Source organism: Equus przewalskii, chromosome 18 (assembly GCF_037783145.1).
Source record: "Equus przewalskii isolate Varuska chromosome 18, EquPr2, whole genome shotgun sequence".
Classification (NCBI taxonomy): domain Eukaryota; kingdom Metazoa; phylum Chordata; class Mammalia; order Perissodactyla; family Equidae; genus Equus; species Equus przewalskii.
The window spans coordinates 9,680,284-9,968,641 of NC_091848.1; the positions used below are offsets into that span (position 1 = coordinate 9,680,284).

Here is a 288,358-nt window from a genome sequence, read left to right on the forward strand (position 1 = left end):
AGAAAAATCAATTTTCTTAACAGCTGGTCCAGGTCCAGGGAGAGAATTGCCTTTGTTTAGAAAAGGTCTGTGATAAGACACTTGGGAAAGAAGATAAGATCTTGAGAGCAGGAGCCAAGACCAAAAAGAAAAAGGAAGGCTTAGTTTCTTTGCACAAGAAAATGAGACAAATTTGGTCCTTACTATTAAAGGGAGAGTGAGAAGAGAAATAAGAATCAAAGAAGAAATATTAGGAGAGAGAGAGATGATAGCAAGACGACAAGCGTATGGGGGCAAAACACAAGATGTTGCAGGCATTAGAAACCTCTGTGGCAGGGTGGGGGAAAGGTTTAATATATAATTTTAAGTTGTTTGCTGTATAAGGTGAAATTTGATCCTTCATTAAAATCCTCAAATTTCAATAGAACTTCTATTACACTGAAAAGTTTTTTCTTGATGGTTGATGGTAAATAGTGGGAGTTGTGGAAGGAGGAGGGATGACTCAACGAGAAAGGGCAAGTCCTTCTCAGGAGCAGGGTGAAGGAGCTAAAGCCACCATGAGTATGCAAGCCATGAGGAATTTGCGAAAACGTTTAAGAAGGGCTTTGGGCTCCACAATCCATGATCGATCTTGTCAGATCTTAAGTGTTTTTGAGATCTCAAGTAAAATGTGGGTCATGTTAAATGGGATAATTATGTACCACTGCCGACTTGATAGAATTACTGTGTGAGTCAAATGAGATAATAATAAGAGTGAACATTTATATAGGACCTACTATATGCCAAGCACTTTTAGAAGCACCCTAAATATTTTTACTCTTTAAGCCCTCATAAGAATGTCACGAGGTTCCTACTGTATGTTTTGCCTGTTTTTGTAGAACAGAAGTAACTTGCCCTCATTCGCAGAGCTAATAAGTAATTGGTGAAGCCAGGATTCAAAACCTGTAATAACTACACTACTGTAACCCAGAATAAAATAGAAATTTATATAAATAAGTATCTTGTAAGAAATGTAAAACATGACTCTCTGATTTTTAGACAGATTGGGCAGTTAGAGTTAGGAAGAGAAAGGGTGGGAGAAGCACATAGGAATTGTTCCACCTCTCTTGAATTAATAATGACCTCCCAGGTGTAAGGTCATGTGGTTTTCCCTAACATGGTCCCTCAGCTTGGAACATCCTTCTGCTTGTGTTATGGAGATCATGTCAGACATAGGAATTGAGACACAGGGAGGGATTGTGTGTGAAATTCAGCCCTACGTTCATTATCCAAGCCATGTGTCCATTGGGCTGTAGCTACTCAATGAGGACACCTTTTTGTCTCACACAAAGGTGCTTATAGTCCAGCAGTGGGTCCTCCTACCTCTCCTTCTTAACCTGACAATCATCTACTCATGATTAGAGACTCCCTCGCCACCCCTCACCTGGCCCTCCCCTCAGACTCCTCACCACATGCCATCCCTGACATTCTGCTAGAGTTGACAACTATGCTATCCTCTCCCCCCACCTTTGTATGTAAGCTCCTTGAAGCCAAAGGCTTATTGGTTCCTAAGTCCAAAATGCCCATCAATGTGCTATGAACACAGTAGGTCCTCAATAAGAAGGTTTTTTGAATAAAGAACAAAATATATTTTTCTTGGGAGAGACATGCTAGGAAACCATAAGTCACACATCCTGAAAGGGATTTTTTTGTGTGAAAATCTGGAGTTGAAATTCAGTTTTATCTCTGACTCTGAATAACTCAATGACTTTGGGCCAGTCACTTAACCTTTCTGGCTCTCAAGTTTCCTTTACAAAATTATTGGTTTGGGTTAAATTGATCTTTCAGGTCAATTCTAGCTCTTAACTTTCTAACACCCTTTCTCTTCTGTCAGAAGTATGATTGATGAACAAACATCCCTTATAACCCATTGATCAACTTGGAAATTCAGGCAATGTGTCTACCTTTAAATTATTATTTTATTTTTCTTAAGTTCAAATATTCACAGTCTTTGAGAATTCATAACTCCTCTTCTGTTTTACTCATGCTAAATGTGTTCCTAGCCAGCTCCATGATCCAACATGTATGTCCTTATTACTAATGGCTCCACATATAAACTATGTAACATTAAAAGATAATGATTTCTCTACAACAGCTAATTGTTCCAATTATTCATTTTGAAATACTAAAAAAAACTTTAGCAGTAGATAAGAGTGAAATGGCTGGAGATTTTAATGCCTTAAGCACTTTAACCTTATCCAATAGCTTAGGTCGATCTGTTTGGCAGACATGCCAACAGGAGGGAACATAGCCGTGGGAAACAAGATATTAACAGGCTCAAATGCATGGCAATCAGCAGTCCATTATCTCCATATCAGGGCTAGATTGGTTTCCCAATAAGCCTCTTGATTAGCCAGCCATCACATTCCAATGCAAATCAACTAAGGACATTTTACTGTATTATTTCCAGACTTCTTAGAAATAAATTGATTTATGTTTGCTTAATTCCATGTATTTTTGATAAACTGGCATACTTTAAGTTCTTGTTGTTCTATAGATATGATAATATCATTTCTGAACGATATCAAACCACAAAAGAAAACAATATAAATCTCAGATTAATCTAATTTTATAGTTAGTAAAAGTGAAAAATCATCATGAAATAGTGGGAGTAGGTAGTTTTAACCCTGGCAAACAATATACTTGGGAAATATTATGGCATAAATTAAATGTAGAATTATATAAAATGTTCTTTTTTAAGTTTGTCACTTATTATAACATTCCTGTAAATGACAGTACCATCTCCCAATCTGACTTAAAACAAGAGAGCCATCTTCCCCTGCTCCCTCGCTCGTCCATCACATCCAAGCTGTAGCCAGTCTAGTCTAGCATTCCATTCTTTCCACCGCCAGAGATATGATGTCCTCCACAAAACTTACATCCACTTTTCCCCTGAAAGAAATCTTTAGCAAAATGGCAGCCTTCAAGGTAAGTCCAGATGCAAGAAGACTTCGTGTGGAAGCAGTGTGGTTCTTCCACAGTTGCAACTGAGCAAGTGGAACTGAAAGGATATATGTTGATATGGAATAAACACAAAGAGAAGGATGAGGCAGTAAACTCTAGGAGACTAGAGAAACTGTAGGCTCTCATAAAGATGAGGGATTGGGATGTAAACCAAGTTTAACCAGCTATCAGAGGGAAAGGGCCCCAGCTGAAAACCAAGTTTCATGATACGATTATTGCCACTGCCACTACTGCTTATTTTCCCCTGCATTATTACTACATCATTTCGTAAGTTTTTTAATGCTTGTCATATATTGAGTACTTTGCAAAACACTGTGAAAATAGTTTCTCTTGTTTTCACCATCCTCACGAATGGTAGGCGTAACTGCTCCTATAGTACACATGGGATAAAAGAGGGTAAGAAAGACTAAGATGGCTCTAACATATTCCCCCCTCCAGCCCTAACACAGACCCAGAAGCCCTTGCTGATAGGCTCTCACTTGTTTTGCAACTGCTGAAAAACACAGAGACCGAGCTCTGACTATGATGAATAACCGAGCAATTAATCTGGCCTGGACAATAATCATGTCACTGGTCGTCTAGACTGACTTGACTATCAGAGTGGCTCTGAAAGTCTTTCATCTCTCTCTACACCATGCATCTTTCTACTCGAAATATCACCTTAGTCAAGATCAATTTCATCAAGGCATCAGGCACTCTGTGCTCTCTTGAAACCCACCCAAATGGAGTCACTCTGTGTCACTAACATACCTAAACATCTGGGATCCTGTTCTGAGGATTGAGGATCCAGAAAGTACATTGGGGATGTCATGGGACACTAGAGTTTTTCAGGTGCTTTATTACTCAGATCAGGTGTTCTTCTTGCTGCCTGAATTCAGGTGAACAGCATCCCAGTTACCTAAAGGACACCTTTCAATTACAAAAAGATATCCAGGTGGATGTAGAGCCCTCATGAGGTCCTGTAGCTTGTAAAGTAGAGTACAAGGTGGATATTAACCCCCGTTCCTACCCTTGATCCAGCAGAGATTGCACAACCATACATAGCAATGCTGCCAGTGAACTTGGTGAAAAACCCATTAGAGGGGCCAAGCATTGCTATATACTAGCAGTAATAACAATAAAATAATAGTAATAATGAAACAGTTAGAGCCAGGTCTTTAAAGACTTCCTGATTTTTCAATATGAGATGGCTTTCTACAACAACAATACAACCAGACCCAGATCTGGACATACCACACACAATTACAGGTCTTTTTTAATCTCCACATAAATACCTTTTTTTTTCTTGTTATTGGCTAATAAAATGCAATCGCAGCAATTTTCTGGACTCCTGGGAATAATCAAGTGATGACACCATATTTCTCTCAAGAATAGTAAGAAAAGGGTAGCTAATCTGTAGTATTCTGAGAAGGCTCAACTCCTGAGACCCATGTGATCCTAGGAAGGCTGGAGCCATTGTTACACCTAACAAGTGAAGAGCAATGGGGAAGAGCCAGCATTTAGCAACATAATCTCTTACCAATTTATTAGAAAATCTGTTGAGAACGATAAATCTAATCTTGAAATATTTGTCATTATCTTTTCCTTTGTTTTTCTCTTTCACACACACTAGACTGTAAGATCATTAAGGAAAGGAAAGTATTTTCTTTATCTTTGGGCTATCTGTGTCCAGAATAATGCCTCAGACATCCTAGGCTTTTAGAACATAGAGGGCAAATGAATGAACAAATAAATTAATAAAGGCCATGATGTTATTTGAAGTAAAAGAAAGAACAGAGTCTATAGGATTATTTTAGCTCATCCACTCCAGATTTCATGGGAAGAGCCCCCTTATTGCTAGTACTTTTTCTTTATTGGCAATTAACTCAAAAAAAGCATGAGTTCATCCCACATACAACTTCTCTGGAAGCTACTCAGTGTCCTAAAAAGTGGAATTAAAGATAGCTGTGTGTGAGAACTGGGAATCCAGCCCTGCCAGGCTTTAGAAGTGGTTGTATAGAGAAATTATTGCAACCATTCTTGGATTTAAACAAGTGCCATAAAGTCTTAAATAAAGTAACCCAACTATATTTTGCTCTAGATCCAGCAAAGCCCACCATAACCTCTTCCCTGGACTAGTGTAGATATATAGACTCTAAACCACTCTCCCACTTACAATCTTGCTCCACAATAATCAGTTCTCCACAGAGAAGCAAGAGTGAGGTTTTGAACTCTAAATTCAGTCATATCACTTGACTTCTTAAAACCCTCCAATGGCGTCCTATTGCCCTTAAAATGAAATGTAAATACCAGCCTACATTTTGGCCTCATTTACAACCACTCTCCTCGACTCTCCATCATTTTCAGGTGACACCAATCTTCTGTATGTTCCTAGAAAATTCCAAGCTCACTCTTGTCCATGTGTGTTGTTCTCTCTGACTAGAACCTTCTTCCTCTCATCTCATTCCCTTATTCACATGGCTAGCTTTTTCTCATCCTTCAGATCTCAGCTAAAATATCACCTCTTCATAAAGTACTTTCTTGATTATCTAAATTAGCTCCCTAACTCTTCTTTTTCTTTGTTTAGCCAAAGAAATATGAATAGAAGTGACATGTGTCACTTCTGGTCGGAAGTCTAAAGAGGAAGTATCTGATTGCCTCATCCTCCTTTCCTGTGCCATAATAACTGATAGTGTTCCAGATGTGGGAGATTTTATCAGCCTACATCCTCAAATGACAGTGATGTGGAGCAGAGCGTTAGCAAAGCAGCAATGGATATATAGCCCGAGTTGTATTAATCCACTAATTTTCAGGGCATGTTTGCTGTTGCAGCATAACGCAGTTTGTCCTAACAAATGCACCTTGGAATCCTGCTTAGTTTTTTATGTCTCTAATCACAATCTATAATTACTCGTTGTCTTCCTTAGAGTTATACTACCCTGTCAGAATGTAAGTTTCATGAGAACTAGAACCTATTATGTGCTTACACAAGATTGAATATGATGTACATGCTAAATAAGCATTTGATGAATATAGGAGTGAATCCAGGTCCTGTATTACTGTAGATGCTGCTCACTGGAAAGGAAGCATACAGATCTCCACTCACGAGGCTAGGAGTGGCACTTTTTGTTCATTGCCTTAACTCTGGCTAGAGAGAAGCCCACAGGAATGACAGAACTACATTTTGCGTAATTTCTTCTACTTCTAACCAAAGCAGGGGCCAGCTAACCCTTCTGGTAGGCTAATCCTACACACATTCTGAGTCCCTTCCTTTCCTCGCTTTGGCCACAGTTTGTTATTCAGATATCTCAGGATCAAGTCCACCTTGACCTTAGTCCAATCTAACCTTGGGTCCCATGCAGCAGCCTTGAAACTTGTTCATGTGTGGACTCCTTTAAAACTCTAAAGAGAGCCATGGACTCTTTCCACAGTACAAAATTCTGCAAGTTTACAATTTCATAGGATTCACAAACTCCCTGAAGTTTCTCAGGGAGAAATTTCCTGCATATTCTGAAGACCTCAAGCTAAGAAATGGAATTCAACCTAATTCTCTGACCAAGCCTCAATGTATCCCATTTCCCGATCCTGTTTTGATGATTTGTTCAGTCTTGCCATGGTCCTGCCTTGATGTTACTCTGTTAACTGTACTGAATACCAGACAGAAGGCAAGGGCTCAGCTAACTGCTCCTCCCATTCATTTCCAGTGTGTCTGCTGTAAGGCTGGATCACTCTCCTTGCCTATAGCTGGATGATGGCCCATTCCCTGTGCCCTGTGCCTGTCGTACCAGGAGAATAAATCTTCAATCTAGGTCCTGGACTCTCCTGACCTGTGTAAGTCCACCCCAAAAACATCTTAAAACTCTCTAAAAGTGAAAAAATCATCTGATACTGAGTACTTCTTAAATGAAAAGACTTTTAAAACCTCTTATTTGTTCAGCTTCTTACAATGAGTGAATGAAAATAGGTTTTAGAGTCACTTCACACATTAAGAGGTTACCTCTTAAACTCTTTTCAGCAGAACTAGAGGCTACAGACTTAAAGTGCTTCTTATATTGATAAAATGAAAGTGCACTATCAGAACAATGACTCAGCTTCTGAGTCGAGCTGAGTTTTTCCAAAACAAGGTACTCCGCAGTCCATCTTGTGCACTTGTGCATTATGCTGCACTAAGCATGTACACAGTGCTATTCCACTCAATTAAAATAATAGTCATAAGGACTCATTTCTCGTTATAGCACACTCATAATTGGAATAGTGCTATTTAAACATTTTAGATGAGAAAACTTTGGTAAGAAAAATCATATACAAAAGAGTATAAGGAAGATAGAAGGAGAGTTTCTGTGAACGAAACTTGGGTTGGGATTGCAAACCTACTCTCTGATGCCCTCCACCCTGACAGGTCTTCTTGGAACCACCAGTGCTTCATGGAGCAGAGTTTGAAGCAAATTAAAGTAAAATATTTTTCTCTCTGTTGAATCTAAGCTGCATACGGTGACACAGGAGATAAATATCTCCACAAACAGTGCAGATAATGCTTCCTATCTTCCACAAAATCAAAAAAGAAGACAACCCATGACCTTATCACTCATTTTGCTAGAGGTCTCTGGTGATGACTGTTTTCCCAGCAATTTGAGAAGCTAAATAATCACATTGTTGTTATGCTGAATGACATACCCCTGGCCATGTATGGCTGGCTTCAGCTCTTCTATCCTAGAGGGATATTCCTTGTTCTTTTTCCATCCTGTCATCACTACTTAATGTATAACTTGACAAACAGACTCTATAGCTTTCTGTTCCTCTGGGATACACTGTCAAGTCCCTAGAGCCTAGAAAAATGTACTGATCCCTGATGTCAAACCTTAAGACGTAGGCCTGCCTGGTGGTGCAGCAGTTAAGTGTGAATGTTCCGCTTCGGTGGCCCTGGGGTTTCGCCAGTTCAGATCCCTGGTGTGGACATGGCACTGCTTGGCAAGCCATGCTGTGGTAGGCATCCCTCATATAAAGCAGAGGGAGATGGGCACGATGTTAGGTCATGGCCAGTCTTCCTCAGCAAAAAGAGGAGGATTGGCAGCAGATGTTAGCTCATGGCTAATCTTCCTCAAAAAAAATAAAAGTTAAAAAAAAAATCTTGAGATAACCTAAGCACGTGGAAATTTAGATTCTTCCATCTTCAGGCTGTAAATTGCCTGAATACAGAACTGAATGATAATTAATGCACTTATTAATAAGAAACCCCCAAAGACAATTTTTGCCCTCTGTTTATGGGTTATTTCTGCCACATAAGTTTTGCCAGGAATGCTTTTCACCCTTCACCCAACTCTCTCAGTTAAATGACTAAAATCTAACTCTCTCCCAAGACCCAAATTGAACATCACTTCTTCTGTGAAGACTTCCTTAACACAAATCTCACAGAGGTGAGGTCAATCTGCATTCATAGTGCAATTATTTGTCTGTCAGTCCTCTCTATCAGACGATAAATTCCTTGAGGCAGGATTCATACTTTATTCATTTATGTCCCAAAGCCTACCTCAGGGCATAGCGTATAATGGATTGTCAAAAGTGTGTATTAGGTGGATAATACTATTGATATAAATGAGGTGCCTCACAGAATTGTTTTGTGGGCAGATGATGATGATCACCTGATGATCCAAGTGGTAGCTAAGCCTACAGCCAAGGACAAAAAGGGCACATGCTAGATTTAGCATCCCCACCTGCCACCTCCCATGCACTAACAAAACTATATATTCCATCTTTTGAAGAAAAATCGCCCTGTAATGCTAGGAGTAAAAATATTATCGCATATCTAGATTTTGCTTTTGATATTCTATTTAACCACAAACTATTGAATATCTAATAGGTTCAAGACAATGTAGGAGACTAAAAAAATTTTCCTCCAGGAAACACGTTTTTAAGAATTAAACAATGACTTACCTATAATAATGCTATATTCAGATATTTTACCTCAAAACCCCTAGATCCAACCCTAGCACCTAAAGTTAAGATCTGGCACATAAATCAATGGTAAACCACCTTTTAAAAAAGTTCACTGAAGTGGGAAGAAGTAGAAAGGGTGTATTATAATAACATGTTGACCAACAGGCTCTGGAATTAGAAGGCCTTTTTTTTTGTGTGTGTGTGTGAGGAAGATTAGCCCTGAGCTAACTACTGCCAATCCTCCTCTTTTTGCTGAGGAAGACTGGCCCTGAGCTAACATCCGTAACCATCTTCCTCTACTTTATATATGGGACGCCTACCACAGCATGGCTTTTTGCCAAGCGGTGCTATGTCTGCACCCAGGATCCCAACCGGCAAACCCCAGGCTGCTGAGAAGCTGAATATGCGAACTTAACAGCTGCGCCACGGGGCCGGCCCCATGAAGGCCTATATTTGTAATCCAGCATCCTCACTTACTAGCCTGGGAACTTTGGGCACATTATTTAGTCATTTTGCCTCTGTTTCCTCACACATAAAATGGGGGCTACGAATAGTACTTACCATGTGGGGGGTTGTTGTGAAGCGATGAAAGATGCTTACAATACATTCTAGGTGCTCAATATATATTATGAAGTTACTGCTGACAGTTTTCCCTATCAACTGCTCTGTCTACAGACTTTTGCAAAGAAAACATTCCTTCATTCAATCAATATTCACTAATGAATAATGATATTCACTAATGACTGTTCTCTGTGCCAGACACACACTGGTACCATGGTTACGAGTGAGAGAGCCTGTCGTTCAGAAAGCTTACATTCTAATGGAGGATCCTAGTACAAAGGTGAACAAATGCTTTCTGTAGAGTATTGAGGGAAAAGTTAATGTAGAAGGGGATAGAGTGAAGAGGTGTATGGCTTCTTTCGATATAGTGGCCAATGGAACTTCTCTGAGAGATATTTGAAGTGATGTCTGAAATTGAAGAGGGGGAGCCATGCAAGGATCTAGGGGGAAAGTGTTACAGAGGGAGAGTGAGTGCGAAGGTCCTAAAGCTAGAACCTCCTTGAGTTCAAACAGCTCTTAAAGCTAGAATCTTCTTGAGTCCAAACAGCAGCAAGCAGGCCAGTGGGCTCAGAGCAGGGTGAGCTCAAGGAAGACGGGCAGGCATTGAGGCCCTAGAGCTAGGTAGGGGCCTGATCACACGAGGCCTTTGTGGCCATTAGGAAACTCTGGCTTTAGTTCTAACTGGAACATGAGGCCAGTGGGGGAGTTTGCACTGTGGAGGCATGTAGCCTAGGCCGCCAAATTGGAGCAAGCAAACTTAACCGCCACGCCACGGGGTCCGCCCCTGATCTTCATTTTTAAAAGACAACTCCAGCTGTTTCATGAAGTAGAGATCTTGGGTCAAGTTTGAGAGGAGTGAAGTGGGTTAGGTGGGAGTGGTGGAGGCAGTTAGATGGGGCAATTTTCAGGGTATATTTTAAGATGAAGTTAACAGGACTTACTGCAGAATGGACATGCAAGGGAAAGGAAGGTTCAAAGGTGACTCCTAGTGTCTTTGGCCCAAGCAATTAAGTAAACAGCTCTGTCACCTAAAAAATGGGGAACACCAAAGAGGAGCCAGTTTGTGAAGAAAAATTCACAGTTGTGTTTTGTGCATGTCAGTATCTTACTTTGGAGGTAAGGGGTGATTTTAAAGGTGAAATTATGTATTTCAGCTTGGAGACGAGCACTCAGAGTGTAGATATAAAGGAGGTCACAAGATTGTGCCCTGAGCACATTGATATTCAAAAGCTGGGAAAAGGAGAAGGAATTTCAGACAACACTGTGAAGGAGCACTCAGCAAGATAAAAAGGATATCAGGAGAGTGTGGTGTACCCAAGGATATGTGAAGAAGAGTTTTAAGGACCATGGAGTAGTCAACCACCTCAAACGATGCTGCGAGGCTAAGATGAGCTCTGAGAAATACGGAGGTCGCTACTGAGAAGAATATCACAATCAAGTGGTGAGAACAAGAGCCTAATTTCATAGGCAAAGAGAACACAGGAGGTGAGGAAATGGAAGTGGTGTATAGACATCCCTTTTGAGGAATTTACTATGGAAGGAACAAAAATGATTGCGAGGGGAATGGCTAAAGAGGATATGGGTTCAAAGATATCTATTTTTGAATGGAAGATATAACAGTACGCTGTCCCCACTCTAAGAGGAACTTTTGGATTGAACAAGAGATGGGAATTCTATCTCCTTTATAAACGAGTCTCCCACCAAATCTGGGGTGGTTATTTGTTCCAAGAAATTAGATAGTTAACCTGGATGTAAACTTTGCACAGTTGAGATTCCTTAAAGAAAATGAAAAAACACATTTCCTCTTCTGAGGTAACGGTTATGTTGACTGGTATTGTGGAATCAAGGAGAATAATTTCTCTAAATCTAATTGAACAACTGAAGCATTTCTAGCTTTACATTCTAGAACAGGAAATACCATGCAATAAAGAATTGGCCATTTGGTATGGTTATAGTTTATCATTTTTGTTTATAGAAAAATAAAATTTCATCTATTCAAAGAAGTCTCAGTGAATCAGAAACTTTAATTCATGAAAAGACAGAAAGTAATTTTTAGAAATATGGAAAATTAAGTCGAGACTGTTTTTGACTAGCTTTATGTCAAAATTGTCTTTTACATAATAGTGCAATGATGTGTTTCACTAATACCAACTAAATGTGTTTTTAATGATGTTATAATAAACCTAAAATCTTGAGAGGAGAGTGATGCTGTCAAAGTATAATTGTTTCAAACTTGCAGAATAAACCATGTACCCCCAGCACAATGTTTATTTGCAGATAAATGGCTCATTTTCACCTTGGCATTTATCTGATAGTGGAAGGAGAGATATCCTTGTAAAGTTCCATTATCATTATCCCTATTTTAATCACAAGCATCTGGTTGAGGTTTAGTTTCTCTTCTATAAAGAAGAAAATGTGGCCATTTCAAGAACGAATCAAGGGGAATCTGTGTGAGACAGGCTTGAGCTCCCATCAGAATCATCTCGCCCTGGATGCTGGACAAGCCAAGGCAAGTCACCTGCCACATTTGTAATACTACTTTTGAAAGTCTGCTGGGACCTCCAGAGAAACTTGCCCTGAGGGTAATTCGGTGCGAAATTTCCCTTCACAGCTGTCAAGTAGATCAGTCCTGGAAATGAAAAAGTGGCTATGATGAGGACATTAGAGAACAAAATTAGGACGAAGCTCCAGGTTACTCATTTCCAGCAATGGCTCTTTGAGAATGAAGTGATATTTACACTCGAGCCACATGTGAGAGAACCGCCTTTGAGGAGGTCTAGTGAGAGGACCTGCGTTTCAGGTTAATGCTGTGTGAGCCTGGAGGTACTACCTGAACTGTTCCCATACAGTCACGCTGGTCCTGATGTGCCACCAGCCCTTAATACCCTTTCCTGTACTGTCCCCCTCCTCACACCCTTCCCAACATTTAGAACTCTGTCCTACAAACCTTCTCCCTTGACACTGAGTTTCTTCCCTGAGCGTCTTTCAGAGAAGTCTGTGGCATATCAGATCCACTTCACTTTTTAAAGACTACCTTAAATCATAGCCCTGGGCCTGCTGAGATACAGAGGCCATGTTTTACAAGAAATTGTTCTTCCCTCTCTCCACTTCCTCCCTCACCGTGGGCTGGCAACAATTGCTTGGGTCCCAACCCAGCCCTGGGTCCTCCTTAGGTTATCATGTTGTGTGGCTTGAAAAATATAAACTGGACAAAAACTTCTCTCTCTGGATTTAGAATTGAAAAACCAATTCAAGGGACTGAAACAGGTAGTTGTCTGAGTAGAACTGAGAGGAAGGCTATGAGGCAGTGAGAGGCCTGAATGAACCATAATAAATGAAATCCTTGGGCATAAGTGGAAATTATGGGTGAACACAAGACACCAGTCAGTAGGGGAAAAAATAGAGCTAATGCTCCCCAAAAAGCAAGAACCTATGAGCATCCACAGCCACCCTGAAGGAGAGCTGCCTCAGGTCCAGGAAGCCTCAATTCCTGTGAAGTCAACTCTTCTATAGTTCCTGTTCTTGGATTTTTACACAACTCTACTTATCACTAAAATAAACGCACTTTACTTTCAGTATCTTGAGTGGGTTTCCGTACTTGAAGAAAAAAATATCTTACTAGAAGTCAGGAATATAGACAGCTGCCTAATGTTGGATAATTTTTGGATAACTTTCAGTGAATTGAAGAGGAGAAACTATCTTCTCTTTCCATGGTTCTCTGGAGTCTGGTCTTACAGCAAAGAGATGTAAATCTAGTCACTTATCTTAACAATATAACATTCTGTGAGAACATAAAGCTAAGAACATGGGCCTGAGAGGAGGCCCAGAGTTCTTCTAGGACTCTAGGCCATAGATCTCCAACTTTTGTGGCAGAATTTTCTTCAACCTTACAAATAACCTGATATAAAAAAATTCAAGCATAAAAGCTTTTGTTCAGCAATTCAGCCCCCGATCATATTCCTCCCCCAAATCAAGAAACCCTAAGAGTTCCCAGAACTCAGTTTGAAAGCAATTAATGTCCCATCTTATACATGGACTGTAAAGGATTTAAGCACTGCTATGTGAGACTGTAACCATGGGGTTTTATCTCTGAGACCATCTGTCATCTCTGGCTCTACTGTCCTAATCAATTTTCCTATAAGAAGAAACTATTTTATATTTGTTCTCTATGTATTCTTGTGAAAATTTGCAACATCACAGGTTTCAAAATACCCTAACATTGGAACATTCATTTGATGTAAATATTTCATACCGTAGTATTTTTAACAGAGTGTATTGAAAGTCTTTGCCAAAGCAGATTGAGTTTGGACATCAGCCCAGAGACTGAACTTTAAAGAGAAGTCCTAAGGTGAAAACTTGAAGCTGAATAATGATGAGGTCTATGTTTGCGTAACTAAAGTATGTCTTTCAGACTAAAAAAGAGGAATGGTCCATGTAAGAAATTGAGTGATTTAAGTCTAAAGGTGTCTCTTAAATTTGACTTATTTAAATCTCAAAATGTTGGTTTCTACCACATATTTCCAACCACATTAACTTCAAAATGCATATATTCTGAAAGCAAGCAGCTGTGGATCAGTACTGAGGATAACGTGACAGGCTAGGATAGAGACACCAGTTGCCTTCAGTATCCACTCTCCCCATATTCCCCGGCAACACAACCCCAATTTTATTCTGAGCAGCAATGTGCCCCCTTAAGCAACTACATTTCCAAATTCCTTTGCATCTAGACTTGGCTAAGTTCTGGCCAATAAGATGTAAGCGGAAGTGATGTGTGAGACTTCCAGGAAGACTGGTTTACAGGAAGCTGCCTCAGCTGGGAGGTACCTATTTCGCTCTCCCCACTTTTCCCCTTCTTGATGACTTGAACCCAGATTGTGATGGCTGGAGATCTACAACCATCTTGGATGATGAGGTGACCCAGAGGATGGAAACAACATAGTAAGAGGTAGTTACCATACTAACTCTTGACTGCCTACTCCCAGACTTTACATACAAGAGAAATAAATTTCTATGTTATTCCATGGTTATTTGGTGTTAATTGATTCAGTAGACTCACTTACAAGGTATTCTTCCAGGGTTATGGCATAGGTGATCAGAAGAGAAAGTAAATGTGATGAGTACTTTTGAAAAGCAAAATGGGCATCTGTTCATCTCCCACCTGCACCTGCAGGTCTCATTTAATAAGTCCAGAAGCTGTTTTAGAACAGTGACATTGTTTAAATAAACAATAACAAAACTGTTATCCTATAAAAATATGACAATTACCTAAAAAAATGTGAAATTATATCAAAATTTACCCTAAAACATCACTTTCATATTTATGTTGAATATATAAGGTTTGGTTAATTGTAAAATAGGGAGGAAGTACATTTCCCCTCTTGGAAATCTTTCTAAGCATTTGCATTTAGAATAATGTATACTTGTTTTCTGGATAGAAAGCAGTACATATAGTTTCCTTCTAGAAGTAAGAGCACATAGACAGCCCTTTCAGAACTATCTTTCCATAACTGTTAGTGTCTATAAGTATTTGAAAAAAGATACAGAAGATAACTCCATCAATCAATTAATTCTTTTCATTTTAAACATAACTGTCACTTCATGGAGAACATTAGGAATATCCTCTCCTTTCCCTTAACTATGGAAGGCATTTGCATTAAAAGAGGAGAATTTTTATTTCCTTAGAGTTAATCTATGCCTCCTGGTTATTCCTCAGCTCAAGTCATAATCCTGTTTGCAACATCATAATCATTTACCCAGCAAACAATCAGGGTGTCACTAACAAAGAATTATGACTTTAGGTGGGGGATAAACTACAGGCACAGATGAACTCTGAGGAAATAAAGATTGCTTTCATGCAAATGTGGCTAGTAATAAATAACCAGGGATGAAAATTATGATGAAATAGAATATCCTATAAAAACAGATTTGGGGAGGTATAAACAGTATGTTTTTAAAATGTCTCCTCTCTGGAAGTATGATGCACGGCGTGTTTATAAAGTACCAGAGCAATTTTAATATTTAAAAACTCTGAATTTGCACATGATAGAAGAAATATATAAAAATAGGGAAGAATGTTTCAGAAAGATTTTTAATAAAATAAATTTACGTATTTAGGTTGCAACATAAATACTAGCTTTATACATCTTTCAATCTAATTGTCCAACTCACTAAAAGTATTCTCCACTTTTAATATTGAGTGATTTTTGTGGACCATTTATGTCAACTTGATCCTAAATTCATTAATGGATCCATCCATTAATTTGTCTGTATGTTCAATGATTGTAGATTAAAGTTATAAAAGTCATGATAATAAGCATGGCACAGCACATTCCAGTTCCAAATGTACTTTTGCGTTCATTACTGCATTTGATTCTCCCAACATCCCTTTGAGCTAAGTAAAATCAATATTGTTTTTGTCATTTCATGATGAGGAAACACATTCAAATAAGTGATCTGTCAGTTAGTAAATAGTGTAAACTGATATTCTGTGCTTCTCTCACTACATGTGTCATACTGTCTCCCCTTGGGAAGAGACAGCTTATCAGTTGCATCCTGAACATTCATTCATTCATTTATTCATTCATTACTAATGACCAGCCAGTCTGAGCTCAGCATATGCTGGGGGCCAAGTGTACAGTGCTGAACAAATAGACATAATCCATGCTATACCGAAATTCACAGTATGGTTGAGAGACACACCTTCAAAAAACACACAAATAAGTTAATAACTATAAGTGCTATGAAGTAAAAAGTAGGATGACATGAGAAAGAAGATAGGAAATGGGGCAAGGGGAGTTAATTTAGATAAAACTTAGAGGAATCTCATTGAGAAGGTACAGTCTGAGACCTTAGAAATGAGAAATAGCATGTGGCCAAAATCAAGATGAGATAAGCTTTACTCAAGATCTTTCCAACAAATGAATCATAGGGACAAAGAGAAATGTTTTTTCTGAACCTTCTGCATCAAGGCATTATTTAAAATATCCCAGTGCCCTATTACAGAGAGAGAGCCATTTTGTGACATTCATTGTTGTGTTGTGTGACATACTCAGAGTGTGCAAGATGTCAATGACTTCAATGAACGTCAAACAACATATTAAAAGTATAAACTATAATGTCAATTTGTTTTCATCATGCGTATGTCCAGAGCCATAAAATTATAGCATTTCATATGGCTGTTACACCACCAAACTACTAAATCTCAACATGCATGGAAAGTCATGTGATCTTTTGTCAGATAGTTGCTAGAGACACACTGCTAACTCTAGTACTAGGAATATGGTCGTGATTCCTCTGGACTGTCTGAAATTCTCTCAACTCCACAGTCAGAACTAGGTGCATGCCTTTGAGATTTTAAGCTTGAGCTTCAAAATGAGAGAACACATTGAAGCTGCTTCAGGCAAAGGCTCTAATCCTATTTAGTTCTTATCTCCTCGTTAGACTAATGGCAAAGGAATTAAGGAAATTTTCTAAATGTGTGGTTACGGGAAGCAAATAAAGGCAAAAGGGGGTCTACTTTGCTCTGCCACAGGGGACCCTCATATTTAATTCTGAAGTCATATTGGAAGTCAAATGACAATGTCAATAGTACACTCCTTATCTCAAAGTCTTGCCAGAAATGCACTGATGACACTAATTATCAGCTTAACTTTTGTTTAAAAATTCTTACATTGTAAAAGGTAATGGCATCTTCTGAAATCTCTTTCTGAGCTAGCTCATAAAAGACTCAAGCTATGACTGAATACACTGAAGAAATAATAGTGGTCCTACTTCCCTAACAAGAATAGGGCAACACTCCCTTCCACTTTGTTTAAGAAACACACTGGAGTTTTATAAATTGTACCCAGAGAAACAATTTTCTTCTTCATCAGAAGGGAAAAGAAAGATGCCTTAGAGCAAAAGAGGGTAGGGAGAGTCAAGAAACTTTAAACTTGAGCAGACATGCTGGAAAGGAAAATAAGATCTTTTCCTATCCTAAGAGGTGAACAGCAAGCCCCATTTTAACTACAGATACTAAAATTCAGAAAGCTAGCAGCCTCAGGACGGGATGCCAGAGGGCTTTTGACACAAATGATGAAGCTTCAAGGGTGACTCACCCTCTTCTCTGTGGGATTGTGACAGAGGAAGTGCTAAGAGGATGGTAAAAATAATTGAGGAGTCACACTCTTAATTTTAAGGTATTTATTTCTTTTGAAAATTCTGATAATATGATTGGCTTTTCTGATTGCTTATTGTTCACTTATGTTAATCATTTTTAACAAAGAGCATTTTTATATTAAAAGATATAGAAATGGCCATAGGTCTCTTCATCATTTTCTAGCATCAGTAGAGGACGTGGGTATGATGCCAATACAATTTACTGACGCAATGGACAAAGTATCAAAGATAAATTTACACTAAACCACCATCAGTCTTGTAAAAGGGATTACTACCCAGAATTATGGAGACGACAAAAGAGTTTGAACGCTAAGATATGACTATGCTGTGGTGATGGCATAACCAACCCGCAGGGATGTTTTTCTAAGTCAACAAATTCCTTAAGAGGTAATTGTCCTAAAATGTCACAAAGTGACATCTATAAAAGTATCCCCCCCATGTCTTCTTCTGCTCTTTTTTAAGCCCTTGAATTACAAGATCATGTAAAACCTTGACCACCACCGACCCCACGATCTATTACTACCCAGGACTAGCAAAACTCTTCCAAGTGTGTTATTTTCTTTGGCTGTCACAATGGTCCTTCAAACTGACTGTAGTAGTCATGGTTCTCCAGAGAAACAGAGCCAATTGTGGAGGCTAGCAAATCCAAAATCTATGGGCAGCCCAGGAGGCTGGAGGCCCAGGGAAGAGCTGATGTTGCTGTTTGAGTCCCAAGGCAGTCTGAAAGCAGAATTCCTTCTTCCTTGGAGTCCTTCAGTCTTTTTCTATTAAGGCCTTCAAACTGATGGGATGAGACCCTACCCACATTGTGGAGGGCAATCTGCTTTACTCAAAGTCTATTGATTTAAATGTTAATCTCATCTAAAAACTATCTTTGCAGAAACATCTAGAATAATGTTTGGCCAAATATCTGGGTACCATACCCTAGTCAAGTTGACACACAAAATTAACCATCGTACTGACTCACCCAAAATAAAACTCTTTTGGGGCCTTTTCCATGTTTTACTAGAACAGAGAATTACAAGTATTACAACCACTTTATTTAGGTTCCTCTTTTTCTCTTCTAGCAGCAACTTTTGAAGCTACCAGAACTTCTATAAATGTCAAAAACACTAACAGAAAAGAAAACTGTAATTACCAAAGTAAAAAATGGATGCCAAGCACAATTAATGCTACTGCCAAATATGACTTGGCCATCAAATATACCCTCTTATTGATGACATAATTATTTAAAATATAATTTAACAATTAAATATCACTTCAAATGTAATCATGTTCTATCCTATGGTAGATTCTAGAGACACAGCTATAACTGTTATTTTTTAAAATTCACCAAATTTTACTAATATGATCTGCAATATAGATTAGTGTTTGACATATAATATATCATTTGGAAGAAAAATCCCTTAAACTTATAATTTCAGTAACTTTTATTAGTCTGTAAACCTGGAAATATCAGAGACATTAATAATCAAGATCTCTTGGGCAGGTAATCACTTGGTTGCATTTTCAGTTGTTTGTTTTACTCTGGGTGTAAAATGGAAACAGTAATGAGCAAATATCCTTAAGTACTCTTTGACCATGGAAGTGTGATGACATGTTGCTTGTCAAGGAAATCTTCTTCCTCCTCATCTGTGCTGCTCTCAGAAAGTGTCAGCGAAGACTGAATTTCGGTATCTTTTTCAGAAGAGCTGGAAATACATTGAAAGATCAATACACAATATACAGAACCAAGTTTCAACTCTTCAATTATCTTCTGATCAATACTCCATACATTGAAGTCATTGGAGACAGGCAGATATGAGCAGGCCATCTCAGACCGGGGCCATCATTTTCAATGTGTCCAATATACCAAGCCTCCTTTTAATGAAAAATTATCATCATTCTCCCTCTCCCAAGAAATGAAGCCACAGTGGAACCAAGGAGAGAAGATTTTATGGTCTCTGGTTGTGTCTTTCATTAATGATTCAGAAGGCACTTCAGAAACTTGCAGAGCCTCAGGGTCATCATTAAGAACATTCATCATTACCTTCACTGTTTAATACAATCCCAATGAACAGACTGCCAGATAAATCACCTCTTTTGTGTACAGTAAATTAGGACGTTGTGGATAGCCAGTGAAGATAGGTCGAAACCAAAATTAATGACAGCAATTATTTGTTTTATTTTGTTGTGTTTCATTGTGGAGGGGAGCGGTGGAACCTCTAGCACACAGGTGTCTGGAGTTTGGGAAGAGGCAGCGTGGGCGAACAGAGAGGAGCCTGCATAATTTCAGATTCTTTGGTACAAGTTATCTAGATTTTCAGCCCATGTACGCCACTAAATAATATAAAATACTTCACCCCGTGATGGATATAACTGCTCTTTGAGTCCTTTTTTATCCCCAACACAGGCTAAACCAGCAGTTCTTTAAACTCTGGTCTGTGGACCAGTGTATATCCGTGATAGAAAATTTTCCCTGGTCTAAGAAGAGAAGAGAAAATAAGGACTTTTTCATGATATTTTTAATTTTAAAGCTCTGTTAGAATGTTCCCCTTATACTTTTAATATTAAATGTCCTTTCTTTAATGAAACAATGGTGAGAGGATGTGGAAGGTTTAGTTACTTTGTTTTTAATGACATTTTAAAGGAAAAGATAGCAACTTTACATTGATCCCTCTTTTTTAAAAATGTAAGTGGCGTTAGAAATGCAAAAATCCAAGAACCACAGCTAAACGGTTTCCTCTTTCAGAAAGGCAGACTAAGAGACTCTTGATTCCCTTTTACTGCAATATTAGACTAGAAACGAAAGGAATTTACAATCCAATGGATTTTTATTTTACATTTATGTTAGTCCTTCTAGAAGGGACCCTTCTCCTCCTTTTTCAAGAAATGCAAGTATGTCAATAGTAGTCTGACATGGTAGACTACTTTTCTGAAGCATTTATTAGTATAACCTATGTTCCTTATAAACCGATCAGCATCCCTAAATGTTCTCATCTTTTGTGAGGAAAGAATGAAATGATACAGATTAAATACCCTATCATTAACAATCTAGACTCGATTTCAAGAAAGAAACTTCTCAATATTCTATTCTGAAAACTTTATTACTTTACGATTTCATTAATGCATATTTATGGAACTTATTAGCTTAATTAATGCAAATAAGACAATTGTTTTTCAATATAAGAAGAAATGCTGAAGGATTATTAAATTCCAAATGTCTTTTCATTTTTCTGTCACACAGTGTGCAGCAGAGAATTATCTCTTCACATTAAAGTAACACCCTCATAAGCCTTTTACTAAATCCTGATAATAGGTCAGCAAAGGACCCAAACATTTTACAAAGAATGGCCATATAAAGTACACACATGAGGACAATTTTTCTTCATATAGTAAAGATAACTAGTTGGCGCTTGTCAAAATTTTTACTGTCTACTCTCTTTACATATAAGCTGCAGGCCTAACCTACCTCAGGTCCTCATCTCCACAGGCACCCCTCGCACGTGAGGTCTTAAGGAAATCCAGGGTAGTCTGACTTACATTCAGCGAATTGTTGTTGAAGGCTGCTAACTCTTCTGAGGTTAGGCAGTGAAGTTTTTCTGAAGGATCTGAAACATTTTATTTCATGCATTGTCAGCACATAAATTCAAGAAACAAATGCACAGCACATGGTGCTGAAAGTTTATCCAGAGGAAACTACAAGCAGCATGAGGAAAGTGAGCACAGATTTTTAATCATCACTCAATTTTCTAATGTCTGTGGGGTGGGCAGAGTGTGAGGTAAATTTGATCTGAGATTCCAAATTAGAGTCTGGATATCAAATCACTTTAATCATGTAGATTTTTTTTTGGTAAATTCCCCAATTTTTTTTTTTCAGTTTAATAGAGATATAATTGACATGCAACATTGTGTAAATTTAAGGTGTAAAATGTGTTGATTTGATACACTCAAATATGGCAAAATGATTACCACCACAGCATTAGCTAACATCTCTATCACATCACACAATTACCATTTCTTTTTTGTGGTGAGAACATTTAAGATCTACTCTCTTAGCAACTTTCAAGTATGCAATAGAATATTATTAACTATAATCATTATGCTGTATATTAGATTCCCAGGACTCATTCACCTTATAACTGGATGTTCGTTCTCTTTGAACATCTCCGCTTCTCCCCGACCCCCCAGGCCCCAGCAACCACCATTCCAGTCTCTGTTTCTGTGAGTGAGTTCAGCTTTTTTTAGATTCCACACATAAGTGATACTACATGGTATACATTATACTTAAGAAAAATGTCAAATGTCCTGAGAATTCACAAAATTCCAAAGAAAATCAAGTGATCTTCTTTAAAGTTTGAATAGTGCACAACTCAACTTGTCTGAGTGTTAACCACTTTATTATCTCTTTTGCCTTCTAAGAAATAAAAGCTTTACCCCAACACAGTCTGAGGCAAAGGTTAGTCTTGACAAAGCTGCCCTTTCTTTTTCTGCCTCCTTGCTTTGTTTGGGCAGAAAATAGCCATTTGTATGTGAAAGGGGGAAGCGTTGCCCTTCTCCTGGAACTGGCCTATGAGTCTGCCTAGGTCAGGACAAAGAGTGCAAGTTAAGGAAGCAAATGCACAGGTGACTTAATGATTGTTTGACTTTACCATGGTGTGAAAGCAGTACATACTCAGTAGAAACTACACTTTGAATTTTGAATTTTGATCTTTTCCCACGCTAAGGATCCTCTCTTGTGATGCCGGGCAGCAGCCGTGAGCCGCAGCTCCCAGTTAGCCATGTGTTTACGAGGGTAAACAACTCATATGCTTCCAACCATTCTGTTCCCAGACAACCATTCTGTTGTTCACGTTCAGCACATTGTTTAATAAACTACATGAGATATTCAACACTTTACTATAAGATAGGCTTTGCGTTATAAGATTATGCCCAACTGTAGGCTAACGTAATTGTTCTGAGCACATTTAAGGGAGGCTAGGCTAAGCTATGATCTTTAGTAGGCTAGGTATATTAAATGCATTTTCAACTTACAATATTTTCAACTTATGATGGATTTATTACTACGTAATCCCATCATAAGTTGATGAAGATCTGTATAAGCAAACATATCTTTATATAAACTACCAATACGTCAAGTATAATAATAAATATGATTACTGTATTAATGCCTTCTTTTTGTCATTGACAAAGTTGCAACAGCCATCGAACTTATACATAAGATTATGCCATGATGACTTTACAACTGTTAAAATTACTGGGTGCTATTCTTTCCTTCACTCTTATGAAAGTGCCAAGTAAATAGCCTCCTGATTAGAAGGACCAAACACCAAACTACATGCATTCTACACTTTACTGGAGAGTTGGGTTTTTTTTAGTGCTTAGTGTTAACTGGAAGTCTTTGAGCAAGCAGATTTCTCTTCTCAAAGTAACTTAGATTATTACTCCTGCTTCAAGAAGGCTTCGATACATTTACAACCGGAAGTGCCCTTTAAATTATTTATCCCAGTGACTTTCAAATTACGATACACCGATAAATTCGGTACTCAGAGATGAGGCTCCTGCTCCCACCACCCCAAAGCAATCAAGACAGCTTAACTTGGTCTCATTTAACTTTGGGAGCTCTATAGAAGATTAATTTTGGGAAAAACCAGATTCCTCAGCCAGCATTTTTGTTCAGTTCCCACTTGTGGGAGATTAGGAAACTGAAGGCCCACAGGAGATCGGTAATTTGTTGAAATTCACACAACCACATAGTAGAAGAACTGGAATTAGACCAGAGCTCTTTTAGTTCACCGATATCACCAATAACTATGCTCCAGGATCTAATTCTTTAGCTTTAGGCTACTATCTTCTCTGCTATTTTTCCACAAGGTAAAAGAAGATAGTTATGCAAATACCTTAACATGCCCCAATGACAGGGAACGTTACCCGTTGGAAAGTAGTCAGTTCAGGCTTTGGAAAATCTAGAGTAGAACTACAGTAATGAAACCCAATAGCGGTGCTTAGACCTAAAGAATACCACCAGGAGAGGTATCCAACCTCTGTTAGCCTTTGAGTCCTCACTGAATGAGCACAGAGTTAATTCAGATTGTACAAACAGAATGGGGCTATTTTTGTATAACTGTTAATTCTCAAAGTTATATTTCAGAATACCTTGGGAAGTTAACAGGAGCAAAGGTGACATCACTTGATTTTCAAGGCACAGAAAAATAAAATTGCTTACAAAAACCTTATTGCAGGTTAGTGTTAAACCTAAAAGGCCAATTGTCCAAAAACTTAAGTCTCCTGATTTTTTTCACACAGGACTAGGGAAGACTGGATTGACATTTATACTGGAAATTTTACTTTATAACTGTCGAGTCAGTTTTCCATCCCTAGAGTAAGACTGTATGTTCTCGGATCATTGATGAATCTCTTAAATACAATAATAATGAATTAGACAAAGGGGGAAAGTTGACTAAAATGCAAAGTTCTAAGGTATATTTCTAAAACTCAAGTCATTTAAAACACATACATAAAACTTTATCCCACAGGGAAAGAACGCTCATATAAATAAAGAAAATGAAGGAAAGATGAAAGGAAGAACCAAAGAAACAGGTTAAAGATTTCAAAGAATGGAAACAAAGCAGATAGGTGATTTCCCAATAAGGAACCAAAAGGAAAAACAATGACGACAAAAATTTCTAAAGGACTATCTAGCGTAGCAACGGACAAATGATGTACAGATATTTAGGAAGTGTGACAACCAGGACACTCACCCTGTAACCTGTGAGCCCCACCCCAGCCCTCAGCCTCTTGTTTTCCTTTCCTTCCCTCTATCTTCCTTTTACCTTCACTCTGCCCGCATCTTCGCCCTTTCAAGTAGTCACAATAGTGATTTGAAGTAAGGATTTGGCAGTGAGACAAAGGAGTGGGGCCAACCTGCCTGGACTTGTGACTTGTGCCTGGCTCTTCTTTGCACCCAGGGGAGATGGGGGCAGTTTCTGCGCCGCCCAGAGCCTCAGTTACTGTATCCGCAAAGGGGAGATTAAGAGTAGCACCTGCCCCTACCACCTCCCAGGGTAGCTATGCAGAGCAAATGGAGCAACCTCATATCTAAAAACAAACAGTGACTATTATTACTCATTGAGTGGTTTCATATTCCTTATATCAGAATTTTTTTTTAATATGTTGACTTTCACTTGTATGCAGCACTCAGCTTTTTTCCTGAAATTCAAAGGCACAAAAGATTGCCATTCTAGCCCATTTTAACCTGACTGTCTTTACAAGAGTTATTTAGTTAATTTGCTAACTACAAATCCTGAATTGCCCTTTCACAGTTTAATATCTTACTCGATGGTCAACCTCTGAACAGAGGCTCTAACCACTCAGGAAGCCACTGCCTCACTATTTCACTTCACAGACAGCATGGCTACGTCTGCTAGGACTGGGGAGATTTTTATTCTTTTTTGTTTAAGAAAAAGTACTTTCCTCTCTTTAATTACCTGGCTCAGTTAACTACCTATGGACCCACCCAAACACAGGATTGCTGTGGGAATTTCAGGACCACAAAGACTCTTAAACCACAAATCAGAACAAGTTGGAAACAAATGAGTCATTTTTAACTACTGAAAAGCTGAATGCTTTAAAGTGCATCATTACTGATACTTTCTCATAATGCATATCTTCTGATATTTTCCAAATTTCTTCAGGTTAGAACAATATCTGACAACTGACAAAGTGCCTTAGTAATTAAGTTATACCTGGTATGTTGAGCTTTTTAAAGAAGTGACTGTAGTGTTATTTACAAAGATATATCTGGAAGGAATAAGAATAAGGCAAGAACTATAGCTAACTGTCATCCTCAAAGTGGTCTAGAAGAAGACATAGTTTTAGAATGGAAACAGCTTTTAGATGTTTCTGACTAAAAACTGGAATTACCATGAGCACATTACCTTACTGTATGTAGAAAGCTCCACCCACTGGTTCCTTATATAATTTAACAGATTTTTCAGGACTTATTATGCTAGGCACTGTTAAGAGTGTGTGTGTGTATGTGTGTGGAGAGAAAGAGAAATAAATTTTCATAAATACAATATTTAGTACATAACTGAGTTCAGTCACCAAACAATTTTATGATACAGCCTATTATTATCCCCATCTTTCATATATAGAAACTGATGCAAAGTGAGGTTAAGAAAGTAAGTCATCCAACATCACGAAGCTAGTAAGGGTTGGTTTCAAGTTCCAAAACCGGACTCCTGCCCCAGAGCCTGGCTCTCAACCACCTGTTTTGTTGACCCATCTCCTGACGCAGCAGGAAGTTGTGTCTGCAACCTGCACACACAGGTCCCCTGCCCTTCCCGCCCCGCCTGCTTCTGACATGGCTGCAATATCAGCCACAGCAATCTGAATCAAAGGAGAGACACTTCATGTAGTTATTTCCTGTCTTGTCTTCTCCCCGCTCCTTGGCACGGCTGTTTTCCACAGAACTTAGAGGAAGTGGACGTATCCTAGAGCTAACAGAAAACAAGTCAGAAAGGTTGCTGCTAACAAAAATGCAGCTTTCACAGCGATATAAACACATTTACATTTGTATAAGAGTCGAATTGCGTAGCTGTGCCTGTGTGAGACCAAACTTCATGAAGCGATTTTCCAAACGGCACCGTTAAGTAGTGAAATGTGGGTGCAATTTTTCTGTCCATTGATGCTAAACAGAATACAAAAGCCTTGTGCAGATTCAGTGAATTTTCTAGAATAGGGCCTGATTTCACCACAGCATCTGTCGCCTCACTGACTGTTGGGTTGATTCAGTTGACGTGCCGTCCTCTTCCTTCCTCAGCTCCAGGTGAGTGTCTCAAAGCTGTGCCCTCATCCAAAGCCACTCTTTCCAAACAGAAAGAGAGCCATCCCCAGTCAAGTGTGTGGAAGTGATTGCGTTCTATTCCTGGACCATCAGAAAAGCCATTCACAGAATCCGCAGTGTGTGCCCACTTTCAGAAACAAAAAGTGATGTATTCTAGTGAAAATACTGGTGTTGGTGTATGAGAAAATGGGTGACATAGGGAAACAATGAAGCATGTTAGATCAAAAGTGATAAAGGAAATGGGAAAGCTGAGTGGTTGGAAACAAAAAAAAGACTACTGTTTGTAAAGTACTGTATTTCATTTGTAAATAATGGAACTCATCAATTTATCAGAATAAGAAGTGCTCATTTTCTGATTAAAAACTGTATGCTTATACTTTTAGATCCAGTTCAGGCTTCATTTTAGAATTGATCTTTAATGTGAGAATTACCTCCAAGGAGATTTACATTTAGTAATTTAGAGTAAAGCAAAGGAATGATGGATGGGTAAAGATGGTCATATACTCTCCTCCTTCAACCTCTAATGAAATAAATAGAAAAAGCAGAAAAATAAAAAGTCAAATAAAATAAAATCATAAAAGGAACCAAACGAAAAAAGGATACAAGTTCACATAATGAACTTTGACAAAGGGCAACCAAAGAAATAAACAGATTCACTGAGGTGCACTGCTGTCCAACGCCCCCACCCCCCCCCCAATACACACACCAAACTTGTAACAGCAAAAGGCGAGTCATCTAAAGTTCTGACAAGTCTCACCAGAAACACATTAATTTGGAGAAAAGCAGGTGAAGGGGAAGTAAGGAGAAAATATTTGAAATATTTTTTAAAGCCCCTAAATACCCACCATAAGACCTTAGCGGAGGCAAGAAAATTGCAAACTCGTAGGTGTCCCTACAGGGACAGAACACACTGGAAACCAGGTCCAGTGAAGTTTGGCATTTAATAAATCTAGAAAAAGACAAGAGAGCCCAGATCCTCCAACAAAGGAGGCTGAGCTCCCAGTTCTTCGTCTATCCTCCCCATGCCTTCGAGCCAGCAGGATACAAAAAAGAGCACATTACCCAACCCACAAAGGTGGCTCCAAAGAGAAGACTGACAGATCTCAGGACAGGCGGAGAGCATTTCAGGGAGAATGCAGGCTCACTATCCCAGAAAAGACGGAGGATACGAGCAGAGCCACTCACAGTAAGGCTGAGCACGTAAGATACAAAGAAAGGACAGTAACTAGCCATGCAAACAAACGGACTAGACTCCAAGAATCCATAGCACGCAAAACATGATTAAACAAAAGACCAATCTGGTAGAAAACAGATCAAGACCATAAGAAAATTTCCCAGAAGTCTCTTGGCTACAAAAGGAATAACAAAAGCAACATTTTTAAAAACAGTAAAACTAATCTCAAAGATCAACCAACAATACATCAGACATCACAAAGGAAAATAGTAAATGGTCACCTGTTCCTGGATTGGCTCCTGTACCAGAAAAAAACAAGCTATAATGGACTTCACTGAGACAATTCAAAAAATTTTGATATGCACTATAGATTATATTGTATCAATGTTAAATTTCCTGATTTTGATCATCGTACTATGATTATGTAGGAGAATGTCCTTGCTCATGGGAAATACACACTGAAATATATTTTGGGGAAGGGTCATGATGTTTATAACTTCCTTTCCAATAGTTCAGAAAAAAAGAGCAGTGTGTGTGTGTGTGTGTGTATGTGCACGCCCAAGCGCGTGCGTGCATATATGTAAATAGGCCAAAAGACAAACAGGTAGTGAACTGGTATAGTGTGTATTGGCATTTTTTGTACTATTCTTCCGTTCTTGCAAATTTTCTGTAACTTTGAAATTATATCAAAGTAAAAAATTACCAAAAAGCATGTCAAAGCAATACCTGTAAAGAGCTAATTTATTGTCAATCAATAAAGAATGAACTATAACCAGCTGAAAATTGAAATTCTGATATAATAGTCAAGCTTGAGATAATCATAGTAAACGCAAAAGAAAATAAAAACTGGTTAAAACAGTTGCAGAAAATATAACTAAATACATTGTACAAAGAGGATCCAACATAGACAAAATAGGTTTCTCAGCAGGAGAAAGACAAATGGAACAGAAAAGCAATTCAAATATGTGATAGAAAATTTCTCTGAAAATAAAGAACTTATTTTGCAGACAGAAAGAGAACCCTATGTTTTAAGAAATGCTTAATTATTGACGTGGAAACACAATCCTGGGTCCATTTATCAAATTTCAAAGATTCAGAAAAAAATTTCAAATATCCCATCAGGAAAGAAGCCTGTCACATACAAGAGAGAGGAGGAGTCAAAAATCAAGGCGATCTCAAACTATTCACAGTAGAATGCGGATCGAGAAAACAACAAATCGGGACATACAAGGTTGAAGAGAAAAGTGACACAAAGAAATTACCCTCAGCCCCTTTGCCATTCCTGCCTTCCCAAACAGCAAAGCACTCGAGGAATGGAGCACCCATGACCCCTACTGGGGGGAAAACACTGACAATTAAATTCAACCAAACAAAAGTTAAATGGAAAAACTTTGGCCTGGGGTCCACCAGTTCAGATCCCGGGTGTAGACATGGCACTGCTCATCAAGCCATGCTGTGGCAGGCGTCCCACATATAAAGTAGAGGAAGATGGGCACGGATGTTAGCTCAGGGCTAGTCTTCCTCAGTGAAAAGAGGAGGATTGGCAGCAGTTAGCTCAAGGCTGATCTTCCTCAAAAAAAATAAAAATAAAAACTAAAGGACTAATTGCAGAATATTCATGGACCAAAGACAATAGAGAAAAGTCTACTATGTGCAGAGGAAAAAAAATGAGATCCACTAAATTAATCTAGCTAACTTGTCAATCAACCACAAAGATAAAAGACAGATGTTCTCAAGAATGCCACAATCAAACCTTCTAGAGATCAATCTAAATAAAATTTCCCTAATTGCGAAGTCATAGTAAAAGTGCTGGTGCTGATTACTTAATCCATATGAATTTTCACTAGGAAAAAGAAAATAAAATGAAACCTTGAAAAAATGAAAAATTATAACATAACTATAACAGGAATATATTTAATACTATCTACAATCACATGTGGTTAAAAACAGTAAGAAATAAGTCCTCGTCTTTTACCATAGGGATTTAATCATTACTGTCTAAAACTAAGTCATGTAGTTAAAAATGGCCTCAATTGCTTACTGTTTCTTTTCATCTTTTTTCTTAGTTTTTAAAGGGATATTTGCAAAAATTACAGGTTAGACCATATAAAATTAACAATATTCCACTGTCTTTTGTCTACAAAAGGGCAATTTCATATAGTTTAACTTAACAATTTTGCAGTGAAAAAATACTTATCTAAAATGTCCAATTTCCTGTAGTTTCATTTCAACTTTTAAGTTGGATAAATATATATATAATTAAAAAAAAATAGAGAGCATGTCTATTTTTTATAAAATTATTACTATTTTTCCTTCAATCTATTCATCCTCCTAACTATATAGTCTTATATGTATACTTAAGATATAAACAGATGTTTGAAATGCTGCTTATCAAATGTTAATGGTTGTTTTCGGAGTGGTAAGACTTTGTGGGGATTTTGGCTTCCTTTTTTGTGTTTTTTTTGTGTTGCTTGAATTTTTCAAAACCAAGATGTATTCTTTTCAGTAAAATAGCAAAGTCACTATTCTAAGGTGAAAAAGGGGGGATATTACTAAAAAAGAACAAAAGCAAAAAAAAACAAGGGAGGAGCATGTGTGGAATACACAAGCCTAGAGGTTTCTGGCCTGCCTCTTGGATCTGCAGCTGGCTTCTATCAAATTGCATGAACAACTTTCTGATGAAAATTAAGAGGACTATTTCCCCTGACGTTCTGTTACTGAACCAGATCTTTACATGTTCAAGAATAGGGCTGTGATTTGCTAGACTTCATCCTTTGAGGTTTAGGAAATAGAACACATGAATATAATTGCTCTTCAAACAGGTCTGCCAGCCAGCAGCACTGGCATCAACTGGGTACTTGTTAGATGTGCAGAATCTCAGGCCCCACCCATGCATAGTGAATCAGAATCTCCATTTTAACAAGATCCTCCGGGGATCTGTGTACACACGGCAGCTTGAGAAATATTTCTTTAAAAGATCTGACAGCTCAATCTCCCAACAAGGGTCTTGAGCAGTAGCTTTCATAAAGCTACAGGGATTAGCTACTCAGTCGGTTTGTAGAAAGGAGAAAAAAAATTTTATCTGTCCACACGAAGGTCCTTATGCCGCAATTTAACTGCGTACCATGTGGGCTAAGGGGACTACCTCTGGTGTGGCTGGGCATTCACATATTTTATGACATTTTCAGGGTGATATCACAGGATATCCAAGAAAACAGACAAAAAAAGTTGATCGTATGAAGAGAGAAAGAGAAAGGCTTGTTTTTTTGGAGCACAATATGAAGAATCAGGCAGAAGACTGAGTTAACATTGTGTACACTGAAAAAAAAAATAGTATTACCTGCAAGATTTCTCATCACATTTAATTCTTTTTCCAAACTGTCTAAGGTTTGTTGATCAGCAGTGCCATCTAAGAAAGGCTCATTGTGGTCAGTAATATCAATGTATTCAATTTCCGAAATTTCAGAAGCAGCTCTAGATAATGATCGAGCAGCTGCACTTCTTGATCGAGGACGAGGGGAGGAAAAGCAGCTGGAGCTTCTTTTAACAGAGTTGGAAAGTGGTAAATTTGCCATTGAAGGTCTCTGTGATGTCTGACCTAAAATGAAAAATGAAAAAATTGAAATCAACTGTTTTTAAAACTCTGAACGAGTGCTTAAAGATACAAAATACCAGTCTGTGAACTTAGGGCAGTAAAATTCATGCAACAGAGTTTATGAGAAAGTGAACTTTACATTATCATCCATTCTGGTTTACCACAATTTGTTAATCTCAAGTCACTTTTGCTATGTCATAAAGAACGGTTCTGGGTTATTTTCCCCTAATTTCTCTACATTCAGAAAAGGACAAACTAATTTTAATATTAACTAGAGCAAAATCATCTGTAAACCAAGTCAATTCCAGAACAATTCAACACCCAATCTTATAATCTATCCCATAGCCAACCACTGTGCCAAGTTTCTTAAATTCTAGAACGATACCACACTGTGACTTGTTAGAGAAAAAACCTTTAGGATAAACATGGTACCACTTCTTAGTGAACCAATTTACTTGATGATATGTAATATTTTTCTATTAAAACAAATATGGAGAAAAAATAGGCTAGTATGCAAAATCTTTTAGAAAAACACAAGCTTTAAAGGAACTGAGATCACATCTCTCATTTTCCTGAATTGACTCTCTGCTGCTTTATAGGGTACTTTACTGGAAAAGTTCCAGAAGCACACATCTAAGCCAGGTTATTACTTTGTTTCACTAAGGCAGTCATCATTTTGTCTTGACCTATTTCAAAGGTTGATTTAGTTGGTTTCTTCAGCATGTATGTTTCTTTCATAGTAGGAAAAAGAAACCCCTTCAAATCTTACTCTAACACAACATAACTATATATATATGTATATATATACATCATTTGGTATTGCTCACAAGATCCTTTAATAAAGGCCAAGGGAATATTTAAGGTACAAATTTAGAAATTCGTAGTGCAGATATATTTTTAAATGTACTGAATCATTGTTCTGATTTAGCTAAGTATATATATATTAAATATAAATAATTTATAAGATAACCTTGCATTCCCTTAACACAAATTTACTTTGTGTAAAATATTGGATTCTTTAAAGAAATGCATTGTCATTAACATAAAAATCATCATTTGACTGAACATACGCCATATAATATTATGCCCACTCTATTGACTCAGAGGAAAATGTAAAACTCAGAAGAGTAGCTACAGACAGCTGTCATGTCTCAATATTAAAAACTACTGAGTTTGTCTTTTTTTTTAATGTAAAAGATCTCCTTTGAATGTAGCCAGTACCCTAAGAAGAATCTTAATGCAGTACGTAATTATTTAAGCAATTAAAACTGACTAAGGTAAGTCCCAAAGGGCACCAATTTTAATGAACATTTCAGAAATCAATTTTGAAAACAATTTTTGTTGGAACGAAATTATGAATAAATTAAAATAAGACTCTGACCTTTTTGTGTCTATTTGCATTCAGAGACAATTCTGAAGAAAAATAACTGATAAAAATGTGCCTATGCTTTAAGAAAAATAAATGTAAATATCCCTAAGAATTATTATTATTTTTTTAAGATTGGCACCTGAGCTAACAACTGTTGCCAATATTTTTTTTTTTATGCTTTATCTCCCCAAATCCCCCCAGTACATAGTTGTGTATCTTAGTTGTGGGTCCTTCTAGTTGTGGCATGTGGGACGCCACCTCAATGTAGCCTGACAAGTGGTGCCATGTCCACACCCAGGATCCGAACCAGTGAAACCCTGGGCTGCTGCAGTGGAGCACACGAACTTAAACACTCGGCCACGGGGCCGGCCCCCCTAGGAATTATTTTAATGCTAAAATTTGGAATGATTTCCCTCTTGTAGTATGTAAATAATCAATATTTTATTCACAGCCATCAAATAAAGCAACTTTCCATTTCTGCATCCTGAAGCAGTGGTCAGAACAGCAATAGTCAAAACACAGGTCAGTGAGTATAACAGTGGTTCAACTACATAAATTGAAACTTTCAGATCTATGGAGAAAATCATACCCTTCTATCTGTATTGTGCATTGTCTCAGTCAAGTAAAAATAAAAGAAACTTAGAACTCTTATTAAAATAAAACAAACAAATGGAAGATGAAAGAGCTGGACTTCTGCCAACACAGGCAAATATGAGGTGAGAAAAATTTGACATAATGCAGATGCCCTTCGGAAAATTCAGGAGAGTACAAACACTTGCTGAACTCTTCTAACAACATCTGGTTGCCACAGTGTTAGAGGTTAATTGATCCCAACTGACAAAAAAAATGTACACTGGGGGTGGGTTGGACTTATGCTTAGCACACAGCAAAGAGACAGACCATCTTTCTTACTGGAAAGAAGTTCAAAGTGTAATTGAAAGTAACTAAAACATAGAAAGAGACAGAAGAGCCTTCAGTTTAGTCCTTGATCTGATTTATTTATTTAGTTCATTCATGAGAGTATGTCATTCCCTCTAATGTTTCCTGTATAAGCTTATTAATGTCATTGCTAGGGTTAAGATTTGAAACACAGTGAAGGCTGGCACTAATGAAAAATTCCAGGATTGAAGGGATCATTCTGTAATTTTTTAAAAGTCCAGTTTGTAGATTAAAAGCATAAATTCATTTTGGAGTAACTTGTGCCATCACTGGCAACGTAATCTTAGGAAATTATAGGTTAACATTGATCACAGTTACACTCTAAATATAACAAAAGAAATTGTCCTTGGTATTAGCTAAAGAATATATGTGCTCTATGATTATGAGACCAAGCCAAATATTGGGAAGATAGAATAAAAGGGTGCTTTGGGTTATATCAATGGACATAAGAATGCTGATAAGGACATGAAAAATTGAATCACTCACTGAACAGTATTTAATACAACAATAATTGTTATTGCAATTCTAAGTATAAACATTAGAAGTGGATGAAACATAAGCAGAGCAACAAGCTTTTTACATAGTGTTTCAATAACAATGTTCTGATCAAAGGACCCAATATTTTATTCCTGAATAAAAGTTGCAAAACATTTTTCTCTTTTGATATTCTTGCTCCACTGTGTGATTTACTGAGAAGTTATACATGAAAAAGAAAAATGTATATTCTAAGAGTTCTTGAAACATACATGGAAATTTTATTTAGCAGCATGGTTTAGTAGAAACTTATTGTCTAGTCTTACTGAATTAGAAACCAGCCTGTGACCTGAGATATAAAAATTCATATTTCACCTATAAAATTAAGGAGTTAGAATGATGTCTCAAATCCCCTCAACTCTAAGAACCTATGAATTAATACCCAATCCAATTTAATTTTCAAATCATTTTGAAATCCCAAAACTGCCAGGCACTGTGTTGGGATCAGCGTATTCAAAAGTGACTAATGAGAGATCTCATCAAGCTAATGGCGTAGGCAGACTCTGAACTGACCTCGTCACACAAACACAGCCAGGTTACAACTATTCTTGGAAAAATTACCCTGGAGAGAAAACTGAAAATTGAATAAAAAGAACCCCCACAACAAGGTACAGTCATGACTGCGGTGGAAGAGGCAGAACTTCCTTCTGGAGAGAACAAAGCCACCTTTGTGAACCGTGGACCCTCACAGCTGGCTGGCGGGAGCTGCCCTAAGTATGGAGAGGTGGGGGTACATTACCGCTATAAGCATCCTTCAGACTCAGCACAACTGAGACGAGTGTCCTACTATCTGGCTTCCTGCCTCTTAACTGCAACTGGGGATACCCCTAGAAAAGCTATCAGAGGAAAGCTAGAAAAAACCTGGCTCTTAAAGGGCACGTGCACAAACTCACTCATCTCAGAGAGCAACCTAAAATTGCCAAAAAGGCAGCTGCACAGTCCATTGATGAAAAGAAACTCACCTGGTAGGCTCTGGGTGGATCTCGGTGAGAAGAGATATCTCTCCAGAGACTGAGACTTTGGTGGCAGCCATTTGTTGAGACCTAATACAGGCGTGCTGACACAGAGGCTGGCAGATGCCATTGAAGTTCTTCCCCTGGCATGATAGCCCAGGGGTCTGCCACACCCACTAGAGTGCAGATTTAATCCAATTTAGCCAGGGCAGGAAACCCAGCCTAGAGACCAGCCCCACCCAACAGCAAGTCCTCAGTCTGCTTGTTGGCCTGCATAGACTGGGAGCCTTGATCCTCTACAGGCAGGTGAGTGTGTCCACGTCTGTGGGGCAGGGCCTGTGTGAGTACTAGGTGAACTGTGGGGGCCATTGGTGGTGAGGTGGAGGGCCTCTGCAGTTCGGCAACTGGGTATGCTCCAGGAGGTCAGGAAGTGTGCACAGACCAGGGCTGTATTGACACTGTGTGTGGGCCTGTGGCAGGGTGGGGCTTATCAGTAGCAGAAGACCTGTGCTTCACAATCAGCCACAAAAAGGATTGACTCTACCTTCAAAAGCCTGAAACAATTGGGAGCTCCCATGCCTAGGGCCAGCCCCACTCAGCTGCAATCCTAAGAGAGCTGACAATAGCCTTGCAGGCCTGAGGCCTACAGCAACTGTAAGCCCCTGAGCTTAGCAACCAGGTAGACTGGGTAAATACTCAATTAACAGGAAAACTGAAACAGGAGTGTGCTATTAGACCTTTCAGCCAACGGTTCTGAGGCTCCCCAAGCCCAAGTCACAAACAGCTGGTCAGGGAGGGAAAGACGAGACTCCCTGGGTCCCTGGAGTAAGCACAACCCTGCCACAGCAGAAGGACACAAGTAGCCCAAACAGGAGAGTCACTCCTGGATCATTTGGACCAGTGATGAGAGGGAAGCACACTGCTGAGACTCAAAAAGCTTCTCTTACATAAGGACACTTCTCCAAGATCGGAAGATATATCTGACTCACCTAATACATAGCCATAAGCACAGAGAAAGAGTCATAATGAGGAGGCAAAGGAATACATTCCAAGCCAGGGAACAGGACAAAAACCCAGAAAAAGAACTAAATGAAAGAGAAAGAAGCAATTTACCTGACAAAGAATTCAAACAAAAACTCTTAAGGATGCTAGCTGATACGGGAAGAAGACTGGATGAACACAGTGAGAACATCAACAAAGAATTGGAAAATACAAAAAAGAAACAATCAGAAATGAAGAATACAATACTGAAAATGAAAAATTGACTAGAGGGACTCAATAGCAGAGTAGATGATACAGAAGAATGGATCAGCGAGCTGGACACAGACTAGAGGAAATCACCTAAGCTGAACAGATCAAAGAAAAAAGAATTAGACAGAATGAGAACAGCCTAGTGGAACTCTGGGACAATATCAAGTGCACTAACACTTGTATCATAGGTGTCCCAGAAGGACAAGAGAGAGACAAAGGGGTAGACAAGCTATTTGAAGAAATACTAGCTGAAAACTTTCCTAACCTAAGGAAAGAAACAGACATCCAAGTACAGGAGCTCAAAGAGCACCAAACAAGATAAACCCACAGAGGCACACACCAAGACACATTATAATTAAAATGTACAAAAGTAAAGATAAAGAGAGAAACATAAAAGTGGCAAGAGAAAGACAACAAGTGACATACAAAAGAAAGTACATAAGGCTATCGGTGGACTTCTCAGCCAAAACCCTACAGGGTAGAAGGGAGTGGCATGACATATTTAAAGTGTGAAAGGAAAAAACCTACAGCCAAGAATACTCTATCCATCAAAGTTATCTGTCAGAATGGAAGGAGAGATAAAGAGCTTCCTAGATGAGCAAAAATTAAGAGTTTATCACCAAGACACCAGTTCTACAAGAAATGCTGAAGGGACTTATTTAAGTGGGAAAGAGAAGACCACAAATAGAGATAAGAAAATTAAAAAAAAAAAAAACAGGCAATAAAATCACTATCACTGGTAAAGGCAAAAATACAGTAAAGGTAGCAGATCAACCACCTGTGAAGATGATATATAGGTTAAAAGACAAAAGTACTAAAGTTACCTATTTCAATGTTAAGAAGGTAATGGATAGACACACACAAAACAAGAGATTAGATTTGATTTCAAAAACATAAAATGTGGGAGGTGGGGATTAAAAGAGTAGAGCTTTTAGAAAGAGCTCAAGCTAAAAAGAATATCAACTCAATGTAGATTGCTATATACATAGAATATTATACAGAAACCTCATGGTCATCACAAACCAGAAACCTATAATAAGTAAACAAATAAGTAAGAGGAAATAAATCAAGCATATTACTAAAGAAAGCCATCAAACCACAAGGGAAGAGAGCAAGAGAAGAAAGGAAGAGAGAAGAACTACTAAAACACCCAGAAAAAAGAAAGTAACAAAATGGCAATAAATACATATTTATCAATAGCTACTTTAAATGTCAACAGACTAAATACCGAATCAAAAGACATAGGGTGACCGACTGGATATAAAAACAAGATCCATATATATGCGGCATACAAGAGACACACTTCAGCACTAAAAACACTCACAAACTGAAGGTGAAAGGAGGAAAAAGATACTCCATGCAAATGGCACAGAAAAGAATGTGTGGGCAGCAATACGTATATCAGACAAAATAGACTTTAAAACAAAACCATAACAAGAGACAAAGAAGGACACTACATAATGATAAAGGGAATAATCAAACAAGGCGATATAACACTTGTAAATATGCATGCACCCAACATAGGAGCACCTACATATATAAAGCAACTATTAACAGACATAAAAGGAGAAATAGACAGTAACACAGTAATAGTAGGGGACTTTAACACTCCATTTACACTGATGGATAGATCATCCAAAGAGAAGATCAATAAGGAAACACCGGCCGTAAACAACACCTCAGACCAGATAGACTTAGTAGATACATATAGAACACTCCATCCAAAAACCACAAAATACACATTCTTTTCAAATGTACATGGAACATTCTCCAGGATTGATCATATATTAGACCACAAAACAAGTCTCAATTTAAGAAGATTTAAGAAATTTTCTTGAATTTAAGAAAATTTAAGAAGAGTGAAATAATACCAACCATCTTTCTGACCACCAAGGTATGAAACTAGAAATCAACTACAGGAAGAAAACCAGAAAAGCCACAAAAATGTAGAGATTAAACAAAATGCTACTGAACGACGATTGGGTCAATGAAGAAATCAAAGGAGAAATCAAAAAAATACCTAGAGACAAATGAAAATGAAAATATGACATGCCAAAATCTATGGGATACAACAATAGTGGTTCTAAGAGGAAACTTTATAGCAATTCAGGCCTATCTCAACAAACAAGAAAAATTCCAAATAAACGATCTAACAGTGCACCTAAAGGAACTGGAAACAGAAGTACAAACAAAGCCCAAAAATAGCAGAAGGAAGGAAATAATAAAAATCAAAGCAGAAATAAATGAAATAGAGAATAAAAAAACAATAACAAAAATTAATGAAACCAAGATCTGGCTACTTGAAAAGATAAAAAAAATTGACAAACCTTTAGCTAGACTCATCAAGAAAAAGAGAGAGAAGGCTCAAATAAATAAAATCAGAAATGAAAGAGGAGAAATTACAATGGACACTGCAGAAATACAAAAGATTACAAGAGAATACTATGAAAAGCTATACTCCAACAAATTGGATAATCATAAAGAAATGGATAAATTCTTAGAATCATACAGACTTCCAAAACTAGATCACGAAGAAGTAGAGAATTTGAATAAACCAATCACCAGTAAGGAGATTGAAACAGTAATCAAAAACCTCCCAAAAAATAAAAGTCCAGGACCAGATGGCTTCCCTGGTGAATTCTACCAAACTTTCAAAGAGAACTTAATGCCTATCCTTCTCAAACTCCTCCAAAAAACTGATGAGGAGAGGAGGTTTCCTAACTTATTCTGCAAAGCCAACATTATCCTGATACCAAAACCAGACAAGGACAACACAAAAAAAGAAAATTACAGGCCAATATCGCTGACGAACATCGATGCAAAAATCCTCAACAAAATACTAGCAAACCGAATACAACAATACATTAAAAAGATCATACATCATGATCAAGTGGGTTTTATTCCAGGGATGCAGGGATGGTTCAAAATCTGCAAATCAAACAATGTGATACACCACATTAACAAAATGAAGAGTAAAAATCACGTGATCATCTCAATAGATGCAGATAAAGCATTTGACAAGATACAGCATCCATTTACAAAAAAAACTCTAAATAAACTGGATATAGAAGGAAAATACCTCAATATAATAAAGGCCATATATGACAAACCCACAGCTAATATTCTCAATGGAGAAAAACTGAACACTATCCCTCTAGGAACAGGAACCAGACAAGGATGCCCATTGTCACCACTCTTATCTAATGTAGTACTGGAAATCCTAGCCAGAGCAATCAGGCAACAAAAAGAAATAAAAGGGATCCACATTAGACAGGAAGAAGTGAAACTGTCACTATTTGTGGATGACATGATTTTATATATAGAAAACCCTAAAGAATCCATGAAAAAAATTTAGAAATAATAAATGAATACAGTCAAGTCACAGGATACAAAATCAACATACAAAACTCAGTTGCCTTTCTATACACTAACAATGAAGTAGCAGAAAGAGAAATTAAGAATACAATCTCAACTACAATTACAACATAAAGGATAGAATACCTAGGAATAAACTTAACCAAAGAGCTGAAAGATCTGTACACCAAAAACTGTAAACCAATGCTGAAAGAAATTGAAGAAGACACAGAAATGGAAAGATATTCTGTGCTCTTGGATTGGAAGAATTAACATCCTTAAAATGTCTATACTTCTTAAAGCAACCTATAGATTCAACACAATCCCTATCAAAGTTCCAACAACATTTTTCACAGAAACAGAACAAAGAATCCTAAAATTTATCTGGAACAACAAAAGACCCCGAATAGCCAAAGGAATCCTGAGGGAAAAAAACAAAGCTGGAGGTATCACACTCCCTGATTTCAAAATATACTACCAACCTCTAGTAACCAAAACAGCATGGTGCTGGCACAAAAATAGACACATAGATCAATGAAACAGAACCGAGAGCCCAGAAATAAGCCCACATCAATGGACAGCTAATTTTAGACAAGGGAGCCAAGAGCATACAATGGAGAAAGGAGAATCTCTTCAATAAATAGTGTTGGGAAAACTGGACAGCCACATGCAAAAGAATGAAAGTAGACCATTCCCTTACACCATGCACAAAAATCAACTCAAAATGGATTAAAGACTTGAATGTAACACCTGAAACCATGAAACTTCTGGAAGAAATTATAGTCAGCTCGCTCTTTGACATCGGTCTTAGCAGCACATTTTCAAGTACCATGTCTGACTGGGAAAGTGAAACAAAAGAAAAAATAAACAAATGGGACTACATCAAACTAAAAAGTTTCTGCATGGCAAAGGAAACCATCAACAAAACGAAAAGATAACCTAACAATTGGAAAAAGATATTTGCAAACCACATATCAGATAAGGGGTTAATATCCAAAATATACAAAGAAGTCATATGTCTCAACAACAAAAAAGCCAACAACCCAATTAAAAAATGGGCAAAAGATCTGAACAGAGATTTCTCCAAAGAAGATATACAGATGGCCAACAGGTACATGAAAATATGTTCAACATCATTAACTATCAGGGAAATGCAAATCAAAACTACAATGAGATACCACCTCATTCTGGTCAGAATGGCTATAATTAACAAGACAGGAAACAACAAGTTTTGGAGGGGAAGCGAACCCTTGTACACTGCTGGTGGGAGTGAAAACTGGTGCAGCCACTATGGAAAACAGTGTGGAGTTTCCACAGAAAATTAAGACTAGATCTACCATATGATCCAGCTATTCCACTGCTGGGTATTTATCCAAAGAACTTGAAAACACAAAGGCATAAAGATACTTGCACCCCTATGTTCATTGCGGCATTATACACAATAGCCAAGACTTGGAAGCAACCTGGGTACCCATCAAGGGATGAATGGATAAGGAAGACGTGGTATATGTACACAATGGACTACTACTCAGCCATAAGAAAGGATGAAATCCAGCCATTTGTGACAACATGAATAGATCTTGAGGGAATTATGCTGAGTGAAATAAGTCAGAGGGAGAATGTCAAATACCATATGATCTCACTCATAAGTAGAACGTAAAAGCAACAACAAACAAACACATAGAAACAGAGATTGGATTGATGGTTACCAGAGGAGAAGAGGGGAGGGAGGAGGGGGAAAGGGTTAATTAGGCACACGTGTGTGGTGATGGATTATAATTGGTCTTTGGGTGGTGAATATGATGTAAGCTACACAGAATTCAAAATATATTACGATATACATCTGACAATTATATAATGTTATAATCCAATGTCACTGATATAAAAACAAAAATTAAAATTAAAACAAAAAAAAACAAAAACAAAAACAAAAGTGAATGAGACTTTGTTCCTCCCTTCAAGTTGCACTCCAAACACCACACAGCCCTGCCATCCTGCTTCACTCATTCACAAACACTTCCTAAGCGCTGACAATGTACCAGGCTGTTTTCCATCACTGAGAATACACCAATGAGGTGAGCATTGGATACCGTGGTTTCAGAAGGCCTCTCTAAGGAGGCAGCATTCAAGCTGAGGTGGAATAATGAAAAAGAATCAATCATATGAAAAAGGCTGTGAAGATGGAGAGAGAGGCTGCAGAGCATTCTGGACCAGAGGGAAGAGCAAATTCTAAAGCTACGAAGTGAGTAAGGGTAAAGCCTAAGAACAGAAAGAAAGCCAGTGTGGCTGTAATGTGCGAGAAGATGCAGTTAGGAGAGAGGGCAGGGCCAACTCAGGTACTGCTGTGTGATGCATGATAAGGAACATAATTTTTTTCTATCTTATATAAGAAGCTATGGAATGCTTTTAAGCAGGAGATTGACAAGACACAATTTATGGTTTAAGTTTGCAGAAAATGTGATTCACTCCCTATAAACTATAAACAAATTTATGACTATAAATATAAACAATTCACTCACTAACTAAAAGCAGTAGAATAAGATGGAAATTAATCATAGCAACATATTTTGGAGAGAGGCATAAGAGAAACTGAGAGACTAATGAGAGATGATGGACAACTGGCTTGGACTCATATTGAGCAATAAAGATAGAAGTGGTTAGATTTGGGATCAGTTTCAGAACTGAAATCAGCAGGATTTAGGAGTGAATAGGATGTGGTGGGTAAGAAAGAGTCAAGATGACTCCAGGTTTCAGACTCATCAACGTTTGCATGACTGTTATACAGAGACAGGAAGATGGAGCAGGGGAGGAGTAGGTTTTGGCAGGGGGCAGGGAGAATCAATGGATGCTGCTAAATACACGACTTCAGAGCTGTCATGTTTTTACATTCACAAACTTAAAAATCTTACAGAGATAGGAATTCCTTTATAAATTGGCATCAGTTCAGAATATAAGATTTCTATAACTTGTGGCATAACCAGGAAAGTTTTATTTTCATTTCAGGCCACTATCTCTGTCCAGAAAGTCATTTCCTCTGCTCCTAACTGGTAAATCTTATTAATTCTTAAGATACAGCTGAAATGTCACATAGTCTCTAATATTTGCATATCTACACTTTTCAATGGCAAAGCAATTATTTTACCATCTCCATTCCTAAAAGACTGAAGAAGTAACTATCTCATGTACTATCATTAATTACCTATCAATCTCCAAAATTGATAAGTAATCTATATTACTCCTAGTCCTTTTATACAACTTATATAAGCGTAATTTAAGTGTTTATATATATAACGGTTATCTCAAATATGATCTTTGGACTGTCTACATCAGCACAACATGAAGTTGTTGATAAAATGAATGCAAATTCCTGGACCTTATCTCAGCCTGAATGAATCAGAATCTCTAATAGCGAGGGGGAGAGATCCACATTACAACAGCCTTCCCCGGTGATGATGCTCACACTGGCCTTTGAGAACCCCTGCACTGGACTCTAAGCTCCTGGGCTACGGGGATGGGGCCTCATTTTGTATCATCAGTGTCTGGCCATGCCTGGCCTAAGATAGGTGCCCCTGCAAATGTCTTTTATAGTAAACTGTTGATTTCAACTGATCACTCCAAACTGATACTTAAAGGCATTTGGCTACTTATTTATAAAGATCTGCCGTAGTAACAAATTTCTCATAGCATAAATGTGAACTTGTTTTCATCAATATACAGTGACTTAAAACAGTTCCTTTGACTGCCTCAGAAGAAGCATCCAGAATTTCTGAAGCTGCTCTAAACACTGATGTGAGAATAGGTACCTAATTATAGCGCCAAAAAACATTCATCATAAATGGATGGTTTTTTTACTAAAAAGCAGCCTTTTAAATCTGACAGTGTCTCAACATAAATGCATACGGAAAGGATCTAAGCTAGCCAAGGAGTTTTAATCATAGGGTTCAGGGCAAGAGAGAAATATAAATCTTACATATTTGGAAAAATCGTATGTAGTTAAATTTCTGGCTTGAAGATGGCCTTCAAATGCAGACAAATAGCTTCCTTTATCAAGTGTTCCTGCTAAACCGCGAGCTCCTAAGATCAGGGAACATGACTTATGCTTCCCTTTTCCCCCAGGGCCCAGCACAGTGGCAACATACTCAACACATGTGTGTTGAATTGCCTCAATTCATTAGTCATCTACGGCAACTTCATACAAAATTCAGCAAAAAGTAAATCTACTTTAGTAGATATTATCAGATAACAATAATGACCTAATAATACTGCTGATTTTAATGATGTCAAAATTGTCTGCATACACTCACTAGAAAAATATTACAACGAGCATTCAACATGTCAAATAGTTATCCTATAGACAATCTTGCAATTATTTTGGTTAGAGAATGGAGTCAACTGAAATCAAGATTCCAGGGTTAACACACTCAGCATTAGTTTTAGAACAGAGGTGTCTTAACCACAGCTACAAGTCCCAATTTTAACCTAAGCCATTCATTTCACAAATGGCTACGTCTGATCGTAATATGAACCAAGTGGAAGAGTATGCAAACTCTAGGATAAATACACTGTTTCTTGAAAGTGTAATGAAACCGAGTATGTATTTTATAAAGGTTGTTCAAAATATACACCATTATCTTGAGCTACATTTTAAAAATATTATTTCCTATAACATTGTTAGAGAAAATAACTAAGACTGTAACTCATGTTTTTGAGAAGAACACAGTAATGAGCGCTGTTGTTTTTTTGGTTTAGGAAGAAAAGTCCAGGACAGTTAGTTAACATGAGTAAGTTTAAATTATGAAAGTGTGAAAGCTCATTTTCAGGTGCCTAATAAACTGCTAAGCTACAAACTAATAAACAAAGTAAGCCATCAATGAGCACTGCGGCCTCTGGCGACTCTTACCCGTCTTCTGCTGAGTTCCGATTGATGACGGGGTCTGGGCTCTCTGCAGAACACCCAGGGCAACTCTGTCATCAGCATACGCGCTTATGCTACACTCTGGGACCCATTCTCTGTCCCCTAAGACAGAAAAATGGCAAAATAATATACATTTGAAAAAGGAGAAAACTCCCTGCTGTTGCTTTATTATGTTTATTGTCTTACTGGATAATATTCAGCTAAAAGCAACATTTACAACAGTGAGGTATATATTATAAAATACAAAATCTCATAATTATCCAATAAAAACCATTAGATTCACCTAGCTTAATAAAAAGAAAAAATAAACTCTGCAAAGATATTACACACACACATTTAGATGGAAACAAATCATTTTAAAAGTATATAACAGTATAACATAAAGTATACTAGTTAGTACATGAATAGACACATTTGAATACACAGGAAATCTAAGAATATAGGTGACACCAAGACCTAGCTTTCAAAAGGAATTTATAGGTATGTCTCAGAAAGCTCACAGACCCTGAAATTTTGAGATTTGCTTTTAAGATGGCATTTAGGAGATATCATACACTACTTAAAATTTAATAAAGTCATTCAAAGAATTTCTATTACACAATTTAGTAAGGGCTACATTTCTAAAAGTAATTTCTCCCCAGTCTCATTATAGTTATGTTCTCTCACATTCTGATAGTAGCCTTAGACATAAATATGTGGCAACTCATACAGGGCTAATAATTTCAGCTAGGGAAGTAGAACATGATTTTATTTGTTGAACAGAATTGCCCAGTATTTCCTAAGATGAGGACGAACTGTTTTAAAAAAATGTGTGGGAAAACTATTAAGTTGGTCCATGGGCCATCTGATTTCATGTCTGAATTTACCTGCAATTGTAATCCTAGCACTGGAATAGCTGCGTTCTAAGCTAGGAGAAGGAAGTAAGTTGAGTCTTTCACTTTTATCAAAAACAAAGAATCTTTCAAGTCCTTGATATTGTTCACTTATAGGCTTACTTCTGAGGGCTATTTCTTGTAACAACTAGGAAACAAAATATTCAACAGAATTACGTTTTTTATCTCATCAAGGCGAAGCAGCACATTCGTTCATTGACACCTACTGTGTTCTTGACATGGATTCTGCCCTCATCAGGTTTAGGTTCTAGTAGTGGAGACATAAATAACACAACATTTATATAGAGTAGGTTCTGAAAAATGTGTAAAACTCAATTATTACGGTAATTATCTAAAAGCTGCCATCAATCTAAGGAGGACAGAAGTTCATGAAACAAAGTTTTTCTTTTTCCTTTCTTTCCTTTATTTTCTTCCCTCAGTGTCTTTGCATATAAATTACTCTGAAAAATAGAGTCTCTCTCATATGCTGTGCTTTTGAACTAGTGTCTTTGTCTATACATAAAATAATCTCAAAGATGAAAGTAAAATACTGATGGGAATAAATCTGATCTGACCATGGTCATAAATCCAAGTTAACAAAATACTCATCGTGAAGCAAATATGCAAGTAGAAAACAGACAAGAGCGAGCTAAGTAATTTGTAAAGTTTATATAGCTAGAAGCTAGCAGACCTAGGTTTTGAATATAGATCTGTCTGATTTGGAGTCTAGGCTGATTCCACCACCCTATGAATTCATGTTGTGATGTGCTTTCATCTTAGGGAAGAATTTAAATGGGATTAAAAAGCACATGAGTCTAGTAGGAAACAGATTAGAGACTCAGTCATGAGAGCTTTAGATGGACTTAAAATATAACCAGAGTGGCTATAAGCATTTAACAGTTCCCTAATGGGTCTAATTAGTGCCCAAATGCCGTGTTTCAAGGGGGTAACCAAAACAAAGAAAATTACTATAACTCTATCCAAATTTATAAGTCATATAATAGATAAAATATTACAAAACCAAGCTGGTGATCAATAAAGCATTTCTTTCAAAGACAAATCTAAGTCCTCTCTACTCTTGACATCTTCACTGCCTCTTCTAGACACTGATTACCAATTCACAGAACCCTTTCAGCTCCAGTGGAACCCATATTTGGTTTAGACAATTGCAAATCTGAGAAGGTGTTTTAAAGCCTTGGTTGACAGACAAGAACAACGAGAGTGGGTGTGTTTGTTTTTTTCCAAACTCACAAAGTTAACTATTAGTAGTTTCACAACCAGAACCAAGTGCCCCTGACTTGTCCATGTTCTTCCTGGCACGCGACCCTACCTCACTGCTGCTGCTCAACAAGTTAGTACTTAATTCCACAGGCAGTGCCACCTTTATGTAGGACTCAATTTCTGAAAAGTGAAGCGCAAAATGAACTTTCTTACACTCCATTTGGAAGTCAAGAAACGTCACTGCTGAAAATTGCCCCTACTGCTCACTCTTGAATTTTTTACTGGAGCACAACAGATTTCTAAGGAGTTTCTGCTCAGGGAATGACTTTGACTAGGAAAGGAGGAGAATAAAAACAGTTCTCGTCTAGTCATTAGGGATGAAAAGAAAGTAGATTCTACCACTATATATAAAGTACCGGGCTCCATGATGTAATCATTTACACTTACTTTTTACATTAATGGTAGAAGGGATCAAAATATGATTAGCAGTTTTTTAACATTTCAATGTTAATTATGCAATATGTAGATATGTACAACACATAACTTGACCACACAATTTAATGTCAGTAATTTAAAAGACTTGCTTCAGACATCTATATATTAGACTTTATGAGCTAATTGTATTATTGCATTGAAGTCTACATATTCTATTCCAGTACAGGTTTTAGACTTTTGTTATACCTGAGTGTATCCATAAAAAGTTACGATTGTCTTAAATGTTTCCAAAAATGCTACCAGACTCATACTCCATGTATTCTTTTACATTTAAAATTTTAACATGTTTTTAAGATCTATCCATGTTCATAAAAGTAGCTCTATTTCATTCATTTTAACTGCTACATTGCTTTCCATTATATGAATTACCATAGATTATGTATCTGTGAGTTTTTTCTAAATGCCTTTTATTAGGTTATAGAAGATAAATTCTCGCCCTGGGGCAAAGGTCAGGAAGGCTGACGTCCAGTATAGAAGAAGTGGGTTCACCGTGCTCAGGATTCTTCCTCCTATAAGCCAGCACCCTGCTTGTGCAGATGGCACCTCACCCTCTTCATGACGCCCTGTGGAACCTGGGAAATTAGAGTCCCTGTTGTTCTGTTTGCAGAAAGTCCTTCTAGGATCAATTGTTTTCTCCTTTAGAGGAGGGGGTAGAAAAGCCCATGTGCAGTGAGGCTTTATTTTGGGGGATCTAATATCGGCTAAATTGTGGGAATGTCTTTCTAGGAGGGATTGGGATTTACTTTTGCCAGACACATCAGAATATCAAAAGGCATGGATGAACATTGTGAATTTCCTGGCTTGGAGATTCTGAGCAAGAAATGTACATTCAAATTCTATACCTATGCTAAAGCAAGGCCCAAGATATCCATTTTTCGGGTAAGATGTTTATTGACTTGGCCCAGATCCCCTGCAGACATCCTTTTCCTTTCATCTTGCTGCACCTGTGAGAATGTTTCCTAGTGTATTCCTCCAATGACTGAGCAGACTTTAGGGATCTAAGGTTTTTGCAGAGATCTCAGTTCCAATTTCCCACTTCAAAAATGGAGAATACCTGTCATGAAGTGGGCTCAGAAATCCAATGCCCCAGACAGAAGCAGCAGCAGCTCAAGTATTCATTCTCTTACTTTTTTGGTCCCACTTTCAGTTCAGTCATCAGAGAGATTCATTTCAAATAACTTTAAAGCATTGTTAAAATATTTGACTGGCCCAATTTCCAAAAAATTTAACATTTGAATTACCCAATTTCCAAATCATTTATTATTCATAATCATGATTACCTAAGATTTTTAGTATATAGAACAGAGATTCAAATATAATTTTAAAATTTGGCAATAGTGCAATAATGAGTTAATTTACCCTTTTTTTCCTCTAAGAAGAAACAAAAACTACACCCGTTTCTTTATTAGCAATATTCTTGAAAGAATTATCTTTTAAACCTTAAGTTGACGTTAAGCCACAAAAACTGATTCTATCTACATATCTGTATTTATTTCAGTTTAACCAGTGAATATACAGTAAAAAGCTAGATGGAATTTCTTATACTAAGTTAATCATAATAATGAATTTCATTTAGAAAGTAAAAGCACTCAGCATGGTGCATGAGATGGGTCTTAAAGTATTATTTGTCATAGAAAACTATATGTTATAACAGCATTAACTTTATTAGAATTTGTTTCATAGTCATTAACATTCTTTCCCATATGAGTCACTCTTCTATTATCTTGTGATAATACAAGGTAACACATTTTAATTTCAATAGGAAGTAGCATTTAAGAATACATTGTGTCAGTATGAAATTTTCTTATGATGTTTCCTATAAAATTTTCAATATAATAGCATAATAGGGATTTACCAGTGGTGACTCTGTAGGTTTAGAATCTTCAAAGTTTGGCCTCTCATGCAGATTGCTAAATTCCAAGGATTCTTTGATGTCTTGAGATAATTTCTCCTTACTGGAAGGATTTTCTAAATCTATATTTGGCAAAGAATCCTTGCCCCTAAGTGATATGCAGGAGTCAACAGATTTTTTATTACTTTCTGTATCTATACTTTGCTCTCTGAAAGTTCTTTCCAAAAAGCTGCTTTCTCCTAATTTTTCAACCGCAGGAGAATAAACATCAGGATCCACAACGATGTCACAATCTGTATTTGAAGTTCCTGCTATTGAAAACACACATTTACAGAAGTTAAATAAATTTAAGCAAATAAACTGATTAAACTGTTCATAAACAAAAAGTTCTGTGGTGTAAACTTTTACCAGTAAACACATTTATCAACATTTCTTTTTTTTTTTTTTCTGCTTTATTTCCCAAACACCCCCCCGCCCGCCCCCCGTACGTAGTTGTATATCTTAGTTGCAGGTCCTTCTACTTGTGGGATGTGGGATGCCGCCTCAACGTGGCCTGACCAGCGGTGCCATGTCCGCGCCCAGGATCTGAACCCTGGGCCGCCGCAGCGGAACGCGGGAACTTAACCGCTCGGCCACGGAGCCGGCCCCTCAACATTTCTTTATTGAGTTCTCAGTGTTAAAATACTTTTACTCTGTTTATGTTCATAAATGATAATCATAGTTTACTTATATATACATTCGAACCTGAGTGAGACCAATGAAGGGAGCTAAGATTTTGTTTTGTAATGAAATCTTGAAATTGAGGCAAACTTTTATTTCAGCCTGTAGTTCAATTCCCACTTTCCTAGCCTCTCACCCACTCAAGTTTTACAATAGCAATTTATGAGACAAAATGCAGAGGGAACCTTATTTCCACGTTTTACTTCTTTTCCTTAGCATGCCTAGTGCTGAGTAGAGGGCAGAGGGAAATCTGCCAGATGAAAGAGCAGCAGCAGTTAGGGGCACAGAAAATGATTAAGCTGGGACACCTGCCTCTGGAAAGCCACAAAATGAGCACGATTATATTAGTCACCTACCTCATTAAGTCTGCTTTAAATAAATCACTCAGTTTAGATCACTGGTTTTCAACCTGGCGGCACAATGGAATCATCTGAAGGTACTGTTTAAAAGTGTCAGGGTATGAGCCTGACCCCAAACCAATTAAATCAGACTCTGGCAGTGGGACTCAAGCATTGTTTTGGTGTTCTCCCCCCTCCAGCAAATTCTCCAGGTGATGATAATATGCAGCCAGGGTTGTGAAACATTGGGCTAAATTTTCTGAAGAAGGAAAAGTCTTTAAAAAGCTTGCACCATATTGCTTTCAATCAAAATAAAAATGTGTATACCATTATCAAGATTGAATACTGCTTCATCTGATTATAACTATTCTCTTTCCAATATAAATATCTCATCTCTATAAATAGACCATCTAAAATAGTAGAGGCTATGACTAAAATAGTCTCTAGTGATGTAAATTCTGCCTTGCAGCCTAAAAGACCTGTTGCAATCAAAGGTTTATAAAATTCTGCAATTATACATAGTATTTAGAACTTTCACTTCTAACAACTATCACCTCTTAAATTCATACATACTGTGAGAAATGTAATAACTTATAAAAACTTTATAAAGGGTACTTAATGAAACTTCCATAATAATGATGTACTTCCCTTCTAAACTTGAATAGAAATTATCTGATTTTTTGGTAGAAATGGATGCTGTTTCCTATATTTAAATGTCTAAAACTAACCACCATAATATTTTTGCAAGATTGCAAACTTCCACTATTAGGATCTATTGCTGCTGAAAGTGACGAAACAGCCTGTTAATAATGTTTAAAATGCAATGCAGAAAATATAGGTATGATTTAATTTAGTCTAGTCATTGGAAGCCCTGTTAAGTCATAAAAATTAGATATCTTGGCTCAACATCAAAAATCAATTAATCTAACGTCACATCAACAGGCTAAAGAAGAGAAATTACAAGATTGTATCAATAGATGCAGAAAAAGAATTTGACAAAATCTAACACTTACTCATGATAAAAAAAAAATCTCTCAGAAAACTAGCAATAGAGGAGAACTTCCTCAACTCAATAAAGACTACCTACAAAGAACCTATAGTAACATCATACTTAATGGTGAGAAGCTAGACGCTTCACCCCTAAGATAAGGAATGAGGTAAGGATGTCCCCTCTTACCACTCTTTTTCAACATCCTACTGGGAGTCTTAGCTAATGCAATAAGACAATAAGAGGAAATGAAAAGTATACAGATTGGGAAGGGAGAAATAAATCTGATTTTGATGACATGATTTTCTATGTAGAAAATCCGAAGAATCTAAAAAAGCAAAACAAAACTCCTGGAACTAATAAACAATTTTAGCAAGTTTTCAGGATACAAGGTCAACATACAAAAATCAATCACTTTCCTATATGCCAACAATGAACAAGTGGAATTTGAAATTAAATACGCAATACCCTTACATTAGCATTGAAAAATGAGATACTTAGGTATAAATCTAACAAAATACATACAAGACCTATATGAGGAAAACTACAAAACTGTGATGAAATAAATCAAACAAGAACCAAATAACTGGAGAGATAGTCCATGTTCCTGGATAGGAAGACTCAATATTGTCAAGATGTCAGTTCTTCCCAACTTGATCAGAAGATTCAATGCAATCTCAATCAAAATCCCAGCAAGTCATATGGAAAGTTTATATGGAGAGGCAAAAGACTCAGAGTAGCCAACGAAATATTGAAGGAGTAAACTGAAGTCAGAGGACTGACAATATACTACTTCAAGAATTACCATACAACTATTGTAATCAAGACAGTGTGGTATTAGCAAAAGTACAGAAAAATAGATCAATGGAACAAAATGGAGAATCCATAAATAGACCCACATAAATGTAGTCAACTAATCTTTGACAGAAGAGCAAAGGCAATACAATGGAGAAAAGATAGTCTTTTCAACAAGCAGTGCTGGAACAACCAGACGTCCACATGCAAAAAAATGAATCTGGACATAGACCCTTTATCCTTCACAAAAATTAACCTAAAATTGATCATAGATCTAAATGTAAAATGCAAAACTAAAATCCCTAGAACACAGGAGAAAATCTAGATGATCTCAGGTACGGTGATGACTTTTTCAGTTACAGCCCAAAAGGCACTATCCATGAAAGAAATAACTGGTAAGTTGGATTTTATTAAAATTAAAAACTTCTGTTCTATGAAAGACACTGCCAAGAGAATGAGAAGACAAGCCACAGACTGGGAGAAAATATTTGCAAAACACACATCTGATAAAGTACTGTTACCCAAAATATACAAAAGAATTCTTAAATATCAATAGTAAAAAACACAACCCAATTAAAAAATGGGCCACAGATCTTAACAGATACCTTATCAAAGAAGATATTACACAGTAAACAAGCACATGAAAATATACTTAAACTCATATGTCATTAGGGAATTGCAAATGAAAACAACAAAGAGATATCACTACACAATAATTAGAACAGCAAAAGTCCAAAATATTGACAACACCAAATGCTGGAGAGGATGTGGAGAACAGAAACTCTCATTAATTGCTGGTGGGAATGCAAAATCATACAGCTACTTTGGAAGACAGTTTGGTGGTTTCTTATAAAACTAAACATACTATTACCACACGATCCAGTAATCATGCTCCTTAGTATTTACACAAATTGAAAACTTATGTCCAAACAAAAACCTACACGCAGATGTGTATAGCAGCTTTATTCATAATTTCCAAAACTTGGAAGCAACTAGATGTCCTTACGTAAGTGAATGTATAAGTTAGGGTACATCCAGACAATAGAATATTATTCAGCACTAAAAGAAAATGAGCTATCAAGGCATGAAAAGACATGGAGTCACTTTAAATGCATATTACTAAGTGAAAAAGGAAAATCTGAGACGGCTCCATACTATATGCGTCCAACTATATAACATTCTGGAAAAGGGAAAACTATAGAGACAGTAAAAAGATCAGTAGTTGCTAGGGGTGAGAGGGGACAGAACTATAAAAAGCAGAGCCTGTGCTCTGTGAAGGTAATCTAGGGTTTTTAGGGCAGTGAAACAATTTTGTTTTGTACTGTAATGGTGGATACACGTCATTATACATTGTCCAAACCCATAGAATGTATAACACCAAAAGTGAACCCTAATGTAAACTATGGACTTTGGGTGATAATGATGTGTCATGTACATTTGTTGATTGCAACAAATATACTACTCTGGTTTGGGATGTTGATTGAGGAGGAGAAACTATGGCTTTGTTGGGGCAGAAGGCATATGGGAACTCTGTACTTCCTGCTCAATTTTGCTGTAAACCTAAAACTTCTCTAAAAAATAAAGTCTATTCGAAAAAATTAAGTATTTTTAAAGTAACACATATAGGTATTTATGTTCGCCATTTTCTCAAAGGCAACTGGGACACCATACACCAGGTGGGCAAAAAAAATACCTTCTGGATTAGAAATACAGAGCCCTGTAAAGTCCGAAGTTCCCATGTGGGTATCATTCATAGTCAGTCATAATGATTTACAGGCTTAGTATTTGAAGATGTCAAAACCAGCAGGATTACCACAAATCACTGTTCTCTACCATCTGCTACCCAATCAGAAGGTAATCACCAATTTTACAAGTATTTTAAACAACAGTCTTAGTATCTCTCACATCCTTCACATAAGATATATTTATTGTTTTTTCTGAAAATCCTAAGTAGATCAAGCATAATATTTGAAAGGCAAATTGAAAGTAATCTAGTTCCTATATTTTAATTTAGGAAAATGAGGTCTAAGAAAGGAAGTGACATATCCAAGGTCACACAGTGATTTAAGACAGAAATGGAAACAACATCTGACTCCCAGGATACTTTGCTGTGACTGTCTTTAAACGATGATCTTACCATCTGGAGATTGAAAACAGACAGTCGCACACAGCATTCTAATCTATAGATCCCAAGAGAATGACCAGTAATAGCAATGTAGGTAAACAAACAAGATGATTTGTTTTATTTTGGTTTTATCACTTATGTGAAACTCTACATCAAATTTGAATATCTTGGGAAAAGATTTAACACAAGGGAGGACAACAGGGGGCCAATCAGACTTTTGTCACTAATAGTTCATCCATATAATCTTTTAAATGCTAGCTCCATCCATAATAACTTTTAGAGAGACCTATATTGGCTGCTTTTTCTTCCAAATACAAACACTGTTGCCTACTGACTGAAAAGAGTATTTTCTAGAAAACTATATATTTTCAACAAATTTTCTTCTGAGTAGTAAATTTTCTGGGTTTACAATGTACAGCATTATAGGCAAATCTTTTGTATACTGCAATACTCATTGGTTTTATTAAATTACCAACGTTCATTGTTAACAATATTAAGCAAAAGAAAAAAAGTTACCTTTTGAGTTATCTTTACCATAAGAAGAGCTATTGCTCAAATGAAGACGTAAGCGGTCTGTTTTTCCCTTGGTGAAAACATGTTGTTGCTGGATGTCGTTTTCATACAGAAAAGTATTCTGATAATCATGAAATGAGCAACTTTCATGTTTAGGGACAAGCAAAATAACAGAATTTAAAGAAATCATATTAAAAAAGAAAGAAAAAGTATAAGCTTATTAAAGCAAATATAGTAAAACCTTCATGGAATAGAGTTATTCATATTAACAATATTTATTTTAACCTTACTGTGGACACATTCTAAACTACAAGTAACTAAACAGTGTGATGGATGTAAAAGAAATAAGCAACTGGGCCAAATCTGATTAACTGCAAAATTTCAATTGAAAGTTTCTTTTTTAAATCATTCTGAAATACTTTTTGCTCCTTATATTCTTTCTTCTAAAAATGGAGTTATCTTTCAAGCTTATTAAAATCCAGGTTGTGTTACTTACATAAACTTTTTATTCGTTCATGAATGAACTAAAAGAGCTAAAAAGCCATATGTGGTATTTATGTTTCAATTTTTCATGATAATTACTATATACAAGTATAGTTATAATTTAAATAATATTTTCTATGAATTGAGTAATATATTTAATAATACCTAATATTTATGTAAGCTCTATATAGTACTATCACAAAAACTCATGGATTTTGCTTAACCAGAAGGTCTCCTTGTGTCACTTATGATCCTTTAAGACTCTTCTTAGAAAAGAAGAAGCTCTATGGGCACCTCCAAACCTGAGCTGCAAAACTATTGCCACACCATGATCAGTAGCTTTTTCTGCCTTCTCTAACACCATACATGGTTAGGCGGTCAAAGCAAAGACTTCAGATAAGATATATACAAGTATGAAATTAGAGAGCAGGAATGCCGTTCATTTCCTTTGGGATACAGTAATAGATATAAACCTCTAATCTACTGACCAGAATGTTGTCTCCTGCCAAAAGCAATTGGGTGCTAGATGTCTGGGTGCATTTGTCCAAAAATTGGGCTTTTCAAGTCCAAGGGCATCACTTACGCCCGTTGCTCTTACAAAATGCTGACAGGGGCCTAGGTTGATGTGAATGTATAAGTAAAGAATCGGTCTAGGGGCTGCTTAACAGGAACCTCATTTTGGTGTTTACCCAATTTAATGCTCTGTAGTCAAAACACTTGAAATCCTAGCTAAAGTTTCAACATCAAAGGGGACTTGGAATAATTTTTAACCTTACTAACAGACACAACCAGATACTATTTTTTATTTGGAAATGACAAAATTCTACAAAAAAGCTACAAAGTGAACCATTATTCTTCATGTATTTGCTTTATCACACAGTGAACATAATAGGAAGTAATCTATAGTTTCGTAGCTCTTTTTGTCTCTCAACCTAATTATACCTGTTTTTATTTAGGGTTCATAACAAAGCGAAGTAAGGAAAATCCACAGAGTATCTTTGGAGAAAAGAAGAAAGCTCCTATGAAATAAGACATGCTCAGCCATTTCAAATAATAATCCCTAAATTCAGAAGCATCAATTAAATAATCCAGATATTGAGTATAAATATATTATAGAAAATATTCCAACTATTGAATGTCAACAAATATTGGCACTATTGTACACAAATTGAAACATGGCTTAAGTAAAACATATTCTAAACATACTTTAAAGTCACGTGTTTTGTATGTATGAATTTCTCATTTAAAGAGACAGCTGATTTTTTTGTTGGTTTTTAATACACATCAAAGCGAATTAGAAATGTCTTACCTTTGCTGGCTGTCTGCATCAGCTAACTCAACTTTGTAAGGCACGAAGTTCCCTGGATCTTCAATGTCCTCTTCGCAAGTCTTATTAAATGCATGTTATATAATGTTAGTATGTTCAATAAATTTACTATACATTAACCAGCTAACTTGTGGGTAACATTTAGAGAATTTTCCTGCTATAAATATTGTCATGAGCTCTCTGACCATATGCCATAGAACACGAGTTCTAAGAGAACTAAATATATTCATCAGATATTTGTTGAGGGCATTTGCAGTCAGTCACTTTATCATTACTCTCATATCTAGAACCAACAATAACAACTTATGTCTCATTATGTAACTACTAAGAACCAAGGAGATTAGTGACTAGGATGTTTCTACTTCTCTGGCCAGCATGTTGTAAGTTTACTCTCGGCATCAAAAATTTAATGACAAGCACACACACATATATATGCATGTGCATGTGTATTTATTTGTTCAATATCTTGAATTTATCCAGAGGCGAAATAAAAATTTTGCTAGGTACACACACAGACACACACACACAAACACACACAAAGCGGAAGCTACTAACATGAAGAAAGTAGTATTAAAAAGGCACTTCCTCCATGCTGGTCTTTTTCTGTGACAATAACAGTAACAGCAATATCGAAGAGAAGTGGGCCATTCAGCTACTGGATAACTAGACAGTTAGAGAGATGCACTGAGTTTGTCACAATTTAAACCTTTTACCTGGAGCTCTAGCACCTACCAGCTCCAGCTCTAGCTGGTTCTACCTAGCATCTACTAGAAATTTGTATTCAAGTCATTGCTAGACTAAATCCCTTAAATCTTAATACTGTTTTTGCTTTAAATAGAAAGTAATATTAATTGACATTCAAGAAACTAAATGTATACAAATTTTGTTAAACAGATGCCATATAATGAGACTAATCTTCGTTTAAAAGCCTGATAACATAAAGAACTAAATAAAACAAACACTAAACTACTTTTCTATAAAAGAGTGAAATGTCTTTTCATCTCCCATACCACATGCTTCCTAAAAGATGACACAGTATCAATTCAGCTCACAAATTTACTGTCTACATTAAAAATAATACTCTATTTTTTCCTATTAGAGTGTTTCAGTTTAAACAGTTGTAAATTTCCTATTAAGCTATGTTGAATTATGAAAGAAATTTTGTTGAAAATAACATATAGTTGTAACTATATGAGTTTCCTGTTTGTTAAGTAATATGAATGGTCATTACGCACTTACATCATCTAGTTCGACTATTTTTAAAGATGGTTCAGGTCTCTCTACGTTTATTTCTTCTACTGGCAGAAAAAGAGCTGGCTGTTGTACTTTGGTCTCCTCAACTAGGAAATAAGATTAGAAAATAATATCATCAAAGAACATACCTTACCTCATAATTTCCTATCTTCAAATAATATAGCCAACAATAAAAAATTAGTGTTCTCCTGTACATCCACACAAAAATTTAAATGCCATCAATTTCCCTAGCTCAAGTAAAATATACATCTTCTTAACATTCAACTTTTAAGTGAAACTATTTAAATTAAGGCAAAGTAAATCTAGAGAATAGGAAGAAGAGTGTGGGTGATTTTGATCTGGAGACAAAGGCTACATTGTCCAATTGAGAATGATACAGCAAAGAAAACCAAAAGCAGATGCTGATCAATGCTTACTGTATATAATTTGAAATAATAAATTTGAAAATATCTAATCAGGGCTGAACTAACCATCACTATCTTCATCATTTTCATTCTGAGAACACTGTGCCTCACTGGCAGTTTTACACTGAGGTATGAATGTCTCCAGCAACATGTTTCGAAGTTGCTCCTGTGGAGTTCTACAAAACAAGAAAAAAGCAATTAAAAGACTAACATACATTATCTGAAACTTGCCCAGACAAGATCTTGATTTATTTCACAAACAAGTGAGTCTACAAAATTAATGATGAAACCGTAGCTGTACCTCTAATTCAGGGAAGAAAAGTATATTTATATAACAGTATCTTAATCCACTAAAATAATTTAGTAAATCAAATTAACATCAAAGATTTTTTAATTGCGTATACTATTGTTTTTCATTTAGGATGAAAATCAAAGTTATGAGAGAAGTCAGCGTTCTTGCAAAAGCCACATGAAGTCCATGAAACATACCACGCTATTTAAAAAGCTAATTTATGCATGTGTGTTGTGTCTCACAGCCTTGGCATTATATTGATAAGCTCTAAGAGAATCTAAAGACACTTTTCTAAATTTCCACCATGCAAAATAGGATGATAAAATAGGCTCCCATGAGATGAATCTGAAGTGTTCTGGCTGTGGCATGTATCAACCAATTTACCATGAGGTTTGATATGATGTCTCATGCTGGGGGCAACGAAGCACAGGAATTCTCGGAGATCAAGAGTGTGCATTTGGTTCCAGGGGATATTCCCAAATTATTGGGGAGGGGCTCACTTTTAAATCAAGAATATAAGTAGTGCACAGCCCTCCTAGACCATGCAAACTCAGAGTCCCCACATAAAAGCAGGACCTTCTTAACGATATTAGTAGGTAACATCCATACAAAATTTAAAATTCACCAGGCTCTGTTCTAAACAATGTGGGTTATTAAATCTTAATAAATAATTAAATAGGCACTATATAATAAATATTAAATAGGCACTAGTATTATCTTAATTTTACAGAAGAGGAAACTGAGGCACAAAGAAGTAAACCAATTTGTTCAAAGTCATTCAGGTAGTAAATGCAGACAAGAAATTTGAACCCAAGTAGTCTGCCTCCCCGAGCCCATGTTCTTAATAATTACTCTAGATTGCCTCTTTTACAATTTGCAAAGGCACTAAATATTTAATAATCTCCTGCAATCTATGGTTATGTGCATTCTCCCGATATATGTAATGTATATATGAGAAAACTCCAAACTATTTATATATCATTCAGCTTTGTGTCTCAACAAATTTGATGAGCATGCCATCGTACATACACAATTTAATTAAATGATAGAAAATATTAGAGTGAAGCTCAAAGACAAACTGGCACCTGGATACACTGCACTAAAAATTCAATCATATATACACGTAAATGTACTATTATCCAGATGCTCCTTCTTCATGAAATGAAAACTTATCTAATTTTTCATAAGTAAAGCCCTGAATCAAAGACTTATAGAGTCCAAATAACAAAATGTTAGAGCTGAAGGGGCCCTACAGATTGTTTATTCTAAACTCAGTACTTTGCAGACAAGAAAACATGAACCAAGAGACCTTAAGTGATTCTTCCATGAACAACTAGTCAGTCAATGAATTAAATTTGCCTTCTGGATACTGGGATCCTCGCACCAATGCTTTATTAAAAGATCATGCCACATTAATAAAGGATGAAATATCTTTTAGAATAGGATTATCTCACCAGATTTTTTGCTTTTAAAATTTAAACAAATTTATCAAGCATTGACCAGTTCATTTCAGAAAACTTTTGATGAGTGGTTCTAAATTTATTCTGTGAATCAGTGTTAGGCTGTTTGCATGAGAATCACTATAAAAGATCTTCTTTAAATGCAGAGCATCATACAGAGCCTTAAAAACACTGATTTTTAGGTCTGTCTGGGGTTGGGTTGAGGAATTGGTATTCTAAAAACTTGCCCCTGGCCCTTCTGATGATCAGTTAGAATTGAGGCGTACATGTAATGAAGAGTAGGGGAATTAGAGCAGGGGTACCAGTTCATTGCTAATATCCATTCTTAAAATACTCTAAATCCACATCTTATGCTCTCTTTCAAGAAACTTTCCAAGCATTTAAAAGATCCACTGGATATATTAAGACCGTTATTAAGATCTATCAACACTCATGTATTGGTTGCAGGTAAAATACAAAAATGCTACTGTCCAAATCAGAAAAGAAATTCAAAAACAACGTACAATAGATCATATATTTATAAGCCTATTATAAAACATCATAATGAGAGGCAAAAATAAAGTGTATACTGTGTTCATGGTTATCAACATGGGAAACTTTTCCAAAGCAGAGCATCAGAAATTTGTGAATTGTAAATGGATAGCCCTACACCAGCATCTGTAATTAAGACATAAAGAATTAACTCAAAAAATGACTACTGTTAAAAAATAACTGTGTAGGGCCAGCCCAGTGGTGCAGCAGTTAAGTACATATGTTCTGCTTCGGTGGCCTGGGGTTTGCCGGTCGGGGATCCCGGGTGCGGACATGGCACCGCTTGGCAAGCCATGCTGTGGCAGGCTTCCCACATATAAAGTGGGGGAAGATGGGCCCAGATGTTAGCTCAGGGCCAGTCTTCCTCAGCAAAAAGAGGAGGATTGGCAAAGGATGTTAGCTAATCTTCCTCAAAAAAAAAAAAAGAAAATTAAAAAAGAAAAACGGAGTAAATAAGACCCTAGTAATTGTGTTCACTAACTCTTCTTTTCTGCTAAAGAAATTTGCCAATGGTCAGTATTCAGCATAGCTCCGGACTTCATGTGCCTGTGATTAAAGCTTCTTATATTGTCCAAGTACAAATGATGGTGGTCATTTAATACCAAAATTGTGCTTCTTTTACTGTATAAAAAACTCAATGTGAAAGGCAGCCACCAAAAACGATGTGACCTTGGGATTACTTTTATGTACTAATTCCTAAGCTAGAAAGTGGCAACTGACAAGTATCCACTACTGAGTTTCACACCTGAAGGACTGCTCCGGGTGCCATACTTTAAAAGAGATAGAGACAACTTCGAAGGTAGTTACACAGGAAGAACCAGAACAGTATATGAATGAACTCAAAACCCTGCCACATAAACCACAATGGGATATGAATATGTACCTATTAAAATGAACACCAACAGAAAAATATTCAAAAGTAAACAGGCACTGGGAAAGACGGAGAGCAACTCGAACTCTCCCACGTTGCTGGAAGGAATGCAAAATTGTGCAGTTGCTTTGGAGAATAGTTTGGCAGTTTCCCATAAAGATACACATGCACTTACCACACAACCCAGTCGTCCCACTCCCGGGCATTTACCCAGGGAATTAAAAATTTCTATTCAAACAAAAACCTATATACAGATGTTTATAACAGATTCAGTCACAACTGCCAAAAACTATAAATCAGCAAGGTTTCCTTCAACATATGAGTGAATAAACTGTATATCACCATGATGAAATACTACTCCACAGTACAAACGAATATATTTTGATTAACTCAAGAACATGGATGAATCTTAAACGCATTTTGCTAAATGAAGGACACAAAAGGCCGGATACTGTAGACTAACGATATAAAGCACTGTACACAAACAAGTTACTCTATCATTGGCAAATTTGCTTCTCACAGTGAAGTTAGTTAGCAGTTTTGAAACTACTGGATATACATATACACTAGGGTTGATAAATTAATAAATATATCATAGATGATGAGGGCCAGGATTCTCACTGTAGGTGAACAAAACTACAAATAAGCAAAGAGAGAATGTAAATGAACCATGCGATGCTGGTTTGGAGTCAGAGGTATGAGTGTGAACTCATAGATAATGTGAGCTCAACTCATAGATGAACACTCACGTAAAGTGTTCACTTTAATGGATGTTCTGTTAGATAGGCACAGAAATAAATTTAGATGCATGTGCATACTGGGTTAGTGTACATACATATCTACCTGTTCTCTGAGAAGGCCTAGACTCTGACACCTGAGTAGCAATGAGCACACCTAGACTGCAGATCTTGGTTTCTGAACACCATTCTCCAATAAAAGGAATCAGGATTCTTTGGAGAAATGATTCCCGGGGCAGGGAAATGCATCTTGAGTGCCAGAAAAATAAAATGATGTTCAACGCAAACCAACCAACCAACAAAAAAAGGATAAGGAAAGGTTGAAAGGACAGAGAAGTCAACCTGAAAGAGCACTAAATGATCAAAGGAGGAAGTATTTGAGCCAGAAAATAAACAAAAATAGTATTGCATACTAATCTTAAAAATAAAAAAAGTCATGAGTCCACATAAATAAACAATTGAAGAAATGAATGAAAGTAGGAAAAGGGGTATTCTTCCTGGAAGAATTAATAATTAATAAACTATATTAATTTATCAATCTAGTAAATTAGATGACTAATTGGAGCAGGAAATAGAAATAGGGAAATAGAAAATCACCAATAGAACAGGAGAGTAATAATTGTTGCAGGCAAAATCCACTGATAAATACTAAAATTAGTGGGTGAAAGTTTAGGAGAAAATGAGATTTTACATCATCTCAAAATATCTCCCCAAAAATATTTGTTAATTACTATGATGTGAATGTTTGTGCTCTCCCTCAAACTCATATGTTGAAATCCTATCACCCAATGTGATGGTATTAATAGGGAGGGCCTATAGGGTCGATTAGATCAGGAAGACAGATTCCCAGATGGGATTAGCACTCTTATAAAAGAGGCCTGAAAGAGTCATGTGAGGACACAGAGAAAAGAGGGCCATCTGTGAGTCAGGACACAGGTTGTCACCAGATTTTGAATCTGCTGGTACCTTAATCTGGACCCCCCAACCTCCAGAACTCTGAGAAATAAATATTTGTTGTTTATAAGTCACCCAGTCTATGGTATTCTGTTACAGTAGCCCAAATGGACCAAGACATTAATTATAAAGGGAAAAGAGTGATTTTACAGAGGAGAAACTTAGCAAGCACCACGTTAACTATGTGTTCAAGGTTAACATGCTGGTAATGAGATATACTGACAACATGATCCTGTGATATCATGCCCTGAGAAGGGCATATCCTCTCTGTGGTATTCTTCCTCAAAATGTACAACCTTAACCTAATTATGAAAAAATATCAAATAGACCCAAATTGAGTACCTTCTATGAAACACCTGGCAGGTACTCTTCAAAAATGTCAAGTGCATGAAATAAAAGGAAAGACAGAGGAATTGTAATAAATAAGGAGATATGACAAAAATGCAACGTGGCATCCTGGATTGGATCCTACAGCAGAATAAGGATGTTAGTGAAAAAACTGATGAAATTCAAACAAAGTCTGTAGTTCAGTTAATAACATTATTGGTTTTGATTTCTTGGTTTCTGTGGTTATGCAAGATGTTACCATTAGGGAAAGCTGAATGAATGATATATGGGAATCCCTTATACTATTTTGCAGTTCTTCTGTATGTCTTACTGCAAAATGAAAAATTTAAAAGGCAAAAATCTGCCATATGAAAAACAGTTGAAGAGGCATGGGGTAGATATTAACCTGTCACACACAAGCTTCAAGGGAGACATGAGGGCTGATTTCAAAAATCTGAAGTGAATGCCACGGAGAGGATAAATTCAGTTTGCTCTATATTGGCTTAATTGGTAGAATTATGACCAAGTTTAGAAACGAGCCAGAGACAGATCATAGCTCATTAGGAGATATTATAGCAGGCAGAATGTTCCAAAGATGGAATGGGCCACCTCCTGGGTGGTTTTGTATGACTGAAGGTGAAGCAAGGGCTTGATGACCATTCCTCAGGTACATTCTAGACAGGTCCTCCAACACCTCACTCCTCAAAATGTGGTTCAGAGACCAGCGTCATCCACACCAGTATCACCTGGGAGCTGTTAGAAATTCAGAAGTGCAGAATCTCAGGCCCCGCCCAGACCTAGTGAAGGAGAATCTGTATTTTACCAGAGTCTCTAGGTGATTCATAGGCACAACAAAGTGGGGACAGCACTGTTGCTGGACAACTGAGCTGATGGCCTTTAAAAGCACCTCTCAATTAGTTCATATGATGGTAAAACGATGAATGACTCTAATGTACTCAGTCATCATTGTGTTTTACTATTTTAACAGTTTAGTTTTTAAACAATGTGTGAAATGATGCATCTAATGCTGTAGTCTTTGAATAAAATATATTTGAATATTATTATTAAAACTACAAAATTAAAGGTCTAATTAACTTAAAAGTAGATTCAGAATAGTAGAGCCTTGAAAGTTTATGCTAATGTAAAAGAACTGACAGCAATATTCCTTCAAAGTAATCTTTCATTTATCACATTATTTTTGCTATTCTTAAATGCTATGCCATATTTGTGCCTTTTCCCCACACATACATTTCCATTTCTCAAGGCAAACTCTAAATTAATGACTTAGCATATACATAAATAGAATTAAAATTCTTATTAGAACAGTGGAAACGTCCTAGGGATTTAATATTGCTTTAAAATTATTTATGCAAATATGAAGCACACATACAAAATTGTTACAGAAAGCATGTCACACAGCAAGGAGCATAAATAGCTTTTATACTTCTTGTTAATAATGCAAAAATTCAGAAAATACCTCCTGTGTTTTTTAAGCCATAATTTTTCCATATAGGATAAACTGTCTTCTTTAAATTCAATCTTAAGTGGCTCTCTCCAAATTTTTAGATTAGTTTGTACTTCACATTCTTCCAATGAGTCTATAAAAATAAACATAATGTGCATAAGTAATGTAACCTCATCTATAAATTACTACATCTTCTCTCAAGATACAAAACTTACCATTTTTGAGGCAAATATGCTTTGATATTCATCTATATAATCAATAATTCTAGGTTAAAATAATGAAAAATATTGAACTTGGTGATTTATTAAATGACCGTATAGTTTTCTTCAATAATCCCTTGAAATGAAAGGATGTTATGATTCACAAAGTTTTTTAAAGCAACTAATTCTTTTAAATAATAAAAACAAATACAAATAGATTCATTATATATTCTATAAATGCACACACACATAAAGGTATGGATTATAGCCACTGACAATAATATTTACACATTATGGGAAACAGAAAATAAATAACTCAGAACAGCACCTGCAGGAGACAACTGTCCTCAAGAATTTATATCTACACGGCAGTTTACTTCCAGATGTTTCTGAAGTACTACTAAATTAAAACGACTATTGAGAGAGTTCTAAAACTGATGGAGATTTCTGGGAAAGAAAGTAGTGTAAATCAGGGATTACTAGTCTCTCCACTCTCCCAGATATCACCCCTCTCTCAAAACTGACCATCATAGGGGGAGAAATGTTGGAGGAGAAGAAAGGAGAGTGATAAAGATAGAAAACATTATTTTTATAGACTTCAAAACTACAGAACAGTCACAATCTCACTACAGACTTTAATGATTAGCTTCCAGAAACAGCCAAATGTCAGCAACAGAAATAAACTAAAAGAATGTAACTCTTCTTCTTCCCAAAGACTAGAGCAGCACTGAAGAAAGCAATTGGAGAAAGTCCTGAGAAAAACCACCAGAATGCATTAAAGTGAAAGAGCAGGAGTCAAGGACGTGAGCAAGTAAGTCATGGGGAAAAGGAGATCCCTCCACTATGAGTCCCCATTTCCACTGCAAAACAAAATATTTCTTGACAGTGAAGCTGAAAGAAAAAATGAATACTCACTGTTTTTTACTGCGTATGTCATAGAGAAGAGCCACTGGGCTTGAGAGATAACCCCCAAATCTAGGATGATGAGGAGGAAGGAAGAAAAGCAGCTGGCCTGTGATTCACTCTTCTCCCATTACCAATGACAGAGTCCCAGGAAAGCAGGATAGCAGATGACCTGAGTTAATTTGCCTGTAAATATGTTAATAACTGTTGACCTTCTGGCAAATAGATTAATGCTATTTGCTAGAAGGAGAATCTTTAGCTACGCAATGCATTTAGCAGGACAGCCCTTGTGCAGGATTGCTTATAGAAAACAAAGCTAGAACACACGGACTTGTAAGGTACTTCTCCCTGAAAAATGCCACAGAAGCTATGTAACTGGGGTTTTCATTTGCTCCCCTGTCTCATGGGTCACTGGCTACTTTTTGTGAGAATTTGTGTGAGATGTCCCTTTGTTCATATTGATGGGATGGTGGGTATTTTCCTTAATAGATAGTGCAAAAGTGTTAACGGGAAAATATGCCTGACATGTTTGAAGAACAGACAGGAGGCCAGTGTGGCTGAAACAGAGCAAGCCAGGAGGAGAATAACAGGAGATGAGATTACAGAGATAATGGACTTCCGATCACATGGAAACTTCTAGGCCATTGTAAGTACTTACTTGCCTTTCACATAGAAGGAAAACAACCTTTAGAGGACAGTAAAATAAAATCAAGTTAGAAATCAGTAACAGAAATAACTAGAACACTTGGAAACTGAAAGAACATTACAAAGCTAAAAGGCCAAGAAACATATCAAAGATGCTCATTGTTATTTTTAATGAGGTACACAAATTAAATATACCATTTCATCTCCATCAGGCCAGCAAAAATTTTTTGATCTGACAATGTAAGTGCTGGCGATTATGGAGAGCAACCAAACCTCTTATGCAGGTAGGAATGCAAACTGATACAAATACTATGGTAAATAATTCAGCTTTATCTAGTATCATTGAAGACACGCACACCCTGTGACCCAGCTATTCCACTCCCAGGAATAGACATCCTAGAAATGCATGTGTGTGTGTACCAGAGACCCATACAAGAATATTCATAACAGCATTGTTCGTAACGGCAAAAGTGGGAAACAACCCAAACAACTATCAACATTTAAACAGGTAAATAGTGGTATATTCATATAACAGAAGACTATTAAGCAGTGAAAATGAATGAAATACAACTATGCACATCTTCTTGGGTAAGTCTCAGTAAAATAATATTGAGTGAAATAAACAAGTTGCAAAATAATACATATACTATCTTTCTATTTACATAACATCTAATACATGAAAAATTAACAATAGATTGTTTAGAGATACACACATGCAGTAAACTGCAAAGAAATCAAGAGAATGAAAAAACACAAAACTCAGGTTAGTGATAATCTCTTAGAGGGGAGAGAACAGGTGCTTACTGTTTCATTTTTCTCCATAAGCTATATAAATTTTACAAATGTTATTTTATATCTACTTAATATCTTAGGAAAAGGAAAACATTTACAAACATATACACATAATACATACACAAAAACATCATTTATATAATACTCTGGGACAAAAAACTCACATATTATATCAACAAACATCCTCGTCTTAATGATCCTCCACAGCAGCCACGCTGTTAACCTCACTTCTTTATTTAAAAACACTATCTTCCATTGGCTTTTACAATAATATGCTTTACCAACTTTCCTCCTATATCTATGACATTCTGTCTTCTTTACAGGCTTATCTTTCCAGGCCACTAAATGTAATTCCTCTCTAGTCTGTTGGGCTATAACACTCCTTTCTTGCTCTCTAAGGTTCAGTCATCCACAATTATCTTTAGTTCCGTTAACACAATATGTTCCCTCCACCACAGACCCTTTGCACATACTATTTTCTGTCCATATTCTTCAACTCATTTTCTAGACCTCAATTTAAATCTTTGTTTCTTATAAATCCTTTTTCTGACCACCTGTATCAGTCGAGATCCTGACAGGAAAACGAATCCTCAAGGGGGTAATTCAAAGAAGGTCAAATGAAGGGACTAATCACCATTTGATAGGGTTAAGGAAACAAGTGATGTTGAAGTATCCAGAGACTGAAAACAGTGGAAAGCTGTTACCAACCCTAGGTTTGAAAGGAAAAAATAAGAGAACTGTTATAAAGTCATTGAAAGCAGTGGCTGTGCGAGAGATCATCTGAGTGGCGTTAATAACATAGGTAGAGAACACAGACTGCAAAATCAGTGGGCAATATCAAGAGAATCAACGTCTTTTCAGACTATATAATGTTGGAAAGCAGGAGAGTTAATGTAGGTCTGGAGGAAGGTTGTGAAGGTAGACTGTTATCCCTGCCATATGAAATCAAACTATTTCTGATTAATGTTACTAATAGAAATAGAAGAGGATATATTTGATAGGTGAGGGATCAGAAGCTACAGCCCACAGGCCAAATCTGGCCCACTAACTGTTTTTGCACGGCTTTCGAGCTAAGAGTGATTTTAAGTGATTGAAAAAGTCAAAAGAAGAATAATATACTATGACATGTAGTAACAACAGGAAATTCAAATTTCAGTGTCCATAAATAAAGTCTTTTTGGAATATAGCCACGTTCATTTGTTTATGTATCGTCTATGACTGCTTTCACACTATAATTGCAGAGTTGAGTAGTTGAGTAGTTCTGAATGACTCTCAAAACCTAAACTATTTATCTGGCCCTTTACAGAAAACTTTACCAAGCCCTGTACTAGGTCCATAGCTGCCCATGCAGTCACACAGAATGTGTTGGTTTTCTCCAGTAAAGACACTATATCCAGAAAAGCAAATGCGATTGGCATCATCATCATCTGATCAAGTTCACTATAACCAGTAGTCATTCTGCGAGACCACTGGCTTTTGCACCAAAAAGGCAAGTTAAATGGAAATATAATAAAAAGCAGTATTCCTGCATCTTTCAGTCTTTGATGGTGGCATTAATCTCTGCTATCCCCAGAAATGTAGTATTGCCTTCTGGCATGCAATTTTAGCATAGTAGTTGGTGGCAGGGGACAATTCTAGGGTCTTCTACTTATGTGTTACCATAGCAATCTTTATGCCACAGATCAGACTACCCATATAGAGATTTTGTCTGTTAGTAAGTATATCCATTCCTACTATACATTTAAGACTGGACAAATAACCACATAATGGTCCCATAGTCCCAATGCATTACCATTAGACAGAATCAAGACAAGACTTCATCGATCACTTCACTTCCACAAACCCCTAAGACTGACTGGTGGACTATGGTGGTATTTAGAGTCTCCAGGGATAAGTGTCAGCTCAGAGCTAGAATCTAATAACTCCTTTGAAGGTCTGGACATTGCCTTTCCTCACTGCATGTTTATTCTGGTAAATAGCCATAAGTTCTGTGGTAAAGGCTTGGAGGAAGATACATAGTGTGCCCCTGTGGCCATACTACAAAATCCGTAAAAAGATTCAGCCTCTATCTCAATTAAGAGGCTCGAGATCTGTGGACCGGCTTAGGTCTAGGAACTTTATAAAAACTCTGAATCCCCAAAATGGTGGCTCAAGTTGAGTCTCTGCCCAGAGACAGAAATGTTCTACTCATAAAAGTAAAACAAGAAACTGTACAACTTTTTCATTCCTAGGTATCCCAATTAGCATCACAGATCTCTGTGAATTGAAATATTCTGATTACTACTCTTCCCTGCCCCTTATTTTGGTAATTTTTCCACCACAACTTTGATGATTATGTGCCAACACCTGGACTCTACCAATCCAGGTTTTCATTATTCTTTTGAAAATAGGCAGCTCAATTCACTTAAAGCATCTCCTTCCACAACTATCTTCAGCCTATAGAGGAAAGCCCACAACAAACCTTTTTCAGGATACTGGTGCTTAATATCTCAGCAATGAGAGAGTCCTCTGGGCCCTCATAGATGGTAGAGTTAAACCTGCATGAGCAGGTTGTACATTATCAATTCCAACATTTCTATCTTCCAGAGCCTTCAAATTTCTTCCCCTACAAAACGTCAGGGAAGTTCCAGTATCTCAATCTCATAAACTGAAAAATCAAGTCCAGGCTTCAATTAACCAGTTTAGTAGGTGGATTGTTAATGCCATTGCCGAAGAGCTTGAGCCAACAGATTAAGACTCAAATCCTATGCGAGTACATCTATACTGATAAATTCAACCTCATCTAATCTGATATTTAGCTTCCTTAATCCAACATTCTTCAAATCTCTTCCTCTAATTGCTTCCCAGATTCATGTGATACAAGTTGACAAAATACTGCAAGTTCCTCAGTGCGTGGTAATTTTCATGGGTGTAGGTATTGCACTTCTCCATCCAGGGTATGCTGATCATTCGATTGAATCTCTGACCTCCACTTGGACTGTGAGTGCCAGAAGAGATTGTCATTGCTTTTGCACATCACTTTCCCCCACAGCACATAATATGTACTCATTATTTGTTGATGGAATGATAATAACAGAGGAATGTTTTCTTCCCTTAACATTTAAAACATTACTTATACCTAAATATTGGCAAATAATGAAGAACAAAATTTATTGGCAAAAAATAAAAATAGCCAACAACATTTCACAAGTGTTAGTGAAAAGCCAGTTAAAGATGAAAGTCATTTACTGTCTATCAAATTGTCTAAAGTTAAAGAACTATATATATGGGTAAATAGCCATCTCACGCATTGTCAGTGGGAGCATGACTGACACAGTCATCATTTTAGTGGACAATTTGACAATATTCATCAAAATTTTATAAAATAAGTCACCTCTAACACAACATTTCTAGATTTAGAAATTCATTTTAAGGCAATCATACAAGTGCACCAATAGCTAAGATGATCATCATAACTTCTTTACAATAGTGAGAATTAGAAATGAAATAGCCATCAATAAAGGTCTAATTAAGTAAATTATGGCATAGAGAACACTATTCAAGTTACAAATGATGACATGTATCTATATTTATATGAAAAGTTGTCCATGACAGAATCTAAGGGAAAATGCAAGTTAACAAATAGCATATACAGTATTACCCCATTTATGCTTGTGTGTGTGTGTGTGTGTGTGTGTAATGATGTGTATTAAAAATTTGGACCAAAATGTTAACATTTATTATCTCTAGATGGGAGGATTAGGATATTTTCATGTTCTTCTCGGTAACTTTTTATATAACAAAATCTGTTAAAATAATCATATTACTTTCATAATATAGTCATTTCCACTATGAAAAACAAAAATTTTAAATGGTTTTGGATTTCTCTAATCTAATCTGATTTAATTTATCAAATCAGTCCCAGTATTATTTTAAATACTACGTATTTCAAAAAGGACAATTAAAAAGGTATTTCCATGGAAGTCAATTCATTTCAGAGTAAAAAAGAAAAAAAAATCAAAATATGAAAATACAAATAAAAAGCACATAAAATAACACTGCCAAAGGGAGGTATATTTAGGTACATACTAAAAAGAGAGTAAACAAATGAAGTCTTGGAAATGTTAATGAAATTGACGCATCGTGAGCAAATATAGAAAAAAATATTTGAAAGAGAGAACATTATTTAGTAAAAACTCCAATTCTAGTTGGGAAGATGGTGTGTGATACCTTGATATTAAGAATTACTCTACGTTATAAAGGAGGAATAATCAGGAGAGTTCCTTCACTGGAAAAGAATGAAATGAAATAATAAAATTGGATGCTGTCAACCAAGATACACGATTAAAATTTATCATCTATCATTATATTTTCAATGAAAAGCAACTGGAAGTCTCTAAAAGATTCTGAGTAATAAAATTAATAAATCACATACTTTAAAAGCACATGAAAATTCTCAAGAGATACCAGGAAACTTAAAGCAAAGATACGGTACACTCCAGTCATCCAGATCTTTAATGTCTAGAACATGGGTGCGAAATCATCACACAGAAATAAAAAGAAGAAATATTTCTTCCAAAAGAAAGAAAAACAAAACACAAATCAATTCTCCCTCTAAAGTCCACAGTAGCCCTTGAAATATATTTTAAGACATTCATATAAAAAAACACTTTGCCTCTCTATCTCACAGATGGTCCCATTTTATGTTTTGTAATTACATCTCAAAAAGGAATAGTTGTCCTCATAAAAATTTCCTGTTAGGAGAGGGGGAGCTGAAAGAATCTAGTTTGCCATTCGTTCAACAGCCTGTATTTGTCAGAAACAAACACAAAGACCCCCAGTGGCCAGTATTCATACATATTAAACCACTAACCAATAGTCACACAGCGAGTACTCCCTTGGGGAGTTTTATCAAACTGCTATCCCGATGTTACTAGTTTTTGAACATTCCATCTATATTCACAGAGAATGGAGATAAATAAAATAAACTCAGCTTTACCTTACAACATTCATTTTATAAAGATAGGTGTACCTGCTTTTGCTGCTTGTAAGTTCTGTTTCTCATTGTCATCATGATGTCCAGTTCCATGTTGATTTAAAACTTCCTGAAAGGACTGGGCAGATGCTTCTTCATCAAATGATCCTCCACACAAGAGCCTATCTCTTGGATTTGTACATTCTGCTCTTCTTGTTGTTGAAATTTCTACCTAAATTAATTAAAAATCTATCTAAGTATGGTTTACTAAATTTTCTGTATCTTAAGAGACAGGTAGCGTTAATTATCAGGTATTATGAATCACACATTATTCTGTAACTTGAGTGTTTTTAAGTTGTACTTATTTGTTTGCTTTATTGACTTCTTTAAAACTCCATTGACAATTATAAACGGTCTCTTCAGAAATTATTAAAACTAGAGCCTACAGGACTGAAGATTTACCATTAGTTATTCATCAGTGTTCTCCCTGGAAAGCTGCAACAGCCTTGTATCTAATCCTGCTTCTCCAATCGCCTGCTCCCTGCAACATCCCACAGCAGAAAGAGCAGTTTCTGAACACGTAATATGATCATGTCACTCCCCTGCTCAAAACCCTCCAAGGATACTCTACGAAACCCCCAGTTCCTACTAGGACCTATGAGGCCTTACACAACTGCGTACTCCTCTGCCTTCTACTTCACCTCCTTCAGCTCTCTCCTTCACTCACCCTGCTCCAGCCAAACATATTCCTGCAGTTCTGGGAACCCATCAAGCACATTCCCACTGAGGTCCTTGCACTAGCTATACGCAATGCCTGGAATGGTCCTTCTCCATATCCTCACATACCCATTCCACTCATTTCATTTGGTCTCTGCTTAAATGTCAATCAAAGAGGTCTTTGCTGATGACTCTAAAAAAAATTAACCCCTTTGTCCCCCACTTTCTAATCCCTTATCTGCTTTATTTTTCTCCCTGTAATGTATCTCCACACAAATTTACTAATGTTCATTTGTTTATTGCCTGTCTCTCTCCACTAGAATTTAATGAGGTCAGGGATTTTGTCTTTTTCCTCAGTGCCAAGAGTAGAGCCTGGCATAAAGGAGGTGGTCATTCAAAGTTAGTTGAATGAATGAACAAATTAATTAGCACATATGAAACACTGCATGCTTCTCAGCTTAATGATGGGGGAAAGGATGAACTCAGTACAAAATAGAGATCCACTGTGGAAACAGAGAAGAAAATAAAGGTAGGATTTGGCAATTATCCAGTGAATCGGAGAAAACAGCCAAGTTAGGAAACCAAAGCAAAATAAATTCCACACCAATGCTGAATTATCAAATGTGGATTACCTACACTGATCAAATTACTAAATCTCCATTGTCTCTTCTAGATATAAGAGTGGAATCCTCTGTGTTAAGCCCTTAATTGCAAAATAAACAGGCAGATTGTTAAAGTACAGTTGAGAGAAGATTGCTAAACATGTGTACAAAAAAATTTAAATAATAAAATGAAAAGCATCTGGGAAGGTGGCCAGAGACAGTGCTAACTGTTGGCCACAGAAACACAGGTTAATAAGTCCACAGCAGAGACAGATGCAAGGAGCAGCTATTTAACTCAGATAAACAAGAATTCTACGGGCAGAAAGTGGCAGGGGCAGTATTTCAGAGACAGGGAATGGTACATATGCTAAGACATGGAGTCAAACAGCACAGTGGCATGGAACTGTAAGTATTTGTGTTGCTCCAGCAAAAAGTGAGTTATGAGAAAATAAAAAGGGTGGAAAGACAAGCAGGGGCAGATCATAAGGATCTTGCCTGCCATATAGAGGAACTTAGGTTTAAACATGTTGGAAACACAAAGCCATTGAAGAGTCCCACAGCGTAGTGTGGGAGAGAGAGAAATCGGGGAATAGTGAGTTTGGATGCAAAGAAACTAAGTAAAACAGAATAACCATTTGGCAATATCTATCAACATTACAAATGCAAAACTCTCTTTACCTAGGAATTTCAGGATTTTATCATATGGATACACCTACATAAAGGCAAAACAACACTTTTCAAAATTATTCATTATTTATACCATAGTTTGTACTAGCAAAAGATTGAAACAGTGTGAATGTGGATCACTGAAAAGTAGATTTTAAGAAGTCATTTCATATCTAATAAATGGAGTATTTTACAACCACTATATAGAATGAGAAGACTGTAGAATGTGCTTATATAGATATTAAAACCATATTATTAAGTGGAAAAAGCATGTTTGCATGGCAGTATGTAACATATTAATATTTGTGTAAAGAAATACATACATACAAAACTGGAATTATTATTAACTTCTAGAAGGGGAGGGAATGAAATGCACTTTCCTCTTTATAAACCTTTTGCACTTTAAGAAAAAGTTAGTTTCAGTACTTGGAATAGCAATAAGGATAGAAGAGACCAAATATTCAAGATAGCTTTTAGATTGCAGACTGAATGGGACACGGTAACTGAACGGATGTGCAGAGGAGGAGAAAGGACTATAGAAAACAACTGCTCCTGCTAGGAGATTGGCTGCCACCAATAGCATCTGTAGGTTTTGGGGGAGAGGTGATGAATTTAGCCTGAAAATACTGAGTTTTAGAATTATGTGTGAAGGTATTTGCAGGTATCTAGTAAGTGATACATGACTATGTTTATGTATGTATGCTACACTCATGAAGGAGTACTGAAAACCCAGTGCTTCATACAAAATGTTTAAAGTGTGCAGTGATTCCAGAAGCTCTCCAGGGACTCTCCCTTCCAAGCAATGAATCAGAGATATAAGACATTTGTGTTTTATAGCTATGCCTTTGGAATACTTGCCTTCTACATAGCGGTGGTAGGAGAGGGAAAAGTCAGAGGATTGTACACTGGCTTTTAAATGTTTCAGCCCACAACTGTTATATGTCACTTCCACTCAGAGCCTGCCCAATTCCAAAGGGACTAGGAAATTTGAAGGAGCACATGGGATCCAGTGTAGTACATTCATTACCCCTCCAGGCCACATGATATCCTTGCAAGATGTTTTCATATCCTCACTTTCCAGAAGAGGAAATGGAGGATCAAAAAGGCTAAGTAAATGGCCCTATATTTCAGGACTGTAAGAAAACCAGGGTCAAACCCAGGTTTCCGTGTCTAAAATGAAAACTCTTTCATGAACTGCATCCTTTTCCAAGGATATCCATTGGCTTGAATTCATAGGAAATGCTCGAAGACACTTTAACACTTTAACACTATTTTAACTCTTCCAGGCATTCGAATTGCTTGATACCAGATTCCTGGACCCTAACCCAGCTGTACAAAAATCAAAATTTGAGTGGCAGACCAGGAATGCACATTTTTAACAAACTCACTCAGTGCTTGTGATACTGAAACCACTGCTCTTCAGCACAGAGGAGGACCAAGCATCCGAGGAGGGCATCTCTTCAGTATGCGTACTGTGTATGGGCGCACCCCTGGGGGTCAATAGCAGTGAGCCCAACCAGGAGTGTTCACCAGAATCAGTGAGCAGCTGTTAAAACTACACACACCTGGACCCAACCACAGAGACACTGAACTCAGTTATGTTTCTTTAACATTTCTTCAACTTGATTCTAACATATACTCCTGGAAGAAACCACTGAATTAATGGTTTTTAAGTTAAGACAAGAGATGGCAGGCCCATGTAGCATACACAGTTACCTTTGGGGACAAGAGGCAGCATTTATTGTAGGGATTAAAATTAGCACAGGCAAAGGAGTAAGCCTTATAGCTGTCTGGTGGGGCTAGTTACTTAAGTCCTTTCTGCCTTTCTCATCTGTTAAATGGGGTAATAATGATGCAAAATTTATGTGATTATTGGATAAGGTTAATAAATGATTAAGCACAATTCCTAGCATAAGGTGTTTAATAAATGTTAACTGTTGAATTATCACTATTTTTATTGATAGGATAAATTAGATAAAATGGCAGGCATGAAGGAGTAAGCCTTGAAACCACAGCCTGTGTGTAGTGATTAAAAGCAAGTACTTTGGAGTCATAAGTTCCAGGTTCAAATCTAAGTTCCACTGTCAATGATACCTTGGGCAATTAAAAAAAACTGTTCTTTGCCACTATTTTCTCATCTTAAAATAAAAGGAATAATTAAGAAAGAAAAAAAGACATAATACATGTAAAATATTTAGAAGAGTCTCTGGCACATAGTCAGTCCTCAACATTGTTATTATAATGATAAGGATGTAACCCATTCAGTGATTCTTCACAAACACCCTTGGCAGGGCTTCTAGAAAGCAAAATCCATGCAACTATGTTGACGTTCCTGGACAATTCAAGCATAATTTCTCTGCTGGAAAGAGGTCCTGCAAGCATAGAGCACCTGTTCTTTTATAAAAGTTCTATGACCATAGGTTTGGAACTCAACAGACTGGAATTTAAGCCCGACTCTGTCACCAAGTAACAAGCTGTGTGACTTTGGCCAACTTATCCACTATTTCTGAACTGTAGTGAAAAGGTGAGTGGCAACTAAAGACAGGAAGACTCTTACATAGATCAAAATTTGAGAAAGTGTGTTTCTTGCTAAAGAATCAATACAAGTCTATAATAAAAATATAGACATGAGCTGACAAAAGCTTATCTAGCACACCACAACATCAGTAGTCAATCCGAATAACTACCAGAATGTGTTATAAATCCAATTTTAAACAACTGTGAAATTGCCTGTCACCTAAAACACTTGGCAAGGTTTGGTAGATTTAGCTTCCTCAGGGTCCTGATTAATACGAATTTGTTATATTGCATTGTGCTATATTTTTTATGTTTCTTCTCAACACTCATTCATTTCCTGATGTGTTGGAAATGCCCAGAAAGCCACATTCATTCATCAAAGAATCATTCATCAAAAAAATCAGCATTCAGTGGAATCAAAGTAATCTGCTTAAAAAGATTTTTACAGCCAAGATATGTTTGATTCATTAAAGAACAAATTCATATTAAACAATAATGTGATAAAAAACCCTTAAAACTCTACAGCTCCAGTGAAGTATATGAATGATGGTCTCCATGATTATATATGACAGAAAATGTCTACAATAGTTTCCTCTGCTTACCTCAGAGCTGCTCCCCTGCAAAAGAGATTTGGGTTTATGCTGACTTTTACTAATCTTTTTTGTTGAATGATTCTCTCCCTTGGGTTCATCTGGATTAACTTCCTTTATAAACCGATGGGCAACATCCAATACATTAGATAACATTTGAGATTTTGCCTATTAACAAATAAATAAAATATGATTAAAAAGCCTAATATGTCAACCTAAGTAAATTAGATACATCAGATCATATCTTCATTATTCTATGCCTCCTAAAATCCAATAAATTTTATTTAATATTTAAAAAGACAAATTGACGTTTATATCAACCAATATAACAGTGACAGCTGCCATCTATTGAGGGGCTAGTTTGGGTTCATACTATCCTAAGTATCTTAAAAACAAACCATATTTAATTCTCAAAGCAACTCTAAGGCATAACCATTTTTATCTCTGTTTTAGGGATAAAGAAACTAAAGCTTTGAGAGTTTAAATAACTTGCCCCTGGTCACCTGGTGAATGGGTGGCAGAGCTGAGAAGTGACCCAGGTGTGTATAATTCTGATGACTCATAGCCTTTCCACAAGGTCAACCCCCAAAAGATATATGTGTTATTTTGTGCACATCATGGCTAAAGAACTGAATATAGCTAATCTAGTAGGAGCTTGAATGAGCGGTAATGAATATTCCTTGGTGATGAAATGTCTTTAGAAAGTATTAGCTATTCAAAAGTGCACATCAGGAAGTGTCTCCGCACATGGCTCCCTAGTAAACTCCAAGGCATCCCTGGTCTCTTGTGTTGTGTCTTTGCTCATAACTTTCACGTAGCAGGAAGGCCCTCCCTCCCCTACTCCTTTCGTTGCCTGTAGACTTCTACTTCTCCTTCTGGACTCATCCTGAGTTACTCCCACAGGTCCAGGAAACTATCCCCTCCCTCTTCCCTCAGCTGCGAGGTGCCCATCCTCTGTAACCTCTACCAGCTCATATAATATTGATTTTACACCACCTTTTGGCGTCTATCTATCCCATCATACTATAAAATCTCACGGAAGGAAAAATCACATCTTCTTAAATCTTTGTGTGGCTACCACAGTGCCTGGCTGATAACATTTGGTGAAAATGAGGTGTTGGGGGAGGAAGAGGAAGAACTGCAGAATTAGAATAAATAATTGAGAAAAAGAATTCAAAAAACATTTTCGTGTGCCTTCAGAGTGGCTGCAAAGGAAGAGGCAACTCTCAGGGAGGCCCTATTCTCTGAGGGGTGTCTATCAGCAACTACCCTGGTCCGCCAAGGCCCCTGCAGAATTCTGGATCCCACTGGAGCTTGCACCAAACTCCAGGGGGAAGATGCAGACCCTTCAGAGGCTCTCTGAGGACCTGGCACTGGGAACACAGCAATAGGTCTCACTTCTTACCAAATGACCTCAAGATAGAGAAACACTTCAGCAGGAATCAGAAATAATTATTTTGTACTCTCCCATGAAAATATTCCTATTTTCAAATTGTCATCTAGCTACCTAATTAAATAGCTAAGATTACATTGAAATTTTGCAGTTCTGACCTTTTGTAAATCTGTTAAGATTCACCACAATCTGATTCTAGAAATAAATCAGTGAACATCAAATTAACTAATACATCACACTGAATTAACAAATTATCTATGAAAAATGACTAACATAACCTATGCACATATATTGCTGTCTGTATACAAACCTATGGTATCTGCTCAAACTTTTCCCAATGATCATCAAACAGCCTATATAGACCTATGTAATCCTTATTTTTAAAAGAAATTCAAGCTAACGGTAATGCTTCATCCTTCCAGAAATACTTGTATTTTAAAAAATGTCTTTTAAACAGAATAATTTAATCTAGGTCTGATCTTAAATTCCCCAGAATAAAGATCTGTTGATTTCAAAGGTGGTTAAAATGTCTAGTTTTCATTTTACATTTTTAAAAATCTCAAAAACAATAGTATTGATTTTATATGAAATGATAAAGATAGAAATATCATTGAAAGATATATGTTTATTTAAATAACACAAAGCAAAGGTTATTTCTGTCCTAGAATGAATCTTGCTATCAATGTTCCACTAACTTTTATGACATTTTTAGGTAGCATATTAAGAGATTCTGAAATGGCCAAAAGAAGTTGATTTTATCCTTAAGTTAAACTTACTGTTAAAAAATAAGATAAACATCATGGATAATTGATAAAATGGAAAGCTATATCTAAATATCTTAAAGCTCTGTTAATTAAGTGTAAATAAACTGCCAATAAGTGGAAATTTTCTTTCCTAGAACATCTTAAATTTAAATATTACTTTCCTCAGTTGTAAGAGTGTATATGCTTATTTTACTTTTCTTGTTCTTAAAATAATCATGCAAGGAGAGGGAACAGATATTATGACCCCATTGCACAGACGGGGAAACGCAAGTTCATAAAGCTTAGGTCAAAGCCAAATGGATACAAAATGTTGGGGCTTGAATTAGAAACAGGCTCTGTCTTCTTCTAGCCTAATCTCTTTTCCCTGCTGGATTATGTTAATTCATAAAATGTGTTTTACTTTTGATTTCCTGAAACTTAAAATATATTACATTGATCTCTAATAGATATAAACATTGTTCCTTCCTTTAAAGAAAAACAAAACTCTAATTCTATACAAATGTTTATGCAGGGATTAGGTTGTTTAGTTTTGGTTTCAATTTATTTTGCTTCTTTATTTTCATCTTTGACCAAAAACTAGCAAATTGAAGGGAGGAACAGAGATTCTCCTTTCACTCATCTCCTCTGTCACCTCCTACTGGGGAGTGGGGTGGTTGGAAGGCAAGATGAATGTTGAAAAAACAGAACTTTTGAACAACAAAGTTAAACATATTCTATAAGAGTAGAATTATAGAACAAACTTAAACCATCTCTCTCTTAATTAAGAGGTATAAAATTTAATAGAATCATTTACATTAGAAAATTTAACAGAATCATTAACATTAGAAATTTACCACAGTACTATAACATGCTATTTTACAATAAGTACTTAAATGTTCCTTGATAAGTGAATAATATATTACCAATATGTTAATGGTTTGAAACTTCCTGTTCTCCAGACCCATCTCACACACTCACTCCAGAGAAGAGTGAACAACTAATTGCAAGACACTCACGTCTCTCCACCTAGGCAGGTTGCCCCTTGAACCCGGAGGGAGCTCTGTGATAGTTTAATAGAATGTGAGAGTAATAATGAGTTTCACTTTCATTGGCAAGGTAGTAAGAAACAGGTGTGCCTTCTCTACGCTTTTTACTGTTGAGCAATCTGGATAAAAAGATGTACAGTGACCTTTAAAGTAACATATCAAAGATGGTGGTGTTACAGATAACAGTCCCAAAATCGTTGCTTAAGAGGGAGATATCTTAGGAACACCCATATTGAATTCCTAGGTGAGTAAGAAATGAACGTTTACTGTTTTAAGCCACTGAGATTTGGAGTTCTTCTTTACAGCAGCGATCATTACCCTAACATATTGGCTCAGTTTTGGAAACTTCCCCTAATTGGGTATTCTGTTTCAGCTAGCAAAAAAAAAAAAAAAAAAAAGTCTTAAAAAGGTGTTTCCCATTAATAACATACATAAATATATTATTTCCATGTCTTGCCAAAGTTTTCCTCTCTACTTGGAAAGGCTAGCTTTTCTACTACAATTCTTATCATTTTAGGCTCAGATCAAATGTTATCCAATTCCAATGTATGTCCAATGGCATTATAAACACAAATTCAAAACAGCAAATTGTTTAATCTCTCTGAGACGAAGTTTTCTTCCTCAACTAACCACAGCAAAATTAACGTCTTCTGTATGCTCTTATAACTCCTTGCTTATACCAATACCAGAGCTTTGCTCCTCAGTGTGTGATCCATAAATCAGCAGCATCTCTATCACCTGGAAACTTGCTAAAAATATGAAATCTCAGGTCCCATTCAGACTCACTGAATCAGAACCTGCAGTCTAAAATGCAACTTGAAAGCACGTTAAGGTTTGAGTATCAGTGTGTCAGAACACTTAGTCAGTCATATTACAACTGGTTGAATATGTCTTCTCTTGTGTGATTACAAATTCCTTGAGAGAGGGGACCATGTCTTGTTCTGTCTTATATCCCACATTCTATGTCACCCTCTTTCAATTCTTCTCCCTGCAGCACTGTCCTTCATACTTTGCAGCTAGAATATTACTTGATTCTGGTTAAGTACTTGAGAAATGTTGGCTGAGTCAAATTTAACTGGCTTACTGAGATAAAAAATGACTAACAATTCTATTTGAACATTCCTTCTTTATACCCAAGCTATCTAAGTCAGTGTAAACACAGGCAAACCAATGGCACTATTAATAATAGAACGAAAAGCCAAATAATTTACCTCTCTAAACCTGAGTGTTTGCACCTGTAAAATGAAGCCACTATCTACCTTTCAGAGCTATTCTGAAGAATATACATCCTGTATGAAAAACACCTAGCAGAGTAATGACATGAAGTAGTGAATTTAAATGATTGCTACCATTTTATCTGGATAGCAATATACTACTTCTCTCTAAGAGAAATAGTTCAAATATGCAGTAAATAGAATTCTTACCAAATTCAATAGACAGAGGTGAGACTTCTGACTATGCATATAATGAAGAGGACAGTAAATAATTCTGTCCCCATGAAACAAATGTTAAACTGAATAAATTTGTTAAAAACTATTTCGGGGTTCTGGAAACCAACCGAAAGCAAACAAATTGAGAAGTGTTTACTCAAGAGAAACTGCTAGGACATTAGTGAAGAACAGCAAGAGTCTATAGTTTCCTTGCGTGGGGCTGTTCCTATCTTCCATCTCCCTTCCCAAGTTTGTCAATATCACAAGGGCAAGACTGTCCTTACTGCACAAGGAGTGTGCCTGATTCCAAGCAGAGGGAAGAATCTTGCAGCTGCAGTTGCATTATCAATAAACTAGCAAATTTGGTTATAAATGAATGGGGAAAACCTACAGCTCTGATAGCCTGAGATTTTGACCTCAGTAGGGGTAAGCAGTGGACCAACCAAACACATAATGGAATCATCCTGAAAATGAGAGAGCTATAGAAGAGCTGATTAAGAAATGGAAATCATAAAAAAAAAACAAAATGACAATTCTTGAGTATGACCTAAATAGGCTAACAAGAGATTTGAAATGGAAGAAGGAAGATTCAGTGAACTTGAAGATAGATCAAGATAAATTATCCAGTTTGACAAGTAAAAGGTAAAAGATTGAAGACAATGAACACAGCCTCAGAGACCTACGGACAGCACCAAGTATACTATCATAAATTTAGTGGACCTGGAATTTGCAATTTAAAATTTTCATTAAAAAAATAAAGTCAAGGGCTGGCCACATGGCATAGGGTTATGTTCGCACACTCTGCTTCGGCAGCCCAGGATTCACTGGTTCTGATCCTGGGGGCGGACCTATGCACTGCTTATCAAGCCCTGCTGTGGCAGGCATCCCACATATAAAGTAGAGGAAGATGGGTGCAGATGTTAGCTCAGGATCAATCTTCCTCAGCTAAAAGAGGAGGATTGGTGGCAAATGTTAGCTCAGGGCTAATCTTCCTCAAAATAAATAAATAAGATAAAATAAAGTCATAGACTATGAGAAAATATTTGAAAGTCATATATCTGATAGAGACATACATCCAGAATGTATAAAGAAATCTTAAATCTCCATAACACAAAGACAAATAACCTAATTTTAAAGTGGCCAAACATTTCTCCAAAGATATACAGAGGGCTAATAAGCACATGAAAAAATGTTCAATTAGTCATTAGAGAAATGCAAATTAAAACCACAATAAGATATCATTACACACATACTAGAATAGCTACAATGCAAAAGACTGACAATCGAGTTTTGGCAAAGATGTAGAGAAAAGGAAACACTCACATGTTGCTGGTGGGAATGTAAAATGGCAGAGAGACTTTGGAAAATAGTTCGGTAGTTTCTTAAAAAGTTAACAGACTCAACAATTCCATTCCTAGGTACCCACCCCAAAACAATGAAAATATGAGTCTACACAAAGATTTGTACACGAATATTCATAGCAGCATTATTCTAATAGCCAAAAAGTCTAAACAATCCATATGTCCATCAATTGATGACTGAATAGACAAAATATGATATAGCCATAGAACAGAATATTATTCGACATTAAAAAGGAATGAACTACTATGATGAACATGAAACAATACTGAAGTGCCTCAGAAACCTTTTGCTGAGTGAAAGAAGTCAGACACAAAAGATTACATAGGAATGATTTCATTTATAGGGAATTTCTAGAAAAGACAAATCTATAGAGACAGAAAGTAGATCAGTGGTTGCCCGGGGCTGAAAGTGGGAGCAATGGTTGACCACAAAAAAGCACCAGAAAACTTTGTGGTGTGATGGAAATCTTCTAAAACTCAATTGCGGTGATGTCACTGACTAATTGCCCTGAGAAATTCAAGGGTGGGTTTGGAAGCATTTAACTGTTTCTCCAAATTGTTTTTTTTCCTTTTGTTATGTAAAGGAGATGCAATCACCAAACTCCCTGAGCCAGACCAAGCCTCAGCACAAGAGCTACCCTATGATCTTTGCCTTATTTTTAATGCTAAGATCTCTCCAGGAGGAACTTAGGCCTTATTACCATAATCTGCAGTGTATGGGGAAGCATGTTTTCCAACTGAGCCTGCACAAGCAAATACCCACCTCTCCCTTTTAAATATTCACTCCCCATCCGAAATAAAAGGTCCCTGCTTCCTTTTGTTCCGGAAGCTATGACTTTGGAAATGATTCCACATGGCCTCCTATTTGCCTCAAATATACTTTACTTTGTGTGACAACTACTTCTGGTGGAGAGTCTGATTTAACTTGCCAGGAGGCGAACCCACTTTGGTTTTGGTAACAGTGACACAAAGGTTTGTAAATGTACTTTAAAAATCATTGAATTGTACAGTTACAATGTGAATTTCATAGTATGTAAATTAAACCTTGATAAAAGGAGTTTGAACTGAAAAATAAATTAATAAACAAGTCGCATCCTGCGTCACTATGGCTGACTGCAGCAGAGGCTTGTCCTAGGGTGAAGGCTCAGTTCCCAGGAATGTCCCCGTCTATGGTAATTCCTCCCTGACCCACAGCAGTGCTCATCTTCACTAGCCCCACCATGGACGACATAATTACTCCACATATCTCTGCCCTCTGAGTTATGTTCATTGGACAAGAAGTGAGCACCAGGCTGAGTTTATGAGAATTTAGATTTGGAATCAAGAAAGTGACATTTGGTCTCTCTCTCGGTGATCCTCTAAGTATGCAACTTCATAATTTGTTAATTATAAAAAGAAAGAATTAAGTAGTTATACAGAGAGGCAGAAAAATAAAGGTGAAAGCGGAAAAAGAAGTCGGCCTGGACTCTCAGCAGCTTTCTAGTTTCCGGTCCTGGTTCTTACTGTGACTCAGCCATGTCATCCCCACTCCCATACAATGAGACAGCTGTGAGGCCTTTAGCAACAAGGAAAAATTCTTTTTTGTTCAAGCTAGTATAAAGAGACCTAACTAATACAAAGATTGGTGCTTCCCAACTGGTGCAAGTTTGAAAATGTGGGGAGGTGTTTTGGGTTTTCCCATTTGTCGGAGAGCACTACTGACATTGAATGGGTGATAACTAGGCTTATGAATATTCCGAAATGTGAGGAAAGATACACCTCGAGAAGAAAAGTTACTGCCCAAAATACTCAAGAGCATTCCCACTGAGAAATCGTAACAAAGACCTAACCTTAAATTAGCAGTATTTTTTATAATTACAGAAATCCAGTGTTAAAAATAAAACCACAGACCCAAAATAGTGTCACTTGTGCTAAAGCCCATGATACCAAACCTACATTTAATACCTGATCTAACTGCATTTCAACCTCTCCCAAAAAACTAACTTTAAGCAGCCAGTCTGAAACTTTCCGGTCAGGACCAATGAGGTAATCTGTCTCATAGGCCTCTCCATCCTTCAGAGGGAGACCAGGTAATCTGCACGACAAAACCTTTGCCATTCCCTTCCCCCAGAAGAAGATGGCCTGGCCTAAAAATAGTCCTTTCTTTTCTTTTGCCAATAACTCCTCTGTCCCACCCTCCTGCCTAGAAAAAACCTTCCAATGATCCAATCTCTCATAGCACCCTTCTAGTTGCTAGAGGGGATGCTGTCCTATTCATGAACTGATTAATAAAGCCAATTAGATCTTCAAAATTATTCGGTTGAATTTTGTTTTTTGGTGAGAAAGATTGGCCCTGAGCTAACATCTGTTGCCAGTCTTCCTGTTTTTGCTTGAGGAAGATTGTCCTTGAGCAACATGTGTGCTAATCTTCCTTTATTTTGTGTTTTGTTTTGTGGGGTTTTTTGGTGTTTTGGGTTTTTTTTTTTTGTTTTAGAGGAAGATTAACCCTGACTTAAAATCTGCTGCCAATCCTCCTCTTTTTTGCTGAGAAAGACTGGCCCTGAGCTAACATCCATGCCCATCTTCTTCTACTTTATATATGGGACACCCACCACAGCCTGTCTTGACAAGCAGTGCATAGGTCCTCACGGGGATCCGAACCTTCAAACCAGGAGCTGCTGAAGCAGAATGTGCAAACTTAACTGCTGTGCCTCTGGGCTGGCCCCGATCTTCTTCTAGTTTGTATGTGGGATGCCACCACAACATGGCCTGATGAGCAGTGCCATGTCCATGCCAGGGATCCAAACCTGCAAACCCTGGGCCACTGAAGCAGAGCGTGCAAACTTAACCACTATGCCACTGGGCTGGCCCCAAATTTTGTTTTTTAACACCAGTAAAAATAAATCATAATCCTACCATATTAAAAAGTAAGGAATAGAGTTTCCTTCTCATCCATGAATGGTAATTCCCAGGGGTAACCACTATTAACAGTTTGGTATATTTCCTGCAGCCTTTTGTGTCTGCTTAAAAGGATACATATAGATTTGCAACACAAAACACATTATATTTCACTTAATAATATAAAAACTATTGTTTCAAGTAATAAATAATCAATCAACAAGACTGTGAAGGTTATTGTTATAAAATATTTAAAACAGATAACTATTCATATCAAGTATCATAACACTATACCATGTATAAATGATATTTTCAAATTTTAAAGCTCAACCTAAAGATCATTCACTTTCCATCTTCTAAATATGAAAATTTAAACATAGCAATACTAATAGGTAGCAACAGGAGGAGGAGGAGAGTAGAAATAAATAAAATTACCTGTGGAACTGCTCTACCTGCTAAAAATGTTTAAAAATCAAACCAAAACAACCTTCAGGGCACATAGTACATCATATATCTCACTGTAGGATAGAAGCTTCAACTAAAGCCAAAGAATGTGATTTACTGCCGGCATTTCCAGATTCCCCCACATCCTTCACTGCACTGTGTGATGGTAGGATTTCATCTGGTAACTGTTCTAAATTCTCACCTGAACTTTTTTTTCTCCCTAGAATGATATTATCTTTCAAATTACACTCTAGAAGAATTCATCACTCTGACAATGTATCATTAATCAAAGTAAAGAGGGTTGATATTTTATAGCATTTTGGAATGGATGGCACCTTGTACAAGTTAAGGTCCAAGAGTAAAAGTTTTAGTTTAGTTAGAAAAATGATATACTTTGTGGTAGTGTCAGTGCTTCAAAACTCTAACTACCATCATCATCCCCAATCCTGGCTATCCATCAATAAATATTAATGATCACGGTGACATAGCCAGCCCTCCCTTACGTGATCCAGAAGTTCTAGCTGGAAGAAGTTCGCACATAGTTCAGACCTACGTTACTTCCTAAATTTGAAAAAAAAAAGAAAGAACACTGGAATCTCTCTTTTCATGGTGTTAACTTTTGTTGATTTTCCGGGTGCAAAATTTTAGAAGGTATTTATTGTAACCACAGCCTTACATTAAAAACTAAAAATTCTAATTTCTGCAGATGAGTTGTGTTACTTTGTTAATAGATAGAGAGACACACACACACACACAGAGGAAGAAGCATGTTACAGCAAAACTCAAGAAACATTCTGAATTCATTGGTTGCTGTGATTGTTGAATATAGTTGGGACTTGGATAGCCTTTAACTTTAAAATCATTTCAAGAAGATCAAAGTATGCACTAATGGAATTTTTAAGTTATATCCACATAAAATCTCCTTTTGGGGACTCTCTCCCCTCCAAACTACAACAAAGGATTGGAAAAACTGAATTTCAGCCAGTGACCCTAAGGCCAGACGGTCAGAAAACTACAGAAACAAGACGAACGAGGACAGAGAGGCTGCAGCCAACATCAGAGGAGCTGGAACAGGGTAAGAGAGAACCTCGCTCCCTCCCCTAGAGACTGGGATCACTGACGCAGGAGAGGGAAGGAGTGGGGGAGGGGCCACGTGACCGTGGGATCATCCAGGACTCCCACCACCAGTGCAGTGGAAACCCGCTGACAGGGGAAAGCTTCCATGTGCCAGGACCCCATCAAGCCAGGGACCCGGGAGACCAGAGAATGAGAGCTGATCGGAATCCAGATTGGCACGCAGAGAAAATGCCCCTCCTCCCCCAACCCCTGCTGGGCACCACCATCTTGCCTGAAGGCAGAGAGCTCAGAATGCGCAACCCTCAACTCCCATCTAGTGGCGACAGGCTGTAACTGCAACCGAATGCTGCCATCATGCACCAAAAACACTCCTCTACCATCCAGAAAGTTATGAAAGCTCCAGACCAGAAGGAGAACAATAAAAGCACAGAATTAAGTCCTGAGGACTTGGAAATAGGTAAACTAAGTGAAAATGAGTTCAGAGTAGCTATCATCAAAAAACTCAATGAGGTAGAGGGAAAGATAAAGAAACAAGTCAACAAGTTCTGGAGTTACTTCGCAAAAGAGATTGAAACTATAAAGAAGAATCAATCAGAAATACTAGAGATGAAAAATACAATAGACCAGATAAAACAGAATATGGATTCCCTGAATGCCTGTGTAGACACCATAGAGGAGCAAATGAGCATAATCGAAGATAGACAGGCTGAATGGCTCCAGACAGAGGAAGAAAGAGAACTAAGGATTAAAAAGCATGAGGAAAATATCAGAGAAATATCGGATTAAATGAGGAGAATGAATTTAAGAATCATTGGAATTCCTGAGAACGTGGAAGAGGAAAATGGAGCAGAAAGTGTCCTTAATGAAATTATAGAAGAGAACTTCCCAAATCTAGGGATTGAGGGAGAAATGTGTGTGGAGGAAGTTTTCAGATCTCCTAGATTTGTCAATGTGAAAAGACCTACTGCAAGGCACATAGTAGTAAAAATGGCAAAAATGAAAGACAAAGAAAGAATACTCAAGGCAGCAAGACAGAAGAAAATAACCTATAAAGGAACTCCTATCAGACTTTCAGCAGATTTCTCTACAGAAACCTTACAAGCCAGGAGAGAATGGAGTGACATATTCAAAACTTTAAAAGACAAAAATCTGCAGCCAAGAATACTGTATCCATCAAAAATATCCTTCAGATATGAGGGAGAAATTAGATCTTTTCCAGACAAACAAAAGTTAAGGGAATTTGTAACCAAAAGTCCTCCACTACAAGAAATCCTCAAGAAGGCTCTCATACCTGAAAAAAGAAAAAAAGGGAGAAAGAGGTCACAAACCACAGAGTAGGGAGACAGATAGAACCAGAATAGAATAGCAAATATTCAACTATAGCATTAGGAGAAAGGTAAGAAAACCAGCAAAGTAAAAACTATCTTATCACTCTAACTACAAACTCATAACACTAGTTGGAATAAGAGATGAAAATAATAATTTAGGAGGGGAAAAGCAAAGGGACTAAATCAGTCTAGGCCAAGTAAGTAAGAGACCACCAGAGAATAGACTATATTATAAAAACTTCAGGGTAGCCACTCAACTAAAAGACAGAACAGACCTACAAAACATAAATAAGGAAAAATCTAAGAAACCCAGCATAAGAAACTGCAGAAGTCAATGGGTAGGCTAAAACACACAGGACGAGAAACAAAGGTAACACAGGAAAACCAGATAATGAGTGACAGAATGACAGCATTAAGCCCACAGGCATCAATAATCACCCTCAATGTAAATGGATTGAACTCTCCAATAAAAAGACAGAGAGTTGCAAAATGGATTAAAGAACAAGATCCAACAATTTGTTGCCTCCAGGAAACACACCTCAGCCCCAAGGACAAACACAGGCTCAGAGTGAAGGGGTGGAAGACAATACTTCAAGCTAATAGCAAGAAAAAGAAAGCAGGTGTTGTGGTACTTACATCAGACAAAACGGATTTCAAAATAAGGCAGGTAAAGAGAGACACAGAGGGACAATATATAATGATCAAAGGGACACTTCATCAAGAAGAAATAATGCTTATAAATATCTATGCACCCAACACAAGAGCACCAAAGTTCATAAAGCAACTATTAACAGACCTAAAGGAAGATGTTAAAAACAACACAATAATAGTGGGGACCTCAGCACCCCACTCCCATCAATGGACAGATCATCCAGACAGAAAATCAACAAGGAAATAGTGGAGCTAAACGAAAAACTAAAACAATTGGACTTAATAGACGTATATAGAACACTTCATCCAAAAACAGCAGAATACACATTCCTCTCAAGTGCACATGGAACATCCTCAAGGATAGACCATATGTTGGGAAACAAGGCAAGACTCTACAAATTTAAAAAAAAAATTGAAATAATAACAAGCACCTTCTACAATCATAATGCTATAAGGCTAGAAATTAATTACAAGAAAAAAGCAGAGAAAGGCACAAGGATGTGGAGACTAAACAATACACTACTGAACAAGCAATGGATCATTGAAGAAATTAAAGAAGAAATCAAAAAATACCTGGAGACAAATGAAAATGATAACATGCCATACCAATTCATATGGGATACAGCAAAAACTGTATTAAGAGGAAAATTCATCACAATACAGACACATTGTAACAAACAAGAAAAATCTCAAAATAAGCAATCTTAAACTACACCTAACCGAATTAGAGAAAGAAGAACAAACAAAGCCCAAAGTCAGCAGAAGGAGAGAAATAATAAAAATCAGAGCAGAAATAAATTCTATTGAAACGAAAAAGGCAGTAGAAAGGATCAATGAAACGAAGAGCTGGTTCTTTGAGAAGATAAATAAAATTGACAAACCCCTAGCCAGACTTACAAAGAAAAAAAGTGAGAAAGCTCAAATAAACAAAGTCAGAAATGAAAGAGGAGAAATAACAACAGACTCTGCAGAAATACAACGGATCATAAGAGAATACTATGAAAAATTATATGCCAACAAAATGGATAACCTAGAGGAAATGGATAAATTCTTGGACTCCTACAATCTCCCAAAGCTCACTCAAGAAGAAGCAGACAATTTGAACAGACCAATCACAAGGAAAGAGATTGAAACAGCAATCAAAAACATCCCAAAGAATAAAACCCCAGGACCAGAGGCTTTCCTGGGGAATTCTACCAAACTTTCAGAGAGGACTTAATACCTATCCTTTTCAAGCTATTCCAAAAAATTAGGTAGTTATTATTCCTTTTCTACGTAACTCCCAACTCAGAGAGATTTAGTCTGACTGGTTATTATTATGTTGAGGTAGTTCCCTTCAATGCCCGTTTTGTTCAGAGTTTTTATCATAAATGGCTGTTGAATCTTGTCAAATGCTTTCTCTGCATCTATTGAGATGATCATGTGGTTTTTATTCCTCAGTTTGTTGATGTGGTGTATCACGTTGATTGATTTGCAGATGTTGAACCATCCCTGTGTGCCTGGTATGAATCCCACTTGATCATGATGTATGATCCTTTTGATGAATTGCTGAATTCTGGTTGCCAAAATTTTGTTTAGAATTTTTGCATCTACGTTCATCAGCGATATTGTCCTGTAGTTCTCTTTTTTCATGGTGTCCTTCTCAGGCTTTGGTATCAGCATGATGTTGGCCTCATAGAATGTGTTAGGAAGTGTTCCATCCTCCCTAACTACACCAGATATAAAAATTCCTCAGATTATCATGGATCTATGACAAGATGCAATAAACCATTAAATTTCTGCTTAGTAAAAATACCTTTGCAAAGGAAAGGAAATTTACTTATAAAAATATATAATTTGGGCATCTTAATCCATTAAACAAGAATGAAAAAGATGAGCTTTACCCCCCAATTTTTCCACACTATTAAAATACGTCTTTTATTGTTAGAGAAAATTGTTATCTTGCTTTTCTGATGAATCAATCTTTACAGATAATCTTAGTACAAATTTGTTCTCTAAAAATGAGCTTTACCCTAGAGTTAACTCTGAATTTTCATGCAAGTTGAAGAAAAAGATATCCATAAATGATTTGGCCAAAGGTTTCATCTACTCTTAGTATCAAAAGAAAGAGAGAAAAAAGTTAACGTCAGTCCAGCTGGAAAGGTAGAGAAGCAAAAGTCAGGAATTTCCATATAATGGACAACTGGAAAAGAAAAATACAGTTTGAGTAAAAGTCCCCATATAGATACATGACGAAATAGGAGAAAACTAAATATTTACAGCATAAAAGAAAATGCAACAGGGGAACTCACAACAGAGTGTTCTGCTCATCATGGTCTAAAAACAGATACGGAATTTGGTATAAAAAACTACTTATTCAAGCTAGATAGGAATCAAATCCTGGAAGTGTGAAATTCATATGGCTGAAGTTTATTGCTTATCTCAGCAGCATTTAAGTGTAACTTTAAGTGGAACTTAAAGGACCCTTAGATTTATCTTTCCTTGAAAGGTCTAAAGAAAACCACAGGTTTTAATGAAATATTTATGTATTATTATTCCCTCTTGACACATAAAGAGATAATAAAAATAAGCAAGGCGCTGGACACATGCCCCTGATTATAAATGCAGTTTACTATTCAGTAGATAGTAAATTTTGAATTAAACTCATCTGGACTCAATATTTAGTACTGTCATAAAGTAACACGACGGGCCGGCCCAGTGGCGCAGCGGTTAAGTGCACACTTTCCACTTCGGTGGCCCGGGGTTCACTGGTTTGGATCCCGGGTGCAGACATGGCACCACTTGGCAAGCCATGCTGTGGTAGGCATCCCACGTATAAAGTAGAGGAAGATGGGCATGGATGTTAGCTCAGGGCCAGTCTTCCTCAGCAAATTGAGGAGGATTGACAGTAGTTAGCTCAGGGCTAATCTTCCTCGGAATAAATAAATAAATAAATAGATAAAGTAACATGAAGTAATGAAATCAAATGCCCTTAATACAGTTAAAGTATTTTAAAATAAGACAATATAGAATATAAATGTACTGGTTCAAAAGGTAACATTATCAAAAATTTTTAAATCCTTGGTTTTAAGAAAAACAACAAAAAGTCATCTCAGTCTAAATAATTGCACCTTTCAAATTTTATTACGGTGTTACAAAATTCTATTTAGAGAGCAATCTTAAAAGTGAGCCAGAATAGCAACAAGAACATAACGCGGGAAATTCACACCTGAATCCGCTTTCTATCTGCAGTTTGGACACCATATAACTAGGAACTATACTAATTATCTTAGCAAGTCTTTACTGTTGTTTCCAACTAATATTACATGTATAATGAATCCAGACGAGTTCACTGCTTTCACCAATTACTCATATTTGAGCTACACGAGGAACAAATGATTTTATATGCAATGCTTTGAATAACAGATTTTTAGGCATAGAAGAAAAAATTCAGTAACAAATAGTCAGTAATTTGTCATATTTGGCATTTATATATAATAATGCTGTTACATCATAATTGCGTGATTTTTTTTCTCCTCTTTGTGAGGAAGATTGGCCCTGAACTAACATCTGCAGCCAATATACCTCTTTATGCTTGAGGAATATTGTTGCTGAGCTAACATCTACTCCAGTCTTCCTCCGCTTTATGTGGGATGCCACCACAGAGTGGCTTGACAAGAGGTGCTAGGTCCCTGCTGGGATCCGAACACCTGAACTCCGGGCCCCCAAAGCAGAGCGCATGAACTTAACCACTACACCACCGGGCTGTCCACACAATTGGATGATTTTTATCCCATGAAGACCAATGAACACGAAATATAATAAACTACCATAAAATTTGTCAGACTCCATGAAAAACTGTAAGGTAACAGAAGTAGTCCCTGCAAATGATAAAGGCTCTTCAAACATCCAGCATCAATGTGATTGATCAAAGGTTGAGACAAGTGGCTAAACTGAGATCTTTATGGTCCCTTCCAATACTGAGACTCTATCATTCCCCATCTGGACAAAGAGGAAGTCTGTATTTCCCTAAAAATTTACTGTTTTTGTCACAAAAGCCTTCCAAAGTGTATATTACTATAATACTTCTGAAAACAGCCCTAAAACTAAAGTAACAATTTCATCAATTCTTTAGACTTGTTATCATTAATATATTTTGTTTTCTAGGTTCTAAATTTAGATGTGTAGGAATTGTGTTGAATTTCTACAAATGCTATATCCTGACTAGTAAAACCTAATGAATGGAGCACCTATAATGAGCAGAATACTTTTATATCTGTTGTCATTTAATCTGATCCTCACAACAATCCTGCAAGTTTCCAAACTTGCATAAATGAGTTTTATCTTAAAGATCCCTTTAAATAAATATATTACAGAAACACCCTCCTTTCCCTTTGAGAGGGATTCGGGCCATCTCTGCAATAAACCCTTGCACTGCATCTACCCTCTCCACTGTGTCCATTTATCTGTCTCTTGCCTGTATAATATACTCCCCAAAACACTTATGTTCTCCAACTCTTCACTGATGGTAACAAAAGCCCTACTCTCCCTTTTCCGTACCCCTTTCAAACGTCATCTTTTCCATTGCCCTAGCATTTTTTGGTACTGGCATCTAAAAAGTCATCCTCACAGATGTGGTTTCACTGAAGTACAGGCTATTAAACTGTCCCGTATCTAGGTCTTCTCAAAAATTCTTGTCAATATTTCTCCAAGGAAGACATACAAATGGCCAATAAGTACATGAAAAGATGTTCAATATCATGAGTAATCAGGGAAATGCAAATCAAAACCACAATGAGATAACACATGCCCACTAGAATGCTAGAAAAGTTGGGCAGGACACAGAAATATCAGAATTCTCATACTCTGCTGATGGCAGTATAAAATGGAGTAGCCACTTTGGAAAACAATCTGGCAGTTCCTCAGACAATTAAAGAGAGCATTATCACATGACCCAGCAATTCCACTATTAGAGATATATCTAAGAGACATAAAAACATATGTTCACAAAAAACCTGTTCAAAAATGTTCATAGCAGCATTGTTTATAAATAGTCAAAAGGTAGAAACAACCAAATGTCCATCAAATGATGAATGGATAAAAAATGTGGTATATCCATACAATGGAATGTTCTTCAGCCATAAAAATAACTGAAGTACTAATATGTGCCACAACATGGATGAACCTTGAAAATATTATACTAAGTAAAAGCCAGACATAAAAGACCACATGTTATATGATTCAATTTATATTAAGTGTCTAGAATAGGCTAATCTATAAGGATGGAAAGCAGATCAGTGGTTGCCAGGGGATTGGCGGAGGAGGGTATAGAGGGATGGATGTCGTAGCAAAAGGGTCTGGTGTTTCTTTTTGAAGTGATGGAAATGTTCTACAATGAATTGTACTGACAGTTACACATATCTGTGGATATTCTAAAATTCATTGACTTGTACACTTTAAATGGATAAATTGTATGGCATGTGAATTATATCTCAAAAAAGCTGTTTTTTAAAAACTCTTATCAATGATGTCTGTACAAGTGTTCTTCATTTATCTTTTGGGTATCCCACTATTCTATTTTTTGAAATTCTGGTTAATCAGACATTTTACTGGAATGCCCACCAGAGTCTGTCTGGGCTAACTAAACTTGCAGACTCTCGAGGCCGTCATCAAACCGCTCTTGGCACTGGTCTACTCAGAAGAAGAATTGGAACAACAGTTTGTCAACAGCACAGCATGAACTGTTCTTCTTGGGTGGGAGTCTTGCAGCAGTTCACACAGAAGAACAGCTCACACAGATGAGGCACATACCTGGCTTAGAAGCCCTATTTTCCACCAGAGTCAGTCCCCACCTGCATGGCTTCCAGAGCCCCACAGCAGACGTGCCAGCTACAAAGCTTACCACACTCAGGGAGCTCTGGCTTTCTCCAAGGATATACGGTTCTCTTGTTTAGATGCAATTGCCAATCAGGAGTCATGCTTCCATAAGTATGCTGTCTAGGAACACAATTGACATCCCTACCTTTATCTGTTTCCCAGGGAAAGAACTAGAAAGTTAACTAAAGTTTGAATTCTCATACAGAAGAGGAAAAGCTTTTGTTAACATTTCACCAACATAACACATTAGCATACCATAAGCTCTTCTTATTACCCAATCTCTGGTTTTAAAATTCAGAAAAAAATTAACTTTGCTACTTAAAATAGTTTTAAATTATTTCAGCAGCTTGATCATATCATTAGGGATTCATTCACATTTTCATTCATTCAAAAATTGATTTGTATGTGCCAGGCACAACGTCAAGTACTGAAACTGCAATAATGAACACGATAGAAACAGCCCCTCTCCTCACAGGATTTGAAACTTATCAGAAAATATAAGAGAGAGAATAGTCAATAACAATAAGGTTTTAAAAACCCCTTGACAGAAGAAGTGCAAAATGACAATCATATTGAAGGGCAATGAACACAGACTTGTAACACAGGAAATTAACAGTATTCCCCTTAAAGAAATAGGAGAAAAACATGCCAACACTCAGTTGTCTATAAATATTTTAAATATTTTATTTCCTTAACTGCAATATTAACTAATACTAATAAGTAGCAAATTTATACTTTTTTTAAGAATATTTACATCACCTGGACTCTAAAATCATGTGAATTGTGATAATTCCTTTTTGAGGGAACATTTACTCCCCATCCTTGTATTTCCATCTTATTGGTGAGACTTTGGGAGAAGAAAGTGAGAATGTGCACCTCCTCCCCTTCTGGGTACTCTAAGAGCTGCCGGCCCAGAGAAGGATGGATTCCGGCCTAGACATCCATTAAGGAATTTTACTGGGTCAGCCTTGCCCTGACAAAGGGAAATGTCTATACTTTTTTGGGGTTGTGAGACCGGGGGAACAGCAAATAAAGTTCAACTCAAGAAAGAATCAGGAAGCTGAATTTGTCTGAACACCCATGCCACAACCACCAATTCTGATTTATCAATAATAAAACTGACATTTTGATTTCTACTTTTTGACTCTAATATCTATTTCTCACTTGATTCAGAATTTGGAAAATGAAGAAAGAGGTGTTATACACTGCCCTTCAAAAATAGCAGCAGACTCTAAAATTAGGCCAACAATTGTCTGTAATTTCACTCTGAATTACATATTGTCATGGGTCAGGTTCCTCAGGAAACAAATTCTGAATTTGCCTGCATGACTTTTACTGGGGAGTGTCCTGAGAAGAACCCCTGTGGGCAAGTGAAAGCAGGAGAATTGGGCAAAGAGGAAAGCTGGATTCAATGAAATTGTCAGTCCCAAGGGAGAAGTTGTGATGGCCATCAGAGTCATCCCCAAATGAGGCAAGGGATCTGCTAGGAATTTGTACTCTCACATAGGCCAGAAATTGGACCAGAAAGTGGGCTGCCTCCAGGGATGGAGTATAATCTAGGAAGTGACAGGTCCCTTTGAGCAAACGCAATTCCTGGGGAGAGACTCAACTATGATCCATCTGCAGGTGACACTCCAGGTAGCTGAGGCAGTGAGTGTCTCTGTCCCAAAGAGGAGGATCTGGGTGGCACAGGATCTACCATATGTGTATGCACAACATTTAAAATGGAGCACATTAAGATCACCCAAGTGAGTAACCATGATATTATCAAAAATGGCTAGCTATGACCTAAAAATACTGTCTTATTCTGACCAGTAACAGAATGATGATAGTGTGAGCCTCAAAGCTGATATTGGTCATTGTCAACTAAAAGAAAAAGTCTACCATAAAGTCAGTAAGCATGAATCGTATTCTGATGATAACTGAGTTCTGCCTGGCAATTATTTTCCTGTAGGTATGTTCAAGTAAATATATATTCCCACTGGCATCCATATTTATATAGGCACATCTTTCTCTGGAGATAAGAAAGTAAAGAGGCTGCAGATAAATGCCTCATACCAGAAAACAGGGAAATCCTACCTCAATTATCTCTTCTTTCTTTACTAACCTCCCCCCTTCCCAAGGTCTCTCCTTTCCAGTTAAGAAAATCTCCTTCCAATTAAGAAAATATATTTATCAAAATCTGTTAATGATTTACTTAATCCGGCCTCCCTTTGTGCGTGTCAGACTTCACAATAGAATACCTTTTGCTTGTTTCCCCCCTCCCATTGTTTATTCTCTCTGATTAACCTCATCTTTTCTGCTTGATCATATGTTGTTAAAAGGAAATAGGAATGTCCAGTATATTAAGACGTTATTTTTCATCAATGTGAGGCTCCTCCGCTGAAAAAAACTTTTGTTGCAACTCTCAGTGTCGAAAATTATTCTAAATGTAGTAGAATTTCCATTCTTAGTAACTCCCCTCATGCATTTACACTTTCTTTTGCACATAATTAACTGCTTAACAGAGGTTGGAGAAGGCAAAAAAACTTGTGTTAGAATCATTGCCAAGTATAAATCATTCATAAATCAAAAGAAAGGTCCTCTGAAATTATACTCTTAGTCAATATGGAAATGGTAGTAGTTTGCCTTCAATTTTTCAGGGATTTCTCTCTTAAGTAAAACAAGATATGCTAATAATAAATGGTCCCTCTTGACTGCGAAATTTGCAAGAAGACATGGGCAATAAGATGAGGCTGAAATGGTTTACAAACATCAAATTTGGCTATACTTTATAATAACCAGAAATGCCAGCATAGGTTAAAGAATATAAAGTATGGCAACCATTAGCCTAGAATGCTAGCTTTTCATGTAGTAATGCTTAATATTCAAATACCAAATGTCTACCCTAACTTCTCAGATTAGGTATGAGTTCAACAGGCAACAAAAATGTTTCATGACTGTAACAGCTACAAAATATTTGTGAAAACACTGAATGACTGGGTGATAATGGCGAAACGGAAAGAGAGATCCACACAGAGCCGGCAAACGGTCACCAGACCAAGACACAGCAGCAACCAGAACTTTAGGGCACAGGGTGAGAGGAGGGAGAATGAAGAAAACAAGGAGAACAAAAGCAAAGGGGAAAAAATTAAAGGGTTAAACAGAGGACAGAAATAGGACAAAAATGGCAGATGGCTAAAGGGACAATTGATTAAAGTCAAGAAGTGATGACAGAGAATAGGTAAAGCCATGGTATAGGAGAAAAATGAAATACCAAGCAGAAGAGCAAATCTCTTAGGAGGAACGTGTAGCTAAGCATAGTACATTAGCTGGTTGAGACCTTTGTCTTACTGTTATAATAGCTAAGAGTCAAAATAATGGGCAGGAGTCATCAGTACACAGTGAGACTGTGTTCACCGTACTCTGCAAAGATGGGAGGGCGTATGTCATACATTTTGAAATAGTTTCCTTTAAAAAAACTTTTAAATTTTTTGCTGAGTGAATAAGTAGACAAATTTCCTTGAATTATCTAAAAAAAATGATATCCTTCAAAGTATATCCTTACTTAGCAATGTGGGTAGATGAAATGACATTATATAAAAAGAGTAACAAACAAAGGGAAGGCGAGAGAGAAGAGAATCAGACTTGGATAAATCTGGAAGGTCAAATACTGAGGTGAGGGAAGGAGCCACATCTCATTCTCCTTTGTATCTCACACCAACCAGCACAGCGCCTAAATTCAGTGATAATCAGAAAATGTGCTGAATAAATCATGGAATGCAAAATTCCTAATATGAACTCACAGTGGGGTAATTACACATTTTACCCTTAAAATGGACTGCTTTTATTTAAATTCTATATTATTCCTATATTAACAATCACACACACTTTTTTATAAATTCATTTTCATTTCTGACTGTCCCATTGTGCAATCCTGAGGGAGAGGTGTAAGAGGTGGTGGCTTTTTGTTTTCTCTCCATCATTTCTGCCCGGACCCTCCAAACATTAAGTAGCCAGTGGAAAGTAACTGAGTGGTAAACACTGACATGACTAAGGTCTATTTTATGTTTTGTGGTTATCATGACTTTGGTCACCAGCATCCTTGAGAGCTACCAATATTTATCTTGAAGCAACATGTTAAGATTAAAAGCTACCAGTGATCTTTGTACATACAGATCTGATCTTCTCCCTCTCTTTACCTACAAGATAATATTAAAGTCTTTAACCCATCACACCAGGTCCTTGGTTCTCACTTTTACCTTCAGGTCCTTAAAAGCAGGACTTTAGTGACATTCATCTGTGTAAGGTCACTGCCTAGCACAGACCTGGCTTTCTGAAAAGTATTCAATAAATATTTGTTGAATAAATTACTGTAAAATGAATGAAATCTATGATAAATCAATGCATTATTAAATGTTATTGGTATAATGTCTTATGCATATTTAGCCATATTTATTGCTTAAGCGTTAGAACAACAAAGCCATCTGACAAGTTTGAGTTTAGGTATTTCGAAAAACAATGACTATATGAGGATAAATAAAATCTTCTGATACGTAGGAGGAAAAGTAGAAAGCTGAGAGATAAGCTTATTTGAATAATAACAGGAGAAGACAAATAAAAGACAAATTTTTTAAAATAAACATGAAAAGAAAATGTAAGAGATTTCGATTTATAAACTTGATAGAAATAAAAATAAGCCATGTGTTTATTTGAAAAAACAATAGAAAAAACTGTTGTCTAATTTTTAAATGTAAAGTTCACAGACAGGATGCATAATCTAAAAATTCTAATCAAGCTAAGTGTTTCAGGAACTATATTAAAACAGTTTAAATAGCAAAATAGAATCCAAATTAGTGTTCAGTAAAATAATTTTAAGATATATGTAAAGACTGTCTATACATAATATAATTTTAGAAATTAACATAAATCATCCTAAATTCTAGATAATTAAATATGTTTTAAATGTCTTTGTGTTGAAACATTTTATAAATACACTGCAAGTAAAGCGTTTTGAAGACATTACCTGCAAAAGAGTTGTTCTGTGGAGCTTCAGTGCCCCCTTCTGGTGAATTTTAGCGAAGCATCCTGAACAATAATCTTCCCCACATTCAAGGCATACCTTGAAAGATAATAAAAATCATACAATCTTAGAATATGGCTTTGAGAACATATTTGTGTAAATATGTCATTGTTCTCATCTTTATTTCTTTAATTACATACCTAGATGTCATCAGAATTGAGAAGCCCGAGGAAACTTGTCTCAGTTAACATTTAACTCTGAGAAAAACTTGTAAACTAATTACTCTTGTATCAAAATACATATAATAGCAACAATGTAGGTTTCAGATATATGTGTTAGACGTATGTATGTTTGTATAATTTCTGAATAAGTCATATAAGAATCAGCAGCCTCAGGTCAAACTTCTTGACCTAGTAAAAACTCAACAGCATTATCTCTGGGTCACAACCATATTTTTACGAATTCTTTTACCATTCTTTATGGATTTACATGGTACAACTATAAAAATTATACGTATACTATTTGCCTCTAAAAGTACCTATACAATTCCTTGAATGGGACTTCTTCAATGATGATTCTTAAAAATATGGTTTTAAAATTGTTCTTAGAAGATTCCTAAGAAAAGAAAGTAAAAAAAAAAAAAAAAAACCAACAAAAAAACAACAACATCATGACGGAAATGCATCAAAATGTCAGCAATGTTTATGACTGGCGAAATGATTATGGGCAAGTTTATATTTATCTTCCAAATCCTCTATGGTGTTAAAAAGTAAATTTTTTAAAATTTAGGGACAAATTGAATAATGTGATATACCTTTATCTATGATGGTACCAAGCAACACTGAAAGCAAAGAGAAAATGGAATTTTCACTGTAACTGAAATTACTATCGTGCAGTCGTACAGCCACTTCAGCACTCTTTACAATATGACAATAGTATTGGAAACGGCTAAGATCCCTCATTTTCTTGAGTTTGGCCTAGATTGAGAACGACCAGTAGCATAAATAAGAAAGTGTGAGGGCTTGGAGAGATGCTGTCAGAAAGTCTGAGTCAAGGAGCTCACTTTCCCTTGACACCTCTTCCATTTCCTCTTCCCTTAGGGGAGCCCACGACCATTCTCCCCCTCCTTCCTCTCTCCTCATGTCAGGGAATAATAAGCATAAAGCAGTTGCCACAGACTGGCGAAGGGTCGACCAAGCTCTTCTGCTTGTACTGGTCAATGGTGACTGAAATGTGCAATACAGTGATGCTTCTCAAACTGCACTGTGCATATGAATCACCTGGAACTTTGTTACAGTGCAGACTCTGGTTCAGGAAGTCTGGACTGCCACCTGAGATCCTGCATTCTAACAAGGTCCCAGGTGACGCCCATGCAGCTGCTGGTGTGCAGACCACACATTGAGTAACAAGACACTAGGATGCATAGGATGTAGAAAAGGAAACTAAACTCTTATTCAAAACTCAATAGGAGACTTTGAAGCCCAATAATTTTTTAAAAATTGTTACAAGCCCCCATGATGACAATAATTTAGCCAGGTTTATTAAATATAAAATGATTAGTACAACACTAAAAAAAGGTTAAAAGAGTGCGAAATTTTATATAACTAAAATGAAACTAAAAAGGAAGGCTAGAATCAAATAATAACAACAACATTCACAACTTGTAGTGAGCACTTACTCTCACTGTTCTAAGGGCTTTACGTGTTCCATCTTATTTAATCCTTGCAACAGCATCTCCATCGCGAAGATGAGGTAACAAAAGAACATGATGATTGGAAATTTGTCCAGTTGGACAGGTAATAGAGCCAGGATTGCATCCCCACAGTCTGGCTGAAAGCTCAAGCTCTTACCCATGACCCACATTACAAATCATTAAATCAATCATTGACCATTAATTGCAGTCGTGATCATTTATTGAAAAACCTTGATAAAATCTGCAATTTAAAAATCCAACATTTCAGATGACTACATAGTCTGGTATTTGTCAAAATATGAATGTGTTTTTTCAAATATGATTAGCTAAAAGGCACCAGATTTTTTACTTAAGCAGAAAAAAAATAAACACCATCCCTACTATGGGAACTAGTCCTACCTACCAACTCTTGTTTCAAGAGCTGCAGTCTCTTAGAGAAATGATGGTGATAACATCATCTAAATCCATAATTTTTCAAGTGCAAAATCAATTAAAAAGCTATAATGTCACATACATATATCGTAGTATTATTGTATTGCTGTAGATTTCAAAATGTATTCTGCTCAATTTTTATTTTACATATCTGCTAACATTTTAATGAATTTCTCATAAATATTTGGCATTGTTTTTACAATGTAATATAGAGGGCTAAAAACCAGTTTCAGGGGCTGGCCCTGTGGCCGAGTGGTTAAGTTCGCACGCTCCACTGCAGGCGGCCCAGTGTTTCGTTGGTTCGAATCCTGGGCGCGGACATGACACTGCTCATCGGACCATGCTGAGGCGGCGTCCCACATACCACAACTAGAAGGACCCACAACGAAGAATATACAACTATGTACCCGGGGGGGCTTTGGGGAGAAAAAGGAAAAAGTAAAAAAAAAATAAAAAAAAAAAAACTGTTTCAGCGTAGAATTCTAAGCCAAGTATTTGTTAACAACAGACTTTTAATGAAAATAGCCAAATGCATGTTGTTGACTGGAAGATCAAAGGTGGAGATGCAGAATAAGCTTATATATTTTGTTAGACAAGCATATATGGATTTAAATGGGGTTGAAATAACCACCAACTGGAAAATCTTTTTAGGCAGTTTGTAAAACTGGCAGGAACATACTAAAAACTACTAGATAAGGACTCCATTCCACCACACGTGCTTCTTTGATGGTGGAATACCCAAGCGCAGTTTTAGCAAATACATTTTTAATTTGATCAAGGCTAGATCAGTTACACTAAGCTTTCAGAATCCACCTGAGTTTAATTAAATTTCCACATTTGCCAAATTAATATATAATTTTTAACTATCCATTTCACTTTTACCATGTAGGACTAGCCTAAAGCTACTGGAATTTCTTTTTAAAAAATAAGAAATTTGGAAGTTTGGGGTTTTATTTTTACCATCAATACATGTGAGTGCATTAGGACATAAGAAAATGTGCCAACAATACAATACATATAATTTTTTGTCTCCTCTTAATGTGCCGGGCACAATGTTAAATACTTCACACACACTAACCATTCTCCTCAATAACTTTGAGGTATAGACTACTGTTATTTGTATTATCTCATTTTACAAATGAGAAAATAGAAATACAAAGGAATTAAGTCATTTGCTAAAGGTCACATAGCTAATAACAAGGAAAGTTGAGATTCAAATCCCTCAAACACAAGCTCTTAACCCCTACTCCCCATACACAGTTTTCCCCATCATAAGATATAGAAAGGTTGACTCTAATTATCGAGTCAGCATTACCATTGAGGATGAGGGAAGCTAAGAGCACAAGAAAGCTCAGAGTTTAACACTACCACTGTCTACTTCATTAGATCTGCCGCGCCTGGACTTTTAAATAACTTATTGTTGTGCTTTAACAAGTATCATGAGACATTATTTCCATTTCAATTCAAAGAACATCCTTTCTTAAAACTTAGCAAAATTCTTTAAGAACGTGTAGGGCCTAAATCTTGGCTTCTATATATGATAGTTTTCAGGTAAATCAGTTTTATAATTCCTGCACACATCGTCACTCTCATCTGCTTTCCAGCCAAGGCACATGACATTTGTCTCGTCTGGGATGTTCTTTTCTTGCTTTTCCTTCTCTCTGAAAAAACAGATCCTTTATTTCTCGGTCAGATCTTATCTCCATATACCATAATGTTCAAATTCCACGGCCTTTAAACAGTGCTCAACATAGGCTAGGATTCACAAGAAATACTGACTCATAGATCCTACATGATCATCCACAGTGGACCCCAACAACTCAATTCAGCCAGTAAGCGCCTTTTAGTTTTCATACTTCCAACTCCATGAATATTAGCATTTCTCTATATTTTTTAAACATTTCTGAATAAATACAATTTAAGAGTCCTTAAATTATTGTCCACCACTAAATCAAATCATATAAGAAAATAGTATGATGTAATAGAACATTATACCAAGAACCAGGGTTTTACATTTAATATTGTTATTAGCTCTTTATTAAATTGACAGCATTCTACCCCTTTGAGCCCAGTTAAAACTGCCATGAAATAAGGCTAGTAACACAGTTTTAAGTCAAAAGTGATTATGGCCAAATTCTCTGAAACTATAACAAATTTTAGTTATAGTAATCGACAAATATTAGTTATAATCATTCAATTCTTTGGGGGAAAACTGCTTCCTACATGTGTGTAATATTTTAAATTGCAAATGATATTGGAGTACCTTCAATACTAAGTGAAAGGAAGATATATCTAATGTATCTGAATATAGATAATGTAATATCTATATTACAGAAAAGTTTTAAAGAAATGATTCATTCGACAAATATTTTTGAGTGGCTACTAAATTGCAGGCATAATTCTAGGTGGTGGGCACACAGCAGTGAACAAAACTAAATCCTTACTCTCATGAAGTTTATATTGTCGGTGGGTGGAAAAGAGTCAAATACATAACAAAGGATGATAAATGCTATGCAGATGAATTTAGCAGCTTCACCAAACTACAGAGTGCAATTCAGCTATTGTTATTTTATAAAGGACTATCAGGGTAGGTAACATTTAAGTTGACTTTTATTGATACGATAAGGAGACTGTGGGAGGAGAAAATTTGCTGGAGAGATATTAAGGGTTCAATTTTGATTTCTGTTAGACACCCAAGTAGAGGTAAGGATGAAGTAGTTTGAGTCGAAAGTTCAGGGGAGAGGTATGAGTTAGAGATGCATATTTGGGAACCATCAATGTAGAGATGGTCTTTAAAACCAAAAAGTGGATGAAATTACCTAAAGAGTAAGCACGGATAGACTAGAGAAGAAGCCTAAGGCCCGAGCCTGTGGCACTCCAATGTTAAGGGGTCAAGAAAACAGAAAATCAATTAAAAAAAAGACTGAGAAGAGACAGCTAGCAAAGGAAAATGAAACCAAGAGGGAATGGTGTGCCAGAGGAAGTCAAGGGAAGAGTCATCGCAGAGGGGAGAGATACTGTATCAAACATTATGGATAGATTAAGATAAGAATGGAGAATTGGCCACCATACTTACTCTATGTCTCTTACACTACGTACTCTAGTGGGAGTCACTAGAGACCTTGATAGGAACTGTTGCTGGACAGTAGTGGAGACCTAATACTCAATGGTGAGGGTTCAAGAGAGAATGAGAATTTAGGAATTCCCTTTCTGGATACATACTCAAAAGAACCGAAAGCAGGAACCTGGACAGGGATTTGTACACTCATGTTCAGAGTGCCATTATTCACAAAAGCTAAAGGGTGAAAACAAACCAGGTGTCCCTTGGTGGATGAATGGATAAAGAAAATGTGGAAAATACATACAATAGAATATTATTCAGTCTTAAAAAGGAAGGGAATTCTGACATATGCTACAAGATGGATGAACACTGAAGACATTATGATAGGTGAAATAAGCTGGGGACAGAAGGAGAAATACTGTATGGTTCCACTTAGGCGATGTACCCAGGAGGGTCAAATTCATACATAGAGACAGAAAATAGAATGGTGGGGGCCAGCCTGGTGGCTCAGCGGTTAAGTGCACACATTCCACTTTGGTGGCCCGGGGTTTGCCAGTTTGAATCCCAGGTGCAGACATGGCACTGCTTGTCAAGCCATGCTGTGGTAGGCATCCCACATATAAAGTAGAAGAAGATGGGCACGGATGTTCGCTCAGGGCCAGTCTTCCTCAGCAAAAAAAAAAAAAAAAAAAAAAGGAGGCTTGGTGGCAGATGTTAGCTCAGGGGTAATTTTCCTCAGAATAAAAGAAAGAAAATAGAATGGTGATTGTCAAGGGCCGAGGGGAGAGGGGAATGGGGAGTTCTTTTTTTAACAAGTACAGAGTTTCATTTCTGCAAGGTGAAAAGAGTTCTGAGGTTGGACAGTGGTGATGGTAGCACAACAATGGAATGTACTTAATGCCACAGAACTGTACTCTTAAAATCGCTAAGATGGTAGCTTTTAAATTATGGTATATTTTACCATAACTGTTTAGAAAGTTCATGAAATTAACAGCAACGAAAAGTTAGAGAGCTGTCAAAAAGTACTATTTTTTGCACTTTTTTTCAATTTCACTTCATAACTTTTGAAGGAAAATAAATAAATACCACTTGAGGGAAAAACAAAAAGACCTTGTTGATAAATGTCCACAGAACCCTTAAACATAATAGTAGAAAAACCCTGAAACAATTCAAGCGTCATTCACCATGTCAATAAATAAACCGATGTTGGCATATCTGTACAATGGAATACGACTCAGCAATACTCATGAACAAACTCCTGATAAATGTAACAACATGGATGAATCTCCATGTGGAGCAAAGGAAGATATATATATTACACAGGAAAATGTATACCATACCATTTCATCTACATAAAGTTCAAGAATAGGCACCACTAAATGTATGGTGCTAAAACTCAGAGCAGCGGTGGGCTTTGTAGTGGGGATTAATTGGAAAAGGCACAAGGAACTGCCAGGGGTATTCTGTTATCTTGATGGAGGGGTATACATTTGTCAAAAGGCATCTAATTGTACAACTAAGATCTGTCCATTTCACAGTACATAAATTATAGCTTAATAAAAGAAGAGAGAGAATGGGAGGAGAGAATATGATGACGGCAAATGTAAAAAACTCCAGAAATTTTACTAAAAGGGCTACAGAGGGAGATGTGGGGGTCAAAGAAGAATTTTTGTTGTAGTTTTGGTTTGGGAAATGCTGCAGCAGGTTTGTGTGCTGATGTGCATGATCCAAGGGAGAGAGAATAAGAGTCATGTGATGCCCTTACACAGGAATGAGAGGATGACTTCAGGGCATCATGTAGGTGTTGGCCTTACCTGGCAGCATGCACACTGCACCTTTCCTAACAGTAAGGAAGGGAAAGTATACGGCTACCACAGCAGGTCAAGCTGGGGAGGAGTGTGAGACCACGCGCAAGTTCTATTCCAGTATCTTATTACAGTATACGTACTAGCAGAGCAGCTTTGTTCTCGCACTGTCCACAAAACTTCCCTTTTATCTTGGGTTTTTCACTTTCAGGAGAATTTGCCATTTTACAATTAAGTGGTTGTTTCACCGGCTCTGAAACAACAAAAAAAGTCAAACCAATCACATTAAAATACGATGTTCAGCTTTCTGATTGATAACAATGAAATTATGCACATTTCGAAACTCTCAAACAACATTTAAATATCAGTTGTCCAATAAGAAGGCATGTACTCAAATCTAATGTTCACAGTAGACTGGGGAGCCGTGGTCCCCCTCCTGCCCCATCACCACAGGACCACACACATCCACCCACAGGGCATTCTGTCCCGTCTCTGGATCAAACTGAAGCCCACACAGAACAGCTTCCATAATAAATGTTATATATATATTTCTAGAACTTGTTCTGCCAAATTATCTCAACCATTCAAATTAAATGTTCATCCTCTTAAAAAATCTTAAATTATTATAAATTCAAAATTGATTTTTTGTTTTTGCTATTGTCAAAAAATTTATTAAAATGTAAAGTAATTTTTCAATATCCTTTTAATCTCCTAGAGTGAAATTTCACTTTATACATTTATACTGATAAATTCTCTTCCTGGTTAAAAGACTGCGTTGATAAACTTTAAGAAACAGTGCTATGAAAGTCCTCACTTTGGAAAAACTCTATTATTATAATCATATTCTAAGTTGACATTTTCTAACATAAAATAAGGCCCCTCCCCCACAAAAAAACATAAATCAAATGTGTTTTGAATATCAAACATAAAGTGTCATCATTTGGCGATTTAGAATCTTTATGCTGCCTGAACAATTCTAGCACTTAAATTTCCTATGTAAAAGAAAGATTACATCTTTAGAGTCTAATAATATAGTAGTAAACTGTTTACCTTGAAGCTGCTCCTTCAGTAATTTTAATTTCACTTTTCCAGCAGAAAACTGTATTAATGAAATAGATATTATTTGTCAGGTATGCATTCTCTTATTCAAAGAAATTTGAAGTTACTAACAAAAATATTAGAAAGCCATAACGTTTCGGTGCATCTTGAACAAAACATTTTTTTAAAGAATAATATAAAATTAATAGGAGATTATCATGAAAACATGTATAGACCTTTTAATTAAATTAAGAGAAAATTCATAAAAAGAAAATAAATTGTGGAAATATATATAAGCCCATTTTTAAAGTATGTCATAAGTTATTTTTTAAACAAAAACTCTTTATATACCATCATGACATGATTTGGGGAAAGCACTAGTATTCAAATATTATAAGGGCTCAGCAAGCCTTTTCTATCTCTGATCTTGCTGAAACACGCACAATCTAATATTTCTGCAGACTGAATCTAAACTGGATCCTTACTGAGCTACCCTGCTTACATAACTGTGGAAGCCGATATTATTATCTTATTTGCCCAATTTACAGAACTACATGTTTAAGCATCATAGACTTAACCTTCAAATATATTATTTGTGATCCCTGACTTTCCCCAATTGTAGCCAAAAAAATTGAGTAAGTAAGATTCACTGCTAGATATTTCAAATAAATAATCACTTAAAATCCTTGGATCTTAAGATTTTAAGAAATAAAACAGATGCCAATGGCTTGCCAACATACTTGCCGTGGTCTTAATAAAATCAACAAAGTACAGAAACGAGCACGGAGGATGGTGCCCATTTACACAGACACTGTCAATTGATGTCTAGTTTTCAATTTGCAATTTGCATGCTCAATTGCCCAATTTGTACATGAGAATATGAGAACAATGGTTGCCTCTATGTCTGTGGCTGTACCAACTGCAGTCATCTCTGAAAATTCAGGCCTAATTATTCTCAGTGAATCTGGTGGTTTTGCTTCAAAAGGACATTTGTTGTTCACATTTTTTAAGCAGCTGCTCAGATGCTATGTACCAAACACAGCAGAAAAGAAAATAAGATTGAGATAATCAATTTTTATGTGAATCACACTTTTATTTTTAAACTGGCAATGTTATACAAGTTACAGAAAATTTAATCTCATTTTTCATAACCAAATTATCCAATATTATTACCTTAATGATACATCTGAATTGCAATATGATCAATGCGGTTGTAGGTTACCTGGGCAGAATGGATGTGCCAAAGCAAACTAAACCCATTATTAGGGAAATTTTATAATTTGTTTTTATTATTGTGAATAATATCTTTCTGCCTATAAATATAGCCATATTTACTTCAGGTGATTCAAACTGCATAAAAATATTTCAATGAACAAGCTGCCAGCTGATATTTTTAGGCAAACAGAATTTCCTCCTAAGTCTGATTTTTATCTGTTTGGGGAAGAGTTGAGAGTAGAGTAGAAGCGGACCAGGGATACACACACACACATATCCATATACACACACACACATATATACATATATATGACTGTATGTATATGCATATGTATGTATATCCAAAACATCAGGAATTCAATATACTGAAGCTTATGCCTTATTAACCCACTTACGCCTCCACCAATAGACATTGAAGAGGTGCCAGGATCCAGGGCAGCTTAGTGGCTCTACCATGCAGACACATCTGGACCATTGGGGTCAGACTATGCCGTCATTATCAGCCTCTCTGGCATTCACAAACACCTCCAAACTCCCACCAATGCCCTAATCTGCCATGCTAGGCCCACATTCCTCCCAGAAGACACATTTTCATATATTCTCATTCTTAATTCGATTAGCTACTTAAACCTTTGCCATTCTCTTCTACTTTTCCTTCCATCCAGGCTCCCTGTCATCCACGGAACCCTTATTAAATAGTCATTTAATTGTCTTATGCCTTAAACCTTTCCTAAAACTCTCTCTTCCAAACGTTCACATTAACTGGACCCACCTCTCCTAAGACAAAACCTTCTCTACAGAACTCTCCAGAGAAACTAGCTCCATTTCTACTCCCTTTCACTCACCAGGAGAGAAGGAAATTTTTCTCCCTGTTTGCTCCTCAATACTGCTTCCAGAATATTGCTTCACTCTCATCCTTCAGCAAAGTTGTCTCTGCTGAAGGTCCTCACCATCCACTTATTGCCTTTATCAATATCCAGGATCCTCTTCCACCTGACCTTCGCCAATCTGCTCAGTATTTCTCTCCATCACAATTCCGGGTGATGACCGTGGGGATTTCAATGACCCTGTTCACCTGACATGCTGATGCTGAAAACCCTCCAACATGCTGATTACTGTGAACATCTAAGAGCCTCTTCAGCCACCTGACCATTATGACCAAATCTTGAACCTAAGCAGCACTCTGAATGGCCACACCTTCAAAATCCCAAACTCAGAGTTTCTCAGTGCTTACCATGGTCACGTACCTCCTTCCTCTCAGACCTCCGACATCTGCCTCCCATTGTGATGAAATAATACTGACTGGAGCCCCTACAAATCCAGGCTGAATAACCCCAGTGGGCTCTTAGGGCTCTTCAGCCATCCATTTATTCATTTGCTGCTAAACCTTAATCATGATTCCCACAGCGGCTACTCCAAACCTTCTCCATTCCAAAAACTCAAATTCAACCCCACTTCCCTTCCTTAATCTGAGCAGATGATCTTGCTTTCAAATTTACCAAGAATGTTGAGGCTAAGATTTTTCCACAGCTTGCTGCCTCATGACCTGTCAAATGCAACCTCGAAAAATTTACCTTTACTGCCACCTGTTTTCTCTGCCATCTTTCTTGTCTCAGAGAAAAGGTGCCATCCTCCCCTTGGTTAAGGTCTCCTTAATGAGCCATCTCTTCAAGGCTACACCCCTAGCAACTGGCACCTCTCTCATTTGCATCTTCAATCTTTCCTCCACTAGTGAATCCACCACTCAGCTGCAAACTGGCCCACATCTTCTTCCTGATTCTAAAAAACAACATAATAAAGTCTGTCCTGGATCCTGTTAAACCCTTGAGAGGTCACACTGCTCTCATGTTCACTGCAACATTAGTCTACTCATTGCCACTACCTTTCTTTCTCAACCACTTGAAATATATTTTTACATCTAACAATGACCCAATCATCAACTCAAATTCAGTGTTTATAAAAATTCTCATTCTCCATAAATAAACATTTTAATGTGATTTTCAGTTAATGTTACAATTGGTTTCACACATATTATCTCACACAATGCTTAAAACTGAAGTAGTTAGCAAGAATTGTTAGCATGTGTACAAATATGGTAACAAAAGCTCATAAAGTTTAAGTGACTTGCCTAAAATCACAGAGCTAATGAAATAAGTCAGGATTTTAATCTATATGGTCTAACACAGAGTTTCTTGATCTTGGTACCACTGACATTTTAGGCCAAATAATTCTCTGTTGTGGGGGCTGTCCAATGCATTGTAGGATGTCTAACAACACCCCTGGCCCATAGCCACTACATATCATTATCAAAAACCTCTCTTAGTAAAGAGAACTAAAAATGTCTGCAGACGTTACCACATGTCTCCTGGAGGCAAAATTGCCCCCTGTTGAGGAACACTGGTCTAAAACTGTACTTTCACTTTTTCACTACCCAATGTGTCAGACAATGTCGACTTCTCTGTATTTTCTAAAACCACTCTCCTTTACTTTCGTCGTCTATGAAACTATATTTCTTTGATTCTACTTCTACCATCCTTTCCCTTCTCAGCCCCCCTTTGCTGGTGAGCTGGCAAATCACCTTAGAAACAGCCTGAATGCCTGCATTCCAAATCTTGGCCCCGACACTTGACCTTGAGCAAGTTATTAAACTACATTGACGTTAAATTACTTCATCCGTGGAACTGGAAAAATAACAACTGGCTCTTAAGAGTGATATGAGCACTTAATGAGATAAAACAGGAAAAGCAGCTGAACTGTTGGCTGGCATCAAACAGACCGTGAGTAATATTAAAGTTTTCTTTGCCTCTTTGTTCCTTATCCTCCACACCTGCCCTCCATGAGCTTTATCCTTGACATCTTTCTCCTCCTTTTTATAAATTCTTACGGAGCACATCTACTCTCTCAGCTTCAATTAACACATGAAAATTCAAAACGACCTCTAAATCTTTGAAATTTGCTAAGAGACTAGAACTTAAATGTTCTCACTAAAAAAAAAGTCAATAAAAAGGGTAAATATGTGAGGTGATGACTGTGTTAACTCGATGGGGGGAGTCTTTTCACAATGTATACATTTATCAAGTCATCATGTTGGACTCTTTAAATACGTTACAATGTTGTTTATCATTTATACCTAAATAAAGCAGGGAAAAGAAAGAGAGAGAGAGAGAGGGAAGGAGGGAGAGAGTAAGAAAGGGAGAAAGAAAGAAAGGAAGCTAGCTAGCTCTAAATCTATACCCTAGAATTTTTTCCCAACTCCCTTCTTTATTCTATCTCCTAGGCAATCTAGTCTGGAATATCAGTTATATATTTGACTTCCTCTTCTCTTTTCTCACTGTTTTTTGGTTCCGTATTTTCCTTTATACTTTTTCTGCTATGTTCTAATTCAGACTCTTCTCATCTGACTTCTGGATTCTTTCAACAGTCTTCTAAATAGTCTCTCTGCCTCTATGCCAGTAGCCTCCAAAGAAGCATGCATGCCTGAGGGAGCTCAGGAAAAGACCAAAGAGTAGAAAAGAAGCATCTATTTATGTTTATATCATCCTTGACTAATTTCCATATTTTGTTTCACAATGCACATATTAATAAACTAGTATGTATATAAATAAATTCTATTTATGAATAAAACAAAAAGTTCATGAATAGATAGTCCATGCCTAAAATATATTCTTAATTGATGTGATGCGTGATCAAAAGAGTTTGGATAGCATGTGCTCTACACGCTGCTTATAAACTCCAAATGCACTGAGAATTTGAACAAGATCAGCCATCATAAATCATTACCTTAATCTTGCCTCCCTCCTGCTCAAAAGCTATCAGGGATTCCCTTCCCCCAGGGAAAAAGCCAAGTCTCCAAGTCTAGTATTCAAGGCCCTCTCTGCTCCTGCCCAATCTCACTTTCTACACCCACCTGCTACAGCTCCCCAGCCCCATGCCTTCACCCCCCTCCTCAATTATGAGGTTTGTGGGGGCTGGAATTCTGATTCACTCATCACTTTTTCCCTACAAATACATTTAACAGACTCTCAAATATTTGTAGAACTAAACTATTATTTCCCAAGTACAGATGGCTCATACACTAAATGGCTATGGCAAAAATTCCACACTGATTTTTCCCATAAATATTTTCATATGTGCATTGTCTTTCGCATTAGATGAGTCTCTCCTTGAGAACAAGGATAACTCACTGTAATAAGACACAGGCACTTAATAAATGCTATTGAATAAATAAGTCAATAATCACAAAGAGTCTGCATTGCTAATACATTATATTTACGATAACATCTGAAACACGTAACACTATCTCAGAATGAAAAATGGAAAGTGGATTATAAAATTTTTAATCCAAAAATTAAGGAAACATATCTCACTAACAGAATGACACTAAAGAATAAAATGCTTTCTTGGAGCCAAAAAGGTTAAAAGTGCCAAGTAAGATGTTTGTAGGTGCCAACTGGCCCAATGAAAGTTTAATGATAGGTATATAAAAAAGAAAAAGCTATATAAGTTAAAACTTACAAAGTCATGGATCTTGTACTAAAGAGTCCAGAAGCAAAACCATTTTCTTTACATAAAGCCACTCATCTGGTTTTAATCTTAAATATAACGTAATGTTATATTTTACAATACACAATAAAGACAAAGCAATTCCGTAGCTCAGAAATCTGAAACCATGTTTTCCTTGGGTATCTTCACATATGGAATCAACAATTTATGAATAACAATTATTATTCAAGCAGAACATAAAAACATTAAACAAATATGATATAATAGAAAAAACAGAAAATAGTCTGTCCTTTGTTATATCAAATAACTTGGCTTTCACCTCAATACAGGTCTACATTGTTCTGTTTCACATACTTTCAACCAGAACTGAACTGAACGGAAAAATTCGGTTTAGAAAATTCAACTCAAGGTGAATTTTTAAAAATCAACTTGCAGATGAAAAACAAAAACATATCTAAATAGTGAAAGCTGCATATTAACTCATAAAAATTAATCAAGATCTGATAATACACGAAGCTGTTAAAACAAGAACAGCAGTTTCTTAAGTATGAAAGGAAATGCAAGATCTGAAAAAATAATTTGTATCTTCTTACTTAGCAAATTGCCTGAGAATCAAATGGTATTTTCTTACCTTAATAATATTTCCTTTAATTTGCGACATCATGTGTGATTGATTACCCAATTTGCTCACTTGTCCAGATTTCCAGTGATATCCACTTGACCTTCAATATATATAAACAGAAGACAAAATGTGATTACTAAACATATTTCTCCTTTTAATGAAAACAAATATGTTTTCCCTATTTCAGAAAATGGAAATTCAGTTGTTAACATGTAACAGACCACCACAAAATGAAAATGAAATATCAATAATGCCACAATATCCTCAGTAATCCTAAAATATAGCTCTACCATATTTGGAACTTTCGAGGAGGAACGAATAACAATGAAATGTTCAAACAGAGGGAGCATTCCATTCTTTAGACATTTACGATGACCAAAGATAGCTTTGCTGATTTACAGAAAACTTTACAAATTGTCATGCAGTTTTAGGATCCACAAATGTAAAGAGGATAAGGAAGCAAACCAATATGCAAAAATGCTCAGCATATCTATTAAGTGACGAATTCATTATCAAGACTTCAAATTAGTTCCCACATTGAAAGGTAAGAGAGATTTCAAAGAAGGTAGACTGTTTAGTTTTACAGTTTTCAAAGCATTTTTAGTAGAGCCTCACAAAATTTTTTGAAGTCAACAGGGCAGCGACTCCAATTCCCATTTAAAAAATAATGTGACAAAAACTTGCCCAAGGTCACACAGAGAATAAATAATAAAGCCAAGATTAGAACACTGGACTTCCATCTTCTGACCAGTGAGTGGCAGGTTCTCATTCTGGCTATGACATTTACTATCTATATGACCTTAGAAAAGCATTTAACTATTCTGAAAACTCAGTCAAGCTTTAGAACGTTTTTTAAAAACATCTATAAATTCATCAGTTGAGGAAAACTCACTCTTGGGAGCTGATTTCAAAAACTCTGATTCCCAGATGTATTCATCATCTACCAAAAAATACAAACTAAGTCCAAAGCAGTGGAGGTTAAAAATAAAAAAAAACTGGCAGTTGTATCATTAAGAGAAGAGCAGCAAGACACACAACAAACTTTGTCACCTGGGATGACTTACAACATTGAGATGCAATGATTAAACCAATGCTCTGGTTATTAGAGAGGGTGTGTGTATGTGTCATGCATAGTTTTCAAAGAGTTAGACTCTAAAGATAAATACTACTGAAACTATAATAAACACTTGAATTTTCTTTAATGGCTCAGAAGGTGCTTCAGAGAAATTTGATGGTCATCACTTTGAGCACCAAATAAAAAAGCAAATTTAATATACAAAGAGTCTGGTAATATTTACTACCAGTAAAAGCACATGAAAGATGCAATCTCATTCTCTGTAGCAGAAAGTTATACACTTTTGAAGCCTATTTGGAAGACAATTTCTCCAATGTCTCCCAAAATGTAAACTGCGCAAATACTTTGACCTGAAATTACACAAGTAAGAATTTATCCCATAGACACTCTTGCATATGTAAGCAAAAATACATGTAGAAGCAAATTCATACACCACGTATAATCACAAAATACTGAAAAGTTAATAAAGCTCTGTAAAGAATGCTATTACATCCACACAAAGAAATACTATGTAGACATTAAAAGAATGAGATCAATGTGTGCTGATGTGGCAAGAGCACTAAGACAGATTAAGAAAAGGAGAGAGAGAATCAATTCACTTATTTTTACAGATGACCTCATTTGTAAAAACGTAAAAGGCACATCAGATACACACATATTCATACACATATATATATACATACAGAGGAGTGTAGAAAGATAAGACATTTGTAGGGAAAAAAATTTTAATTGTTAAAAGTGGTGCTGGAAAATGGGCTGGGAGTCAGCCTAGAGCTAAGAAGAACTAATTTCCATTTTATAATTATCAGGTCTATTTGACTTTTATCATATTTATTATTTTTATAAAAAAGCAAAATTCTCACCAAAATTAGCACAGATATGCAAGCATAACATTAGAGAGTTCTTGTTAATAAAATTTCAGCTAAAGTTCATTTGCTAAAAATATTTCAAACATACTTGAGGGTTCAAATGATTCTTACGTATGGACATGTAAACTCCTGCCACCAAACATCTTCTAATAAATAAAAATGACCCTAACCATAAACTGGCAATCTCCTGTTGATGGCAGTTTTACGAGAGCAACATGCAAATTCTGCATTGCTGCCCTAAGCATTCCAGATTATAAATGGTTCAGAGGAGTAATATAAGAAGAGAAATAAGAAAGCGTGAGGCTAAATAAGGTTTAGAGGAAACCAAAGTAATGGTAATTTTTAAAAGCAACATGCATTATATAAGGGACATGAGTAGAAAAAGTAGGGAAAATTTAATATTGCCTGTTCATCCAGAAAAGCCAAAAATTATTCTTTCAGGACAGATCTTTACTGAAATGAAAAGAATATTTGAAATAGTTTTTTATGTAATTCAGTTTATTTCTCTAAAAGTCTCTAAAAATGTCACCCACTCTCTTTCTTCCTTTTCTTTGCTCCTTGTTGATTGGAACTCCTGTAGTTTCTTTTCCATCTCTTGGTTCTCCAACTCTAACCGTACTTTCTCCATCCTCAGTTCTTGAGCATCTCTGAATAAGATTTAAATACAGAAGGTTCATTTGGAGTAAACAAACAAACAAAAAACAAGACAAAATAATTTTACATCGTTTTTCAACCTTAATTAAAATTATGAATAGGGGTCAGGCTGGTGGTGCAGTGGTTAAGTTCTCATGTTCTGCTTCGGCAGCCCAGGGTTCACCAGTTCGGTGCCCGGGCGCAGACCTAAGCATGGCTTGTCAGGCCATGCTGTGGTAGGTGTACCATATATAAAGTAGAGGAAGATGGGCATGGATGTTAGCTCAGGGCCGGTCTTCCTCAGCAAAGAGGAGGCTTGGTGGCAGATGTGAGTTCAGGGCTAATCTTCCTCAAAAACAAACAAACAAATAAATAAATAAAAACAATTATGAATAATAAATAAGTGATGAAGTATTTTAACTACTTCCTTTGTACTTGTTTGAAATATGGTTTTTAAAGTTAGATTTGCCTTTTATTAATATTCTCCTTAAGTAAGGTATCTCTTCAAATCTCAGACACTTGGATTTCCTATTACCTTGCTAGAGGTTTCAAATCACAGTTCACTTTCTATATGAGCTATGTTTTTATATATGCACAAATATCTGTGACACAAATAGAAAACAAAAGAAAAATTATTTTATAATTTTCGTACTGTCTTTCCTCTAAAGAATTCAAGTAGTTTGAAGCATAGTATTTAAAATAACAATTTTTTATGTATAGGCAGAATACGTATTCTGCTGAACTAACCAGCTTGAAAAGCTTCAATAAATGTCTACATTTATGTAATGTATGTATAATAAAAAAAAGAATTAAGAGCCTTTTTGGGGCCTATTAGGAACAATGCATCTATTAAAGTTTTGGTATAGGGCCATCAAACGAATTAAATGGGACCTGAGCCAAGCACCACCTATTGTTTCCTCTGAAGGAAAGCAATAAGAGAACTTTCTGAGGACAGAGCAGAACCCCCTAATAGATTCTTGTGCAAGAGATTTTGATAATAATATCTGAAGCTCATCAAGCATTTGACACAAGCCATTTTCTTCTCTTTATAAGTCTGCTGTCTTGTCAGCATTAGTCAATGACTCTCTCTTTCACAGGTCTAAGCCAACCTAGTTCTCTGGCTTTTATTATCTATCATGAGTTTAAATGTCTCCCTTCACTTTCACATTAGTGTTTTACAATAATCAAGTAGTGTGGCACCATGAATGCCACGGCAAGGGACCAAAAGAAGAAAAGTGAAAATCAGAAAAGGGAAAACTCATTTATAGAGGTGATGAGGAGACACCAGAGAGCAAGTGGGCCAAAGATATGTCCCTAAGTGGACATAATCCAGGGTGATGCATAGAAAGTGATAGGAGGCAAAGTCTGTCCAGAAGGTTCAGAGAAGCTGGCAAAGATACTGAGGCAGAGGAATTATTCTCATTATATCTGCTCCACAAGAAGTAATTCAACCCATGCTACACAAAAGCACTGTAGTAGGTGATAGGATATGAGACCCAGTGGAACTTCCAGTAAAGAGAGGAACACAGACAAGCACAAAGGTAATTGAAACACAGTCTGATGGTGCTCTCAGTGGAGAAGTCCAAGAAGATGCATGACCAAGTGGTCAAGTTATGGTGGGATGCTTTGGGTCCGGAAGAGGACAAAGGATTTTCCTGGAGACAGCCTTGGACAGAGAGCCGGACAGACCAGCAAGGCCCTGAGGAAAACTAAGGCTGATCTTGTAGAGGCCCTATCAGCACAACAAATCCAAGGGTTAGGAACGACCTATTGAAATGGGTTGGGGGCTGGGAAAGAGTAGAGAGGAGCTGGAGAACACCAAAACGTCAGACAATTGTTAAGACAATGTCAAATGAAAATAGGTTAGATCAAGGAAAGGGTAAGAAAGGGAATTCCAGGATAATTACTGTAAAGGGGTGTTCCCATTCTAGTTTTTATGGGTTGTGGATCATGGGTGGATCAGGGAGACATAGAGGTCAGGGAATGGTGATACCCCCTCATCTCCAAGATAAATTCCAAACTTTCTAGTGTGACATACAAGTTAATTTACTATCTATGCAACCCTGCCCTTCTCTCCAACTTTGCTGTATAAATCTTGGCCAACTGGATATGTCTGAAAGTCCCCAAACTGTGTGGCCCCTATGCCTTTGCACAAGCTTCACCCGGTAACTACCCAGCTAACTACATCTTTCAGGCAAGGCTTGGAGACCTCCTCACCCCTGCCCCAGCAGTTTGGGCCATGTTCTTATAGCCGCGGTGCTTTCACATCACACCGTGTTTCATACCATATTGTAAATGTAATGTTTCTTATTCACACCCTCTACAAGCTACCTGACGGCAACGATGGTGACTTCCCACTTCTGTAACCCACAATTTCCCAGCACAGTGTGTAGAATATGTGGACTTAATAAATGTTTGTTGGATGAACGCTAATGTTTATAGGTATATGCACAGAGACTGGAAACATCAACCAAATCATATAATGCATGTCCTCTTCTCTTTGGGCATAAAAAAGGGAAAATTGGTAATACTAGGAACTGGATAGCTGCCCTCTCCACCAAAAATGGTAAACCTAACAATGATAATGCCATATATTTGTACAACATTTTCCAGTTTAACACAATGCTTTTACACACAGTATCTCAAAAGTGAAGAGAGAATTAAGAAAGCTCTGAAGTCATTGAATAACCACAGGATTATTGATCTGGATCAGGGAATTCAGAAACTAAAATTAAAAATCGACAGTCTGTCCCCATCCCAGGCTGGCTGGCTCTTAGAGATATCCGAGAGGAAGGCCTTGGGAATTTCCAGTGACTCTAGATGATCTCAAAGGGAAACAGTATATTGAAGCTTCAGTACCCCTGCCATGTGACGAAATTCCCACGATGCCCAGAAGTGCTTGGCTCTGGCTGACTGCATCTACCAGGCAATCTAGGACAGAAGGGACCCTTCCTAAGAAAGGTAAATTCAACTTAATGTCCTTTAATTATGCAAAGTGCTAAGGTAGTTAGTGCTTTCTATTTCCTGTTTAAAGTTCTCTTATCCTAAAACACTCCCTAAATTTCAGTTTCTTCAGGGTGATTCTTTTCTAATTTTGAATAAGTATTATAAAAATACTTGTAACTTTCTGTTATATTGCTTCAAAAGTTAATGAGTCCAGCCTTCATTTACAACTTTTCACTTCAATTCTTGGAGCATAAATATTTTTAGTCCTCATTTTTTAAACTGTTACAGATTTATAATGTTGCAAACCTATTCTCTTATAGAGAATATAAGATATTCTCTTATAGACAAAAATACAGCAATGTGAAGAAAATGGAGATAAGAATTCGCAAAATTTGAGTTCAACTCTAAACAGCCTCATGTAAAAAGAATATTTTAAATTACAATATACAGAAACTTTAGCAATTATTTCTATTTAAGTAATAAATATAAATGCACTTACTTATATTTTAGCTTTACAGAATTTCCAGGTTTTCCCCATGGAAGAACTACAAAATCTTTGGTGTTCATGATTACCTTCTTAATATCATCTAAAAATTATTGTGATTCGTGAAAACTTCTGAAAAAGTAACAGACAAAAGAATTATGCCAGAGGTAAAGCAATTAAGTTACAAATTTGAAGATACATATAATTCAGGAAAATTTTACAAACAGAAATCATCGTGAGGGAAGAGGTTGAATGAAAGGCTAAACAACAAAAATCATTATATATACTAAATGTATTATAAATTACATAAATATTTATATATCAGTAAAGTTATAAATATAAGATATCTGATGGAACTAAAATTTTACCGATAATTATATAGCAAAAGACTGGAGAAATATTCAACTGAAAGTGAAGAATGCATTCATTAAGACAAATAGAGAACATGTTCTGGTTCTTTCTTCCAGTTAAGGTCATAAAAATAAATATCAGGTATTTGTTCCCATCCAGAAATAATATTCAAGGCTAAATATAGCGAAAAGAGAAGAACCTTAGAGATACAATCCAACTCAAAAACTTTTTTTTACATATACGGTAATGTAAAATGAGAAGTGAGGTACGTAATAATTATCCAAAGGCATTGTAATATCCTAATTTATCAAAGAAAATTTTAATGATGCTCTTTGCCTAAGATGGAAAATTAGCATATTTAGAAAGAATTTTTCAACAAGAAATGAAACAAAAAAGATTTTCTGCCTAACTCCAAGTTAACCAGAAAATTAAATTATTCAGAACACCCTATTTCCTAAGTATCACCATTATTCATGGTTCTGTAATAATTTACTCTGTAATGTTGAATTACTGAATCACACACACAACTATCAGACTTTTGTATGAACAAAATTTCCAAATTCCAAATGCTCTTAAAGAAATATAAGAGGCAATATCACAGAGTCCATAGTCTTAAATGCCCAAACCATTTGACCCTGTAGATTTATATGTGTGTTCCTACGTGCTCATAACCCCCATAACTATTTATTAAGGTCCTGCTATATGCAAAGTACTGCACTGAGAGGCATGAAGGACTCAAGGCCCAAGGAGATTTGTTTTCTGGGCTCAAATGGCATAGAGTCAAATAGGGCATGTAAGACATGTATATAAAGGCCGTAAAACAAGGTAGAAATTATAAATGCCATAAGACTTATAGATGTAATAATATAAGAAATGAGAGAAAGGACAGAATTCCAACTGGCTAGCCCGTAAAGTGGGGCTTTAAGGAGAAGGGGGGATGATATGTGAAGAGATGGATTGGATGAGGACACTGTGAGAAAGAACAGCTCTTGAATGAAGACTCATGAATGATGCCATTTGGTTGATGCTCAGGTTACATTGAGGGGGTAAAATATGGGTAAGTTTGGAAATGTAGGCTGTGGCCCAATAATGTGTGGCTTTAAATGTCAAGTTAAAGCATTTTGAATTTATTCTGCAGTTACTGAGTCACTGAAAGTTTTAAAAAGAAGAACAGAAAATAAGTCTAGAAGCTTTGCTCAAAGACTTAAAGAGAGAAGGCATCAGTATACCAGTAAACAAGTGGAAGGCTATTGTGACACCAAAGTCTACACAACTGAATGAGTAGTTCTTCAGTATGACTCCTTTTGGGAGACTATCTCATAATTTCAATCATGCAACCACTGATTTGAGCATTTTTGGAATGCCTCTTTTGAAATTGCCTGCAGAGTCCATCATACACCCAACAAACACACAAATCTACTTTGCTGTGGCTCATTTAAAGCTAAAAATGATATTGTCCAGCAGGAGAAACTATTTTATTCACTTAAGTCTAGTTTCAAACTACGTTACCTCCCAAAATCAAATCTAGCCTGAAGTGGTAGATTTTCACTACCTTGGAGGAAATTCTGAAGGAATTTATTTTCTGAGGATAATTCTAAAATGGAGTTATACAAAATAAATTTAAGCAATTTAGTGGTTGCATCATAGGACTAAGTATATGTGTGCCTTCGATCAACTAACATTTATTTAGCTGCTCACTTGTGACTCCTATGAAGGGTACTGAAGTCACAACGGCAAATAAGGCAAGGCACCTTTCTCAAAGAACACACAAAGGGAAAGCCACACAAACAATGACAATACCATGGGACATTTTGACAGAGGAAGTACTTAGGAGGGACATCAAACTCAGACTCATTTCTCAACCACCAAGTCCTGTCTCTCAAAGCTAAAATCAGTGTCAAAGAGAACTAAAGGTGCCACAGGAACGGAAAACTAAGATTCGGTTTGCTTTTGAGGAGAGAGGATGAATCTTCTGCTCCTTCTTATTAAGTAAAATCTTTGTCTCACTTTTATCAAACAGAGCCTACAAAAGCTACCTTTAAAAAACCTCCAGGAATGATCTTGCTCATATAACACAGAGTCTATATCCCTTTTTGATCATAATCAGAAAATCCAACTGCTGGACCCTACTCTACTGCCAATAAGTTTTTCATGAAAAGTTCCATGATGTTATCATTACCATTATCATTAAAAAAAAAACAGAATCCCCAAAGTTAATGTGATTAATTAAAATAATTTAATTGCCATAATTTCATTTATGCACTGAAATATACAACTTTATATGTGTATGTGCATTTGCACAAAGCTGAACTGATACACAAAAACTGAAATGAATGAAAGAAAAGTCTATAAATTTCATTAGGATGGATGATTCAGATTTATAGCTCTCCTGATAATGTGATTTAACCAATAAATAGTCTTATTCAGGGGGCATTTCACTTCACTAAATGCAATTAGTAAGGCTTCTTCTCAAAGGTTTTATAAAGTCACCCATAAGCCAATTTTCTTGTATGAAGAAAAAAGGAAGACTATAATTGTGAGTCATGCTGTTCTGCCTGTTTCCTTGGGTAAAACCAAGAGAGAATTACTCACCTCTCTTGGGACAGCCAGGATATAACAATGTCAGCAGGAAGAATAGCAAAGCACAAAACTTTAGCTGCCTAAAGGAACCAGGGGATACAGATAACTCCCTGTTATGAAAACCTCATCATTCCACCTGTCCTTGGCCACTCAGTTTTCTTCTTATAATTAAATATCGAAAGTTTAGTAGTTATTTGGAAAATTTTATAGTTACCTAATTTATTAGACTGCATCATTTTTCTCTCCCCAACCTTATTCCTCCCCACAATATATACACAAAATGACCCAAAATTGGCCATAATTGTTTGATGATCCTTCTACACAAGTTCTCATTCTGGGAATGCGACCCAAGCATCAAGGCCTGCTACTACAGAATGGAAACAAGGAAATTACGATGATCTATTAATCTAGAAATTAATCTAGAAAGTCAGAGCATTCATCAAGAGCTGCCCTAGTCTCCCAGAAAATTTATCATCACACCATTGGCAGAATGGGAGGTTTGGAAACCAATGTTTTCAAGATGAGCCACATTTTGTAACTTAAAACTTATCTAAGGTTAGTTGATTCTTCTAATAACTCAGATCATCTTAGACCTGAAAACTTAAAAACCAATAAATAAGGATTTTTCCTTACTTTTGCACATATTATCAAAGGGTTTAATAAGCAAGCTCTTTTGGATGTATTAACATGTTTACCACAGTACTTAGAAATCAGAGACCCAAGTGAGAAACATTAAATGAAAATGAATTTAAATAAAAATAGTAGTTTTAAACTCTTAAAAGAATTATACTTTTAATATTTTCTCTGACATTATCCTTATTCTAAATATAATATTCTAAATAAATATATTTTAAAATCTTAAAAGAAAAACCAAGGAAAAGACAGATAATTCATGATCCCTAACATAATATTTTGGGCTTGTGTGGGCAACTAAATAAATATATGCCATTTTCTCCTAGCACAAGCCCTAAAAGTAAATCAGGTATTGACTTCCAAGCTGCACTCAGTCTTTCAGCCAACCAACTTATCTGATAATTAAACACTGCTTCAGGATGCTAAATGGTACCCAAGTCATCACTTTTTACCCTCTATGGTGCAGATTCCCTTGAGAATAACTGAGAAAGTTTGCCTTTAGACATTAAGGGGTAAGTTTTCCTTTCAAAATATCTTCCAACTAAAAATGATAAATAATACTAAAAGACACTGGGATTAAGTTCAGAAGACCTTTGCGTCAGTTGATCTCTGAGCTTCAGTTTATCCACGTATAAAACAGTGAGGATCCCCCCCTAATTTGCAGGATATCACACAAAAGGTCTCTGATTTGTGGCCTCTAAAGCAGTGGGTTCGAAAGGGCCTGGAGCGAGCTGGGGTTCAGGGAAGTGGGCAGCCTTAAAGATAGCCTCGAGAAGGCAATGAGGGGAGCATCATGACCTACAGCCTCTCTGATTTCATCTACTTTACACAGTTAGCCTCTGGGTCAGACTTAAGATAAAGAAACTCTTCTTCAGCTTAAAAAAAAAAAAACCAGCTTGAAAGGCACAGTAAAGCAATATACAATTATTATTAGTTCTGTATCAACTAAAAACTTTATATGATTACAAATAGCAATGAAAGTATTAAATTTATAAATTATACCTTTCAGAAACCTAAGCCCTTTTATATTTTTATAGTTGATCTATCCCACCCATTACCATACAATCCACTATTACCTTAGGTGCTCCCTTGTGAATATCTTAGGGATGGAAAATTAAGGCATCCGTCCAAGATTGATGACACAACCAGAAATTACAGTTTCATTCCCAGTCCTGTTAGCTCCTCTTAAGCCTTGAAATATAAGTATTGTTCTGCACACTTAAAATGATTAATTCATATCATTCAGATTTTCTTCCTTTCATACTCTTAACTTGTCATAAAAAGGAAATTTAGAGAAAGAACTATTTGACATCAAATATTTTTTAAATTTTGCAGCAATATATTTAAACACCATTGAAAACCTTTTGGGTGTCAAATTGCTCCCATGTAATAGGAGCTCACAAATTTTTGTCTCTAAATAGTTCCCCAGACCTATAGGGGAAAAAAAACCAAAAAAACAAAAAACCCAGCTGTTCTGTTTGGTACTTAGGATCTTCCATTATGCATCCTAATCTTCCCAAGCCTTATGCTTTACTTTCCGCTTCTCTGCTCACCAAGTTTTACCCTCTTCGATGCCCAGTTGTCAGGCCACTTCTATCATGAAGAAAGCTTCCAACAAAAGTGAGCTTCTCCATCTGTAAGAACACCATGTGCATTACACTCACTTGCTATTATATGCTGCCTTTTGTTATTTTTTGCTGCTTTGCTTATATAGGTGATGTTTCCCATAGCACCCCAAATATTTGAGGACCGTCCTACCACTGGTCTTTGAACCCCCAGCAATTAGTAGAGTGTCTACACATAAGGTACTGCCAATGATAATGTACTAAGTTTCAAGCATTTAACTTTTCTACTGCTTTGAATTTATTGCACAATCAACCTTATGAAAAAAAATCTTTCTAAACAAACACACCTCTTTCCCACTTCAACAGATTTTTTTGTTTTCCTTTTTCCATCCATCTCACCAAAGTTTAATGAGCATTCAACAAATGTACATTTTCTATGCCAGGTATGAGGCTAAGCACTGAGGAACAAGGTGAACCAGACAGGTATGGTACCAATCTTCACTCAACTTATACTCTGGTGAAAGAAGTAGGAAAAAAGTCAAAAGCAAATAAAATAATTGGAGGACGTATTAAGTGTTTTGAAGGAAACAAACAAAGGACCAATGTACTTTCAAATAATTAATTTGTAATGAGGCTGGCTCTGATATCAGTTGCTCTACATCAAACCCAGCATACACGGGATTAAAACCAAAGCACTCATTCCCTGCTTACTCCCCGGCTCCAGAATCCGCTGTACACCACAGACACGAACAGCCAAGGGTGTCCACCTGCAAATTCCCTTATCACCCTCCTTCCTGTAAGCAGCCTCCCAAGGCCCAATGCAGGCTGGTGGGAAAGCTCCAACCAGCAAGGGCACTGACTGCCCACCCCTGCGCCTCTCTACAAGCAGCTACATTCCTCACAAACGTTTAAAACCCCTGGCCTCCCATCTTTCCGGAAGGCAAGATGAAACAAGGCAAATTTGAGGGCTCACTCTCATCTCCCAGCAGATATCACCCAAAATAAAAACCCTTTCCTTGCCACAAGCCTGGCATTCCGGTTTTTATTTGGCCCCTCTTGTGTGGCTGGTAAAGAACCTATGTTTGTAAGTGGTAACAGTAATACAGCTGGCAATAATATAAGAGGTCAGGGCAAGACTTTCTGTAGTCTATAGGATGCTAGAGGAAGGTGGAGGGGTTTTTGTTTTTGTTTTCCATAAGCATACAGTTTGCATAGTTTCAATCCTGGGTAGCTTCAACTGTATGAGATTTGTTTTTTTAATGAGTCTTGCTAACTCTGGATTTAAAAAGCCAGGCTATAAAAAATATATATAACTGAACCTATATATCTGAGCACCTCTAATTCTGATTTGGGGAAGAAGAAAAAACTTCCACAGCTTCAGATTTTTCAGGAAAGTGGCATCCCTCACCATGACCTTTATCTGGGCAGCGTGGACTTTTGGAATGAAGTGGGTGCATGTGGCTGCCCAGACAGAAGGAAGGTTACAAAAGGGGATGTGATGAGGGTTTGTCAGGGCACCAAATTTTTCATAAGGCGCAAATGACTTCGAAAGATACAAGAAGCTAGCATCTGAAAAGGGCGGGTTGTAGGAGGGGTACAACTGACGGAAGCCCCGGTTTCCTGTCTGGGGTTCAACCTCTTCATATCTCAATTAGCATCTACGGGCTGGGAAGTCTTTTGTTTATACAAAAGAAGACTTTCAACTCCTGAGGTCAAGGCCGCAGCCTGCAGCCCGCGCAAGCCTGGCACTGTGTCGGGCACAGGGCAGCGGCTGGGCAAACACTTGCTGGGGCGGCCCCCCAGCTCCACCCTGAGCCCAGTCTCCCTTCCCGCCCGCCGTGCCGCTCCCCGCCCGCTCCACCGCCTCCGGGCACCGCCGCCCGTCGCCGCCCTCGGCCACCGGTCGACCCACCTGCAGACCCCAGCCACGGGTGCCACCGCCGCCGGCCTCAGCAGCTGCCCAGAGCTTCCGCCTTGGTCTCCATGGTTACCGCGTTATCTGGGTACCCATAGCAACCAGAATGCTTGGTCCTGCTTCTGCCGGCCAGCAGAGGGAGCCAGAGAGCCTGGGAGCCCGACAGAGACAGAGAAAGAGACAGAAAGGAGGGAGGGAAAAGGGCCTTCTCAGGAAGGAAAGGGAGTTCAGAACTCCCACATATGTGCTCTGTTCAGTCGCCTGTCAAAGGTTACAGGAGGCAAAGCCAAGACTAGAATCTGAGTCTCTTGACAACCCAGAACTCTCTTTTATTTATTCCAGATGTATGACCCACAGGGGTGTGTGAGTGTAATATACAGAAAAAGAGGCAGAGAAAGACAGATATGTAAGCAACCTACACTTCCCAGACTTTTCTGTTCCAAAGGGAGTCACTTGTGGTGAACTTATTTTTGGTTTCCTAAATATGCTGTCGGTTTTCAATTTCTGTTTTTATATGCTGCAACTAGGATGTGTGGTTGGTTCTGCGGCCGGTGGTCTAAAAACCTTCTATGGTTGTCCGCATTGTATCTATCTTGTTACTGGACTAATAATCTCAACGATTACAGTTAAGATACTAACCTATGCACCAATGCTTTCCATATTAATGTGCCTGACAATACTCATCTAAGAACATACTTAATGTGGCCCCTTGGCAGATTCAGTTATATAAGATTTTAACTAGCATAGATAAGAAACAATAAGGATAGTCTCGTGGCCATGACTCTGAGCTTTCAAATTGAGGCAGATCTAGTCTGAGTCCTGGTTCTGCCACAACTCACCTGCTGTGTGATCTTGAGCGAGTTATAAAACCTAGTTTGATTGGTTAAATGAGATAACAGTACACTTAGTCCATACATAGTATAGTATGGAAAAGTAAATAACAATGTATGTTAAGTCTTTAGCAATAAGTCAGACCCATAGTAGGCACTTAATAAACGGTAAAACATGTGGTGGTGGTGCAGCTATGTTGGTTATCTTTTTTTTTTTTAAAGATTTTATTTTTTTCCTTTTTCTCCCCAAAGCCCTCCTGTACATAGTTGTATATTCTTAGTTGTGGGTCCTTCTAGTTGTGGCATGTGGGACGCCACCTCAGCGTGGTTTGATGAGCAGTGCTGTGTCCGCACCCAGGATTCGAACCAACGAAACACTGGGCTGCTTGCAGCGGAGCGCATGAGCTTAACCACTCGGCCACGAGGCCAGCCCCCTGTTGGTTGTTATCTTAGTGCTTGTGGTACAAATTCACAAAATCCTTCCTTTAAATTTAACACAATGACAAGTTTCAAATAGACACGTAATACTACTAGAATTTTCTCGTGCAGAACTGTGTTTCCCAGACAGGTATGCTCTTGGAATTACCAGGAAAGATATTTTCAGCATGCATCCATTTATTCAACAAATATTTATTGAAAGTTCGCTGTTCTAGGTCCCAAAATTACTGGAATGAAGAAAACATAGCCCCTCCTATTGTCAAACTTATGTTTTAATGGAGGCAGAAAGGTAATAAACATATAAATATGTCAGGTGCTTTGAAGAAAATAAAGCAGAATAAAGAAATAAAAAATAAGAGTTCAAATTTAGGTTGGATTTTCAGGGAAGCCTCTGAATGCAGGGAGAGAGGAAGATATGGGGCAGTTGGGGCAAGGAACATTCCAGACGGAGAGAACAGTAAACAAATTTCGATTCTGACCCAATCAAGAGCAGTATTTGTATAAAACCTCTCGTCACTTCTGTACAGTACTGTTTGACTTCAAAAAAGAGTTCTTACAATGCGTTTACTCATGCAATAGTAAAATAGAACTCATAAAAAGAATGTACGAAATATTCTGGCACTTTTCAAAAGCATTGAAAGGACATTGTCTTACTTATATTTAGGAAAATATCTTAGCTTATGTGAAATTATCCAAAACAAAGTAGAGCCAAGTTCCATAGTAAAATGAAAAATATGAAGAGCTTGTCTTTCAGAACCATGATTAGTGCCAAAATGAAATGAAACGTAAAAACAACGACACCTCTAGAGTACAACGTCCTCTCCGCTGAAGCAGTGCGCATTGAACTGACATACTAGCAATTCTGTGAATAGTTCACCACGTCTGCATCAGAAGCACAGTATTCCTGAGGGTTTTTGCAAATTCATGCTTCATTGTGCCAGAGTGAAGACAAGATTTGAACGCAAGTTTTCTGGGCTAGGGATATTCATTTTAAAGAGGTAAAAATTACCCACAACGAAAAAATTGAAAGCACAGACTTACTGAATTCAAAGAATAGTGCAAGGTCATGCTTACAAAGACACATTCTCTCTCTCACTGTTTCGCTCTCTCTCTCCCTCTCCACACACACACACACACACACACACACACTTCCATTAAGCAAGCCCTACTCATTAAGTAACGTTATCTTGAACTTGGTAGTCTGCCTGGAGGGAAATTGTGGCAGGCCTCAGGACTTTCTGGTCATTCACAGATAATGAAAGTTCTGGATGAGTAATAAAAATGCTCAGTCCCACATAATTGTCAAAACCTTGCATGTGATTTGGCCTTAAAGTTTTCCCATTTCGCAGTGGTTGGGCCTGCTGGATGCAGAGAAGCCTGAAGTCAAAGACCCATCAAGAACAGGCTTGTGTTTCTATTCTTCATCATCCATTCTTACTTCAGTCTTATTAATTGCCTACATTGGAATGACAAGAAAGGATAAGGACTAAAGCAGAAAAGTCCTAACTTTATTGGTGCTGAGTCTGCCAGGCGTTTAGAGCAGGCCATCTTCCAGAGGCCACCCTGCCCCCATGTACTGGGGAGCTCTTCCCTGCGTTCCTCTAGATGCCGGTGATGCCTTCTCTTCCGACCTCCGCTGCCTGAGTCCCTAGGCATCAAGTGATTACTCTCATTTCAGTCTGCAAGCTCTCAGTGGTCCTCCTGGACATAATTTTCAATGACTCACTTTCTCTTACATTTTTTCGTGTTCCATGTCTGACCTACAGAAAATCTCTTGCACACTTTGCCCTACCATGCTGTGGGTGTGCAAGACAGTCAACACGCTCACCTCTCTTTGGCTCATGCACCAGCAACCGCCAACCTAACAGTTGCGTTTTCTTACTCCTCAGATGGGAGTCAAAAACCAGCCCACTGTACCCACAACTGCAGGGACCCTTTGATGTACATCTTACCAGGCTTGAAATGGCAGCCAGGGACTGTTGACAAACATGATCTAAAACTTGGAAATAAGGCAAAGGAATAACTCCATGTCTTTTCAAAGGCGTACTAGAACACTGTGTAAGATCCCACTCGAAGCTCATTTTATTCTCAAGGAAAATGTACCTTTGTGTGATTATCATTTACTATTCATAAGACTCTGATTTTGTAAAGTTACATGTTAATGTGTGGGGTTTTTTCATCTACATCTTTTTCATTTGCATCGAGGTATGTAAATAATTTCTGTCCTTCACATAAAATAATTCCAAAAGTTATAGTTTTATTACCCTGTAGTACATTAACCAGTTTTACATCTAACCTAGAAATCTTGTACCAATGTTTTTTGTCAACATCTGTATATAGTCAGCCTATCCAATTGCTTTTTTTTAATAAAGATTAGCCCTGAGTTAACATCTGCCGCCAATCCTCCTCTTTTTGCTGAGGACGATAGGTCCTGAGCTAACATCCATGCTCATCTTCCTCTATTTTATATGTGGGATGCCTGCCACAGCACAGCTTGATAAGCAGTGCATAGGTCCACATCGGGGATCTGAACCAGCAAACCCCAGGCCGCTGAAGTGGAGTGTGCAAACTTAACCACCATGCCACTGGGCCAGCCCCAGCTATCCCATTTTTTTGAACCGGCTCTACCATTCTTGTGGTTCCTTCCTTAATTAGTAAACTGTGGAACATGTACATTCTGTATTTATAAGACATCATATACTTAACTATTGAAATTATATTTTGATAGTACCAAGCCTTCCTCTTTGGAGGGAAGATGGGACACGTAGTATACCAGTAGCTTTCTAAAAGTTCTATTTCAGTCACTACTATTGGCCCCTCAAACTGTTTTATAGGCAGAGGTTAGTGGTCAGTTCGGGATGGCAAAATGAATTTTCTACCATTTTCTTTATACAAGTCCTGCAATGTAGCCCCAGTTTGAAATGGGGCACCTACTTTCTTCATGCCTTGGCAGACACTGAATATAACATCTATTATACATGTATGGGATTTTTCAAATTTTCAAGGATAGCTGAGCTTTAGAGGCAACAGAAAATTACAAAAAGATTTCTCAAAAACCTAAATTAGTATGATATAAATATATTTAAATGCATCTTCAGGGTTAAACCTAATGAAGGAAAAAGAAGAAAATTATAATTAGAAGGTGACATTCTCCTTTATGATTTTTCTCAGCATTGTAATTTCTGGCTGTCACCCATGACACAGAATTCTTCAGCAAATAAATTTCCATAACACAAGGCAATTATTACTGATGTTTCACAAGTGGAGGAAAATCATCAGGGCTTATGATAAATTTCTGCTCCTTGCAATGTGTGGTTCTTTCTCAGTTGAAAAATAAATGTATAGGCTTGCTGGATGGGCAACACTTCATTTAACCAGCATTTGTTCACCACCTGCTCTATCACAGGCACTGCCCTAAGATGGATACAAAAGGGAACAAAGACCACACGTCTGCCCCTGTGGAATGCACTCTCTATTGAGGGGAGTGAGAGTTTGCAAATAATTGATATGTAATGGATCCAGTGCTGTGTACACCAAGTACCGGAGCATGACATCTTTGTGGCACGGTCAGACTTTCTGGGTGGTTCAAGCATATTCTATGTGGAAGGGAAATGAAGATGAAAAACTGTGCTGTGGTCAAATTTAAAAGCCCCTCAGACATTACCCTGTCCACAATAGAAGCTCCAAAACAGTTCTTAAAACAAAAATAATCATCTCAGTACGCTTATAGCAACATCTTTCAAAGGTAATTCTGGTGGCAATGTGAAGATAGAGCAAAAGGAGAAGATGGAGACAAAGAGACAAGTTTAAAATATGGTTATATTAGTCCAAGATTAAGAGATAAATCTGGGTAAATCAATACAGAGGATACAGGCCAAGTGAAATGAATTCAAATGGATTTTATAAACTCCAACAGAATTCAAGGCAAGAAGTGCGATTGGTTAGGAACAAGGAGCTGTTCACAAAGAATGGGGACAGAGGAGGTGCTGCAGAAATGAGTTCAGTTTTGAAGGTTTTACTTTTGAGAAAGCAATAAGAAGTAATAAAATTTAAAATATAGGTCTAGTTACTGGGAAAGCGATGGAGGCTGGCCATATATATCAGGGTGTCATCAGCATATAGATAGTAACCAAAGGTAAAGGAAGAGCAGAAATTGTCCTGAGAACATTCAAAAAACTGTGGAAGAGGTGATTTTGAGAGAAACATTCATCCAGCATTCCTAAAAGAGAGTGGGGGTGAAATCCATACTTAGCCTTTTTTATCCAGCAATGTTTATTGCAGGGTCCTCACAAATAAGCCCAATGACCTGAATGAATTTATTAATGTGATCCTCAATTATTCTCAGTGTTATTCATACATTTACTGCAGACAAGCATATACTATACCCAGTGGTAAGAAAAAACAAATGAACTGGCATTGGTCCCTGAAAATTATGTTGCCAGTATCATTACACCTACGTACAATTCATGTAAATAGGTCCAGAGAAGGTGAAGATAGACCTCACCTGATGAGATCTTTGGAAAGACATTGGGATAAGAGAATACTTTGTTCAAACATAACGTAATTTTCTTTCGTTTTTTACCATATCCTGTAATTTAACACAAGATTAGTATTCTTGGTTCCATCCAAGGATTGATAAACAGCTATAGTGGACGTCAGTAATCTGCCCTTCCTCCCCCTATGTTTGCCTAGCAGCAATCTGTGAGCCATGGCAGTCATGTTTTCTTGCAGGATCCAGCCCATCTTGTAATTATTTCTTGGACAGGAGTCCAAATTGGACCAGTCAGATTCTTTCTTGTGAGAATGTGGAATTGAGACTGAGGGAGAGATTTTTGGGTAGCGATAGTTTGCCATTTGGACCACAGCAAGAGAAAAAGGGTGAAAGGAAGGGAAAAAAAGAAGGAGGGAGTGGGGGAATTTTCTGGAAGCTTTCCCTTTCCTGAAGACTAGCTACATCCTAGTTCTTGAGTTCCATGATACACCCCTATATCCTTAAAATAAATTTCCCTTTGTTTCTCAAACTAACATGGCTTGGTTTCAGTTGGGCAGAAGGATCTTGACTAAGATGACTGCCAGAAGAATTGAAATATAGAGTAACTTTTTTGATAAGGTAAGTCCAAAGTGTATATTCCTAAAGAATTCTTTTAACCAACAGTAAAACATGAATCTATGTCTCTCATCATCTTGAATTAATATTCCTACATAGACAAAGATAGGAGAGTCATCTGGCATTCTTTTGAAGCCACTCTCTCAAAATGAGCTAAAACCTCTTGTTTATTTTTTGATCAGTTTAATTTCTTAGTTTATTGGCTTTAACTTTAGCTGTGCCAATTTTGTTAGCAGACAATTATTTATAATTGATGTAGCTTTAGGGAAAAGCTAATCTTAAAAAGAAAAAAGCTGGCATTTCAGAGAAAAAGTCATTCATTTCTGATCCTTGCCAAGTTTTAATAAGTATATCCTACTGTCTTCTTGAGATTTATGCACTGTTAGCTGTACTTCATTTGGAAAATTTGCATTTTTCTCTTCTGCACTCAAGCTGGGAGGCACAAAACAAGAGTTACAGGTTTGTTTGACATGAGATGTAACAACAATTTTCTTTCATCAACTTTATTCTTCTATAGTTGTGATCCCCAAGGGCAGATTTTTCATCAGATTTTGTGAAACATTTTATAATAGCAGCCTTACTTTTGCAGAAGTTGCTCCCAAAACATTCCAAAGGAGCTGTCACAACTCTCTCCACCATAGAACAAACTAGATTTAACATTCTTATGCCCACTGTGAATGAACATGACCTATGTACCCATCTTCACGCTAACCCAGAAAACCATATGCGTCTAATGTAACTAGCTTTTGTGATGCTCATTCAGAAATTTACCAAATACTTATTGATGACCTACTATGTCCCAGGTACTTTGGTAGATAATGGCTGCAACCATGAACAAGACAGATTTGTGTTCTATTCTTGTGGAAAACTCATCTATATGGGAGATATAGACAGAAATTCAGAATAATAACTGCTAAAACTGTGTGAGAACACGATACTGTGAGAGCAGAGAGGAAGGATACTAACCCAACAGTTGGGGCTGAAGAAACGCTTCTCAGCATAATTGATGCCCTATCTAGGGTGAGTAGGAGCTCCAGACTGGTTTAGGGGGATGAGTGAAATTAGGGAGTTTTCTGGGTCAAAAAAAAAGCATGTGCCAACTCCCCCTCTGCGAGTTAGAATATGGTAAGTTTAGAGAATCTGTAAGTTTCCAGCATTACTGAAACATGAAAGGGCCTTAGGAGAAGAGGGAAGAAAAGAAGGGAGAGTCATAGGACTCTGGCAAAGGAGAAACTAATTAAGAGGCCATTGCTACAGTCTGATAGATACTAGTGGCCTAGGCCAAGACAGAGGAAGTAAGATTAAAGGAAAGTGAGAGAATCCAGTATTTACATTGAGAAATTCATCTGTGGACTTGGAATTGATTAGATGAGAGGCTGAGGACTGAAGGATGATCTTCAATATTTATGGGACTGAAGATAGATAGAATAAAAAATGATGCAAACTACACTGAATTAGGGAACATTCATTTATTCATTTAACACATATTATTAAGTACCTACCTTATACCGGGTATTGTTTTGGGAGCAGAACATTGAACAACACAGACAAGCTCTTTGTCTTAATTGACTTTGTATTTTACTGGAAAAAAAATGATATGCACATAAACCAGTTTTGGTTTACTCCATGATGGGAGTAAAACAAACCAACAGAAAGGATATTTTCCTAGGTTGAGACTCCGTTGTAGGTAGAATAATCACAGAAAACCTTTCTGAGGAAGTGACATTTGCAATGAGCCCATCTGGATAAGGAGCCATGGGCAGATCTGAAATGTGTCTGCAAGAAGAATATCAATGTTCTGCAGTGGAGAGAATGAGGGTGTGGTAAATAAGGGGAAAGAAGAGATAAGACTACAGGGAAAGGTAGACAGGAAGACAGGAGATGAAGGCCAAAATAAGGGATTTGGATCCTATTCCAATTAATACAAAAAGTGATGATTGAGTTTTTAAGCAGAGAAGTGATAAATGATTTATATTTTTAAGAGATGACAGGTGACCAGAGAAGATTGGACATATGAATCTAAAATATAAACAGAGAGACAAGTGAGAAGGCTAATGCAATAGTCCAAGGAAGACAATCACTAAGTGATTGTATTAAGGATGTAATCATTGTATTAAGATATAGGATGGCTGCTTTGACAAGATCCAACACAACAGGAGATTAAATGAGATAAACATTGACTGCTCTCTCACTCAGCAATTAAGTGCAGGCAATCCAGAATGTGATGGGGTCTCCATAGTAAAAGGGATCTAGGATCCTTCTATTATGTTGTTCTGCCTTCCTCATTCTTGACTTTCACTTAATGGTCTAAGATGATTGACCCAGCTTCTGCCATCATGTTAGCATTCAAGCCACTGAGATTCATACAAGAAAGGAGAAATGGGAAAGTGAAGGTACACCGTTTGTTTGGCTGCTTTTTGTTTTGTTTTGTTTTGTTTTTAACAAATTTTATTTTTAGATCAGTTTGAGGTTCACAAGAAAGTTGAGCATAAGGTACAAAGATTTTTATATACTCTCTGCCCCCAGGCATGCACACACTCCCTCATTATCTACATCTCATAGCAGAATGGTACATTTGTTACAACTGATGAACCTACATTGACACGTCATTATCATCCAAAGTCCATAGTTTTCAGGAGGGTTCACTCTTGGTGTTGTATGTTGTATAAGTTTGAATAAACGTATAATGGCATGTATCCACCATTACAATATTATACAGAGTAGTTTCACTTCTCCAAAAATCTCCTATGCTCTCCCTTGCATCCTTCCCTCTTCCTTAACCCCTGGCAACCACTGATAATTTTATTGTCTCCATAGTTTTGCCTTTTCCAGAATGCCATATAGTTGGAATCATACAGTATGTAGCCTTTTCAGATTGGCTTCTTTCACTTAGTAATATGCATTTAAAATAACTCCACATCTTTTCATGGCATAATTTCTTTTGAGTTCTGAATAATATTTCATTGGCTGGATGTACGACAGTTTATCTATCCAGTCACCCCACATCTCAGTTACTTCTAAGTTTTAGCAACAATGAGTAAAGCTGCTATAAACAACTGTGTGCAGGTTTTTGTGTGATTGTAAGTTTTCAACTCCTTTCGATAAATACCAGGAAGCGTGATTACTGGATGTATGGTAAAAGTATGTTTTGTTTTGTAAGAAGCTGCCAAACTGTCTTCCAAAGTAGCCGTACCATTTTGCATTCCCATGAGCAATAATGAGAATTCCTGTTGCTTTACGTCCTTGCCAGTATTTGATGTTGTCAGTGTTCTGGATTTTGGCCACTCTAATAGGAGTGAAGTGATATCTTATTGTTGTTTTGATTTGCGTTTCCCTGATGACGTATGATGTGGAGCATCTTTTTATACACTTATTTGCCATCTGACATCTTTTTTGGTGAGGTGTCTGTTAAGGTCTTCGGCCCACTTTTTAGTTGGATTGTTTGTTTTCTAATTGTTGAGTTTTAAGAGTTCTTTGCATGTTTTAGATAACAATTCTTTATTAGATGCGTGTTTTGCAAATATTTCCTCCCAGTTTGTGGCTTGTCATCTCATTCTCTTTACAACATGTTCTACAGAGCAGAAGTTTTTAATTTTAATGAACTTGAGCTTATCAGTTCTTCCTTTCGTGGATAGTGCCTTTGGTGCTGTATCTAAAAAGTCATCACTAAACACAAGGTCATCTAGATTTTTCTCCTATGCTATCTTCTAGAGGTTTTATAGTTTTGCATTTTACAGTTAGGTCTGTGATCTTTCTTGAGTTAATTTTTATGAAAGGTATAAGGTCTTTGTCTAGCGTCATTTTTCTTGCATGTGGATGTCTAGTTGTTCCAGCACCGTATGAGGAATCTTTTCTCCATTATATTGTCTTTGCTGCTTTGTCAAAGATTAGTTGATTATATTTATGTGGGGCTATTTCTGGGTTCTATTCTGGTTCACTGATCTATTTGTTTATTCTTTCACCAAGACTACAGTGTCTTGATTGCTATAGTTTTATAGCAAAGTCTTGAAGTTGGGTGTCAGTCCTCCAACTTTATTCTTCTTCAATATAGAGTTGACCATTATGGGTCTTTTACCTCTCTAAAAAACTTCAGAATCAGTTGTTGATATCTGTAAAAAAAAAAAAAAAAAACTTGCTGGAAGTTTGATTGGGATTGCCTTGAATCTATAGATTATGTTGAGAAGACCTGAGATGTTGAGAATAAGTCTTTCTATTCGTGAACATGGAATATCACTCCATTTATTTAGATCTTCTTTGACTTCATTAATCAGAGTTTTGTACTTGTCCTCATGTAGATCTTTTACATATTTTCTTCGATTCACACCTAAGTATTTCACTTTTGGAGTGCTAATGTAAATGGTATTGTGTTTTTAATTTCAAATTCTACTTGTTCACTGCTGCTATATAGGAAAGTGATTGAGTTTTGTATATTAACCTTGTATCCTGCAAATTTGCTATAATTACTTTTTTGTTACAAGAGATCTTTTCTTTTTTTGTTGATTCTTTTAGATTTTCTGCGTAGACAATCAAGTCATATGCGAACAAAGACAGTTTCATTTCTCCCTTACCAATCTGTAAACCTTTTATTTCCTTTTCTTGATTAGCTAAGATTTCCAGTACAATGTTGAAAAGCCATAGTGAGAGAGAACATCCTTGCTTTTCCTGCTTTTAGTGGGAAAGCTTCAAATTTCTCATCATCACGTATAATGTTAACTGTAGGTTTTTTATAGATATCTTTATTAAGTTGAGGAAGTTCCCCTCTATTCCTAGATTACTGAGAGTTTTTATCATGAATGACTATTGGATTTGGTCAAATTCTTTTTATGCATCTATTGATGAAAATTAAAATAATAAGCTGTTTTATTTTACTGTGGAAAAAAGTAGTAGTAAATACTGGTGAGATTGCAGTAAAACTGGTATGCTCACTTCTTTGGGGGACGATGTCTTGTGAATTACTTTTTAAACTGATCCATGTTGTTTTTTTCTATCTGTTTCTCTTGCTCTTTGTTCTTACTTTTGTCTTTCACTCTTTCTGCTTTTTGTGGTTTTAATTGAACATTTTATATGATTCCATTTTCTCTCCTCTCTTAGTATATCAGTTATACCTTGTTTTATGTTGTTTAGTAATTGTCGTAGAGATCGAAATATGCTTTTACAACTAACCCAAGTCTACTTTCAAACAACACATGCTGCTTCACGGGCACTGTGAGTACCTTATAACAACAAAATAATCCAAATTTCTCCCTTACTTTCATTGTATCATTGCTGCCATCATTTCGTTTATACGTAAGCATACATAAGTAAATATATATATTATTATATAAACATATATTGCTTATTTAATATACATATGTTTACATAATTGAATACATTGTTGCCATTTTCATTTTGAACAAACTGTTATCTGTTCAATCAATTAGGAATAAGAAAAATGAAAGTTTTTCTTTTACCTTCACTTATTTTACTCTGATGCTCTTCTTCCTTATGTAAATCTGTTTCTGACCTATATCATTTTCCTTCTCTCTAAGGAACTTCTTTTAACATTTCTTTCATGGCAAGTCTACTAGAAACAAATTTCTCAATTTTTGTTTGTCTGAGAAAGTCTTTATTTCTCCTTTCCTCTTGAAGGATAATTCTAGGTTAACTCTTGAAGGTACAGAATTCTGGGTTGGTGGAGTTTTTTCTCAATACTTTAAATGTTTCACCCTACTCTCTTCTAGCTTTCATGGTTTCTAAGGAGAAATCAATATAATTCTTATCTTTGCTCCTCTATAAGTAGGGTGTTTCTCTCTCCGGATTTTTTAAAGATTTTTTTCTTTATCTTGATTTTCTATAATTTTAAAATGATAAACCTAGGTATAGTTTTAGCATGTATTCTTCTTGGTGTTGTCTGAGATTCCTAGGTCTGTAGTTTTGTGTCTGACATTAATTTGGGGGAAATTCTTAGACATTATTGTTCAAATATTTCTTTTGTTCCTTTTTTTCTTTTTTTCTCTTTCTGGAATTCTCATTACACGTATTTTACACCTTCTATAGGTGTCCCAAAGCTCTTAGATAGTCTTTTCTGTATTCTCTAGTCTTTTTTCCATTTGCGTTTTGGTTTTGGAGGTTTGTATTGAGATAGCTTCATGCTCAGAGATTCTTTCCTCAGCCAAGTGCAATCTACTAATAAGCTCATCAAAGACATTATTCATTTCTGTTACAGTGTTTTTATTTCTCGAATTTCTTTTTTGTCCTTTCCTAGAATGTCCATCTCTGTGCTTGTATTGGCCATCTGTTCTCACATGATGTTTGCTTTATCCATTAAAGCCCTTAGCAAATTAACCATAGTTGTCATAAATTCCCAATCTGATAATTCCTGCATGCCTGCCATTTCTGAGTCTGGCTCTGATGCTTGCTTTGTCTCTTCAAACTATAATTTTGCTTTTTAGTATGTCTTGTCATTTTTTTCTTGATAGCTAGACGTCGTATACTGTATAAAAGGAACTGCTATAAATAGGCCTTTAGTAAGGTGGTTGTGAGATATGGGAGGAGGGGAAATATTGAAGTATTATGATTAGGTCTCGGTCCTTTAGTGAGCCTGTGTCCCTGGTCTGTGAACTTCCCACCTGCTTCTCAGTTGTTTCCTTTCCTCTTTAGGCGGGATAAGACGGCTAGAGCCAGCTGGAGCTGAGTATTTCCCTTTCACCCTGTGGAAAGCTGGAGCCAGCCGGAGTTGGGTATTTCCCCTCCCCAGATCAGTTAGGCTCTGATAAAACCCCAGCAGGTTAGGCTCTGGTTAAATAATTTCTACTAAGGCTAGACCTCGTTGAGAAGAATAGAATGCTCTGGTATATTTCAAGATGGTTCCTTTCTCTTCTGACTGCTGGAAGCATGAGGGGATTTTCCTCCAGTATTCACTGTGAGAACCTGGTGGAACTTCAGGAGGCAAAACTCACTAAGTGTGGAGTCCGTCCAAAGACTATGTCTCCCTAGAGTTTTTACCTCTCTAAATTGTCCACACTGCACTTCCAGCAATTCTTCAAATACAGTTCAGGTTTCTCTATCCTGGTCCTGGTTCCCAGGGAGGTTTCTGTTCCAGTAAGTAGTGATTTTCTGTATTTGCCTATACTTTGGGGCAGTAGTTTGCCCTGTGACCTCGCTTTTCTCATAGATTGTTGATTTTTCAATTCGTTCAGCTTTTTACTTGTTGTTAGGACTGAATGGTGACTTCCAAGCTTCTTACACGCCAGACTAGAAGCCAGAATCCTCTGTTTTTTAAATAATTCATATACGAAAATCATATCTTAGATTTGCATTTACTTCATAGTGAGTTTGAACATTTTCTAATGGCCTTTTGTATTTCTGAGAATTGCTTCTTTTCAACATGATTGATTTTTAATTATTATCATTTAGTCTCTACTGTAAGTCAGGCTATCTTTTCTTCTACCCAACTTTATTGAGGTATATACAATGTACATACAATAAACTACTCACAATTTAAGCTTACAGTCAGTAGGTTTTGACATATGTATAAACCTTGCAACTATCACTAAAATAAAGATATAGAAAATACATGTCATCCCCAACATTTCCCGTTTGCCTATTTTCAGTCAATACCCCCAGACACCACTGGTCTGCTTTCTGCACTGTGGAATACTTTTTCCTGTTCTAGGATTCGTTATAAATGTAAGCATGCAGTTTGTACACTTTTGTGCAAGGCTTCTTTCACTCGGCATAATGTTTCTGAAATTTTTCTATCCTGACGTGTGTATCAGTAGTTTGTTCCCTTTTGTTGCTGAGAACCATTCCATTTGGGTAGGTACACCATAATTTGTTTTTACATTCATCTTTTAATGGACATTTGATTGTGTCTAATTTTCATTCTTATGAATAAAGTTGCTATAAATATTTGTGTGCAAGTCTTTGTACAGACATGTGTTTTCATTTCCCTTCAGTCAAATATTTTCCTTTATCTTAAGTAAATATCTAGAGTTGAATTGCTAGGTCACATGGTAAGCTTATATTTAACTTCATAAGGAATTGCCAGACTGTTTTCCAAAATATTCCCACCAGCAAATGTATGAAAGTCCCAGTTGCCACTCCACTTCTTTCATGAGCATGACCTGAAAGCTGCAAATATGGCTTCAGTCCATATCCCATTAAACAGGACTGAGTCACGTGACCACCCCTGACTACATGGAGGGCTGGAAGTATAGTGTATAGCTGGGATGCCAGGTGCCCATCTAAAACTCAGAATTTTCATTACAGAAATAAAGACAAAGTGAAAATGTTGAGGACTAACTTCATGAGAAGGGGAAAAATCAAAGCTGGCTTCTGGATTTTGAGTGGACGTTGGTGCCACTAACTGCTTTGACATGTTAAATTTGCGATGTTAGAGATCCAAGTGGATGGATGAATAAACTGTTCTCTATACCCATGCTGGTATATTTCCAGCAGGGATCAAAGCTGGAAATACAAATTTGAGAATCATCAGCATATGGATGGAATTTAAAGCAATGGGATGGGATGAGACAAAGTAAGGAGTAAATGTAAGCTATGGTTTCCATCGGATGATGAAATGATTTCACAAACGGTTTTCAGAAACCAAGCTAAGTATACATATAGCTAGCAGAATGTTAGTTAGCCTAAAACAAAACAAAACAAAAAACATTTTTACCCTTCTTTCTTAGTAATTAAGTACCACTTAAGAATTACATTTTCCAGCCTCTTTTAAAGCTAGATGTGACTATATGGCTAAATTTTTACCAATGGAATGTGAGTGACACAGTCCCCCTGCCAGTCTGGTTGCCCATCTTCAGACAGACTCTTACATAAGAGGAAAAATTAACTTCCATCTTATTTAAGCCACTATATTTGAATTTTTTAAGCAGCTTAAGCCTAAATTTAACTGATTTATAAAGCATATCCAATTACTTCTTAAGCTCAACTAAACAAATATCCATTGCCAATAATCTCCAATTATTTTATTCATTTATATTGATTTTATCACAATCATTTTTTTTTGCATTACTCATTTGGTTTTAGTTTTCAAGAAGTGTTAGGTTGCCAGTATTTCTAAACTGCTCCAAGAAAGAATTACATTATCTTGCAGAATATTAATGAATATTTTCTTCGTGTGCTTGTAATTCTTTCCAGTCATTGCTTCAATTAATTCTTGATGCTAAAGTTTAAAAAAAACCTAATGTGATTGTCCTTATTTCTCTGAAGAAGAAACTGAAGTAGAGATATTAAATTATTTGCTCATAATAGCAAACTAAGTTAATGGAAAAAGGTGGAAGTAAAACGCAATTATCTCACTTCTGTTTTTATTGAACTATTGGATTACAAGTCACAACCAATTAAAAACATGATACAAGAGCTAAACAGCATAACCTTTTCATCACGTAGATGGCCCCAGAAAAGTACCCGTTGGCACTTCATCAAGTGTTTCTTATTTTTCAAAAATGATGTTTATTTTTAAAAATATATTATCAGTCATTTTTGCTATTAAGTTTACATATATAGAGATATAGAGAGATTGACAGATAGATACATGAAAATGTGGAAAGTGTTTTAAAAGTAGGAAATGTATTCACTGCAAATTTTCCACACATATCGAAAGCTGTTTATATCTGGATGTATTTTCTTCCAATCCTTTCTCTATCCATATCATTAATTGCTTATTTTTCACAAACTTTTGATCAAATATTTGTGATCAAATATAAATTCAGATGACACCTAGTATTCATATTGTTTCTCAACACAAGTGAAATTCAACAGAAATCCATCGGGTGGAGTTATACTATAACTTAATATTTTAGAGTGTTTCTCAACTTTCTCTTTTTATCTTTGTCCTCAGCCTTTATATAGCTTATGGCTAAGCAACATTTGCTATTTGAAGACTTTAAAAAATTTTATTTCCCCTGGAAATTGTTTGGAGATTGTTGGCTTAGGCATTATTTGCTTTTCTGATTGCATCAAATACAAGCCACATGCACATGGACATTATTAGGATTTAATAAAACTGACAAAGAATATAGTTGCTTATTTTCCCCAAAATATGCCAGTTAACAAGATTAAATAGAAAATAGCTATTGACTTGGTAAAAAAATGCTGCTCTGTCCTTCTGTCTCTCAAACTCCTGTTTTTTCTGTCAGCAAGAAGGAAGGTAGAGGTTGGCCTGCTGCCATACTGGTTAAGTTTGGCAAGCTCTGCTTCGGCGGCTTGGGTTTGCAGGTTTGGATCCCGGGTGTGAACCTATATAACTCATCAAGCCATGCTGTTGTGACAACACACATACACACTAGAGGAAAGATTGGCACAGATGTTAGCTTAGGGCCAATCATCCTCATAAAAAAAAAAGGAAAAAGAAAGATAAAGATCTGATAATCCAACTCCTCTAAACCAAAATGCTGTGTGCCCCAAATAAGCAATTCTTCATTAACGTCGATCCATTCTAATAGGCATTACAGAAAGCTGCCAAAGATTTGACATATACTTGGGGAACTAGCTCCTCAAAACTAGTTTTTACCTTCATATACAATCAGGTTACTCTCTCTCTGGCAGATTTTCTGACTTCAGTAAACATAAATATCAAGGACTTAATCCTCAAAGTTCTGATCTAGTGAATTTGAGTGGACCTCAAGAATCTGTACATTTTACAAGCACTTGCAATGGTCCAAGGATCATATGTGGCAGCACCACCCTGAGAGATGGACAAAGAAGGTGGGGACTCTGCCATCAGCTGGTTCTCAGTCTTGGGCCACAGAAGGAAAGAGAGGCACCTTAAAACTAGCCTCTGGTTCAATTATTCCTCTAATTCCAATTAATTCATCCTTTGAAGGGGGTCCTAAAATTTTTTTTTCTTGCTCCCTCAGGCTCATTCCCCAACCCTCTCAAAAAGGCACCAGTTACTTGCACCATTTAGAAGAATGAAGGCCAAGTTTGTGGTAGAAAAATGATGAGATACAGGGATTTACAGATTGGACTAGATGGGTATTTTCTTTGGCTCATTAGGAATTACTAAAATTCTTTCTTAGGTGGAGATAATGTTCTTGAATATTCCACTTCTTGTCTCACGTTTTGTATATAATAGTTACGAATTTTGGTACTAGCTGATTTCACCTGCAATACTGGTCTTTTTATGGGGGAATGATGTAGTAAATTTGCTTTTGCTCTGTGTACAATAAGAACAGGCAGGAATGCCAGTATTAGAAAAGTAGCCTGATACCATGGAAAGATCATTGAGTAAGGAATCCTGAGATATGAATTTGAATCTTAATTCCATATGTAGTAGGTGAGTACAAAAGTGGCAGGTTCTTAACATCCATGAGTTTCACATTTGTAAAATATCAATAAAAGTGCAAACTTTACCAGGTTGTGATGAGATTTGCAAAAGAGCACGTAATAAAAATACCATATAAACTGTGAAGTGTTTTGAAAATTACGGTAACCTTGTTTCTAATGACACATTCTCACTTCCAAGTCACTATCCAAAACATCACTTGCTATATAAACTGTGCATATGAATTGAGGGCTGAGAATCTGTCAAAATAGTCATCAATGATCAATTAAATTAATACTGAACACCTTCTCTGCTCTCAGTGCAATGCTAATTCAGAAAGAGTCATTAAAGATGTGTTTCTTGTAGTCTGGGTGATTACAATAGAATTATAGAATATTGGAGTTGAAAGATACCTTACGAGTGTGTTTCTTCATCATAAGACTCACTTAGGGTACTTGTTGTACACTGAATTTCCTGGCCCCACATCATATTTACTGAATCAGAAGCTCCAAGAAGCCTGAGAATCTGTATTCTATAATATAGGCAAGGATATTGTTATGATCCAAAATAACCTGGGAAACTGTCTCTAAGCCACCTTTTTCCAAACTCCTACACAATGTAAGTATCACTCAGACAATATCCTTTAACATTAGTTAAGCTCATATTTTCAAAGGGTAATATATTCTGTTATTGGTATTTCAGTCAATAAAGAGTTGGGAAGACAAAGTTGTGTACACGAAATAGCAGCAAGCACTATAATTGGTGAGCTTTGTAATGATATGCCCTGATATTACGCACTGAATACCTTTGTTCAAAGTAACATTGACAAAGAGATATATAAAATTACCCAATTCCAGGTTAATATTTAGTCTGGATAGCATAACATATCAATGTGCTTTCATAATAAATATTGAGAGATAGTAAGTTTTTACTTTCTTATTTTTATGACAGTATCAATTAACCTACACGTGGCATTTTTAAAGGACACACCACACTGATGGAGACACCGTGGAAAGACATGATAACGATTACACGCTGGTTTCGTCCATTTGCCTGTGTCCTTGAACTTCCTTGGAGCAGACACCGTGACTCTTTTTCCTTTGTGCCCCTCTGCTCTGGCACAGAGAAAGATCCACACCTCCTTTCCCAACTCTAGAGTGTAAAACACCGATTGGGGTCATGTTAAAGAGGTTTTGAAAGGACTAAAAGGTCAACACCTTACTTTGTGTGATCCTGCCTTCTCCCTTCTCTTCCACTCAGTACAGGCTGGGCTGAGGAGAGCGCCAGGGCCTGCTCCCTTACCAGGACACTGTCATCCTTCTCATCTTTCCTTTCCCACATGGTTAGAAAGTTGAGATATATTGGCCTGGCCTGAGGCTCACCCAGGATGCAGCTTAAGCCAGCTTTACCTTATGAAGGCACATACTTTCTTTTCTTTATCTTTCTCTTTGATTTTGGCCCATTTTGCCTTTTTGTCTATACATATCATAAGTTACAAAGTTGAAAGAGCTAACGCAAGAGTACAAAATTAAGAGAGAAAGCCATGTGGCCTCCTTTGGTTTGAGGGTTTGGCTTATTTGGTATATAAGGAGCCTTCTGCGTGGTTCACCCTCCCTTCTGGAGTCCTACTATAAGCCTTGAGTCCAAACCTCAGTTAAAATAAGGAGATCCTTTGTTTTGCTTTTCCTTTTTCATATCTTACTCTCAGGGATCCCTTGAGAAGGAAGATAGCTACCATGGCAGGATTTCTGAATTCCTTGTTTTCCTGGCAAAATTCCTTCTTAATAGAGCCCAAAGTAATCCATGCAAAAATACAGTTCCTAAATATATTCAAGCCAATGTGCGTATTCTGGGCCTGTCCGCCCTCGGATCCTCTTCACTTTCTACTCTCCACTGTCTTGCAGTGAAACTGACACTGCAGGATGCATTTCTCTGGCTCTATGTCAGCTGCTCCCAACTAGGTTCTGTTGTTGAATGTATAAATGACTGATGACGGAAACGAAGTCTGTCTGCATGTTTGTAATCCAGGGTGATTGAAAGAACCAGGACTACCATGGTGCACATCTCCAGGGGATGACACTCACTCTGAGGTGTACCTGAACAGCGTGTAATGGAATTGTGCAGAATATAGCTTTTGTGGTCATTTTCAATGAATGAGGTGGAAGGCTGTTAGCACTGGCAGAGACAGAAATGAGAGGTAGAAAAGAGTTTTAAAGTTGATAATCTTATAGGCAGAGTGAAGTAGTGGAAAGAACACTGCATTAAAATTGGAAAAACTGGAATCGTTAATATAGAGGTGATAGAGGGAGGTCATCACAATAAACAAAATCACAGAGGGAGGAAGTATGTATCAAAATATAACAGAGATAAAGTTGAACTTAGAGCAAGGCTTACTGGCCAGAATTGGCAGGAGAAGATAAGTGAAAGAAATGCAGAAGTGGGAGAGATGAATCATCTGATGCAATGCTTTGAAAGACAAGGAAGGGAAAAAAGACCAGATTTGTTCTAACGGGCAGAGAGAATAGGAATGTTCAGACGATGAAAGATGAATGCAGTACCTGGACAGTGACTGTTAGAGAGAGAGGTAAAGTGACTGTTCGGGAGAGACCAGCTGCTTGGCTGTGGAGCAAATTCCCTGTTACAAATCCTTTTGCTCTATAAAGTATAATTGCTATTAAGTTCCATGGATTTGTGATTGAGAGCAACGACAATATTTAGATTTACCCAAAACAATGGGTCTTAAACTTTAGGGTGCATAGATATCACCTGGGGACTTGTTAAAATTCCTGGGGCCAGCCCAGTGGTGTAGAGGTTAAGTTCAGATGCTCTGCTTCTGTGGCCCACGGTTCACAGGTTCAGATCCAGGGCACAGACTCAGCACTGCCCATCAAACCATGCTGTGTTGGCATCTCACATAAAATAGAAGAAGATTGGCAACAGGTGTTAGCTTAGGGCCAATCTTCCTCACACACACACAAAAAATGCCAATCCCTATGACCCATCTCATGAGATCCTGATTATTTAGGACTTCCGCCAGTCTACTCATTCAGTGCCAGTCAAAGTGTGCTTTGAGGACCAGTACAATTTTGCAAACTGTTACCAGACCTGGAAGAAAGAAGTACAGATGAGAGTAAGGGACTAGAAATTTTCTGAACAATCTGACATTGCTGCAACATCCAAGCCCCGTGATTAGTGGACCTGTCTCATTGTACAGAGCATAGAGGAAAATTTCAGTCCTCCACAGAGAAAGAGGGAAAAAAAGACCTTCATCACACACAGCACACCCTTTAAGAAGCCCTGATCTAGATAATTCTGATGCAAATAGTCCATGAATGAAATTTTGAAGAAATACGCTGTTGAGACTTTACACGAGAATCTTAATTCGGTCATATTTGAAATGTATTTTATTTGAATAGCAAAGAAATGTTATTTATATATAAAATTATTTATTTTTGTGTCAAAGTGACATCCAAATGGACTTGTACACAATTTCAAATAAGTGGATAAAATTGGGGTTCACAAACCTAGAGACTTTTGTTTTATTTTTATATCCAGATTTGACCTATTTTTAAGAAGTAGCAGCCCCTCTTGTTTTGCTGAAACTAGTCATGAATACCTGTGCATGTTATAAATATTTCTGGTTATCAATGAGAGTATATAAATGACAAAGTCTTTTCAAAATAAACACAATGATGATGATACACTGATGTTTTAAAGATTTGTCAACAAATATTTTAATTGGAAAAAATTACATTAGCAATTTTTCTTGTCTTTTTCTTCCTTAAGAGCAAAAGGTGACGAAGACTGAGATATAGCAAAATCACATGAGGGAATTTAGAACTATCACCATTTGTCTCTGCTTTTCACAGGACTTAAATAAAATCTCACTACAATGTCAGATCTGGTTGTTGTTATTGGAGAGGAAAAGCCAGGGAGAAAGGCACTGTGCTCTGGTCTCACATGGTGAGCATGGCACTGCTTACCTTTTTCTTTTCCTTTCCTAAACACTAAATCTCTCAGAATCTCATTTATAAACACGAAGAATTCAGCTCAGCTACTCACCTGCAGAACTAATGAGAAATTAGTTAAGCACAGAGAGTCTTGGTGGTAAATATCTGGCTGTTTTCCACAAACGTCTTCTCCTCCATCTCACTTGTCTTCCCTGGTTCCAACTCCTGCATTTTTCAGGTTTTTTTCAGCCACCAATTGAATTGCTAAGTTTCATTTGAATAAGGAAGAGCACCACCCTAGGTTTGCAAAGAGATACAAGTCGCCTCATAAATACTGTATAGATGGTCCATGATGCTCTTTTGAAAATAAATAAATTACTCCCCGTCCCATTCCAACACACACACAATTTTTCTTTTCCATGTTATGAGAAAAATGATAAGATATGTGTTATTTCCTTACTTTATCTTCCCTGAAATGCTGCCTAGTCTCACATATTAATATTTCATTCCCAAATGTAACATGTCAAAGTGGAGAGTTGTGTTGACCAGCGAGCAGTCAGAGGGTAAGAAATTTCCCTGCTTCCAGGAAAACTATTGTTAGTACAGCAGACAATAAATAAAAGGGAAAGGCAGGAGGGAGGCTTTTACGCTCAGAGAAATACGGACGATGACAAAACTTATAAGGCTAAGAAAAAACAAATCATTTTTAAGAGAACTTTCACTCCAAATGGCTTTGCCTTTCAAAAGGAAAAATGCTCTACTGAATCAGCAGTATTTGGGGGAAAAATATCTTATGTGGTTTTCAAAATACTAAACTCAAACTCACTGGCAAAAAAAAAAAAAGAAGGTTATGTTTACATGTAAAATGAGAACGAGTTTAAGCTCAGCAAATTGCAGACGAGGAAAATAAAGCAGAGGTGTTGGAGAGAAAAGAAACAAATCATGTTTAGGTTGGTAGCATCCCGATGTACAAGAGAAAAATCCATCTAGTTGGTAGCGTACTCATTTCATCCTGGTACTTTGTTTCATGAATGTGCTACAAGAAGGGGAAAAAAATGAATGAGTTCTAACTCTTGTTTAGTAGTAGAGCTGTTCAGTCAAGCAAGATAATGGCTAATCAGTCTCTATAATGAAAAACTGATTTGTGGGCTCTAAAATTCTTCATTTTGTTTACGTTTCAGAAATGTGTGTCTATGACGGGATGTCTTACTGCTTTTTTTCCTTTTCAATGTTTTATCACACAAAAAGGTATGACTTGACTATAAGTGTGAGATGCAAATTTATTATCTTGAAATGTCAGATATACTATTGTCAGTCTACAACAAACATAAAAGGAGTAAGATCCTCTGCAGGATTGGATAACATAGTCAATAATATGCTTTTACCATGGAAATTACAAAATCTCTGATCCTTCAGAAAAATATTCAGTCTGGCTTATTATGAACTTTAAAATTGCGAGCCATAAATTGTGACATGTGTGTTGTATTAGCTAGAAAATATTTTCTATACCTAATTAATTTACTGTGTAATCTGTGTAAATCAAGTATATAAAGATTTAATGAGTGTTCATTGTCACTACTGGTTGGTATTTACCACTAACTCTTCTCTTCTTTTGTCTAAAGAATAGTAATAGCACATTAAAGAATGATTAATTTTGAATATCTGGTATTTGCAAGCTTTAAGCAAAATTTTTGGACATGTGAGACACCAGAAATAAATGTAAATAGGCAAGGTATTACCACAGGCCAATGTGGCTTCATTCAAGACTTTGTACAAGAGTAGCTAACTAAGAGCAGTTATGAAACTGATGAGAATGAGCGAATCTCAGGTATAAGAAAAAGTAGTTTATAGCTATAATCCAAGCAAAAGCTAAAGCTGCTTGAAAGTTTTATTGAATCACCACAGCTATTGTTCATTCATTCACTTACTCATTCACTCTCTCATTTGATAAATATTTTGTGACTACTTCACAGCAACAAATAGTTTGTTAATACCACAATAATAATTGCTGTTTATAGAGTGCCAATTATGTGTCAGGCATTTAACATAAGAAGTTTCAGAAAAATTAGGAAACTTACTAAAGATTTCAGAACTACTAAGTACAAACCCAGTCCATTTAAACCCCTGTCCATCAGAAACTGAAGTAGGGGCCAGCCCTGTGGCCAAGTGGTTAAGTTCATGTGCTCTATTTCAGCAGCCTAGGGTTTGCCAGTTTGGACCCTGGCACTAACCTGCACACCACTCATTAAGCCATGCTGTGGCAGTGGCTCAGAGAGAAGAACAAGAATGACCTACAACTAGGGTATACAACTATGTACTGGGGCTTTGGGGAGAGAGGAAAAAAGAGGAATATAGGCAGCACATGTTAGCTCAAGGCCAATCTTCATCAACAGAAAAAAAGCATACTTTAAAAAAAAAAAGAACTGAAGCCAATGTTCTTTCAACCACACTCAGCTGCTTCTCTTCTACTATCTTCCATAGCTTTCACTCTGGTGCTGGAGGTGGGGAAATAATTCAAACTACCATAAAATGTGGTAAGTGCTCTGAAAGAGGATCAGAAAAGTCCAACTGAGAAGAGATAACTGAGCTAGATGTTGAAGTACAAGCTGGAGTTTTCCAGAGAAAGGAAAGGAAGGGAATTTCATGCGATGGGGAAAAAAACCCCAACATGTTCAAGGTCGTGGAGGCAATAGAAAATATGTTATATTCAACAAACAAATTACGTATCTCTTGTGAGACCAAATCTATGCTATTTGTTGGCATTAAATTAATAAACAAAAGGTGGTCCCCAGACTCAAACATTTTATTATTATAGAAGGATAATTCCTACAAACAATCAGGTACTCTAAAGTATCACAGATGATGTCATAGGATTGTATCCAGGAGCTGCAACAGAAGAATTAGTTTCAAAGAAGAAGTTCGGTCAAATAAAAGTCAAATAAAAAGACTTTTAAGAAGTAACATTTGAACAGAATCTCAAAAAATGCTTAGAAGTTCTCCAGGCACTTCCATTTCCAAGTAGGACATGGAATACCTTTGCTCTCATGAGAACACCAAAAAAAGTATAGATGATATAAAAATCATACTTGTATGTGGGACTGTCAAAGAACAAGAGAGACAAGAAACTTTTGATGAACCGATTTCCAGAGAGAGAAGCCCTGCATAAGAGACAGTGAGTCCTGAATGGTCTGGACACAGGGAGAGCAGAAGTCTTCTCAATAGCCAGAAAGCTGCTCAAGGCTGCTTAACTGAGTGGAGACAAAGTCAATGGAGCTACTGGCAGTGGTGGAAATAGATGGGAAGTATTGGAGTCTGAAAGACCATCCAGTACCATAACAACTTACTCAACACAGCAATTCTGTCCACCCCACTCCAAATTTTCTGAAAAACATGGAAGTGAAGCCAGGACTGATAAGCAGAAAGAAATCATCCTGTGTGTCCCATCCCCCACACTCTCCCTATGCCTGAAATTGAGAAAGCCAAAGGGTTGTATGGAATCCCAAATCAAATTTGAAGTAGAACAAAGGGACTAGCCCTTCTTTAGGAAGTTGGACTTTGGGAGTTGGGTTGACCAGAAGGGAGCTGTAGCTCAGGCCCAGTCAAATGAACCCTTGCTGAAATCTGAATAATCACCTCCTCACTTGAGCCAATAGATGAGAGAAGAACTTGAAACTTTTCATGGAAAAAAACAGTATTATTCTTCAATTCTCTCTTTTCTTCTATATGTAATTTCCAGGATGCAATAATAAATTACAAAACCTGTTAAGAGGCAAGAGAAGGACTCATAAGAAGGAAAAACATCAGCTGAAGCAGACCACTGATGATCCAGATACAAGAATTAACAGAAAAGGGGCCAGGCCCTGTGCCCGAGTGGTTCAGTTTGTGCACTCCGCCTTGGCAGCCCAGTTTGGGTCTTGGGCATGGACATGGCACTGCTCATCAGGCCATGCTGAGGCGGCATCCCACATAGCAGAGCCAGAAAGACCTACAACTAGAGTATACAACTAGCTACTGGGGAGCTTTGGGGAGAAGAAGAAGGATAAAAAAGAAGATTGGCAACAGATATTAGCTCAGGTTCCCATCTTTAAAAAAAAAGAATTAGAAAATAATTTAAAACATCTCAAATAAGGAAGAAAGGGAAGAATAGATGAACAGATGGGTAATTTCAGTGGAGAAATGAAAAATATAAGAAAAGACAGATAGAAATTACATATCTAAAACAGAAGATATGAAAAAAATAGTTGGGTTTTACAGAGAAATCAACAAAATAATTAAATTTATGACCTTGAAGACAGGTCAAGAGAATTTATCCAAATTAAAGCATCGAGAGAAAAGACAAAAAATACAACAAACAGAGCATTAGTTGACCTGGGGAACAATATCAAGCAGTCAAATATCATGTAATCGGAATCCCAGAAGGATAGGAAAGAGAGACTGGTGCAGAAAAATAAAAACTTTCTTCTATACTTAAAAATATATAAAGCTACAAACTCAAGAAGCTCAGAGAATCTCAAGTGGAATAATTCATAGAAAATGCACCGAGCATATCATTGTCAAACTACTGAAATCCAAAGGTAAAGAGAAAAATCTTAAAAGGAGCCAAAGTAGAAAGTACATGACATGTGGAAAACTAACACTCTGTTTAAAAGAAATGCAAGCCAGAGCACAATGGGTTGACACCTTTAAGGTGCAAAAGGAAAACAACCAAAAAATAATGTCAACTGAGAATCCTATACCCAGCAAAAGTAGCCTTCAAAAATGAAGGTGAATTATATACATTTTTAGATAAATGAATAAATAATAAATGAAAGCTTAGAGAATTTGCTGCCATCTGAGCTGCACTACAAGAAATGCTAAAAGAAGTTCTTCAGTCTGAAGAAAAATGATATTTTTTGGAAATTTAGATTTGCAGGAAGAATTGAAGAATGTTGAAAATGGTAAATAAGGAGGTAAATATGCCTTTAATTATTTTCCCCCTCTAATTTCTTTGAAAGACATTTGACTATTTAAAGCAAAAGCAACATTTATATTATAGAGTTTATAACATGTAATAGTAATAGACATAAGAATAGCAAAAATGGTGAAATGAAGATAAATGGAACTATAATTTGATGAACTTCCTACATTATATGTGAAGAAGAATAAAATTAATTCAAGATAGAATATGATAGGTTCAAGGTGCATACTTGAGTCCCTATAGCAACTACTTAAAAAGTAAAATAAAAAAGATAAAATAAAAATCTAATGGGTTAGGTAAAATAGAATACTAAAAGGTAGTAGATTAATTTAAAACAAAGCAGGAAAGTAAGATGAAAGGAAAAACAGAGGAAACAAATGGAAAATAAAAATAAGATGCTAAGCTTCAATCAAACCTTTTCAATAGTTACATTAAATACAAATGGAATACACATGCCAAAGAAAAAGTGATATTGCCAGAGAAGATTAAAAACAATTACTGATAGCAATTACTAATAGTTAAAAAAACAATTGCTAATACTATAATATGCTCTGTGTAAGAACTGTATTTCAAATGCAACATGGATAGATTGAAAGTAAAATGATGGAAAATGATATACCATGCAAACCCCAAACCGAAGAGACTTAGTGTGGCTATATTAATACCCAACAATGTAGACTCCAAAGTATGGAGTATAACCAGAGATAAAGAGGGATTTTCATAAAGATAAATAGGCAAATTTATCAAAGAGATCTCATTTTTCTAAATGTGCATGCTTCCAATAATGGAGCTTAAAAGTAAGTGAAGCAAAACTCTACAGAAACAAAATATAGATATATCCATAGGAGACTTCAACACTCTTGCAAGGAAAAATGAACATATTTACAATTACGGTAGGAGATTTCCACATCCTTTTGTCAATGATTAATAGAACAAGTTTTTAATATGAAAATAATATGGCTCAATTTGCATTTTTCGCTCTGGTGGAATTGTCAAGGAAGTAATGAAGAAGAGAGAGAATAAAAGAGAAAAAGAGAGACAGGGAGAATGACTATTAATTAGCAGTTATTACAGTAATTGAGTGAGAGATGGTGATGGCCTGAATCAATGAAGAAATTGTATGTGGGGGCCACAAGGTAATAAACTGGAGAAATACTACTTGATTTCTAAAATTAATAGAAACTGGTCCCTTATTGGATGTTTGGTGCGATAGGGAGGCGGCAATAGGGAGACATCTAGAATCTTCAAGGGTTTTTGCTAGAAGACTGGATGAATGCTTTTCATCTAGAGAAGTGAAGAAGGAGAATTACTTCTAAGAAGAAAGGCAATGAGTTCGCTTTTGAGATGTCTATGAGACATTGTTGAAAATGTCCCGTAGGCAAGTGAATATGTGGGTCTGCAGGATAGGAAAGACAGATTAGAGACAGTTGCAATGACTGAAGTCATCAGAATGGTTGAATTTACCCAGTGAGACAGGTAGAAGCCAAATACAGCACCCTTGATCTCTGTCATACAAAGGGTAGATACAGGAAAAGGAACCTATGATGGGGACAAAGAAGGAAACAATGGGATGATAACCAGAAAAAATATGTCACAAAACTCAAGGAGAGAGACGAATTTAAGAAAAGAATAGTGTCCAAGATACCTAAATGCTGCAAGAGAGTAAAGACTAAAGCACATTCATTGCATTTGGAGAAGAGAAAATTTCTCCCAACTAACAGAATAGCTTTCAAGCAGAGGTGGCATTGGATTGAATTGAAGACTGAACGAGAGATGAAGGTGAAGAAAAGCTAATATAGGCTATTCTTTCAGGGATCTTGACTTTTAAACTGTATAGAAACTCCTGACCTGAAATTAGCAATCGGAGAAGGCATTCCTAATGAGTTGGTGTCACCAATAATTAAAAAGCCTATTATGAACCATAAGAAAGATGTAGTAGGCACTTTCTTCAACTTAAGCAACCAATAGACTCTTCCCACTGGAGAGATTATCATAGCTTCTTTTACATTATGTCGATTTTCAACCAAAGGGACACCTTCAGAGATAATTAGCCCTTAATAACATGTTTTTATCAGCAGCACTCTCTGTATGAAGGGTCTAGGAAAGGCGTACATCTATAAAGAAATATGCAATAAACACTTAAATGCAATTTGGGCAAAAGCCTGCTTATATTTTTCACTGCAAACAGTGGAAAGGTTTAACACAGCTTTCTTAGTAATTTATACAATGGAGACACTCTCCAGGGAACAAATGAGATTGAAAAGGTGTGTGGAAAAGATGTAAATGTTAGGGAAATCTACAGTATAGTCCCATAAATAAGAAGTTTCTCCTTAGGATAATCCTCGGTTTGAGCACCACGGGTACATCTAGGAAAATGTCTTGCAGTTCAGATTTCACTGCTGATTACTGAGCTGTCTCAGTTCTCTACAAGGATCTCCAGGAGTGAAGGTGAAGAGAGTAGAAAGGCCTATGAGGAGTGGCAGCAAAGAGCCAAATCCTAACTTTACTCATGAAAAGAAGGAAAGGAACAGAAATTGTGCAAGGTGGAAAAATTTTGATTTTGTACTTAGGACTGAGCATTTGAAATTAAGACTCTAACTCAAAATATCTGTTTTCTCCTAGTAGTTCTTGAATGGCCTGACTGCCTACCGACACAAGAGTGGGAAGGTCAGGTTGTTTTTTGGGATGCTTCACGCCGTCTACCACTAAGATTGCCTTCCTGCCTCCTTGCTCCCCTCTCAGCCCTGTGTTTTACAAGTGGCCACAAAGTCAATGCTTGCTTGGTCTGCTGGGTGGCGCCAGATCATCACATAACTGCAGAATCCCAAAAGCATGGAGCATTTTGAAAACCTTAAATGAATAAGTATAAATATATGCCTATGACCCCCACTGTATATTTTAAGTTTCTCTAACAAAATTCAAAAGATACCAGAAAGAAAAAAAAAGTATGGAATCTCTCAAGTGTAAATACATTAATTTAAAGAGATCTTTTCCAATATTAATGCTAAAGCATTTGTATATATAGAAATGCCCAAAGGTAATGTCCATACTTCTATGATTTTTCTAATAAGAGAACCAATAACGGTGCAATATGGATTGCAAAAATTGAATATTTGTGTACTATAATTACTGATGTGCTCGCAGACAGCTCTGGGAAGATCTTGACCTTGACCTAATACCAGCTCAGTGTGACATCTCCCCTGTGCCCCAAGGTGATCCTACATAGTACCCCCAAGTTCATCTTTGGCTACCACATTGTCCTCCAAGCTTATCTTAGGCAACTACAGTCTCATCTCCGTACCCAACTCACCATCAGGCCCAAATAGCCTGCAGAGTGCTTATTCACTCTTTCCCATTAAAAATATTCCTGCTTTGGGGTTAGCCCAGTGGCATAGTGGTTAAGTTCAGTTGCTGCACTTCAGTGGCCCAGGGTTCACAGGCCCGGATCCCAGCGCAGACCTAGCACACCTCATAAAGCCACACTGTGGCAACATCCCACATACAAAATAGAGGAAGATTGGCCCAGATGTTAGGTCAGAGACAATCTTCCTCAAGCAAAAACTAGAAGATTGGCAACAGATGGTAGCTCAGGGCCAATCTTCCTCACCAAAAAAGAAAGAAAAAATCCCTGTTCTATGTCCCATAGCTTCAAGATTTTGCTAAAGAAATAGCTACTTTATTGAATGGACTATGCAGAAAATGCTGAAGTTTTGAATGATTCTGGGGTGGGTACTGCTAGTTGTCTATCAAAATCCGTACTTCTATTCTTCCATAGTGATAGAGTTCAAACTGGGTATGTGACCAACCAACTAGAGACCATGCTTTCCAGACTCCTTTGCAGCTATCTCTGGGATATTGCCTAGTTATCACCAAGAGAATATGAGTGGAAGTGATAAGTGTAGTTTTTACCTCTTTGGTTTAAAAAAAAATTGCTTGCCCTCAACATCTGTTCGTTTCCCTTGCCTTAAGCCAGGACTCGGACATGTCTACAATTCAGCTTTGATCATGTGGATGAAAACATTTTCCAGGAACTGACAGATCTTTTAAAGCCACTGTATTTGGGACCGATTCTTTTTTTTAAAGCAGCTTAGCTGTTACCTAATACAGATGTTAATACAATAGTGCCTTTTATCTCCCATGTTTGCATTTTTAACACAGGCAACATAGAGAACTAGTTCCTAATGACAAGGAGCACCTCTATCACAAGAATTCTCCACACCTTGGCAAGTCAACCATGTCTGCTACTCTCACAGCATTAATGCCTGGGAAGGCAAAGACTATGTATTTCTAGCCCTAGCACTTAGCACAGGTTTTAGTATGATGGTAGGTGCAGAGTAGATGTTTAAAACTACTGGAAATAGGGAGGATTTGCAGCCTCTAAAATCAAGCCGCAGAGGCAGCCACCTTACCTGCTTACACACAGGGTGAGCCCTGAAAAGGTTAGGCTTTATGGGCACTAATGTTGCTGCATAGCTGGATATAATATCAACCTTGAAAACAAACCATATGGCTAACGCTGCCGCATTTTGCCCTGCCAGAAAGTGTAGCGATTCATCAGAAGATCAGCAGTAATATTAACATTGCTAACTTTATTGACATCTGAACTGTGCTTAGATATTAGGTGTCATAAAATTGCATGAATGGTGAGAGACCTACAGCCATAATAAAAAAAAATACTTCAGAATTAATTTACCAGATGAAGGGTAATAAGAAATTTGAATCTTTAGCATTCATGCTCTACTTGGACGCTGTGTAAATCAATCCTGGCTCTCCCTGGTGCATCATTGAAGGCTGTGTTTGTGCAAGTTAGGGCACACCTGAGCAGGCACTGACTTCATTTAAGCACTATTTTTTAAAGGGCACTGCTTGGGAGCATTTCTTGGTCTGCCCTACATACAGTAATCTTAGCATCAATTGTATATTTGGTCTGCCAAGTCTAGAGACCCGTCTGTAACAACCCTTGAAAGTGATTTTTGTTCTGGACTTGATCATAACAGCAAAATTATTCATGGAAGAAAGTACTCAACCTATATCTTTTTAACCTAATATACGCCAAGAAATACAAATAATATCTTGATGGTAATTTCCAATGCCTCTTCGCTAAGAAATCATAGCCAAGCGTAGACCTAGAAAATGTCTATCAGGACCCAGGACAGATCTCAGATACGGGAACCTGGAATAGACATTTTAGTCGGCTCTTCTCTGAGTCTTAAAGTGAACCCTCTCTCCCCTCCTCTCTTTGGTCAGGCATTTCCTCAGATTCACCTTCCCTTCTTTTGGAGATTGAACATGAAGGGATGAAATGCAGCTTTGGGCTTGACAGAGACGTGAACAAGCTGCTCTGCCTGATCTGATTCCAGTTTAAGTTGTGCTATCATAAGCCAGAGGATTTCATTTCTGTCTCTTCTCTCCTGCTCAGCCTATGAAACAAATATTTTAGAATTAGGGCAAAAATCATATATTAATAAAGCCTTTTCATCTTTCTGGAAACTTCTAATAATTTGGGCATGCTGACCACTAACATTTGTGAGTCCCTGGGAAGAGTACAAATGGAGGCCTACACACCATATGTCTAAGTATTTAAAAGTTATAAATCAACAAAAAATTTAAAGAAAACAGTCTATTCTCCTACTTCAATAAATAAACCTTCATAATAATCTGAAAGGACAGGTTTGAATTTAGAATTCTTGAATTCATTGGATTTCTTTAACAAAACACGGCAGCAAAAGGACAGCCAGTTCCTAGTCCCCAGAAGGAAGTAACCCACTCCTTTCTCTTCCAACTCTGCATCTCTCCCACTCTTGGAGGAGCCTGGTTGCATGCCCATCCCAACTGGTATATCCAAGCTCCATTTACATCCTTGCAAACACTAAACCTTTGGCCCTTTCTTGGGTCTCCGCGTGGGCCCTCTAGCTGTGCAATATTTCCTAGAGAGAACAGACTCTAGGAATGCCCTACCTAAACCATGAAAGCAGGCCTGGGACTGTTTGGGAAGTAACTTCTAGGATTTCAGGTATCCAAAGTATAGTCTAGAAGACAGAGCCCCCAGCTCTGGATGGATACACCCCTTGGTTTTGCAGACTTTTAACTCCGTGGAGAGAAGGCATGGTCAGAGGAGACTTATAACATGAGACCCAAATTCTCTTGCCTGGATATAAGGATGATACTGAATCTAGGGCAGCAATAAGCAGCCAGGAGATTTGGGAGTCGGGTTCTAGTCCTCTTTCCTAATGTCGCCACCTGATTTCAACATCTGGGAAAGTATCCTATTGGGTACATCAACTGTTCATTATGTTATGTGATGGCATGGAGACTGTTAACATCAGACCAGTTCCCTAGGATCTGTTAAAGACAAGGAAGAAATGATTTCTGGGCACAGCCATGATAAACATTGAAAATAAAAAGAACTATCACTTGAGCATATGTCATATTGCCCTAGTTACTAAATTAGTCTAATTAAGATATAACTTTCTAGTCCCAACTGTGGAGCTATAGAAATTATTTTTTCCCATTTAATTAAGTAGGTACTTACATAGGGACACATGTAAGACACAGGGAAGCTTAAATGCCACTTCCAATTTCTCCCATTAACTAGAGGAATAAAAGACATGGTGCATGGCCAAAGAAGAAAGTCAGATGTCATATCGTCTTAGCATTCTTTAGGCAGGATTGAAGGGGAGTGGATCACATTCTTAAGAAAACAAGTCCATTTTTTGGGTCTTCCAGGAAAGGGCCATTGTTGCATGTCAGAGGAAATAGTGCATATCCCATCGACTCAGGCTGTAAGGGAGGGATGGTATTTAGACCTCCCATTTTATGAGTGCAATTGGGTATAATTCTAACTTCACAACAGTGATGAGGCATTCCAACAAAAAGCCTTGTGGACAAAATACTTTAACAATTGATCGCAGTGAAAAAGTCAGCTGCTTGGTTCCATTACAGATGCACATATATCCACAGTTATTTTCTCGGGTTGCATCAGCCCCCATTTTTATACAGCTTTTGATTAACTTAGGTGAGAGTCTGGTGCCCAAAGAGAGAAATTTCATCACAATGTAGCAATTGCTTGGGGAGCCTCAAGCTTCATAAAGAGAATTGTCTGAGGGATTTCTACCAGAACAGTTATCTACAATGATATGTAAAGAGAGTGCTTATACAAATTACCAGAGCTGTAGTGATTACGTGCTGAAATCACGATTGGCTGAGATACTGGGTAGGGTCACTAAGTTACCCAGAGATAAGTAGAAATCTGTTGGATATACTTACATATCCTATGTCTAGTGAAAGGCAGTGTTTGTCCCGCCCCCAAAGGACTTCTCTGAGAAATAACTTATATTCTATCTTGAGCATCAGCTCCTAAATACTTCTAGGCACTAACTGTCTTGATCAGGGCTGGACATATAATACAAATTGGGCCAATCAGACTATTCTAAGCATTTGGAATTTGAATTCAATGATGCTAGCCATCCTCTGATGGTGGCTTGGCTTGTAAACATGGGAACTTAACGTGAGTCACATTTAACGACCTCAATGAAGCAGCAAAAACACCAATCTACAGAGACTGACAAATCTATCAGGATCCCAGAGAGAAGCAAAGATGAGAAACCATAGTGTTCCAAAACAGAAGATAATATAATAACCTCCTGAAGACTGTTGTTGGTTACTTCCAGGTTCTGGTCCCTCCTGAAACTTCGTTGCAGATTCTCCCTCAGTAATGAAAACATCCCTATATCCTCAAATAAATCCTCTTTCTTGTTTCAGCATGCATGTTTCTGTAGCCAAAGAGCCTTCACTAAATATTACTTGAATTTCTCATTTACCATGTAAAGATCTCTGCAAACAGTGGGAAAATAAAAATGAGTCTTGCTTTTCTCTTAGTGCATGTTCTCTACAAAACAGTTTCTGTGATTTTATATTCCCTCTGGGGGAAAATACACACACACACATACACATACATACATACGTATATACATGTTATATATATATATATATATATACACACACACACACATATGCACATGCACACATTGTATTTTTCAGTTGCATTGATTCCCTGTGGCCCACCCTATGGCTATATTCTGCTCTCTAGTCTATCTGTCCTACAGTCATGTAAAGGATTTTATAGCTATTCTCTTCCTTTTCTGATGTGAGAAAAAAATGGAGGGGAGAGGCTCTGTAGTACTTGAAATAGTTATCCACATAGTACAGATATCTCTGACTGTGATGTGCCTGTGTCACAGTGTCATACACTCCCAGCCTCCCAGACTCGTGTTTCCACTTCTCCTTCTCATTAGCGATCTATCTAGCTATATAAATATGTATGTATTTTCTTTTGGTAATGTTTAACTGTCTCTTGTCAAGGTGGCCTATATAAATGTATTCTAGGGTTTGCAAACCTTTTGATCTCAAGATATCTTTCCACACTTAAAAATCATTGAGCACACCAAGGATCTAGATAGATATTTGTCATATTAGGAAAAAAACTGAGTAATTTAAAAAGTATTTATATTTATTTGATTTAAAATGGCAATAATAAACTTATTACAAGTTAATATAATGTATTTTTATTCTAAAAAGCTATGTTTTCCAAATTTAAAAAATCAAAGGAGAGTAGCATGTCTTTATATTTTTCATATGTCATTTGTATCTTGTTTAATAGAAGACAGCAATCATCTCATATCCATCTCTGCATTCAATCAGTTGCAATAGCACACGTCTTGTAATCTATGGAAACTCCACTGTTCATTCACGAGAGACTGAGGGAGAAATGGGCAAATAACTTACCAATTATTATTATGAAAATAGTTTGACTTTCATAGAGTCTCAGGCACTTTGAGAAGTACTACTATACACAATACAATCACAACACTAACCTGAAGATCAAAAAGCAAAAAATTAAGTATTTTAACAAAAATATCTCTTTTCTTATGGTCTTTAACTGAACTGACCAAATTCACATATTTTGGGCATTCTATACCAATAACTTCTGAAGGGGAGATCACATTCCTATTTTAAATTTGCTAACATATAATACTTTGGGAAAATGTAAGTTGAATCTGAAAAAGCTTATATGTCAGTCGATATAGTGGACCAGTTTGTTAACTTTTCATCATCTTGTAGATAGAATCAATAAATTAGGAACTGACTTTACTTAAATGTCTTAGATGACTAACATTACTTTTTCCTTTGAACACCCACATATAGAAATGGACTATTCTAGCATTTTTCAGTTTTGTTATATTTTTTATCCTAGCCTACTGGTATAATAAGTGTTTAAGTAAATAAACATTTCAGTCAAAATCAAATTACAGAATTGTATAAATCTCTAAAAGAAGGAGAATGTATGCTGTATGCTGTGATTTGGTAGATTTGAAAAAGCTTAAAATCCCAACTTTCAAATTATCTTTCTTCAATAGTCTCTAGATAATTTGACCAAATAAAATTTCCTCTCTTACAATCTTTTAAAAATGCATCAGAATAGAACTCACTTAATCATATTCTATCTGTTCTCAGAAGATTAGTTCCATGACAAATTCAATATTTACAAAAATATCTAAGGTTATCTCCTTGTTATTTTCTCCATGATGGACATGCACAGCTCTTCAAGGTGATGTTAAGGGTAGGGAAATCAACTTAAGAAGGAGGCTGCCTGTAGTGCAGTGAGTCCTGGCACAAGGCACTGGGGGTGGGGGGGGGGGGGGCGGAATATGTATCTACGTTTTCCCTATTCAGTTCTAGATTTTGTTGCTTTCTTCTACAGAGTGATAGCAAGACAGAGACAAGGTGAGAAAATGTGGATATAAAACTAAATAAGTAATTTATATTGACTTAACTATCAGCAGGGGAAGCAATTGGTCAGTAGTTTCCAGAAGTTATCTCAAGACTTAACCCTTTTATATACAAATCAAATTTGTCCAGGGCCAGCTCTGGTGGCCTAGTGGTTAAGCTCAGCATGCTCCACTATGGCTGCCTGGGTTCAGTTCCCAGGCACGGACCTATACCACTCTGTTATCAGCCATGCTGTGCTGGCAGCCCACATGCTAAAAAATAGAAGAAAGTTGACACGGATGTTATCTCAGGGTGAACCCTCTGCAGCCAAAAAACCCCCAAAACCAAATCAAATTCCTCCCTTATATGTTATCATTTTCTGTATATAGCTGAATTTTCTGTCTTTGGCCTTGAAAACATCAAGCTGATCTGCAAGTAATTTTATTTCTGCTAAAATAAAACCCAACTCTCCTTAAAGGCAGACGACAAAATCCACAATCATAGCAACATAATAATAACAATAATAACAACAATAAAATGCTACATATGCAAAGAAGCAGAAAATGTGATCCATAAATAAAAGGAAAATTAATCAAGAGAAAAACGGACCCCAAAATAACAGTGATTATGAATTTAGCTATCAAGGACTTAAAATAGCTATTGCAAATATATTCAAGGATTAAAAACAACTAAATAAAATTTGGAGAAAAATGGAAAATATGTTTTAAAATGAAACTTCTAGAGCTAAAAAACATAATACTTAAAATGAAAATTTTACTGGATGAAATTCAATGAAGATTAGATGCTACAGAAGAAAAGATTAATGAACCTGAACACATTACGATGGAAATTATACCAGCCAATGCATAGAGAAAAACATGAACAAAGCTACAGTGTCCTGTGGAGTAATGCAATGCAGTCTCCCATGCACGTAACTGAAGTCCAGAAGAAGCGGGGAGAGGAATGAAAAATATTTGGAAAAATAATGGCCCCAAATTTCCAAATCTGATACTAACTATTAGCCCATGGATCCAATAAGGACAACAACCCAAAGCAAGATAAACACAATGAAAATAACACCACAGCACGTTATAGTCACATTGCTGAAAATGAGGTAGAGAACAGGCCCACATTACCTAAAGAGGACACCTTGGCTGTGGATTTCCCTGGCTCCAGAAGTGTGAGAATTAAATGTCTGATGTTTAAGCCACTCAGTCTATAATATTTTGCTGTGGCAGCCTAAGCTAAGACACCACACCATAGGGATAGAGTTACTGAAGGAGATTGAGTCTCCATAGCTGCAGAACCCTTACACCAGCCACAGATTGACAACCTCCAGACTTCATGTACTTGACAGGGAGGTAAACTTTTGTCATTTTAAGCCACTCTTTTTTGAGTCACTGGTAGAATTGAAACACACTCCGCCTTATACAATTATCTACAACTTTTGGGCCCTCATACAGACTGATAATGCAAACATATACCTGAATTGGTGACTCTGACAAAGATGTTTATTTACGTCAATTATATGACCCCTCATTGAGCAACTGCCACGTTGCAGCAGAGTCCTAGGTGCTATGGGAAACAAAGATTTAAGGGACCTCAATATGGTACAATTAAAAAATACACAATTCTTTCTCGGGCCATTGTTCTAGGGCAATTGAAACAAAGAACTATTACTATATTGGGGGAGAGTGTTGGTGAGAAGAAGTAGAAATCGAGAGCACCTTGCATGTCTTTTTTATAGGGAAGAAATATTTGAACTAAGTCTTGAAGCAAAATTAGAGCTTTGACACACCAATTTTGCAGGAGGGCAGAGAAAAGCATTTCCAGGCAGAGGAAGCAGCTTTACCAGTCACCCAAGGAGGGAGATTGGACACGTGTTGGATGACCAATTGCAGATGAGTGAAGATTAGTCTAGAAATGCAGGATTAAATTACTTTGAGTATTGCCTGAAGAGTCTTGCTTTTATTCTTCATGCAATGAGGAGTCACCATCTTTATAATTTATTTACCTTCTTTCATCTAGACTTTTAATGTAATCTTTTATCATTGGCCTCTTCATTGAATCTTATAGTCTAGTAGCTTCTTTTCTATTTTATCGATTATCAGATCATTCTGAATACAGCAAAGTAACAACTGTAGAAGAGAAGCAGTATACCTTATTTCAGTGGTTCTCAAAGTTCCCAGACCAGCGGCAGCAACGTCACCTGGAAACTTGTTAGAAATGCAAATATTTAGGACCCAACCCAGACCTACCAAGTCAGAAACTCTGGAGTCAGAGAACCAGAGTTCAAATACCAATTTGACCAGCTATACTCCATGTATGCCCTTGAGCAAAGTTTCTTAACCTTTTAATTCCAATTTTCTCATTTTATAAAGGGTGTGGCAGAGATGTGAGAATTATAGAAGATACTGTATGTACATTACTCAGAGATAGTAAGATCTCTACAAATATAAGCTATTGTTAATTACAAAATAAGAACTTTATTCTTAAATAAACAAAGTTTTTTCTGTATATTTTCATGGATACAAGGATATGAATGATGTGATACAGGCCATAACAAACCAAAGAATTCAAATCTCATTTGTATATATAATCCAAAAGAAAATCTGTTTTAGTCTCCATAAATGCCTGTTCAGAACTTAGACCAGCTTTTCTTCTATCATTTTCTGTGAAGGATTGAGCATCTCCTTTTAAATATCGTTAGTAATTCCTTGTCTTCATTCCTCGCAAGTAGGGATAATTTTTTACATTAGTCAAAAATCTGTTCAGGACAAATCTTTAAAGAGGATATCCTTAACCCATCCTTACCTCCACCACACACACATACACAGAGTAACCAGGACGTAAAAGCTGATTTTTTATTATGGAAAGAGTCGAGTCTCAATCAAGAGAGCTGTGTGGCAGCAAGGGAAGCACCCCTTTAGTGGGATTTTTGTGTCTTACATCCTTTCCTCTCTTTTCGTGAAGATACCTTTTTACAATGAAGCTGAGCAATTTGCATGGGAAAATGCACTGGAACATCATTCCTGAACTTCTATCAAAGAATTAGGTGAATCGAAATAGCATTCCAGAACTTTGTCCTACCAGGATGAGAAAATGTACTCTACAAGTTAGTACATGGAAAACATGTATTAAGAAATTAGTTGTATTATATTGGTGCACACTAGTTGCCTACTTCCTAAGACATAACACAGGACAGTGTATTTCTTGCTCCTGGTGGAGTCCAGTGTGGGAATCCATGGTCAGTGGTGGATGGATGTGATCCATGCAATCAGTCAGGGACCCAGGCTGATGGAGCCTCTGCCACCTTCCATACAGGGCTTCCATGATCACCTTTAATGTTGATATACAGCCAACAGAGTGGACAAAAGAGAAAGAAAAGTAGGCAAACTTGCTTCTTAAACACTGTGGCCAGAAGCAACACATAGCATTTCTGCTCATTTTCCACAGGTGACTAGTCTGGTTAAGTTAAGTAGTCTACCAAGTTCAAGAGAGATGTGAAATGTAGTCTCTGGCTGGATGCTGGATACTGGATCAGTATGCACATGGTCTACTTTCCAAGTTATCACAGGCAACAATTTCACCAAATATTTCCACAGCTTGGCATTTTCTCCTGTCTTCCAGCCTGCTATGTCTGTGTCATTGTTGCTCTTGCTTTTGTTTTGCTGTCCAACTTTATGCCACATACTTTGGGCTTTGTTATAGAAGTATCCTATTAAAGGTACCAAACTAACACTCACGATTGTCACTAACAAGCCTTCAAATTTCAATGAAAATATAACTTTATTCATGTCACAGTCCAATGCCTGTTCCTGGTTGGTTTTGGCCCAGGAAGCAGAGAGGCTCTGAGACACACAGTGATAGAGGAAGCCAGGCTAACAGAGACTCTGTCATCTTCTAAAGAGGGCTTTCAGGGTTACCTTGAGCATTGGCACCTAGCTGGTACAGGAGAAGAGAGCAGTTAGAGAGGGACACATCTCTGAATCATTTGGGCTCACAAGTGACACACTCACCTCTACTCACATTCCATTGATGAGAACTAATTGCAAGGATCCATTTAAATAAATGCAACTGTGGGTGAAAGGAAGTCCCTGGCTAGGCCTCCACCACCTAGCAATAGCTCTGCAGTGTAGAAGCCACGGTCAAAAGTCTTCACTAGATAGAGGTCTCTGCCACAATAGTAAATTGTTTCATGGGTGTTCTCTTTTGAAAAGCAAAACTTCAAACTAGTGAAGAGATAATTACAAATAGTTAAAGATAATGTAATACACCAAGATCCTAGTGAGAGGTACATTCTGGAATTTTTTTTGTTTTGTGAAAAAACTCTGCTTATAGAGAATAATGGTTCAAAAGACGTTATTCCAAAGATACGTCTTTGTTGAGAAGTCTGAGGTTTATAAACATAGGATTTGGAATAAAGACCTTAAATAGGATTTGTCCAACCCTTCGCTATACAGGTGAGGACACTGAAGCTCCAGAGAACTGAGGTGACCAGACAAAAATATAATGTTAGACAGTGAAAAATATCATCAGAGTGGTCACTTGAGGCATCAAAACGAGAAAGAAACTAGATTTTTGACCTCTTGGATTTCAGGCTTCAAATTTAGAGATGATCTCACAAGGAACCAGGAAAATAAGGGGAACAGGAAAAAGAGCTCTTTCAAGCAAACATTACAGTAGCCCACTCTTGCACCCTCTGCATGGAGGCAGTGTTGGGATCCACAGCTCAGGTGGACGGCCCCTCACAGAGGTGTCTCAGTGGTCTGAGGCTACACTGTGAGAAAATGTCTTCTCTCTAGAGCCCCAAAGCACTGACTCCTGATGGAATCTGCGTAAAACTTTCTCTGCGTCTTTCAAGGTTTCCAAATCTTTATTATTCAATTCAGGAGAATTAAATAAACCTCACCCCAAAAAAGAAATTGTTCATTGTCTTAATCTTTTCACCTCTCGGGTCCCACCTCCTGATGCAGCAGACTTCTCTAAAATATGCCATCAATTGCAACTACATGAAGTCAATAAAACCCAATTCCAAGCGTTCCAAAGAAAAATACTACTACTTTCATGGCTATTTTGCCTCAAGGAGGGAAAAAAATATATATGTGATGTATTAGACTTTTACAAGTGGTATTAATACAGCAACATTTTTATTCCACAGAGATTACATACTGTTGTGAATCCTAAAAATTTCACATAGCTTGGCAAAAAAATATTTTATACTTCTTTTATTTCACAATAGATATATGTTTTATAAATATATTCTAGACACTTCTTTAAATATGGAACTAGAATAACTACTGAGTTAATTGCAGGAGAAGGTGAAGATTAAAGGTTTTAATTTTGGAAGTGCTTTGGCAACTATGTTTCTATAACAGGGTAAAGGGTGAGATTTTAAGCTTGAACCCACACCAGAAGGTGACTTTTGCTTCTATAAGGAACTTAAGCTTTCTCCTTTTTTAAGGTAGGAAACACCTTCAAATACAGAGCATGAACTCAGAGAAGAACAGCCAAAACTTCCCTACGGTGCAAAGTCAGCTTCCATAGTAGGGAACCCAAGGCAGACATCGAACAGATCTTGTTGAAGATTAGGGACACATTACCAAAAGATGCGCTTAAAGTAAAACTTGGGCAGTCACGTTATCACACTATCTCATTTTATAAAACCCCTCTTATTTCCTTATGCTGTTTTCTTATAATCGTCCTCACTTTTCACCATTTGAAATTAACTTGTTTTTACATTTGTTCACCGGCTTACCGTCTCTCTGCCATCAGTAAAATGTCAGCCCCATGAGGGCAGAGACCACTTCAGTTTTGTTCACTAGTATGTCCCTGGTGCCTAGAACAGTGCCTGGAACATGGTGGAAGCTCAATTCATATTTATAGAAAGGATGAATGAATCCCCAGAGTGGACTAACTTGTAACACATGGGAAAAGATCCCAAGAACTCAGGCAATCCAAAGAAAACAGGAATCTGGACCACATCTGAATAAAACTACTGTCCTTTTAACTGAGCTTACTATCTTCTTCTTCCTGAATAGAAAAAGCACATTTTTAGACCAGTTCCACAGTGAGCAGCAAACTTGTGGTATATCATTAACACATAGATTAGCATTTATGGTGTTCTATAGAAGTAAGCTCAAATTGGCAGTCTAGGAAAATGAACATTGCTTTCAATTATGTTATGGTTTTAAGCACTCAATTAATTCTAACGTTGTCTTCTTAATATCTTGAGTATTGCTCTAGGTTTTGCTAGACTTGCTGGACACATAGACTTTGGAGACTAGACAGCGCATTGTTTCAGAGGAAGATGTGTATTACTTTGAAGGACTTACATAGAAGGAATTATAACTCAGTGATTATGGTCACAGCCTTCTAACTCAGATAGTCTAGGGCTCACACTTTGAAATACAGTAAAGACCACCGTGTTTATTTGCTATATGTCCTTGACTGTTTTATATAACATCTTTGAGTCTCAGTTTCTTCATCAGGAAGAGGGTAATGGTATCTCATAGGATTTTTAGTACGTTTAACATAATGTAGATAAAGTGCTTATTTCGGTGCCTGACACTTAATTAAGGCTCAACAATGGGTAGCCATTATCATTAAGCTCTCTGCCAAGAATTGTGGAGACAAACAAACAAAAGGACATTTTACATCATTAAAGTGAAAACAGAGAAACTGTGAAACATGTTATATCAAGTCATTGGAATGTAGTATTATTTTGGATATTTCATTCTGATATTTCAGAGTATTCAGAGGAAGGGTTCTGCATTTAATCTTTATTGATTACAATCTTGGCTCGAACACTTTCTTAGCTCAGTGTTGTAATATCATGAAAGGTCATCTTCCTGAATCAAGCTAATTTAGCTGCTACTTTCACATATAGGAAAGCTTTATAAATGTTCTCATCATTTCTACTTTCTACACATGATTAAAGCATAAATCAGAAGAAAAAATTGATATGTCCCCAAAACTATTGAAACAGGGTAAATATTAAATGAAACACATGGAATACCAAGTTAAGATTAGTGAAAAACTCACAGCTTGTCTACTGTCACAGACACTGGATCTCTGCATTTTAAGCAGCATCCCAGAGGCAAACGCCACAGCCACTCTCTCTTGACCTTACTTTCCCATGGTTTGGTTAATGCTGCTGTGCCTGGGAATCAGCTAGTCCAGTCTTTTAGGAGTATAGAGACTTTGACATCTAACACAGGAACTTGATATCTCAAATATCTTGGACAGGATTTTTCTAACGTATTGATAGTAATATTTTATGTTAGTTCACTGCTTATGATTCATATAGACTTTATAAAACATACAGAAAGGACAAACATTGAATGAATAATTTCATTTATTAATTTCATTTATTCATTAATACAGGTCTATATGAACATAGATTAATACAGGCACAGTTTAAAACAGGAAAAGCTATATAGAAAATATTTGCAGGATGATGATATTTTGACAATCAACTATTTTCCAGGAATCATCTTATATTCTGAAGCTGTGCTTTTCATTCACAGTGAATCTAAATCTCTTCCCTTCATCTTTTGGGTGTCAGGGTTTGTCACCCTTCCCATAAATAAAATTGATTCTAGGAAAAAAAAAAAAACATACGTTAGGAATTTCTGGAGAAAAAAGATGATGGTAATTAGTCTTTCTTAATATTTTGATAAATCACTTAGTTTTTGTTCTCTATTAGATAAATAGGCAATGTCTAATAGCAAAACCCTCTCCTTTGTCTAAAATACATAATTGCATCATTATTAATCATTTTCTGGTAATTTATGAAGTAAATTAACATCCATAACAGCTTGTCATGGAAAATACATTAGTCCTGTTTTTCATATAGGAAAGTAAAAATAAAGTGACAGAGAGGTGTTCTAAATATAGAGACTCAGTCAGGCAAACATCGCATAATAAAATGGTGATGAGCTTGGTAGAGTTTTAAATTTAAGGCATTAGCAGTCATCTTTTTATGCACGTAACATAAGCCCTGAGGGTTAAAACTGCAGCTTCTCAGATCTCCTCCTTCAGCCCTGGAGCAAAGCTCACAACTCAGACGATATTTTCATATCGCGGGTACTTTGAAATCCTCACGGAAGTGAGATCGTATACGGCATAAACACAAACACCTGTTTCCAGACATTCTGTGTTTGCAGGTGAAAAGGAACTAAGAACTAGAGGACAAAACATAAACAAATGATGTGTCAAAATCCATTCACCTTTCTTTTCAACCAGGGTAAAGAGAGTGGCTTGAATGGATCCATGTGAATTGTTGTTTTGACTTGAATTCCTTACGGTCATATGTAAGAAAGGTTAATTTCAAAAGTGATAAAACAAATTTTATGTAATTTTAAAGCTGATGAAAATTATATTTAAATGTACTTGAGATAACAATAAGGAAGCCCTTTTTTATTAACTCTTTACTATTGAGTCCAAAGACAGACACACTCTTAGAAGAGCCAATAACGCGGAAATAGTCATAATATTTAGCAGATTTTTTCTTCTTTTTATGAATAACTATCATCAATAATGCCTTGCCTCAAAAATCTCAAAATAATTCTAAGCAAAAGAAAGAAAACAGGCTGGTCAGGTGGCGCAATGGTTAAGTGCGGACGTTCCACTTCAGCGGTCCGGGTTCGCTGGTTCAGATACCCGGTTTGGACATGGCACTGCTTGGCAAGCCATGCTGCGGTAGGCGTCCCACATGTAAAGTAGAGGACTATGGGCACGGATGTTAGCTCAGGGCCAGTTTTCCTGAGCAAAAAGAGGAGGGTTGGCGGCAGATGTTAGCTCAAAGCTAATCTTCCTCAACAAAAAAAAAAGGAAAGACCGAAGGAAAACAAATACTCGCATTTTTCAGATAGATAGGGATGCATAAATAACATTCCTAGGAAGAATATTACATTTATTCATAATAGGAATCATTAGTGACGTTTGTATCTTATAATTTGATGGCAACAAAATGTTTATCAGAATTATTTGTTGAGGAAGTTTTTAATGTAACATAAAGAAACTCATAATTGAAGACAATATTTCAAAATTTTGAACACTCAGAAGTGTAGAACATTACATAAAAGCCATTTGTCTCAGCCTTTTTAATCTACTTCTTTGCCAAAGGAGAATCACATTTCGAATTGAGTCTTCATGCAGTCACCAATCTACTCACTACTAAATTGGGCAGATAGTGAAATCTCCCTTGAAATAATAGCAATGAATTTAGAGGCAGGCTGAAGCAGAAGTCATTATTGGTTCCATTTTTCTCTTCATGCCTCCTTCTTAAATAGGTGTCCCTCATATTTAGTCAATGTATTTATACAACGTCTCCATCAAATGGAAGCAACTTTTATTTCCTAATATTAAAATACAGTAGCATAACCAGAGCTAACCAGCCCTGGTGGTCCAGTGGTTAAGATTCTGAGCTCCCACCACTGCAGCCCACGTTTGTTTCCCCATTAGGGAACCATGCCACCTGTCTGTTGGTTGTCCTACTGTGGCAGCTGCACATTGCTGCATTGCTGTGATGCTGAAAGCTATGCCACTGATATTTCCAGTACCAGCAGGGTCACCCATGATAGACAGGTTTCAGTGGAGCTTCCAGACTAAGACAGACTAGGAAGAAGGACCTGACCACCCACTTCCAAAGAACTGGCGATTAAACCCTATGAATAGCAGTGGAGCATTGTCTGATATAGCTTGAAGAATAGTGCAAAAAAAAAGACCGGGCAGGGTTCTGCTCTGCTGTACACAGGGTCACTAGGAGTCGAAATCCATGGATGGCACTAACAACAAAAAGACAAAGCTAATAGCCTAGGAGAGAAAAAGATTTCTTAATGAATACCTGCAGTCTGCTTCTCCCTTCAACCCAAGACTCTGAAAGAGTTCTAAACATAATATGTGTGGAGTGTTGTCAGTTTCAAAACCATGATTCACTACTTTCTCAGAAACAGCACGTTTCATATAGCATCTTTCACAATTTTTTTCCACAAGTCTGTAAAACTGGCCTACACCATCAGCCTAAAAGAAGAAAAAACGTTCTTCATTTCCCTAGAAGTTTGGCTTACTAAGAACTTTGGATGAGTACACTAAAATATAGAAGCAACTGGATAGGAAAACACAAATAACGTATGGATTTTGCAAAGAGCACTGACCAGAAGAAAATTTTAAACCTAGATAAAACTTGATTGACTAAATCTAAAATCATTCATCATCATACTTCAGAAATTGTCAAATGAATATATTTTATGTAAAGCATTAAACCACTTTGTAGCCTACTATGCTATGCGAAGTCACCGTGTTCATTAATCTCAATGATTTCTTGAGTTCATTTGTGAGAGAAAAAGAAATAAATCACTGAATGTGTATTGTCGTAAGATAATAGCCCATTCTACACTTTATATGGCAACAATTTACAGGCCTTGATAAATGAGTGGCCATTCACTTTAAACAATACTTTAAGGGAGTAACCCTGGTTTAGAAAGTCTCATTGCAATAAAGATCATAAAACAGTGGAGATTGTCATTAAGGCCTGGTAGTTAAGTATTATCACAAATAAGTAAATAAATGGATTATTTTGGGTTTTGAATTTCACTGCTGATTAACTTATCACTAGTAGATTGCCTTAGTCATCAACTTGGAGAGTAGAGTCAAACAGCTTTAACATAAATGCCATTATTTCCTTGTGCACTGATGCTCAATGGAGCTTCATTTCTTTCTACTCTCCATACTCAATAATTACATACTAATTGTAAGAAATTAGAGTTATTCAAAAGTTAAAGATGTGTCGATCAAATGATATAGTCAGAATATCTTTTAACACTGACACATCTACTACTGGAATTAAAGTTGTGTTAATGTAATTTCAGCAAATCTAAAGCTGTCCCATTTTTCCAAGATATAACTTTCATAAGGGCCACCCAGCATTAGCTTCCTGGAGCCTAAAAAAGAGACTGGTATATGCCTCAGGGGGCCAATAACATCAGTATCTCTAGTAAATCTAAAAGATTCAGATTCTGAAATTAACTGTGTTTCTTTTCCATGTAAGCCAATTTATACAAAGAAATTTTTCATTTTCCTCCTTTCACTTATTGTCATTTATTCTTTTATATTTATTGATTTATTTGTAATGAACGCTATGTGCAGGCACAGTTTTATAGGCTTCATATATTCTTTTATTTAACTCTATGAGATGACTACTAATATTATGTTCAAATAAAAGATGGGGAAAATATACCTTAGAAAGTATAAATGATTGCCTTACAACTATTAGTTAATTGAGCTGGAACTTGAGCCCAAGTCTGACACCCAAGTCGATACTCCCAATCTCTAGGGGGATACTCACAGCGTGTGCAAGTCACTTGCCAAACACTGGGCTGGATACCAAGATTAGTAAGACACGATTTCTGCCTTCCTGTGGTTTACAACCCTCACACCGGCATTATGACTCCTGAAGAGTCCTAACTATAAACTTAAAAGAAAGTTCCCCCACTGCATCCACATTCCTGACCTCTCTTTTCCATAAGATAAAGTACAGAAACATCTCACCAGACAACCTGCATTCCCACATGTTGACATCGAGTCAAATGCTAATCCAATCCACTATGACTTCGTTTTGTACTTAACCGCTTCATCTTTCAAGCAACTGTCCAAATTGGAAATTGTGAATTATATTTGACCCCTCCCTCCCTCTCAGAACCTATACCTAGTCACTTATTCTTTTGGAATGTACCTCTGAAATCTTTCACAACGCTGCAACTCCCAATTTCTAACTCCCATTGTGGCATCACAGAAAGAGAGTTGTCTTCAGAGACAAACAGGTGCTATCCCCACTCGGCCACTTCGACAAACGACGTAACCTCTCTCTGAGCATCTGTGTCTTTATTAGTCAATATCTAACCTACTGGGATGGTTTTGGCTTTAGAGATAGGTATTGGAAACAGATAACATATATAATAGCAGTGTTGGCAGCTATTACTATACTGCCCTATTTTAGGCCCCATCAGTTCTTAAAATACAATGCTTGGTACAAAACAGACACTCAACACGTATCCATTGAAGGAACAAATGATTCATATATGTAGATTGCAATTAGAAGCAAGGCCTAGGTCTGTTTAACTTAAGCAGTTCCCCCAGAGAATTCTCAAAAAAGTACCTGTTGGGTTATTCTTCATGATAAACAGAAATGGATGATTTGCTATAAATTGATTTTGAGCCAGACTCATGATCGCAGGGATGTTTATGCCTGTGAAATAGAGACAACAGTTATTTAGATGTTCACTTTAACACATCAGTAAAGAAAGTATATCCCTAATACTTTTCATAGACAGGAAAGGTCATTTTGTTTGAGGGGTTAACATGGGGAAAAATAACCATTTTCTAAATACAGAGAAGTTTGGAATAAATTTAAAAACCAGAGAACAGAAGAATAAATATTGGATCATTCATGGAATAATTCTAACTTCACATTTATGCTCAGTGAAGAAGAAAGCCAGATACTAGATTCAATTTAGTGAAAGCAGTTGAAAAATTTCATCTTTTAAACAGTAATTTTCTGCTCACTTTTTATTTACATTATATGATTTATAATGTTTCAACTCCTAATTCTTATCCAGATATGTTTGCATTTTATTTCTATTCTTCAGGCTCATAATCATGTCTGAGTTCAAATTTATTTTTTTAACTTACCTTTGCAAAGTTATTCTGTGAGCTCAGAGCTTTTAGGATTTACACTGTGAATGTGTGTGGGATTTTTATTATGAGATTAGATGGAGAGACTTACTGCCTTAACAATTATTTGCTATGATAATTTACATCATGCTGCTCCATTGTGGCATCTGTCAATATTTATAGTGGGTAAATTTAAATGGTTAGATTTTTTCATTATAGACTGAATATTTCTACAATCAATTCACATTTTCTTTACCAATAATGCCATGATTTTGTACAATTTTTTCAAACCCATGAAAAAATGATTTCTAAAAATGTAACGTAATCGGAATTAAAAAATAATTGTAGACAAGGAAAAATCTTTTCCTCTGCACTCTTTGTTGATGCCTAGGGTGTTCAAATTAAACTGACAAAAGACAGATTAACAGAATAAATGGTTTATTTTGTATCCACATAGGAGCTTCACAGAAAAAAATGAATACGTAAAATTGGTAGGCTTGAGAGCTCATATACCATATTCAAAAAGGGTGGTAAAATGTGGAGCAGTGAGCAGACAAACAAAAAGGAGTTTGGGCTAGAAGCAGTGTGGGAAGATAAATATAGGGGGAAAATTATGATAAATAAGGATTATTCAATAAGGTGTGTTACGCACACTCATTTCAGTGTGAACTTCCTTCTCCTGTTCCAGGTCCGGGAGAGAGGAGAGGAGACACTTCACACAAGGAAATTTATGCTCTGCTTTTAGGCAGATAGGGGGAGAGTAGAGAGCTCTTTTTATATCTGCTGTTTCTCAACTGCCTTTAGCTCAAATTACCCCTTCTACCAAAGTGGCATATTTCGAGGTGACATATTCTGATCCCATCCACAATCAAACAGAACCTTAGTAGCATAAAATACATGGCGCCCTCCTGTCTGGAATATCAAGATGCACTTTCCAAATTACCGATGAATACAGACTTATGTCTGAATTAAGAAGTCAGAAAAGCAATCACTATCACTCCCACTCTTATTTTGGTGAATACTTGACTATTTTTGTTCTTTAGCAACCACTGAGCACATGCCTGAAAGTCAAAATACTCATGCTGACTATTCAGAGGTGTAATCCATCAGGGTCACTGCTAACTTATCCTGCCTTCCCTTAACGATTGTTACATCCTCTTGGAGAACTCTAGACTTAAAATGAGAGGCAGTGGGCAATAGGAGAAAGAGCTGTGGACTTCAAGTTAGGAAACTCGATTTTAATTCAAACTCTGCTGTCAATTAATAGTCTGACCTCAGACAAGTACTTCACATTGCAGGGTCTGTTTTTTCACCAAAATGAGAGGATAAGATAATGATCTATAAGGACTCTTCCAGTTCTAAGTAAAAGCACCTGGAAAATTTGTCTACATGGGTCAGTAACCTAATCCCAATGCAACATCTTGATTCTCTAAGGACTGAAATATCACATCCCACCAATCTAAGTTCCTTGAACACAGTATTGCAAGGTCCTTCAGGAGATGACAAATGGTAGTGAGAGCCCAGTGTGTCTCACTCAGATGTCAAAATCCATTGGCACTATGTAACATTTCAAATTAATCAAGAAATTAATAACATTGATATAAACTTATAGAAACTTAATAAGACAGTTTAAATGATACATTTCTTTTACATATTGTTTAAAATTCAATTAAAATTTAATTTTTTCATTAAAAAATTAAAATAGACTTACAAGGATTTCATTAAAGTTGCTTTTCCATTTCTAATTGAATTTAAGGGTTTTCCCCAATTATTTCTCAAGTATCACTTATATACAGCATAGATACTATAACACCATTCATTCAAGGAAATATATCCTAAAGGAGTGGTTCTCAAACCATCATGTGCACACAAATCACCTAGAGACCTTGGAAAATGCAGAATCCGATTCCATAGGTCTGGAGTTGGACCTGAGGTTCTGCATTTCTAACAAGCTCCTGAGTAAGGCTGATGCTGCTGTTCCTTGCACTGCACTTGCAGTGGCGAGGACAGGCTGCAAGCCAACATGGAGCACTGATTCTCAACCCTGGATGCACTATGGAATCATTCAGGGAAACAAGAAAATGCAGGAGCCTGGATCTCATCTCCGGGCATGTCGATTTAATTATTTGGGGCTGTGGACTGGGTGCAGGATTTTTAAAAGCTTTCCAGGTGATTCTAAAATTGCAGCAAAGTTTGAGAGCCATTGTCACAGAGATACTACAAGAATCAAATTAGAACAGTAGAGAGTAACCTGGTGTAATGGAAGAAGGAAATTAACACAATTACTTAAGAGTGAGCACTCCTGAGCAATGATGATTTTATGTTTGAGCCTAAACTTTTCTCCACAGGTCCAATCTGTTAATTGGCAGGTAATCCAATTTGCAAATAAACACTTATCAGTAGATGGGCTTCAACTCCTAATCAAATCCCTTCACTTCCCTTTTGCATTAAACTGTGGCTGCAGAGATGCATAATCAACTTATACAACCAATTTCTTCTTTCTTCCTATAGGGTACTGGACAGCAGGAAGGAAAAAGAGACCAGAGTAATACAAAAGCACTGGTACCCTAGTGCTCATATGCTCATTTCTCCCCAAGTCTTTCCTCCTAGCTTGTTGGGAAATCAATTGTCCTACCAGTTGATGTTGCAGCCTCACCACCGTCTTCATTTATCTCAAAGGAAACTTGTTGGATGACTTGGGAAACGTATACCTCAGACGAATCTGTCGGAAAATATGAAAGTGTCTTTAAGGGTTAAAATTCAGAGCCATTACTTATTAGGTCCAAAGTTAATTACATTCTCAAATGAACAAAGAAAAAGAAAAATACAAACTCTTTCCAAGTTAGTTAATTTGCTAGAGATAAAGGTGGTTTAGGTTCAGCTCTTGCAGAGATGATATAGAGACCGATACAGAGAGACCAAGGTCAGCCCAGATATAAAAGATAAAGACAGAAGAGGGGAAGCCTCAGACCAGGTCTCCCACTCAGTGAAATATTTGAATGGACAGAGGGTTTTGCCCCCCTTAGCCATGGTCTACAGACAGCATGAAAGAGGCTTTACAGATCTGAATTAATCCCACCCTATGTATTCAACCTCAAAGCTGGCTTGCCTTTTCAATTCTGTACTCAGTTTTGATCCGAGTTTAAAACAAAATTTACTTTCCTTCAAGAATGGTGAGGCTATAAAAGTCTGAAGAGCTTTTGTGGCATCTGTTACAAAATCACTTCAGAGCTATGCTTTAAAACCTGTCAAATTTCTCAGTGTAGGATAGTGTCCCACAACGTTTTGCTCTGGTGTGGATCCAAGCTGAGAGGGAAGGCCCCCCTTCTCCCCTGGTGGAACTGCCATCTGTGTGAAGTGTTTCTGACACAGTGACCTGTGAGGACAGTCTCCTTGAGAAGGGGAAGTAAAACCACGAGTTCAGAAACCATCAGCCATCCCTGCTGTGTCAAGACCAGATGGATCTGACAATGTTCCTCAGAGAGTCAACAGAAATGTGGTCATGTGTTCAATGGTGGCAAGAGGGTGGAGAAGAGAAAGACGGGCCTTGAAAGTCCAAGAGAAAGAAGGAAAAGGAGCTTTGTTTCTCTTGAGAGAGAAAGCTGCTGTGATGTAGGCGGACTCCACCAAAACCACTGGATTTGAAAGGATTCTTGAAGAAATACTTTAGTAAAAGGGAACCAGCTCTGACAGCTTACAGTAAAGCAAATGCCCTCAGGAAAGATAGAGAGAAGTCATCAAAACGATATTTGCATTAAAAAAGGCTTCCATCCCAATCAAAATAAACTCCAAATTGCTTGTGATGATTCTTTCTGGGCCCCGAATACTTAGCCTCGTCTCCCGTCCTCCTCTCCTCACCCATAGCTCCAGCTACAAAGAGAAGCATCAAGGCCTCAGCCCCAGCACTTCCTCTGCTTGGAACTCCTTCCCCAGAACTTCCTCTGATTGGCTCCCTTGTTATTTAGGTCTCAGCAAAAATGTCGCTTCCTAATAGCAGTCTTCCCTCACCGCCCTGTCTAATTCTGCTCTTGTCTGACCTAATTACCATTTATCGAATGACCATAGTTTGTTTAAATTCACAGTATCTATCGCTTTATCATTTAATTAATTAATTAATTATCCATCTTCCCTAACAGATAGAAACTTCACTAGAAGAGGAACTTTGTCCCCTTTATTCATGGCTATATCCCTAGAAAACTGCCTGGCATGTAGTTGGCTTACAACAAATACTTAAACTAATAAGTCAATGGATATGAATATGTCTAGTGATAGAAAGACGTAAGATGGAGAAAAGTGGGCATCTGCGGATTAACTGAAATGCAGAATGGTCTTTCAAAGTCAAGTAAAAAAGAACCCTTTTTCTCCAGGATTGCCTGGAATAAGACAGGATTCCCATATAGAGCCCAGAGTAGATGACCTAGGGGCCCATGCCAAGAGCAAAGACAAAACAGCAGGTTGGGGAGGAGTGGAGAATTTCACGCAGTTTAGCAATAGCACCAGACCAAATGACTCCCTGACTGTCATACAGAGCACTTGGTCTGCTGTGCTCCATCTTACCACAGAGAGGACTCAGTGTTGGGAAGAGAGCGGGACCTGAGAGGTACTAGACTAGAGCAAGGAATCTGGACTCCATAGACTCACTGGTTTCTACACCTTGGTAATAATTCTTCCCCTTAGTTCTCTATGAAAATTCTAAGTATGTCTTTGTCAAATTCAGAGGACAAGAAACCTTCTACAGCTTTGCTAGAAGATGTACAAGTGCCATTCGCCCCACTTGGATTTTTTTTTTTTTGTATTTAACATTTACTGAGTATCTACTATGTGCCAGATGTTGAACAAGGTGGTCTACATACATTCTTTTATTTACTTCTGCCACTAGGATATATGACCTCATTTAACAGATTAGAAAGTTGAGGATCAGAAAGGTTGAATATTTTACTAAAGGTAACACAAGAAGTTCTAACAGTTAGAAGCCAAATATTCATCCCAAGTTTTTCAAAGTAATTCTTTAAAAACATTTCATTCAAAACTTGTGAACTAATGAGTATGAGGTGGTGTCTCTTTTGTGTAAATATCCCATAGCATTGGCATTGGACTGGTTCACAGCAGCCTTTAGTGAATGTTATTGCACAAATGATGCACAGGGACAGCGGGGAATTCACTGTTCTCCTAATGACCAGATGCAGTGCCAGCATTGGCTGTGCTTGTTCTGTTTCAGGCAGTGAGAACCAAAGCAGTGAAAACAACACAAATAGGAACTCAGGAGAGAAAGAACAGAAAATGTTGGACATTTATTCTTCCCTGCTCAGGGTTATTCTCTTGCACAAATTCTTTTATGAAGCATTTTGGAAGTATTTTCTTGATAAATCTACCTATTAAAGGAGATTTTATAAATGTCACAAATTGCTGGGAATTTACAGTCTAAAGTATAGTGAGTTAAGCTTCTGAAAGCCAGAAAGAACTTTAAGAGAAAGAGGTGCTTGAAAAACGGCTTGGTTTATTTCAGGCTGGCAAGGTGGCTGTGTTCCAGGGCACACTCACATAGCATCCTGTTGCAGTATTTAATGCTGACTGTCTCATTCCTGATGCCAATGAAATTGTTAAAGTCAGATCTATCTGTCAGAGTGAGAACAAGTAGCTAAATCATGTGTGAAGGTGGTAATGAACATCTCTGTCACCTGTGTACCCCACCCACCTCCTCCACCAGGAAAGCTCATCCATTCTACCCATTCACCCACATAATTGATGAGTGAATAAATTAATGAGTACTTCTCCAAAGCCCAGGTATTTATATAGGAATACACGATATTTCCATGTTATGATACAAAAATCCATCAGACAGACAAGCTTGTATCCTTTTGCTCCTTTTTATAAAACAGAAGACTGAATTTAAAAGAGGGTAAATTAGGTTTCTTCATCCACTTTTTCTCTTTAATTAGTTATTTTTGAACTAATGGGTACTTCTAGGATGAGAGAAATTAAAAGACTGTCTTGGGCTTGAATGTGCAAACGAGCGTCTTAGCCAGGGAAAACTTCCCAGGTGCACGTTAACACAAAACTCCGTCTTCTCAGATTTGTTATCGGTCCCAAGCTAAATCTACAAGCCGTAGCATTACAATTTTTAGATAGTGTTCATCATCCAGCAGCTTGTGGATTTCTGTTTCAGGGGCTCTAATATTACCGAATTAACATTTGCAGATTGGTTTATAAGAGTTTTATTAGCTCTGCTTAGGTGAGAGACTCAAAGTTGTAATTCCCACTATTCAGATAAAGAAATCCAAACAGAACTGAAATAAAAGCCCATATAATACTTTATCTACATAGTTTCATTACAAGCATGCTTACAAGGCTTATCTAACAGTCTAAAAGGTTTTCTGACTTTCATTAAGGAAAACTACTTAAATGCAAAGTAGATTGCTTGTTTACAGATAGCTCAACATGGCTATGACATCTATGCCCTGCGTACATATTTTCTGGGACCAAATGTCTTTCAGTTTTAATATCAGTCCATTAACATAGTTACTAGGAAAACATATCAACAAGATATATGTTACTAAGAAAACGTATCAACATGATAATATAAGAATTATGTATCATACTACCTGTTATTCCAGAAAGGTCACAGCCACCATTAAATATCTCAGTGATGTTCAAAGAATACAAAGCTTCCTTGAAGTTTGATTTTTCTTCTACCTTAAATCTGTTTTAAAAACAGATGAAGAAAAATCTTGAAACACTGTACACATTTGCTACCAAAATGCTTTTTATAAAGTGGCTGACTTGGAAGACATTATATCGGGAAATCTTTTGTTTTCATTATCCCAATTACATTTCACACCATTTTCCCCCAACTCCCGTGAGCAGTTGTGGGTTGCTAATAACTTGCTTCCCAGATAAATGGTTGCTTGGTACGGGAAAAGAATACTCTATTTTTGGGTAACAATTACCCAACAAAACAGGATAAGAGTTCTAAGTTTTCAATTGCTTCATTCCTTCCCTAGACGTGAAAGTTTCCCTCCATCAACTCTGCACACTCAGTTTTTTCACACCATCAAAGACATTTCCTGGCAGACGTCTAAGATGCTATGAGAGAGGACAGGAGCCAACTACTGAGGTACAGAGAGGCATTAATAACCTCTTATCCTTCCCACCTCTTTTCACGGTTGATGTGACTTCCTTCAGTTTTTGAACACACCTAATATCTTCCCAATAGACTCTGTAAAGAAGTAAAAGATTGGAAGGGAGCTAGATTTCTTTCAAATGAAAAAAAGGTAAAAATTACAGGAGAAAAAAAAAAAAGAGGCCAGTACTTCCAATGCAGGGCCCTAAGTTAGGACTCCAGATTCGGCCAGTACTTCCAATGCAGGGCCCCAAGTTAGGACTCCAGATTCGCCTCACCCCTCCAGGCCTCAATTTGCCGGAGGGGAAGAGAGAGCTTATCCGGTGACACCGATCTTCTGTGATTCCAAGTCAACAGCAATCACTGAACCTCACTTTTCCATTTCAATAAGAAGAAGCAGCAGCTACTATTTACTGGCTTCACAGATGCTTAAAGCACAATTTGCATTTTAAAACCAGGTTGGAAACTTTGTTTATGAAGGGAAAAAAGAGTGTAAATCCTTAGACAAGGAGCCATGTATATTTTCTACATCAGCCTAATTCCTGGGCGACTCCTGCTCAAGGAGCTCTGTCTGTCCTGATGGGCATTGCCTGCGTGCTCTCTGGTTTGGAGACAGACACAACTGCTCAAGCACAGGATCCCACTTAGCTAACAGGTAGGGCCACATCTGGAGCTAGAAATTACCTTGGGCAATGAGTCTAATTAGATCATTGTTTTAATTGCCAAATACTGTACAAGCTTCTTAATTATAATTCTTCAAAACAATGAACATGCCATGACAGAAATTTACTGGGCCTAAATTATTTCTTGGTAAAATATTATGCACTTTTGTAAGATGCTAACTCATTCAGAACCCTAGCTATTTGGGAATGGGCACAACATGCACATTAAAATCTACTGAAAATGAAAAGAGCTTATTTTATGCCAACTGTTTTAAACTTCTTCCTTTGAACTTCCTGCTAAGAAAGATGATTTAGAGGTTTTCTTCCTTTTTTTTTCTGTTTCATTACCACACTTTTTTTTAAACTGAATGGAGTGAGGGCTTCTAAAAGGTGGAGGATGAATGTTCTAGTCCACCTATAAATTGGCTATTTTTAGTATAATAGTCCAATGATTTTCGGATAATGACAAGAATACTGCAAGACTTTTTACAACTTCTAATAATGCCTAATTATCACCGGAGAGTCATTTAAATAACAGTCCTGCGCATAATATAGTCCGGTGAAAACTACGGCAATAGAAACCCATTCGACCTTTTAATGAAAGTGTAATCTACAGCCAGTTTCTAATTATCCATAATTATTGGAGCCATGAATAGCCACATGTGAAGCAGCACTTCCATGTGTTACCCTAGGAAGTTAGCACTATTATTTCTGCTAACATATAAGAAAGTGGAAGCTTGAGGAGGTTGATTTCCAGGCTTAAGGTCAAGAAAGGACACAGCTGGAATTCAAACTCAGGTCCATTCCAAGTTAAAGCTAATCTGCTAAACTCACATTGCCTTCTAATCAAAACATAATTCAAAATCATAAGCTTGGTCATTACATACGTATAGTGTTAACTATGCACCTCTTCCAAAGTTTATGTTTTAATATTTATTCTAGATGTGGTTCATTTCCCCTTTTCCTTGACCCTCCTCTAAAATTGTCAAAAGAATACAGCTAAAGGTGAAAGAATGAGCAGCGAAAAGACTACATAGACAATTAACAACTAAATAATCACGAAATGAATGTTTTAGCACATGTAAACATTATCTATTTGCTTAAACAACAGCAATTTACTGCCATATGCAACCATTGTGCTTAAAGGGGTCTTACACGGGGAAATGCTGCAGAAAATGAAAGAAAAGTTCAGAATTTTTGTTTTGAGATGGATCTACTCCTGGTCTGCAGGTCCTCCTGTGGATTGGTAGTGTTCCTTCCTTCTCCTTTACACCCAGGATTCTTGGTTAATGACAAAAAGTCTTAGATGGGTCTCCCTTTAGAGTCCCTATCCTTATTATTTGTAATCCCACTTTTGATCAGTGGGCTTAAGTGTCCATGGAATGTTCAAGCTTAGAACCAACCAAACCAAATCTTAGGACTGCCCACAAGAATAAAAATATAACACAATCCTTGACAGTGGTGCACCTAGACTATTATGTGAATCCATGGTAGTTTCTGGTCACTTTCTAACCAATTACCTCATAGAACATGTGTGTGTGTGTGTGTGTGTTGTGTGTGTGTGTGTGTGTGTGTGAAATACTCTATTAGCCTCAAGGGCTGAATTAAAAATGCTTTCTGTCACTTATGAAACGTGTCTCGATAATGTTTAATGAAAACTTGGGATTCCAATTTGTATCAGTGTCCAAAAGGTTAAGGTAAAGGAACACCTTGTAATCCCTTCTGCAGCTGGTCATGACATATCTGTTCTCATATCTAGCTGCATTTTGCCTGAGTTCACTTTCTCTTGCCCATATACAGTTCACACCCACCCACTTAGAGATCCAAAGCTGGCCAAGCCTGGAGTTGATTTCTAGCCAAGCAAGGATATGATACTTCACGTCCTATGGAAGGTGTTATCTCTTTTCAAGAGTCTCCTTGGCACTGCTCTTCCACACCTCTTATCTTCCTGCTCATTCTATCACTGACCATTTGCTCTGTTCTGTGCTCTCCCTCATGCTTGCCCCACATTACACCTGTTTTCTGACTCCTGCAATTTTGGCTCTGACACATCTTAGTTGTATGACCACAGGAAGGGTATTTATCTGTCTGCACTTCATCTGTAACTTGAATATGAAAATAGATCTCTGTCAAATTTATTGTGGGGATTAAATGAGATCAGTAAACAGGGGAAGTTTCTAGGACCATGTTGGCACTATAATGGATGCTCAATAAATGCTAAAATTGAATAAGAATAATAATAAAAATCATAATAAGAGATAATATTGAAGACTAAAAATCTTATACACATTATCTCATATAATCCTCACAACAATCCTAAGGGGCATGGATTATCATTATTCTGTTTAACAATAAAAGATTCTTAGGTAAGGTAATGAAAGTTATACAGTGAGATAGTGGCAAAGCCCTTGGTCTTCAACATTATGTTCTATTTTCCATTATCTGGTTTCAACAGTTGATAAAAGATACTGTGTGATGCCACATAAGTCAATATCTTTAAAGAACGATATCTGGCAGAAAGACTTTGGTTATTGTTTACTTTTTACTGTACTGTTGACAAGGACTGTAGTATTTAACAAGCTTAAGGACATGGACCACTGAAATTCAATGACAACTATGAAGCCTCTCCCAAGAAAAACACATATATGACCCTACTCGCATAAACTTGCTCATAACTTCAAGGGCTTCAAGGACTCTCTGAAATCTCCCCAAAACTCTCCAGAAGTCCATGGTGCCTAGTTAAGGACTGCTATAAAAGAACAAGAAAGCACAGTCCTCTCATTTTTCTAGTAAATCAAGCTTAGAACCTCAAAACAATCTATTCCTTCTTAACCCATATCTAGTTAGCCACACACTTCAATAAATGTCTTTCTCTTTCACCACTTCCTTACTATTCCCGATGAGGTTGCTCCCTTTAAATACTCATTACCTAGTGCCCAAATCATTGCAATGATTTCTTCACTGATCTTTTGAGCTTCAGTCTTTCTCTCTTTAACACATCCTGAACATCACTATTATTCAGATTAAAGCAACAAATCTTCATTGAACAGCTACTAGTTTTCAGATGCATGCTTTTGCTGGGGTCACGGAAAGGAATTACAGTCAGTCTTCTGTATCTGCGGGTTCTACATACCTGGATTCAACCAACCGCAAATTGAAAGGCCTATGATGGCTGTGTCTGTGCTGAACATGTACAGACTTATTTTTCTTGTTATTATCCCCCAAACAATACAACTATTTACATAGCATGTACATTGTATTAGGTATTAGAAGTAATCTAGAGATGATTTAAAGTATACGGAAGGATGTGCATAGGTTATATGCAGATACTATGCTATTTTATAAAAGGGACTTGAGCATCCATGGATTTGGGTATCCGAGGGGGGCCCTGGAATCAATTCCCAGCAGATACCAAGGGACAAGTGTATGCATAGCTCCTGAGCTCAGGAAGTTTACAGTCCAGTGGAGAAGACAAAAAAATAATGTGAATATAACTGCTATTCAGAAATAAACACAAAAGAAAAACTTCCCAGCAGGGAGAAGGGAAGCTGCTGTGTGAATTTGCGTGGAGAGATCAGAGAAGCTTTCTAAAATCCAAATTTGCTTTTAAGGACCAACAGAAGTTATCCAGAAAAACAGGGATGGAGGGGAGTGTACGTCAAGAATTCAGACAAGTTATCAAGCATGAACAAAGGTGTTGCCGCTACCAAATAGATGTCTCTGAAACGTTGCCTTCCTCATGCCACACTCCTACTTAGGAATTTTTAGTAGTTCCCCACTGCATATGGGGCTCATGCTCTTGATTCTTTTAAAGCCCCGTTTAAGTTCCTCCTCTTCCATGATGCTTTTGTTAACAATTCTGGTTTCTGGTGCTCCCTCTCCCTTCTTCCCTCTCTTTTTTCATGAACGTCCTAGTGCTTTCTGGTTGTACCATCCTTTTAGTATTTACTGTACACTGCTGTATATTGTTAGTAAGTTTCTTGTGCAAATCTTGCACCGCTTCATCTAAGTGATAACCATCTCATCAATATCTCTTTGTATCCATCTCAGTCCCTTGTCCACAGCAGGGTCCCAGTCAATCTGTGCTTTTGAACAGGAGATAAAGTTTCTAATAAGTAGCCAACTAATAAGACTGTAAGGCTGTGAGCCAATACATAAGAGCTAATCCAGGCTCCCAGCACTTAGTTGAATGTCAATCAATTTACTTTTTGAGTGACTCAGTTTTCTTATCTGTGAAATGCAATATACAAACGTCAGACTAAGGACCCACAACATTCAGTATTAACATGTAAATGCTAAATGCTTTGCAAAGTTAAAGTGCTATATGATAAAAGTTATTTATTTACCTTATTTTCATGTATTAAACGGTCATTTTGCCCATACACATAATCATAGAAACATATTCTCAGAACATTTCTTATACAGAGAAGAGTCTGATATATAGCAAGTGTGTGTTAGATTCTTCAACCTGAGGATGTTTGACCACTAAGATGTTTATAGGATCCCATATTACATTTACACAAAGTAACATGATTATTTTAGCTGATATCCAACTGCAGGATAATGTCCAAAATGAGATATCCGGTATGTTACTGACAATAAACAGTAGAAAGCATCCTAGTACTTTTAGACTCTATCTTATTGGCCTTGATTATAAACTAGTCATACATCAAAGAGGGAAAAGAGGAGTGCTTCTTAAATAGCAACTATAACGTAAACAGTCGCTCACATGCTCCTTCCTACTGTTGCTTATATACAAGCATTCTTACGATTAATTTTTCTCTCTTTGGCATTTACTAAATTTTGCTACCAAAGAAGCTTTTTTGTCTTTTTCACAATAACAGAATTTAGTATAGTTGGTGTTATGGGTTGAATTACGTCCCCTCAAAATTCGTATGTTGAAGCCCTAACACCCCCAGCATCTTATAATATGACATTATTTAGAAATAGGGTAATTGCAACTATAATTATTTATGTTGAGGTCACACAAGAATAGAGTGGGCCCTTAATCCAATACGACTGGTGTTTTTATAAGAAAGAAGAATGCCATGTGAAGAGAGCTGGCCACATGACAACAGAGGCAAAGATTGCAGTGATGCGTCCACTAGCAAAGGAACACCAGGGATTATGGACCACACCACCAGAAACTAGGGAGAGGTAAGGAAGGAGTCTACACAGAGTCTCAGAGAGAGTGTAACCCTGAAGACCCCTTGACTTTGGACTTCCAGCCTTCAGAACTGTGAGAGAATGAATTTTTGTTGTTTTAAGCTTCTTAGTTTGTGGTGATGTGTTACAACAGTCATATGAAACTAATACAGCTGATTAAATGGCTCCAGTTTTGCCAAAATCTTCAGTTATCAGTTTGAAACCAAAACGCATTCATTCAGATTAAAAGAACCACAGTGCTGAGTAATAAAATATAAAATTGTCGGTCCACAAAAAATTTTTATTGAACCTATATTGCTTTTCTTCTTCTGTACTGAACACAGATTTTAAATGGGTATTTTTCTGTTGTAAGGAAATTGTTCATTTTGGGGAAAATGTATTTCAGAACTTTTGACCCATGATCTTAGTACTCCAGGAAACTTAATTCAATAAATGTCCTGATGGACTGAAATTGTTCCTGAACTTAACACATTAAGCAAATCATTCCTTTAAGAAATCAAAAGACTCATCCCTTTAGTGAAAAGTGAATAAATTTTAAATGTAATTGAACAATTGATAAAAAATTTTTAGTCATGTGAATTGAAAAAAGTCTCATTTTTAATTCTCTAGAGAGAAGTTTCCAAAAAATAGCTGATGTCCTATCTTTTATTATGCTGCATGTCTGGGAAGGAGAGATGGCTTCATCACGATCCTTACAGAGAATGAATTATAGACTGACTGGAAAGTTGAATCCTGCTTTTTGAGATACTTAAAACTAGAAAAAGAGAATACACTATCTCTTTCTTTGAAATATTTATGTAATTTAACTCAACAATATTTATTTAGCACATACTATGTACCATGAAATGTGCTAGGGACTGTGGAAACCAAAATGAAGGAGACATAGCTGCCTGTCCCAGAGCTCACATCTTACTAGGATAGACAAGAATGTAAGCAAGAAATGAGAATGCGATATAATAAGTGCTATAATGTAAACTCACCTAAAGTGTTCTAGAAATAAGGAACGCTTGATTTTAACTGAGCATGTTGGGGAAATCTACATCGAAGAGCTAATTTTGAAGGGACTGGTTAGATACCATGGAGAAGAGTCTGCAAGAGAGAGGGGTAGGAGTGGGGGAGATTGAGAAGTCAGAGAAGGCTTTGTAGTTTGGTACCAGCTGGGCAATCATCTTCTTAACAAAGAAAGAAAAATAATCATCACTTATTTAACATCTTCTATTTGCCAGACTTTGTGCTATGAAGAGAAGGATGTAATAATGTATTGTAATTGAAACCGCCACCAAATTTTAAAAAAATCTTTGGTGGTTGGAATTTGCTTGGAAAAGGGGGGTACAACTGCCAACTGATGTTTCTGTTTCCATATAACTGAAGATTCAAATTCACCTTTTAAGGCAAATTGTTCATTTGTTTGGGGAAAGCAGTGTAATGAACTTTTGGTTATGCAAATAGAACCTGTGGGATGGAAATGGAGAAGTTTGAGATGATGAGAGTATAATCTATTCTACATGATATGAAAATGTTTTCACTGAAGGTTAAAATCTACTGCTATAGATTCTTATCATAACTGGGAATCTGGCCTTAGAAGGGCTGGGGGATACCTGTGTCACCTTCTTTCTATGCTGAGAAAAGTTGGAGAACTCTGGATGCTGGGTAGGAGGGAGACGGAAAGATACCCTTTTGGGGTGAGAGTGGGCCAGGCACCATGACAGTGGCAGGCTAAGGATAGCAATGGACAGAAGACTCTCTGGCATAAGAAATGGCTCATACTCCAGGAATGCTCATCCCTGGCACCTGGTTTTAAGTTACTTTCCACCTTATAGGCCCCTTTTATTAACACCAAGCTTTCAGAAAGATTTGGTTAACCCCTGAAGTTGTTTTTGCTTATATTAGTTTGCCAAGGGCTACCTTAACAAATTACCATAAACTGGGTGGCCTAAATAACAGAAATTTATTATTTTGCAGTTGTAGAGGCTAGAAGTCCAAAATCAAGGTATGAGTAGCATTGGTTCCTTCTGAGGGCTGTGAGGGAAAGATCTGCTCCAGGCCTCTCTCCTTGCCTTGTTGACGGCCATCTTCTCCCTATGTCTCTTCACATAGTCTTCCCTCTATGTGTATCGCTGTATCCAAATTTCTCCTTTTTGTAAAGACTGCAGCCATATTGGATTAAGGCCTACCCTAATGACTTGTCTTTAACTTGGTTACCTCTGTAAAGACTATCTCCAAATAAGGCACATGTTGAAGTAGTGAGGGTTAGGACTTCAACATATGAATTTGAGGGAGACATAATTCAACTCATAACAGTTGTTCTCAGAAGAATTCGAAGAGAATTCTGTGTCCACACTAGGGGAGAAGTTGTATGAGAGTGTGGCCACAGTTTGAAGAAGCTAAGGATAAGGCCAAACAGTTTCGAAAAGCCGTCCAGACTGCAGGAGCCTGAATGGATTTGTGGACTGTGAAACATTCCTGCAGGGATTCCTAAAATGTTGGAGAAGGGAATTCTAGCAAAAGACTGTATTTCCTGTTGTAGTTGAGTTTGGGGACTTATGCATTGTTACCTGGGCATTTGTTATTGAGGCTAATGAAGCTGGGGCCACCATGGTTACAGGTATCACTATCCCCACTTTACACTAATAAAACCACAACGCAGGACAGTCAAGTGACTGTCCTAAGACCCCACTGCTAGTACATGGCACAGATAGTTTTCAAACTCAGGCTTCTTTGGTCCCAAACAGTGATCTTTTCAAAGCAAAAAAAGAGAAAGAGAGAGAAGTAAATCTGAAAATAAACAAGTTAATTCCAAAAATTATTATTTCTCTTATTAGAAAGTAAACTATCTGTCACATACACTACTATATCCCCAATGTTTGGCACACGGTAGGAGCTAAAAAAAAATACTGATTGAAAGACTGAGTAACATACAAGTAGAGCTATACAGATAGTAGGGAATTGGAAAAGAAGTTAGGGGAGAGATTCAGATTTTAGAGACATGAATAATAAGGGACAAACAAAGGAGAGTAAGAAAAGGAAAATTCTGAAGAGGAAATTCTGGTAACCATTATTTGGGAACAGAAAGAAAAAAAGCGTAAGTCAGGGAGCAGGAAAATTTTACAGAGAGAGAGAAAAAGAAATAGAAGTGAGTAGTGCCACAGCGATTAAAGAAAGAAGGATTTTTGAGAAGAAAGGATGGTTAATTATATTCAGATCAAGAGCCAGCGTTAGGGTGAGAAAAGCATAGAATACTTCTTTCTCCAGGATGTCAAGGAAGGAAGAGGAAGAGAATATTAGCAAAGGATTTATGCAAATTTTGAGGTGAAGGGTAGAGAGGTGAGTTTGCTTGATGACATGTTTTCAAGGAAGAGGAAGTTGAGGCATATGTTGAGAGTAAGAGAGATCAACATAAAGTAGTGTCTGAAGAATAGAGGTAAAGTTTTGGTGTGATGTGGGTATTAGAAAAGAAATTTCTTGAAGATAAACGAAGAGTCTCAAGCTCCAGCCTCCGTGAGGCCAGAAGTGACTGCTGTATGAGTTTTTGCTTAAGAAAGCCAGCAGCTGAGGAGCAGGAGTAGCTTTTTGAGTAGACTCAGGATTGAAGACAGTTGGGGAGAGAATTTAGACAAGGTGACAAAAACATCAGAAATGTTTGGTGAGAGTATGATTGAAATGACTGCCTGGATCTGGGCTAAGTGGAAAAGAGAGGAAAAGTCAAGAGCTTCAAGAGACCAAGGGCCCAGAAGATGGGGGCACAGACCATTCAGGCCTTGACGAGTTTGAACAGAAATTTAGAAATGAAAGGACAGAAGATAATCTATTAGACATCTGTCTCTTTTTAAAAGTTCAACTAGAGTATGCATTGAGTTGTTGGGCATGCCTTACGCTCTGAAGTTTCTCGCCTCCCGGAAGCACGATATTAAGGAATTAGTCTTCATAATTATGTTTCCCGAGAAAAGCCTTTGCAATTTCATTTTGTATTAACTATCTAAAACTGACCATAGGATTCTGTTTATGATTCCATGACTGTTAAAGCACCATCTTTCAAAGGTTATTTAACATATTTTTAATTGTACAGAATTATAAGTTGTTTGGGGGTTTTATTTTCTTTAAACATATAAATGTCTTAAATGTCAATGAGAAAAAAATTAGAGAAAGATAAGTTTGTGTAATATAAACAATGATAATTCCTTTCAGTCCCAGAATTTTAGTGTGAAGACTTACATTTCTTCATCTCTTTTAGAGAATATTGAGTATTTAAATTCAGTCCTCCTCATAGCAAACCATTGCAGCACAGTTCAGACCTGTCTTACGTATCTATCAAGTGGAGTAATGCTTCCAAATGCATTTTTCTCTCCATTTTTGTCAATAGCCTGTTCAAGCATTTGTTATCTTCCAGCCAGCTATTCAAAGTCCTCCATAAGTGAAAACATAAGAACCAGAATAATAAAATGACATTACCAACCTAGGAAGGCTTATTTCCACTTCCTCTTCTTGCATCTCAGAGAACAATTTCAGGATATGACGGGCAGTAATTAGCTTTTCCATTTCTTCTATGTTCACGTCTTCTGCAGGAAGTATGATGATTAAACTAAACTCGTCGCCTTTATAAGGTAACTCCAAAACCTGGTAGTTTATGGAGGATTCAGAAAAATAACCTGCGACAGAGAAAATAAAATATTAAATATACTTGGCAATTCCCAAAGTCATGCTTTAGAGTGTGATTTCTCATATTACCATATTTTGTTCTCAGAAGAGCCTTCATCATTGGAATTTTGATGGCTGTTCCATCTTTCTTAGTGAAATTCATCAGTTGTGTGTCCTCTTTTCTGAATTTCTGTTTCCAATCCCCCTTGAAATAAACAGCATTCACCAAGACAAGCCGAGTCAGAGGGCCAAATTCTTCTCCTGAAAACATGTCTTTAATTTTTCCTGCGAAGGTGGCGGAGGAGGAGGCAGAAAAAATTATACAATAATGGTTCAGTGGAACTGCTTTGAATAGAATTAAAACAAAAATTTCTTCTGCAGATCAGTTATAAACAGGGTGCTTTATCATCAGACACGGCAGTTTTGAGAGTAAAGGGGAGCCCTATTAAATATTTCACTTAGAAATGGGTACAAACAGGATTTCACTAGAAAACAGGAGATACAGGATTGTCTTAGGCAAATCTGGACAGAACTAGTAATGAACTCTCTTTAGTGAGATTTTTTTGTGTAAATCGTTTTTCAGACAGAAAGAACAAAAACTAACTATCTCCTCTCGTATATCTATTGGTATTTTTCAAATTTTATTTCAATGTTCTCTAGCAGCTCAATCAGAATTAAGTGAATGGTACATTTAAACTTGCTACTCTTGAGGCTGCAGCCACTGACCATTGGGAAGGGACGAGAATGAAATTTCTGGTATGATGTTCCTCTTCTAAACAACCAGACTCCTATTTCTATGTCCAATGGGTATTTCAAAGTTATGAGATAAAAGCATAATTGAATGCCCTGGATCTGCCTAGGGATGTTCTCCTTTTGTTTACAGGACTGTGCTGTGAACGCTGCTCATAGCACCCATCTCACATTTTCAACTTATGCTTCCCAATATGAGGCTTCCCATAAAGAATATAGTCGTGTCTTACGTCATCACAATTTTTTGTACAAGGCTGAATGAACAAAGAAACAAACTACTGTTAATTGAAGACCCAATATATGCTTGTCATTTACGTACATTATTACGAAATCTTCAGTACTCCAGAAACGTTTCAATAGTACCTTCATTTTAAATGGGGATATAGCTTAGAACTTGTTAGAAGTTGAACTCAGATCTGGATGACTTTTTAAGCTTGTGTTCTTTTTACTGTCACTCTCTAGTCCCTTTGGAACTTTTGCTAGACTGCTTTTAAATTAAAGCTCAGATTACCATGTCTATGATAGGACTATCAACATTAGTTATTAAACATTAATACATCCAACTAAGATGTGTTAATAATTCACAGGAAATGTGGGAAAGAAGGCATTTGGGACTGACAGATCTAATTTTTACCTGGCCAAAAATATGATTCCTGCTGCCATACTTAAAAAGCCTATGCTTAAATAAAAATTGTTATTAAAATTCTTCCATTAAGAATTCTACGAATAGGTATCTCTCAAAAATAAAATGAATCTGTGTACTTTTCAAAGCAGCTTACAATTCCTCTCAGTTTTACAATTTAGTGTGAATTTGAATAACAAGGAAGCAAAATAGGAGATTTTATCCCTCTGAGACGCAGTTTAATAGGAAAATATTCAACCATTCTTTACTCTAGGATATTAAAAACCATGAATACAATGGCAAATAATGATTTTATGAAAATGGGAAACTTTACCATCTGTTTTGCTTTCTACCCAGGTACTTATTGTCTCTGCACAAGCCTTTGCATCCTGAAAATCCACCAGTTTTATGGCACTCTGAAAAAATTCCTCGTTGCCATGGAGATACTGTTCTTTCACAGTGAATCCTTCTTGAAGGTAGAGGGCATTGGCAAGATTAAATGTAAATTCTTGCTTTTTCTCTGAGATGGCAGAGAAAAGTGACTTCAGCTCAGAAAATTCTTCTCCTAAAAAAAATTATAATATATACTGACATATTGAACAACATAAAAACGACAGCTTTTCAGCTTTGCTTCTAAGCGCTCTGATTCATATCACCATTTTTTGTACCCTTACGTATAACTAACGATCCTTTCTAAGTTAGTATAAATATTTTAAGCATTTATCTCTTGTAGAATATGCATTTTGTAGAGAAATCTGCTCTTAAATAGGTAAAAAGAATGTACACGTAAATTTGAAATTTGTCAAAAACAAGGCTATGCAATTAAACAGGCTGAAGGAAACTCCCTCTTTGTAATCAAATTTAGTTCACTCTTAGTTGTTGGAAATTTATCTTTAGAATCTCATTGTTTGCATAACCTGAGCTATTTATGAAAAGGGCATGCTAATGAATGTGGACGGAGGGTAAGACAGCGATGAGCAATCCTTTTCAATATTACTTTTATTTCAGCTTAAGAAAGAATTGCTCTCTTTTGAGCAACTGCAGCTGTCCAAATTTGAAATTTACGAGGTAACCCTTATAATCATCTTTAGAGATGTGTAAGATTCAGAATTGCCCATTTCTTCAGGTTCATAAAGCTATCTACTTTGGCTGTCTACATGGACAATAAAAACCTTTAACCATTCCTACTATAACCACCAACCAAATGAGTCTGTGAGAGTCAGCTAAGAATCTCCATTGGCCTATTATTTATTTATCATTGGATCATTCTGACCACAGAGTTGTCAGGAAAGTGTACGTGCCTATGAGAGAATTCAGCTCTGATCTTTGCTGAGTGGCAACCTACTCGTTACCAAAGGGTATCAGTATTTGTCATTTCCTCTTGGCTTAACCCTGGAACTCAATCACTAAGTGGTTCGTTATTGGGAAATGTCCACTGAATCAAGAGAAAAAAAGATTACTGAGAGGAATTTGCTAGGAGGTATCTATTGGAAATAAGGGGTATGTGTGTGTGGACGTGTGTGTGTGTAAACACTTTATCAGAGAGCTAGTGGTCCATAGGGCATCTCTGTGAAAATAAGAACAGTTGCCCTCACTGGAAAGGCTGCAGTCTCATGGCCTCATGTCTTGTCCAGCTGAGTGGAGGCTACATTTCAGTCTCCTTATCCTAGTGTTCTTGTGCAGGTGCAACCCACACAACCATAGAGATACTCTGGAAAATAGATTGCATTCTATTTCAAACTCCATGATTCTTCATTCATGAGATTTAAACAAACACGTAAACTCTAGGTGCAAAAACATATGGAAGATGTGATTGGATCTGAAGAATTTCAGTAATTCTTTATAGTCCTGGAATTCCTTACATGAGGAAGGGAAGAAAGTTAATCTACTTGTTTATGCAATGATTTCAGATGCAATACTTTCTTGCTATTTGAAGCTGAGAGAAATATTTCATTAGCTGGGAGGCTACAGAGAAGACTTTCTGAGTGAAGGCATGAGAACTTCTCCAAAAGAATTAGGTAAGGTCGGAAACGAAGTGGCAGAATTTGGAACCAATTTTCAGAAGTTTGTAATTTATGAACATCTTTAAAGACATGGGGGAACAAAAGAGACAGGGAGAAAAAAAATTCCAACTCATTTTCAAGAGCAAATAGATTTATGTCACGTACTTAAGGTTTAAGCCTGGGTGACAAACAGTCAGCTGCCCTTTGATAAATCACTGGACTCAGAAGTCAGTGAGGAAATGTCACCAAGGAGCAAAATTTTGGAGGAGAATATAGTTATCTGCTCTATAAATTTGATTGAATTTACAGATTAATAACCTCTTTTAGCACACATCAAAAAGAGCAGAAATACATGGCTTCCAATAAGCACAATGAGAATGTTTATTTCATGTCCTAAAACAGAGCCGTAGAAAACTACAGGTCATGGGGTGAATCCAACTTTCAGTTTGATCGTATCAGACCTCCAGAAAATGTTCTAGAATTCAGTACTTGTTTACTTCTCCTGCTATTAAGAGTACATAGGCCAACTGTGTGTGCAATGTGAGAGATCCAAAGAAGAAAACAAAGGCAGTCATGGGGTTATAGATTATTTTGGCTAAAAGGTCCATATGAATCATCTAACCCAAAGTCATTTTTTCAAAGTGAGAAATCTGAAATCCAGAGAGATGCAGGAACTTGAGAGGTACTAATTACAAGGTCATTTGGTTGCAGAACTGAGACAGGAATTCATACTTGATTCTCTTTCCATAATCCACCTGGAAAAAGGAGCACTGTCAAGTTAGTCTTTGATTAGTAAGCAGCATTATTAGAGGCAAAATAAATGGAGCGTTATCAGATGCTCAGTAAACTGGAGAAGGTAAATTTTGAGTAGATGTCTTGACAACGGGGAAACGGAGACTGAGGACCCTGAGAGTCCCAGTGAGGGTAAGATGCCAGGAACTGTGTGCACATCTGTAGAACAAGCCAGGTTTCAACGTGAAACAGATTGGTAGCAGGAAAAGTAAACTACAGACTGATTCAACAAATAGTACCTTTTGATAATCAGTAGGAATTGAAGGCAGGACCAGGACTAAGACGAGTCAATGAGACACTCACTTTGGGCATAAAATTTAAGGAGATGCCAACAAATTCAGTAATCAAATAATATTTTACTGCAATATATTTTTTAAAAAATCAGTATCAGCACAAAGAAATTCATGATGAACAAAATATAAAAACTTTAAGTAAAGACAGGATCATTAGAAATGACTTTTCTTTTTTGTCTTGGGTCCCAGTACGGCTCCGCCGGGCACTCCCTCCTGACCAATCACACCCTTTGTTCGATGCTTACTGCCACGTTGGTCTGCCCTCTCCAGACCACTGGGCCTTTTCTCCATCTTCTCTCACCCTTTCACTCTATTCTCCTCCTAAACTCTATGTCTCCTTTTTCTTTGTTCCCTAATTTTCCTCTTGTTTTTTATTTTCCAGAGTTCATTTTTCATATTTTCTCTCTTTCTGGCTGGTCCTTCTATTTTTTTTTTGAGTGTTATCCAACATTTGGGCCCTCTCTCTCTCCTTTAACAAAGTATAGTAGAAATTAAGTTAGCAGATCTTGTTATATCTGTTAAAATGTTAATCTTTAACTGTCCATATATACTCTTCCAAAGAAAATATAAAAATTTTCATCCTTGCTCTTATGATGTATAATCCTCACCAAATCATTTTTGGAATTAGTTCTGGACAAGTTACTTTCTTTGTGGTGGAGTCCTCGTCTGTACAGCAGGGTTATATCTGCCTCACAAAATCATTGTGAAATTAAACGAGAGAATGTATAGCAACATAAAACAGTGACTGACACACTATATATACGTTTGATAGTGTCATCCTTATTATGATTAGATTCATATCCAGAGTTGTTAAGACTTCTGTGTTTCTCTATAAGATATATCCATTTAAAGTAATTTAGATTTTGACAGCTCTAATTTTGCTAGTGTATCATGGAATCAACTTTACATATATTCACAAATGTTCTACTAATTTTCAAAGCAGTAATATGTGATTTAAATGACTTGGGGATTGTGTAGTGGGATTTGCTGAAACTGATATAGACAAGACGAAATCTGGAACACAGTGGCTTCATCTTACATTATTCGCAAAGGAAAACTCTTACAATTAACTTCACTATCACCAACTTCTTTTCTATGTAAAATTACCTTTATTTAAAATTTTTCAGAAAAAGATTTTCCTAAATATAACTAGTCCACGCTGAAGTAAACATACCGAAATTAGTTACAGTTATAGGGACTAAATTCCTAAATCAAAAGTCTGGATGTCTCCTCTGATGTTTAGGACCCATTATCTGACAGCACTATAAAAGTTTGAAATTAAAATCATTATGGAAATTGAAGACCAGGATAGCCAGGTAGATGAACGACCAGTCCTTCAAATGGGGTGTCAGCACTGACGCTTCTGCACGGTGTCTCAGGCCTTCGGAAGACTCGAAAACAACAATATGACTCACACACAGAAAGCCTTCTTGATGGGTTCTATAAATGTTGTTTTTTCCCCCCAAATTTTCTTTAAAAACTATTAACCAAATAAGCTTTTAAAATGTATAAATTAATGCTTTTTCTTGGTCTCATTTAAGTGAAAAATTTAAATTTTAATTAGAAAACTAATTTTAAAGGACTAACAAAATAATGAGAGATGCACACAAAGATTTCTGGGTGAGGGTGCTTACTGAAGTATTTTTATGAGAAGTGTCGGAAACAACCTAATGAAGAAGGTTAATTAAGTAAGTAATGGTATTTCTATAACAGGCAATAAAATGAAACAGTTAAAAATTATATTCTGACGTGGTTGCATGATATGAGAAAATGATCACAACATAGTAAGTGACAGTGGAAGAATATTTATGTGTGTGTATATATATATGAATATGTATATATATGCATACACACAGAACATAATCACAATTAACACTGGCTAAAATAGACCAGAAGAAAATATACAGACATACTCAAAATTTTATATCTGTATATAATTAATTTCTTAATAAATTATTTTGGTAACATTTTCATTAGGAAACAATTATAAATATGAATGAATATTATTTATACTTATAATTCTCAATTTTATTATAATTGTATACTTTCCATATTTTTCATTTATTAATGTTCTATGATCCTGAGAATCTAATATTTTAAAAATAAATTTGATCAGATCTTATCTAGTATAAAAAGCCACATGTAAGAATCTCACCAGTTGAGGTTTCCTGGAATTTTAAAGTTTGTCTTATCTGTTGTCGTGCTTTTCCTTTTGCTCCCAGTTGTATCATTCCAAGAACCAAATTTGCTCCAAGGGGGGAAAATATAACGTTGTTCTTATGAGAGAAACAAATAGCTTGATAAAGATCCACGGCAAATTCGGCATTTCTTTGAGCCAAGGGTCTTGAGGCTTCACTTCCAGAAAAAGTCAAGAGAAGACTCCACAACAAGATCTTATCCATTTTGACCTCTGTGCATTGTTTAAGTCAAAATTTATTAGTTTTCAAAATAACCAGTTTACCATATTAAGCTCAACAGAAAACTTTCTACCTACTAGAACCTTCTGCCTTATTAGAACAAACTACTGCAAGAAGATTCTAATGCCAGTTTTCAGATTAAGCATCACCTCTTAGGAGAAATAGGCCATGTGCTAATGGTATTTTTTATATTCCTTCAAGAATCAGTCCAAAATATATGGCAGTTTCTTAAAATCAAAAGAGAGATTATAAGTCTAGAACATTATCAATCAGAATATTATCTCTAAATAGCTTTAGGATAGTTTTTCCTATCTTTTCCCACCATTTTAAATTGGATACTTGTAACTTTGATATCAAGGGAATCCTCTGTCCGAACTACTTGAGAATGGTTTATAGATCAAAAGGAGAAATGGGATAAAAAATGGACACACTCCAGTGTGATTCTGGACCTATAATATTAGGAAGTTAACATATTGTATCAATTGAGTTATTTGGCTAACTTTTACAGCTGGGACCCTCACACTTAATGGAATCCCACGTCTGTAGGGTGAAAAGACCCAAAACATACCTTGTACTTTTCCAAAGAGAGGAGAGAAAAAAAAAACTCAGGAAAAATAGTAAAGAAACAAAATTGCAATCAAACATAAATGGTACAATAATAACAAAAGAAGAAAGCAATTTTTTTAAAAATCGAAGAATAATTTGGCAAATAAATTAACAAATACAAGAAAGCTGCAGCTGAAAACTACAACCAATTCACACAACACTAATGACACCTTGTTAAAGTGCTCTCCACTAAAATTGCAGACAATTTGACCATGTGATTACATCTTGAGCAGAATGAGTTTTGCAACATTACCACAGATTTGATGGAACACTGACTCTGAAGCCTCATAAATTTTAGTAACACTAATTTTACCTTACAAATAATACATTTTAGTAACCCTTAATAATTCCTAGTTTAATAGGTTACAAGGAAGTAACCCTTTATTGGGGGTAAAGATGAAAGAACCAGAATAATGTGGTGTTAGCCTTAAAGAAATGAAGTCTATTTCTAGAGTGTTTTGCAGACCATTAGGAGGGTCACCATGACCCATAACGGCTTAAGAGTCACTGAGAATCACTATTATATACAAAGATTACTAATAGTCAAGTTTTCTCCAAAACTAAGCTGCGGGGTCATTATTTAGATATTTCCAGTTGCTTTCTAACATATATAGTTAAACTCTCTTTGTTTAGACATACAATTTACAAAGGAAAAAGACCTTAAAATGCAATCCAAAAACAATTTTAGAAAATAATGTTTTGGTAAACTGCAAATATAGATGTATGCTGTCAAGCAAGTGTTTTGTCAAGGAATAAATTAGTACTTGAAGTTGTGAGTGGCAGGGCAACAACAGGAAAAGGCAGTGAGTAAGAGAAGTTTTACATGCAAAATAAATTTCTGTGTATCATTTTTCCAATATTGTCAATATCTCAGAAGATTTCTGGCCAAAATATCAGTTTGTAGATATAGAAATAGTCAAAATGTTATTAGTACCTTTTAAGTCAGCCAGTGGCAATTCATTAGGCATATCTTTATGTACTTAGTTTATACTAGAATAATAAACAATATTACGAAAGATGTAATTTTTCCCTTATAATAGAATCCTGGAGTTATCCTCTCATTATTACTGACAATCTTAACAATTAAAATTTACATTCTTTGAGCGTTCATTTCTCCAAGAAAATTTCTAGGCATTTAATAAATTACACGGTCACACAAAAAGTTGGTTTTAAAAGTTCACTTACCTCATCGAGTTTTGGATTGTCTCTCATCAAAAAGCACAAAGTACTGGTGAACTAAACAACCTGATGAATAGTCCTATAAGAATTTGACCTTCAAATTTATAGTGAAATCTTTTAAGGAGAATAAAAGCAATGTGCTAATTTGATAAATTTAAGTAATATCTGTACCAAAGTGAATTGAAATGCCATTCCTCTACTCTATTACACATTCGCAGTCAATGTTATTGCATACATACTTCATTCGTAAGCTATTTAATTTTAAGGTACTTACCCAAAATTGACTTCTGACTATTCACTGTAACGTTATAACTAAAATGTGCCTGCTGGGAAACACTTGTCCATGGAACACCTGATCAGTCAAGGCCAACACTATTTATCTTGAACATTGCTCAGTTAATTCCTCTAAAACCAAAGCAGGTGTTCACTGTGTTTGTATAAAAGGACTGACATGAGCAGGCTAATGATCAGTGATGAAATATGCAAGAATTGAGAGAGAAAACAATAATAGCATTTTTAAAAATCATTAAGTTTATACTATTATTTCATCCATTACTCCACTTCTTTCATAACAAGTAGAAACAGAATTTGGAAGAATGTGCCAGCACATGTAAATTTGCTAATAATTATCTTTTTTTTCCTCACAGGACTCCCACAGATTACTAGTGTCCTCCATGACAAGTATTTCAGAATGCCTGTGAGAAAGAGAATAAAGCTAAATCAATTCAAGAACGTGGAGACAAATTACTGATGAGTTTACAGAGTTCTCAACAATTCATCAAATTATACAATCGTCAGAGGAGTTTCCTGTGGTTACAAGGCCCATTTGAATGCTTAGGAAAAAGAGTGGTATAGAAGAAATATATTCTTTATGCTGAACAAAAAGATGAGATTAAGATTATTACCAAATTATATCAACATACTACTATTAAACATAGGTAATTTAATAATAAACGGTGTTACTTTTAAGTGCTTTTAAAATTCTACGTGAGTTTGCTCTACAAACAGCTCATTAATAAAAAGATGGATGCACAACTGAATGGGTTTTGATATCATTCTTCTAGTTCAAATCAATCACCTCAATGTCAATCAGATATTAAACACGCTGTATTTTCATCAGTGGTCTCTCAGAAGATAAATGGAAAATTTAGTCCAGTTACAATTAAACAAATATTCGCTATTGATCACTAAGTGTAATATTATTTCTGCTAAATTCATGAAAAAGAAATAAAGTGAATGTAGATACCTTTAAAAGGAATTCATTTACAAAAAACTTTTTCAAGGACCTCTTTCAGTGTCCTAATAGGACTATAGCTTAATGACAGACCGGAGAAGCCTAATGACTGTATAGGTCATAATTTTATTTACTAAAATTCTTAATTGCCCATCTAAGTAATCATTTCTAAATGTTTTCTAAATCTTGGATTATATTCTAACGTTACTTACTCTAGCATAAGCAATCTGTATTCCAGCTTTTAACTTAACATTGTGAGAGATAATTTTCCAAAAATAAAGTTCCGTAACACAAGAACACTATCATTCTTGTTGTACTCTGCAATTCATAAATAATAAATCTGAACATCCAAGACTATCACTCAATCAATGTTTTCCTACCCATGTAGTGAGACCAGCAAACATCCATCACAAGTGCCCTTGGCTACCAAATTATTATGTCTGTACATTACTCAGATCATAATGTGATTTACCCAGGAAGAAGCCATTACTTTTCTTTCCAGTGACAGACAGACACTCTGTCTTAGTAAGATCATTTAATGAAGTTGTTCTGTAAGGACCTTATGTTAGAGCAGGTCAAGCAGAATGTACATTTTCCAGTCTCTTGGGGAGTAAAAAGCAATGGCCATGAATTTCTCCTCCCTGATTTAAGCTCTTTTAGTAGACAATAAAGATACCACAATTGTCCATGAAATATTACTGCAAACTTCTTAAATATTTTCACAAATCTGTTCCTTCTAAACCTCTATTTTGCCCCTAGAGCATCAGGAAAAAAATTATTCATTAGCAAGAGCCAAAGTGTCTTTGTATAAACTTGAGCACCATCACTACCCTCACTGTAAAAAATAAACCTGGGAATACATACAAAAATAATAGCAAGGGGTTACAGGTTCAATCTCATTATCTTTCTTAGCATTTTACAGTTTTTTTAGAGTAAAAATGTATTCAATTCCAAACTTTAAAAACATACAAGCAAATGCTCTTATTAATAAAGGACTTAAAAGTTAATTCTTCCATTTGAGCATAGATTAACTTCAGGCATTTTTTCCTCTGTCAGTTTGCTCCATATATTTAGAGTGATAAAAGGAAAATGTCCTGAAAAGAGAACTGGTTAAATTATATTTAGTGTAAATCCACATGTTGCAAATAAAATAGCCTATTGAAAAGTATGGCACATCTTATTTTAATGTGACAATTTCCTTTCACTGTAGAAAAATGAGCTTTAAATAATTGAACTTAAATGTTAATTTCAGAACCAGCTTATAAAGTCTTCAGTTCTATTAACATTTGATAGGTGAGACCCTGCCACCTGCCTAGCACAATTGGATGCTGTAAAATATAAGAGTAAGACATGACAACTAAACATCTTTTTATTTTTTTCCTTTTATGTGTGTTCCTGTTCCAAATTATTAGAAACAGTAACATTAAAAGAGACTTTCAAACCTTTAAAAACTTTATTCTCATTAAAAATACTTTTGAGGCAGCCCCTCTTAATTCCTTTCACAGAAGAGGCCCTGAAGTTGATTAAGGATGGGATTAGGGTCACACATACACTTAGTACACTATAGAGAGAAAGTCTGTCTATATGAACCAGACTATTTCAGACTAAACACTTCAAATGAAGTCATCTCCAGGGGGAAAAAAAGTAAAATATGTCTAGTAAACCAATTTCCAAATTATACCGGAAAAACTAGTGGGCTCATTCAGTCTTTGCTTAATAAACCACTGCATTTTGTGTGCCTTCACTCCGGAAAGCAGATAGCAGAGGAAGTATATTCCATTTATATGTGTCTACCTGGTGTCTGAAATAGTCTCTTGCATATGCTTTCAATAATTGGATGGATGGATGGATGGATGGATGGATGGGAGAAAGAGCCTTCACAAAATATTTGGTACTCATATTACATCCTTTAACATCTTAATATTTCTTTAAACTTCTGGAAATGTGGTTCAAGTTTCACTCCATTGTACTGTCACCAATCTATGATTCATAAATCATATGCTGTAAGTTTGAAAGATGGATTGTCCAATCAAACCTCCCAACCAGTACAAGAATTCTCGGCAGTAATCCTGTGAGAGAGTTACTCAGCCTCTGCTTGAACGTCTCAAGGAATCCTTTGTCCCAAGGCAATCTTTTTCAATTTTTAAAAATAATTTACTTTGAAATACTTCAAAATTTACAGAAAAGTTGCTGATATAATACAAAGAACTACCATGTCACTCTCTCCTTCTCTCTCATTTTCCCCAATTGTTAACATTTCACCACATATGTGTGCTCTATTTACCTAATCTCTCTTTCCCTCCTTCTCTTCTCCTTTCTCTCTATCTATATGCATATGTATATACACACACAAACATATAATGTATATTATATATGTGTGTGTAGATATATATATGGTATATTTGTGTGTGTGCATATATATATACACATACAATATAATTAGTATTTTCTAAATCATTTGAGAGAAAGCTGCAAACATAATTTTCTATTACTCTAAACATTCCATTATATCTATCTGTCTATCTATCTATCCATCTATCTATTCAAAACCATGAGTTCACACTGATATCCCTAACTGCAATCTAAAATCTCAGGGTTCTTTCTAGTTTTCCCCTTTGCAAATTTTATAAGTAACTTCTTCACCAGTGAGATACCTGGCTCTCATTATCCTCAATATATTTACTGATTTAGTCATTTGTTTATTCAATACTTATTTTCTTAACATAACCAATCTCCCACCCATGCTGGTCATCTTCCCACCTCAGCCCCTCTGCCTTCCCAGAATCCCCCTCTAATTCCTCCTCCCACTAACCCCTCCCATAAGTTTGGGTCCAGTAAGCATCTCTCTGGTGGGTCTTCTCTCAGCTCCTCCTTCTTCTCTTCATAGCTGTGCAGCAGGACTGCTGCCAACATCTCTGCACCAGGATAAGTGAAGATGGGAAGGAAAAGGAACATGGGAAACCTTGTCATGTCATACCAGGTATTAGGGAGCAATTCTAAAACTGTCTTCTTAAAACTGTGCTCATCAACTCTACTTCTTCTCTTTTTCTTCATTGCAGGTTTGAAATATTTGAGAATATCTTGTATCTCCCATGAACTCTCTTTCTTAAGCCAAACCTCCCCATTTCTCTACTTGTTCCTCTTGAACGTGGTTCCCAGGGCCTTTACCACTCTGACAATGTTCTCCAACATATGTTGATTGATTTTTTCAAATATATTTTTCTCCCACATCTTTCTTATATGTGATTGTCATTCAATGAGAAGGAAAAGCATATATGTAGAAGCCAAAATGCCTGACTCAGGATGCACTTAAACGTGGATGGAATAGGCAAGTGTCTTCTAAAAACCTTTCCTCTGCCATGCTCTCCACCAAACTAAGACATTTGCTCCACTGATGCTGGAAATTTGAATGTTAGAATTCATTCCATTGACTTTATACTAATAAGAACTGACTGAACAGAATGATGAAAGGCAAAAACCATAGTCTTTGGAGTAAAACAGACGCAGGCTCCAATCCCATCACTGCCATCAATAATTGAGCCCTCTTCTAGTGAAGCCAAATCTCAGATTTTAACCTTAAAATAGACGTACAATTATTGTGAGATTTAAACACAATAGACATTTGCAGTTACTGGACAGAGTAGGCCCCTATATATTGCTAATTATTTCCTTTACTTGCATGTTTTAGTGCAAAATTCTTTGTAAAATACAAATATTTTTGAAAGGATTCTTTAAAATACAAATGTATAGTAAATAACTAAAGTTACATGAATGAATTTATTAATTATTCCTGCAGAACACAATAGCTAAAGCAACATGAGAATACTGGTTGCCTGGTGGATCATGATATTTTGTAAAGAAAAGTGGATCAAAAAAGCAAGGCAGTGTGTTTCAGAACCAGACGTTTCCCACTTGACCTTCCACATTGAGTGAGTGTCTTATACAATCCCAGGCCCTTTGATTTTTTTCAAAGCTATTACCTCTTCGGTTGTGCTATGCCACTTGATTTTAGGGTACAGGACGGCAAAGTGTAGAAGTAGAATATATGCACTAATATCTCAATAAGTGCATAGAAGAATGGCTAGAAGTCAATAAGCAGTCATAGCAACAGCTACAATTGACATGGTCTAATTGCATTATCAAAATCATTTTTCAGAAAAAACTAGAAAGTTTAAATAAGTAGCAACAGTTTTATTAGTGAAGTTTGTAGATATTCACTGTCAGTACTTTTCATGTTTAATCTCAATACAAGTTTTACAATAAAAATTAACCAAAATATTTATCTATGGAAGCAACAAGAAGTGTAACTGATTAGAATATTTTGTTGTGGATTTGTATATTTTTTTTATATAAAAATGCTTGAGAATAGATAATACCAATTGATATTGCTCCTTTTTTAGTCCAATCTTCCTTTTATTAAGAATACGGAGAGGGGCCTGCCCGGTGGCCCAGCGGTTAAGTTCACACGTTCCATTTCGGCAGCCCAGGGTTCGCCGATTCGGATCCCAGGTGTGGACATGGCACCACTTGGCAAGCCATGCTGTGGTAGTCGTCCCACATATAAAGTAGAGGAAGGCAGGCATGGATGTTAGCTCAGGGCCAATCTTCCTCAGCAAAAAGAGGAGGATTGGCAGCAGATGTTAGCTCAGGGCTAATCTTCCTCAAAGAAAAAATAAATAAAAGAAGAATGTGGAGAAAGTGAATGGTGATGGATAAAAGCAGCATTAAAATATTATCTACAAACAAAACTTCCTGAAGTTCAAATATAAAGTAAAAGAAAGGGGAAGAATTCTTGATTCCTTCTCTGCATTTTATATACATACTTTATGTGACAATGGAATATTTATTTTTCTTTCAATTATAATTGCTTCTTATTTCTTTTTATCTTTACTTCACTGCTTCTTTCTTGACATAATTGCTTGGCTCTTCATTCAAGATCCAAAACTTCTTTTGGGAACACGTTTTTCTCATCAAATACAGCTTTCAAAGCTACAAAATTATAAAGAAAATGACATGTAAATTATACTTGGTGAGAGACCCAATTAAATGAAATAATGGGGAGAAAATTCTCAAGTTTCACTTCATCTAAAACTTTATATGTTTCTAAAAATAATATATTTGGAGATTAAGCTTCTGCTATTCCTTTTACTTCAATTTAAATGCAGAAGTTAAATTTTGACAGTTTGTTCTATTAATGTATTTATATAATAACAGAGATCCACCATTTAACAGTAGAAGATGAAAGAAGCTGGTGTTTTCCATTTTTGTTTTTTAATCTACTTACAGCTATCAAGGACTCATAAAAAGCCAAGAACAAATTATTCTGTATTGAAATAAGACCATTAAAATAATCAAAACACAGCCTGACTGTCTGCACAACTAAACAAGTGCTCCTGCCATCACAGCCTCATAAGACGCTTTGATCTGCAGGGACCTGTGGCTTCAGAAAAAAAGAGCCAAATTATCACCATGAGTGGTTATGTTGTGCATCAGTGAGAAGTGGGATGAAACTGCACCATGAATTCAAGAAAATAATTTTGGCCTTTTGCTTAATTTTATCATTTCAACAAATGTTTATTGAATGTATATTATGCACGATGGTCTGTGCTCAGGCAAAAATGGGGCATAAATATGACTAAGTCACGGGCTTTCTTCCAGCTGGTAGCAAGTAGGAGCAGTGTTCAAGTAAAAATATTGTATACAATAAGAGACAGTTCTAAGAGAATATGAATAATGTAAACTGTGGTTAAATGTATAAAAGATTATAACAATAGGAAGAGATCAGAGGAAAAACTTTAAGAATTAGATGCTATTTGAGGTGGATCTTGAAGTCCAGATAGGATTTTAGCTGATAATAAGGATGATGGAGGTGAGAGAGAGTTGGCAAGGGAGAAAGGAAACATCAACTTGAGACAACAAAGTGAATAAAAATATGGAGAAACAACAGCTACCATTCAGATACTCTGAATAATTCAGTAGAATTTAACAGAAGTGTAAAATATATGAAGGAGAGGAAAGTAGAATGAGGTTGGAGCTGGACTGAGGAGCACTTCAAATGCCAAGCCCAGGTAGATGAAATAAAGAAACTAAGTCAACATTGAACAACCACACAGTATAGTGGCCTCTTTATATATCTGGATTTGAAAACAAAAACAAAAACTCTCCACGTCCCATACAAACATGACTATATAAATCAATATCTCTCCCCTTTTCTCTTGGGTGCTATACAAGAAGAACCAGGAAAATGAGGGGAAATAATTTCGTAAACAAATTCTACTTCCACCAAAACCCAAAGACAGATGTAACCTGCAGCCTACAAAATATGAAGGGCAGCCAAACAGCTGAGACTGGGCTGAAGTTACACAAGATAAAGTGATGAGTTGGAGAGTGGGAGGAGGCCGGCAGCAGCATCTCAGAAAGTGCTCGAAAAAAAGACACTGAAGGTGTAGGGCTCACCCTAGAGTACAAACGTTTTATCTTTCATTTATATCTATGGACGTCAACAGAGGTGAACAAGGCTGGAAGCAGAAGCTCTCCCCAGCCTCCTTTGGTTCTGAGAAACAGATGAGGCAAAATCACACACCTGAGCCATTTTTCGCTAAAAGCAGACTGTGCCTGTTGGTTATAAAAATTGAAGGCCATCCCGAATCCACATCACAAGCTCTCACCCAGGAAGCTGCTACAAGTTTCTAATCTAAGAAAACCCAACTTATTAAAACTAGGTAATTAAAAGAGGAAATTTTAAAAACTGGCATAGCATGGACACAAAGGTATTACAAACAAAATTAAAGACAAAAATTTTAAAGAGAGCTTCAAAACTAATCAATATGTAGACTGTCATCTGAGAAATTTTGCCATTGGCCAGATAAATATTGTTACCAAGCATTTTGCCACAAATTAAATTTTAAAACTTGAAAGAGCATTTGCCCCTATAAAGGAAGGTCACAGGGCAGAAGTAAAAGAATTTAGGAAAGAGATGAAGACACAACAGGAAGCAATGAAACTGAACTGGCAGAACTCAGGAAAAATATCACAAGTGAGAACAGACTGTGTGGTAACATAACAAAAAGCAGAGTATACAAGTGAGAAAACTAAATAGAATAAGGTGAAAATTTAAAAAAGAACGAATTAGCTGGGAAAATGATAGATATCGAAAAAAGTAGATCCAACAAACATATAAATGGCGAGTCCTTAAGAAAGAAAACAAAAGCAGAACAAATACTTAAAGGTACCATGTAAAAGCTTTCCTCAAATAAGAGACAGTCTGATATATACAGACAGACATACTATGTGCCAGGAATAACAGACTCAGGATAGCCAAAACCAAAGCATATCCTGGCAAAGTTATTAGACTTTAAAGATAAAGAGAAACTTTTGGCAGCCGGACAAATCAATCAAGTCACTTAGAAGGAGACAATCATAGATCTGGCATTAGATATCTTCATAGCAATGATCCATGCCAGAAGACAGCAGAGCAATACCAACAAAATAATCAAGGAAAGAACATTCACACTGTGCCTCAAATCTAAAAATTACAGACAGTTTCATCATGCAGGGAACTTTAAGGACTATTGTTCCCAAGAGTCCTTTTGGAGGACATGACTACAAAATAAACTGAGAAATGACTGAGGAAAATTTGGAAAAGATTTGGGGGTGAGCACTGAATATATTTAAATGTAGAAGTGAGATTAAAACAATGTGAAGTTTAGGATGATAAAATAGGAGGTAAATGCCACATGCCTGACCACGTAGAAATGAGACATTCCGAAAAATTGGGAGAGTATACTGGGAGAAGAATCTTCATCTCACAACAAATCAGTAACGGTGAAGAGAAAAGGGACTTAAACCGACAAGTCAAGTAACAGTAGTATAAGTAAATTTAAGAAAATAAAAGTAAACACAAAGACTATATTATTGAACAAAACTGTGTGGTGGAAGAGGGGGAGGGGAATGAAGAAATGGTCATTTTACCATCATTCAACATAGATCTAATAGTCACCGTCCTGGAAAAATAAAGGACTACAAGAAGTATATGAAACTATAACTATAAATATACCACTAGAACAAATATATTACACCCCTCAAATAAAAACAAATAATATAGATCCAGTGAAAACTTTAAAAAGTATATAAACAATAGATAGCATAAGAGTGTGAGAAATACAAAACCAAAATATCTAACATATCAATAAATTTAGAAGCGTCCAATTTCATGATTCAAAAAAAGGATTTTTTAGTTGGATCAAAAGCAAAATCCAACACACATCTGAACTGAAATGATTCTGAAAATTTGAAATAGATGGATTGGAAAAGTGTACCATACAAACCGAAACCAAAAGAAAGGAGAGGTTGAAATCTAAAATCATAAATGCCCACCAAACCCCTCAAAGGATAGACAGAAACTCCTAATAGTGTTTCCTAGACCTATAAGATAGTGGGAACTGGACAGATCAGTGTCATGGAAGGGAAAGAGACTTCTCACTGAATAATTTTTTATATATTCTAATATTTGACCAGTGTGAATACACTCTATTTTTTTAGCAAGAAGACAAAAATGAATAAACCTGGAACTATCTCGTAAGCAAAGCTACAAATGAAACCACCTTCCATTTGCCTAACACCCTAAGTACAAGAAAATGTGGATTTCTGTCCATCAGCAGTTGATCCTGTCCCATATGCCTGAAGATTATCACTTCAGAATCACAAGGCATTCGGAATGCCTTAGAGCTCTCCTGAGTCCGTTGTGAAAGCCTCTGAAATGAACTCTTGCTGATTTACTGAGATTTGTCTCTCAACTAAACGAGGCATTTTCATCACAATTGGCTGGGTTTCAGGACAATTAAACCAGTAACTAACTGATAGACCCTTGTAGATCTTGAGAGAGACAATCTTACTGGGATAATTTTTTTTTTTGAGTTAAAAATCAGATGATAAAAAATTCATAGGCAGGAGTAGATCCCTGTTTCCTGGGCCTGAAACTTTCCGTTTGGGGAGCTATCTTTAAGAAAAAGAATATAAAATTACAAATACAAAATTATTCATAAAAATGGCTATTTATTTAGAATAAGAAAATAAATCTCAACAGATTACTGGAGCTTTGTAGAGTTGGGTTCTTTTCTTCTGAGATCCTTTCAGGAAAAGTACCTGAAATATCTACCCAGAAATGACTCGTCCTTACAAGGTGGCTTCCGCTCTTCATCTAGAACACTCTAAAACTCCCAGCAACTCCTCATACTCACAAGGGTCTTTGCAGTTGAGCCCCATAAAACTTACCCTTCATTGGCTTTATTGGCAATCTCTTTTATATGGCAAAAACGATGTCATTAACCTAATACCTTCTAAATGGATGATGGTAATCAATTCCTCTCACTATTCAGAGTAACTGCATCTGCTAGGTTAATGGCATAATGTTTTCATATGATGATGTGAGTGAGTCTGTAAGAGGTTTTGATGTGTATAAGAAACCATTAACCATTTATTTAACTTGTTTAAGATTATAAAAGAATGTCTTTAACCTTGCTGTGATGACTTGTTTTCTTGACATATTAACTTGGCGAGGCTAAAGTCCCCAGTTATTCAATCAAACACTAATTTGTGTTGCTTTGATGGAATTTTGCAGATGCAATTAAAGTCCCTAATCAATAAACTTTAAGGGAGATTATTCTGGATAATCTGCGTGAAGCAGACTTCATCAGTTAGAAGGCCTTCAAGGCAAGGCTGAGGCTTCCCTAAGAGAGGAACTAGGTTCCATCACTGGATGAGTTTCTGCCTGTGCCCATGGAGTTCCATTCTCTTCCTCTGCTGACTGCCTGTGGACAACAGCTCTATCCTGTGCCCAGCCTGCCCTGATGTTTCCTTCCTGACTCAGCCCTACTCATTTTTGGACTTGCTCAGCTGGCTCCCTCAATCCCATAAGCCAATTCCTTGTCATAAATTTCTATATATGATCCTGTTGGTTCTGCTTCCCTGAACCCTGACTGATACACTGGCCATAAAGACATTGCTTACCACAGAACAATCGTGAAGGGTGAAGTGTTCTTATTGAGATAAACAGGCTCGTTTGTGAAGGTTCCTGTGGTTTGTTACTGGAATCTGTTGGATGCTCCTTGTAAGAAAATTTATTGTTATTCAAATGAACAGCTTATCTTAAGGCACCCTCAAGTTCCCGCATAGGTGTTATGTGGGACCTCAAGCCTCAAACTTCTTGCCTTCCGGGCCCAACAATTTACATAGAATCATGGAGACTAGTTCACTTAGAAGGGTTAGTAACAGCCAATGTATATGGATTCATCAGGTCACATCCCTTCTTTAAATCCTCTAAAGGCTTCCCTTCACACTTAAAATAAACCCACATTCCTTGCCCAGGCTACATGTCCCCACATGACCTGATTCCCAACCTCCTTCCAACCTCATCTGGTACCAGTGTCCATCTCTCTCACTCCAGTAACACTGACCTTTCTGTCCTTGGAACATGTCAACCTTGCTCCCACCTCAGTAGCTTTACCCTTCTGTCCTCTGTCCTTGGAATATTCTGCCCCCAATTCTTTGTGGAACTGTTTCCTCTCTTCTTTCAGGATTCAGCTGAAGAATCAGAAAGACTTTCACTGATGCTCCCCCTAGTCACACCCTATCCCATTATCTTGCTTTATTTTCTTCATTTGTTGTCAGTGCCATCCAGTCAATTCTGACTCCTGGTGACCCTGCCATCTTCTCACCTTCAGGCGCTATATCAGACAATGCTCCACTGTTATTCATAGGGCCAGTCTTTTTGGAAGTGGCTGGCCAGGTTCTTCTTCCCAGTCTGTCTTAGTCTGGAAGCTCTACTGAAACCTGTCCTCCATGGGTGACCCTGCTGGTATTTGAAATACCAGTGGCATAGCTTTCACTATCATAGCAACAGGCAGTTGCACAGTGTGATAACTGATGGGTGGTATGGTTCCCTGACTGGGAAAAAAACCTGGGGAGTGGAGGTGAGAGCACTGAGTCTTATCCACTAGACCACTGGATCTTATCCACTAGACCACTGGGGCTGGTAATTTTCTTCATACTTCTTATTAATATCACTATCCAAACTTATCTTCCAATATTTAGTTACTTGTTGATTATCTCTCTCTCCCCTAGGTGATAAGTTCAATGAGAGCAAAGACTGCCTCCATCTGCCTCTATATCCCATATATTCCTAACACCCAGGATTATATCTAGTACATGGAAGATGCCTAAAAATATATTTGTTGAGTAAATGAACAAATGAATGAATATACCTCCGGGCATGCAAAGGGGTGGCCTCATTCATCACACTTGAATTCCTCATTCCAGAGAACTGATGGCTCTGGAGCGGTGCTAGAAGCATGGTTCTCTATGTCATATATCTGTATATCCATCAACCTAACACAACCCATCCTCTTAAAAATCAACCTTTAGTGTTAATGGTAACTATTTACATTCACTACTTTCTACCTGGGAAAATATGACATTTATACATTCATTATCTCATTTTATGTTTGGCTGCCTGACAAGGTTTGTTATAATGATAATCAAAAGGTGTTTTAAAGTGATGAAAATGAAAGATGCGATGGTCATGAACCTATGATAAAATGATTCAGTGATTTTAATAACGTTGCTCTGATCCTTCCCTTACCCCCGATAGGTGACTAACTGTCTATCAGCTGAACTACAGTGGCAAACCTCACATAGCCATCCTGGAAAGATTGGAATTGGTGACTATTTAAATACAGCACTACAAGGACCAGCTGCTGTCAGTCTGACACCAGTGTGTCAGAGACCACAGTATTCTGAAAACTTCTCTCAAATTCACATCCTCCATCTTATTCTAAGTCCTCTAGATGAGTGCTTCTCAAACTTTAATGTGCCTAAGAGTCACGGAGAAATCTTGTTAAAATGCAGATTCTAATTCAATAGATCTGAGTTGGGTTGGGTGATGCTGCATTTCTAACATACTCCCAAGTGATGCCCATGCTATTATCCACTGCCAAAGTTTTGACATTAAAGTTCTAACTCCTAAATCTAGACTCTAGATCAATATTGCCAAGCTGTCATTCAGTTTCAGCCATCATCAAGTAACAATCAGGTAAGAAAGCAATAGGTCATTGGCAGAGTGGCAAGGATTGATTGAAATGCTTTAATAGTCTTCAAATGACTCCAAATGATCGTGGTTCGGGAACCATTGATCCTTTTTTATATAGACTTTTTTTAAAGCAGTTTTAAGTTTATGACAAAATTGAAAGAAAGATACAGAGATTTCATATATCTCCTGACCCCACACATGCATATCCTATCCCATTATTAACATCACTCACTAGAATGGTACATTTTTTTTTACCAAGGATGAACCTACATCAATACATCATAATCATCCAAAGTCATGTATCATTTCATTCCATTCATATTTTACCTAAACTGTACAGTCTTGGTGTTGTACATTTCATGGGTTTGGACAAAAGGATAATGTCGTATATCCCTCATTATAATATGATACAGAATTTTCACTGCCCTAAAAAAGCCTCTGTGCTCCTCCTAGTCATCTCTTCACCCTCTTTCCTGGCAACCACTGATCTTTTTACTCTCTCCATAGTTTTGCCTTTTCTAGAATGTCATATGGTTGGAATCATACAATGTGTACCTTTTCAAATTGTCTTCTTTCACTTAGCAATATGTATTTAAGCTTCCTCCACATCTTTTCATGGCTTGATAGCTCATTTCATTTTAGTAGTGAATAATATTTTATTCTCTGGATGCACGAGAGTTTATCCATTCACCTACTGAAGGACGTTGTGGTTGCTTCCGAGTTTTGGTAATTATGAATCAAGCTGCTATCAACTTGTGTGTGCAAGCATTTGTGGGGACATAAGTTTTCAATTCCTTTGGGTAACTACCAAGGAGTGTGATTGCTGGACTGTATAGCAAGAGTACCTTTAGTTTTGTAAGAAATCGCCCACCTGGCTTCCAAAGTGGCTGTATGTTTTGCATTCCCACCAGCAATGAATGAGAGCGTGCCTGTTGCTCCACATCCTCACCAGCGCTTGGTGTTGTCAGTGGTCTGGATTTTGGTCATTCTAATAAATGTGTAGTGACATCTCATTGTTTTACCCTGCATTTCCCTGATGACATATGATGTGGAACATCAGTCAGACCTTTTAAAAATTGGGGCTTTTTCCTATTAATGACTTCTGTTTTATAGAACTTAAATTTTGGTGGATGTGTGTGTGACTTTCACTAAGATGATTTGGTGGTATCATGTAATCAAAGACACAAAATAATAGGAAGGATTTCGGCTTTAAGAAGTCTCTAAGTTTTGTGCTCATTCTGGATCTGTAGTTATCTAAAGTTTCCTGAAGTGAATTATGTATAGCAATCTCTCATTTCTTACTTGAAATGAATATATCTATAAATGCTTTATTTTTGTGTTTTAATTATTTGTTCAAGTAAGAAGATTTCCATAACATCAGTGACTCTTTTTCTTTACTGGTACCAGATTTAAGAATATACTCTAGGGGCCGTCCCCATGGCTGAGTGGTTAAGTTCGTGCACTCTGCTTCGGCGGCCCAGGGTTTCACCAGTTCAGATCCTGGGTGCGGACACGGCACCGCTCATCAGGCCATGCTGAGGTGGCATCCCACACAGCACAACCAGAGGCACTCACAACTAGAATATGCAACTATGTACTCGGGGGCTTTGGGGAGAAGAAGAAGGAAAAAAAAAAGAAGATTGGCAACAATTGTTAGCTCAGGTGCCAATCTTTATGAAAAAAAAAAGAATATATTCTAAAGCAAAGATTTAATCTAAACTAGATTTTACTAAAAACTAGGTGTATATTTTTCACCTGCAGTTTAAGAATTATAGCGAGAAACTTTCTGTTTCAATGGAAAACCAGGCATTGTCTCTAGTGTACCCTTCCTGGCAATCAGATTCTGGCTGAGTTCACCATTTTTGAACTCTTTTGCCCCTCTTTGTAAATTGCAGGTTACCAATGGATATGCAAACCCTGTCTCATCTGGTAGAGTTTTAACTTTTAACTGACTTCCTCCCCTTCTTTGGAAACACCAGTTTTTTGGTACCTACCTGCAAACTAAAATGGAGATGTTACTTTGCACAAATTGTCAACTCATCAAATTTTCAATTCTTTTGGTTTCCTTCAATATCTGACTATAATCCTCCAAGATGACTTTTCCACTTCTTCTCACATTGACTAAAACCTGACAGCCCCGATCACACTCCAGACGCTGCTGGCTCGCTGCCGTCTTTTTCTCTCAGGATCTTCAGGATTCCAAAATGACTAACCTTTGCCACCACTTCACAACATATGGCTCAACTGGTTTTGCAAGAGCAATGCCAACAAGAATCCCTGAGAGACTGCTTCTCAGACCCTGCTTTGTCCCACTCGGAGGTTTCTGATCACCTCTGTGTTGTTCAGTGATGAGCAATAGTCATTTGTTTTGAAGAAAAGTGGGGGCACTTACAGTGTTGAACTTTACCTGAGCCCTGTGCTCCAGGAAAGCAGAGACAGGGAAGAAATTCCCCCACCCTTTCGTGTTCCAGAAACAGGTAACAGCAAGAGGCCACTCTGCTCTCTCCTGTTCTGAGGTAAGACCCTCTCTACCCTTCCTCAGGAGTCTAAGACGACTTAGAAATTGATTGACCTGCCTCCATAACAGGTCAGGCCTCCCTCCTTTTCTTTGAGATGTTCCTCTTTAATGAATATTCTGCCTATTGCAATCGCCTAAATAAAATCCTCTCTTTAATTGTCCCGTGCATTTTGTCTTTGACAGAACAACAACGAAACAATTCACGTGAGGTAACCCTCATGCAGGATTTTCTCTACACTGGGAGTTTTAAAGATTTTACAGCTATAATGTGAATGGCTTCTAGGGAATTGATTGGCAAAACCGGACCCAGAGACACTTCCAAGTGGTTCCCAGGTTTTTGAATAAGACATATCAAAGAGGGGTTTCAAGCTGTTTGTGAACCCTTGGGGAAAAACCTGGGAGCTAAAGAGAGAGTGTGAAAGATGTTTCAACTTGAAAGGGAAAGAAAGAAAATACAAAAGGACATTAAAAACCCAGTAGGCAAGACTAAAAAGTCACCGGGGATTATGAAGTGTTTGAAAACTGTCCCAAGGTCCAAAGTTATAGTTTAGAACATTGAGAGCAAGTTGGCAAACTGCCTCTCATCACACAATTGCCAAATAAGCTTCCACACATTGTAATTATGGAGATTGCAGGGAGAGGTGTAAAATGCAAGGCAAACTAAAGGCAGACTCTGTAATGATAGCGTGGAGGGGGGATATATTGGTAATTGAGATTTTTTAAAGTGGTCTTTTATAATAACAATTTTTAAATTCAGCGGCATCCTCCTGAAAAGGAGATGAACAATATTAAATGAAAGTGATAAAAATAGGTAATATTATAGTAAAATGGCTGGTTTTAGAAATCAGCGTAAGAATAGGCTGCCTAGGGAATATGATTTGAACGCTCTTTGAACAAGGAAGGCTGTGCCGAGAAATATTAATGACATGGACACTTCTCATCTAGGGTCCACCTTTTACTATGTGAGACTAGACAAATTGTTCAAACTCTTTTTGTCTATGCCGCAGGGTCTATGCCACAGATTCTTTGTACAAAAAAATAGGGGTAATAATTATTCCCCTATCATAGAGCTGCTTAGTGGAATAAAAACAAAATATTATCAATAAAGAAAATATATCCAACTCTTAGCATGTGTCAGGGCCTGTGCTAAAGGCTTCCCATGGGTTATTTCATTCGATGTTCACAGCGACATTATGAGCATGGTAACTAATAGGAAGCCCAGTTTTCGTGGGTGAAGCCCCATTTTAAACACAGAGAGTGTAATTGACCTGCTCAAGGTCATACAGCTAGAAAGTGGTAGAGCCTTGGTTTGAAGCCAGGTTTATGCTTAAAATGTCACTTTTATACCATTATTGCTTTGAGTCTTCCAAGTTTTATTCCCTCAATAAATGGCAATTCTCTCAAAAGACAAGCATAACCATTAATACCTTAAAACTTAGTAGGAATAATGACTGTGATTTCAAAGGTTATGAAATAGTGTAAAGGACCAGGAGTGGAGAAATAAGCATGAAGAGCCAGGTAAGATGATAATATGCCTGTTATCAATAATTACCCCTCAGCTCCAAATCCACTCCTCACTCCCTGCTCTGTGGTAATGGACTGGAGCCCTGCAAGTATGTCTCCTTTGCCAGCTGGTGTGATGTTCAGCTCTGTCACTAGAGGGCACTAGAGGGACACTGGAGAAGGAAGGATTTCTCTTCCAGGTTGGCTGTGCTCCTCTCAAGGTCTGCCGCAGCTCAGATTCTCCAGCAGGAGGCTCCTACAGCTTGACCTCTCCAGTACCAAGCTCCTACAGTGGCTTCTCCAGCTCCAGGCTCCTGCGGTGCAGGTATGGCTTCTTCAGAGCCCAGAGCCAGCAGTTCCCTTGTCACCCTCTCAGGCAGCTTTGCAGCAGAATGCCACCAGTCCAGCATCATCCCGTCAATGGCTTTCTATAACAGCCCAAGAGGCAAGCAGAGGACCACCAGCGTGACTCCTCCCTGTGAACAGACTCCCTTGTACTCCCCTGATGGCTTTCCAGTGAGTTCTGAGACACAGCGCCTCCCTGTAGATGACTTCTCCTGGTACACCTGAAGGCAGATTTCCAGCAAATTCCACCCGCAGCAGCTCTGCCACCTTGCCATCCAGTGAGACATGGGGAAGCCCTCTCCAACACGGTCATGTCTCAGCCCTAACTAGGGTGGGCATCTTCCTTTGTCTCTCCATCTCAGGCCTGGGAGTAGTGGCTGCACTTTAGATCTGCTATTTCTATAATCTTTGGAGTTCTCTTCTTACTAGTAAATTTTCTATAATTCCCATATATTACATCTACAGTCAGAAGAAAAAAAGTGGGTTTAAAAATAAGATTAATCCTAAGCATGCCTGTCTTGACTATAGTTACTCTACAGTTACCACTCTTGTCTTTCTTCCTACTACAATCTTGGAAAAGTGTTAGCTTTTCTTAGCAGATGCACAGGCACCTCCATCTCAACACATCCTGAAAACTAATTCTGAACATCTTCTCCCGTTTTTCCTCTCTCAATGATAATCTCTTTCTTTGACATAGTTATCCAGGCTTGAAACCTGATAGTCACACATGTCTTTACCTCTTATCAGGGTAGATAATCCTTTAAATTCTATCTCCTTAACATTTCTCAAATGAGTTACTTCCTTTTTAGGATCTCCTTATCTTCAAAATAATAATAGACACCATTTAATGAATGCTTAGCATGTGCTAGTCATTGTGCTAAAATTAACCCACCGATCTCCATGAAACAGGAATCATTAGCCCCATTTTAAAGATGAGAAAACTGAAACTTGTAGCTTATGTAGATTATCCAGATATAAACAACTAGTAGAAGGCAAAGTGAGGACTCAAAAGCAGGTAGCTGGCTGCAAACATCTCCCCACTACTGTGACACGCCACCTGCAGTCCAGCCCCATTATAATGCATCCACACACAGCGTCTAGAAAGCTTTCTAAAATGTAAATACGGTCATGTCACTTTCCTGTTTTAAACATTTCAACAGGAATTTTGTTTCTGGGTAAGATTTAATAGGTAATGGCTGGTCAGCCTTCCCACTGCACCAGATTGGGGAAGGAAAAACAGGTAAATTACAGAAATAATAAAGCCATCAGAGGGCTGTGGAAGCGACAATCATCAAATTAAAATTCCAGGGATGGTAGAGCCCTTCTTAGATGAACTGAGACTGCCAAAGATTTTCTTCTCTCTGGGGATTTATCATGTCTAGACATTGCCAAGAAATGGGCTTGCCATAGAAAGAGAGAGACTCTTCTAAGGGAAAATAAAAACAGAAGAGTTTTTGATGACTGGGTGGGTTAGTATGATGTATTGGAACCTAGAGACATCCCATAAATATGACCAGTGTTCCTCACAGGACATATTCTGTGTGCTGGCTGCCGTGGAGACGGGATTGGACTGAAGAGTCAGAGTAATGTTTCCTGCAGTCTTTCAGTACCTAGGGGACAATATCCCACTAGAGAGAGAGACCTGAAACAAACAGACGTTTGAAATCAGAAGTAGACGAAGTCTAACTAAAGTTGTGACCCAGCACTGACCAAGCTCGATTCCTAATCGAATTAACATGATCAGCCTCTCATGCTGTCTGCTGAACTAAGAAAAGGGAAAATTATCTCTGGGAGAAAATAACATTATTTCACTATCTATAGATCTTTTATACATAATTTCTGTCACATGACAAAAAATTGTACAAAAATTACAGGATTTGCAAAGAAGAAGAAAAGTGTGATCAATAACCAAGAGGAAAAAATAAGCACTAGAAGCAGACCCAAGGATCATCTGGATAGTGATGTTAGCAGACCAGGACTTTAACATTACCGTTATAAATATGTTAAAGAGAACAGAGAGAATATTTGGGCAAAATGGATGAAAACATGAGTAATTTCAACTGAGAATTAGAATCTACATAAAAGAGATGCAAATGGCATTACAGAACTGAGAAATATATATCAAATCTGATGTTGGGAACTGATTACATGGGTTTAAATGCAGACTGGCAAAAGGCAGGATTCATGAATGTGAAGACAAGTCAACATAAAACATCCAAAATGAAGCCCAGAGAGGAAAATAAAATGGAAAAAAGAGAAGAACATAAGAAACATTTGCTGTATGATGAAAGTCTAACATATGTGTAACGCAGTCCCAGGAGGACAGGAGAGTGGCAATTGGAAAGAAACAAAATTTGAAACGATAATGGCTGAGAATTGTCAAAAACTGAAGAAAGACGATAGATTCAAGAATTCAGCCCCAAGCAGGATAAATACAGAGAAAAGCATATTTATACTCCTGATGATAAAACTGCTAAATACCAAGGATAGAGAGAACAATCTCTAAAGTAGCCAAAGCAACAATAATATTAAGAGCTGAATTTTAAACAGAAACTATGGAAGCAAAGAAACAATGGGAAGTTATCTTTAAAGAGTTGAAAGAAACGAAAAAAAATCTACCATCTAGAGTTTTAAACCCAGCGAAAATATTCTTCCAAGGTCAAAATGCATTTTCCAGACACATAAAAGTGGGAAAAATTATTCACCAACAGACCTACATAATAAGAAATACTGCAGGAAGTTCTTCAGACTGAAGGAAAATGATAGCAGAAGGAAGCCCAATATTATAAGAAGGAATAAAGAGCACAGGAAAGAGTACTGTAACCTCTAGAGTAATCACTAAAAGAATAATACAAAGAGATGGAAGAATTAATGGAGGAGATAAAGTGGGATAATTCAGAATACTTGATTAAAACATTCCACTGGCTCCCCATGTGGTACAATAAATGCCAAGATCATTTGCGTAGTATACTGGGTGCTCCATGATCTGGCCCCCATTTATGTATTCAGCCTTAATTCTCATCTTGCCCGTTCTAGAGCCCAGCCATTTGGAACTACACATAGCTCCCTTAGCATACTATGTTACTCCTACCACCTTATATTTGCATATCCTACTCCTTTGCCAGAAACAGCATCCTCTTTTTTTTCTTACCTGATAATATAAACTCAACTTTTAATATCCAACTCAGGCATAATCCGGTTTTCCTGAAAAAACACCTATGAATAGCCTTGTGGTCCCACAGTACCCAGTGCTTATCTCTATCATACCCCTTGTTTTAAAACATAATTATTTGCTTGCTTATCTGTCTCTCTCCCCAACTAGACTTCAAGATCCTTGATGGCTGGGCTCCTACATGTTAACTCTGTGTCTCCAGCATCCTGCACAGGGGCTAGCACAGGGTAAGCATTTAAATACTTCAATGAGCAAACATTATTTCAGTATCTGCTAGCTGAAGATTCTAGGATATTATGCAGAGCAGGTTACAATCCTCTCCCATCCCCCAGATCTTTATTTCTAAATAGCAAACTCACCACACTCCAAACTCAATTCAGTCTGGTTCACCTCTACTCGCGTGGGTCAAACTCAATGAACACCTCACCATCTGAAGTCACCCATGGCAGCCAACTGGAATCACTTGGACTTCTGCCCTACTTCATCCCTGATGTATCTTTCCTCACATTATTTCCTTGATCTTGACTTACTTTTCTTCTCCCTCACCCTTTGAATTCCTCCTCATCCTAAATTTCAGTTCAGAAGTGACCTCCACTCGGCATTCCTTCCTATGCTCCAGGCAGAATTAATCTGACTTCTTCTTTGGTGCTTCCATAGAACCTCATCTGGGGTGTCATGTGTCATGCATTCTGTTGTCTTCAATAGTTTACATCTGTCTCTCTCATAAGTTGGTGAAACTTTTAAAAGAAAGAACTATTTTCATTTGCAGAGAAGGCAAGTGAGTGGAAATATTTAAAAGGGAGCAAAAGAAGAAAAGCTGAAGAAGAAAATAAAAAAGCAAAAGAGAGAAGATCTTTTAAGAACTGTATGGAAATTACAGGAAGATTTTATGTGAAGAACTTTAGGAGAAAAAATTCTCTTTGAAAATGTATGAGTCTTTTAGGTATTTTAGGTTTTTCCATCCAGCCATCCACCCCCACCTCCCCACACACATCCTCTCTGTCCATAAGGAGAATTCATCTGTGGATGAAGGAGAATTCTCCTGCTGCAGAATGTACAAGCAGGGGCTCACACAGCTGAGGAGAGGTGTCTGCTGCCCTCAGTGTTGACTCTTCTGCTTGCTGCATACTCCCTGCCACCTATTCCTCCTGCCTCCATTCTGACTCCTTGCTCCATCTCAGTTTCTTCCTGTGGGCATGTTCTGAGTCTGGACTGTCTTTACACTTTGTCCTGGCTCTCTGGATCTTTTCTTGCTGTCTGTTTGCCAGATTCTCTTCCGTCTGTGACTCTAGAGGACAAGATAATTACTCCCCATATTTATTCTTAAAGATGAATCGTCCTGGGGAAGAAACAATAGGATGATAGACCGAAAGCCTTCTCAGGTGCACTAATGGTTGTTTACGGTGCTAAAGTTTATGGATTTGTGTTTTTAAAAGAAATGAGCAGAACCCATAGATGACCCTTATGAAAGCAAATAAAATGAATATAAAGTTAGAAAAGAGAAATTCTGAGAAATGGCAAAGGAAGCTGATAATAATTAGACTGAAAACTATTGTGATGGGAAATGACAGCTGTACCTTGCTCACAAGTGAAATTTCAAAAAGAAAGGTTGACCAGCTGTTCTCCCATTCCATAAAGAACCCAGCAAAGACGAGAGACTTAAACATCCTCAAGAGTGGACAGGAAGAAAGGCCTCCCTACTACAAGGGCTACTGTTTCTCAAGGAGGATCTTGAACTCCTGTCTCAGCGGATTTGAAAAGCTGAGGAACCACAGACCTCGAACAGTTCGGGTGCAGTTCTGATCTTTTGATTGCTACAAGCCGAGCACTTGCACTTTTCATTAATTATTTTAAATGAGTTCCCTGCAGGGCCCATATGCTCTCTGAGTGCCTCACTGACAACCGGACTGTGCCGCCGAGCTCCCACAGGGCCCGACTTTGCGGGAATTTTGTACAGAAATTATTCTTCAAATTCTTAAAAACTCAGAAGCCTATAAAAGTCTGAAAAATAGGGCATTCTTTTGCACATCTTATTTCCAAACCTTCAGAGATCGTTCACGTATATTCTCTAAGTTAAGTTCTCTCGTCCTCTCATCATATTCTCCCAGCGCTGCAGCTGGAAGTCTCTAAGACAATACCCTTTAAGTAGCCTCTATTTATAGTGTTTCACATGAAAAGAACAAAACCAGATTGTCAGAGACTCTGTTCTAAGGCAGTCTTATGATGTCTCTTTCTTTGGCATCAGTTTTGAAAATTACGATTATTTGGGGGGTGGGGGTCTCATCCATGGCAGACTCATAATACATATTCATGGCATTCTGATCTCAGAAAAGTGACAATAAAAATACCCTTTTTATGTGTTCCAGCCTGTTGGCTCTCCTCTCTGAGAGCAGAGATCAGCAGCTGAGCTATAAATCTTAACAGTCAAACCACACTTCATTTCACTGCAACCTACAAGGAAACGTGTGTTCCTTTCATGCTTTTCTACTTCATGTTATTAATTGGTTGAGTTTCATGGGGAGAGATGATGGAAGTGTATGATGGCCAAGGACTTACTTCCAGAAAGTGATGGAGGCTCTGGCATGGGCGGACACCCCTCCTCTGGCTCTCCCCTAAAGTATGTCTCAGGGTCTAGAAGAAAAGGTGGTTTATTCGCTTCTGGCAGCTCTTTCAGGGCTCCGATGCTTAATGACCTAAATGTGCCTTCCCAACAGCAGGTTTTAAGGGAGGAGGGGAAAAAAGTACAATATCATTAATTCCTCAGAAGGAGCTAGCACATTTCCAAGTTAACTTTTTAAAATGTAACCTTCCTGTTACTCGGCTGGTACAGCTGCCGTGATCAGCAAACCCTATAAACACAGCTGCTCAAGATAAATCCGTGGTCCTTTTATCAAAGGGACCAAAAGGAACTCAAGACTCCCCGTTCATTTATTTTTTATTTTGCATTCTTTTGCTATTTTCCCTTGAAAATGAGTATTCTGCAGTTTTGGAAAAGCTCCACTTTCTCTTTTATCTGCAAGAAAATTGTCTCCTTTGTGAGATGGAATCTATTTTTTTAGGATTTAACCATATCTCTAAAATTTTGAATTTGTAGGTACTTTTTCATTTTGCTACAATGTAAACCAGAGCTGTGTTGTTGTATTTATTAGGCACACGGGAGATGAGGGAAAGGAAAGCTCTTGTAATCATGCCCTTAAAAACAAATCCTTGGGCAAAATAAAAAAGTTTTCTTTTGCTTCATGGGGCAAGTGGAAAATGCACTAGAAATCTACAAAAGCTTAATTAAGATGTGATTTTATGTTTGTTTGATTGTTAGCTCTGTGAAGGTAGGAACTGTGCTTTTGTCTTCATGATGGCTCAGTATCCAGGAAAAATAAACTAAAACATATTCAGTAGCTTCTGTGGCAGAAGTCACGTGCTCTGTCAGTGGTTCTCAAACTTCAGCAGGCCTCAGAATCGCCTGGAAGTCTTGTTAAAGCATAAAGGGCTATGCACCACCCCTGTTACTGGTTTAGTAGGGTCAGGATGGGGCCCCAGAATTTACATTTCTAATAAGTTCCAGGTGATGCTGATGCTGCTGGGCCAGGGAACACACTTTGAGAACCAATGTGTTACGTCAAATCAAAGGAGAAATCTTCATGATTTGTAAAGTGCCCTTTTGACAGATGGAAAGTGAAGCCCAGGATGCTTTAATAACTTGCCTTAGTTTACATAGCTGGTAAGTGGCAGACCTTGGATTTAAGTTCAAGTTTGTGTCACTCCCAAGGTCATGCTCCAACATATAATAATAATAACATTACTAATAAAATTATATTGAGTTTCTATAATATGCCAGACACTATTCTAAGTGCTTTGCATATAATATCTCATGTAATCCAGACAAAAACCTTAATGGAGTCAATTAGTTTGTAAATGTGCTTTGAATGTTAATAAATAATAATATACCTTTTGACATCAAAATTTCAATAGAAACTCTAAAATTAACATATCTACTTTACAAAACTTCAGCTTCCCCTTGGACATAAGTGGAAAAAAGATTTGTAGTGAGTGAAATATGGTCATTATATGATAGAGCTTCGGAAATGATTCTCACCTCACTTCTAAATAACACACTTCAGTATGATAACGATTCTTTCGTTTCAATTACTTTTTTAATAGTTCCTTTTCTGGTTGGTCAAAAACTAAATTAATACATTGTTCTGTGTGGCTTCAGGTTTCCTGAGAGTAAAAATAGATTTTATTTGATTTCGTCTCTTAAACACTTAGGGGAAAGAATTAACATCCCGGGCCAACTGTATTTTGGGAACTACAGGGAGCACCTTACATGTGTTTTCTGGCTTAGACCTTACAGTTCCGCCAGTCGTATGCTGTGCAGCCTTGGACAAGTCACATAAAGTCTCTGAGCCTCAGTTTCCTCCTTTGTTAAATGGAGAGCACAGGATCTTACCCTCACGTTTATTACGGAATACCAATGTTCCTGGCACACAGAGTAGCTATTTGTCCTATTCATACCAATCCAAAATAATACCAAAATAATAACACTAAAAAAACATATTAACAGTGATCACTTACTGGAGGATTTTTGCATAACTTCACCATTGTAAAAATTATATGTTTTTTTCTTGTAGATATTTCTTTTCTTATATTTCTACCTAAATTTATGACTTCAGATGGTTGGACACTAGAAGAAAATAATTCATGATGAAATAAAATATTAACCACAAAGGATGAACAGACACTTTCTGGCTATAAATACATATCTTATTTTGACAAGGAAGTCTGCAACCTATGGACCTAAGTAGCGACTGTTTACAGAATCAAGCCATCTCTTTGAATGTAATGCCTGCTGGCCAGGTGATGGTAAAAAAGAATGAAGCCAGAGAGATCAGGAGCCTAATTAAGCAAAGATCCTATCCCCACAATAATCGGAAGTTCAGAGAAAAAACAAAGCCAAAGAAAACGTCACAAAAACAAACACTATCCTTGCCCAGTCTGTAAATTAAATGGGCTAATCAGTGGCATGTATCAAAAACTCTGTTATCCAATGTTAGGCCTGGATCCAAAAGGCAAAAAAGTTCAGTATTTCTGACACTTGTCAGATGAATGTGTAAGGAAACAGTAGAGTAGCTTGAATCCACGGAAAAAGTCTTTATCAATATGACATAGGGAATGAAACCATTATATAGCTGTATATAATTCCAGTCAGGAAATGGTCTCAAATATACTTAACATTCACTGTCATAGACTTCAACTTTAATACCCACCTACATGTTGTGTTGCCAAAAGAATGTTACTATTCTCTTGGGAGCATCAGGCCATTTTCACGAAATCACTGAGAGCCGTGGGGCCTGCCCTCTCCTCCCTTCTGCCTCTTTTCTTTGCCCTTACGATTACAGCTCTCCAGGGTCTAATTTTTATTCCCAAGTCTGCTACATACTGAGTAGCTGTAGAACCTTGAGGGGTTTCCTATACATTCAGCCTCAATTTCCTGCTCCCTCTACATAGTGAGATTCTTACTGTGGTTTTAAAGGAAATAAGACGGACGAACTTTCAGTGATGCATCTAATAAATAATAGCATTCAATACATGTTAATTTCTCTGCTTCCTTTTCCTCTGATCTATTTTGACTGTATCTCCCAAACTCAAAAAAGCTTAAGATATCAATGCAAGTAAAATTGTCTATGTAGCTCAAAGTTAATATTGGATTCTATTTATATAGCTTTAAGTAGAAATTTATTGATTGCTTTTTTATACATAAACTTTTCATTTTAGAATAGTTTCGGATCTACAGAAAAGTTGCGAAGGTAGTACAGAGTTCCGGTATATCCCTGACCCTATTTTCCCTATTGTTATCATCTTATATTACCATTTGTCACAATTAAGAAATCAATATTGGTAATCAATATTACTATTAATTAAACTCAGTATTTTATTAGGATTTTCCTAGTTTTTACCTATTGTCCTTTTTCTGTCCCACGATACTACATTACATTTAGTTTTTTGACTCCTTAGTTTCCTCTGGTCTATGACAGTTTCTCAGCCTTTCTTTGTTTTTCATGACCTTGACAGCTTTGAGGAACACTTGTCAGATTTTTTGCAGAATGTCCCTCAATGTGGGTTTGTCTGACATTTTCTTCTGGTTAGACGGGGGTTATGGATCGTTGGGAGGAAGACAACTGAGACGAAGTGCTGTTCTCATTACAGCTTATCAAGGGTACGTGCTATCGACCTGACTTGTCGCTGCTGATGTTCACCTTATCATCTGGCCGAGGTTGTGCTGCCAAGTTTCTGCATTGAAAAGTTACTTTCTCCTTCCTTTCTATGCACTGCTCTCTGGAAGCAAGTTTCCAAGCACAGCCCACACTTAACTCCTCTACTTCCTTGCAGTTAAGCTCTACTTCCTTGATTGGAGGGAGAATCTATATAAATTATTTGGAATTATAGATTTTTCTTGTTCTAGAAAGTCTTTGCCATTGAAAAGACTGAGGGCACATGGCAGCTTTTCCCCAAATCACACTGGAATGGCCTCCCTCACAATATGTCATTTCCTATGAATAAAAACATAGTATTTAGCCACCATCTGGGCTTTGAAGACAAGAATGATGGTATCCTTAGGGAGTCATTTTAAGACAGTAACAGAATCGGTAACAAGAAGTTGGTGCCAGATACAGGAAAGGTAGAGCATGGTACAGTTAGGCCTTATAGTTAGTAGGGTAGAGTACATTTTTTTCCCAGGAAAGCATTATTGATATAAACTGAAGTGCAAAAGGCTGAGGCAGGCCTGTAAGAAAGGAAGTCTGTCTTTGGACTAGTTAACACCAGACCTTGATATTTCCCCAAACACCCTGAACTCTTTCTTGCTTGTAGACCATTTGCTTTCTGGCTCTCTCATCCAGTGGTATTTAAATTGAATATCTTCTGTATAAAACAAAAGACTTTGCCTATCTCCACTCAAGAGTGTAATCCATAGAGGGAAAAAGGTAGGCAGAGGGTAGGAGAGAATCTCCTGGGAATCCCCACAAATTGCGCTCCTTGGACGACGACAAGTAGCGCTATACTGATAAAGCTCCAAGACAAAGGGCAGTTCTATGATCAACTAGCCTGTGGAATCATCTTCATCTTCAGAGGCTGGCCTATTGCTTCCTTTTCATAGACATTTGGCATCTGGGGAAGTGGTTACTGTGAAAATGTACAGGGAACTGGAAAGAGGTGAAAATTCCCAAAATTCCAATATTCCTAATGATGGAGATGAAGAAGAAGAATGTAATACAGGGCATAGACAGAGTTTAAAACTTTTTACAAAAATGTCTTATATGGTCGAACAGGAGGGGGCCCTACTATGGGCTCTGGCAGCCCTGCCCTCAGTTCTATGAGGACAGGCTCTAACTGATCTCCCCTCTCTTGGTTCTGGATGTAGAAGGGAGGAACGATGTACGACACATCCCCAAAGACCCTAGTAGGCACTAAAGGAAAGTGAAAGTGCCTAGAGTAGTGGCTTACACATAGTAGGTACTTAACAAAATATCTGGTCGCTTGCCTCAGAGACCGATAACTTTTCAATATCGTCACCTGGTGCTTGTTGGGCAGACAGTATAGAGGAGCGCAGAGTGCACTAACTCTGGAGCCAGAGCGCATGCGCTGGTATTCCTGGTTCACCTCCTGCTGGAGAGTTGACATCAGGCAAATCACCTAACTCTTTTCTACCTTGCTTTCCTAGTCATGAAATGGGGATCATAACTGTAGCTCTCTCCAAGGATTATGGTGACAATTAAATGAGTCAAACACATGAAGTCCTTAGAATAGTGCCTGGGAAATGGTGAGAGCTCAATAAGAACTGGCTACTATCCCTTGAAGCAAGAATGATATCATATTTTCCTCTCAAAGTAGGGAGCTCCAAACCCTCTACAGTCAGCTCTAACACCCTGGGAACTATCAGAATGATCAGACAGAACGTAAGGAGATGTGGCACTTCCAAAAATAATAATTTGCTGTACTAGTATTTTTAAGACTTAAATTTCAACAATTGGGTAGACTTTCATTTGTTTTCATTTGTCGTACACAGGCATAGGATAGCTATTGCCACAGATTGGTGGCAAAAGTAGAGTGTCAATCCTTCAAGCATTTTATGTCAGATAAGACCTGATCTAAAATGAGATTTTAATGTTTTGTATATTTTTCCTTATGGCTGTCTTTAAATTTTCTAATTGAGTTTCTCACATAAGATCTCCTGGCAGAATAATTAGGTAATCAACAGCATATAAATAATACTAAATATCAGTTCTCTCCCAACAATAATATAGAATTTAGAACATCATAATAATTTCTCAGGTCTAGAGAAGGAAACATTAATTTTAAGTGTGCCTTCTGCCTTGTATAAACTTACTGAGAAACTAATGGAAATTTCTGTTTCATTTCCCATCTGATTCTTTTATCCTGGTTTCTAATAATCAACAATTTCCCCGTAAGCAATTTTTTAAAAGATAGCCAAAGGGAAATGTGTCAGATAATAGAAAGTGGAGTAGACTTGCCCTTTGTTGCCCCAGAATAAGAATGAAGATCGATGAGAGTTCTACAAATGGATATATTTGACTTAACATTAGAGTCATTCTGTAATGAACAGTGGTTCAATAAGAGAGAAGGCTATGTGTAAGATGGCGAGTGCATCCCACAGGAATTATTCAAGAAGAGGCTGGGATGTGCTTCTCTTAAGGATGAATTAGGAATTAGCCTAGTAGACTTCCAATGCCTCTTTCAAGTTCATTATTGAATTATTAAGGGTTAATAAACACGGGGAAAAAATGTTCACTCTCACAAATAAAAGAATCAAATTTCAAACAATGATGAGGTAACATGGCAACAGTTTTAAGACAATGACAACATCCTCTGTTGGTTCAGAGGCAGCCATTTCCATACACTGCCGGTGGGGCGACCCACGTGTTGGGATAGCAATTTAGAAAGCAGACCCAAAGACCTTTAAACTTTTTGACTCAGCAACTCCATTTCAAAGAATTTATTCTAACAAAGAATTCAGCTGGGTACTCTAACACATGTGCATGGAAGTATTTAAAGAAATATTTGCCCAGTTAAAATCTGTAAACAGTCTAAATGCTTGAAAAGAAGAGAATAGTTGGGCCAGCTCTGGTGGTCTAGTGGTTAAGTTTGCTTGCTCCTCTTCGGCAGACCAGGTTTGATTCTCAGGCTCAGACCTACACCACTCATCTGTCAGAGGCCATGGTCTGGTGGCAGCTCACATACAAAAAGAGGAAGATTGGCAGTGGATATTAGCTCAGGGCAAATCTTCCTCAGCAAAAAAAAAGAAGAGAATGGTTAAAAAGCTACATAATAGATTCCTAGGAGTCATAAAATAGGTTCTAAACTATGTATACCAAGTCCTTAATTTTATAGAGTCGACATTTGTTTATTTGTCTAAGTACACCTGGAACAAGCCTGGAAATGAAATGCCTACATGTTGTTAATAGTTTTGCTACAGGTGATTTTTCATCGTTTTCTCCTTGCTTATTTGTAACTTCCAAATTTTCCCCTAATAAACATGCATTATTCTTGAAATAAAGAAATATTATAAGGTTATGTTGTCTAAATTATTCATATATATATAGTTTTTTTAGATTAGAATATTTGGTTGAGTCCAGAAACCAGATATTGCTATAAATTAAGAAAACGCAAGTCCGCTGTGGTTTTTGCTCCCTATTTTATCCGTTCATTTACCTCTTGTTTTTTTCATTTTCTAATGGTAATTTGAGTTTTCTAGAACCTAAGGAAGGGAAAAATCTATTTCTCTGTATGAATGGTTAACTTAGTAGTAGGACTTCCTGTTACTCTTTTAAATTCTATATTCATCTTTATCTCCCCAGGACTGAAATAAAGATGACATTTTACCACCTACCGACTTCTCACACATAATATTATAAAAGACCTTAAGTATTATGGAAACCTGGTATTTATGTATAAGCCAGAAGATAACATATGACAAGGTTTTTATCCTGGAAAGAGAATGAGAACATAGCTTTAAATCATTTAAGATTTTCCTTCCTTTTTCCTGCTTCTTCCCTTTTCTATTGATTTTTTCTTTTCTGCTTCTCCATCTTTCTCATCGTTTTTCCTCCTCCATCTAAACATATACCCACCTGCATACACACTCACCAAAAGTGCTTCTCCTCTGTTGTCTCTCTAAATTCTTTCAGATATTTAATTTTCTTTTATATTTTTGCATATGGACAAGAACTGGCACGATTCCCTCCTTGGATTATCTAATCTGATCAGGAATAGGGCACGTTCTTCAGAGGAATATTCTTCCAGGGAGAAAATGATCTGTAATCTCTTCAGTACTGGATGGAGGCCACGACGGACATTTTACAGCTGACAATGATAGTGCCCTTGGATGTTTTCCATGCAGGATTCCTGGTCATGATCCTGGGAGAAGTGTGGGATGTACCTACCCGCCAACTCAAATCTGACGATGTGGTTTTAACCTTTTTCTTTCAATTAGTTCAGTAATTCCAAAATGACATTATTCTGTACTATCTCATTACTGTAAAGTCTTAAAATTATTTCAATTCAGTGTCTGAACTAGATAAAGGCAGAAATTTTAAAGATCATGGGTACTTTTGATGTAGTGTCATATGAGAAGGTGCAGTACGATAGAGACAACTTTGCTTCTTACTGCTGGAAATTTCTCCCAAGACCTACAGAAACTTATAGTCAAGGCGAGAAGATCACTCTGCTGCGCTCTTGTTAATCAGGCAGAATACAAAGCTCTCACTTTAAGAGAAACCTGTGAATTTAAGAACCTACATATCAGCACTAATTTTCATAATACAAATAAAGAGTCAAGGAACAACAGGCCATGAAATAAGGTGAGAGAGAAGTCAGGAAAGAAGTAAGCAGTTCAAATTGCCAATTTTTAAATCTAAGGAAGGGCTGATAAAAAAAAAAATAAGTGAGTTTGTCATAAGGAATGGCAAATTAGTATATTGGCTGAAATACTCTTAAACAGGAATCTGTAACACTTGCCTTCACTCTTCTAGATGTAACAGGAAGAGAAACAATGATCTATCTGTGTTACCCTAGGGTACCCTTATTTGCTGATTTGTAAAATTGAGTTGGGTGGCGGGGTGGGGGCATTTTGTCGTGTCTAAAGTCTTTCCATTCCCAGCATTCTATTATTGCACAGGATTGGTCACGCTGCGTTTCCCAACTGAAAAGATCCTTCTGCCTGAAAGTAAAACATCACCTGACATTTCAGCAAGCCATAATTCGAGGGCATGGAAGAGCAAATACCAAAGTATAACTTAGTCTAACAGGAGGTTTAGTGGAGAAGATTTTCTTCTGTCTCCCTGTCAGAGGTCCAAAACGTCTGAAAGCAAAACAATTAATTCATTAGGAGGTAAAAAGTATCCCCACACTCCAAAGTGAGGTGCCAGATTCCTTCTGCAAGCCAGGGAGGTAGCTCCCAAACCTGCCTGGGAGCGTCCAGGCCAACCACCACTCTAGGATATGAATATGAACAGACCTAAGACACGACAAGATAGCAGAGGAGAGAGCTGTAGGTATGCCTAGAGTCCCACTCCCACAGGAGAGGAGGGACACTTCCTCTGCAGGTCTAGCCTCCATTCACAAACACCGGTCAAAGAGTTCAACGCATCCTCTCTGGGGTAACCATTAAAGGAATGCAGTAGACCAGTGACTCAGTACCTGAGAAAGCCTACAGGCAGAAAGGTGTGGCTGGAGCTCCCCCAGTGAGCAGGGGCAGAGGAGGTCACCAGGGAGGAGTTGGTGTGGCTAGGGTGTGTGAGCTTCCTATTGGCCAAACAGAAGTTAACCCAAGAGGAATTGTGCAAGAGGGGAGGCTGCCAGTGTGAGGGGACTATAACAGGAAAACATTGTGATGTGTATTACCAAAGTCACCAGCTGCTTGGGTTGAGCCACAAGAGATTGGCCAAAGAGTGCATTAATTTGGAAACATGCAATGCAGCGGTCCCTGACTGGGGTCATCAAAGAACCCTCAACTGGACCCCCTTAATGCAAACTATCGACTTTAGTTAATAATAAATTATCGGTATTGTTTCATGAGATGTAACGAATGTGCCCCACTAAAGAAAGACACTGTGTGTGGTGGGGGGGGGGCATGTATGATCTCTCTACTTTCTCTACAATTTTTCTATAAACTAAAAAAGTAATACATACACATGGTAAAAAGAAATCCATTTGTATTGAAGAAAATACAACGAATAAAATCATCCTCTCAAAAAAAAGTTGTTTAATATAGAAGATGAAATTATGAAAGCAAGGGTTAGCAAGAGTATAGGAAACAAAAGAAATAACTAAAACTTCCTGGCATTAGAGAATAAGAGGAATGTAAGAATGGAATCTAGCTGAGTGGTGGGAAGAGAAGAAACGTATGAACAACGTGAAGGGAAAGCTAGAAGTGTTAAAAGGAGAGTCGTGTCTAATAGTCAAAGTTAAGCTCATTGCACCTCTATCATATAAACCCCTGTGCACCTTACCAAAACCAGGAGTAAAATCTGACATACATTCTGAGACAGCTAGATACATACATACAGGCATACACGCTGACATTGTTTTTGAGGAAAGGAGCTAATTTCCATAATTGGGTTGATGATAGAGCAGAAATAAAAGACTAGAAGACACTGAATAGAAATCAAGAATTCAGTGGAGGCAAGAAATAAGAACCAGGTATAATGCTGAGGACACAAATTCTCCCTCTGCCACACACACGCCTACCAATTTCCAAAATTTTAGAGAAATCTCAAGGTAGTCATTGGACATTCCACAGAGCACAAAAGAAAGTTTGGGACAATCTTACCTAGGTCTTGTCTAGACTCCAGTTGACATGTGGGTAACGCTTAAAATTGCTTACTTGTATGCTGAGTCATCTTCATTTTTCTTATCAAGTGGAGAATGTTCTGTTGGGTCTACACATGATTCCTCCTTAGAAAGGAAAGGAGTTTCCCTTATGCTTTCTTCTTGAGTCTCACTCTCCATTGAATTAGGATCTCTTTTAGGAAGGGAAAAACAGTTTTCAGTTTGCCAATGCTTTGCCTGAAAAAACAGAGATTTGTTTTATTTTTATGAAATTTATTTTCCTTGAATATTTATATGCTATATTACTAACTGAAGTCCTGGGGACACAAAAAAATGAATAAGATACAGTTCCTGTCCTCGAGGAACTTACAGTCTCATAAAGGACATGAGACATATACCCATAACTTTAATAAAGGTAGACAGTGATGTGTCATAAGAAACAAATGAAAATTCTTTGAAAAGATGATAATGAACTACAAAAAAATTGACACTCCCAATTCAAAATCCTGAATAACAATATGTTTATTTACCAAAAAGAAAAACAAATCTTTTGTTGAAGAATTATCAGAGATAATTTTTCATACTACTTTCTTTGCATCTTATTTCCCCAAAAAACTCTCAAAAGCCAGACAAATTATTGAGCACTTTTTCCCGTATAATATATGTTATATAACAGTTTTCACAGATCCTGGCTACAATTCTTAATACGTATCCATCTATCAAAAGCTCCTATTGACAATGTATTTTATATTTCAAATATACAACCAATTTCCTGATGTTATATGAAGTCACATGGTGTACACAGGAATGCACCAGGGAACACAGTGGATATGAGGGGATGTGTCATGTGATATGGGGGGACATTAGGTATCCCCAGGATAGCTGACTGGCCTACAAACTGATAGCCTCTTCAGAAGGGTTTGTAAAGTAAAATGGCAATGGCTGCAGGGGCCAGGAAGATACTGTCAATGAGTGAACGGAACCTTGTATAAGATGATAAACAGCAAATGGAATTCAGCCTCAGTGGTCAGGGGCAATAAGGAAAGTGGGGCCCACAATGAGTTAGAGAGGACTCATGTTACAGTTACTCTCACGGATGACATATGTTCTTTTTCAAGACAAGCAAGAAATCAGGATCTTCTACGGAATCTCTTAATGTCTGACACTAGGTGAGTAGGCACCAAGTCACTGGCCCCCAGATGAGGAGGAGGGGAGGTGCGAATACACAAACTCTGCCCCGTACAACTGTAGTCAGTGGCTTGACAGGGGCACTGAAGAAGTGCGTGTGTCATCTAATTTCTTTTCATACCACAATCATCTGACAGTTTCCTGGGATAAATCATCTCCACCCCTATTTCTCCAACTCTAGAAACAGACATACAACACCACATTTTTAAAAATCTAACTTGAAAACCAACCTCACAACAATAGCTATGTTGAAAAATGATTCACAGTTATTTAAAAAAAACTATTTCATAAAATATATCGAATCACATTGAATTAAATTTTAAATACTTTAATCAGACAGCATGTGATTAGAAAATTGTCTTAACATAAGAAATTAAAATACATTATTGCTTTCCTCCTGTTTTTATAACTGGTAGACCAGAATTAATTCAACTAAAAGACAAATGTCTCATTCAAATGCAGGGCAAAAGTCACTATGCTGTACAAATCAAGCTTGTTCAGTAAAGATTGCTCTGATCCTAGTTAAATTTGCTAATTGGGTCTCTTCTCCTTCTTATCTAAGTATTTCCATCTGCCTCCCTATTGTGCTTTGAAAGGCTGTCTCTTCATACACATTCTGAGGACATTCACTGTTGCTATTTTCTAGTGTCTGCTCATTTTTCTCTTCCCACCCTTCCTCCTCCACTTCCCCCTTTCCTCCTCTACCTTAGTCGCCTGTACCCCTTGGGACTATCACATCCATATTCAAGACAGCTTGATAACAGTGAGTCCTTAAAAAAATTGAAAATCTCAAGCAGAAGGGACTAGAAAACCCAGCTGCCCCAGCTTTGGAGCCTTGCTTCTCTATCACTGCTCTAGCTCTGGTGGCTCTTTCTCTGTCTTGGACGGAAGGAAAAAAACCAAACCGTTTTCATGCAGGCTTTTTGGGGCAGAAGTCCTTCAAAATACAAAGGATTTTACAAAACAACTAAAGAAAAATATCAAAGGCATAAAAATGAACAGTTTTACTAGCATGTACTTAATTCAAATAAAATTTAAATACGGATTGTGTTTGGTGGGCACAGTTTATACGGTACCCACACCTAGAACAGTCTTATTTTTGCTTCAACTCTCCTTATTTGGCTACGGGATTTTTTATACTCCAGGCATCATATGCTTGATGACACCTTATTTCTTTACTTGTCACTCTCACCTCCGCTTCATCTCAGTAGAGCACAGGAGATGTGGCCATGTAGCAATGTCGACATTGCATTCACTTCTCCAACTGCCAGAAAAAGCTTTCCAAATCCTTTTGTACTCAGAATGCCAGCTGTGCCCCACTCTGTCTCACTCACCACACACCTACCCACACACTCGTTAGAGTTCCCACTGAGAGGTTGTTTTTCCTGAGAAAAGTCTAGCGCTTGCCTTATTTACAGAGCAGAAGAGAGTACACAGATCTGAGTGTTACACTGAGACTCCCACATCACCCGGCCAAACGTGCGTCCACCTCCTCAGATTATTTCCTGATTTACCATCACCCTTCACATCCCAAAGGGTTGTACAAAATTCTTTCAGCACAGGCTGACATCATCAAACAGATTTCACAAAGAGAGCAACAGCAGACTTTGTCTTGCAACATGAAGAGAGGTACCGTGTTCTCACGGCACTAGAGAGACACTTGCGGTTGCTGCATAGAATCAAGTGGACTGATAGAAATTGAGGTGTCCATAGAACTTCACACCACCATGTCTGAACAATACTGTTCGTAACAGATCAAACCAATATTTTGTACCCAAAAGCACAAAGGGACTGGAAGCAGAGTTCCCATGAAAACAAACAGATGAAACAACAGAAATGTGAGACAATAAACAGTTTCTTTCTTCCATATCCCCGCTCCCATCTTTTTTTCATAGGCAGAAATAAATCAGAGCTAAGTTTCATGGCAGGAAGGGGTTAAAAGCATGAGCTCTGAAATGAGCTAGGTTGAGTTAAAAGCCAAACTACTATTTCTTAGTTTCTGTGAGCTCAAGCAATTTATTCAAACTCTCTGTGCCTCTGTTTCCTCATCTCTGTAAAATGGAAATAATGAGAGTTCCTCCCTCATGGAATGGGCAATCATGAAGATTACAGGTGATAATTGATGGAGACACCTCAGAACAGTGCCCCAAGCACACAAAAAACCCTCAGCGAATGTCAGCTATTACTGTTTTGGCAGGAGGAAACCAGACGATGAACAAGGAAGTTTGTTTTTTCTAAAATTTTCTCTTCGATTATTACTTGACAGCCATAGTCATCTACCTGTTTAATAATAACATGGCTATCTTATCCACATTGTATTTTTACTAAATTTTTAAATTGAAGGAATACACTTATTTTAGAGGAGAAATTGTTCTCAGAAATCCTGGGCTATGTTGAGCTGCACAGAGCCACTGTCTTTCCATGTCACTGGTGTCCTCCACTTGATGGAACTGCCATGCTTCATGGTAAACAGGACAAAAAATGCCTGGAGTGACAGTTCCAGAAATGGAAGTCAGTTCTTTCATGACTAATGAGCATTAACAGCTGATGAGATTCAAATGGAAATCAGTCCAAGTTCATACTAAATGTCAAGTAAATACTAGAATAATAAAGAAGCAATATTTCTACCTGACCAAAGATCCAGACGGGAGCACCACAGACATCGGTCACGCAGACGCTGCAGTCTGCAGAGGAGCAGATAATCAGTGACCGGCCGCCCAGCTCACACAGCTCCAAGGAGCTGATCTGGTCTTCATGAGGTTGGAACGATCTTATCAGAGCTGGGGCCTGTGTGATTTTGTGCTTACTGGAATTAAGACAGTACTCCTGAATGAAAAGAAATGCAAGAATTCTAAAAAGTGCAGATATTAAATTATTGCAGTAATATAACACTTTTTTTAAAAAGTCAGATACGGAAATGAAAAAGGGTAAATTTGGGAGCAATAATCTGTGATCCAAATGCAAAAGAATAGTTCATGAGAACAGAGGTTAGAAGAATGGTATTAATGTTCAAAAAAGGGTTTCTAACAGATGTGACTAACTTGAGAAGTGGAAAGGAAGGAGAGAGAGAGGGATGGAAAGCAGAAGGACGAACAATAAAGTCAGTTATTTGATAGAGATGAACTTTATCATGTATGGGCAGTCATGCATTATACAATTTTACAACACTAGTAGAAAATTGAGCAGGTAACCAGTGACACAAAAATCCCAAAGTAACTCATGATGACAGTAATGTTAGATGAAAGGCTAGTACTCTATTTAAATTACGTTTACGGTAGCATTTCAAATAAGGTATATCCTAATTATCTATGCTCAAACAACGTTGCAGTAACTTACTGACAACATTGCATTCCTAAATTGGGTGATTGATTTGACTATATGTTAACAGAAGATTTTTAATATTGAGAAAATCTGTTTCCCATAAATTATTTAAAAGAAATGTCACTGCACATGTAAATGTTTCCTTTAAAATATTCAGACTAAATATTTCTTCCTTTATCTAGGAAACAGACAAGACTGGATTCATAGTTATCTGCAACAAAAGGTCATCATAAGTAATAAAGGTCATGTGAGGATTTCTTCAATTTACCTCTATATTCCAGATTTTCAACCATCCATCAAGATCTCCTGTGGCGAGGTATTGATTCAACTTATCAATAGACATGATAATGGGTCCAACTCCACTATGAGCTAAAAATTCAGCCAGAAGTTGCTTCTTAAATGTATCCCAGAATCTGACATACCCAGATCCTCCACATGATACCAAGTTAACTCCTCCTAACATGTAAAGGAACACTTAATTAGGAAACGGTGACAAAAACGTGAGAAACAAGCTCAGTGGTCTTCCCGGTGGAAAGCATCTGGATGGTGGAAAGATGGGTAGCCTTGAGATCAATTCCAGCACTTTAATTCTCTCAAATATAAAATGGAGATAGGGGCCGGCCTGGTGGCTCAGCGGTTAAGTGCGCATGTTCCGCTTGGGCGGCCTGGGGTTCACTGGTTTGGATCCCAGGTGCGGACATGGTACCACTTGGCAAGCCATGCTGTGGTAGGAGTCCCACGTATAAAGTAGAGGAAGATGGGCATGGATGTTAGCTCAGGGCCAGTCTTCCTCAACAAAAAGAGGAGGATTGGCAGCAGATGTTAACTCAGAGCTGGTCTTCCTCAAAAAATAAGAAAAGAAAAATGGAGGTAACCCTATGATAACCTCACTGGTTTATGTGGATTATTAAATAGGATACGTAAAATGTTCTATTAAATTTAGTTCTCTTTCCTTCATTCACTATTTTGTTATTATTTGGGTTTTTAAAGTTAGATAGAATTAATTTGTTCCTTTAAATGAAATTATAAACTATTAATTGCAACATTATGATGATATTCTTATTACACATAAAACCCATTTTTCTTAATGATTCATCGAACATATATATATAACCCAAGAAGTAAGACTCCTTACGCACAGATGTGGATGCACATATATAGTTAGCACAGCATAACTATTGATTTCTCTATCCAACAGCATGCTTCCAATTCTATTTATGAGCTCACTTTAAAAATTTTCATCAGGAATTCATTTTATCCCTTATGGAACACTTTTTTGGTTCATAGGCCTAGAACTAACCTTTTCATTTTGCATTTTTACCAGCTTTGTGGAAGCACTTTACCTAAATTATTCTTCTGTGGTAAAGTTCCTATTATTATTTGATAAATCTGTAGATGACTTCCAATTTGCTTCACAAATGGACTGCTGATTAACAATCATATCTGTTTAAGGCAGAAATAATGGCATGGAGCCGCTTCAGTGGGAGCAATTTGGGAATCCTGATAACATTAAGAAGAATTAGTGTTGAGGAAATAAGAGTAATTTCAGGATAATAGTTCATATTGTGAGGATAAGTAAGTTCTAGAAAATAGAAAGTTTTAGAAACTAACCCTTCCAAAGTCTACTCTAAATATTCCACAATGTTTCTATAACTCTATAAGAGTATACCTTTATCGATTTTTAATGTTGAATATTTTTATATGAAAATCAGGCAGATTTTCCACCTGCAAATTGAATATGGGAAAGTGAATATGGAAAGCATGGATCAGATATGTCTGTTTCTTTTTTCAAACATTTAACACATGTATGTCTAGATTCCCAATATTAAGAAAAATCACTTCTAAACTACAATTCTTTTTTTAGATGAAATTTCAAAAATATGCATTATTCTCAAAAGCAGATTTTTATTTTGAGAAGACGCAGGCTTCATTGATGCCATGTTAACGTAGTCATTAAAAACAGAGGGAAAATTAATTAAATGGTTATGTCATATATAATATCAAACATCTACAGTAATTCATATGGTAGCACCAGTGTTAACATACATCTCAGCGGAAGCTCTAACCAGGACTTTGGCTTACTCTGGAAAGTATGCACATCTGGTAAGGAACCCAAAGCATTACTTCCCACATTCCCCCCATCCCCAAAAAACGATTAAGACAAAGAGTAGGCAGCTCTCTTGACCTGGGATCAGCAGTTATTTCAAATTTTGCCATTGCGCCCCATCTCCAAGTTTCTCGCTATTTTTTCCTACTTCATTTGATACAGCAGCCAGCGCAGTCAGTCTCAGAGTGTCCCCTTCTGCCACATGTAGACCTAAGCTTTGGCTCATGTATTTGGAGCATATTTCTTGCTGTGCCCTCTGCCCTATCAAACCTCTTTATGCCATGGCTGGAACACCAACTCCAATTGTTGCCCATGGCCAAGAGTTTGCCCAAGTTTTTCTCACTCTGGTCCGGACATAGGCAGCACTATATAAATTGTTGATCTAGCCTGGCTCCTGCTTCTAGACCCACCCTCCTAAGCCCTAAGCTCATTTGCCCTGGCCCATGGCCTCCCATGATCCAGTCCTGACTGCTAGCTAGATGCGGTCAAACTCTACAAGACCTAGATAAGATTAGACTGAACTCTCTTCATTGCTCCCTTTTGCAACATTTTACAATGTATCAAGCAATCTAGAGTCAAAATATAAATAAGTATTTTACCTGTCTCTGCAATGTTTTTTCTTGCTTCAAGGAAGCAAAGCCTCATGACGGCATTATTGCGGTTGGTGTCAGTCTCAAAGCCTGGTCTGCTGTGGGGTGGGTGGGGTGGCTTCTCCCGGCCCCCAGAAGCTTTGGAGCCTCTGATTCTGTGATGGAAACAGGCGTCTTAATGAAAAGAAACATCTGCTTTTCAAACGAATGCTTACAAAAAACAACAGGCCTGCCTCCATCATGGTCTTGGATGACTCCATCAAGTCTCACAATAGGTTTACAGTTAACATCCATTGAGCTTTCTGCTATTCACTTCCTCAACCCCAACTTGAAGGATTGTTTGATTCCATGTTTGTTTTGGCATATTCCGTACACGCTCACTGTGTTTTCCCTTGATATGTATTAACAGGGACTTCATTTCCTAGTCACTGCTAACATCTTACAGATCCTGTTATGTTCAAGACAAATGTGATTCTAATATCACAGCATTTTCAGCTTATTAATCATTAATATTAATCTTGCAAATAATTTAATGAACACTAGATATAATGACTATTTAAATATATTTAATGGTCTTTTTTTTAATTTTGGTGAGGAAGATTGGCCCTGAGCCAACATCTGTTGCCAATCTTCTTCTTTTTGCTTGAGGAAGATTATCCCTGAACTAATATCTGTACCAATCTTCCTCTATTTTGTATGTGGGACGCTTTTCCTTCTTATCTAACCCTCTGTGTATTTAATTGTTGCCACTGTTAGGTTTGCTATAAGAACAAGATGGCGCTGTCCCGAAGGCCAGTGTAGAAGAGGAGGCAGAATTCCACCCTCTCCCTGGAGGGTTCCGATGAAGCATGATGGTTAGCTCTTTATACATACAGCAGGTCAGAGCTTTGTGCCTACAACCAAGTAAGCCCAAAATCTCTTAAGTTGGCTTTCTTACTCTTCACAAATTACTCCTTCAGCTTTTCACAAGAAAGCTTTATCTGATGACCAGTCCTCTCCTAAGATCCAAGTCAGACTCTGTGAGTTTATCCAATTGAGACAACAGAATCTCGCTGGGCCATGAGGAATGACACATTCATTACCCAAATAAATTAGTCTAAGGAAAAACCTTTAGCATCTAAGGGAACTAACATAAAAATGTGAAAGGCAAGTGTCAGGACATTTTGCTTAAGTATAAAATATTCATATGCTCTGCTAAACTCTCATAAAATACAATACACTCCCATCTAATGTTCCTCACAGGTTTCTAAGGCAAGAAATAATTTGAGATTTCCGGGTGGTGTAATATTTAATACAAGTCCTAGATTGAGCCTGAACAGCCTATCAAGTGAACACGTGTTCCCATTTTCCTACCTGGGGGTACCCAAGGTTCACTCAAAGGCAATTTGGCGAGTTTTATTGGCAAAAACTAAACAGGATAAAGATGAAAGGGCTGCTCCCTCTTGTCAGTAATTCAGAAACGCCAATGTAGCACAAAGAGAAGAAATGGTAGGCCATGGAAAATTTGCTAAGCCAAGTGAATCTCAGGGTTCTTTTTAGTCACTTTGATAAGACACTGTTATCACTAGTCCCTTGCGCTTATAGCCAATGATCTATAATTTAGGAGCAAGCAGCATCAGCTATATGCAGCCACAACCAGCCTACTGTGCTTCGACTCAGCCACATTATTTTACTTTCAAACTTGCACTCACCCGATTTTGAGTCTAGCAGCCTCTGGTAATCAGGATGAAGGACCTAGGAAGCACTTTCTGTGCTATTGTTCCACAGAACAATTTCTCCACCATAACTGCCTATGTGAGCCAAGATGGAGAACACAAATTGCCAAAAAGTTAGAAAATGTGAGCAAGAGCAAAGAGCAAAAAGTTACAAAATATGAGCAATGCAAGCAAAAATATGAGAAAATAGCATTATCATGATATCTTACATGGAATCTGGCACATAGTAGGCACTGTATACATTTTTGGAGACATGAATGAATAATAATAACTAGTATTTTTATTAAGCTTTAGAACTTACAATCCTCGCAACATACCTGTGCATAGTGTGATAGAAATTTGCTGTCATATCTTTTCCTTTTATAGTAATAAAGCACTCAGAATAAGGGCTTTGCAATTAAACAACTTGAGTCTGAATCTTGGTCCCGCCACCTCCTAGCTATGTGACCTTTGGCAAGTTATTTAACTGTACAGGACGCCACCATTTCTGCACCTATAAACCTGAATTAAGAATTGTGTTTGTTTCAGAGGATTGTTATGAAGAATGAAAAGTACTTAGAATAGTACCTAGCATATTATAAGCATGAAAAAGTGTTAATAATAATTATCATACTTTTTTATTGTTGAGAGAGGGCAAGTTGATCAAATTCTAGGTTTCTGTTTCCCACATCTCTTCTTTTACGTGTGTGTGTGTGTCCTTTTCATTTCCTCCCTCCTGTATTCTTTACTGAATGCTGCTTTCTCCAATCCTAAAATTCTCCCTAGAGAAAGTTCTTCCTAATTGCTCTCAGAGAACATAGAAAAGCCAAAATAGGGAGGCTAAGTCTGGCCAAGCCTGTCCTGGGGAGGAGCAATGCGTGCCCAGACCTCTGCCCTCAGCAGCTCAGTGAGAACAGCTTCCTGCTGAGCAGAGCGTCAGTGTGAAGTGGAGAGCAAAAGAGAAGAGCTGAGTCTGAGTGGGATGTACACATGGTGTCTTTCTTGGGATTTAAAGAAAGAAGAGAATAACACATGCTAAACTCTGTATTGTCCTGGAGAGAGGAACCCATGTAACTCACACATTGGCCAAGGATGATGGATTTCCATGGATTAGCTGTCCATGGGCGTATTCATCTTTTCCTACGATTTTGAAATGCTTTCCTTGCAAAGTACTTGATCAAACATTTTCCCATAGGACCGATGGGATGAGAATGAATGAAGAGATGATCTATTCACCAATTACAATGGTATTTTATGACACGCACAATAACAACTATACAGCCTGATAGTTTACTTGTCTCCATCACACTTCAGTATGTGATACCCCCTGCAGGGATAGACTTCCAGCAGCTTATAGCAAATTCAATTGCAGAGTTGCCCTACCGGAAAGTAATCATGTCAGTTCTAAAAACAATGGAACTTTAAGTGTAGACAGAGCAGTAAACCTCACATTGTAACACTTCATAGATGTCTCAGTTCTTTTCCTATGAGTTTTCATTCCTCTTAATTGATGACATTTTTGGTTCTATAAAAAAATGTAGGCTGTCAAAACATGGACTTGATAATTTCATGGTGCAATCTGTCTTTATAAATTGTTTTCTTTGGCTGGAAATGAGACAACAATTTCTGATCCTCTTTAATATGTCACATCAAAGCATACCCATGCCCTCTTTTAAGAGCTTGGATTTGTAGACATTTTGTGAGGCCAGTCTTTAACCAACATTAGTTAGACTAAATTGTGCCAAAGAGTTAATATGTTCCCATGATGACACATCTGAGTGCCACAGAAGTTGATTTGTACCCAACAGTTCTGAAGCTACTCCTGGAAAAAGGACACTAAAAATAAAAGCTAACATTTAACCAATGAGCTTACTGTGTGCCGAGCACTGTGTTAAGCCCTTACACAGATTATCTTATTCAATCTTAGCTGTAAACCAAGATATTCTTATAGTATTATTAGTCAGAAAAAAATTATGATTTAGATGTTAAATAACTTGATCAGTATCATGCAGTGGCAAGTGGTGGAACCAGGATCTCAAGCCAGGTAGCCAGGCTCGGGAGCCGATGGGCATAACCACTAATGTATTGGCCTAGAAAGAAGAACCAAGAGTAGCTTTCAGTGCAAGGATTCCTTCAAGAAATATGTTCACTTTGCAGTAGAGAAAAGGCTTCTTAAAAGTGAGTGAGGCAAAAGAAACCAAACTCTCAGCACTGATTGTCAAATGAATATTCAATTAACCTGTAGCAAGAGTTTGTGGAGGTAGAAATGCAGGACACGAAATATCATCTCGGTGTTGTATTCCTCCTTTCCATTCTTCAGGCTGGATCAAAAACTGATTGAAGCTCTGAAGTCGAAATACAGTAATAGCCCTGGTAAAAAAGACATAGAATTTAGCTGTGAATCTAAAAGCGATATAGATATCGAGTAGCCATCATCCACTTGGGGATGTAATTTGAGAGGTCTAAAAGACTGCGCTACCCCAAATTTTATGCCCACTTGTCATCCATAATACTGAACTTCTCACATTGAACTTTGTTTTGGATTCTCTCATTGAATTCACTGGCAAATTATGAAGTATTAGAAGGTTAATTATCCTTTCACAATCATTAACACCAAACATGTATGCATTTATCAGATTAATTATCCATCACCAAGACCCTAAAGCAAAGTTTCCCCATATGGATAACATGGAACCACTAATTGCTTTGTGACAGTAGCAATAAAAAAGGGGATGGGTCTGTGAACACAAAATATTTGGTAGTTTGAACAAAAGTAATAAGGCTTCTTATCATCAAAGCATCCAGGACATTTAAAATGTTTCCATTCCCTGTGGCATTTCTCAGACTTACTTGACCACAGAGTCCCTTCTCAGTAAGCGTCTTGAAGACTACCATTTGTGGAACACACTTGGAAAATGTTGCTCCATAGAAATGGTACACAGGACAGATACATTTTGAACAGAAATAATAATTTTAAAATGTCAGAATCTTAAGGCACTGCTCTGGCGAAGTGAGGGTAGGCCAGGATGGGCAGAGAATGAAATGCCTGGGGCCTGGTGGGGAAGGGAGGAGTGTAAAAATTAAATTGTGACCTGAGCTCTGGCTACCAGCCTATGCTAAGCCTGTCCCTCTTTCTAGGGCCACACACATCTCAACGAGCATTTGTAACCACAGGTGTGGTGTCTTCACCCTCATTCTCTCTTCACCTCACTGAAGTTTTTCTTCTATTCCCACCACTCTGAACGTCTCTAAATTGCCCCATCAACGTAACTCCTCACTCTGATGAATGTGGCTTTCTCCTCCTGGAAACTTTTGTTTCCAGTAGGTCCTACTTCTTTCCTGCCTCCCTGCTGTTTCATTCTCTGTCCTCCTTTTTCTCTTCCCTTCCTTCTCTCCCGCATATGAATATGGATATTTCTTACTGTCATTCTTCCACTCCATCCTCTCTCCTCAAAAGGGCTTGTTCAAGGATTTGGTATACCCCTGGAGGTTCCAATCTCACTCCTACACAAAGGGATCTTAAATTTATCTTCATTCATAACTTTTTCCAGTGCTGAATAGTTCTCTCTTGACAGTTAACAGTTCCATTTAAGGCTCCCATCAGCAACATATCAAAAATCCAAATTTGCCACCTTCCCTCCATACCAGACCTCCTTAAATTCCCTAATTTGGTTGATAGACCAGCATTCCAGCCTCCTACATGTCTTTCTCTCCCCTAGTCAAATCCAATACTTAGATTCTACTTCTATGATATGTTACATATTCATTCCGTCCTTTATATTTTTGACGGCCAATGACATCTTCCTAGTTCCGCGCTCATTATCTCACAGTTGAACAATTGTAACAATCTCTTAACCAATTTCACTGTTTCTAGTCCACCCACTTCTGGTACAGTCTTCATCCTGCTATTAGATTAATCATTCCATTCTGGGTCTCTTAATATGCATTCATTAGATGAGCATTTCTGTTTTCTACATGGACGTCCCCATTCTTGGTGCTGCAGGGGGTAAAACCATGAGCACAAAATGACTAAAATGCACAATGAAATGCGGTAAGTGCCAAGGAAGTACTGATCAACTGCTGTGGAAGTCCAAGTGTAGAAATCACAGAAGGCTGAGTTCAGGGGTCAGATTTAAGCTGGACCATACGAGATGTGCAGGATTTGGAAGAAGAAGGTACTCTAGGCAGAGAAAACAACATGATCAGAAAGAAGCTAATGCCCTATTCAAAAGCATTTCCTAATTTTCCATATCCACATGACAAAATTCAAATGTGTGGGCCTATTCTTCAAGGCTTAACAATACTTGAGGCCAATCTACTTTTTTAGAATTATTGCTCTCTATTCTTCTATCCTTGCTTTTCAAAGTAAAATGTGAATGTTCAACTAAATATTTGACAGGACTATGGGAAGCCACAGGGTAAATATGGTGCACCTTCCTGAGTGTTAATTTTACTCAAAGAGTTTGAGCAAAAATATTTTATATTAACATAAGGATAGATGAATTAATGCAATAGAATGCAAAATTCATCTGATTTTAAAGATAGGATACGAGGTTTCGAACAAATTTCTTTGTTGCAGGAGCTGTTTGCAACTGTTAGGGGTATTCAGGGGCTACGTTTTTAAAGCACACCTTCTTGTTCAACACAAACAATAGTCTTACTGGTGTCTGAGCACCCTTCACGTTTCCAGCTGCTTTGTCTTCATTCATGGCATGCTCTTCCATCCCTCTGTGCAGTTTCTTTCACAGACATACTCACATCTAGCTATCCACGCACCTATTCTCTAAGGCCCGTCCTAGTCTGGTAGGTTTCCTTCAACTAGAGTTGAAAGAAATATTTCCTCTTCTGACCTCTTACACCATTCAAATTTTACTTATAATGCTTAGTAAACATTATTTAGTCTCTGCTCTTCTGTTAGATTGTAAATTCTCAGAAAACAGATATCTTGTCTTATTCTGCAACCCCACAGTAGCAAGCATAGTGACCTTCACATATCAAATATTCAATAAATATTTGTCAAATGAATGAGTAAAAAGTTCTCCACTCAAATGTCACCTCCTCAAGTAAGCCTTCCTGTCGCCTTAGCTGAAGACTCTCCCTTGAGTCTCTCATCTCTCACTCTACATAGTTTTTCTTTATTACATTTTCATCATGTGATATTGTGATCTATATTTGTTTGTCTATTTCCTATCTCTTCTATCATAATAAACTCTAGGAGAGCAAGGACTTTGTTTTATCTCTTCTTCATCAGTAGTGTCTAGAATAGTATCTAGCACATAATAGCCATTAAATAAATATTTGCTGAATCAAAGTGTGAATTATTCTGTTTTTTAAAACATCAATAATTTTAATATTAGTGTTCTTTTAATAATATTAATATCAGGCTTAGAAAGATAATATAAAGTAATTTGCAATTCTGAAATTGTAGTTAATCTCATAATAGCTTTACATGTGTATATTTTAAATTTTCTCTTTACCTAATGGTAAGTTTGCTTGACGAGACTGCCCTTTGGGAAGGGAGACTGTTGGGTGGGAGTGAGAAGTAAGAGATTAATCCTATATCTTTTCTATTATCTCTCAGCCAAAATTCAATGTTAAATGTCTTTTCACCAAGATGCCCATATTAACTAGACATATGTAGAGAGTACCACCCAAAGGCGCAAAATGCCTTTCATAAGGTGGTGTGAAAAATAGCCCTTCTGATATTTGACCTTGTGTGTCAAAATGTTGAGAAACTAATTAGCTGACAGCTTTCCCTTAAAACCTAACCTGAAATTTTCATTTGAGATGACAGTTATCCTTAAAATGCCTTCAGAATCCACACTGTTTTTCTTATTTTGTCCATTTCAAAGATAACTTTTTCTAAGTTTGCACTTTTGCCAAGAGTAAAATTAAAGTGCAGAATGAGCCAATTTTAAGGCCCTTTTAGTAATCTGAGAGATTTTTCTTTCTGACATTGAAGGAGTTTACTAGTTCCATTCCACATCTCACATTTGAAATCCTAAAAGAGCTGCTACTGAGTCATCGCGTCATCTTGTGAAGATGATCCTGTCTCTAATTCAGAATTTAGATATGATGACCAATTCTGTAAGAATAAAATTAGTTTACCTGTCAAGTGCCAAAAAATAAAAAAAAAATTTTTTTTTAGAGAACCTCTTTTAGGATGAATGAGATAGGAAAATAACATTCACCAAAACTTATCATGTAGAAAACACCATGGAGAGAACAAAAGAACACAACTATTTGTTCCCTCAGAGGTTAAATGTTCATGTGTGGTTAGTCCAATTATCATAAGAACCTATCCTTGTTTGATTCATTGCCTTTTAGGCTTAAAGGGGTACCTCAAAGGCAGAGAATGAGCTCAATATAAATCATTTTATTCTTTATCCTAAAACTTTGGAGTCAAATTTGGACACTGAAACCATCACAAAATTAGGTTTGAGGGTAATTTGTGAATTTCAATCATACCCACCCGCTCCTGACCTCCAAGATGGTTATTTAGAATAAGTTACAACTTTAGAAATTTTCACTTTGATTCTTATCCTAATAATAGAAACCAACTGAGTCATATAGGATTACAGTTCCTTAGTAAGGCAATTATTAAGAATTTAATATCTTGTGATAGGGAAGTTTTATTGTTGAGGAACTTCAAATCCCTAATCTCATTTCACTTAAAAATACTTTGAGAAATCAAATTAAATCAGCAGCTATTTTGAGCACGTACTTTTTACAGAGCTCTGTGAAGGATGCTACTATCAATAATAGTTTCAGAATTATTTGAAATTATGTGATTCTCCTTTTTAGTATTTGTATAAGTCTAGATAATTTACAGAGATAAAACTTTCACAAACAGAGGTTTCCCCTTTAATGGAAAGGAGAGAAATAAAGTGAGGGAAACTAAGAGTTTGAGTCTATTTTTACAGAGAGTTGTAAGTATAGAATCATAGAATTTTAGGGCAGGATAAAATCTTAAACTGTTATGATCATTTATTTGGTTTTACTAGAACTATACATATTACATGACTACTTTAAACAAACGCAAAGATAATGATCATTTATTCATTTAATTTTACCAGTGTAAACAAGGCATTTAACCAAGTGTTGTTTAACTGACCCTATGTCAGTTCACCACTTTGTCTCTAAGTATATTTTGCTCCAATTAAGAAACATGTTGCTAGAAGTTCTTCTTTTTTCTGACAGAAATATTCTGTAGATATGAATGATCGTATTTCTAAATATCCATCATGGGCTTTCTAATTCAGGTTTGGCCGAGGCCCACTTCATGGTGGCATTGACCATATCCTGCCTGGAATGTATGGACTCCCCAGTTAGAATGTGACGCACTTGAGAGCAGCCATCAGCCTTCTTCACACTCAGTCTGTCATAGTTCCTAACTTGGTGCTTTCCATCTAGGTGCAGTTTAAAAATATTTGTGGGAAGGAAACGGAAAAAATAAGGGTAAGCTAAAACTTTGAGGTATTGTTAGGTTGATAACACATTTTTTATGTGTTTCTTCAGATGCACAAAAATGATTCACTGGAGTTGAGTGACATAATCAACCTCCTCAGTCAAATTATTTGTTTAAAAGGATATAGTTGTTCTGCCATAATTTAATGACTCAGGAACGGTGGAAAGAGCATGGACTTTGGCATAGAATTCTAGCTCAGCTGCCTACTAGCTTTGTAACCTTCGCCAAGCTACCCAACCTCTTCAAGCTTTGTTTCCTCGCTTGTAAAAAAGGATTGATAATGCTTAGCTGTCTGGTTTATTGTGAAGCTAGAATAAATTTGAATATCTGTACTGCTTGCCTCTTATTTGCAGTGCGACCATGGGTAATAAATCTCTCTAATCCTTAGATTTCCTGTGTATTCAATAAACATTACTGAAGTCATTCAAGAAATATCATTGAGCATCTAAAAAGCACCAGACTCTATATGTATATATGTACTATATATACATATTCTTATCAGGTGCTCAGCGATATTTGTTTAGTGTAAATATATATGTGTGTGTGTGTGTGTGTGTGTATACACACATATTCCATCTGAGCAGTAAAGAGAGTAAAGAGTATAGAGAGATGTCCTGGTGGAGAAGATGCATGAATGAGACTTGAAATAGGAATAAACATTAGCCACATGAAAAATGTTTGCAGAGCGATTTCTAGACAAGGGGAGGAAATAAAGGAATGGGCGTGTGAAACAGCATGTTTGCATGAGAACACCCCGACAGCAGGTTGCTACTTGAGTTTAGAATGTACACAAGAATGGGTGAGAATGGAGAAACTAAGAATAGGCCCAGGCCAGAAGGAGCTTAGATTTATTTTGTAGACACTCCGAAAGGTGTTAAACAAGGAAGTAACATGATAGAATGCATTGTAGAAAGAAATCATGTAACTAAAATGTGCGGAATCTATGTAAGAGGCAAAGGAGGGGCATTACTAGAGGAAAGGACAAATTAAAAGGCTGTGGTATTACGCCAGATAGAAATGATGCTCTGAATTACACAGTTATAGTAGGAAGGGGGAGAGGTTTGAGAAATATTTAGAATATAAAACAGACAAGACGTAGTGACTACTTGGTTGTGAACTTGAGTGAGAAAGAAAAACCGAGGTGGATGTCTGGGTCTCTAGCTGTTAACTGAAGCCTCAATTCTACGAGAAGAAGGAGTTTTTTGTGAGGGGAATAAATAATAAATTCAGTTTAGAATATGTTGAATTTGAGATTGCAGTCAGAAGCGTCCAGCAAACAAATGGATAAGTGAGCTTAGAGAGATAACAGCTGAAGATTTGCAATATCTACAAAATAATGCTTACCTTCCAAGATGCAGCTAAGAATTAAGTTAGATAACGTATGTAAAGTGCCTAATGCTACAAAGCACCATAAATAAAATAAATCGGATGGCATATTTAGGTACCTCACTCAATAAATGTAATTTCTATTCCATCCAAGGCAAAATTATCAAGCTAATCTCTTTATTTAGATAGAGCCTGGAGTTAGAGATACAGGGTGACTTAAACAGCCTCACTCTGGGTTTTAAAGAAAGCTTAATGAGCTGACTGTCAATCTTCCAGTTATTTCTTCTCTAATCACTGATCTATTAAGGAGTTGGCTGAACAGGCCATCTTTCCCCAGCTATAACTTAACAGTTGCCCTGTCCTGTTGCCTCTCGTTAAATGCCTCCTGGTAAAAAAGGCCCTGGAACAATCCTGCCACATCCATCCTTACATAAGGCCTCTAACTTAGGAATGATAACCTTTAAATCCACCAAAATAAAACTGAAATAACATAATTGAGAATGTATTCATTCAACTTTCACTTCCAACTAAGGGATCCAAGTCCTGACAACCTTGTGGAAGATGGAAAACATGGAGGAAGATGGGAAGAATGATATCTCTTCCTCCTCTCATTTTAGTCTTCCCAAAGCTTCCCCCAACAAGTTTATAGAAAGTGACCGCCCACCAATATAGATCAGAACACCTAGTATTCCTTTAAACTACTTTTAGATGACTCTAGATATCTAATCTTTAACAATTTTCCACCATAAGTAATTTTAAAAAACCATGTATGTGATGCTAGTAGAAACTATGGATAACTATGGATATCTAAAACATGTAATTAAGAAAATGATATCTCCAAAGTTTTGACCTACACTGATTAATTTTTACAATTCTTTTTTGTTATGTTTAAAATTTAAATTAGATCAGCTATATACCACACATCTACCGTGCCATGATATTAGAGAATTAAACCTATTTGTTGCCATGGCCTAAGTATGGAGATCATTAGGCCTTGTCTACTGGAGTGGTTAGGAGTTGTTAACAGGTCACGATCACTCCCAGGGATGTGAAGAAGCCTTGTCTTTCAAAGGTGAGGATGATTGAATTCGTTCTTAATATCAAGTAGAGTAATCTGGTCTATACTTTCTTTCCTTAGAGTCAAAGCACCCCTGAAAACTAAGCTGTGTGTGGCACTGTGTTTTCTAGTCTCTATATGAACATTTGCATTAGAAGAAAAGCCTTTCCTATAATTCATAAAAGTCCCCAAATATATACTGCTAGTTTTCTAGGTATAATCCTAGCTTCAAACCACTAAGATCATAATTCTATAGTGAATGATGTTTGGCAAATTACCTATTAGAGCAATATTTTGTGAATTGTTGAATTTATGGACAATATATTTTCAAAACATACCACAAGTTAATTTTCTTAGTGCATATACAATACTGTGGAAAAGGCCCTGTTTATGATCCCTTAGTTCTCTCAGGAAAAAAGGAAAGAAAAGTAATTTTCCTTGTAATGAAATGGAAGAATTGCTCCTCAAGAGCCGTAAGTGGGCTGTGAAAGGCCCTCTTCTGCACTGATATGAAGGAAGTGCCAACACAGAATTCAGTAGGCTATTTCCCTTTTGTGCTGCAATTTAATATAAGTAACAAGAGAAGAAGGAATGAGCTTCCTTTACAGTTGAAGGAATGTAATTTTCACGTTAAGAATTTATTGACTATAAAATTTGGGAAACTTTTGGAGTTAACACTCAAAAAGTGGTATTATGCTCCTGTCTGGAATGGTTAAATAAAAAGACAGATTCCCAAAGCCAGAGAAAGCCTTAGAACGCTTCCCAAAGCCACTCAAGCTATATGATCTTATAATATTTTATTCACTAAGCATTCAGTCAGTTCCAACTAGAGTTTCACCCACCTAGGTCACCAGCAAATTGACTCAGAATCAGTCTAGATCTCTATGTTCTCTTTTCTTTTAGATTTTGATCCAAATAAAAACCTTCTCCTTTTACCTTGCTACAGTTTTGCATGAAGGATATCATACCTCTCCCACCCTATAACCAGTATTGTCTTCTTAAGAACCAGGATCTGTGAAATATCCACAGCTCCCTCCTGCCCAACACTGAGTGTGTGGTGACAGCATCCATTGAAGTCTCATACCTTGAAGAAAAAATCAAACTCATTTTTGAGACAAGAAAAGAAAGTGTCTTCTTCAAGGAGTAAAACAACATGATGTAATAGGATTAAAATTTTGTGTTTATATTCTAGACTAGGGTTGATTCACTTGGGATATGTAATAGTTAAAGAAAATCCTCTCACCATTTAAATTTAGCCATTATATTTATTAATATACTTGTAATCCTATCAGTCTGTTCTAATAATAGTTGAATCAAAGGCTGTAAACTAGTGCATATTTTTAAGAAGGAGGCAATGTAAAATCATGAAGAGCCATATTTGGAGTCTGTCAAAATCCTGGTTCTTTCTCTAAGTGTGTCTCTGAATTTCAGTTTCCTTGTTTATGACAGATACCTTACTCCTCAGGGATGCTTGAAATTTTAAACATTTACTACAGAGCCTGAAACAGTCATCATGTACTAGGTTTCCCATTGTCAGCCAATAAAACCTCTTGTTGATTGTGGGTGCCAGACTGAATCCTACAAAGGCACAGGCAGTTCTAGTTAACCTCGGGCAGTGGGGGAGGACACAGATCTGATGGATGCACTTTAGGAGAGAACATCATTAGGTCACAAGCAGTTAAAACTAAGCCCTGCTTCGAAACATTGTTGGGACATCATGCCCAGAGGGCAAGTTGGCATTCAAAATTAAAATGAATATACCCTTTGACTCAAAAATTCAACCTCTAGAAAATCATCTCACAGAGACACTCATGTATGAAATGACGTATTTTGAAGGCTAGCCTTAAAACATTGTTTATGAAAGCTAAAGATCTGAATCAACCAAATTGCTCATTAACAAAAGACTGAACAATCGGAACATGAAATATCTATATAGTAGCATACATGTAGCCATTAAGAAGAATGAATAATCTCCATGTTCCTAACTTCTGTTACAACTCAACCAGCTATGGAAACTTAAGCAAGTTGCTTTAGCTCCCTGGACTTCAGTTTCCGCATCTGTAAAACTGGGATAATAATAGTGACAACGATATAGATGTATGTGTGTGTGTGTGTGTGTGTGTTTGTATATAAAGTGCTTAGGACAGTGACTGGTTCACAATAAGCATGCAATAAAAGTTAGCTAACATTATTATTATTATATGCATTTATATGAATCAATGTCCAAGACAGAAAAATACAAAATGCAGAAAAGCATGGATAGTGGGCTGCCATTGAGAAACAAATGGTGCTCACAGGCCAGAAGGATGCACAAGAAACCGGTAACAGTGGTAGCCATAAGGGAGGATTCAGGAACAGGGGTGAGAAGGAGACCTTCTTTTCACTGTATATCTTCTATATTTTAAGTTTTATTGTGTGAAAACATTAATTATTCAAAACATTAGTTCATTTGAAAACAGACACTTCAAAACCGTGATAAATAAGATGATACTTTTAAATCTTTGATTAGATAGGTACTGGTTTTGGATTCCAAATTATAAATGAGATTGGAAGATGTCGTTCATTCTTGTTTCTTCAAAGAATATGGCCAGAGTAGCTCAACTCTGATTATGCATCCTACATAGAGGTTGCCAAATTTCAGAATTCTGTTGTGCTATTATGATAAAGATAAATGTACCTTCAAAAGCTGTGATTATACTACTAAATTCGCATTAACTTCTAAGATGACAAAGCTTGAGCTGAGACTTTGAGGGGTACACATTTCTTTATCCATGCCACTTTCTTTTCCTCTAAACATGGCTCTTACCAAACCCACCTAAGATAATACCCACAAATGGGTATTTTAAAGATCTGACTGTCCCCAGATCTTACTAAGTCCCTTAGTTGGGCTCGTTTTAGCAACCATCTACAAATTCTGCCCTACCCTGACTCTATAACAGTTACTTTCCAAGATAGAAGTGAAGGGAACATAACCCACTGGCTTAATTTTCCATTTTAGTCTCATACCCCAGGACAGGTAAGTGGGACACTGACTTGTTCCTTATGCCTCAGCCACTGTCTAATTTGTACTCCAGTTCCAGTTATTCCTGTTTTATTCCACCTTGACTATCGGGATGGGGATTATCCCATAACCTTCATGCATCTTTCCAGTTCTCCCTTGAACTTGATTACTTTACTTAAACCCAAGCTCCCAGGCCATAACTCATGCCATCAACCTTCCCAGAAGCCAAGTTTTGCTGATTTCCAGAGATTCGCACTGCAACCTGCCGTAGCACCTCCTTCACACTGACTGTTGCCAACCTGGCATCCCCCTGAAACTTGCCCCCAACTTGCAAGATGTGCTGCCCACATAGCCAGATAATTTTCCATTACCTTCCCCTGCAGCCTACCTAAACGCATCATACATCCCACCAAGGAAGGTACATCTAATTAATACCCTTCTGACTCCAGTTATGACAGAAGTCTGAGAACCATTCAAAGCTTATTCAGGAAACTGCCTTCTGTTGCCTCAGAGTGTTACAAGCCATCTCCAGTCAAAGGCTGTCAGTATTCTTGGAGCTGAGAGGAGCAGAAAAGATTTACTGGTGGGCATGATTTCAGATTGCAAGTATCCAGCTTTGCATGGAAATTTGATCATTTTTGCAAAGTGAAATAGCACCTTCCTTCCAGAAGAAATTAATAATAGTTACAAAGTAAGAAAACTAGGAGCATAAAATAGTGTTAGTTTAGGATGGATAATAAATAAGATTATGACTGTTCTTCCTACTATCCTTTCTCACTGTGTCAATTTCCCTCATACAAAAGTGCAAGTTACAAAATGGGTTAGTTTTAAAATATTCATTTTATGAAAAATTTGCATCAATGCCATTTTTAAAAGTTTACTTTTTTGCCCTGATTTCTCATTTTATAAACTGACAAAAAAGCAAACTAGAAACATTAGCTGAAGCACATGAAAATTATTCAGGCCTCTTATTCCCCAAAGTAGTCCTCTCTCCAGAACACTGGAAAAGGCTTGCTGAAATAAGCAAGCCAAACTGTGTTTCTATTCTGAATAATTTATTCAGAAATATCATTTATTCATTTTTCCACATAAGTTTATTTTCCTAACGGCTTTGTTATTAGATTGTTTGGGTTATTTGGCTCTTCTTTTCTGGTCTCATCTCTCTTCGTCCAAGGCCAAAAAGGCAAAAACGAATTAGCTATGGCTGTGTCTCTTTGCACGATATTTCAGCCCCCGCATCTGTGGATGGAAAACCATCACTGTGTTAGCACCTTTACGGTCCCATCTGTGCTGCCAGTCAAAAGCCATGTCTCATTTGCATCCAGGGCCATGGTGCTGATTTCTGCGTTGCCATGGCAACCAGCAAATTGTTTGATTTTCTGCCCAGTGTCTATCATCCAGAAGGAAACAGTCGACCCCACATCAGAGCTGATTACCTAAGAGAAAATAACATTGCAAAGAAATTCAATGTAGTCCCAGAATCCACCATTTTTATTTCAATAAAAATATCTAACTATGCATTTCCACTCTTGAGATCCCCCAACAGCTTGAGACTTTTTTGTAATGTATGTTCATTCTTTTTGTTAAGCTGATAACATTTCAATTTCTAGGCCAGAGCTGAAGTAATGAAGTCATGATTCTTTTTATCAGAAAAGATAGGAATCTTATCCCTTTACCCACCATTGAGCTTAGTGTCCAGAGACCATCCTAAAACCGAATCCTACTGAAAATAAACTCATAAATCTTTCACATTTAGATGAGAAAGCTGATTTTATTAGTCATGGTGCTCTGACACTACTTTCTGTATGAAAAGAAACATTTTATTGTATATCAGCTTCCATTTAGCATTCAGAAAAGAGAGCCCTAGCAGCCATTACGGGAAAAAGTTAATTTCAATAAATTGCTAAAGCCACTGCTTTTAATGCCATTAGTCCCTTTCTTCCTCCTTTCTCAAGGTATTGTGTGTATTCTTACAACTAAATACAATTATTGATGGGTCACTAAAAACAAAGAGCACAGGAAGGTTAAATATAAATCTGCACAGCCATTCCAAGAGGAAGGCAACTGAACAATGCTGGAAGGGATAGCGTTACATACAGCAGTCTGACAGAGAGAAATTTTACAGTGGCAGGTAAACATTTCAGCTAATTTCAGCTCTAGGTATTTAGGCACCCTTTAAGAGATTTATAGATTAAAACAAACTTGCCAATATGACTTTGGGACCCAAAAAATGAAAGAAAAAAAGACTAAACATACAAATGTGTAGATAGTTGCCTGAAGCAACATCTAAATTTTTAAAAAACTTAAAGCATATATTTATCTGCTTAGGTATTGATTAGCATTGTATAAATGTAAATTTATTAGGAATATGTTAAATTCGAGTATCACATTTTCATAACTAAACGGGTTGAAGTTTATCAAAGATATATTCAGAAGGCAGTCAGAGCTGGCCAGCATGCATGCATGCATTCATTCACTCTACAGGCATTCACTGAACACCCACTCTGTGCCCAGCTCCCTGATGGCAGTGGGACTTTACTGGTCAGTCCCTGCCCTCAAGAAGTCTATAGTCTAGGCTTGTACATTAAAATCACCTGGGGGGACTTTAAAAATCGTGACTGCATACCACGCCAGAGACTTTGACTTAAATGGACCAAGCAAGGACATTTTTTAAAGAGCTCCCCAGGTTATTTGTGTGCAGCCTGCGTTAAGAACTACTAGTCTAGATGGAGAAACAGACAAGAAAGAGATAAATGCTACAAGTTTAGACATATGGCTCCTGGGTGCTGTGGGGCGCAGAGAGGGAAACCCCAAATCCACTTCCTGGGGTGGGGGATGGGGATAGCAGGTGAGGAGGGTCAATCTGAATTGACGATACGAACGTGTATTTATTGAGTGCCAAGCCCTCTGCACTCTCTACCTCATTTGACCTTTATAAAAACGCTGTAAAATAAGTAATGTTACCACCCTCATTTTACCAGGGATGAAACTGAGATTCTAATCAGCTAAATACCATTCCCAAGCTTATATGACAAGGTTTGAATGCTGGGCTGTCTATTACAGATACATCAAGATGTCTTCCTCTATTCCAGCATAGCATCCCAGATAATTAAGAGTGTGCCTAAAAGAGAGAATGGAAGAATATGCCAACGTTCCTTATGAGGAGCAATAAGAAGTTTGATCGAGCCAGAGTGCAGATGATGGGGAAAATGCTGGGCCATCAGGTGAGGAAGCAAGCTGACAACAGATATTTGAAATCCCTAGTGAGCAATGTCAGAGAATAAGGAGTAATGTGTATAAAGTTCTTTTTACTGGGAAAGTGTCCATAGCTTTCAGTGGATTGTCAGTGGAGTGTATGACTCAAAGTAAAATTAAGAGCAATCTCACCGTTCTTGATAAGGAGGAGAGTGATGTAGTGCTTTGTGTTGGTTGGTTTGTGAAGAGATCTCTGACAGCAGTGTGGAGAACAAACGGGTTGTAGAAAGACCATTTGGAGGCTGCTGTAATAGTCCAGGTAAGAGACGCTCACCTAAGACAGCAGTTCTGGAGGGAAAAAAGAGAGGAGGGATTGGCAAAAGGGGCCACCATTTAGCAACATTTTTTTTCTCAGCGAAGACTGGATCATGAGCGTGTGAGCTCTATAGGTCTTTTTTCGCTGATACTCCCACTCTGAATCAGACGATTTCCTAAATGATGTAAAACTATATTTATGCTACACGTTTTCTCTCAGTGAAATAAAAAGTAGCTTAATCTTTTATTGTTGTTAAGTGATAGTGTAATCTCTAGGACAAATGACCTGAATCTTTGCCATAGTGTGACCTAAGACTTTAATTATCATTCCATGTAACAGCCTGTGTTTCTATTTGCTGTGGTTTGTGCGCTATGCATGGTGGTGAAGAGCACTGGGTCGGAGCCAGGACGCCTGAGTTTGAATGTCAGTCATCCTACCTTGAGCTCATTGCTTAAACTCTCTAAGCTTCAATTTCCTAAACCAGAGAGAATCATAGTAACTACCTCACACCATTCTTAAGAGGTTTAATTAAGCTAGTATTTGTAAAGTGCTTAGTTCGGTGCATGGCATACAATAAATAAGCCGAAACAGCCAGTACTACTAGTCTATTTAAGCTTTATTTATCTGACATCTTATTTAGGCTCACATCACTTATATCCAAATCAATTAAAGAAAAATATTCAACATCTTGCTCTCTCCCAGCTATGACAGTGAATGTAGACAATTACAGTTTTAGAAACCAGATTTTTAGATGCACATTGAAATTTCAAATTATATCATACTCATGAATTTGTTACATAATGGAATTTGGATTGTATTCATTAATGTCAAAGCCATGAAAACATATAATTTTCCAAGCAAGGGTGAAAATTTTGATAATGGTCTTTTAAGAAAAGGTTAAAGGTTGTGAAAGATTTTAATGATTTCTATTCAAAAAACATTTATCAAGTACCTATTATATGCCAGGCATTTCAGTAGTGAAAGATGGGCATTTCCTGATAGAAACCAAAAAAATAAAATAAGGCCATGTTCACAGGCAAGGTTTGCTTACTTGTTCAAGACTGGCATAACCCACAGGATACAGCATCTAATCACCTGCCACTTGCGTCTGATGTAGACATTCAACCAGGAATCGGTAACCTTCACTCTTTGCTGCTCTGCACTCTCCCTCCTCTGCCCGCCTGGCTGAGCGCCAACATACTATTCATCAGTTTTCAGCACCTTTCTCTGCTCATTTAACAATTTCTCATGAAATCTGAATCAATAATGACAACAGTGTATAGCCAGTCGGATTTCATTTTATGGCAATCTGCCTTAAGGCACAGTCTTCGGGAAAACAATGTGTTGAGAAACAAGGACTGACTATGTCACAAACATACAGGAAGTATTAACCAGAATCTGCTGTCACTATGACAATATGAGAATACAAGGATAACAAGGCAGGCGAGAAGACTGCAGCATTTAGTGAGGGAGGGGTGCATTTAACATCAATTGGCAGAGGAAGTGAGTTGACTACCTGACGGTGGGACTTTATTTTTAGCAAGTTGTTTTTATTGATAACAAAGCGCAGGAACACATATTGGCATCATATTTATGTGTCACATTTTGATAACAGATCCCTTTAAATTTTAAGTTCATTCCTAGCTGCCTCTTAGCAGATGAGACTTTAGCTGAGGACAGGGTCCCAACAGTCTGCAGAGCAGAAATGACACTCTCCTCATGACTACACTCCGGTGCAAATGGGCCTCACGCGCAGATCGTTGTTCAGACAGGAGCACACTCCACCTTATGTACCTAAGTTAATAGCTGTTTAGGAATATATGGGTCTTTTTGTCTCTCTCATCTGAAGCTGTCACAGCCAATCAGACAGTTCTAAGAGATGGGAGGCTGTATCTATGTCCTCTAATTGTGTTCTTGCTGTTCTAACAACAGTAGACATTTTACTTGTCTTTTGTATGCATCCCAAGTCTTTGGTCCAGGCAAGAAGAGGAATCAAAAATTATAGCAGCGGATGTCACTGGCTATCAAAGGATTGGGACATTTGATTTAATTGCTGTTTATATTTTATATTTTTAGTCTGTGCTGTTTATGGTCCCATAATATAAAGCAGATTACTTCTTTTTGTTCCATTTTGTATCAAATCTCTAGAAGTTACATCTCAGCAAGTAGGGAGGTGAGGAGAATGACAATATCTCAGAGCACTAGTCCGGACAAAGGATTCAAATATGTTGAAGCAGCCATCTCCATTTATAAATCTTGTTTATAGGATATTACCTCTTCTTAGATTAATTTGTGATTCACTCTTTCAAATTCATGCCTTGAATTTATTGAACACCTACAATATGCAAGGTACAGGATCTTGGCAGTGGGGATACAGCAGTGAAAACTTCCTGCCCTTATATTTAGTTGGGGAAGAGATGCAACCAGATGAGAAAAAAGCGTATATATCTCTCTCCACAATTTTATGAGTTATATACACACACACACATAAAAATGTTTAGTGGTGATAAGCATTATGGAGAAAAATGGTAACTGAGAAGAAGGTAGGGATCATTGAGAGTGGGTCCTCCCTGAGAACTGACTTGAGGAAAAACATGACTGAAAGGAAGGAGGGAGCCATGCAGATACGCGGGTGGAGAGATTTCCAAGCAAAGGAAACAGCAATGCAAAAGCCCTGAGGCAGAGTGTCCTTAGCATGTTCAAGAACAAAAGCAAGGAGGCCAGCAAGGCTTAGGCAGTGTGAGAGAGGCAAGGGGCTCCAAGCTGTGACCACCTGTGGTCATGGTACAGGGATGCAAAACATTCCAAAAATCATCAGGCACTCACAAAAACTAAGAGACAAAGTCACAAAAATATCACTTCCTCTTCTTTGGCTAATATTTATTTAGCTTTTACTCTTGCTTTGTTCTGTGTGTCTTCATATACAATATCCTTTGTGCTTTACAGAAAATATACAAGGGAGGTATTATAAATTCTATTGTACAGATAAGAAAACTATTGCTTATAAAAATTAAATCACTTTCTCAATGCAAAACGTTGGGAACTCTGACTCTATAACCTCACCACCTCCCTCATTCTAAAAAAATAGCCAAGAAAAAACTACTTCAAAAAATATTTGAGACTGCATTGGACTTCCAGTTCCTGGTTCTGCATGCTTAGAAATTGGCACCCCATCCTAAGAATAAGTAAAAAGCTGAACAAACTGAAAATTCAACAGCACTTCAGTAAGAGAAAGGAGGTCACAGGGCAAATTGCTGCCCCCAAAATTGGAGAGATGAACAGGCAAATAGAAGAAATCACAGTTACCAGAGCAGAAACTCATGATCTGAACACTCCACAGGAAACAGAGCCAAGATAGGAAAACCAGAACTGTAATTGACACGTTGCTGGAGGTTCAAAGTGGCTAAGTCTGAGAGTTAAAAACCCCAAGAGAATCAGTCATGGGGGCCTCCCATAACTTTATGAGTTTTATTTTGAGGATATCAACCCAGTCCTCACTGTAGACATTGGAGAAAAATCCCCTCATGCTTCTGGCAGAGGCAGAGAAAAAGAAACTATTTTGAAATTCATCAGAGTACTCTGTTTTTAAAAAGGTCTGCCCTCACAAGAAACTATTTAACCAGAACCTAACCTCCTGGGGTTTTATCAGAGCCTAACTGACCTGGGGAAGGGAAATACCAAATTCTAGTTGGATCTAGCCTTCCTGTTCCACCTAAGGGTGAGGGACAACTGAAAAGCATATGTGAAGTTCACAGTCCAGAGGCACAGATTCACTAAAGACTGAGACCTAATCTGGAACTCTACAATGCTTTCCCTCCTCCCAAACCTCACAACCAGATTACTAAAGGCCATCTACAGCGGTTCCTTTAACCCAGTACAGCATGTCCGGCTATCAAGACAAAATAACAAGACATACTAAAAGGCAAAAAACACAGTTTGAAGAAATAGAGCAAGCATCAGACTCAGACACAGCAGGGATGTTGGAATTATCAGATAGGGAATTTAAAACAGCTATGATTAATACGTTAAAGTGTTTAATGGGTAAAGTAGACAGCATGTGAGAACAGATAGGTAGCATAAGCAGAGAGATGGAAATCCTTACAAAGAACCAAAAAGAAATGCTAGAGATCAAAAACAGAAATGCAAGAGAAATGAAGCATGCCTTTGAGACAAACAATCCAACTGAAAAATTAGCCAAAGATCTTAACAGACATCTCAACAAAGAAGATAAATAAATGGCAAATAAGCATCTGAAAAGATGCTCCACATAATATCATCAAGGAAATGCAAAGTAAAACAATAATGAGATATCACTACACATCTATGAGAACAGCCTAATTCTGGAACACTAACATACCGAATGCTGAGAAGGATGTGGAGCAACAGGAACACTCATTTATTGCTGATGGGAAAACAAAATGGTACAGCCACTTTAGAAGGCAACTGACAATTCCTTACAAAACTAAACATACTTTTACCATACAATCCAGCAACCACACTGCTTGATATTTACCAAAGGATCTGAAAACTGATGTCCACACAAAAGCCTGCACACAGACGTTTATAGCAGCTTTATTCATAATTGTCAAAACTTGGAAGCAACCAAGATGTCCTTCAGTAGGTGATGGATAAATAAATTGTAGTGCATCTATACAACGAAATATTATTCAGTGCTGAAAAAAAGGCTATCAAGCCGCTAAAATACACAGAGGAAATGTAAATGCATATTACAGAGCAATAGAAGCCAATCTGAAATGATTCCAACTTTATAACATTCGTTTTTCTTTTTATTTCCCCCAGCACATAGTTGTGTATATTCAATTGTGGTATATAACAGTCTTGAAAAGGCAAAACTACGTAGATGGTAAAAATATTCATGGTTGCCAAGGGTTGGGGAGGAGAGTAGGATGAAAAAGTGAAACACAGAGGATTTTTAGGGCAGTGAGATTACTCTATATGATGCTATAATGGTGGATACATGTCATTATAGGTTTGTCCAAATTCACAGAACATACAAAACTAAAAGTGAACCCTAATGTGGACTTTGGGTGATAAGAACGTGTCAATATAGGTTCATCAATTGTAACAAATGTACCACTCTGGTGGGGGATGTGGCTAACGAGGAAGGTTATGTATGCAGGGGGATGGGGGATATGAAATATTTCTGTATCTTCTTTTCAATTTTGTTGTGAGCCTGAAAGTGCTCTTAAAAAAACAATAATCTCTTGGGGCTGGGCCTGTAAAAAAGAGCAGCGTCTCCATGCATACAATGTGCTACCATTTGTGTAAAAAGCGTTTAAAATGATACATATTCTTAAATATTAAGAATTATTATGTATCTATTTAAAAATGAGTATACGTATTTACTTATGTATGAATAGAAAAGCCCTTAAAGGGTGTTCGTGGAACTCAGGAAACCAGTTGCCTCCAGGCAAGGAAATTGAATAGACAGAGACAGGGATAGAAGGAAATTTTCACTGTATGCACTTTTGTCCTTTTGAGCTTTATAACTTGTAAATGTGTTATTCCTTTCAAGCTAATCACATTTAAACAAACACGTGTGTATGTTTGTGTGTGTGCATGCATGTATGTGCGTGTGTGTGTACATGTTTTGGTGTAACCTTAAGATTAGGGTGTTTCCCATGTCTCCATCAAGTGACCACAGCTCACAGACTCAGGACTGACATGTAAACAAGTAAAACCTTAAGCCGGCCAGTGAAGAAAAGCTATGTTAACAGACGGAGGTCACTTGGAGCACAGCAATAAGTCAGGCAAAGAGAAAGGTTTCATTAGTGCTTATCCAGTTCTGTTCAAAAGAGAAACTCATTGATTTTGCCCTAAATACAAGCACTAAAGAGGTCGAATGTCTTGTAAGGTGGAGATAACATTTCTCTCAAGCTTGTCCACTCCCCTTTGCTCAGACTTTACAATCACCAAGGAAACTTCTAATTGAATTGGTTAGATTCTCAAATATCTCAATTCCCAAAAAATGGTGTTCAGAGAAGATGATAAGAGATGCACTGTCACTATAAAATTATACCCAAGCCTCATTTTTAATGAATGATTTGGCATTGTATTTCCTGTGATAGTGGGAGAATTGTTCCTCAAGGAGCAGTATCACTCTGAATAAACTGAAGAAGGTATAGCCTTCAAATTTTCAAAGCCAACATCTCATGCTGGTTTATGGGGTCCCCACCAAGGATCTCAGGAGTCCTGCAGGAGGCAGCCAGGTAGCTACTACTGTCTGGCACGTCTCTACACGTAACCATGTATGGGATTCATATGTTTACTCCCAGAGATCAGGGAAATGGTACAATTCTGGGAGGCAATTTGTGTATTAAATTATCTAATATGCATCTATTTTAGAAATTGTAGAAATTCATTCCTAAGATTTTACTCTAGAGAAATAAAAGTCACGAGCGTGAATATGTTTATGCACAAAAAACTCATAATGGCAAAATTCTCATCAAGGCAAATGGGTCAGTAAATCATGATGCATACATACAATGGGATACCGTGCTCCCTTTTAAAAATGATGAAGTAGGCCTACATTTAGGTACAAGGAAATATATTCCAATACATTATAGAGTAAAAAAGTAGTTCACAGAACCGTATTTATATAAAATAGTCTATACACAGAGAGATATTTAGAACATGTGGATATTTCAGCAATATTGAGCTCCTTATTTGATCTTTACTGCATTAACTTCTTATAATCATGCAATATTTTACAAAAAATTGTTACTTCAATAACAGAAATAGTCAATATCATTCTCTGTCAAAATTTGATGATGCTTAAATATCTAGCCTGACTATAAATGTGTCCTAGAGTCAAAACAAACTGAAACATTAACTATTTTACACAAACGCATAAACTCACATCATTAGGATGAGAGCCATAGTGATAACTCAGAAATTTTCTCTATTCCAGTTTATATGATACCTACAAATACTGTTTTAAAAATCTCGTAACATTCATGGGTTTTTAGGAAAAGTTTCATTTAAGAACTCAATGCAAAGACAGTTCATTAGAACTGCCTCCAAGATATCGAGCTACTTTGATTCGTTCAAAATTACGCATTCCAGGGACTCCTTCATCCTGTTCCAACTTGTTCTGTCGCTAGCTAGCTGTGAGGCAAGCTCTGCTGGGAGAAATAAAGCATATGGTTCCTTTTAAAAGGCTTTACATGGCTTACTATCACTTTCTTAGATTAGGATGCAAGGTACCAAAAGACAGGAAGACAAAGAAAAGTCAGAGAAATGTGCCAAGTTGTTGTCATATAGGAATTATGTTAGGTCCCCACTGGTGTCCAAATAGAGTGAAATAATAATAAAGTGTTGGCAACATGTTGAAATGACAACAATAGATGGGAACACTTTCATTAAATTCAAACAAAGAGAAAGTCTTAAAAAAAGACACCAAACCAGGTAACCAAAGAGCAAGTGCCAGTGGACCGGGAAAGCCTGGGTTCCTTTCGAACTTGGAGTAAGAAATGGCAATAATTGACCACATTTAGCAATGAACACCCATTTGGCGTTCAGAAAAGTGTTAGGAGTTGTGGGAAAATACAGAAGTGGAAGACAAGGATCTTTCTCTTACACCAAAAACATAGGAGGAGAGAAAAAACGAGAGTTTAGTTAGGCGTTTAACTGAAAAAAAGCTAGAAATGTGACCCATAGTCAGAGAGAAGAGAGGTAAGTGTGCCTGGAGATGTGCCTGTGGACTTCAGGGAGCTGAGAAGACCAAAGAGGAGGCCTGCACGTTTGTGAGCAGGAACTGCAATGTCTGAGAAGAGAAGGGGCAGAATAAACAGCTTCCTCTTCTCAAGGGGCGTTCCTGAGGAAGAGCGGGGCTAGGGACAAAGTCCGGTTCAGGATGCCCTCCTGTCTAACTCTTCCTAACATCTGCATTCACATAACCCCTGGTTAAAATAAAGATTAAGGAATACCAAGAAGTTAGCAAGAAAGAGGTGTCATAAAGCATCACCATTTGACTTGAGAGCTGGGGAGGCTGGGGGACCCTCGCGAGGGCTGGCAACTGGGGAGGACGGACTGCTTCCAAGAGGCAGGCCGTGGCCAGGTAACGCTGGACAGGTATGTGCTGTTACCATGATTATGTCTCGCCCACAGACACACACATTTTGAAAGGCAAAAAACTGAAGCTTAGACACATTAGGTAATCTGCCCAACATTTGAATTCTGGTCTATAACCCAGCATCTAGGCATCCCTTTGCACTCTTAAAAATTATTGAAGAATTCGAAAAGCTTTCATTTTATGTGGGAGAAAAATGTAGAGATAGAAAGATGGATAGACAGACACACATAGGTATTTGCCATATTAGAAATGAAACTGAGAAATTGTTAAAATACAAAAGCACACATTTCTTTAGCCATCAGAGCAACGTCATCATGGCTCATCATGTAGCCTCTGGAAAACTCCATTGTACACTCATGAGACAATGAGAGAGAAAAAAGCAAACAACAAATTAATATTATGATGAAAATAGTTTTGATCTCACAGATTCCCTGAAAGGATCTGAGTCCCCCAGGGGTCTGAGACCATGCTGTGGGAATTACTGCTTTAACCTCAAGTCTGTGTTCTGTTTTTCCAAGACCAGACTGTTGCATTCAGTGAATGACCTTCACAGTCTGGCTCTAAGCTCCCTGTACACGCTCAATTCCCACATCCTTTGCGAAGAACTCCCGAACTAGCCCCCCAGCATAAACACACTCCGCGTAAATGCCCTGTGAGTGCTCCAGCCTCTTCGCTGTCTCTTCTGTCTAGAACCACTCCCTTCTCCTTTTAGAGACTCACTCTAGCTTTCAGGGCCTTGCTGAAATGTCCCCCACCCCAACCCCGACGCAATTGATCACTTTCCATAGACAGCCCTTTGCTCTCACCTCTACTTCATTCTACTGTATTCCATTGTTTCCTTCTGAGTTGTGATGTGTCTGCCTCCCCTTCTTTCATCCCGCAGTCCTGCACTGAGCACCTGCCTAGCAATGAGCGTCAGGAAGACACCCTGGACCTGACCTTAGAGACGCGAGTCTTCCTGAGCTACTGGGATGAAGAAAGTACAGTGTATGAATCTTTGATTCCTCATTCCTGGCACCTGGTACTTGTTCAAAACTGTTCCATTTGCTTTTTCTAATTACTCTGAAATGACAAATTATCACCAGCTGATGGGACTATGGGTGATATTGTTTTCTTTGTACTTGACTGCAATGCATTTTTGTAATTATAAATGTAACACAATGTTAAAGCGCTTCTCTGTAGCTTAGCAGCCAATTGTTAGGAAACATGTATGCGATACAATCTCCATGTGCTTTATATACATATTAATGCTTTTAATTATTTATGCTATTAACAGCAAAAATAAGTAGAGCTGTGAATACTCAACTCGGTTGTATGGTGATTCTCCCTATATCATGTACCATATGTACATACTCTATTGTTGCCTATAATTTGCATATATTTGTGTTATCTTGGCTTTATCTTCATGTCCCAAGTGGAAAATACCAGATCTTCTTTGTGTCCCATTTCTTGAATTCCTCATGGAATATTGCTCATCTTATGGCCAGGCAACATAGGATCTTAACATACACGCACAAACCCAGCTTTTTAACTTGCAGATCTCAATTAGCAAAATGTTCTCCCGGAAACAAATACATCTCTCAGTAGCCACAAGGGAGCCGAATTAACTGGCTGCCTCCATAAAGTTCAGTAAAACATTTATGAGGGAGTGTTTCCCACATATGGAATTCAAAATGGACTGTTTTGTAAAGGATTTTTATCTCCTAGAATAACCAGAAAACAGAGTATTTGAAGTAGTGACATGACACACTGCTCATTACTAACAAAGGGTTTCCACCCCTTGCATAAAATCTGAACCACTCATTTCTGCGTGAATGCAGAAGCTTCTGCAGAAGGGAAAGAAAGAATGGGTTGGAGTTACTGTTTGGCCACAAGCTGGATACTGGCTGTCTGCTCAGCTCCCACTGTGCTGTTACCATCAAGCTGGAGGTGATCATTGCAGCAGACTAACCCCCCCCCCCCGATGCCCACTCCCTCCATGATACCCACAGGCTGACCCACCCTGTCCTCTCAGATGGCCTGTGGTCTGTGTGGCGTCTCAGCTCCAGAGGAGTCATGCTTCTTCATTGCCATGCAGGTAGCGCTCCCATAAGCAAAGGCTGCAGAGCATCATTAGAGTGGCGGGGAGACAAACAACACTGGCGCTGCATACCAAGTGGCACCACATTTAGCTGAATCATTTTATTATGAATACATTCCAGGCTGCCACTGTGAGCCACTGGTGTAAAATATGCTGGCAAAATGGATCTCTGCTAATTACATTTCATGCATATTTCAGAGCTTTCCAGAGGGATCCAGGAGGATGGTGTTCATAAAAGGGAATTTTACAACCAGGTTCACTTGCATTTGGCATCTAGACCCAAACGAGTGGGCAACAAAGATAAGTTCAATTACATTACATGTTGTGTTTGTTTTAGCTGGGATATTGTAATTCCTTCTAATGCTGTCGGCACTGCTGTGGTCGCTGGCTGCAAATAAAATCACTCTTCAAATCCACCTGAACACACATTATTGCAAAAAAGCACATGGATATTAAGTCATTGCTTTTCCACATTTCTTTTTCCATATTTGTCCTCAGTTACTTTAGAGTGAATTAAGGAAATGAGCCTCTGGACGTGGGGACGCGTTAGGAGAGTGACAGAAAAGCATCATTACCTGCTTCAAGACTGAATTGTAAAGAACACAAGTGACTTCTTTCTGGTGGCTTTTCACCCTCTTGCTTGCTTCACTTTTCATTGCTAACAATGCCAGCTGGTTATTAAATGAGATGAAAAGTCGTCCGCGGGCTTCATCAAAGTGGAAGAGGCATCTCACGTCCTGACTTTTGGGGAAAGAACAAGCTATCCTCTGGATGGACAGCTGGTGCTGGATATCCCAAAGTCTCAAAACCTGGGTGAAAAGGGAAAAAGTCACATGAATACGTCAAGAATAACTCTAATTTTTTAGCCAAATTTCTTTCTAGCTCATCCTTGACCCCAGGCAGTTGTTTCCTCCATAGTGCTACTATAACTGTTCACACTTCTATCAAAACACAGATTTCTCTTTTTTAACTTCCCTTATCCATTCAAATATCTCCTCACTGTAATGGCTTCTAGGGAAGGGATCATGATTTGTCTCAATTCCAGGCAAAGTGCTTGGCATTTAGTAGGTGCTTGTGGTAGGCAGAATAACGGTCCCCAAAGACATCCATGTCCTATCCCTGGAGTGTGTGAATATGTTACCTTGCATGGCAACAGGAATTTTGCAAACGTGATAAATTAAAGACTTTGAGAGGGAGAGATTATCCTGGATGACTTGAGTGAGTCCAGTGTCATCACGAGGGAGATCAGAGTGACAGGATGTAAGAACTCTGCCCAGCGTTGCTGGCTTTGAAGGTGGAGGAAGGGGCCCCCAAGCCAAGGAAACTGGAAAGGTAAGGAACCAGATTCTCCTCCAGAGCTTCCAGAAAGTAAGACAGACCTGCCAGCACCTTGATTTTAGCCCATGAAGCCGTGTGCCGGAATTCTAACCTACAGCATACAAAACATATTTGTGCTGTTTCAAGCTACTAAGTTTGCAGATTTCTGTCACAGTAGCAATAGAAAACTAACAGCATTTCTCTTTCAATCTCTCTCTCTCTCTCTCTTTCTATATATAGATGTATTATATGTATGTATATATGCATTATATAGATATATATGTATGTGAAATAAAAGATTTGATGGTAAATGAAATCAAGTTCAAATAAATCACAGATATTAGAATCTTATGAAAGCACAGACAATCAAGACACAAAAATAACATGCAGAGGGAATGAGACAAACACAGAAGAAAACAGAAAGAGCAGCTTTGCAGGTCCAAGTATTGCTACTATCAGCCATAGTAGACACTTAACAAAGACCAGTGAAAGGGAAAGAGGCAAAACGAAGACAGTGAAAAACCCCTCTGAAAGGGTCTACCAGGCAAACTCTAGGGCCAGACATCTTGGGTTCTCATCTTGGCCCTGTCTCTTACTGGAGGGTGACCTCTAGCAAGTTTCTTTGTCTCTCTGAGTTTTTGATGTAGTACCTTCCTCGTCCGATGCTGTGAGGATTGAATGAGAGCCCACGTCAAGCATTTAACATGATGACCAACATGTAATTTGTTCAAGAATCACCCTTTTATTATTAAATTTATCTTATAATTTTTACATCGTGTAAATATTAGAACCTAAGAGCAGAAAAGTTTATTTCAAATAAACTAGTCTATCTTATCCAATTCAAGAACTATTTCTAAATTATCTATTAAAAAATGGTATCTGTTTAATTTCAATGAGCATTTATTACTCCATAAGGCAGGCAAACCTTTCATTCTTAACTCATTTTAAAGGATATGCTATTTCAAAAAAAAAAATACTATTGAAAATGATGGTCTATCCCCTCCCCCTCCATGCAATACCCATATAAGTACAAAATTTTCCACATAATTTTGTTGGGCACATGGACACACACACCTCCCATACATATGTCCAGATCCCGGGAATCCACAGAACAGGAATTCCCACAGTAATTATTAAACATGTGCAGGCAAAGACATGCTCTCCTACCCGTTGATTCCATTCCACCCTCTTCTCCTACATCTGCATAAGCCTCTTCTTACACTTTTCTCCAGAGTAATAATCCCAGTTCCCTCACTCACCGTAATATCAGTTTTCAGATCCCACTCCAGGGCAGCCTCTTGATTCTCTCACTCTGCCTTTGTTTCTACTTTCTCTCCAGAGGAGAATGGTCATCCAGACCTTGTTTACTTTTAAAACCCATAGCAGGATCTGTCCATGGTATAAAATCCAATAGCATTGAAGGGCTTTGTTCCCAACCCATTCCTCTCAACCCTAAGTCCCATTCCTCAGAGACAGCTTCCTTTAACTCTTCCTAGGTTATGGTTTTCTCCATAACACCAAATAATAGCTGTGTGTGTGCATACATAGCACATATTAACCAATGACACTCTCCTCTGAAAGAAAAGCAATCACTTACACTCCTTTTCTCCCTTTCTCTTTTCACTCCTCTCAACATAAACATTTTATTTTTTCAGTCCTACTGGTTATGATAATTTAAGACAATATATTTACACATCAATTACTGCAAGTTCAACTTAAGCCAGTATCTCTCAACTTATCAAGATATAAGATGAACACCTTAGGATCCTCAAGGACTTGATTTAAGCAAGGTTCTCAGAATTGAGTCAATATTCCATGTGTGTTCAAACCACTGTTACCATTGCTGTGACTTCTTTAAGCAGGCTATTTTTGCATCAGCTGATTAAGCCACTCCATCATGCATTTCACTTATCCTGAGGTCCTGATCAAGCAAAACTCTGAATCTTATTCCCATGAATAATCAAGCCAGATATCTACTGTCCTACCTTCAAAAATCTGATGCCTTAAGCTAAGACTAGGATTTTTCCTATTTTGAGCCAAAGTTTCAGGATGACAATATCCTTTTGAATCCTAATTCAATTATATTAACAATTCCTCCCTCATTTGTCCATGCATCACGTGGGACATAGTAGATGTTGAATAAACAGTTTTTGAATTTCTCAGAGGTTGTGGCTCACTTAATAACTATGTCTTTATCCAGTCATTGATGAAGAGGTTAGCTAGAACAAGTGCAAGAAGTCAGCACTCCCAGGAAAAAGTTGCCTCACTTGTTCATGATTATTCACGCAATTGCAGATCTCATATAATCGACAAATAAATTTTCTGAGACTTTTTCAAACATCTTGCAGAAATACTTATGCTTCATGCATAGTATAGGGTAACCTCTTCATCTACAAACACTTTGACAAATTTAAAATAACCTAATCAGTCCTTACCAGATACACAGCATTACTAATCCTTCTAACACCAAGAGTATATATTAATAAAATAAATTGGGTTTCCTTGGAAAGATTATCTTAGTAAGCAACTCATTCTGGTTCTTAATCATTACTAAATTATTTTTCTTGAAAACATTCAGGAAACATTCCAGAATATGCTTATCCTCAAAAATATAATTCTACAAGAAGTAAGACTTTCAAATGTATTTCAATGAGTTATAAATAAAAATAGAATTGATAAACTGTTATTTTGAATGATAAAGCCATAAGATTAGAGAAATCTACATCATTCTAGGAAAAGCTGGGCATCCTTTTGACACAGAATCTTTGAACTCCCGGGGAATTTTCTCTTAATGAAAACCGCTATCTCAATTTCAAACATCCGGAGTCACTCACCTCAGACCAGACCCAGCCAGGCACAGGAGGCCACCTCTGGAAGGCTGGCACTTCCATGCAAACTCCGGAGGAGGGAAACGCACGGAGTCCGACAGAAGGAAACTGAGTGGCTACCAGGGACTTGCGGTGGGAGGAAGGGAGACTGACTGCTTCCCAGGGACAGGGTTTCTCTTGGACAAAAATGGGCGGGTACGAGATGCGGATGACGTTGGTGTGACATTGTGAGTCTGCTTCACGCCACTTCAGCGAACAATTGAAAAGAACCCAAGAACTAAACTTTATTGAACTGACGAGATAAAATACAGGGAAAGGTTAAGTAAAGAAAAGCCAAAAACAAAACTTTAAAACCCACGCCATGGCTAGGGGAAGGCGAGGATTCTCTGGGGGCTGCAGCTCAGGAGCTGAGGGGTAGTGGCTGGGATGCTGCCAGTGCTTGCTGAGGTCTTGAGCCGGCTGTGGCTCGCAAGATGCCTGTGCGGCTCTGAGCTGGGCTGGGCCCGAGAGGGAGCGACGGTTCCGGATCTTCAGGGTCTTCCGCGTCTTTCGGTGGAGCTGCAGCTGGAGATGGAAGAAGAGAAAACGCCACCAACATGACTGCCCGCCCAAGTCATTCCAAAGAAAGGGACCCTCTGCCGCCAATCAAGCAGTCTCAGTCCAAGCACCACGCCCCCGAAAGTCTTCCCAGACTCCAGTCCCTGGCAAGAGTGATCTGAGCCCGCCCCTTGCTCCCAGCCGAACCCCAGCCTCTGGACACTCTGCTCCGGGGGGCGCAGCGCCATCCCCTCTGCACACACCCACGTCACACACCCGAGTCCTCCTCACCCTCAGTCTTGGCATCAGTGTGCTCAGCCTGCTCCAGCCGGGAAAGAAGAACGCGGGCGCGGTGCTCCAGCTCCGAGCCGGGCATATTGAGACCAATGTAGGCCAAGAGCAGTTCCAGGCTGGGAACATCTGGGGGCTGGATAAAATCCTCAGGGTACCATCGGAGCCAGGCGCCCACAATGAAGGAGATGGCCCTGAGGACGGACAGGTGGGCAGCAGAGTCAGAGAAGGGTCCTTTCCTTGCACGCTGGCCTCCCGGGCATCCCTGTGCGGGCCTGGGCTCCTGGCTCCCCGCTCCTGGCTGTCCAGGGGCCAGTCCTACTTGGCGGCCACCTCCAATCTGGCAGTCTTGGCAGAGCTAGGCCAGGGCACCAAGGAGGGGCTAGGAAAACGCCTTTGGAAGGGGGAGCCCTGTGCAGTGGTGGCGTCACCTCTCCTAGGCCTCAGGGAAGCCTGACACACTGCCTGGAGCATCTCTCCTCACTGCCCACTGGGACGTCAGCTGCGTGAGGGCAGCGAGCGGTGCAGTCTCCTCTTTTCATTGCCCTCCCTGGCACACAGGAGGTGCTCCCAGAACATCTGACCAGTGAGGGAACAATGGACATTGTCTCCCGCCCATGCTTCCCAGGGCCCTCCTCTTGCCTCCAACTTTCCCTCCTGGGCCTACATGCTGCCTGATTCACCAGGTGTCCCATGAGGGTCATGCTCCCCTGCCCCGTATCTCGACCAGGGAGGGGCTTATGTGGCCCCGGAGCACTCCCTGAGCCCCCTGAGCAGGAGCTGAGCACCCGCTGGGGAGCTTCTAGCAGATGAGTGAGCGGGACGCTGCAGGCAACTGCCCTCCAAGTGTGGACGCTGGGCGCCCTCCTAGGGATTCCAAAGCCCACTCACTTTTTGAGTTGGTCTAGGGGTCCGCCGTCCTCATCGCCATAGGCAAGGACACAACCGTATCTAGAAGACACAGGAGGACGTCGCATGGACTGGACTGTGGATCAGGCCTGCGTGGAGAAGCCTAGCGGCGCTGTCTCACTCCCAAGGAGAATGGAGCCCTGGAGGGCATGGCTGTCGCCTGCTCTGTGCACGGGATTCTGGTCAGTGCCTAGAAAACTTTCTGAACCTAGTGGGGACCTCTGTGTGTGCGTGATGAAGGAAGGAGCTCCAACCGGCCCCTCACTCCTGCTTGAGTGGGTCGGGGCCTCGGCTCAGCCCAGGGATCGCTGCTCTGGCTTCACCCAGGTCAGAGACCTAGAAGAGCTCTGCCATCTCCTTTTCCAAAGGGAAGACAACAACTCAGTGAAGGCCACGGGCACGCTGAGGGACGAGGCGGAGGCTTCGCCTTAGGCAAGAGGAATATCCTCAATGAGCACAACCACAGCCCCTCCGCTCCAGTCGACCCTCCCAGAGGGTTAGGCTTCTCAAGAAGCCTTTGCAGGCAGCACCTGCCTGAGTCCCTACAATCTCCCCTGGAGGCTGATCCTCTCTTCAGCCCGCCTTGCAAGGAGCAAACCGAGGCTCGGGGAGGTGCCGTGACATCCCCAGCCTCACAGCTAGTAGGTGGCTGAATGCCCACAGTGCTGCGGAGGGGCACGGCACGCACCTTTGAAGACAGAAGCTCCAGCACCTGTCGTGTGGTGGCAAAACCTCTATACGTGCACAGGAAGCTGTGGACGTAGGCGGTGTCGCCCTCCAGGAAGGCGGGCACCAGGTGCTCCACTCGCTTCTGCCGCGTTCCAGCCTGGACGGTCCACACCAGGCGGGACGCTTTGCTCTTCGCTGGGGATGGATTTTCAGCCTGGGGTCAGACAGAGGGGCCGCTTGCCATCAGAGGCCGCACCGCGCGGGCCCCAGGAGTGCCGGGGACTGGATGTCGCACCGAATGCCCAAGCCCGCGGTGACTTGTGGCCGGAAGTGGGCATCATTGCCCAGGGCAGGGAAGAATTCTGGATTCCAAGTAGGATGTGAGGTGGAGAAGGATTAAACCTCTTGGTCTCCTAGGTCTTTGTGCTGGCAGAGGAGTGACAGCCCCTCCCTGGATGAAGAGCATCAACCCTGGGGTGGCTGACCAACTGCCCATTCGAGACAGGAGAACACAGAGGCTTTCTGGGCTGGGAGGGATGAGGACGGGAGGACAGGCAGGGTGATCAGGGCGGTGCTGTGGAAATGGCAACAGAAGGTGCGGGTTCAGTGAAGGGCTGAGTCACTGGGCTAATGGGTCTCCCTTCTGGAAAGTTGGGCAGCCTGCTGAGGCCCGACGCCCTGACCTCGAGAGGCCACGTGGACGTGTTCCTCTGGACAGCAAAGGCAGAGGACCAGAAAGAACCCTGTGAGCCCCATGTCCTGTTGGGCAAAAAGCATGCCTATCCATCAGGATGCTGCGTCCGACTGGGGAGAAGGTGGGGAAGGATTGCCAGGCCACATGGACACGTGAGGATGGGAGTTCAAACAGGAAAATCTCTACGGAACGCAAAAGGACTCTTGAACGCCCGTGAGCTGATGGGCTAGAAATGTCTCTGCTCTGCTACACCTCTGTGGACAGGGCCGTCTCCTCTGGCCAAGACGGGGGCTGGGCCCGCAGGGCAAGGTCGGGGGAAGAGATGGGGATTCAGATTCCTTTGGGAGCAGGGCTCCAGGCAGGAGCCCCGGGGCTGTCTCAAGGGCCTTCGAAGACCTGGGGTCCTCAGTGCTGTCTTGGGGCCCTGGGGCTTGGGTCTCCCCAGCACCTGCACTCACCCTGAGCCGGCCCTGGCCTCGCTTGGCAGCGTGGGGCACCTTCCCTTCCTGCAGGGTGGTGGAGTCGAGGGCGTCGTGGCTCAGCTGCTGGCCCGTCTCCTGAGTGACGCTCTGGAAAGACAGTGCCCGGCAGCCAGGCGGCAAGCCTCAGAGACCCGACTGGCTGTCTTTGCTGGCTCTCACACCTCTGTGACTCTCTCCACTCTGGACACACATGCCCCGCCCCACGGTCCACACAGACCTCCACCGAGGAGGGAAACACACGGCAGCCTGAGGGCCTGGAATGAGGAGGCAGCTTAGGGGTCCCCTTTCAGTCCTGCCAGCCCTGTCCTGGCTTGGGAACGTGACGGGAAAAGCAGGTTATTGCCAGCCCACCAACCTTCTGCGGCCAAGGGCAGATCCTGCCCACACGTCCCTCTGGCCCCCACACTCACGAGGACGGGATGAGGGCTGCCCTGGGAGGGCTCGGGGAGCTGGTCTGGCCTCGATTGGGCTGCTCTAGGCTTCCTCATGTTACCTGAGAGGACCTCCTGCCAAAGGTCCAGCGGTGGGGGGCGTGGGAGCTGAGCCAGCGTCCACAACGTCTCCAAAGGTTCTCCCTGCGGGCTTTCTGGGAACCAGAGCCCTGGTCAGGCGGGAGAAAGCAGGAGAACATGTTTCTCTATCAAGAGTCTCCAGCCAAGTGAGCTGGCTTTGCGCACGTGGCTGCCTAGTTGCGGGGGTTCCAAGTCTGTTGGGGTCTGTTGTCAAGGAAGTGACCTCATTTCCTGCAGTGCCCTTACCTGAGTGCCCCCCTCAGATACCACCCATGCAAACAGTCCTCTGGCCATGGCCTTGCTCACCCCCCTTCTCCATGCGACGTCGTAGGCGTACCCAGGAACACCAACACACCCGTCTCACAGGCTCCCTAGAGGGTCTGGGTGCGGCCGAGGTCCCAGCTTTGAGACTGACGCAGAAACAAGTCCTCTTCCTTACCTCTTCTGGATCCTGCATAAGCCGTTGTGTCTCTCAGGGCCTGTCGGCCTCCTGTCTGCACACTGGGGAGGACCGGAGCGTGGACTTGCTAGACATGTCCTCTGGCGTGTGTCCTACCTTAGAGGACGATACCTCTCAAACTGCAGGCGGGTGTCACTTGCAGGCAATGCCTCCCACCTCGTGTTTCTTCCTCTTGCCACTTGCCCTGTGTCTGCTTCTCTTCGGATCCCACCCTAGAGTCCATCCTTGCATCCAAGGTCAATGTGTGTGTGTGTGTGTGTGTGTGTGTGTTTGTGTGTGTGTGCATGCGCGTGTGTGTGTGTGTTTGTGTGCGTCCGCGTGTTGTGTGCTCAGGTTGTGGAGGCCAAGAAGAAAACAGCTCCCACAAAAGGGAGGGATTGGCAAGAGCTTCTCAAGGTCTCATGGTTCCTAATTTCAGAAGCCAAGCCTCCGCGTGGGGTCCCAGTCTTGCCCTAGAAGGTCAGAACACACACTTACCCATTGGACTCACCCTGTCGAGGGCCATTCCCTACCCCTCTAGGGGCCTCAGTTTCCCAATGTTCCAGTGAGAGATTCAATTCAGGACTGCATAGGCCTGAGCTCAGCAGAAAAGTGGCCGCCACTGCCTCCACCGTGGGTGTGATGTGGGCAGGGCTACAATCCAGGGTGCCCCGGACCTGGGCTCCTCCTCAAACAAGAACTGACCAAATGCCCGTGTACACTGCCGAATACTCCCCCTCACCCCCATGCCATCTCCAGATCTGTATGCACTTCCACCAACACAGCCTTCTCCAGAGGCCCCTGGGAATGCCTGTGTGCAGCCAGAGCCCCAGCCTTGAGGACGCAGAGCTGGCTTCCTCCCTGGCTCCGCCTTCTTCCTCATCTGGGATTCTGGGCAAGGCATTGAAGTTCTGGGGTCTTCTCCTTCTCCCGTCACTGGCCACCTGGGATCAGGACTTCCTGGTCTAGACCTCCTGCTGTAATCCCCTCCTCTTGAGTGTGGACTGACTGGAGCGATTCCACAGAGGACGGCAAAGCGATGCCGTGTCACTACTGAGATTTGGATGTGGTCAGTGGTCCCTGAGAACGCGCAAGGGGATAGGTGTGACTACTCACAGCCCACTGTGGGGCATCAGGTACCAGGAAGGAACAGCCCCAGGCTCCTTCCCGCACCACACCCTCACACACCCACACACCCACACCGCCCTCACACACAAACACACACACACTCACACACACACACACACACGCCCCCGCACCAGAGCTCAATGAAGAGCTCTGAAAAGCTGGCCACCCCTTGTTCTGGGCAGTTGTTTCTTGGTAGAACGAGGGCATCGTTTCTTATGACTCATCTTTAAGTCATTCTTTTACCAAATTAACATTAATTATCTATCTCAAACGTTAAAACTTTGGGGAATATATTTTACTCCACGATACGCTTCTTATAAACGCCAGTGTTTCATATGCGATGAGAATATTTTTGAAATTTGCACATTTTGAAAACGTTACCAGGGCCCATCCAGGAAAGCGAAAGATTTGAAAGGGGTCTCCCTGGCCCCGACATTTCCCTCGCTGTTTCCAGCTCTGGTGTCACACCTCCAATGGGTCCCCATCCCCAGGAAGTGAAAAGAGGGAATAGCGGGGCATCCTCTTTGAGACAGAATCTTTGATCTCCGGGGGATTTTTCTTCTTAATGAAAACCGCTATCTCAATTTCAAACATCCGGAGTCACTCACCTCAGACCAGACCCAGCCAGGCACAGGAGGCCACCTCTGGAAGGCTGGCACTTCCATGCAAACTCCGGAGGAGGGAAACGCACGGAGTCCGACAGAAGGAAACTCAGTGGCTACCAGGGACTTGCGGTGGGAGGAAGGGAGACTGACTGCTTCCCAGGGACAGGGTTTCTCTTGGACAAAAATGGGCGGGTACTAGATGCGGATGACGTTGGTGTGACGTTGTGAGTCTGCTTCACGCCACTTCAGCGAACAATTGAAAAGAACCCAAGAACTAAACTTTATTGAACTGACGAGATAAAATACAGGGAAAGGTTAAGTAAAGAAAAACCAAAAACAAAACTTTAAAACCCACGCCATGGCTAGGGGAAGGCGAGGATTCTCTGGGGCTGCAGCTCAGGAGCTGAGGGTAGTGGCTGGGATGCTGCCAGTGCTTGCTGAAGGTCTTGAGCCGGCTGTGGCTCGCAAGATGCCTGTGCGGCTCTGAGCTGGGCTGGGCCCGAGAGGGAGAGACGGTGCCGGATCTTCAGGGTCTTCCGCGTCTTTCGGTGGAGCTGCAGCTGGAGATGGAAGAAGAGAAAACGCCACCAACATGACTGCCCGCCCAAGTCATTCCAAAGAAAGGGACCCTCTGCCGCCAATCCAGCAGTCTCAGTCCAAGCACCACGCCCCCGAAAGTCTTCCCAGACTCGAGTCCCTGGCAAGAGTGATCTGAGCCCGCCCCTTGCTCCCAGCCGAACCCCAGCCTCTGGACACTCTGCTCCGGGGGGCGCAGCGCCATCCCCTCTGCACACGCCCACGTCACACACCCGAGTCCTCCTCACCCTCAGTCTTGGCATCAGTGTGCTCAGGCTGCTCCAGCCGGGAAAGAAGAACGCGGGCGCGGTGCTCCAGCTCCGAGCCGGGCATATTGAGACCGATGTAGGCCAAGAGCAGTTCCAGGCTGGGAACATCTGGGGGCTGGATAAAATCCTCAGGGTACCATCGGAGCCAGGCGCCCAGAATGAAGGAGATGGCCCTGAGGACGGACAGGTGGGCAGCAGAGTCAGAGAAGGGTCCTTTCCTTGCACGCTGGCCTCCCGGGCATCCCTGTGCGGGCCTGGGCTCCTGGGCCTCCCGCTCCTGGCTGTCCAGGGGCCAGTCCTACTTGGCGGCCACCTCCAATCTGGCAGTCTTGGCAGAGCTAGGCCAGGGCACCAAGGAGGGGCTAGGAAAACGCCTTTGGAAGGGGGAGCCCTGTGCCGTGGTGGCGTCACCTCTCCTAGGCCTCAGGGAAGCCTGACACACTGCTTGGAGCATCTCTCCGCCCACTGCCCACTGGAACGTCAGCTGCGTGAGGGCAGCGAGCGGTGCAGTCTCCTCTTTTCATTGCCCTCCCTGGCACACAGGAGGTGCTCCCAGAACATCTGACCAGTGAGGGAACAACGGACATTGTCTCCCGCCCATGCTTCCCAGGGCCCTCCTCTTGCCTCCAACTTTCCCTCCTGGGCCTACGTGCTGCCTGATTCACCAGGTGTCCCATGAGGGTCATGCTCCCCTGCCCCGTATCTCGACCAGGGAGGGGCTTATGTGGCCCCGGAGCACTCCCTGAGCCCCCTGAGCAGGAGCTGAGCACCCGCTGGGGAGCTTCTAGCAGATGAGTGAGCGGGACGCTGCAGGCAACTGCCCTCCAAGTGTGGACGCTGGGCGCCCTCCTAGGGATTCCAAAGCCCACTCACTTTTTGAGTTGGTCTAGGGGTCCGCCGTCCTCATCGCCATAGGCAAGGACACAACCGTATCTAGAAGACACAGGAGGACGTCGCATGGACTGGACTGGGGATCAGGCCTGCGTGAGAAGCCTAGCGGCGCTGTCTCACTCCCAAGGAGAATGGAGCCCTGGAGGGCATGGCTGTCGCCTGCTCTGCGCACGGGATTCTGGTCAGTGCCTAGAAAACTTTCTGCACCTAGTGGGGACCTCTGTGTGTGCGTGATGAAGGAAGGAGCTCCAACCGGCCCCTCACTCCTGCTTGAGTGGGTCGGGGGCCTCGGCTCAGCCCAGGGATCGCTGCTCTGGCTTCACCCAGGTCAGAGACCTAGAAGAGCTCTGCCATCTCCTTTTCCAAAGGGAAGACAACAACTCAGTGAAGGCCACGGGCACGCTGAGGGACGAGGCGGAGGCTTCGCCTTAGGCAAGAGGAATATCCTCAATGAGCACAACCACAGCCCCTCCGCTCCAGTCGACCCTCCCAGAGGGTTAGGCTTCTCGAGAAGCCTTTGCAGGCAGCACCTGCCTGAGTCCCTACAATCTCCCCTGGAGGCTGATCCTCTCTTCAGCCCGCCTTGCAAGGAGCAAACCGAGGCTCGGGGAGGTGCCGTGACATCCCCAGCCTCACAGCTAGTAGGTGGCTGAATGCCCACAGTGCTGCGGAGGGGCACGGCACGCACCTTTGAAACAGAAGCTCCAGCACCTGTCGTGTGGTGGCAAAACCTCTATACGTGCACAGGAAGCTGTGGACGTAGGCGGTGTCGCCCTCCAGGAAGGCGGGCACCAGGTGCTCCACTCGCTTCTGCCGCGTTCCAGCCTGGACGGTCCACCCCAGGCGGGACGCTTTGCTCTTCGCTGGGGATGGATTTTCAGCCTGGGGTCAGACAGAGGGGCCGCTTGCCATCAGAGGCCGCACCGCGGGCCCCAGGAGTGCCGGGGACTGGAGGTCGCACCGAATGCCCAAGCCCGCGGTGACTTGTGGCCGGAAGTGGGCATCATTGCCCAGGGCAGGGAAGAATTCTCGGGATTCCAAGTAGGATGTGAGGTGGAGAAGGATTAAACCTCTTGGTCTCCTAGGTCTTTGTGCTGGCAGAGGAGTGACAGCCCCTCCCTGGATGAAGAGCATCAACCCTGGGGTGGCTGACCAACTGCCCATTCGAGACAGGAGAACACAGAGGCTTTTCGTGGGCTGGGAGGGATGAGGACGGGAGGACAGGCAGGGTGATCAGGGCGGTGCTGTGGAAATGGCAACAGAAGGTGCGGGTTCAGTGAAGGGCTGAGTCACTGGGCTAATGGGTCTCCCTTCTGGAAAGTTGGGCAGCCTGCTGAGGCCCGACGCCCTGACCTCGAGAGGCCACGTGGACGTGTTCCTCTGGACAGCAAAGGCAGAGGACCAGAAAGAACCCTGTGAGCCCCATGTCCTGTTGGGCAAAAAGCATGCCTATCCATCAGGATGCTGCGTCCGACTGGGAGAAGGTGGGGAAGGATTGCCAGGCCACATGGACACGTGAGGATGGGAGTTCAAACAGGAAAATCTCTACAGAACGCAAAAGGACTCTTGAACGCCCGTGAGCTGATGGGCTAGAAATGTCTCTGCTCTGCTACACCTCTGTGGACAGGGCCGTCTCCTCTGGCCAAGACGGGGGCTGGGCCCGCAGGGCAAGGTCGGGGGAAGAGATGGGGATTCAGATTCCTTTGGGAGCAGGGCTCCAGGCAGGAGCCCCGGGGCTGTCTCAGGGCCTTCGAAGACCTGGGGTCCTCAGTGCTGTCTTGGGGCCCTGGGGCTTGGGTCTCCCCAGCACCTGCACTCACCCTGAGCCGGCCCTGGCCTCGCTTGGCAGCGTGGGGCACCTTCCCTTCCTGCAGGGTGGTGGAGTCGAGGGCGTCGTGGCTCAGCTGCTGGCCCGTCTCCTGAGTGACGCTCTGGAAAGACAGTGCCCGGCAGCCAGGCGGCAAGCCTCAGAGACCCGACTGGCTGTCTTTGCTGGCTCTCACACCTCTGTGACTCTCTCCACTCTGGACACACATGCCCCGCCCCACGGTCCACACAGACCTCCACCGAGGAGGGAAACACACGGCAGCCTGAGGGCCTGGAATGAGGAGGCAGCTTAGGGGTCCCCTTTCAGTCCTGCCAGCCCTGTCCTGGCTTGGGAACGTGACGGGAAAAGCAGGTTATTGCCAGCCCACCAACCTTCTGCGGCCAAGGGCAGATCCTGCCCACACGTCCCTCTGGCCCCCACACTCACGAGGACGGGATGAGGGCTGCCCTGGGAGGGCTCGGGGAGCTGGTCTGGCCTCGATTGGGCTGCTCTAGGCTTCCTCATGTTACCTGAGAGGACCTCCTGCCAAAGGTCCAGCGGTGGGGGGCGTGGGAGCTGAGCCAGCGTCCACAACGTCTCCAAAGGTTCTCCCTGCGGGCTTTCTGGGAACCAGAGCCCTGGTCAGGCGGGAGAAAGCAGGAGAACATGTTTCTCTATCAAGAGTCTCCAGCCAAGTGAGCTGGCTTTGCGCACGTGGCTGCCTAGTTGCGGGGGTTCCAAGTCTGTTGGGGTCTGTTGTCAAGGAAGTGACCTCATTTCCTGCAGTGCCCTTACCTGAGTGCCCCCCTCAGATACCACCCATGCAAACAGTCCTCTGGCCATGGCCTTGCTCACCCCCCTTCTCCATGCGACGTCGTAGGCGTACCCAGGAACACCAACACACCCGTCTCACAGGCTCCCTAGAGGGTCTGGGTGCGGCCGAGGTCCCAGCTTTGAGACTGACGCAGAAACAAGTCCTCTTCCTTACCTCTTCTGGATCCTGCATAAGCCGTTGTGTCTCTCAGGGCCTGTCGGCCTCCTGTCTGCACACTGGGGAGGACCGGAGCGTGGACTTGCTAGACATGTCCTCTGGCGTGTGTCCTACCTTAGAGGACGATACCTCTCAAACTGCAGGCGGGTGTCACTTGCAGGCAATGCCTCCCACCTCGTGTTTCTTCCTCTTGCCACTTGCCCTGTGTCTGCTTCTCTTCGGATCCCACCCTAGAGTCCATCCTTGCATCCAAGGTCAATGTGTGTGTGTGTGTGTGTGTGTGTGTTTGTGTGTGTGTGCATGCGCGTGTGTGTGTGTGTTTGTGTGCGTCCGCGTGTTGTGTGCTCAGGTTGTGGAGGCCAAGAAGAAAACAGCTCCCACAAAAGGGAGGGATTGGCAAGAGCTTCTCAAGGTCTCATGGTTCCTAATTTCAGAAGCCAAGCCTCCGCGTGGGGTCCCAGTCTTGCCCTAGAAGGTCAGAACACACACTTACCCATTGGACTCACCCTGTCGAGGGCCATTCCCTACCCCTCTAGGGGCCTCAGTTTCCCAATGTTCCAGTGAGAGATTCAATTCAGGACTGCATAGGCCTGAGCTCAGCAGAAAAGTGGCCGCCACTGCCTCCACCGTGGGTGTGATGTGGGCAGGGCTACAATCCAGGGTGCCCCGGACCTGGGCTCCTCCTCAAACAAGAACTGACCAAATGCCCGTGTACACTGCCGAATACTCCCCCTCACCCCCATGCCATCTCCAGATCTGTATGCACTTCCACCAACACAGCCTTCTCCAGAGGCCCCTGGGAATGCCTGTGTGCAGCCAGAGCCCCAGCCTTGAGGACGCAGAGCTGGCTTCCTCCCTGGCTCCGCCTTCTTCCTCATCTGGGATTCTGGGCAAGGCATTGAAGTTCTGGGGTCTTCTCCTTCTCCCGTCACTGGCCACCTGGGATCAGGACTTCCTGGTCTAGACCTCCTGCTGTAATCCCCTCCTCTTGAGTGTGGACTGACTGGAGCGATTCCACAGAGGACGGCAAAGCGATGCCGTGTCACTACTGAGATTTGGATGTGGTCAGTGGTCCCTGAGAACGCGCAAGGGGATAGGTGTGACTACTCACAGCCCACTGTGGGGCATCAGGTACCAGGAAGGAACAGCCCCAGGCTCCTTCCCGCACCACACCCTCACACACCCACACACCCACACCGCCCTCACACACAAACACACACACACTCACACACACACACACACGCCCCCGCACCAGAGCTCAATGAAGAGCTCTGAAA

The 288,358-nt window shown here is 38.2% G+C and overlaps 5 protein-coding genes across 26 annotated transcripts; all 5 read right to left on the reverse strand.

Moving 5' to 3' along the window:
* Positions 1 to 17,622: 17,622 nt before the first annotated feature.
* ZBBX (zinc finger B-box domain containing) lies at positions 17,623 to 157,730 on the reverse strand. 14 transcript variants are annotated; one of them, XM_070582180.1, is made up of 24 exons: positions 157,621 to 157,730; positions 149,466 to 149,650; positions 127,760 to 127,913; positions 126,247 to 126,361; positions 125,836 to 125,916; positions 120,734 to 120,850; positions 117,189 to 117,302; positions 114,721 to 114,811; positions 108,384 to 108,432; positions 107,477 to 107,586; positions 100,346 to 100,441; positions 77,147 to 77,302; positions 72,100 to 72,274; positions 64,561 to 64,681; positions 57,978 to 58,087; positions 57,493 to 57,593; positions 56,236 to 56,315; positions 54,447 to 54,586; positions 48,968 to 49,275; positions 45,391 to 45,544; positions 44,510 to 44,626; positions 30,955 to 31,212; positions 21,065 to 21,203; positions 17,623 to 19,304 (listed from the first exon to the last, which is right to left on the reverse strand). In XM_070582180.1, the coding sequence occupies exons 6-24, from the start codon at positions 120,799 to 120,801 to the stop codon at positions 19,178 to 19,180; spliced, it is 2,514 nt and encodes an 837-aa protein (XP_070438281.1). In that variant the 5' UTR covers positions 120,802 to 120,850; positions 125,836 to 125,916; positions 126,247 to 126,361; positions 127,760 to 127,913; positions 149,466 to 149,650; positions 157,621 to 157,730; the 3' UTR covers positions 17,623 to 19,177. The 14 variants fall into 14 exon arrangements, with proteins under 14 accessions (XP_070438281.1, XP_070438279.1, XP_070438282.1 ...); XM_070582178.1 differs by lacking the exons at positions 126,247 to 126,361; positions 149,466 to 149,650; positions 157,621 to 157,730 and having other exon boundaries at positions 127,760 to 127,848; XM_070582181.1 differs by lacking the exons at positions 126,247 to 126,361; positions 149,466 to 149,650; positions 157,621 to 157,730 and having other exon boundaries at positions 48,968 to 49,272; positions 127,760 to 127,836.
* Positions 157,731 to 171,417: 13,687 nt separating this feature from the next.
* SERPINI2 (serpin family I member 2) lies at positions 171,418 to 203,427 on the reverse strand. Of its 2 annotated transcripts, XM_070582194.1 has the most exons (10): positions 203,273 to 203,290; positions 203,005 to 203,077; positions 200,952 to 201,206; positions 196,043 to 196,273; positions 194,427 to 194,621; positions 194,155 to 194,347; positions 183,356 to 183,453; positions 179,389 to 179,475; positions 176,239 to 176,328; positions 171,418 to 171,678 (listed from the first exon to the last, which is right to left on the reverse strand). In XM_070582194.1, exons 3-10 carry the CDS (start codon positions 201,196 to 201,198, stop codon positions 171,602 to 171,604), a joined length of 1,218 nt encoding a protein of 405 aa, XP_070438295.1. In that variant the 5' UTR covers positions 201,199 to 201,206; positions 203,005 to 203,077; positions 203,273 to 203,290; the 3' UTR covers positions 171,418 to 171,601. The 2 variants fall into 2 exon arrangements, with proteins under 2 accessions (XP_070438295.1, XP_070438294.1); XM_070582193.1 differs by lacking the exon at positions 203,005 to 203,077 and having other exon boundaries at positions 203,273 to 203,427.
* A 30,379-nt stretch (positions 203,428 to 233,806) lies between these two features.
* On the reverse strand, positions 233,807 to 272,669 carry WDR49 (WD repeat domain 49). 2 transcript variants are annotated; one of them, XM_070582290.1, is made up of 8 exons: positions 263,013 to 263,313; positions 259,722 to 259,886; positions 247,838 to 247,968; positions 245,596 to 245,694; positions 243,914 to 244,059; positions 241,476 to 241,663; positions 240,515 to 240,712; positions 236,608 to 236,935 (listed from the first exon to the last, which is right to left on the reverse strand). In XM_070582290.1, the coding sequence occupies exons 5-8, from the start codon at positions 243,957 to 243,959 to the stop codon at positions 236,750 to 236,752; spliced, it is 618 nt and encodes a 205-aa protein (XP_070438391.1). In that variant the 5' UTR covers positions 243,960 to 244,059; positions 245,596 to 245,694; positions 247,838 to 247,968; positions 259,722 to 259,886; positions 263,013 to 263,313; the 3' UTR covers positions 236,608 to 236,749. The 2 variants fall into 2 exon arrangements, with proteins under 2 accessions (XP_070438390.1, XP_070438391.1); XM_070582289.1 differs by lacking the exon at positions 263,013 to 263,313 and adding an exon at positions 272,058 to 272,669 and having other exon boundaries at positions 233,807 to 236,935; positions 245,596 to 247,968.
* A 4,417-nt stretch (positions 272,670 to 277,086) lies between these two features.
* On the reverse strand, positions 277,087 to 281,560 carry LOC139077070 (ral guanine nucleotide dissociation stimulator-like). The gene is made up of 7 exons (XM_070582943.1): positions 281,326 to 281,560; positions 280,731 to 280,826; positions 280,357 to 280,464; positions 279,840 to 279,950; positions 278,549 to 278,901; positions 278,001 to 278,060; positions 277,087 to 277,303 (listed from the first exon to the last, which is right to left on the reverse strand). The coding sequence occupies exons 1-7, from the start codon at positions 281,338 to 281,340 to the stop codon at positions 277,087 to 277,089; spliced, it is 960 nt and encodes a 319-aa protein (XP_070439044.1). The 5' UTR covers positions 281,341 to 281,560.
* A 1,243-nt stretch (positions 281,561 to 282,803) lies between these two features.
* Positions 282,804 to 287,725, reverse strand: LOC139076977 (ral guanine nucleotide dissociation stimulator-like). Of its 7 annotated transcripts, none has more exons than XM_070582199.1 (8): positions 287,588 to 287,725; positions 286,995 to 287,191; positions 286,621 to 286,728; positions 286,104 to 286,214; positions 284,972 to 285,165; positions 284,266 to 284,325; positions 283,372 to 283,565; positions 282,804 to 283,107 (listed from the first exon to the last, which is right to left on the reverse strand). In XM_070582199.1, the coding sequence occupies exons 2-8, from the start codon at positions 287,094 to 287,096 to the stop codon at positions 282,944 to 282,946; spliced, it is 933 nt and encodes a 310-aa protein (XP_070438300.1). In that variant the 5' UTR covers positions 287,097 to 287,191; positions 287,588 to 287,725; the 3' UTR covers positions 282,804 to 282,943. The 7 variants fall into 7 exon arrangements, with proteins under 7 accessions (XP_070438300.1, XP_070438299.1, XP_070438298.1 ...); XM_070582198.1 differs by having other exon boundaries at positions 286,995 to 287,195; XM_070582197.1 differs by having other exon boundaries at positions 287,575 to 287,725.
* Positions 287,726 to 288,358: the final 633 nt, after the last annotated feature.

What these genes read in the sequence shown, in the direction of transcription:
- LOC139077070 (XM_070582943.1), bottom strand. An exon ending in CTAGGGAGCCTGTGAGACGG is followed by an intron (nt 280,465 to 280,730) that starts GTGTGTTGGTGT and finishes CCGCCTGACCAG; the next exon opens with GGCTCTGGTTCCCAGAAAGC. An exon ending in CCCCTAGACCAACTCAAAAA is followed by an intron (nt 277,304 to 278,000) that starts GTGAGTGGGCTT and finishes GTCCGTCCTCAG; the next exon opens with GGCCATCTCCTTCATTGTGG.
- WDR49 (XM_070582289.1), bottom strand. Translation starts at nt 243,959, where the DNA reads ATGAGGCTTTGCTTCCTTGAAGCAAGAAAAAACATTGCAGAGACAG. An exon ending in AAAAAACATTGCAGAGACAG is followed by an intron (nt 241,664 to 243,913) that starts GTAAAATACTTA and finishes TTTACATGTTAG; the next exon opens with GAGGAGTTAACTTGGTATCA. An exon ending in TGAAAATCTGGAATATAGAG is followed by an intron (nt 240,713 to 241,475) that starts GTAAATTGAAGA and finishes CTTTTCATTCAG; the next exon opens with GAGTACTGTCTTAATTCCAG.
- LOC139076977 (XM_070582195.1), bottom strand. An exon ending in TTGGCAGGAGGTCCTCTCAG is followed by an intron (nt 286,215 to 286,620) that starts GTAACATGAGGA and finishes CTGTCTTTCCAG; the next exon opens with AGCGTCACTCAGGAGACGGG. An exon ending in GAGGCCAGGGCCGGCTCAGG is followed by an intron (nt 285,166 to 286,103) that starts GTGAGTGCAGGT and finishes GTCTGACCCCAG; the next exon opens with GCTGAAAATCCATCCCCAGC.
- SERPINI2 (XM_070582193.1), bottom strand. Translation starts at nt 201,198, where the DNA reads ATGGATAAGATCTTGTTGTGGAGTCTTCTCTTGACTTTTTCTGGAAGT. An exon ending in GGTAGAAAGCAAAACAGATG is followed by an intron (nt 194,622 to 196,042) that starts GTAAAGTTTCCC and finishes CCACCTTCGCAG; the next exon opens with GAAAAATTAAAGACATGTTT. An exon ending in TGAGGCTGCAACATCAACTG is followed by an intron (nt 176,329 to 179,388) that starts GTAGGACAATTG and finishes TCTATTTCACAG; the next exon opens with GCATAAACATCCCTGCGATC.
- ZBBX (XM_070582180.1), bottom strand. Translation starts at nt 120,801, where the DNA reads ATGAACACCAAAGATTTTGTAGTTCTTCCATGGGGAAAACCTGGAAAT. An exon ending in CGGAACTCAGCAGAAGACGG is followed by an intron (nt 31,213 to 44,509) that starts GTAAGAGTCGCC and finishes TTTTCATTTTAG; the next exon opens with GTCAGACATCACAGAGACCT. An exon ending in TGTGGAGATGAGGACCTGAG is followed by an intron (nt 19,305 to 21,064) that starts GTAGGTTAGGCC and finishes ATGTATTTCCAG; the next exon opens with CTCTTCTGAAAAAGATACCG.